Source organism: Lissotriton vulgaris, chromosome 7 (genome assembly GCF_964263255.1).
Source record: "Lissotriton vulgaris chromosome 7, aLisVul1.2, whole genome shotgun sequence".
In the NCBI taxonomy this organism is placed as follows: Eukaryota; Metazoa; Chordata; class Amphibia; order Caudata; family Salamandridae; genus Lissotriton; species Lissotriton vulgaris.
In genome coordinates this window covers 112,714,110-112,980,414 of record NC_141695.1, presented here as the reverse complement: position 1 = coordinate 112,980,414, position 266,305 = coordinate 112,714,110, and the positions used below count along the sequence as shown (strand labels likewise).

Below are 266,305 nucleotides of genomic sequence, written 5' to 3'. Positions count from 1 at the left end.
CGGTGTCTATCAGACACCGCCAGGCATATTAGGATGTCTGCACTTCTATGCTTTTCCAAGGCGGCTTTTCCGCCGTGGAAAAGCATACGGACCTTCACTTCGGGAGCCCGTTGCGGGCCCCCTGGGTGAAGGGGTAGTGGGGGGTGCACATGGGGGGTACCTATGGTACCCCCCTGCATTTGCGTGCACAAAGAAGCAGGCACCGCGCGGTGCCTGCCTCTTTGTGCACGCAAATGCTGTGCATGCATTTTTAACATTGCGGCGGGTGCAGCTTGAAGCTGCACCCGCCGCAATGTTAAAGATAGAAGATGTTACCGCCACCCTGGCGGTCACATCCTAATCTGCACAGAGGGAACGCCGCAGCCCATGCGGACGTTCCCTCCCACTCTGGGGTCGCGGACGGACTCAAGTCCGTTTGGGATCCTAATGACGCCCTAAATTTTGTGAGTGTATTTCCCAACTTTTAAGAGACAAGCCCTTCAAGTCTGGTGTCTCTGGAATCGCACTTTATAATCCAAATTTATGGAATAGTCAGATTTTAAATTTCAATTCTGAAACTGTAACTTTTAGAAAGTTGGCATTTTCTTACTTTAACCATTTGGTGCCCCTGTCTGTCTCTGATCACATGTTTGGGCTGGAGATAGCTGGGCTTTGTGTATTCCTCCTGGACAGTCACACACAATGGGAACTTAGGTGTGAATTGATGGGCCATCATGGCAGAATGGGAGGGAGGAGCTGGAAAGTGCCTCAGTACACCAAAATAGGCTGTGTCCTGTCCCCAAACATAGGACTGCACACCCCCCTGTAGTGAGGCTGGAGCCAGGGAAGGAAGGGAGTACATCTATGCACTTCAAAGGCCTTTTTTTGAAGTCTCCCCCACTTCAAAGGCACAACTGGGTATAAGAACTGGACCTCAGACCCAACCCCTTCAGTACACTTCTGTACCTGTGGATACTCTGCTAGGAAGAAAGACTGCTGTACTGCTGAAGGACTGCTGCCATGTTGGACTGCTGCTCTACTGAGCTGACCTGCTGGCCTGCTGCCCTCCTGCCTGGGTGAGAAGGACTGGACCTGCATCACTTATCCCCAGATCCCAAAGTGACTCCAAGTGTTGGCTGTCCTCCTGATGTGAAGTAACAGGGACATAAAAGGTTTCCAACCAACCTGCTTAAGCACCTAGATTCTGCAATCTGTCCTGCCAAGTGGTGCCACCCCAGGCCTGAACCTTTGAACGTGGGTCTAAGGTGAATCTACAGCCAAATTTACACAACCTCTGCTGAACGATGCAGCCCCAAGCTGAACTGATGTATCCCCTCGGCTGAGCAGCGCATCTTCGAGCAGAACCAAATCATTGCCACTCTTGCGTGTATTAGATCTGTCACAAATGACTTGTATTACTGCAGCCTCCTGCATCTGGGACCGATGTCTGGCCTTCAGAAACCACTGCTGCATAATGCCATATCCATGGTGCAAGCTCCTGGCATACCTTCCTGTTGGCAGCCTTGATGATGACGAAGGTCCTCCGCATCGTAGCTTCACCACTCCTTGGAACGGACGCATCGCCTTTGCTGAGCCTCATATCCACAACACCTGCCTTCAAATTGCAAGCCCCGTCAACAGAATTTTCAGAGTAGATGCATGAGGGCTGTTGCATCTCAGAAATGATGCAACGCCTCAGCTGCACAAGGACTTTTCTACTCGGATCCACACAAGAGCTCTGCAACCAGGATTAGAGTACTTGGTTAAGCAGGCCTAACTGGGTTCATGAAACCATCCCTGCTCCACCACACTTGTCATGAATTATTGACTTTGTCCCGGTCTAGCACAACCAGATATCCCCAATAGCGCCTTTTGCTTCTTGGCACTATTTTTCATTAAAACTTTGCAATTCAAAATCGCAAGTTCTACCTAAGGTGAGCGCTCTAGGCTTTAGCACTTCAAAAGCAGGGTTGGCGCATCCTCGCGCAGCGGGCGCGCCGGGAGGACGCCAAAGGCAAGCCCGTCTGCGCCCATCCACGCTGGGCCCACGCCAAGTGCCACGACCCTTGGCCGATTAACCTCCGCCAGTTCCTCACGTAAGTTCTATGATCGCGACACACTCCTGGGACTGTACTGGGCGGGGAGAAAGGCTGGCTGTAAAGCGCTGAGGATGGAGGTGACTACACAAGGGGGCCCCCATGTCTGCCAATCATGAAACAAGGCTACCCCAGACATCCTCATCAGGCCAGTTCAGGCTAATATTACATCGACCAAGATTAGGGGGGAGACCATCAGGAGCGACACAGACTGTCTCATGATTAATGCTAGATCACTTGTCAAGCATAGCTTAGAGATAGCGGAGTTGATTCAGGACAAAGCTATAAAGCTTGCGTTTGTCACTGAGACATGGACGGACGCTGCCTCTGGGCCGGACGTCGTGAAGGCTACCCCAGCAGAGTACCTCAGCTTCAATTTAGATAGGCCTCGGAAAAGAGGAAAAGAGGAGGGGGTTTGGCGATTATCTACCACTCCTCTATTAAAGGTAGCTTTTTCCCAATACTTTCCGACTCCTGTGAAGCTCTGGCATTTGACTTGATTCTATCCAACCTCCAATCTTTTAAGGGCTGTCTTCTATACAGACCTCCCGGCACTAAGACATATTTCCTGGGCGCAGCAGGTAACTTCTTAAAAGAAGCGCTGTGTGCAAAAGCCTACACCGTCTTGGGGGACTTTAACTTTCATTTAGAAAATAGTCAGGATGGCGATAAAACGGCCCTAAAAGAGTTAATGGAGGGGGTATGTCTAGCACAGGTGGTTATGGGCCCCACTCATATGGCTGGCCACACTCTGGATGGTATCTATACAAATCATCCAGATTTACAATTCTTACAAACAGAGCCAGTCGCTTGGTCAGACCCTGCTTTGGTCCGGTTCAGCATCTTAGCCACAACACCGCAGAGGGCGAGACAGGACAAGAAGGAAGCCAGGACTTGTAGAGACTGGAATAAGATAGAGGGAACGCCCTGGAGGAGCTGTTGGTGGCCTCCAGATTACCATGCCGTTAGGGGCAGACGAAGCGGCAGCCACATATGCCAATTGGATAGATCAGGCCTGTACTACTCTAGCTCCACCAAAAATCTGGCGCCCTTCCCGAACTGTGCAGTCAGCCCCCTGGTTTTCAGAGGAACTCAGGGAGCTAAAACTCGAGTGTAAAAAATTTGAACGGGCTTGGCGTAAAAACTATAGTGAGGCTGACAAAAAGAAATATAGAGCTAGCCAGGGGAATTATAAAGAGAGGATTAGACAACTTAAACAATCCTCTTTCACGGATCGTATTCTTGGGACCAAGAGCTCATCCAAGGAACTTTTTTATACGGTTGCAAGCTTGGCTACGCCCAAGCCAGTGGCCTCGCCCCCCAGCCCGGAACTCTGCGAGAACCTTGCTCAGTTCTTTGTGAGCAAGGTGGAGAACATTTTTGTATCTTTGGAAATCCAAGTCAGGCAGAGCCTGCAAGAATCCAGGTCCAAGAATCGGACAGCAAACATACAGGAGACCAAACTGCTTTTGTTCGCTCCAGTTAGTGGAGAAGAGGTCAAGAAGCAGCTGCTGAGCATAAAGTCGGGCTCGCCACATGATCCTATAGCTGATACCCTAGCCAAGTTATTTAATCAGCTATTTGAGACAGGGGACTTTCCATCCAGCTGGAAATTGGCCTCGATTAAACTGCTCTTAAAAAAACCTAACCTGGATATTGCTGACCCCAACAACTATCGGCCGATTGCGAGATTACCATTGCCGGCGAAAATCATAGAAAGAGCTATGAACACCCAGCTCAGTGCATACTTAGGTATCTCACAGCATGGGTTTAGACCTGGCCATAGTACAGAATCCGCCCTGATCAAATCAACGAAAGAAATCAGGAAAGGGATGGACTCAGGGGGTCGAGCGGCTCTGGTCATGCTGGACTTATCGCGGTCTTTGATATGGTACACCACACCATCTTGGTGGACCGTTTGGAAGAGTGCAGGGTACAGGGGAAGGCCTTGGACATCCTGAGAGCCTTCCTGAACAACAGGGTTCAGGTGGTGGCAATAGGGGAATACGAGTCTAAATCATTCTATCCACCATGCGGTGTTCCTCAGAGATACTTGCTTAGCCCCATCCTATTTAATATTTGCATATCTTCCTTGGCCCCGGTTATCCGCTCCTATGGGTTCGAATTAACATCTTATGCAGACGACACACAGATTGTGGTGTCGCTGCTTCCATGGAGAGAGGATGGGTGGCCGGTAATTTCCAGGAGTGCATGACAGCAGTGAGCACCTGGATGGCAGGGAACTGCCTAAAGCTTAACTCGGCCAAAACCGAAGTGATACTGTTTGGCTCCACAGTCAACTTTTGGAGCCCGCGGTGGTGGCCGAAAGAGATGGGGGCCCTCCCCACCCCAGTAAAGAAGGTAAAAAAACTTGGGGGTCGTGATAGATGATAGACTCTCTTTCAGACCTCAAGTAAACGCCGTATATTCATCCATTCATTGGACGTTGAAAATTCTCCGGAAAGTCCTCCCGTTTCTACCAGAAGACTGCAAGAAATCGGTGGTGGTGGCCCTTGTGCTGTCACGACTTGATTATTGGAATAGCCTACTCCTTGAAGCCCAGCAAGGAGTTCTCAATAAGCTGCAGATATCACAGAATGCATCAGCTCGCCTTCTCACAGGCCTACCTAAGTACGCCTCCATCTCGCAGGAACTGGTGAAGCTTCACTGGCTCCCAGTGCGGAGGCGGATCTTATACAAAACAATGTGCATTGTTTTTAAGGCAGTCCATGGAATTGGCCCACCATTCTTTGGGCAATATTTCCACTGGTACAGGCCAGGGAGACTCCTCAGGTCAGCCACCCTTGGGCTGATTAGGACCCCACTCATCAGGAAAGTGTGTTGGGGGGCAGAAGTTTCTTTCGAGGGGCCACTCTGGCTTGGAATGCCCTGCCGGTGGCCCTCCGACTGTCCACAAACCTTATGACTTTTCGGAGAAGCTTGAAAACGTGCTTGTTTATAAACTAAACATGAGGCTTAGCTAGGGGAGCTATCATTACAGCGCCAGGACACCGCTTGGTAACAGTGCGCTTTATAAATGTTAAAAATAAAATAAATCATTTTGGCCTTGTATTATTTGTTAGAATAAACTCTATTATTCAAACCTGGAATCTTTTTGTGTGCTGTTTCACTGTTTTAATGTTTGAAATCTTGCACAAATACTTTACACATTCCTCTATGTTAAGCCTGACTGCTCTATTTCAAGTTACCAGAGGGTGAGCAAAGGTTAACTTAGAGTTTGCCTGCTTCTTACCCTGACTAGTATTGTGGTTGCTGCTTGACTGGGGCACATGCACCAGTCAACCACCATCCCAATTTCCAACAATACCTTCATATTTCTATATGTACACCTTTTAAATACCATGCACCCTTCCTTGCTGGCTACAATGCCTATATAGATGTGACTTATTCATATTTAAACGAAGATGTCAGCCTGTAAAAAGGGTTTATTTTGAAATGTTGCCGAGCATGTACGATACAGTTGCTGTCAGGCTGCAAGGGTAGGCCTGAAGCCTTGCTTGCACTGCTACTATAGTGATTGGCATAATAGGTGCTGCGGTTCACTAGTGATGCCTTCCTTACAGGCTCTAGTTGCACTTTGTACTATATATTAGTGATGTACAGGCAAGGTAAGTATGTCAACTTGGAGCATGTCTATTCGACCATGTTTGAAGAGAGAGCCTAGACACTTTACTAATGATTACCAGCGGTAAAGTGCACAGAGTTATAAACCCAGCAAAGCATAAAGGCAGAATTCTGGGTGAATATCATGCAAAGTATACTAATCTTCTATAAAGCCACATGGGCCCCACAGCAGAAGACTCATGGTAGTTATGATCGCTGAGGCAAAAAGATCTGGAAACACCATAAACAACTGAGTGGCCAGTCCAGGACAGTGTTCCACCATGAAGTCCATACCCTCTAGGGAAGTGGACCCCATCAACTTTTTGGAATTCTATCCCTGCATCAGCCACTTGAGAGTCCTGTTGTGTATCTAAACCAAGAAAAGAGTATCAAACAGGTATGGTATTCAAACCACTACAAATCCTTTTCTCTCAAATGCACTCTACCTTTGACCCTTGTTAAGTAACTGCCTACCAATAAAACGTACAGTTTGTTAGGCCTGATTAAGCAATGAGAGAACTGCCCCAACGATATGCTCTGAAGCATCTGTCCACCCAACAAATTCTTCCCTGGATTCAAGTGCCTTGATGCTGAGCACAGGGGCTTCTTCAGTGTGTCAAACATCTTGTAATGAGCCTCCGTGCAGATCTTATTTCGGGGTTGCTCCTTTGATGTGAGTTCAGTCAGGGGTGCAACAATTACCCAGGCCCCTTCACCAGTATTCTGTACAGCCCAGTAAGGCCTAAAAAGGTTCATGCTTGGGTTGGGAAACAACCTTTACATCGAGGTCATTAGATCGCGATGCCTTTACAACACAGTCATTACAATGACCGCGTTGTTACAAGGCGTTGCCATTACTACGTTGCATAAGCTGGAGTTGGAATAATAAATTAAGCATTCCTAATGTTACAGAGCCATCTACTGCAAAGTCGATGTAATGACTTGCGTAGTAATGACATTGCGTTGTAACAACATGGTTGTTGTAACAACCACTTTGTTACCGACCGCGCAGTAAGACCACGCATTGTAAGGTGCTGTAGTCGCTTTGGTCTCAGTCTTGGGAGGCTTCAAGGCCAGGATAGTCTGAATCTTGGTTGGAGAGACTGTACAAGTCCTTTGCCAACTTGATGGCCCATATTCATCACAGAGCCCTGCCCAATAAGGCACTTTATAGTCAGGCATGTCTGTTGCATGGCCTTCAAGCCTTTCTTCAGGTGAGTCAAGTGGTCTTCTTATCTAGATCTGAAGACTGCAATGTTGTTCAAGTAGACAGCACTGATTTCCTCCAACCCAGGTAGGAACTAGTTGACAAACCTTTGGAAGGTAGGATGGGTGTTCCCTAACCCAGAAGGCATTTACTGGAAATCGAAATTTCCCTTAGGCATAGTGAAAGTTGATCTCTCCAGTGCACCCTCAGTTAGGGCAATCTGCCAATACCTTGCTGTCAGATCAAAGGTACTTAGGAACTGGGTAGCCCCAACGTGTCAATTAGCTCATCAGCTCAGTGTATGGGGTGAGCATTAGTACTACTGGCTTAGTTGACCCCTGTAGTCCACACAAAAGCACAGAATTCACAAAAGCAAAATTATTACAATTACATAAACAATTAAAAATTGTAAATTCATTTTTAAATTGAAAATTATTACATATTGATTTACACCATTTTAATTACAGTTTTAACAATGACATAAAATAATTACAATATTGAAATTTGTATTTTCTTTAAAAAAAGAAATTAACAACTAAAGTTCTGGAAAAGTAAAACAAGTTATATAATATAAATCCAATAACAAATGCTTCAAAAATCTCCCTACACAATTCCCCTGCAAATCCAAATCCCTTAATATTATTACATTTTTTCTTTAAAATAAAAAACATTAAAAGATATGCAATTAATTTTTAACAAAAATGTATGAAAAATTATATTAGAAAAATGAACGCAAAGACTGTCATTTTTGTAACATTCAAATACAACTTTACTAAATATTAAAATAATACATTAACCCTTTTGTTTTATTTATAACTTTATTTTGAGATATTTTTGAGCGGGGCACATTAATAAATTCATATACAAACAGTTATTCAAGAGATTCCATAGTGATAAAAAATACATTGGGATAAAAACTTATACATTTAGAATGAGCATTACTTTCATATATACATGATATTTTCAATTCATTATTACATTTTAATGGCAATTATTATTCTGATATAATAGACATTGCAATTTGTTATCTTTTCAGGGGCCCCCGACCTTCGCCTTCCACCAATAGACTGGGGCCCATATTCTTTTTCCAAGTTTTTTGACCTTTCGGCCTTTTCTTTCATAGATTACTTTCTCCACATTAAAAGTGGAGAGGAGCCGTTCAAGCCATTGCGAGAAGTATGGGGCCACACGGTTTAACCAAGCTGTAGTGATACAGATTTCGACCACTGCCATCGCCAAAAACATAAATATGGTTGGGCACCATCTGATCCTGAGGTACTAACCCCCAGTAACATTATTTCTGGGGTTAAAACCACATTCAACTTCAGGGTTAGCTCAAAGAACTGATCTCTCCTGCCACTTACACCCACGCACACAAACGGCTTCTCATCAATAGATCTCTGATAAAGAGACCCTTCGGGGGACCCATTGGGCCTTACTGCACCGGCTGGACGAGGAGCAAAGCCCAAAGGATGAAGCATGACATCCTTCGGGGTGTGTGAGGGCATTATGATGAGGACACACTGTCCCCCGCAGCACACAACAAACATTTCTACCTTTTTCTTCCTCTACAAGGAACAGTGACTGCCTTTGTGTACTTGTTACGTTTCGGGAGCAAAGGTCACTGGACCTAATAATTAGCTCCTAGTGTCCCCCCTCTCTATGAATAGGATAAATGAAAATGTAGACATATGTAATTCAGCAATAACCCAGCGCCAAAGGTATCAGTCAATTGCTTCTTTCAGACAATCTCTTAACCTGAGTTAAAATGGCAACCATCGAGTTCTAGTGCCATGTATGGCATGTGCTGCGAGATTGTACCCTAATTGGTCAAAGACTTTTTTTCCCTGCTCCCACAGTGTGTGTCTCCTGGAGACAAACAATATCAGACTGCAGCATTTTCAGGTCTTCTGCAACCCTGCATTGTTCCTAGGGTCATTTAAGTCACAAATGTTAACCAGGGCTATCCTTAAATTCATCATGATAGTCTTTTTTCTACTTCCGAGAAAAGCTGTGTCCCTCCATTGAATACCCTATTCTTGTTCTTCCTTTCCCAAAAACGGGTTTCAACTCTTGTCTAGAATCTCCCTTGTGCTTGTTGTGCTCTATTTCCTCCCTTAATTCCCCCTTCCGTCCTCCCTTCCCTCTCCCCAGAGTCCCTCACTTTCTCCTCCCAGGGCACTTCCGTCCTCCACCCAATTAGTTATACAAACGGCCAGGGTGAGGGTGCCTGTGTCCCTCCCCCACCGCTCGATGCCCTGATCGTTCTAGGTAAAATCTCTCTTCACTACTTCATTTCATTCCTTCATTGTGCCAGTGATACATTTGTTTTGTTGCTCACATTCAGTCTCTCCTTCTGTATTTCATCCAAGTATTCCTTTGCCTTTATTTCAGATGTGAAGACTCTCAATTTTTGTTGTGGATTATTTTCAAACATGCTGGATATAATAGATACGCCTCTGCCCCTGCACTTGACAAGGTTGGATTGACTGTCTCAGGCGCCAGTGTCTTTTTACTGTCACATGGCAGAAGTTGGGTCGAGTGAAGAATGTCTGTCCTTCATATGAGCGTTTGGAGTCCGGGCGAGCTTTGAGGAATACTGCTCCATGCAATAAGAAATTCCTGAAGTACACTATGTAGACTCTTGGTTGTTGCATCCCCCCTGTGTGTGTTTGCCTGGGATATTTCAGCATGGGGGATAGCAGTGAATCAGTGGGACCTCTATGTCCCAGTTCCACTGTTGGAGCTCTGGGAAAACCCCTTTCAGATGTTTTAGGACAGAGGCTCCGATGTCACCTCCTTCTATGCTTTCTTCTATACCCAAGATCCTTAGGTTATTGCGTCTTTGCTGGTTTTCATTGTCCTCAAGTTTCCATTGCCTGTTCCCTATCTGTGCATCCTGGGCTTCCGTTTGATCTTGTTTTTTGCTTTTCTAATACAGCAGTGCATTCCTCTTCCACTGTAATCCTTTTGCCCATTTCAGTGCAGGCTTTCACTACCTTTCTAACTGCCCCTTGTAGCCTCTTTGTTACCAGGCAGGCAACAAAGATTGCCTGCCTGGATTTTGCTATCTCTTTGTACATCTTCCCGATGTTGTTTTTTTCAGTCGTATATCAGTCTAAGGGTCGGCTCCTCTGGATCTTGACTGCTATGCACCTTTCTGACCACTGAATACGGCTCCTCATAATCCTTTTGCATGGCAGAATAATTCCACTTTAAGGCAAGACTTCCTTGTTTCTTCAGGCGCTCCTTACCCTGCCCGTTCCTTGCTTTTCCTGAGGTTTCTCTTCCGGCAGACTATCGTATTGGGCCAATCCACTTGGCTGCTGGAATCGGAGCTGGAGGATATAGATGCACTTTCCCTGTCATATACTGCAGCAATGTAGTACTTGTGTCAGACCCGTCAGTCATGGATAAGAATGTGTCCCCTAGGTCTAGTGATTCTTCAAGAGACCGGTGGCTTGAGACCCTCTTTATTAATGCCTTTGTCTCTAGTCCTACCTATTTGAAAATGGAGAGCCTGAGACCTCTGGTGTAGTCACATAGCGTTCCCCAAACTGAGACACTTCCGCCAGTGGGGTGGCACCCTGCTCTTGCCCTGCCCCTGGGACTTTATGAACTGGGATTGTTAAGGGAATCTTTTTCCCTGAGTTGTGATCCAGTTGTTCTGATTCTCAAGCATCCCTCATATTATTGGCACCGTCATTGGGGTTCAATTCTCTACATTGAATTATGGAGTGGTGCTCTGCCTCCCCACCCCCTCCTACCTCAATGATGGTGCTCTTTCGTCCTCCAGGGGTCATTATTGTGTCGGGGAATAACTCAGTAATTGCCTGCTGGAGGGGAGCCTCTGTTTTTCCCCCCTTTTCGTTGTTGACATTACTCTTATTAGGATTGGCCACCAAGCCTTTACTTCCTTTGAGGGCACTCTTGGGTCCACAGGAGTGAATGGTCTTTGAGGCCTTGGAATGTGGAGGAGGACATACCTCTGTGGTGGCCGTAGTGAAAGGTGTTGGAGCTAATGGCCCAGCTTCTCTGCTCTAGTCACAAGCAGGACGAGCAGAATTGGGAGACATACTGTATTTGGCGCATTTCGATCCTAAGAGCCACCGGTGCCATACTGCGAGCACAGCCAGAAGCTCAGCAGCGGCTTGGGCAGAGACAGAGATCCGCTTGACGGATGCCCCCAGCACCACCAAGAACGTCTGAACCCCGGCCCCCACACCAACCGCGTTATCACTTCTTTGCTCCTGGTAACCAGGGCACAGGCTAAGCTCTTTCAGGGGGGCAATTGAAATGTTTATGAGGCTCAGTGCTGCCTCAATAATCGGCATTTAGCAGCGAGAGATCGGAGGACCGATGTGGTCTTTTACACAGACGCCATCTTGTCTCTTCACACATTAACCATTTTTTTTTAAATGTTTCCCTTTTTAATTATCATAAACACAAAATACACATGAAATATCATAAGCATACATTTAAATAAATAATACCTACAATTAATACATTTTAGAAACAAGAACATCTAAACCATACATTTACAACTTAAATGTAAAACATTATCAAAAACAACAAAAAATGTACCTTTACATGTATATATACAAAATTATACATTTTAGATTACTAAATACAAAAAGAAATATTAAATTAAAAAAAATAATTTACACATATTGAAAGATCTCTCCATCCTTTTTACCTAGGAACTCAACATTCTGCTACTAAAAACAATACTAAGCATATATGTTTATTGGAAGATTAATAATATATACATTTCAAAATTTAAATACAGTTAACTTGGCTTTTTGAAAGAAATATACAAACCGTCAGCCTATTTGAAAATGAAATACATAAAATACATTTCACAAATATTTAACAAAATGCTACTAAACAATATATTTTACAACTATATAAAAATCAAGACTAAAAACCATATTCTTACCTTCAATATTTATGTTCACTAGATTTTTTTATATCACAATATTCCTCCCACACTATTTTTAAATCACAATATTTTGTTTTGTATATAAAGTTCAAACACTCAACAGGAATGGGAGTATGACACCTGACCTTAAGCCTTAAGAACTTAGAGAAATAAATGAACATAACTTTCAGGGTCTTGATTAAGCCTGGGTGGAGTTTGCAGAGTTTTACTCCACGTAATTCTGCGAAGTGCCAGAAAAACTCTGATGCACTCCAGATTTCTCAACATGAGTGCTTGTGACCTGCTGCAGCTGCCCACATTGAGAAATCTTGCTAGGAGATGGTTTAGCATGTTTTTTGTTCTTGCAAGCGCTCACCAGCTTACTGTTGGTGAGCAGCTCAACTAAAAAAACTCAGCTCTGTGTCTTTTCTTGGAGTTCTTCTGAACTTTGCACTACGCACTCCACACGGACTGGGCACAACTCCACATACTCCGCCAGTGGAGTGGAATTCTTCGCCCACCCCTTATTGAAACCTTTCCACAAGTCCATTGGTCTAGAGATGGTTTGGTCTAGAGAACTTGAAGGTAACCCCACACTCAATCCACATAAACCTCATGTATGATGAAATGAAATTGGTCTCTCTATCAGACACTGCATCCTTGGAAAACCCTACTCAGTAACTATTTCCATCAGTGCACTGGCTTCCACGAGTAAAGTCACTATTTTTAATGACATGGCCTAATGGTACAGTATGCATGGTTCCACAGCACCGGAATAAACCTGCTCACAATGGTTGTCTTAGGATCAAGAGTCCCAACAACATCCACTCCTACCCCCTCAAATGTTGTTCTTGCAACAGGGAAATTCTAGAGGGAACCCTGCACTTCCCACCTAACATGGCAAAGGCCTGGCAAGTCACTCAGGATTTGCAGAATAGATCCGTCTTAAACCTCATCTGGAGCCAGTAAAAGAGGGAGATACGCTTCTATTGGAAAGCCTGCTAGTACAGGAATATCACTAACACTCACGCTGACAAATGCTGAGCAAGTATGTATCTATAGAATACCATGGATTGAGAATTAGAAGACTAGATCTTCAACTAAAACTTGATCAAAGAAAAAATGTCAGATTTGCCTTAAAGAGGATTTTTATTTTCAGTTCTTTTAAACCTCTTAAGGTCAATTTCATGTTCGACGTTAGTTTTAGGAAAAAATAAGATATCATCTGGGTAAATCAGCATAGTGTGAAGTATCAGATCAGAAAATATGGAACACACGAATCATTGAAAAATTGAAGGGGCATTACACAGATTAAATGGCATGACCCTATAAGGAGTGTGGCTCAATGCTTAGAGCGGCAGACCTTGATGCAGAACGCTGGCCAGGGACCAGGGTTCGATTCCCGCCTCGGCGGGTTTCGGGCTTAAATTCCTCTGACTGGATATTCTCGCCTCAGTGCCGATTCTAAGCATGGGTCCCACGCTGCAACTCTGGGCAATAGCTTGCTTAGTCTCCACAAAGGCCCCCGATGCACAAGGGATGCCTGGTTTCACCATAGGATGCCCAGGAGTGGACACCCCACAAGGAAAAGCCAGAAGGGGTTCCCTTGTGGTAGGAGTACAAGCGCCGGGATGCCTCCGGGTCACTGTTCGCGCTATACAAATACGCCACATTTACATTTACATTTATTCATAATGGTCTATAGGAGGTCCTAAAATTGTCTTTTCATTCACCCAATTGCAGAATTCTAAGGAGATGATACCCCCTTGTAAGTCAAGTTGAGTAAAGATCTTTACTTCTCTAATAGCTTGTCTTATACCAACCAAGTGATATAGGGTTTATATAGCATTAACCAATAACATCCCAGAATTACAGAATATTGAGGAGAAGGTTATAAGTCAAATAAGATCTGCTCAAAATGTTTTGATATACGTTAGGTCATCTGACTGATCATTACATTTACAGGACCTAAAGAGACAAAGGACAGATGTACAAAACTTTTTTGAGGTAAAAAATTATCCAAGTCACATAATCAGGTTGTTTGCCTCAAAAATATTTATGTATTTATTTGATTTATATAGCGCGTAATCACCCCGGGGTCTCTAAGTGCTTTACGAGGTATATACCAATCAAATTCTACAGCCGATCATCAAATTACAGCACACCCCATGCTTGCTGGAAAAGCACTGTTTTTAGTTTTTTTCGAAAAGGCAACAAGTTGGATTCTTTGAGCAGTTCGGTTGGTAAACTATTCCAGACAGCTGGAAAGATGTTAGAAAAAGCACGACCACCCAGGGTGGATAATCTGAAACGCGGTTGAGTTAGCAGGGTAGCATCTGAAGAACGCATCTGTCTACCAGGTTTGTATGGGGCCAAACGGGCTTTGATGTAGCTTGGCGCCTTTCCATACAGGACTTTATGCGTAATGCAGAGCCCTTTGAACAAAACCCTCTGTTTGACCGGTAACCAGTGGAGTTCACGCAGTAGAGGAGAAGCATGCGTTCTCCGAGGTTTCTTGAAAATCAATCTTGCAGCATCGTTCATAAAAATTTGCAGACGGTTCAGATGTTTTTGAAGGAGCCCTGCATATAGTGAGTTGCCATAGTCCATCCTGGCTAGGATCATGGCAGAAACAGCGCGTCTTAGGGTGGCAAAGGACAAGAGTGAGGAAATTTTCCATAGTTGTCGAAGGAGGCCTACACAGGTGCCCACCACCCCCGAGACTTGCTTTTGCATCGTCAGACTCCCATCCAGGGAAATACCCAGGCTTTACACTACTGCTGCAGGTTCTGGAGGCGCTCCTAGTTCTAATGGCCAGAACTGATCATTCCAGGGGTTGCCCATGATGGTAATTGGCAACACCTCGGTCTTGTCTGGATTGATTTTCAAAGAGTTCAAAGACATCCAATTAGCTGTGTGCTCAAATATCAATTCACACAGTCTAAAGCCATGCCCTTTTGTGGGACCTCCCTGTAGGCATGGGAGGAAAACATATAATCTACTCCTGCATATGCCAGAAAAAGCATTGATCATATCCTTCAGGGTCTTATTGAACCTTTCATCTGAGCCATTATTCTGGGGATGGTGTAGAGTGGTGAACTTGTAGGTACACCAAATTCCTACCACTTTGCCTTCAGGTAGATAGACATGATATACTTGTTCCCTGATGCAGTTGGTGGTTCTAGGGTCCCAACAATGTCATTCTCCACCCTCTCAAAGTGAGACTGAACCACTGGCAGTTGTATCAAGGGAGTCTTTGGCTTACTCACTGTCCTGCCACTGGCCTGACGGGTGGCACATGAGATGCAAAACTCATTCACTTTGGCAAACATGTTGAGCCAATATAAATGGTAAAACTACCAGTTCTAAGTCTTATTCTTATCCAAAAGACCTGCCAAGGGGATGTCATGACTTAAGGTGAGAAGGAATTCTCTGTACTTTTGCGGTACCTCCAACCTCCTGGCCTCACAATTTAGAACTCCATACTCACAGTAGACTCATTGGAATACACTGACATCCCCTTCCTCATGCTTGGAGACGGTATGTCTCAAACTCTCAAGGGTGAGACTCGCTTTCTGCCCTTAACAAAACTCCTCATTGGAGGGTCCACTTGCTCCTGTCAATTCTGCTAAATCTGACAGATCTTGCAGGGATGGAATCCCTTCCTCAGAGGTCAGCTCCAACCCCCCAGGGTCAGATTCCTGTTACACCTCTGATGTTCCATGGGCTAGTTCACCAGATCCATTGCCCTTTCACTTGCCATTGGATGCTAGGCCCATTGTTCCAGGTTCCAATTGTGCAGCATTTTCCTTCTGGATAGTCCATGACTTGGTCACAACACATACCCACTCAGGGAGATCCAGCATCATTGTATGGACCATTCTCTACACCCTCTGACTAGTCAGATGCTTCAAGATAATTTCCCAGTAGACACTCTACTGTAGCGGCTCCTGGTGAAAGTGCTGCCGGGCGGTGATGTGGGGCGGGGAGGGGCAGGGTGGGGGGTAGTAACCACTGGAATACGGATGAATGCAGGTAAGTAGACAAATGCGCGGGCGGCCGCGCATGCGCATTAGCATCCAGGACGCGCGCGCGGCGCAATGACGAGTGGGAGCCCCGGGGACACGGCAGGACAAGGTAAGTGGTTTTATAATTATTTTAGACATTATTGTAAGCATTTAGGGAGGGCGGGAGGGAGGCGGGTGGCGGGCAACTTTGCTACGCCCACGAAGTGGGCGTAGTGTTGCCTGCTTTGCCTACTTTGCAAAGGGCGAAGTAGGCAACACTACGCCCACTTCGTGGGCGTAGCGAAGCTGCCCGCCCACCCTTAGGAGGGAACAGGCAAGGGTCCCAAGGAGTCTGGCCAGCATTCTGGGGTCCATACGTTAATATCATTACCAAATAGGATGACCTCAGTCTTGTCTGAGTTTGATTTCAGACAATTTCTGGCCATCCATAATCCAACTGCTTCTATGCAATCATGTAACTTGTGGCTAACTGCCCCTTCTAGTTCCGGAAGGAGGGATACCACTATCTGTGTATCGTCCGCATACGAGGTAAGATGGAATCCAAAAGATAGTATCAATGGGGCCAGGGACGAAACATTCACATTAAATAGGGTTGGGCTTAATGATGAGCCCTGCGGGACCCCACAGGAAAGTTGAAAAGGAGCCGAACAAAAATCTCCAAGGGCTACTATCTGCCTACGATCGGAGAGGAAAGACTTTAGAATCTTTCAGGCAGACTTCTTTACTCCGCAGGCAGACATACGGTCCGTCAGCAGATCATGATGGACCGTGTCAAACGCTGAGGAGAGATCCAGCATAATCATTGCTGCTTTACCCCCCTGATCCAGGGTTTTCCTAATCTCGTCAGTAGATTTTAGGAGAGCGGTTTCTGTACTATGACCCACCCGAAAGCCATATTGTGTACAATCGAGCACCTCAGCATCATGCAGATAGCTGCTCAGATGTCTGTTTATCCATTTTTCCAACATCTTAGCTGGGAAAGGTAGGTGAGAGATAGGCCTAAAGATACAAACATCTGTAGAGTCCAGATTTGTTTTTTTTAACAATGGGATCAAGGAGGCCATCTTCCAATATGCTGGGAAGCTGCCCTCCCCCAGTAACCTATTAAAAAGGGGGGGTCAAAACCAACGTAAATATTTGAGGGACCAATTTGGCTATTTTAATAGGGCAAGGGTCATGATAATATGCCCCCAGGTTTCTCATGGATGGCCTGCTCCATAGCTCCAAATCTGACTCACTGAGAAGATATCTTGCCGCCCAGAAGCCTTGTTGGAAACAGCCTGCAGTCTTGCCCTGTTTGAGGATCTGAATCTCTGAAAAAGAGAGTACGTCTTTAGAAAATGTTATGACTCAAAAAGGATGTTATTCTTTTATTCCTATGAAATTCGATTCTGTTTATTCAACTTGTCCATGATTTTAATGTTCGCCAATAGAATTGCACTATTCAAAAATTAAAAGAGTGATGTAGGATTTTAGAAGGTTACTCGAGCAACAGGAGCCGAAGATGGGAAGGACGGACAGGAAGCCGGGACAGGGAAGACAGGGCAAGGACCCAACACACTGTATTGCAGGTAAGCGGGAGAAATAAGAAGCCAAGCACATCTGTTGCTAGACGCTTCTGTTTCTGGTTCTTGGAGGGAAGGGTGGGGTTACGCATGCAGGGTGTGTCTGATTAACCACCAACCGGCAAAGTCCAGCACATGGGCAACAGGTGTGATATCACACGTGGGAAGAAACCTGAAAGCTTGGTCATGCTTAAGTATAATTCTTTATCACGTGAACTTGTATTATACTGCTCTTGAACCACCAAACAAAGTCAATGTTCAAAATTCTTGTTTACAAAAAAATGAACACTCAGGCATAACATATAAAAATAAAACAAGAAATCAGTCATATCATCATGATTATTTCCTATGGTCATGATAATTAAATTGTTTTGTGTACAACCATAACTTTAACCCAGAGGACTGGCTATGCTAATTATATAGGTAAAGAGTTGGCCATGCTCAGTGCCCAATTCCTTACCGAAGACTACCATATTGTCCTCTAACATTGAGTTCAACTTTGGCTGATGCACAGGGGCCTGAGGATGAATTGGAAGAAGGAGAGGAGGATGCCATTGAGGTGGCCCAATACCAGAGGAGTGTACATCCCAGGAGGATGCCTCACCTGCATTGTCCAGGCCTGGGAGTATTGTGCCTTCCCACAGTTTGTCCCTCTCTGAGCTGGAGGACAGGCAGGCAGAGAAAGCCTTTATGTTGCAAAGAGCCACCCTTAGCCTGAAGAGAAACAATTAGCTTTGACAGCTGAGGAGAAGAAGGCAGCAGCAACTACGGCACTGAAAGAGAAGAATTTGACCTTGACCTAGGAGAGAAAAAGGCATTTGGTGGTGAGAGAGCGTAAACTGAACGAATTGTATCAGTGCATCACACTTACACGTAGTACGCACAATCATGAAGAGAAATGCCATGGGTGCCAAGAATATATTCACCTATACTCTGACATGTGTAGTTAATCTAGAGATTTATGTAGAAGTGGAACTAATGCAGAAATGTGTGAACATGTATAACCTTATTAGACGTGATTAATCCTGAATCCATGTCGTGTAGCTGCTAAAATGTAAGAATGACATGCTGCAAACACAGAACGCAGTAGGCCTCAGGGCCAGAGCTGATAGGGTTGGGAAAGATATTCATTTGCACGACGTGGATTGCACTAAATGATATTTAGTCATTATGTTTTCAATAGGTTTATATTTTATAGATGTGTTTATATAATCCTAAAGTAGAGTATTAACACGAGATATTGATTAATGAAAGGAGTTGAAGAATATAATCACTATGAGAAATGTTATAGGCCTGAATTGTTTAACCATGCTTGATTTACACGTATTATTAGGAGCCAAGGGCGCCAAGACATAATGTTGCAACTTCTGTTAGAAGTTTCTGAGAAATGGGATCCTAGCTGCAAAATGTCTGTCTGCGGGTGTGAGGAGGGATCCAATTAAAGGTTGGATGAATAGGGTTCTGTTCAGGAGAAGGAAACAGACATGGAGGAGGGTTTAGGAATGTTTGGGGGGTATCGGCGGGCCAGAGAAGAGTCTGAGAAGGAAGGTCAACTCTAACGCACGAGGCCCCAATGAGGATCATCATGGAAAAAGCCAGAAGCAACACCACATGAGGGGCGTCTCGCAAGGGGCGTCTCAAATGTTATTGTGTTTTGGTATTAGGGACAGCACCCCTGGGTGGAGTTAGATCAGATGCCTGAGGACCCTTTAGAGAGCGGATGGGTAGACAGAGAGGGGTCATGACTGGAGAACATAGGTTTTCACCTAGAGACTAAGAGTGGGTGATCTTCCTTGGAAGTCATTCGCAACTGACACCTTTTGTTAGGTTGGGATTTTGTTAAGTAGGGATACCATCCAGAACAGGGTAGGGACAGCCTAACCTGACCCTTTTATCCAGCTGTAAATGACTGAGAGAGCACAATACGTGTCTATGCTGGCAGCTCTATTAATTCTGGAATTAATCCTGGTAGTTTTCTTTGCTCGTCTGAGGGCTTTGAGAGAGCACATGTATGTAGTCGTACCTATATATCTGGTGAACATCATCCTGAGATGCTTGTATTTGCAACTTACCCTAACTTTATAATAAATCCTTGAAAGCTAGAAGTTGTTTGTGGTTCTTCCGAGCGGAGTACATTATTGATTGAACTAACCTGGTAAGAGATGCACCTTCTTTCCTCAATGACAGGCAACAAAGGTTCAGTCGACCAGAACGGGGTTTAGATCAAAGGTGATAAGATAGCGATCAAAATCCCGCCCCCGCAGTGGGCCATGAGAGGAGCCAGTGCAAGATGGCCTTAAGTTCCCTGATGGCCTCTCAGTCCAGAGGTGTTGGTGGCAACTATACTGAAGTGCCTGGTGGAGATAAAAGAGTCTACATTCTTAAAGACCTGGTGCCCAGTTATGGTGTAGGGAATGACATAGATGAAGGGTTTGCATTATGAGAGATGGCCCTGCACATGCACCAAATCCTAGAATAAGACTCGGGGTTGCATGTTAATGCACATGCCCATTTTTCTGAGGGATACCCTAGTGGCAATAGGTATAAATTATAATGAAGAAACCCTTATCAGTAAAGTCCGTCTGACCCCAATAAGTATTGCCTGAAGTTCAGGGATAGCGAAAAACAGGCACAGCAGCATTTGTAGATTTCAAAGTCTCATTTAGTAAAGCAATGGAAGGTTGGGTGAAAGGCAGCAAAGTAAAATATTTTGGCAGTCTGTACAATTTGTTTATGAGGGAGTCTTACAGAGTTATTGATTTACAACGTTGTGCCAGTATTTGAAAGTATCCAAGCTAACTGTGCCCAGGAAGATTTAGAAGTAAGCATATATCTGGCTCAGCACCAGTGTAGCTGCACTAGTATCTGGCGGGTATCACAAGAAATGTGGCCTGGTCTCACCTACCTCAGAAGGAACAATGGAGGGAAATATAACACAAGAGCAATCTCTAAACACCCCATAAAGAATTTTCAGGTTTGAGAATCCTATTCCTCTTCAGATCATTGGGGATGAGGTTTTATTGGGAAGAAGTCCTTGGAGCCATACCAGAACAGGTCAAATGACTGTCTCCAGTCATATCCCTAATCTTGGGCCAAAAGGAAGACCCCATCACTGAGCCTGCACTGACGGATGCCAGTGTAGTGCTGGGGAAAAGATTGCCACAGTTAGCATTGGGAACAGGATAGAGATAACTCTTGTGTCCCTTATTTACAAAGAGAAGATACCCAAGGCCCACATGCCCAATACCACTAAGAAATATAGGCAGTTGCCTACCGTCAATAGACCGAGTGTCCACTGATTGATGCTCTGTAAGAAACAGGAGCTAGTACGACTGCTGCCAGGTCTCATCTAATGTAGCCGGAGCAAGTTATCCCCAAACGAATACTGAAATGGCATTTGGTAGACAGCAAAAAATGCGATTTGTTAATGTGTTAATGAATCACAATTTGATGTTTATACATACCAAAAAGCATTTTTGAGGAAAACAACCTGATTATGTGACTTGGGTCATTTTTTACCTCAAAAAAGTGTTATACATCTGTCCTTTGTCTCTTTAGGTCCTGTAAATGTAATGATCAGTCAGATGACCTAACGTATATCAAAACATTTTGAGCAGATCTTATTTGACTTATAACCTTCTCATCAATATTCTGTAATTGTGGGAGGTTATTGGTTAATGCTATATGAACCCTATATTATTTGGTTGGTGATGGATCAAGCCCTGATCTTTGGACTGGGTAAGAGTGGTCTGCTTAATTCAGACACTCTGTTCATCACCACCCCCTTTTCTAAATCGTTTTTGGCCACTATAAGTGTGGCAGGGTATACTCAGGCATGAGTCCCTTTCTCACTGCTCCATCAGGATTCAAGCAAGCCGGGCCGAAGAGGCTGAAATGCCAGAAACCGGTCCCCGGTAGCTTGTCTCCTTTCTGGTGAAGAATTGGCTTGGTAGTTTGGTCTGCCCTGTTCCCATGATGCACTGGGCCAGGGACAGACTAATTTGCATATAGCCAGGTTCTGAGCTGGGATGGGGCAGTGAGATAAATAACGGTGATGGATCAAGCCCTGATCTTTGGACCGGGTAAGAGTGGTCTGCTTAATTCAGACACTCTGTTCATCACCACCCCCTTTTCTAAATCGTTTTTGGCCACTATAAGTGTGGCAGGGTATACTCAGACATGAGTCCCTTTCTCACTGCTCCATCAGGATTCAAGCAAGCCGGGCCGAAGAGGCTGAAATGCCAGAAACCGGTCCCCGGTAGCTTGTCTCCTTTCTGGTGAAGAATTGGCTTGGTAGTTTGGCTGCCCTGTTCCCATGATGCACTGGGCCAGGGACAGACTAATTTGCATATAGCCAGGTTCTGAGCTGGGATGGGGCAGTGAGATAAATAACGGTGATGGATCAAGCCCTGATCTTTGGACTGGGTAAGAGTGGTCTGCTTAATTCAGACACTCTGTTCATCACCACCCCCTTTTCTAAATCGTTTTTGGCCACTATAAGTGTGGCAGGGTATACTCAGACATGAGTCCCTTTCTCACTGCTCCATCAGGATTCAAGCAAGCCGGGCCGAAGAGGCTGAAATGCCAGAAACCGGTCCCCGGTAGCTTGTCTCCTTTCTGGTGAAGAATTGGCTTGGTAGTTTGGTCTGCCCTGTTCCCATGATGCACTGGGCCAGGGACAGACTAATTTGCATATAGCCAGGTTCTGAGCTGGGATGGGGCAGTGAGATAAATAACGGTGATGGATCAAGCCCTGATCTTTGGACTGGGTAAGAGTGGTCTGCTTAATTCAGACACTCTGTTCATCACCACCCCCTTTTCTAAATCGTTTTTGGCCACTATAAGTGTGGCAGGGTATACTCAGACATGAGTCCCTTTCTCACTGCTCCATCAGGATTCAAGCAAGCCGGGCCGAAGAGGCTGAAATGCCAGAAACCGGTCCCCGGTAGCTTGTCTCCTTTCTGGTGAAGAATTGGCTTGGTAGTTTGGTCTGCCCTGTTCCCATGATGCACTGGGCCAGGGACAGACTAATTTGCATATAGCCAGGTTCTGAGCTGGGATGGGGCAGTGAGATAAATAACGGTGATGGATCAAGCCCTGATCTTTTGACTGGGTAAGAGTGGTCTGCTTAATTCAGACACTCTGTTCATCACCACCCCCTTTTCTAAATCGTTTTTGGCCACTATAAGTGTGGCAGGGTATACTCAGACATGAGTCCCTTTCTCACTGCTCCATCAGGATTCAAGCAAGCCGGGCCGAAGAGGCTGAAATGCCAGAAACCGGTCCCCAGTAGCTTGTCTCCTTTCTGTTGAAGAATTGGCTTGGTAGTTTGGTCTGCCCTGTTCCCATGATGCACTGGGCCAGGGACAGACAAATTTGCATATAGCCAGGTTCTGAGCTGGGATGGGGCAGTGAGATAAATAACGGTGATGGATCAAGCCCTGATCTTTGGACTGGGTAAGAGTGGTCTGCTTAATTCAGACACTCTGTTCATCACCACCCCCTTTTCTAAATCGTTTTTGGCCACTATAAGTGTGGCAGGGTATACTCAGACATGAGTCCCTTTCTCACTGCTCCATCAGGATTCAAGCAAGCCGGGCCGAAGAGGCTGAAATGCCAGAAACCGGTCCCCGGTAGCTTGTCTCCTTTCTGGTGAAGAATTGGCTTGGTAGTTTGGTCTGCCCTGTTCCCATGATGCACTGGGCCAGGGACAGACTAATTTGCATATAGCCAGGTTCTGAGCTGGGATGGGGCAGTGAGATAAATAACGGTGATGGATCAAGCCCTGATCTTTGGACTGGGTAAGAGTGGTCTGCTTAATTCAGACACTCTGTTCATCACCACCCCCTTTTCTAAATCGTTTTTGGCCACTATAAGTGTGGCAGGGTATACTCAGACATGAGTCCCTTTCTCACTGCTCCATCAGGATTCAAGCAAGCCGGGCCGAAGAGGCTGAAATGCCAGAAACCGGTCCCCGGTAGCTTCTCTCCTTTCTGGTGAAGAATTGGCTTGGTAGTTTGGTCTGCCCTGTTCCCATGATGCACTGGGCCAGGGACAGACTAATTTGCATATAGCCAGGTTCTGAGCTGGGATGGGGCAGTGAGATAAATAACGGTGATGGATCAAGCCCTGATCTTTGGACTGGGTAAAAGTGGTCTGCTTAATTCAGACACTCTGTTCATCACCACCCCCTTTTCTAAATCGTTTTTGGCCACTATAAGTGTGGCAGGGTATACTCAGACATGAGTCCCTTTCTCACTGCTCCATCAGGATTCAAGCAAGCCGGGCCGAAGAGGCTGAAATGCCAGAAACCGGTCCCCGGTAGCTTGTCTCCTTTCTGGTGAAGAATTGGCTTGGTAGTTTGGTCTGCCCTGTTCCCATGATGCACTGGGCCAGGGACAGACTAATTTGCATATAGCCAGGTTCTGAGCTGGGATGGGGCAGTGAGATAAATAACGGTGATGGATCAAGCCCTGATCTTTGGACTGGGTAAGAGTGGTCTGCTTAATTCAGACACTCTGTTCATCACCACCCCCTTTTCTAAATCGTTTTTGGCCACTATAAGTGTGGCAGGGTATACTCAGACATGAGTCCCTTTCTCACTGCTCCATCAGGATTCAAGCAAGCCGGGCCGAAGAGGCTGAAATGCCAGAAACCGGTCCCCGGTAGCTTGTCTCCTTTCTGGTGAAGAATTGGCTTGGTAGTTTGGTCTGCCCTGTTCCCATGATGCACTGGGCCAGGGACAGACTAATTTGCATATAGCCAGGTTCTGAGCTGGGATGGGGCAGTGAGATAAATAACGGTGATGGATCAAGCCCTGATCTTTGGACTGGGTAAGAGTGGTCTGCTTAATTCAGACACTCTGTTCATCACCACCCCCTTTTCTAAATCGTTTTTGGCCACTATAAGTGTGGCAGGGTATACTCAGACATGAGTCCCTTTCTCACTGCTCCATCAGGATTCAAGCAAGCCGGGCCGAAGAGGCTGAAATGCCAGAAACCGGTCCCCGGTAGCTTGTCTCCTTTCTGGTGAAGAATTGGCTTGGTAGTTTGGTCTGCCCTGTTCCCATGATGCACTGGGCCAGGGACAGACTAATTTGCATATAGCCAGGTTCTGAGCTGGGATGGGGCAGTGAGATAAATAACGGTGATGGATCAAGCCCTGATCTTTGGACTGGGTAAGAGTGGTCTGCTTAATTCAGACACTCTGTTCATCACCACCCCCTTTTCTAAATCGTTGGTATTAGGGACAGCACCCCTGGGTGGAGTTAGATCAGATGCCTGAGGACCCTTTAGAGAGCGGATGGGTAGACAGAGAGGGGTCATGACTGGAGAACATAGGTTTTCACTTAGAGACTAAGAGTGGGTGATCTTCCTTGGAAGTCATTCGCAACTGACACCTTTTGTTAGGTTGGGATTTTGTTAAGTAGGGATACCATCCAGAACAGGGTAGGGACAGCCTAACCTGACTCTTTTATCCAGCTGTAAATGACTGAGAGAGCACAATACGTGCCTATGCTGGCAGCTCTATTAATTCTGGAATTAATCCTGGTAGTTTTCTTTGCTCGTCTGAGGGCTTTGAGAGAGCACATGTATGTAGTCGTACCTATATATCTGGTGAACATCATCCTGAGATGCTTGTATTTGCAACTTACCCTAACTTTATAATAAATCCTTGAAAGCTAGAAGTTGTTTGTGGTTCTTCCGAGTGGAGTACATTATTGATTGAACTAACCTGGTAAGAGATGCACCTTCTTTCCTCAATGACAGGCAACAAAGATTCAGTCGACCAGAACGGGGTTTAGATCAAAGGTGATAAGATAGCGATCAAAATCCCGCCCCCGCAGTGGGCCATGAGAGGAGCCAGTGCAAGATGGCCTTAAGTTCCCTGATGGCCTCTCAGTCCAGAGGTGTTGGTGGCAACTATACTGAAGTGCCTGGTGGAGATAAAAGAGTCTACATTCTTAAAGACCTGGTGCCCAGTTATGGTGTAGGGAATGACATAGATGAAGGGTTTGCATTATGAGAGATGGCCCTGCACATGCACCAAATCCTAGAATAAGACTGGGGGTTGCATGTTAATGCACATGCCCATTTTTCTGAGGGATACCCTAGTGGCAATAGGTATACATTATAATGAAGAAACCCTTATCAGTAAAGTCCGTCTGACCCCAATAAGTATTGCCTGAAGTTCAGGGATAGCGAAAAACAGGCACAGCTCATTTGTAGATTTCAAAGTCTCATTTAGTAAAGCAATGGAAGGTTGGGTGAAAGGCAGCAAAGTAAAATATTTTGGCAGTCTGTACAATTTGTTTATGAGGGAGTCTTACAGAGTTATTGATTTACAACGTTGTGCCAGTATTTGAAAGTATCCAAGCTAACTGTGCCCAGGAAGATTTAGAAGTAAGCATATATCTGGCTCAGCACCAGTGTAGCTGCACTAGTATCTGGCGGGTATCACAAGAAATGTGGCCTGGTCTCACCTACCTCAGAAGGAACAATGGAGGGAAATATAACACAAGAGCAATCTCTAAACACCCCATAAAGAATTTTCAGGTTTGAGAATCCTATTCCTCTTCAGATCATTGGGGATGAGGTTTTATTGGGAAGAAGTCCTTGGAGCCATACCAGAACAGGTCAAATGACTGTCTCCAGTCATATCCCTAATCTTGGGCCAAAAGGAAGACCCCATCACTGAGCCTGCACTGACGGATGCCAGTGTAGTGCTGGGGAAAAGATTGCCACAGTTAGCATTGGGAACAGGATAGAGATAACTCTTGTGTCCCTTATTTACAAAGAGAAGATACCCAAGGCCCACATGCCCAATACCACTAAGAAATATAGGCAGTTGCCTACCGTCAATAGACCGAGTGTCCACTGATTGATGCTCTGTAAGAAACAGGAGCTAGTACGACTGCTGCCAGGTCTCATCTAATGTAGCCGGAGCAAGTTATCCCCAAACGAATACTGAAACGGCATTTGGTAGACAGCAAAAAATGCGATTTGTTAATGTGTTAATGAATCACAATTTGATGTTTATACATACCAAAAAGCATTTTTGAGGAAAACAACCTGATTATGTGACTTGGGTCATTTTTTACCTCAAAAAAGTGTTATACATCTGTCCTTTGTCTCTTTAGGTCCTGTAAATGTAATGATCAGTCAGATGACCTAACGTATATCAAAACATTTTGAGCAGATCTTATTTGACTTATAACCTTCTCCTCAATATTCTGTAATTGTGGGAGGTTATTGGTTAATGCTATATGAACCCTATATTATTTGGTTGGCATAAGACAAGCTATTAGAGAAGTAAAGATCTTTACTCAGCTTGATTTACGAAGGGGTATCATCTCCTTAGAATTCTGCAATTGGTTGAAAGGAAAGACAATTTTAGCACCTCCTATAGACCATTATGAATATAGGGTCATGCCATTTAATCTGTGTAATGCCCCTTCAATTTTTCAATGATTTGTGTGTTCCATATTTTCTGATCTGATACTTCACACTATGCTGATTTACCCAGATGATATCTTGTTTTTTCCTAAAACTCCCGTCCAACATGAAATTGACCTGAAGAGGTTTAAAAAAAGTTAAAACAAAATCATCTTTAAGGCAACTCTGACATTTTTTCTTTAATCAAGTTTTAGTTGAAGATCTAGTCTTCTAATTCTCAATGGATGGTATTCTATAGATACAGACTTGCTCAGCATTTGTCAGTGTGAGTGTTAGTGATCTTCCAGTACTAGCAAACTTTCCAATATAAGCAAATCTCTCTCTTTTACTGGCTCCAGATGAGGTTTAAGATGGATCTATTCTGCAAATCCTGAGTGACTTGCCAGGCCTTTGCCATGTTAGGTGGGAAGTGCAGGATTCCCTCTAGAATTTCCCTGTTGCAAGAACAACATTTGAGGGGGTAAGAGTGGATGTTGTTGGGGCTCTTGATCCTAAGACAACCATCGGGAGCTTGTTTATTCTGGTGTTGGTGAACCATGCTATACTGTACCATTAGGCCATGTCATTAAAACAGTGACTTTACACATGGAAGCCAGTGCACTGATGGAAACAGTTACTGAGTAGGGTTTCCCAAGGATGCAGTGTTTGATAAAGAGACCAATTTCATTTCATCATACATGAGGTTTATGTGGGTTGAGTGTGGGGTTACCTTCAAGTTCTCTAGACCAAACCATCTCTAGACCAATGGACTTGTGGAAAGGTTTAAATAAGACTAGGGGTGGGTGAAGAATTCCACCCCAGTGGCGGAGTATGTTGAGTTTTTCCCAGTCCATGCGGAGTGCGGAGTGGGGAGTGCGAAGTTCAGAAGAACTCCACGAAAAGACACGGAGCTGAGTTTTTTTCGTTGAGCCGCTCACCAACAGTAAGCTGGTGAGCGCTTGCAAGAACAAATAACATGCTAAACCATCTTCTAGCAAGATTTCTCAATGTGGGCAGCTGCAGCAGGTCACAAGCACTCATGTTGAGAAATCTGGAGCGCAGCAGAGTTTTTCTGGCACTTGGCGGAATTACGTGGAGTAAAACTCTGCAAACTCCACCCAGGCTTAATCAACCCTGAAAGTTATGATCATTTATTTCTCTGAGTTCTTAAGGCATTCGATCAGGTGTCATACCCCCATTCCTGTTGAGTGTTTGAACTTTATATCAAAAACAAAATATTGTGATACAAAAATAGTGTGGGAGGAATATTGTGATATAAAAAATCTAGTGAACATAAATATTGAAGGTAAGAATATGGTTTTTAGTCTTGATTTTTATATAGTTGTAAAATATATTGTTTAGTAGCATTTTGTTAAATAGTTGTGAAATGTATTTTATGTATTTCATCTTCAAATAGGCTGACGGTATGTATATTTCTTTCAAAACGCTAAGTGGAGAAGTGTGGCTCACGGTGTAGAGCAGGCAGACCCGGAAGCTGAGGTCAGACCCGGGACCAGGGTTCAATTCCCGACGCGGCAGGGTCTTGAGCTCAAATGTCCACGGACTCGATAATTCTCGCTTCGGTGCCTGCTCTAATCATGGGTTCTCACTCTGCAACTCTGGGCATTAAGCTTGCTTAATCTCTACAACGGCCCCCCTGCGGCGGGATGCCTGGCTTTCACCTTGGGGATGCCCTGTAGGGGCTATCTCACAGGGAAAAGCCAGGACGGGTTCCCAAGGCAAGCGCCGGGAAACCTCCGGGTAGCTGTGCGCTCAATAAATGCAATAATAATAATAATAATAATAATAACTGTATTTATATTTTAAAATGTATATATTATTAATCTTCCAATAAACATATATGTTTAGTGTTGTTTTTAGTAGCAGGAAAAAGGATGGAGAGATCTTTCAATATGTGTAAATACTTTTTTTTCAATTTAATATTTATTTTTTTATTTAGTAATCTTGCACTTTTTAAATGTATAATTTTATATATATACATGTAAAGGTAAATTTTTTGTTATTTTTGATAATTTTTTACATTTAAGTTATAAATGTATGGTTTAGATGTTCTTGTTTCTAAAATGTATTAAATGTAGGTATTATTTATTTAAATGTATGCTTATGTTATTTCATGTGTATTTTGTGTTTATGATACTTAAAAAGGGAAACATTTTTAAAAAAGGCTTAATGTGTGAAGAGACAAGATGCCGTCGCTGTAAAAGACCGCATCGGTCCTCCGATCTCTTGCCGCTCAATGCCGATGATTAAGGCAGCACTGGGACTCATAAACATCACAATTGCCCCCCTGAAAGGGCATAGCCTGTGCCCTGCTTACCTGGAGCAAAGAAGTGATAACGCGGTTGGTGTGGTGGCCGGGTCTCGGACGTTCTTGGTAGCGCTGGGGGCATCCATTAAGCGAATCTATGTCTCTGCCCAAGCCACTGCTGATCTTCTGGCTGTGCTCGCAGTATGGCACAGGTGGCTCTTAGCATGGAAAAGCGCCAAATACAGTATGCCTCCCCATTCGGCTCGTCCTGCTTGTGACTAGAGCAGAGAAGCTGGGCCATCAGCTCCAACACCTTTCACTACGGCCACCACAGTGGTATTTCCTCCTCCACATTCCAAGGCCTCAAAGACCATTCTCTCCTGTGAAGAGCTTCAGTCAGTTATCACAACTCCAAAGACATCAGCGAACACACACAGGAGAAAAATCGCACCATTGCAATGAATGTGTGAAGAGCTTCAGTCAGTTATCACAACTCCAAAGACATCAGCGAACACACACAGAGGAAAAACCATACCATTGCAGTGAATGTGGAAGTAGTTTTAGTGATTCCTCAAATCTCAGGATTCATCAGCGAACACACACAGGGGAAAAGCCATTCCAGTGCAGTGAGTGTGTGAAGAGCTTCAGTCGGTTATCACATCTCCAATCACATCAGCGAATACATACTGGGGAAAAACCATACCAGTGCTCTGAATGTGTGAAGAGCTTCAGTCGGTTATCATAATTCCAAAGACATCAGCGAGCACACACTAGGGAAAAAGCATACCATTGCAATGAATGTGGAAGTAGTTTTAGTGATTCCTCAAATATCAGGATTCATCAGCGAACACACACAGGGGAAAAGCCATTGCAGTGCAGTGAATGTGTGAAGAGCTTCAGTCGGTTATCACATCTCCAATCACATCAGCTAACACATACTGGGGAAAAACCATTCCAGTGCAGTACAGTGCAATGTGTGAAGAGCTTCAGACGGTTATTAGACCTACAAAAACATAATCGAACACACACACTGGGGAAAAAACCATACAAGTGCAGTGAATGTGTGAAGAAATTCAGTCAGTTATCCGGAGCCACCAGCGAACACACACAGGGGAAAAAAACATACAAGTGCAGTGAATGTGGAAGTAGTTTTAGTGATTCCTCAACTCTCAGGAATCATCAGCGAAGACGCACAGGGGAAAAACCATTCCAGTGCAGTGAATATGTGAAGAGCTTCAGTCAGTTATCACAACTCCAAAAACATCAGCGAACACACACTGGGGAAAAGCCATTCAAGTGCAGTGAATGTGCAAAGTGCTTTAATTGGCTATCACAGCTACAATGTCATCAGCGAACACACACAGTTTAAAAGCCATTTAAGTGCAGTGAAAGTGTGAATAGATTTAGTCGATTAGAAAATCTACAAAGATGTATGGTTTAGATGTTCTTGTTTCTAAAATGTATTAAATGTAGGTATTATTTATTTAAATGTATGCTTATGTTATTTCATGTGTATTTTGTGTTTATGATACTTAAAAAGGGAAACATTTTTAAAAAAGGGTTAATGCGTGAAGAGACAAGATGGCGTCGCTGTAAAAGACCGCATCGGTCCTCCGATCTCTTGCTGCTCAATGCCGATGATTGAGGCAGCACTGAGACTCATAAACATCACAATTGCCCCCCTGAAAGAGCATAGCCTGTGCCCTGCTTACCTGGAGCAAAGAAGTGATAACGCAGTTGGTGTGGTGGCCGGGTCTCGGACGTTCTTGGTGGCGCTGGGGGCATCCATTAAGCGGATCTCTGTCTCTGCCCAAGTCACTGCTGATCTTCTGGCTGTGCTCGCAGTATGGCACCGGTGGCTCTTAGCATGGAAAAGCACCAAATACAGTATGCCTCCCAATTCTGCTCGTCCTGCTTGTGACTAGAGCAGAGAAGCTGAACCATCAGCTCCAACATCTTTCACTACGGCCACCACAGAGGTATGTCCTCCTCCACGTTCCAAGGCCTCAAAGACCATTCTCTCCTGTGAAGAGCTTCAGTCAGTTATCACAACTCCAAAGACATCAGCGAACACACACAGGAGAAAAATCGCACCATTGCAATGAATGTGTGAAGAGCTTCAGTCAGTTATCACAACTCCAAAGACATCAGCGAACACACACAGGGGAAAAACCATACCATTGCAGTGAATGTGGAAGTAGTTTTAGTGATTCCTCAAATCTCAGGATTCATCAGCGAACACACACAGGGGAAAAGCCATTCCAGTGCAGTGAGTGTGTGAAGAGCTTCAGTCGGTTATCACATCTCCAATCACATCAGCGAATACATACTGGGGAAAAACCATACCAGTGCTCTGAATGTGTGAAGAGCTTCAGTCGGTTATCATAATTCCAAAGACATCAGCGAGCACACACTAGGGAAAAAGCATACCATTGCAATGAATGTGGAAGTAGTTTTAGTGATTCCTCAAATATCAGGATTCATCAGCGAACACACACAGGGGAAAAGCCATTGCAGTGCAGTGAATGTGTGAAGAGCTTCAGTCGGTTATCACATCTCCAATCACATCAGCTAACACATACTGGGGAAAAACCATTCCAGTGCAGTACAGTGCAATGTGTGAAGAGCTTCAGACGGTTATTAGACCTACAAAAACATAATCGAACACACACACTGGGGAAAAAACCATACAAGTGCAGTGAATGTGTGAAGAAATTCAGTCAGTTATCCGGAGCCACCAGCGAACACACACAGGGGAAAAAAACATACAAGTGCAGTGAATGTGGAAGTAGTTTTAGTGATTCCTCAACTCTCAGGAATCATCAGCGAAGACGCACAGGGGAAAAACCATTCCAGTGCAGTGAATATGTGAAGAGCTTCAGTCAGTTATCACAACTCCAAAAACATCAGCGAACACACACTGGGGAAAAGCCATTCAAGTGCAGTGAATGTGCAAAGTGCTTTAATTGGCTATCACAGCTACAATGTCATCAGCGAACACACACAGTTTAAAAGCCATTTAAGTGCAGTGAAAGTGTGAATAGATTTAGTCGATTAGAAAATCTACAAAGATGTATGGTTTAGATGTTCTTGTTTCTAAAATGTATTAAATGTAGGTATTATTTATTTAAATGTATGCTTATGTTATTTCATGTGTATTTTGTGTTTATGATACTTAAAAAGGGAAACATTTTTAAAAAAGGGTTAATGCGTGAAGAGACAAGATGGCGTCGCTGTAAAAGACCGCATCGGTCCTCCGATCTCTTGCTGCTCAATGCCGATGATTGAGGCAGCACTGAGACTCATAAACATCACAATTGCCCCCCTGAAAGAGCATAGCCTGTGCCCTGCTTACCTGGAGCAAAGAAGTGATAACGCGGTTGGTGTGGTGGCCGGGTCTCGGACGTTCTTGGTGGCGCTGGGGGCATCCATTAAGCGGATCTCTGTCTCTGCCCAAGTCACTGCTGATCTTCTGGCTGTGCTCGCAGTATGGCACCGGTGGCTCTTAGCATGGAAAAGCACCAAATACAGTATGCCTCCCAATTCTGCTCGTCCTGCTTGTGACTAGAGCAGAGAAGCTGGACCATCAGCTCCAACATCTTTCACTACGGCCACCACAGAGGTATGTCCTCCTCCACGTTCCAAGGCCTCAAAGACCATTCTCTCCTGTGGACCAAAGAGTGCCCCTCAAGGAAGTAAGGGCTTGGTTGCCAATCCTAATAAGAGTAATGTCAACAACGAAAAGGGGGGGAAAAACAGAGGCTCCCCGCCAGCAGGCAATTACTGAGTTTTTCCCCCACACAACAATGGCCCTTGGAGGATGAAAGAGCACCATCATTGAGGTAGGAGGGGACGGGGAGGCTGAGCACCACTCCATAATTCAATGCAGGGAATTGAACCCCAATGACGGTGCCAATGTATGAAGGATGATCCAGAATCAGAACACCTGGATCACAACTCAGGGAAAAAGATTCCCTTAACAATCCCAGTTCATAACGTACCAGGAGCAGGGCAAGAGCAGGGTGCCACCCCACTGGAGGAAGTGTCTCAGATTGGGCAACGCTTTGTGACTACACCAGAGTTCTCAGGCTCTCCATTTTCAAATAGGTAGGACTAGAGACAAAGGCATTAATAAAGAGGGTCTCAAGCCACCGATCTCTTGAAGAATCACTAGACCTAGGGGACACATTCTTCTCCATGACTGACGGGTCTGACAAAAGCACTGCAATGACAGGGAAAGTGCATCTATATCCTCCAGCTCCGATTCCAGCTGCCAGGTGGATTGGCCCAATACGATAGTCCACAGGAAGAGAAACCTCAGGCAAAGCAAGGAACGGGCAAGGTAAGGAGCGCCCGAAGAAACAAGGAAGTCTTGCCTTAAAGTGGAATTATTCTGCCATGCAAAGGGATTATGAGGAGCCTAATTCAGTGGTCAGAAAGGGGCATAGCAGTTAAGACACAGAGGAGCCGGCCCTTAGACTGATATACGACTCAATAAAACAACATCGGGAAGAGGCACAACAAGATAGCAAAAAAACCTGCCTGGCAACAAAGAGGCTACAAGGGGCAGTTAGATATGTTGTGAAAGCCTGCACTGAAATGGGCAAAAGGATTACAGCAGAATAGGAATGCACTGCTGGATTAGAAAAGCAAAAAGACAAGATCAAACTGAAGCCCAGTATTCCTCAAAGCTCGCCTGGATTTCAAACTCTCATATGAAGGACAGACATTCTTCACTCGACCCAACTTCTGCCATGTGACTGTGAAAAGACACTCGTGCCTGACACAGTTGATCCAACCTTGTCAAGTGCAGGGGGAGAGGCGTAGCTATTATATCCAGCACGTTTGAAAATAATCCACAACCAAAAATTGAGAGTCTTCACATCTGAAATAAAGGCAAAGGAATATTTGGATGAAATAGAGAATGAGAGACTGAATGTGAGCAACAAAACAAATGTATCACTGGCACAATGAAGGAGTAAAATGAAGTAGTGAAGAGAGATTTTACCTAGAACGATGAGGGCATCGAGCGGTGGGGGAGGGACACAGGCACCCTCACCCAGGCCTCACACAGTCTGTTTGTCTAATTAATTGGGTGGGGGAGGGAAGTGCCCTGGGAGGAGAAAGTTTGGAACTCTGGGGAGAGGGGAGGGAGGAGGGAAGCGGTAGTTAAGGGAGGAAATAGAGCACACCAAGCACAAGGGAGATTCTAGACAAGAGTTGAAACCAGTTTTTGGGAAAGGAAGAACAAGAATAGGTCCAGTGACCTTTGCTCCCGAAACGTAACAAGTACACAAAGGCAGTCACTGTTCCTTGTAGAGGAAGAAAAAGGTAGAAATGTTTGTTGTGTGCTGCGGGGGACAGTGTGTCCTCATCATAATGCCCTCACACACCCCGAAGGATGTCATGCTTCATCCTTTGGGCTTTGCTCCTCATCCAGCCGGCGCTGTAAGGCCCTTTGGGTCCCCCGAAGGGTCTCTTTATTGGAGATCTTTTGATGAGAAGCCGTTTGGGTGCGTGGGTGTAAGTGGCAGGAGAGATCAGTTCCTTGAGCTAACCCTGAAGTTGAATGTGTTTTTAATCCCAGAAATAATGTTACTGGAGGTTAGTAGCTCAGGATCAGATGGTGCCCAACCATACTTTATGTTTTTGGCGATGGCAGTGGTCAAAATCTGTATCACCACAGCTTGGTTAAACCTTGTGGCCCCATACTTCTCGCAATGGCTTGAACGGCTCCTCTCCACTTTTAATATGGAGAAAGTAATCTATGAAAGAAAAGGCCGAAAGGTCAACACATTGGGAAAAAACAATATGGGCCCCAGTCTACTGGTGGAAGGCCAAGGTTGGAGGCCCCTGAAAAAATAACAGATTGGAATTCTGTTCATGAAGGTAATGCTGCTATTATTATAAAGTTTTTTTTTACCCCATGTCTATTAAATCAGAATAATAATTGACATTAAAAAGTAATAATGAAATTGAAAACATCATGTATATATGAAAGTAATGCTCCTTCTAAATATATACTTTTTATCCCAATGTATTTTTTATCACTATGAAATCTCTTGAATACCTGCATATGAATTTATTAATGTGCCCCGCTCAAAAATATCTCAAAATAAAGTTAAAAATAAAACAAAAGGGTTAATGTATTATTTTAATATTTAGAAAAGTTGTATTTGAATTTTACAAAAATGACAGTCTTTGCATTAATTTTACTAATACCATTTTTCATTTTTCATACATTTTTGTTAAAAATTAATTGTACATCTTTTAATGTTTTTTTATTTTAAAGAAAATGATTAATAATATTAAGGGATTCTGGATTTGCAGGGGAATTGTGTAGGGAGATTTTGGAAGCATTTGTTATTGGATTTATATTTTATTACTTGTTTTACTTTTCCAGAACTTTAGTTGTTAATTTCTTTTAGTAAAGAAAATACATTTAGAAATGCAAATATCAATATTGTAATTATTTTATGTCATTGTTAAAACTGTAATTAAAATGGTGTAAATCATTATTTAATAGTTTTCAATTTAAAAATGAATTTACAATTTTGAATTGTTTATTTAATTGTAATAATTTTGTTTTGTGTATACTGTGCTTTTGGGTGGACTACAGGGGCTCAACTCAGCCAGTAGTACTAATGCTCACCCGATACACTGAGCTGATGAGCTAATTGACAAGTTTGGGGCTACCCAGTTCCTAAGTACCTTTGATCTGACTTATTTATTGGCAGATTGCCCTAACTGAGAGTGCACTGGAGAGATCAACTTTTACTATGCCTAAGGGACATTTCTATTTCCAGTAAATGCCTTTTGGGTTAGGGAACACCCCTGCTACCTTCCAAAGGTTTGTCAACTAGTTCCTACCTGGGTTGGAGGAAATCAATGCTGACTACTTGAACAACATTGCAGTCTTCAGATCTAGATAACAAGACCACTTGACTCACCTAAAGAAAGGCTTGAAGGCCATGCAACAGACATACCGGACTATCAAGTGCCTACTTGGGCAGGGCTCTGTGATGAATATGGGCCACCAAGTTGGCAAAGGACTTGTACAGTCTCTCCAACCAAGATTCAGACTATCCTGGCCTCAAAGCCTACCAAGACTGAGACCCAAGCGACTACAGCACCTTACAACGCGTGGTCTTAGCACACGGTGGGTAACAATGTGGTTGTTACAACAACCACGTTGTTACAACCCGATGCTATTACTACACAAGTCATTACATCGACTTGCAGTAGATGGCTCTGTAACATTAGGAATGCATAATATATTATTCCAACTCCAGCCTACGCAAAGTAGTAATGGCCTTGTAACAACGCGGTTGTTGTAATGACTGTGTTGTAAAGGCATCGCAATCTAATGACCGCAATGTAAAGGTTGTTTCCCAACGCAAGAGTGAACCTTTTTAGGCCTTACTGGGCTGTACAGAATACTGGTGAAGGGGCATGGGTAATTGTTGCACCCCTGACTGAACTCACATCAAAGGAGCAACCCAGAAATATGATCTGCACGGAGGCTCAGTACAAGATGTTTGACACACTGAAGAAGCCCATGTGCTCAGCACCAGTCATCAAGGCACTTGAATTCAGGGAAGAATTTGTTCGGTGGACAGATGCTTCAGAGAATATCATTGGGGCAGTTATCTCATTGCTTAATCAGGCCTAACAAACTGTAAGTTTTATTGGTAGGCAGTTACCTACCAAGGGGCAAAGGTGGAGTGCATTTGAGAGAAAAGGATTTGTAGTGGTTTGAATACCATACCTGTTTCATACTCTTTTTTTGGTTTAGTAGACAACAGGACTCTCAAGTGGCTAATGCAGGAAGAGAATTCCAAAAAGTTGATGGGGTCCACTTCCCTAGAGGGTATGGACTTCATGGTGGAACACTGTCCTGGACTGACCACTCCGTTGTTTATGGTATTTCCAGATCTTTCTGCCTCAGCGATCATAACTACCATGAGCCTTGGCATTGTAGCCAGCAAGGAAGGGTGCATGGTATTTAAAAGGTGTACATATAGAAATGTGAAGTTATTGTTGGAAATTGGGATGGTGGTTGACTGTGCATGTGCCCCAGTCAAGCACTAACTACAATACTAGTCAGGGTAAGAAGCAGGCAAACCCTTAGTTAACCTTTGCTAACTTGAAATAGAGCAGTCAGGCTTAACATAGAGGAATGTGTAAAGTATTTGTGCAAGATTTCAAACATTAAAACAGTGAAACAGCACACACAAAGATTCCAGGTTTGAAAAGTAGAGTTTATTCTAACAAATAATACAAGGCCAAAATGACAAAAATCCAATAGGTAGAACTTGCGATTTTGAATTGCAAAGTTTTAATGAAAAATAGTGCTAAGAAGCAAAAAGCGCTATTGGGGATATCTGGTTGTACTAGACTTGGGCACAGTCAATAATTCATGACAAGTGTGGTAGAGCAGGGATGGTTTCATGAACCCAGTTAGGCCTGCTTAACCAAGTACTCTAATTCTGGTTGCAGAGCTCTTGTGTGGATCCGAGTAGAAAAGTCCTTGTGCAGCTGAGGCGATGCATAATTTCTGAGATGCAACGGCCCTCATGCATCTATGCTGAAAATTCTGTTGATTGGGCTTGCAATTTGAAGGCAGGTGTTGTGGATGTGAGGCGCAGCAAATGCGATGGGTCCGTACCAAGGAGCGGTGAAGCTACGATGCGGAGGACCTTCGTCATCATCGAGGCTGCCAACAAGAAGGGATGCAAGGAGCTTGCACCGTGGATATGGCATTATGCAGCAGTGGTTCTGAAGGCAAGACATAGGTCCCAGATGCAGGAGGCTGCAGTAATACAAGTCTTTTGTGACAGATCTCATGCACGCATCAGTAGCAATGCATTGGTTCTGCTCGAAGATGCGCTGCTCAGCCGAGGGGATACATCAGTTCTGCTTGGGGCTGCATTGTTCAGCAGAGGTTGTGTAAGTTTGGCTGTAGATTCACCTTAGACCCACGTTCAAAAGTTCAGGCCTGGAGTGGCACCACTTGGCAGGGAAGACTCACAGATTGCAGAATCTAGGTGCATAAGCAGGTTGGTTGGAAGCCTTTTATGTCCCTGTTACTTCACATCAGGAGGACAGCCAACCCTTGGAGTCACTTTGGGATCTGGCGATAAGTGATGCAGGTCCAGTCCTTCTCACCCAGGCAGGAAGGCAGCAGGTCAGCAGGTCAGCTCAGTAGAGCAGCAGTCCAACATGGCAGCAGTCCTTCGGCAGCACAGCAGTCTTTCTTCCTGGCAGAGTATCCACAGGTACAGAAGTGTACTGGAGGGGTTGGGTCTGAGGTCCAGTTTTTATACACAGTTGTGCCTTTGAATTGGGGGAGACTTCAAAGAAAAGCCTTTGAATTCCATAGATGTACTCCCTTCCTTCCCTGGCTCCAGCCTCACTACAGGGGGGTATGCAGTCCTATGTTTGGGGATAGGACACAGCCTATTTGGGTGTAAGTGAGGCAGTTTCGAGTTCCTCCCTCCCATACTGCCATGACGCCCATCAATTCACACCTAAGCTCCCATTATGTGTGACTGTTCAGGAGGAATACACCAAGCCCAGCTATCTCCAGCTAACTGCGATAGTCGTAGCACGCCTCAACGGGTTGGGAAGCCCCAATGATGAAGCATGTCACCGTGAGGAAACTCCGGTGAGTGAGGGGACTATAAAGAAAAAGTTTTCTTTCCTTGTTTCTGAAATAGACCTAAAGGTGTCATGTTCCAGTAGTTAGTCAGGTTCTCTGGATCTGAATTTTTCAGATCTTTTTTGAATAGAGTAAGAAAATGCCAACTTTCTAAAAGTTACAGTTTCAGAATTGCAATTTAAAATCCGACTTCTTCATAAGTTTGGATTATAAATTGCGATTCCAGAGACACCAGACTTATAGGGTTTGTCTCTTCAAAGTTGGAAAATACAATCACAAAATGTAATTTGGTAATCATAATGTTATCCTATGTAAGAGATAGTGCTTACAGTAGTGAAAAACGAATTTGAGAATTTTTCACTACCAGCAGAAGCGGCTCCTGGTGGGAGTGCTGCCGGGCGGTGATGTGGGGAGGGAGGGAGCAAGGTGGGGGTTAGTAAACACCAGAATATGGATGAATACAGGTAAGTAGAAAATTAAATCAATAAAACGAATTTCGTTGTGCATCGAAATTCCCGCCAGGAGCCGCTATTGACTACCAGTATATATATAAAAAGTATGACTTCATGTCCTGTCTTTTAAATACATGGAACCCTCCCCTCTAGGTTATTCAGGGCCTACCTTAGGTGTGACTTAAATATAAAACAAAGGAAGGCTTGGGTCTGGTAAAATAATTCATTTGGCAGTGTGAAATGCAGGCACAGTCTCCGGAATGGAATAAAAAAGGCACGAACAGCAGGAAAGGCTTTCTCATATCAAGCGCTATTATTATGGAACCAACTCCCAATTGTCTTAAGATTATGCTCAGACCATCTGAAATTCGGAAAGCCTTGGAAACAGCCCTATTAGACCAGCCGACTACATCTGCTTCTGCTGCAAATCCACGAGCGTGAGATATACTTCAGATTGTGATTCATGCGCTATATAAGCCTATAAACTAATCTAAATGGCAAGCCTGAGACATCGATAAAGAACTTCTTAGTTGGGTGGCACAATCAGTGCTGCAAGCTCACAAGTAGGGTTTAGGTTACTGTCCCTAGGCCAATGTAGCACACTTTATCTAGTACATTAAATATGCCAGTTAGGTATGAACCCTGGGCTTGGTGTATTCCTAATGAACAGTCACACATAATGGGAGCTTAGGTGTGAATTGATGGACGTCATGGCAGTATGGGAGGGAGGAACTGGAAACTGCCTCACTTACACCCAAATTGTAATTGTAATTGTTGTGTCTTGTAAAGCGCACTGCTACCCGGAGGCCTCGTAGCGCTATAGACCGCTGGGGAACCCGTCCTGGCTTTCCCTGTGAGATAGTCCCTCCTGGGGGTCTCCAAGGTGAAGCCAGGCATCCCCGGCGTTTGTGTGGGGCCGTTGTGGAGATGAGGCAAGCTAATGCCCAGAGTTGCCGAGTGTGCTCCCCGGTCGGAGTAGGCACCGATGCGAGAATTATCAGTCCGCTGATCCTGGTCCAAGACCCTGCTGCGTCGGGAATCGAACCCTGGTCCCGGGCCGTTCTCTGCACTCGGGTCTGCCGCCTCTAACCAGTGAGCCACACCTCTCCACCAATAGGCTGTGTCCTATGCAGCCCAGAGTGCTCCGACAGAGTCGTGGGCATCAGATCTTGCATGCTTTTTTACGACCAAGATCAAGCTGATACAAGATTCCTTTCCGCCGCGGCCGGCTGGGGCCTTCCTTTATTCTAAGGCTGGTCTATCTCCATCGGCGTCTGTAGGGCCAGTCTTATCTGACTTCCCGCCTATTTCAACTGCTGCGTCCCTGACACTTCTCGCCAATCTCAAATCCGGATCGCCGCTCGATCCATGCACGGCCAAATTTTTGGCGAAGATGGCGGCAGTCGTAAATCCACTGGTCAACCCCCTTCTGAATTTCTCGCTGAGCCAGGGAGTGGTCCCTGTGGCTTGGAAACAAGCTATGGTTATCCCCCTTATTAAGAAGCCCAGCTTGGCCCCCGAGGTTTGGCCAATTATAGGCCTATTTCTCTTCTCCCCGCCCTGGCCAAGACCGTGGAGAAGCACGTGCATAACGTGCTTTCCAATTTATTGGAGTCCCACGATCTCCTCCATTCCACTCAATCAGGCTTTCGTCCCAATCTTAGTACAGAGACGGCGCTGCTGGAGGTGTCTGAGGCCATCCAGGAGACGCTAGACCTGGGTGGTAGAGCCATGCTGATCATGCTGGATTTGTCAGCGGCTTTCGACACCGTCCCCCATGAGGATCTGCTCGTCAGACTTCATGAGATCGGTCTGAGGGGGACGGTGCTCAGCTGGTTTACATCTTTTTTGGCCGGCTGCCGACAGACGGTCTGGGCCTCTTCTACCTCTGCCCAGATGCCGCCACTGGGAGTCGGAGTCCCACAGGGCTCTGTATTGAGCCTGACTCTCTTCAATATCTTAATGACCCCTCTGGCGGCTGTGGCCGAGTCCTTCTGGGCCCAGATCGTATCCTACGCAGATGACACCCAGCTGCTCTTCACCTGCCGGAAAGGAGAGGATTTTGATGGAGAGAGCATCCGTGAGTGCCTTGGGGCTGTGTTCAAATGGCTCCAACTGAACAGCCTCAAGTGCAACTCAGACAAATCGGAGGTGCTCTTCTTCGGTTGTCAATCCGATCCGGACTGGCAGGTATGGTGGCCGGCCGACATGTCTCCTCCGGGGCGGTCATCTCAGTTAGCTAAGAATCTGGGGGTTAAAATTGACAACGGTCTGACCCTGAGATCTCAGATCCTTACCCTCAATGGCACCTGCTTTGGGCTTCTCCGCATGCTTAGGAAGTTTTTTCCGTTGCTCTCCGAGGACCATAGGAGGATTACGGTTCAGGCCCTGATTGGGTCAAGACTGGATTACTCCAATGTCCTATATCTCGGCCTGCCCGAATATCTCCTGCAACGGATGCAGGTGGTCCAGAATGCTGCAGCACGTGCCATTTTTGGCTTGCAGAGGCGAGTCAGAGTCACTGGCCTGTTGCAGTCGCTTCATTGGCTGCCTATCCGACAGCGGATAGTTTTTAAAGCTTTAACCCTCGCTCATAAGGCCTTTTATGCCACGGGGGCGAAATACCTTCAGAAGAGGTTAGCTTCCTATCGTCCTAGTCGATCTTTGAGGTCAGAGTCGAAGTTTCTTGCCATTGTTCCGCGTTTGAGGAGTAAGCATAGGCGGAAAATCCATTACGCTCGCGGATTTTACGGATTTTCGGTAAATTCGCAATCCACGAGATCCGCGAATTTCCCGCGAAATCCGCAAATTCACACGCAGCGGATTTTTTGCTGTGTGCGGTGTAAGTTCGCAATTGCGAACTGGTACAAAACCCTCGCGAATGGGCAGAAATCCTTGTGAACTGGCAGAAATGCTTGCGAACACAAAAAAAGCATTCAGCAGGTTCAAAAGTTCAAACTCATCATTAGTAACCATTCCCTGTAGTGCTTCCTGACAAGGGCCCCTCCAGAGTCCAGTTGCTAGTTGCAACAATTATATGACCCTGCTCTGACCCTCACAGCAGGCTCATAGAATAGCTACAAGTAGGCCACAAAGGTCCTGGAAAAAATATTGCACTGCAACAGAAAGCAAATTACAGTTAAGGAAGCAGGTGCCAGACTGGATTTTTAAAACAGTGACACATTAATAAATCAACCCCAAATTAATTCATGTCAGTTGAAGCAGGCAGGTGTGCTTGCTTTTCCCCCCATAATCTACAGTGATGATGAACCAGAGGGTGGCATTGATGCACCGAAGGATTGCATGGGTGAAACAGAGGGTGGCAGGGGTGAAACAGAGGGTTCTGGGAACCTGTGATGATGAACCAGACGTAGAAACAACATAATCGTGACCGTTACGAGCCGACATGTAAGTTCGCAATTGCGAACTGGTACAAAACCCTCGCGAACTGGCAGAAATCCTTGCGAACTGGCAGAAATCCTTGCAAACACAAAAAAAGCATTCAGCAGGTTCAAAAGTTCAAACTCATCATTAGTAACCATTCCCTGTAGTGCTTCCTGACAAGGGCCCCTCCAGAGTTCAGTTGCTAGTTGCAACAATTATATGACCCTGCTCTGACCCTCACAGCAGGCTCATAGAATAGCTACAAGTAGGCCACAAAGGTCCTGGAAAAAAAAATTGCACTGCAACAGAAAGCAAATTACAGATAAGGAAGCAGGTGCCAGACTGGAATTTTAAAACAGTGACACATTAATAAATCAACCCCAAATTAATTCATGTCAGTTGAAGCAGGCAGGTGTGCTTGCTTTTCCCCCCATAATCTACCCTGATGATGAACCAGAGGGCGTCATTGATGCACCAGAGGATGGCATGGGTAAAACAGAGGGTGGCAGGGGTGAAACAGAGGGTTTAGGGAACCTGTGATGATGAACCAGACGTAGAAACAACATAATCGTGACCGTTGCGAGCCAACATGTAAGTTTGCAATTGCGAACTGGTACAAAACCCTCGCGAACTGGCAGAAATCCTTGCAAACTGGCAGAAATCCTTGCGAACACAAAAAAAAGAAATTCGCGAGAATTCGCGGATTTTGCGGATTGCGAGTTCGCAAATTTGCAAAATTTGCGAACGCCATATTCGTAAAATTCGCCCATGCTTAGTGAGGAGGGCACGTATTGGAGGTCGCTCTTTATGCTTCAGGCCCCTCAGCTTTGGAACACTTTGCCCCTGACGTTACGCAGCACCTCTAATCTGCTGGCTTTTAGGAAGGGTTTGAAAACCTGGCTCTTTGCCTCCTAGCTTCTTGTAATGCTTTGTTGACCCTGTTTTCTTTTATCTTGCTGTGTTGTGCTTGTCTTTCTTGGTTGTCAATAAAGCGCCGGGACACTCTTCTGAGTAGCCGAGCGCTATAAAAGACATAAAATAACATAACATAACATACCAACCAATGTTAAAATGGTGCAGAGAGAGAGCACATGTCAGTGCCCAGCAGTGGAGACTCGGCGCCGAGTAGAACGAACGGAAGACTTATCAAGGTCTTCAAGAATCTTTAAAATAGAAAGATAAGACTCATCTCCACGCAGCGAGTCGTACTATCCTACCAAGACATACTTCCACGACTGTCCTTATGTCTTATAATACTCAACGTGGGGCCTAATATCTTGAAGTCACAAAGGTGGAACCTATATCTGGAATAGCTCGCTGTGATCACTACACCTAATAGGACTCTTAATATCGACGCTTCACACTTGTATCCTTTTGAATCATAGACCTCTCCGACGCCAGACCAGTATAGACTAACTAAGATAGCCTTGAAAAAGCCCTGGTGAGGGCGAAACACGTGTCGGCAGTGTAAAGCTGGAATTTCTTTTTAATATATTTGACTAATAAAGAACTTGAAGCACAACATTTGTTTTTTTGGATCCATACTTTGAAGCTCCTATTGAACCTACGGTTGATGTTGGTGTAACTACCTTGAAAAAAACTATTATCCTACAGAATTGTTCTCTGATAACTGACTTTGTAGAGGGTGCTTGTGCAACTTGGTTGTCTCTTGGTTCTTGGTATTTGCATTAAGTTGCATTGTTCAAAACACCCCTGGTGGTGGGTGTCTTATCAAGTTCTCAGTGCACCTCTTTTGATACTTCACGTATAAGTTGTCCAGTGAGAATAACCTTAACAGAAGGTGCGGACGTTTTCTCTGGGTGAGAAACACTACCACCAAGTTTGTTGTATAATGTTTTTAGCACTGTTTAGCAGCAGTAAAGTTTCCAAAGTCCTAAGGTCTACAAAATTAAATTCATCAAAACATAGGAGACGGAAGGTAAAATGATTGGGAGTGACCTTGCAGAAAGCCTTTTCAGCAGTTATCATTTCCTTACAGTCATTAGCCCCCAAATGTTAATTACACTGCAGAAATGCTAGTTGGCTCATAGAGAAATACTGCGAAGGGATATTAAGTATGAATTCTGCTATCTCAGGCTAAGGACAACCTAGAGAAATTATTAAACTATTATTTTTAATGTTTATTGAAAGCCCAACTTAATGGCAACTTTAGATTATTAATAAATATTAAGGAAAAGTAACTTTTTTAGAAAGTTAACTGTTCCCGGCCTGAAGCTCATGGGGGCTAATGTGCATTTCCTCTCCGGCTGCAGCACTGTGAGTGTTTAAATCCTGATACGGTGTGAAAACTTGTCTAGGGACGCAGACAAAGGCCTGGGAGTGGGAAGGTGTTATTCTTCCTCTGGTAGTGTGGGCAGTTGGGGTGGACACAGGAGCTTAATCTACTCCCTCCCGTGTCACAGGCAAATATTAGTTGACACCTGGACATCCCATTCCTTTTGCTCCCCTAGGCAAGCAGGCACCAAACACAGTTGGGGGAAACCCTCACTCAGAACTGGTTTGGAGTGACTACAGAGGAGGGACTGCTAATTTCCAATCCACACCTCTACACATGGGGTGAAGGGTTTCTATATGTTGGGATCAGAGAGTGAGTGGCATGGTGTGATTGCCTGCATTATATCAGACAGGAAATACTGAACAAGTGGTTATAATTACCCCTGAAAACTTTTACCTCATGGTTAATAAAAGCCAAGGAGTCATCAGCACCCAGTAGCTGGTGTTAGCCATACATGTGGCATCCCCTGGTACCCACGTCAGAATACTACTGGACCTGAGGAAGATAGTACCTGCTGTCTGTGACCTGAGTGGGGCATTGAAGGACTGCACCTACTCCCTCATATACCCAAGACAAAGAAGGGTACTCTGAGAGTCAGTTGACTGACCTCCTGTCTGGCAACAGCGCTACAAAAAGCTATAGGATGCATTGTCCTGCACATTTCAGATAACCAATTACAACTGGACCTGACCTGGCACTGCTGGTGCCTCTGCTAGAGTGAGACCTGACCCAAAAGTGCTGTTCCTGCGGTCCTGTATCCCTGAACTGTGTCTGGCTGAACTTCTCCTAAAACCTCTCAAGGCCTTCTTTTGATTTTTTATTGGCGTAGAAGACCTCTGGGGGACCAGAACAAACCTGCCAAGCTGGCCTGACCAAGATGCATTGCTACTATGCCACAGAAACTATTTTCTCCCAATCATAGTTTCAGTGAGACCTCATATGGAGCCTGCAGCTTTACGCACAGGATGATTCCTAGCTCCGAAAATTAGACTTGTGGCCACATGTACAAAAGGATTTAGTGGTTGCAAATGGACATTTGTGCCATTTGCGATTGCTAAATAGGCTTTTGGCATGAGCAAACCCTATTTTGTGAGCTGGTAACCTATTACCGACTTGCAAAATAAGGTTTGCCAGTGGGTATTAGGAAGAGGCGTGACAAGGGCGTCCCTTCCTGATACCTGGAGTCACAGGGAAAAGACCAGCAAACTGCCCCAGCACATGCTTGCCGTCTCTGTGCTGTCTGTGGTGCTGGTCTGTCGGGGAGAGAGGACTACTCTCTTCACTGACCCATCTTGCACAATGTGGCACTGTCTCAGTTTCCTCTTCTCCTCCCTCATTCCCTCATCTGTGACCATCAACATGGTCATGACTGCCCATTCTTTGTGGGGTTTTAACCTATTGACATGCATGAACCTGTGGGGGTTTGTGGGGTGTTAAGGTCTACAAGTAGGTAGCCTCACCCTCCCTCTCAAGGATTGGATAGGGCCCAGTCCACTTGTCCTGGAGGGCCCTGGGAGCCACAGGCTTTATCACTCAAACCAATTATCCTGGAGTGCACTCAGGCATGGAAGCCTTTTGGTCATGCCAATGCTTCATGAGCTCCTATCTGACTTTCAGTTTTCTGTTTGCTCTGTACTTGCACAATGCCATGCAAGATCCCAGTTCTAGTACATATTCCAGCACATAGTCTTGACAGGCTGTTCCTTTAACTCTTTTTCCAGTCACACTGGCCGTCTTACAGGGTGCTCAAATATCAATTCACACAGGCTAAAGCCATGCCCTTTTGTGTGACCTCCCTGTAGGCAAACAGTAGGCATCAGAGGAAAACATATAATCTACTCCTGCATATGTCAGAAAAATCATTGATCCTTTCATCTGAGCCATTATTCTGGGGATGGTGTAGAGTGGTGAACTTGTAGGTACACCAAATTCCAAATACTTTGCCTTCAGGTAGATAGACATGATATACTTGTTCCCTGATGCAGTTGGTGGTTCTAGGGTACCAACAATGTCCTTCTCCACCCTCTCAAAGTGAGACTGAACCACTGGCAGTTGTATCAAGGGAGTCTTTGGCTTACTCACTGTCCTGCCACTGGCCTGACGGGTGGCACAGGAGAAGCAAAACTCATTCACTTTGGCAAACATGTTGGGCCAATATAAATGGTAAAACTACCAGTTCTAAGTCTTATTATTATCCAAAAGACCTGCCAAGGGGATGTCATGACTTAATGTGGGAAGGAATTCTCTGTACTTTTGGGGGACCTTCAACCTCCTAGCCTCACAATTTAGAACACCATACTCACAGTAGACTCTGTGGAATACACTGAAATCCCCTTCCTCTTGCTTGGAGGCGGTATGTCTCAAACTCTCAAGGGTGAGACTCGTTTTCTGCCCCTAACAAAACTTCTCATTGGAGGGTCCACTTGCTCCTGGCAATTCAGCTAAATCTGACAGATCTTGCAGGGATGGAATCCCTTCCTCAGAAGTCAGCTCCAACCCCCCAGGGTCAGATTCATGTTACACCTCTGATGTTCCTTGGGCTAGTTCACCAGATCCATTGCCCTTTCCCTTGCCATTGGATGCTAGGCCAATTTTGCAGCATTTTCCCTATGGATAGTCCATGACTTGGTCACATCACATGCCCACTCAGGGAGATCCAGCATCATTGTATGGACCATTCTCTACACCCTCTGACTAGTCAGATGCTTCAAGATAATTTCCCAGTAGACACTCTACTGTAGCGGCTCCTGGTGAAAGTGCTGCAGGGCGGTGATGTGGGGCGGGGAGGGGCAGGGTGGGGGGTAGTAACCACTGGAATACGGATGAATGCAGGTAAGTAGACAATTAAATCAATAAAACAAATTTTGTTGCGCGCGCTGCATCACATTTGGCGATGCAGTGCGCAAAACAAAATTTACTTTATTGATTTAATTGTCTACTTACCTGCATTCATCCGTATTCCGGTGCTAACTACCCCCCACCCTGCCCCTACCCCGCCCCAAGTCACCGCCCGGCAGCACTTAAACCAGGAGCCACTACTGTCCTTTAGTATATACAAGAGGTATTGAATGCTCGATGTAATAAGGTAGTTTGACACTTTGGAACCTTTAATTCCAAAGTCTAATTTGTATATAATTTTTATGTAAAGGCAGCCTGAAAGCAATGCTGCCTTTACAGCGATGGCAGACAACCCAGTACTTCACTCTTAAGTTCATTAAGACTACTGGGCCTCTAAACCTACATGCCCTATTATTTACTAGGGCCGTACAGGTTGGCTGTCAGTACCAATTGCATTTAAACCTCATTACTACATACCTTATAATCAGAGCACTGGTACTAGGTCTGGTAAGCAGAGCCCAGGGCACAGTAGAAGTCAGTTACCACCAGTATCAATCAAAAAATGGGGGTGATCTAGCAAAAACTATGACTTTCTCATAACAACTTTAGCAGAATTGCAACTTGCAGTACTCACCATCAAACAGATACATATATATTAGCTACTCATCATTGTCACAAAACAAATCCACCAATAATCATTACCACTTTTTTTCCACTCTGTGAGTAGTCTGTGACTGTGCAAGTATGCTCCCCCAACTTGCTGAGCTTGATTTGTATCCCTTATTCCTAAGCTGTGAACCCCTAACATCTGTTTTGGAGTTACTTGTCCGTGTGTTGTGATTAGTATAGTCCTCAATAATTTTTGAACTTAGTAACTACACTACCTTTAACTTATCAACCAACTTCAAGCAACAAGAGATGAAAGACATCGGATATGTCTACCCCCCAATCTTTTTCTCAGAAAGTGCACGAATATCTGCGAGCACAATCCTCTATTTCCACCATCTCTTCCTATAACTTTGAACACCATTCATATTGATTCCTCTTCCCCTAGACATTGCTAGATAAAAACTTTGCTTTTATATTCTAGAGCCCTTTTTACCCTCTACTAGCCCAATGACTTTTATTCATGCCTCACATAGAACATTGCACTTTGAAGTTATATATCCTCAAAGTTTGTAGACATGGATATATTATATTAGTAAATCTATACTAGCCTATGAATACTCAACTTTGTAGTATTGTAGTACTTAATATTTTGAAATCAGTATTTTGGCAGGCTTATATTTAAAGCTCAATATTGAGGTAGAACACCACGTTGGAAATGTGCTTCTGAGAAGAACATCAGTAAAACTGCAGAGAAAAAACATTCACCCCCAAATGTATGAGGGTGTACAGGAAGTAGAAATGTGTTACTTTTAGTCTTGAATACAGATACACCATATATATGTTTGAGAACCAAGTTCTACTGCAGCTTCGGAGACATTCTTCTCCGAAGCTCTGCGCTCCTCTGGGGCTCGTGTGTTAGGTCATTGTGTTCTGCATCCTGTATTCCATGTTGGAATCTGTGATGAGTTAGAAGTGAGGCAGTTGGACTGGAAGCTGTGGATGAAGGTCCCAGTCCTCACTGATGGAATTAACTTCTCTTTAGTTTACCTTTTCTCTGCAATCCTGGATTTCTGCCATCTTGTCCAAACCACACTGCCTTCCCCAAGAGTTGTACATTTCCTCCAATTGTATGGTGAAATCGCAGGGAAACAGTTTCCATCTTTTCTCTGTATTAGGCACCCAGCATATTTCCTTTCAACGTCTCCATTATTCCTGTCCTCTGCACTCCCTGTACTAGCATTGTCAGCCTTAAGAAATTCAAAGGCCATTCTAGCTTGCATTTTGCACATACAAAATCTTAATCAAGGGGATTCTGCCTGGTCCCCTCTGTGCTTCCTTTCTTTTGTTGTAGATGCTATTTAATCCCAAAATACAAACATGAAGGTATTTAGAGTTCCAGAAAAGTGATTTGTCTTATGGAGCTTTAAGCATGCCGTTTTTGGACTTCACTGACATATTTAATTGAGGTTCTAGAAGTTCAAAAACCAAGCTGGGTGCACCGTAGGCTACCTACAAGATCATCAACCATTTTTCTTGCAAAAAGTATGAAAAATGCTAAACATTCAAAGTTTTCTGAAAGGGGTTCCATTAGAAAATAGACCCTTTCACAAGTGTTTTATAAATGAGTGTGATTTGTTTTGAGTGCACGTTTTTTGGCACAGGAAGATTGAGCAATTTCACCAGAATGAAAAGATGTTAAACTAAGGCCAGGACTCGAACCTGCACCCTACTTTCTAAAGCCAGCAGCTTTAGCCATTGGACCCCATATCTGCTGCGGTGTAAGCACATATAGTAAGTGTATTTTTTATGCATTTGGGTAATGAATCTTGCCAGCCTCCCCGGACTGTTGATGAATGATGTGTTCATACATTTCACGGTCATCTTTTGGTTGTATTTAACAACATGGAATTGTGGTGTGAGCCGGCCAAAAGAGGTAGTTGTGCCACAACACATCTTACACTGTCTGCCTGATTGTGCATATGATGTGTGAGATATCTTATGCAAGGGATGCTGCAGGCCACACAGCTATTATTGTTTGAAAACTTCTTTTCATCAATATGAATCAGGCTTAGGATGGCATGAGCAGCAAACCACAGAAGAAACACACCTTGGGATTGACAAAAGGCTTTGCCTTCATAATGCGAGTGGCAAGCTATTGGTATGCTGTTATATCCTGCCCTTCCTCTCTCTTTGTCCCTCCTTAGTGTTAGTGTCTTCTTGTCTATGTCATGTCTCTGTGATGTCATACATGATTCTACCTGTTGCTATTCAAGGGATTTATCAGTTACCTGGAGGCTGAGCAGTAAGTTATCTGCTCCCGGTGGGGTTTCTTACCATATTACACTCCTACTTGAATGCTGTACCTGACTATCTAATCCCAAGAATAAATATACTATGTGAACATTACAACAAGGACCCATCATTTTTATTTTATTGAATTTAACACATGCGTATAAAGCATTGATAGAACAAAAAGATCCACCAGAAATAACAAAAATCTAAATAGTGAAAAAAAAGACCTACTTAAAATATCTCCAAGCGGAACATTGAACTCAATATTTTCAAGCTTCATAAAAGGTATAGTTTATTTTTAAAACACTTTTCCTGCAGTAGCACATAACAGAGTAAAAGTGCTACTTTAAACAAAAATGCATTAGAATTTTTCAGCTCTGGTCTTGGGAATATTAGCTGCTGCTGAAACACCTCTTGTCGAACTGGATCGCCTCTTTCTCGCAGATCCACTTGGCTTTGTTATTGCAGTAAAGAGGAAAGATCTCTTTGTTGCTGTAGGAACCGCAGGAGTTACCAGGATCCCTGAGTCTCATTGGAATGCTGTAAGAGTTAAAGAAATAGATGAGTTATCAAACAGTTATGTCTAATGCAGAACCACCTGTAACATGGTAATTGCTGCAGTTGTGAGTGTAGTGAACATGCATATATATTTAAAACCTTCCATAAATCTGCACTCAAATCTAATATTTCATCTTAAAATGCATTTGAAAGCGGAACTTCAAGGTAATGTCGCTAAGGTAATTTCAAGTGTGAAAGACAAGCTACTCTGTCACAAACGTGACTGATTTTGGTCTAAAAGAGCATTCTATTCCACGGCCTTATAACAAGGCAGAAAGGATATCTGTAGCGTTTGTGTTGGAGTAACCCATCTGCAAAACCGTAGCTCTGGTCCTGATCTGATGGCACAAGGGAGAAAGTTATAAAGCTTCCAAGTAGAAACTGAGAAGAGACTGGCAGGTTGTTCTAATGCAGAAATGGGGTCATGAAACCCCTGGTTGTAGAGGGCAAATTTCACATTGACTTATAGGATAAACATCTGTTGCTCAGTAAAGAATGGAAAGTATGATGAAGTGCACTATGCAACCAGGCAGTGGGAGTAAACTTGCACAGGGTCATGGATGTTTGCATCCTTGAATCAGTGCTCATTTACAGTCAAATGTCTTTATTCGGCTGACACGCTGCCATAAAAGAGTACATAAAAAAAAGAATTATTTAAAAACAATTAAAACATGATTCCGTCGATATATAATAAAACTTCATGACAATGGAAAATCATAATATAAAAATGTAACAATAATAATTAAGTCAATGTTTCGACAAACAGCAGCATGACATACAGACACTGTATAATGAGGTTTATGGTAACCCCCTGTCCCTAAAACCATGAAATCCAAAACTAACTCATTAAAATCTAGCTATAAAGAAGTAATTTCCCAACCACATTTAGTAAAAGGACAGCTGTGGAAATATATCTATCGACCATTATTCACCATTTAATAGCTGGAGGTGAGATAGGGCCAGCCAGCACTTCCTGATATTTAAAATTCTTAAGAGGGGACATAAAATCCTGTCTCAGCTGTGTATACATTTGGCAAAATAAACAGGAAATGCAGCATATTCTGTATAGATTTGAAGTCACAAGCACAAAGATCCATTTTAGCATCCAGTAAGCTTTGCCAGGATAAGAGACCAGAAGCTGCGCAATGCCAAACCTAAATCTAATAAGATAAAACATTTTGACAAGACACAAATAGAAAGAGAGAGTGGGCTCAACACTTAAAGAGTGTACGAAAAGCAAATGTTCAGAGACTCCCTTATTCCTTATCTCCAGGCGCTCACTAGACATCTTTAGACAGGATAAAAAGTTCTTCTTCAACTGGATTTTTGCGATCTTTACAAAGCACTCTGGCTTATAAAAACAGTCCACCATACCCACTATCTCTAGCAGTTTTTTTAATGCAATTAAACCATGGTATCTTCAACATGTGATCAAGTTTAAAACAGTCCAATATAATTGCACGAGTAAGGGCTGGCTCATCTGTTGCCCCAATTGAATGCCATAATAAACTTGGTGCAGTATTTTTGCAATGAGTTAAAGGAATCGCACCAAATTCCTTATGCAAAGGATAGTGGGAGACTGCTTGGAACTGTTATCAAGAGTCTCAGAAAGTTGTTCTCAGCTGCTTGGATGCAAACCCGGTTGAAAAATCCACACACTACAGCCCCCTACCAAAAACCAGAACACAAGCGGGCCTTATAAATATTAATTATTGGGTTAATCGGTCTTGAGCCTAATTTCTTTGTGACCCTGAGTAGCGCCTTCAGGTTTTGTTTAAAAGTACTGACCCTTGTTTCAACTAAATGGTGCCAGGTCCTTTTCTGGTCAAAAGGAATTCCCAAGTATGAAAAAGTTGGGACATAGGACAACCTTTCATTATTAAAAAAACATGATTTGAAAGGGGGAAGGGGAGATTTACCTGCGACCATGGTGTAGGACTTAGCCTTGATAGTCTTTAGGTCCAGTTCAGTCATAAAATCATTAAATTCAGTTACAAGTTTCTGCGGGCCTACACTAGTTCTGGACATTAACACACAGCCATCAGCATAGAGTAATTCCAGAAGATTTCGGGTGCCTATTGTGGGAACATCCGCATGTCATTGATTGAGATGACTTTCTAGGACTTTCTAGGTCATGGTACACACACACATGCCCCAGGGGCATGTGTGTGCGTAACATGGGACTTTGAAAAATGCACTTTGATGCTTTTTTCAAAAAAATCTCAATTTACCATCACCTTACAAGTGATGGTAAATTGCCATTCTTAATTGCGAAATCGCAAATCTTTTTACTTTCTTGCATTGCATTCAAGGAATCGCAAATTGCGATTCCTTAAATGCAATCGCAATTTAAGAAATCGCAAATTTTGAGATTTCTTAAATTGCGAGGGGCTACTTGTTTCATGCATTCCAAAAGCAATTTTCGCGATCGCAAACGGGCGATTTTTGAGAGTGGCACCGTTTGCGATAACAAAATGCTTTGATGCATGTGCCTGTTAATGAGTCGGATCACCTACTGATCACTGCTTATTTTGCCCTGTTGCATTTAGCGTTATTGTTTCCGCACAACATGCATCTGTGGATCCATTTTGAACACAAGGGTGCATTTTGCAAAAAGAAAGTATCGGTAAATCCAGGGTACTGCTTCTAGCAACGTAATTCTGCATTATATTCATAATTTTGCAGAAATTTCACATATTTATGTTACAGCACATTATGCAAATAGCACCGACCCCTAATTCGTAGGCCATGTGTCATATTACTATAACATTTTATATATGCTAATAAAGGCAAAGGAGGTCAGTGAAAAACCCATTCGGTCAACCACGTAGATATCCCCTTAATTAGAGATGAGGGCATCACTCAATCTCAAATGGGGAGCCTCAGCTGGCTCTGCCATTGGAAACCAATAGCCAATGGACTGTAAGCCGCTAAGCTGTCGCATAAGAGCACTAGAAGGATTGCTCTATTTATGGCACCATTTCGACATGGTATTCTCCTCTTCATTTATGCCAATGATGCATGGTGGTTACAAACAGGAAAAAAGCAAGAGTGTTCCAGAAATGCAGGGACAAACAATTTCTATTTTTTTTTTGCGTAAGTTAAGATCTTATTATCAAACCTAACTATAACATGACTTTAACCTTTGTTTTTTTCAGTGAAATTGTTTTTTTTGTTTTACACAAGGGGGTTGTATTGAAATACCTAACTATAACATCACTTTAACCTTTCTTTTTAAGCAAATATTTTATTATATTCAGCTACACCCCCAATAGCACACAGCTTCCTGTCAGCAGTGGGCGGATGCACCCAAACTCCCTAAGGGTGGCCAACCCCATGTGCACTTGGCTTTAGTACGAGTGCACAGATAGGTTGGCCACAGGTCCTGTCCTCTAGTCAACACTGTGCAAATTCCCTCATGGGTGACCAATCCCACGCTATGCACTTCCTTTTGATACCCATTCCCTCTTGATCAACCAAGCACCATTATGGGGCATATTAGCAAGATGTGCGTTATATAACACACATCGCACATTTCTATATCGCCGACTATCGCCGGATTTTTTTGCCATGTTAGCGCGTAATTATCAATGCGCAACACATAGGCGAAATTAAATCTGGCAATAGTCGGCGATAGGGAACATTACCGCATGAAAACAAAGGTTGTTTTCATGCACTAATGTGTGCCTTGATAATATGGGTGGGTGGATTCAGCGTTATGATCCACACCCCCATGTTATCAATGCCTTAACACCTGATCAGTGGAACAAGGGGAGCTTGGCCCTTAGGGGACAAGTGAGAAGGCTGGGCCTGAATTTAGGGAACAAACAAGTGTGCCTCTCACTATTCGATAAAAGCCAAAAATCAGGGCGTTTGAAGACGCTATTTGTCGTATTCAATACGGTATTTTTATTTTTACCATTAACTTATATAGTTTGTCAAAGATTTGTCGCAAACAACATATGATCAACAGAAAAGACCTGTATAACACAACAGTTTTTACACAAAGTTTGAATCAATCATTGCAACACATTGTCAAACTTAAACATAGACCTGATTGCGGTCAACAGATAGAGACATTAAACATGTATGACAAAGTACATAGTGCAACACATCATATTTGTATCAGTGCGAAGTTTGGTTAAAGCAAAAGCATAGTGAATGAAAGAAAAGATTAGAAAAAATTAGAAAAAGGAACGCGAGTGAATTCAAAACTCTATATAATCATGAGCAATGGCTTAGGTTTGAATTGTCCTTTTCTAATTCGCCGACGCGTTTCGAATCCGGAAATTAACTGTCGGGATTCTCATCAGGGCATAGTTTATCTATCTGTGAATTTAAGCAAAGGGGGAGGTTTTTAGTGTCATGTTTTGACGTAAGGACAACTCTCCTTATGTTGTGACATTCGCATTGACCTACCGCATTTTAAAGGAAGCTGATTCCAGCCTGGGGTTGCGAGTGCAGACTCAAGAGTGGGTCCAAAATTGAGGCGCCTACAATTAAAGTGAGCGTGTGTTTTAGCGCGAGTTGTACATTTGATTGTTACACTTAAGAAACAAATCACCACCAAGCCTACCGTTGTTGGGTTTGAGATCGATCGGAACGGCTGCTTGATGCGGGACGAGGGCTCCGCAGCGTGTTCGCTGCCTATGGCTGGGCAGTAGCGCTGTGTACAAAAAGGGGTTTGTATATTGGTACTGGATAAATTGCAAACCGGGTTTTAAAACAATTCTAGACCGGCTAGCGGTGAATGGTACCTTAAGCGTTTGCCGCTGCTGTGGTCCAAAAAGGGATCCTATTTTCTGAAGGGCGCAGTCACCGTTTTAACATTTATTTGACGTACTCCAACTCCGCTGGGGAAGAAGGAAGTTGTTGTTAGTCAACAGCCAGAGAAAATCCTGGCGAGCGCGCTGGAACGCATTGCTTTGCCTACAGGAGCGTGCTTACCTCGAAGTGGTTCAGTTGGCGGCTCATAGCATACTGTTTGGTTTCCCAAGATGGATGCTGCTGCAGTTACTATGGTGATAAAACATTGGGGTGCCGCTTTGCATTGTGGGATTTGTAGTTTGTGTAGTTGTGAATTATTAAGTGGGAAAGGAATCGCCATGTATTGAAAAAACGTACTGAGACACGACCAAGTCGACCAGCCAGAACAACAAGACATCATTGAATTAGAGTCTGGCAACTTCAGATAAAGTATTCAGGCCCCTCTGCACGCTATTGAATTTCAATATCAGATAAGCCTCTGTTTTTAAGAGCGACCTATCGATATCCACATTCCTTTGTGCCGGGCGTAATGTATACAACACTGTCCATTTAAGGTGATTGACATCATGGTTTGCATTTATAAAGTGCTCCACCATGGGGGCGGTCATGATTTTGTTCTTGATCCTGGATCGATGTTGGCAAATGCGTGTGTTCACTTGTTGTGTGGTTTTGCCAATATAGATCAGATCACAGGGGCACTGGACCAGGTAAACGACATTCTTAGTCTTGCAATTAGAAAAGTCCGCATGCTTCCATCTGGTGGTTCCATGCTGGAACTCATCGCCTTCAATAGTGTTTGGGCATACAACACAGGTACCGCACTTGTGGTGCCCTGTGATTGGTTTGAGGTTCCATTGGCTGAGAAGGTCACTTTTCTTTTTTGGTAGAGTTACGTCCGCCCTCATAAGTTGTTGGCCTACATTTTGATTCCTCCTGTAGGCGAACAGGGGGTTGGATAGTGGGCATTCTAAATTCGCCAATAGGTGCCAATTGTTCAGCACCGTTTTTCTCAGTTTGTGGGTGTCTGGTCCAAAGGTGGTAACACAGACCAACCTATCAAGCGTGGGTTTGGGCCGTACTTGCAGTAAAGTTTCACGGGGGTGAAGCGCGCTCTTGTTAGGGAGTGCTTGAGTAGTTTTTTAGGATACCCCCTCTCCTGCATTTCTTGGCAAAACGTTTCTGCATGAGACGTGAAGTCCCTCAGGTTCGAACAATTCCTCCTTATGCGCAACAGTTGCCCATAGGGAAGGTTTGACTTCAAGTTCCTGGGGTGGGCACTCTTATGGTGCAAAATAGTGTTCCTGTCTGTGTCCTTTTTATGGAGAGAGGATTTCAATACTCCATTGATGTTGATGATTTCAACGTCAAGGAAAGTCATCCTTTCATTGCTTTGTGTCATCGAGAATTTAATGTCAGCATGCCGGTTATTAAGCCAGTCATGGAATGCTACAAGGTCGGTCTGGCTCCCCTGCCACAGGAGCCAGACGTCATCTATGTAGCGGAGCCATTGTAAGATATGCTGTTTGAAGGGGTTGTTGTTATCAATGAACATCTGTTCATACTGTGCCATGAACAACACGGCCATCTCTGGGGCATAAGGGCACCCCATAGCGGTGCCCTTGACCTGCATAAAGAACTCCCCATTACTACTTTTCATTTAATGGGGAGTTCTTTATGCAGGTCAAGGGCACCGCTATGGGGTGCCCTTATGCCCCAGAGATGGCCGTGTTGTTCATGGCACAGTATGAACAGATGTTCATTGATAACAACAACCCCTTCAAACAGCATATCTTACAATGGCTCCGCTACATAGATGACGTCTGGCTCCTGTGGCAGGGGAGCCAGACCGACCTTGTAGCATTCCATGACTGGCTTAATAACCGGCATGCTGACATTAAATTCTCGATGACACAAAGCAATGAAAGGATGACTTTCCTTGACGTTGAAATCATCAACATCAATGGAGTATTGAAATCCTCTCTCCATAAAAAGGACACAGACAGGAACACTATTTTGCACCATAAGAGTGCCCACCCCAGGAACTTGAAGTCAAACCTTCCCTATGGGCAACTGTTGCGCATAAGGAGGAATTGTTCGAACCTGAGGGACTTCACGTCTCATGCAGAAACGTTTTGCCAAGAAATGCAGGAGAGGGGGTATCCTAAAAAACTACTCAAGCACTCCCTAACAAGAGCGCGCTTCACCCCCCGTGAAACTTTACTGCAAGTACGGCCCAAACCCACGCTTGATAGGTTGGTCTGTGTTACCACCTTTGGACCAGACACCCACAAACTGAGAAAAACGGTGCTGAACAATTGGCACCTATTGGCGAATTTAGAATGCCCACTATCCAACCCCCTGTTCGCCTACAGGAGGAATCAAAATGTAGGCCAACAACTTATGAGGGCGGACGTAACTCTACCAAAAAAGAAAAGTGACCTTCTCAGCCAATGGAACCTCAAACCAATCACAGGGCACCACAAGTGCGGTACCTGTGTTGTATGCCCAAACACTATTGAAGGCGATGAGTTCCAGCATGGAACCACCAGATGGAAGCATGCGGACTTTTCTAATTGCAAGACTAAGAATGTCGTTTACCTGGTCCAGTGCCCCTGTGATCTGATCTATATTGGCAAAACCACACAACAAGTGAACACACGCATTTGCCAACATCGATCCAGGATCAAGAACAAAATCATGACCGCCCCCATGGTGGAGCACTTTATAAATGCAAACCATGATGTCAATCACCTTAAATGGACAGTGTTGTATACATTACGCCCGGCACAAAGGAATGTGGATATCGATAGGTCGCTCTTAAAAACAGAGGCTTATCTGATATTGAAATTCAATAGCGTGCAGAGGGGCCTGAATACTTTATCTGAAGTTGCCAGACTCTAATTCAATGATGTCTTGTTGTTCTGGCTGGTCGACTTGGTCGTGTCTCAGTACGTTTTTTCAATACATGGCGATTCCTTTCCCACTTAATAATTCACAACTACACAAACTACAAATCCCACAATGCAAAGCGGCACCCCAATGTTTTATCACCATAGTAACTGCAGCAGCATCCATCTTGGGAAACCAAACAGTATGCTATGAGCCGCCAACTGAACCACTTCGAGGTAAGCACGCTCCTGTAGGCAAAGCAATGCGTTCCAGCGCGCTCGCCAGGATTTTCTCTGGCTGTTGACTAACAACAACTTCCTTCTTCCCCAGCGGAGTTGGAGTACGTCAAATAAATGTTAAAACGGTGACTGCGCCCTTCAGAAAATAGGATCCCTTTTTGGACCACAGCAGCGGCAAACGCTTAAGGTACCATTCACCGCTAGCCGGTCTAGAATTGTTTTAAAACCCGGTTTGCAATTTATCCAGTACCAATATACAAACCCCTTTTTGTACACAGCGCTACTGCCCAGCCATAGGCAGCGAACACGCTGCGGAGCCCTCGTCCCGCATCAAGCAGCCGTTCCGATCGATCTCAAACCCAACAACGGTAGGCTTGGTGGTGATTTGTTTCTTAAGTGTAACAATCAAATGTACAACTCGCGCTAAAACACACGCTCACTTTAATTGTAGGCGCCTCAATTTTGGACCCACTCTTGAGTCTGCACTCGGAACCCCAGGCTGGAATCAGCTTCCTTTAAAATGCGGTAGGTCAATGCGAATGTCACAACATAAGGAGAGTTGTCCTTACGTCAAAACATGACACTAAAAACCTCCCCCTTTGCTTAAATTCACAGATAGATAAACTATGCCCTGATGAGAATCCCGACAGTTAATTTCCGGATTCGAAACGCGTCGGCGAATTAGAAAAGGACAATTCAAACCTAAGCCATTGCTCATGATTATATAGAGTTTTGAATTCACTCGCGTTCCTTTTTCTAATTTTTTCTAATCTTTTCTTTCATTCACTATGCTTTTGCTTTAACCAAACTTCGCACTGATACAAATATGATGTGTTGCACTATGTACTTTGTCATACATGTTTAATGTCTCTATCTGTTGACCGCAATCAGGTCTATGTTTAAGTTTGACAATGTGTTGCAATGATTGATTCAAACTTTGTGTAAAAACTGTTGTGTTATACAGGTCTTTTCTGTTGATCATATGTTGTTTGCGACAAATCTTTGACAAACTATATAAGTTAATGGTAAAAATAAAAATACCGTATTGAATACGACAAATAGCGTCTTCAAACGCCCTGATTTTTGGCTTTTATCGAATAGTGAGAGGCACACTTGTTTGTTCCCTTAACACCTGATCAGAGCAGGCGTTGGGAGACCTGCGATAAACGAGTTTATCCCAGGTCTTCTTCTCCCAACGCCTCGCTTGGTAATAGGATGTTCCCACCTTCAACCACATTTTACATGTGGTTGGATGTGGGAACGCCCACTTTGCATGTCATTAGCGATGTTTCTCGCTGACATGCAAAGGGGGCTTGAGGCAGGCATTAGCATGCCCTTGTTAATAGGGCGCTGGAAGTGTCGCCGCTTTCTCAGCACAATTCGCCAAAAAAGCGGCGCTATTTCAGCTTGCCCCTTTATTTTTAAAATGTGTTGCAGATGCTGTGGCACTACTGTTGTACACGTCATTCAAACTTCAACCCAATAATACATTGAAAGAGTGCAAGCGTCCCTATGGAAACTTGTATAGTATAGTTTCACACATAGGTAGTCTCCCTGAGGAAGCTTGCATGGTACCATGGAAAATTACCTTAAGTGTTGGCTCCTGTAGGAGTACTGCAGTAGCACGTGGGAGTGTTGGTCTTGGTCCCACTGGAGTACTGTGGTATCTTTTGGATAAACACTTTTTATTAATTTTGCACCCCAGGGCTCTGGATCCCCCTAACAAGTGTTTGAGGTTAGGGTTACCCTACTCTGCTCCTTTTAGCCTATTTTGTAAAATATTTCTGGACACTGGCCTGAGCTCCTGTGATGCTGGGTGCAAAATGTTGCCTTTGGTTTTGCCGGCCAATTAGATTGCACTGTACTGCTGAGCTTATCACTTTCCCATGGTAATAAGCTTGCTGAAAAAGAAAAGATCCTTTTGGCCAATTAAAAGTGCACTATCTTTTCAGTTTATGTACTATGGAATTCCCATGGAATTGCCACAGGTCTAACTGTCAAGCTATATCTTAAATGTAACTGCTTCTCGCCCTACGAGAGTACCTCTTTAAATGCACATTTCGCAAAAATGCTCAATGGATCTACACCAAATCACAAAAAAACATTCCTTCTGGGTTCAGGCACACCACTTTCCATGATGGAGCCAAGAAAGATGAACATTTATTGAAAGGTTTTATACAGATTAGTAAAACGACACCAAAGATATTATTAAAACAAAAAAATGTCTTCCTATGAACACAGTGATCTAACTATAAGTAGACAGTGGCGACTGCCACTATCAAATATTTGCTGAGAAAATCAAAGGCTAGAGTGAGTTACAGTAACACATGCTAATAAGATCGTAACTTACGTTTAAAAAAACTCAGAACTTCACTTAAGAAAACAAAGGTTAAGGTAATGTTATCATTATAGATATGTGTTGAAACGAGATAATAACTGTTATAAAACAAAAACACATTGCAATTCGCCAAATATTATTTAGTGCACTTAGTAAAACATGTGCCCCTCTTCATCATGCACTGCTTATTACCTCACATATTATTTCACTCCTAATATGCTAAATGACATCAATGATGACATCACTGATATAATCTCAAATGCCATAATTGATCGCATTCCTGTTGATATCATACAATCATTGTAAAAGGGTAATATAGGCTTTTTTGACTTCAAGTACTACAACAAGCTACACCTGTACCCCATTTGGTATCACTAATTAAGTGATAATGAAAACAATTTCTGTTCACAAGCTGGACGCACAGCTTTTCTGCAAACCAAGCCACATTCGGTCGATATTACTTTCTTTTTACGTTCATTTACCCACATAAGAAACAAAGGGGCATATTACCAAAAGCTAGCGATATTTATCTCTAAATGAGCTTAGCAAAATTTTTTTTATCGCCAGATTTTATCGCAGAGATAAATTGCTATTAGCAACATTTATCTCAAATGCAATAAAATATCCGGCGATAGCGGCTCAATGTGTGAATGTTGCTGGAAATCCAGCGATATTCAGGCATCATCGCTAATGGGGACTTAACCTGAGTATCCACCTCCCATTGGATATGCAGGTTAAAAAGTGGTTTGAGCAGGTATTAGGTTTTGGCGATATTCGCGCTTAGCGTGAATTTTTTTACCGCTTCGCCTGCCTTGCTAATAGGTGATAGCCATGTTAGCTTCTGCTTTCAGTCGCTAACAGGTTGGGTACGCCCACTTTGCATGTCATTAGCGATAAATATTGCTGACATGCAAAGCGGGCCCTAAACCGCTCGCTATCGCCTAAAAGCTGTCGTCAACTGTTGTTAGCGTCAGCTTGCCAATAGGGCGATAAAATTATTGCTGCTTTAGCGGGAAAAAGTCCCGCTAAAGCGGTGATGATGCCTTTGATAATATGCCTTAAAATGTTTTAATAGCCTTTAATGGGATAACACACTTTATAAAATGTGAACACCCTCCAAAAACGATGTTGCTCTCCAGTCATCTTATTGGTATCACCCTCTTAAAGACATCAGATGACCTGGAATTTTTTTAACCAAGAGACAGCTATGAATGTAAAGAGCAGTGCAAGGAAACTAAAAACGTGCATTCTAAAATATGCCCTTTAAACTATACAGTACATTTACAGTATAAAGTAGGTTTATAAAGAAGAAACTGCAACATTGGACTATGTAACTTTTTCGTGACAAGATTCATAGGGCATCATTTATGAGAAGTGAGGCATCGCTGTGTAAAAGCAGCGATGCGTCACTTCTCAGTGCACCCTCCTTGCGGTATGATTGATGCGTCATATTTACTGTATGACGCATCATGTCTCAAGGAGTTACAGATACGTTAGTATTTCTGATGTATTTATATGGTGCAAAAGTGACGCATTGCTGGAGTGTGTCACAAAAGTGACGCAACTCCAGCAATGTGTCCTTTCACATGGGGCAAGCCCCATGTGAAAGGGCCTGTGACAGCCTTACGCCTGCTGCGAGGCAGGCGTAAGATATTGACACATTTGCTTCCTAGAAGTGGCGCAGTGACATCTTATAGATGTCACTGCGTCACTTCTGTGACCCTTTCTTGTGTCAGAACGCCCCCCCCTGCATACATTATACTTGGCGCAGGTATAATGTGGTGCAGGGGTTTACAATGTGACACATCTACTTACATGCATCACTTTGTAAATATGGTGCAACAAGGCACATTTTACGCAGCTGGTGCATCACGCATTAGTGGCGTAAAAGTGACACACGGCCTCATAAATAAGGCCCATAATGTTTATTTTCACAGACTATGGTGCAAAAGATGTGCGCATTGGTGGCCTGGAGTGTGCCAGCACTGTGAGAGAGAACAACAGCACCATGTCTTAGACTCAATAAAAGAACCAGAAATTTGCAAGGCACGCCATACACCCACAAAAAGATTTTTGGGTGCTAACTTAATACAATGCACAATTCAAGAACACGAGATCCCACAGTCAGATTACACTCATAAATCATATGATTTAGGGAAAAGCCAAGTTAAAAAAAAAGACAATTTAGAAGAGTTTTTCCAGGCCATGCAGGTAGGGATATTGAGCTTTAGTGTCTAGCGGCAACCACTGGAATGACTCTCCTTAACTTATTTAGTATGAGATGTTCCTCTGCCAACTTGCATTCATTTATAATTCTTTGCAAAATGCAGAGCAAGTCTCTGTTTCACAGCAAAATGACTTGATGGGGTTTGTGACTTACCTGCCTTTTTGCAGTGTGGAGCCATTTAACCATGTCCATTCAGAGTTTCTTGTGTTGTATTTCATGCCAATCCAAAAATAGGACCTACCTATTTCTTTGCCATCTATGAAATCCTAAGAAAGAAACGTTTGTTAAATTAAGTTATAGTATTTTCAAATATTGCCTGGAGTACTTTTTCAAAGGGCCTCACACCCACTGAATGAATGAATGAATGAATGAATGAATGAATGAATGAATGAATGAAATTACTTATAGAGCGCACGATGGCCAAAACGGCTTCCTGGCGCTGGGAGCTCTAAAGAACCGAACAGACAGGGCCAGGAGGTTTAGCGGGGGTAGGCCAGGGCAAACAGAAACGTTTTCAGCGCTTTGCGGAAGTGTGAAAAGATAGGGATCGAACGCATAGAAAGAGGAAGGGAGTTCCAGAACCGGGGAGCAAGAACAGAAAAACGGGTTCCACCAGTGCGAGATTTGTGAAAGCGGGGAATGGTGAGGAGGGCAGAAGATGATGAACGGAGAGTGCGGGCAGGAGTGTGAAGGGAAATCAAAGAATTGATGAAAGCCGGTGCAGAGTGATCAAGGGCCCGATAAACAAGGCACCCTAATTTGAACAGAGATCTCTGAAGAATGGGCAACCAGTGAAGGGATTTGAGGACGGGAGTGATGTGATGGGTTTTTGGCAAGTGAAAGATAAGACGGGCAGCCTGATTCTGGATAGCTTGTAAGCGGCGGGTTTCATAGGCAGGAATGCCAGCGAACAAGCTATTGCCATAATCAAGGCGGGAAGTGATAAGGGCAGAAATAATGATTTTAAGGGAGCCAGGAGAAAGAAAACGAGAGATTTTCCGGATCATCCGGAGGGAAAGAAAACAGGAGGACACCACGGCACTGACCTGGCCGTGCATGGACAGGTCCTGTCTGACCTTGATGCCCAAAGTTTTAACAGAAGGAACGGGGGTGGGAGGGGGCCAAGAATGGGAGGCCAGAAAGCAGGGGACCAGGGGCTGGATGAGCCGCCAATCAGGACAAGCTCAGTCTTATCTGGATTGAGCTTGAGGTGGTTGGCGCTCATCCACCCAGAAATAAAGACCATGGTAGAGTGAAAAAAGGATAGGGAGTGAGAAGAAGAGGAAAGATCAAAGACGAGCTGGAGGTCGTCAGCGTAGTTATACACAGAGACCCCCAGTTCAAGAAGGGAAGAGATAAGAGGGTGAATATAGAGGTTGAAAAGAAGGGGAGAAAGAGAGGAACCTTGGGGGACCCCACAGGGCACCGGGAGAGGGGAAGCAGAAAAGCCGGGAAGGTGAACGGCTTGAGAGACCCCCAGTTCAAGAAGGGAAGAGATAAGAGGGTGAATATAGAGGTTGAAAAGAAGGGGAGAAAGAGAGGAACCTTGGGGGACCCCACAGGGCACCGGGAGAGGGGAAGCAGAAAAGCCGGGAAGGTGAACGGCTTGAGAGCGACCTGTCAAGAAGGAGGTGATCCAGGAGAGGGCAGAACCTCGTAAGCCCGCTGCGCTGACACGATCCAAAAGAATGTTATGGTCGACCGTGTCAAACGCAGCGGACAAGTCGAGGAGGATCAAAGCTTGGGGGGAGTTGACGTCGGCCTTGGCTTTAAGCTCGTCAAGGACGGCTAGCACCACGGTTTCGGTCGAATGACCCGAACGAAAACCGGCTTGGTGAGAAGCCAGGAGCTGGTTTTGTTCAACATAAGCAGAGAGACAGGAAGTAACGTAAGATTCGACAAACATACAAACCAAAAAGCTTAAAGTGAAGAGCAGGTTCAATAACCCTAAACTTATTTGCCACATCCACCATACTAAACTAACCTTAACTCTAACCTTTGCTATCTGTTATGTTTATCTTAGTGATGCATAAGCCTAATATTCCATCTTCATGGTAGCGTCTCATGTGAGACAGTTACTACCAGGAGAACTAAGCAGGCTGGCAGCTAGAGTTGGTGGTTCTATTAATGAAGAATAAAAAGGGCTTAGAAACCTACCTGTGTGAGTCCTTTCAACAGTGGCGATGAGGATGAGATGAATACGTGGTCCAAAGTACATTGCCAACATTTTTATGGACATCTCAAACACATCAGACGGTTCACCATCTCCCTCACCAACAGGAATCAGATCAACACTCTCGGCTGTGTTAGGCCCTTCAACTCTTATTTGGTAGATATTGGTGGTGAAATATTTTTGGCTCATAGGAAACAAGCCATTCTCCTTCATAATTTAGGAGTTGAAGTGCGCAACATTTATGAGAGTATCGATCTGATTCCTGTTGGTGAGGGAGATGGTGAACCGTCTGATGTGTTTGAGATGTCCATAAAAATGTTGGAAATGTGCTTTGGACCACGCATTAATGTTGTGTAAGAAAGGCACAAGTTATTCATGAGGATCCAAGAACCAAATGAAAAGATTAGGAATTATATAGCTTCACTTAAAACACTTGACCATACCTGTGAATTTGGAGACCTTACTGACTTATTGATACGCGATCATTTGGTCAGGTGCACTAATAGTCATAGAGTGCAAGAAAAACTTCTTTCTAAAAAATCCATCTCTCAAGGAAGCTATAGCTTTTGAATAGGGAAGGGAAAATACCTCTGGTTGGGTTAAAGAGATGAAAACCCATAAAACAATATCTGACAGTGCTCCAACTCCTAGCAGCATTCATGAATTGACTCAAAGGGAACCACCTCAAGACTCTATTGATATCGTCTCTAAGAATATACGTGGAACCAAAGCCAAACCATCCTCAGATTTTTCAAGATTTAAATGCTACAGATGTGGCAGCACTAACCACTCCTCCAACTACCCTCAATGTTATGCAAGAAACACACCCTGCCTTAAATGTGAGATCAAGGGTCACTATGCCAGGGTATGCAAGTCTGGTTGCAGAGTGAGCACTGTAGAAAGTGTTGAAACTTTTAATGCCTTGAAAACTGTCATGCCAAGTGTACGAAGTGATGGCATGTTTGACGCTGATGTCATCAGTATGCCGGAATGTGAGGTGATGATTGGTGACAGGTTAATTGTAGTTTTGGCAGACTCTGCCTCCCCTTTCACTATGTTGGGCTATGAATTGTTGGACAAGACTTTTTCTGAACTCAAACTTTCAGCCCCTGACATTAGTCCTGTTAGTTATGGTGGCTCACATATTGAGGTAATTGGGTTTGCCATCATAAAAATATATTTCAAAGGAAGAGAGACCATTGGGAAAATGTATGTCGCCAAAGGTGGTGATAATCTTCTTGGCTGGAGACTTGGGTATAATCCTCAACCCAAATGTTGGGTTTCCATCTGAGCAAGTCATTCTGATTGACCAAGCAACAGTTTGTATCAAATTTTTTGAGGAGCTCTCTCAAGTTTTCTCTGACAACCGTGGTCTTCTTAAGAACTTTGAACACTGTATAGTACTCAAACAGAACGCAACACCTGTAATACACAAGGTTAGGAAAGTTCCCAATATGATGCTTGAACCGCTCAGATATGAACTCAAGAGACTAGTACTCCTGGGGGTGATTGAGGAAATTAAATCCTCCGAATGGCTGGTCCCAGTGGTTTTGGCCCCCAAGGATGGAGGAAAGAGGATAAGGATCTGTGTGGACTTGAGAAGTCTAAATAAGTGGATATAGGTGGACCGTGAACCACTACCAAATATCTCTGAGTCAATTAACATGCTTGATGGAGCTAAGGTTTTCAGTGTGTTAGACTTATCCTCGACCTATCATGAGGTGCCCCTCCATCCAGAGTCCAAACATTTAACATCTTTTGTAACACCATAGGGAGCTTCCCGTTTTATCAGAATGATTTGGGCTAGCCTCTGCAACTGCCTGTTTTCAACGCATCATGAAAATTATCCTGGGTGACATTTTCAACGTCATGTTATTTCAGGACAACATTTTGGTCTATGATTTGGAGCATACCGAAGTTTTGAGAGCTGCTTTGAAAAACAGAGTGACAATGGTTTGACTGTGAATAGAGCAAAATGTAAAATTGGGGTATCTTCTGTCACATATTTGGGACATGGTATTTCTGGGGAAGGTATCCGACCTAAACTGGATCTGGCTAGGAGCATTGTGGATGCTCCTGCCCCAACAGACAAAGAGCAATGCAGGTCTTTCCTTGGCCTTGCTGATTTTTACTCCAAGTTTGTCCCAGGTTTTGCATCCACTGTTGAGCCCATCGGGGCCCTTCTAAGGATAGGTACACACTTTGTTTGGTCACCAGATTGTATTTCAGCTTGTACCTCCATAAAACAGGCAATAGGTAAGATGCCTACTCTTGGTCACTTTGACTCCAAACGTAAAACCTTCTTTAACAACTGACGCCAGTTTGTGTGGTCTTCGAGCCATACTTTACCAAGTTGATGGAGGTGTGGAAAAGGTCATTGCATTCACCTCAAGGGCATTGAAGAAAGCGGAGCAACAGTATTCGGGTATCGAAAGGGAAGCTTTGGCTCTTGTCTTGGCAATAAAGCATTTTAATTTTTTTCTTTGGGGCATTCCCTTTTTGGTTAGATCTGATCATCGCCCTTTAGTTCAGGCTTTCTGATCTGTGGAGAGTGAAAGACTCACCCCTAGACTTAAGCGTTGGAGTGAGGGGTTGGGAGAGTACAACTTTCAAGTGCAATATCTTCCTGGTTCTGCCAACAAGGCAGCAGATTGCCTATCCAGGATCCCCATTGGCTCTTGTGATGATACTTTAGACCACGACACTGTCAGTATTAGTTGGGTAAAGGAGCCTGCTATTCAAGAGCTAGAATGGGAACAAGCTTCTTTACAAGATGTGTTACTTCCTGTTGTTAAGGATTTTGTAGTTAAAGGGTGGCCTGACAAGAAGAGACTTGATTCTGACCTACTGTCCTTCTGGTCCATTAGAAATGAACTTACTATTTGTCATGGTAAACTCATGCGTGGTGAGAGAGTAATACCTCCGGATGCTTTGAGACCCAAACTAGTGAATCTTGCTCATTAGGGACAGTTAGGGGGAAATCTCACAAAGTCACGACTACGTGAGAGGTATTGGTGGCCTAGAATGGATAGCCATGTCGAGAAGGTTGTTAAAGAATGCTGTCAGTGTGCCTCCAGTGATAAATCCCAAGTCACCAATACTGCTCCTTTGTCAACTGTTGAGGTTTCCTGTGAACCCTGGACCAAGCTTAGATTGGATCACATGGGTCCCTTTGAGCTTTTGGGTCCTTCACAGAGGTTTGTGATTCTTTTGGTGGACTACTCTTCCAAGTGGGTGTCCACCAGGTGTGTGAGTTATATCAGCACGAGAGTGGTTACTGAGTTCCTGAAGGATGAATTTGCATGTGAGGGCATACCCAATTTCCTCATCATGGATAATGGGGTACAGTTCATCTCACAAGAGAGAGATTATGGCATCACTCATTAAAAAACTGCACTCTATGCACCACAAGCCAATGGACTCGCAGATCACATGAATAGGGTAGTTAAGGCATGTATGTAGAGGGCTATTGAGAGGAAGGTTTTAGACGGGGTAGGGGAACCACCGAGCAGTGCCTGAATTTAGCACTAATTATGGGTAAGTACATGGGTGCCAAACACAGTTCCATCCATTTGGCATTCATGGACTTATCCAGTGCCTTTGACACCGTATATAGGGACAAGCTGTGGCAAATGATCGGGTCGATGGGGTTTGAGGAGCAACTGGTATCCCTGCTCCGCAGACTACATGCTGCAACTACAGTAAGTGTGCGTTATGGCCCTGGGGGGGAAAAAAACAATCCTATCCCGTCCACTGAGGGTGTCCGGCAAGCATGTAATTTAGCTCCCTTTTTGTTTTTAGTTTACACGAATGGCCTAGAAAATTTTTTGTTGCACAGTGGGGCTGATTTTCCAAAGGCAAATGATAGAAGGATCCCTATGCTGTCATATGCGGATGATACAGTTTTAATGACTCTTACTGCAAATGGCATGCAGCTTTGTCTGGATGCTTTTGATTTATTTATGGGGGACTTGGATTTAAAAGTTAATTTCACTAAATCCTTCGCCATGACCTGCGGTCCTAAAAATGCAAAAACACGTAGCTATAGGGTCAAGGACTGCATCATACTGAAAGTGGACAATTTTAATTATTTGGGAAACCTTTTTAACAAAAAAATGAATTGGGAACCATTAATTGCATTGCGGGCCCAAAAAGTATCAAATATAGTGAAGGGCCTTTTCGCTTTGCGAGGAAATTAGGTCAAAAATTAATACCCACATTTTTAGCTTTATATAACGCCAAATGTGTCTCGGTAGCAACTTATGGTGCTGGCGTGTGGGGCACACATAATTGTGAAACACTGCAGCTGCAGGAAAATAAATTTATTAAACGTCTCCTAGCAGTTTCGACAGGCACTTCAAACGCCTTTTGCCATGCGGAGGTGGGCATGGAGTTTCTTAGTGATATTATACATCTGGCCCCCTTATTGCTATGGATTAAAGTTTGGCAATCTGAAGAATTAAAATTGACCCATGAAATCTTACAGGATTGCCTCAAGTTGGACCACACTAGGGAGATACCTTGGATTCAATATGTAAAGGATAACTTTTATAAGATTGGTTTAAGTGATATTTTCGATTACCTGGGGTTAATAGGCAAGGATTCAAAAACAAAGACCAAAATTGCTTTTCGCAATACCTTGGGCACTTTAACTCGCAGCAAGCATGCAATGTATGTAAGGGGTAAACTACAAAGGCCACTTTATCAAACTTATATTATTCACACACAATGGCGTATTTATTTAACACGTTTTCATCTTAATATTTTACATTTTCTTTTTGCCCTTCCAAAACAAGGTGGGTGGTGTAAGAACCTACCGCCATGTCCCTGTAATAATATAGTTACCCAGACCACTGTGCATCTAATCCTTTTCTGTGCTTTGTATAAAGTTCCCAGAAGTAGATTTATTAGACCAGTGTTGGTCTCCTTTGGATCCCGTTGTTATAGAGAGTGTTATGAGCACTTGTTATCTTTGTCAACCTCTCCCATTTGTAATGCAGTGCTGAATTTTATTAGATCGGCCCTTGTGATTAGAAACCGATATTAAATATAAAAATGGAATAGGATATTAGTTAAGGGGAAATTTTCTTGTCAATGAAATGAGCCCCATGATGAATCTCTTCCTATCGGACTAATGTTTTTTAACATATCTTGTTTTAACTGTAGATATTAACTGTGAATGTTGTTTTAAACATTTCTTTACTATGCATGTATACTTTTATGACTCCTGCTTGGAATCGAAATAAAGTTGTTAGACTAGAGAGGAAGGTTTCTCTCAAGAGTGTCTTGTCTTGAGGGATACTTGGTGGGCACATTGCACTGCTCTCAATGCTGTGTTAAATTTCTTCATAGCAAGCACTGTGATGAGAGCTGGGTGGACTCAGATTTCACATTTTCCAGACTATTTCAATATTTTTTTGTAAAAGAAAGAATTGTTTTTGTGGATTAAGCTTATTATATTTTTCATTTGGGAAGCACCTAATCTAGTTAGGTTATTTTGCAGTAAGAAGGAGTCAACATTTTAATCTGATCTAGATACCACATCACAAAGGAATATTGCTTGAATTTTACGCTTACTTATATCAGCTACAATTCAAAACTGCTATGATTTTCATCTGTGTTTTCTGATTTCCTATCACATCAGTATTTTTTTCTTTCATAGTTAATCTTTCAACTCTATTTGTTGAAGTAACCTAATACTCTTTATTTTACATCCAGTGGCCTAGTCTCTCTCATTTATGGGCACACTGAGAAAGCTGAATCTAACTCGGACGTGATACTTTCTATGACACAAGTTCTGATACCAAATCAACCGCAATGGAAGGCAATGCTTCCTCTAAACAAGAGGAAGAAACTCTTTGATTTACCAAAAATACTACTTCTATTTCCTCATCATCAAATTCTTGTTTTGCTAAAGCATCTAATAACTGCATTGCACGAAGGCCAAAGATTCTCCTTCCCCAGAAACCGAGCATTACAGACTTAGACTGAAAAAACAAATACAATACTGCAAAATGTAGATGATAAATAATCACACATTGAGACCAGAATGTCAGAAGTTGAACTACAACGAGTCTTACACGTACAACACTGTGCTCACAAAGTAAATTGTTTCCAATCTGAAATTTCTTCCCTCAAAAAACAGTTTAAGCTCTCCAAAATTGAAATAGAAGAAATAATCTAAGAATTAATGGCTTAAAAGATAATTCAGACAGCAGTGAATTCCCTATTTTTGTTCTTATCTATATCTATCTATACTAATATAATAAAGAGAGAGCCTAAACCATTGAGGCGGGTAATCTCAGGAACCACAGCACCAATCACAACACCCAAAACAGCTTTGGAAAGGGCAGTTGCAGCAGAAGGACAGAGGCTATGCAGACGCCCACCACATACATTTAAAAGGTAAAAGAACTTAACCAGCTAAGTAGTCCCTTGTGGGCGTGTCTGTGTTGTGCTGTGGGCGTGACAAAAGATGGGGGCATGTGGTACATTCCGCCCTTCGTGCCATGTCTCATATGGTGTGCTGTGGGCGTGTGCTGGGGGCGTGGGCGTGTGCGGGGCGCGGGATTACGGAAAAAAAGCGAGCGCTGTACCCAATATTTCATTGCTTTTTCTTCACAGATTCTGTACATTCCAGCTCCGGGTGGGCTTGCCCCGCGCTCCCAGTGACGTGCACCTGCTTTACTGTATGGAGGTCAGGCATGGCGCTATTCCCAAGGGCCGGAAGGAGCGCAAACAGAGGCTATTGTGCAGGAAATGTAATCTCACCTTAACTTCCGGTGACGCCCGAAGCGCACACTGGAGATTTTCCACTTCTGTTGCGCACAGGCCTCGCGCCACGCACATCCGGACACAAGGCCCGCCTCCACGGGAATAGCAAGAAAGGGACTATCCCTTCCCCGCGAATATGTGATGATATTCAGCAAACCAACATCCCACATACCATCACTCCGCAATATTTATAACGCAGGACTATTACTCTGCAAAGACATCATTTCTAAAACTTTTCCAACGCATATGACTTTATCACGTACGCCATTATAATCAATCAATCAATCATGGCATTTGTATAGCGCGCTACTCACCCGGAAGGGTCTCAAGGCGCTGGGGGGGGAGGGGACCGTTACTGCTCGTTAGCCGAAGGTGGATGGGGAGTTAGTTCCATGTCTTGGCTGCCAGGTAGGAGAAGGATCTTCCTCCGGCGGTGGCTCTGCGGATGCGTGGAACGGCGGCGAGGGCGAGGCTGGTCGATCGTAGCTGGCCGGTGGGCGTGTAGAAGGTCAGGCGGTTGTTGAGGTACTTGGGGCCCAGGTCGTGGAGGGACTTGTGTGCGTGGGTGAAGAGTCTGAACGTGATGCTCTTGCTGACGGGGAGCCAGTACAGGTCTCTCAGGTGGCCAGATATGTGGCTTTGTCGGGAGAAGTCCAGGACGCGTCGTGCGGAGGCGTTCTGGATGCGTTGGAGGCTTTTCTGAAGTTTGGCTGTGGTTCCTGCGTAGAGGGTGTTTCCGAAGTCCAGACGGCTGGTGACGAGTGCCTGGGTGACGGTCTTCCTGGTTTTGGAGGGGATCCATCGGAAGATCTTTCGGAGCATGCGCAGGGTGTTGAAGCACGATGATGAGACGGCGTTGACTTGTCTGGTCATCGAGAGGGAGGAGTCCAGGATGAAGCCCAGGTTGCGAGTGTGGTCCGTTGGCTTGGGAGTGGTGCCCAGGGCAGGGGGCCACCAGGAGTCGTCCCAGGCGGAGGGAGATGACCCCAGGATGAGGACTTCCGTCTTGTCTGAGTTCAGTTTCAGGCGGCTGTTCTTCATCCACTTGGCGACGTCTTTCATCCCTTCGTGTAGGCTGGTTCTTGCGATGGTGGGGTCGTTGGTGAGGGAGAGGATCAGCTGGGTGTCGTCGGCGTAGGAGATGATGTTGAGGTTGTGTTGGTGTGCGATGGCTGCGAGGGGGCTCATGTAGACGTTGAAGAGGGTGGGGCTGAGCGATGATGTTATGTTATGTTATGTTATGTTATATTGATTTATTATGCGCACAGATACCCCAGCCAAGGGGCGTCCCGGCGCAGAGACAAGGTAGAACATAACACAACAGGAAACTAAAAACATGAAACTCTCGCAGCAGCAGCTACCTTGTCCCTGCAGCAGCTACCTTGTCCCTGTGGTATGCCGCAGATGACTCGGGGGCCTCGGATCTGAACGGGGCGAGGCAGACTCTCTGGGTTCTTCCGGCGAGGAACGAGTTGATACACTCCAGTGCCTTCTCTTGGATTCTGATGTTGCTGAGGCGCTGCACTAGGGTGCGGTGGCAGACAGTGTCGAACGCTGCGGAGAGGTCCAGGAGGATGATGGCCGCTGTCTCCCCATTGTCGAGCAGAGATCTGATGTCGTCAGTGGCTGCGAAGAGCGCAGTCTCGGTGCTGTGGTTAGCTCGGATCTGGACTGCGAGTGGTCGAGGGATCCGTTCGTCTCGAGGAAGGCGGCGAGCTGTCTTCTCGGCAGGAAAAGGGAGGAGCGAGATGGGGCGGAAGTTCTTGAGGTCGGAGGGGTCCGCTGTTGGTTTCTTCAGGAGGACGCTGTGCTCGGCGTGCTTCCAGCTTTCCGGGAAGGTGGCGGTGTTAAAGGAGGCATTGATGATGTCCTGGAGTTGGGGTGCGATGATGGAGTCGGCTTTGTTGAAGACGTGGTGGGGGCAGGGGTCGGTTGGGGATCCGAAGTGGATGGTGTTCATCGTGCTGATGGTATTTTCGGTGCTGACCGGGGTCTAGGCACAGAGGGTAGTGGTGGGGGGCGTTGGCTTGGTGGTTGGGTCTGTGGTTGGTGCGCCGAAGCTGTTGTGTATTTCGGCGATCTTACGGTGGAAGAACGAGGCGAGTGAGTCGCAGAGGTCTTGCAAAGGGAGTGATGTTGTTGTTTCCGGCGCTGGGATTGGAGAGCTCTTTGACGATGCTGAAGAGTTCCTTGCTGTTGTGAGCGTTGTTGTCCAGTTTTTCTTTGAATGCTGTCTTCTTGGTGGTGCGGATCAGCTGGTGGTGTTTGCGGGTGGCGTGCTTGAGGGCAGTCATGTTGTCTGTGGTCTGGCAGTTGCGCCAGGCTTTCTCGAGGGCGCAGCAGTTCTTCTTGGAGTTCTTAAGTTCGTCGGTGAACCAAGAGGCTTTCTTGCTGCTGTGTCTGCTGGGAGGTGTCTTCAGTGGTGCGAGGTCGTCTTCGCAGTTGGTGATCCACTGTGTGAGGTTGCAGGTTGCTTTGTTGGGGCCCGTTTTGCTGACGTGAGGGTTCTGGCTTAGGGAGGTGGTGAGCTGGTCGGCGGTGATCTTGTTTCAGCTCCTGCAAGGAGCCTGTTGCGGGTGGTGGTGGGTCGTGGTTCTTCTGAAGCTGAAGTGGACGCAGCTGCGGTCAGTCCAATTAAGTCCGGTGGAGTGGCTGAAGGCGATGTACTTGCTGGAGGAGAAGACTGGATCAAGTGTGTGGCTGACGTAGTGGGTGGGGGTGTTCACCAATTGCTTTAGTCCGAGGTTGGCGAGGTTGTCCAGCAGGGTGGTAGTGTGGCTGTCCTTGTTGTTCTCCAGGTGGAAGTTGAGGTCCCCTAGGAGGATGTAGTCAGCGGAGGGGAGGGCGTGCGGGCTGATGAAGTCTGTGATGTGTTTGCTGAATTGTGTGCCTGGTCCCTGGGGTCTGTAGATGAGGGTGCCTCTGAGTGTGGTCTTGGAGTCAATGTGTATCTGGAAGTGAGGGTGTTCGGCGGCGGTGAAGGTGTCGTCGGAGCTGGTCGTGATGCGGATGGTGTTCTTGTGTACGATGGCGATGCCTCCTCCAGTCTGGTTGACGCGGTCCCTCCGGGTGATCTTGTATCCGTCCGGGATGGCGATGGAGATGTCGGGCGCTGAGGAGGCGTTCATCCAGGTTTCCGCGAGGAAGGCGATGTCTGGTGATGTTGTGTTGAGCAGGTTTCAGAGTTCGACGGCGTGTCTGTGAATGGAGCGGGTGTTGAGCAGGATGCACTTGAGATGGTTGCTGCTGGTGTTCGGCTTGGCGGGTGCGGTGCAGGTCCGGAGGCAGGTGAATTTGCAGGCTTGGCAGGTGAAGGGTCCGTGGGTGCGTTTCGGGGTGGCTTGGTAGCAGGCGGGGCTTCGGCCGGCGTTGAGTGCATGGAGGGTGGCGGCGTCGTAGGTCTGTCGTGTAGTCTGGCGTCGACGGGAGCCAGGGGTCCAGGCGCTGGGCACGGTCCAGGCACAGACGGGCGCAGACAGGCTTGCCTTTGGTGCACCTTCTGCACACAGTCGGCACGCCCGCTGTGCGCGTTCGCCGGGCGTCCTCCATATGAGGGGCTGAGGGAGGGAGGAGCAGCTGGGAGGCGGGAGCCGGGTGGCAAATGGGAATGGTGGGGGTGCAGGGCCGCAGGGAGCAGCGGCGAGAAAGAGGGCGTAGCGGGAAGTGGGGGGCACAGTAGGAAAATGGGGGAACGAGGGGGACACAATCACAGGGTTACAGAAGGCAAAAAAGGGACACAATGGGAACCAGACACAGGATACAGATGGGGAAGGGGTGAACAATTACAGATATACAGATTACAGAAGGCAAGGGCAATGCAGGGGAAAAACGACAATAAATCGGCACAAGTTTACCACGAGGAAGCGAGGGAGCGAGGAACAGCAGTGGTCAGAGCGTCGCACCAGCGCACAGCACGGGGAGGACCGCGCGGTGGCTAGGGGGGGCGACCTACCTGGAGGCAGGGTCAAGGGTCACTGTGCAAATGCATGTGTGATAAAGTCAGATACATTATAAAAGTACATTATTGAAACATCAAATATATGTTTGTATATATGTATATTTATTTATATATATATATATATATATATATATATATATATATATATATATATATATATATATATATATATATATATATATATACACATTTTTTAAATTTAATTAAAACATTTAGGGCCAGATGCAGGTATCCAAATACCGGTCGGAAACGGCAGAAAATACTGATTTTCGGCCGTTTCCGACCGGTATTTGGATATTGAGATGTAGGGGCATGTTAAATTACAGAATCGGTAATTTTACTGACTTTGTAATTTTTTCGATTCGGTAAAATACCGAATTGGTAAAATTACTGATTCTGTATTTCAAGATGTAGGTAGCACTGTAATCTGTGCTACAAGGGTTTAAGAATTCGTTATTTACCACCAACTAGAAGTTGGTGGTAAATAAAGAAAACCCTTCAAAAAACATTTTTTTTGCTTTAAAAAACGTGCCATGTTGCAGACATACATGCCCTAAGGGCATGTATGTCAGCAACATGTGCACCCATACACAGTTGAGGGGTGCAACAGGGTGTCAAAGTGACACCCTGTCCCCCTTGCAAATTCGGTAATTTTACCAAATCAGTATTTACCGATTCGGTTATTGGCATTGATTCCTATGGGCCTCAAGGCCCATAGGAATCAATGGCAATTACCGAATCGGTAAATACTGATTCGGTAATTACCGAATCATTCCGATTCGGTAATTTCAAAAGTGAAATTACCTACATCCCATTTACCTACTCTTAAATACCGAATCGTATGATTCTGTATTTAAGAGTAGGTAAATTGAGATTACCTATATCTGGCCCATATTTTTTTAAATTGCAATATTTATATTATTTTTATTTATTATTAAATGTTATTACCCTTTACACCCTAAAAACTAATCCCACCCTGCTCCCTTTAAATACCCCTGCACCCCATAATCATACCCCACCCTTACTCCTTAAAATACCCCAACACCCTTAAACACTAACCCATCAACCCTATAAATATACCATGTACCCCAAAACCCAAACCTAGCCCTGAACCCTATAAATACCCCTGTATCTCAGAACCCAAACCTACCTCTGAACCGGAAAAATACCCCTGTACCCCAAAACCCAAACCTAGCCCTGAACCCTAAAAATACCCCTGTACCCCAAAACCCAAACCTAGCCCTTAACCCTATAAATACCCCTGTACTTCAAAACCCAAACCTACCCTGAACTTTAAAAATACCTCTGTACCCCAAAACCCAAACCTAGCTCCGAACCCTTAAAATACCCCTGTACCGGTAAACCCAAACCTAGCCTTGAACCCTAAAAATACCCCTGTACCCCTAAACCCAAACCTAGCCCTGAACCCTAAAAATACCCCTGTACCCCAAAACCCAAACCTAGCCTTGAACCCTTAAAATACCCCTGTACCCCTAAACCCAAACCTACCCCTGAACCCGAAAAATACCCCTATACCCCAAAACCCAAACCTAGCCCTGAACCCTAAAAATACCCCTGATCCCCAAAACCCATACCTATCCCGAAACCCTAAAACTACCCCTGTATCCCATAACCCAAAACTATATCTGAACCCTTAAAATACCCAAACACCCCATATTACCTCTATACCCATACTTACCTTATCCAAACATTAAAAAAAAACATGCTTTAACCATTGATGCATTCACAACGAATTTTGTTGTAAATGTATGCGTGGTAAAAGCATATAAAATGCAATGCCATGCGTTATAATGGCATTGCGGAGTCATGGTACTTTCGTAATGAAAGTATGCGGAGTGATGGTATGCGGAAAGAAATTTGCGGAATACTGGGTGTTTACCCTCCCCCGGTAAGAACATTGGTGGCACGGCGGCCCACATCTCCAGCAACATACTCATATTTTTTCACCACCCATTTGAAAAATACACTGGTCTCTCTCATTGATGGCCGGCACCGACATACACTTTTAGACACACCTCCCGCCACAAGTTCTAGAATTGCGAACTTTAGAGCTGGGGAGCTACGTTCAAGTTCAGTTACCCTACCTCTCTAAAGTGCTGGAGAAATTGGTCAACAGACGGCTTTCCAGCTATCTGGAAATTAATGAACTGTTGGACGATTCCCAGACGGGTTTCAGGGTGAACAACAGTACTGAAACAACACTGTTGGCGGTGACGGATAACATTAGGGCCCAGGTAGATCAAGGCAAGACAGTCGTTCTGATACTCCTTGATTTATCAGCGGCTTTTGATACCGTTCCACACGACCAATTACTGAAAGCCCTGGAAGGGAAAGGTATACGAGACAAGGCATTGGGATGGCTAAAATCTTTTCTGGAGGATCGAACACAATCAGTGTGTTTGGGTGACTTCATCTCTCCCCCGCGAAACATTAAATATGGGGTGCCCCAGGGGGCCTCACTCAGTCCAACTTTGTTTAATGTTTTTGTTTCCTCATTGGCAGCCATTGGAAGACGGTGGGGTGTCGAAATGTGTTCTTATGCTGACGACACCCAGTTAATGGTTACCATTGATGAAAAGGATGATCCTAAAACCCGACTGATAAACTGCCTGACTGAACTGGCCAACTGGATGCAAGAGCATTGTCTGAGATTAAATGCAGACAAGTCAGAAATCCTCTTGTTTGGCAAAAATCCCCTGCTCTGGGATAACAGCTGGTGGCCAAGCAACTTGGGGTTGCCTCCGAATCCCACCCCAAAAGCAAAAAACCTGGGAGTGGTATTGGACAGTGCTCTGTCCATGAAATCACATGTCTCCACTGTCTGCGGCAAAAGCTTTGCATTGCTGAAAATGCTCAGACGAGTTTTCCCCTGGATCCCGACTGAATGTAGGAAAACTCTGGTTCAGTCATTGCTGATGAGCAGATTGGACTATGGCAACTCACTGTTTGTCGGAATGGCAGACTATCTCTTTTCCAAACTGCAGATAGTACAAAATGCCGCGGCAAAGGCTGTCTGTAATAAAAAGAAATTTGATTCGGCTAAAAGCTGCATGCGAGAGCTTCATTGGCTCCCGATGCGACAAAGAGCCAATTTTAAATTACTATGTATCACACACAAGGTGCTATATAACGCAGGCCCTACCATTTTACATAATAAAGTTGAATTCCACAGACCACCGAGGAACCTCCGATCAAGTACATTAGGAAGAGCCACCACCACCCGGGTGAAGACTGTCAGGATGGGAGAGCGAGCCTTCTCGCATCTGGCGGCTACTAAGTGGAATGAACTTCCTCCCAGTCTTAGACTGACAGATGACCTTCTGTCTTTTAGGAAACAACTAAAGACACTACTCTTCCCTAAATCAGAATAAATCATCACTCAGTGTGGTTATTGTACCTCTCAGCATCCAACTTTAGCGCCGTGATATCCTACTCAGGATGATTGTTAGCGCTCTATAAATAAATTAAATACAAATACAAATACAAATCTCGGCATCAGCTCAACATCCTGTGATTCCAGACAAATCGCTTTGTCTCCCGATGCCTACCAGAAATGATTGTGTTCTTCAGTAATATAAATTGTGCTCATGCCATGTTGTCGAGTTCGCGCTATATAATATAGCAAGGAAAAATAAAGTAGGGAAGCTCGAGTTCACACACTACTAAACGCGCACTCTTAAGTGCATCAGCAGTGCACTGTGAATCGAAGTGTTTCACAGGCCTGTCACAGATAAGAAATGCTATCAAAACAAAACCCTACAAAACAATATACTACTGGCCGGCAGCAATTCATACCCGGACACGGGCTGCTAGTTTTTAATAAAGTTCTGTGATTTGTCGGAAGCTTCGTCTCTTGATATTCAAAGGATGCACAGGTTGGGCAATAAACCAGGATTTGCTGATGAATCTAAAGAGTTTACAAGCATGAGACCAGCTCTCTGATCTCTCAATGCCAGATGTGAACTCGTTGACCTGTGACTCGTTAGGGTTAATTAAAAGAATAAAATGAAAACATATGTAGATCCAACTAAATTATAGTTTTTTTCAGACAACTATAGAGTCTTAAAAATAGCAACTTCTAGGTCAACTGGCACTTACATGTATTTACTATGTCTTTGTGTTCCTTTCATGGTATAGAGTATACATAGCTTCCAGATATGTCATAATATATCTTTACAAGCTTATATACAAGATGCAATATGCTTCTTTACTCATAATTCTCTTCATGGTTTTGGTTTTTCTTGTTCTTCATTTTTTTTATTTGATCATGTCATACACTATATAGTAATACTAACATCCAGAATGGGACGCTGTAGCTTCACAAGAGCCTCATGATCTCCCAAATGAGATTAATGAGCAGGATATGCAGTACCCAAAACATGCCTTGGAGAATATGATAGGGAGGGTAGCAAAATAGTATAACAGCTGGCGTAAAGCTATCACATTGGCAACAACTACTCTTCCCCCACTGATATGGAATTGCCTTCCAAAAACATATTGACCATGGAGCACTACAAGCACTCTTCCTAGATTACTGTCAAGCAAGGCGGCTTCAATCCTGTACAGTTGGACTCTTATCTAACGAAAGCTTATATTATCACACAGAAGTACCATATGCAGAGATGGGCCCGGGGAGCATGCCCACAAGGGAAGCACACTAGTCTATCACCAATTCATGCCAGACATGAAATAGGGGCATACTATCAAGGACGGTGTTATAATTATCTCCGGTTTAGCAGCAGAAAACTGCTGCTAAAGCGGCAATATTGGGCTTGATAATATGCCCTGGAGAATTCCAATAGAAGCCCATATTCACACCAGAACATGGACTTCTATTGGAATTCTCAAGGGCATATTATTAAGCCCATTATCAACACTGTAACAGCAGTTTCCTGCCGTTAAACCGGCGGTAATTTTTAACGCGGTTCTTGATAATATGCCCCATAGTTCCAAATTCCTCCAGGAGACTGCCAGTCCCCGGGACATCCACTCAGTGGTCCCAGAAAAAGAACAGCATATTGTCTGTGTATCATGCAACATAGTGCACACCTCTGTGGAGTTTGATACCATTGTAATATGTGTCGTCACACGCTCTACTTGCCAGAGGCCCCACCGCAAGAGCAAATAACAGTGGGCCTAAAGGACAACCATGCTGCATACCCCTCCATACACTATAAGAGTATGACGTCATCCCCCACCGTCCTAACCCTCACTGTGGGAGCTGCATACAGTAGCTTTGCCCATGCAATGAACACCTCTCTGAGGCCAAATCGAAGATGCCGCAAATATTAACCCCACCACCCTCCTGACATTCATTTCTGTTTCCATTTGGGCATGAAGCACATCCAATCAGCAAGCTGAGGCATATAGGGCTGAAAATTGCAAAAAACAGAGTTGATGGACAGAATGTAGAACAATGTCATACATTCACCCCAGTACAAGGATCTGGGCCTAAATCCATTGTTTGTTTGCACTCCACACCACCCTGGGTTAGACACTGGCTATATGCAAATCAGCTCTGACTCTGTGCCTCAAGGGAACAGTCAAGTAGGAACTACCAAGCCATTTCTTTCCCAGACCGGAATCAAGCATCCAAGGACCGGTTTCTGGCTATCAACCTTCATCAGCCTGGATAGCTTGACTCCAGTGGTGTGGAGAGCCTGGGACTCACGTCTGAGTATACCCAGCACACTCGGGGTGAAAATTGCAAAAAACACAGCTGATGGACAGAATGTAGAACAATGTCATACATTCACCCCAGTACAAGGATCTGGGCCTAAATCCATCGTTTTCCTGCACTCCACACCACCCTGGGTTAGACACTGGCTATATGCAAATCAGCTCTGACCCTGTGCCTCATGGGAACAGTCCAGTCCGAACTACCAAGCCATGTCTTTTCCAGACCGGAATCAAGCATCCAAGGACCGGTTTCTGGCTATCAGCCTTCATCAGCCTAGATAGCTTGACTCCAGTGATGTGGAGAGCCTGGGACTCACGTCTGAGTATACCCAGCACACTCGGGGGGGAAATTGCAAAAAACACAGTTGATGGACAGAATGCAGAACAATGTCATACATTCACCCTAGTACAAGGATCTGGGCCTAAATCCATGTTTTTTTTGCACTCCACACCACCCTGGGTTAGACACTGGCTATATGCAAATCAGCTCTGACCCTGTGCCTCATGGGAACAGTCCACTCCGAACTACCAAGCCATGTCTTTCCCAGACCGGAATCAAGCATCCAAGGACCGGTTTCTGGCTATCAGCCTTCATCAGCCTAGATAGATTGACTCCAGTGGTGTGGAGAGCCTGGGACTCACGTCTGAGTATACCCAGCACACTCGGGGTGAAAATTGCAAAAAACACAGTTGATGGACAGAATGTAGAACAATGTCATACATTCAACCCAGTACAAGGATCTGGGCCTAAATCCATCGTTTTTTTGCACTCCACACCACCCTGGGTTAGACACTGGCTATATGCAAATCAGCTCTGACCCTGTGCCTCATGGGAACAGTCCAGTCCGAACTACAAAGCCATGTCTTTCCCAGACCGGAATCAAGCATCCAAGGACCGGTTTCTGGCTATCAGCCTTCATCAGCCTAGATAGCTTGACTCCAGTGGTGTGGAGAGCCTGGGACTCACGTCTGAGTATACCCAGCACACTCGGGGTGAAAATTGCAAAAAACACAGTTGATGGACAGAATGTAGAACAATGTCATACATTCACCCCAGTACAAGGATCTGGGCCTAAATCCATCGTTTTTTTGCACTCCACACCACCCTGGGTTAGACACTGGCTATATGCAAATCAGCTCTGACCCTGTGCCTCATTGGAACAGTCCAGTCCGAACTACCAAGCCATGTCTTTCCCAGACCGGAATCAAGCATTCAAGGACTGGTTTCTGGCTATCAGCCTTCATCAGCCTGGATAGCTTGACTCCAGTAGTGTGGAGAGCCTGGGACTCACGTCTGAGTATACCCAGCACGCTCGGGTGAAAATTGCAAAAAACACAGTTGATGGACAGAATGTAGAACAATGTCTTACATTCACCCCAGTACAAGGATCTGGGCCTAAATCCATCGTTTTTTTTGCACTCCACACCACCCTGGGTTACACACTGGCTATATGCAAATCAGCTCTGACTGAAGGACTGGGTTCTTTTGGACCCAGCGGTGCCAGGGCACAACACCTGAAACCTTCGTGGGTAACCTGCTCCGGCGTACAAGTCACAGAGACACGGGACACTTCCTTCGGCGTCAAAGAGTCAAGGTTTATTTACTGCAGGGAACACAGAAGTCACAAGAAGTACATCGAGTGTAGTTCGGGGAGACTGCTTCAAATTGTATTTGTGGATCGCTCCTTTTATACAGTTTCTACCCATAGGATAACATGATACACAATAGTTTACAACCTGGTTCCCACAAGTCGCTCTCAGAGGGGTCGCTTAGATCACTTTGAAACACACAAGATCCGGAACATAAGTGCGGAAACATTTGGCGGTTCCCAACTGTAAAAACCCATCTTCCCACCATTAGCAAATTCCAATCAGCAGTAAAGTAGATCGAAACAGGAACGAAGACAGGTGCAGAGGAAGACGGAGACAGTGGGGAGATCGGAAAGGGTGTAAAAGGGGAGTGTCGAGAAGCACGAGATACAGGCATCAAAGGGACGTGCCTAATGAGATGCACGGCTGAGACAATAAGCCCGTGCGGCAAGATGAGCCTCGAGCGGCGCCATCTGCCTTACAGTAGCATCCCCCTCGTCATAAAGACACTTTCAAAGAACATGTGTCTTCCGCAAACATCTTGGGAGTCCCAGGGTCGCGAAGCGGACAGCGTCCGTTCGCTGGCTACTTGAGGGCAAGAGACAAAATGGATGCCGTATCTAAGATGGAACCCGTGGGTACAGATGACAAACCCACATAACAAACGAACGGTTTAAGTTAGCACAGCGAAACTGCGCACACTTGCTAAACTCGTCATTTGCGGTTCATAGATACTAGACTCGACCATATTCGTGTGAGTCGAAAACACCACTTACAATTGTCACGGAACCTCAGACGCTCCTTTTGCCCTCATGTAGGCAAGCACTAGTCGGAATCATACTCGATATTCATCAGACCATCAAGATGTCGTTGTAGCATAGCTCTGTCCAATCGAGTCCCCTTGGTAACAGATGGTTGTCTCATACACGTTGTAGCACAGAGGCCACATAAGGCAGGACCACACTGCACACAAAGGCAACACGTGAACAGGAACACTACCACAACCCCGATGATCGTCAGAATCTTCCAACCCCAAGTCGACACCAGGCCCAAAAACCAACCAAGTAGCGTCCAATCCCCTACATCCACGTGTATGGATTCGGAGATCTTGTGCAACTTCGAGATGGCTTGATAGACAGTAGGAGCATTATCTGGAATGAAAATGCAACAGCTCGAATGGATCACTTTACATACCCCACCGCGATCTGCTAAGACAACATCTAAAACCATACGGTTTTGTAATGTCATAAGTCTCTCCGCCTGAAGTTCTGTGGTGATATTACCAAGGGCACTGGCAGTAATGTTAGCTGTCGATTCTACCACTCGAGTCAAATGTCTCAGGTTCCTACTATTAACCATAGGTCCCCAAAACGGGAGGAAACCCTTGAAAAAGTCTCCTGCCTCTTGACCGGCAGTATCCTCTTCACTAATTACGCCTCGTACAACTCTAGTCTTGTGATAATCGGCATCTACAGTAAACGTCGGAGGCAACAGATTTGCAACAAAACATGAGCCCATGAAGTCTGCGGGCAACCATGTGTATGCACGATCATGACAGATGAAGTACGTACCCTTGGCAGCCAGAAGCACAGGGATCGGGGACATTGACAGAACGTAACTTTCAGTGCAAGCACTTACTCCAAGTGAGGCTTGCGAGCCACGACCCACAAGACAAAGATTACCAGTGTGGGGTACGACCCATATTGGAGACGAGCTTTTAAGCTGCTTTTCATTAGTGAACGTACTATATTCCCCTTTATTCGGTGCCCTATAGGCTTGTACCTCTGCCTTAGGGATGAGATAAGCATCATAGATCTCATCTTCCAAATCCTGTATTATCATCGATACCACCCACTGCCATGAGGTAGGACCCGGTTTGGGGGAACGTTCTGGAGAGGGGTGGAAACCTAGTGCGCTTCGAAGCATTGTTTGGTATGCTCGAGCTGACCCTTGGGAACTATACGGTAACACCAGATATGGAATTCCCTTACCCGTAGTATGTGGCATCAACCCACACACCCAACAATTAGTAGTGTTAACCACTAACTGATGCTGATGGAGGAGCTGGATAAAGGAATTGTTGCGGAATTCTACACGTCTAGCCTGTTCGTGTTCTGGTAACATATGAAAGGAATGAGGAGAAGCAGTAGAAGTAATGTTAGGGTAAGGAGTAGGAGTAGGGGTAGGAAGTAAGAAGTAAGACATAGTGTAATACACCCCACCCGCCAAAAATGCGGAAGCAGTTAAAAACAATACAAACAATTGGGATACAAAACATTTCGTACGACTAAGTTTCTGCAGTTTGACTCTATACGCCTGCGTTCCTTCCAAATCGTTCAGTTTTGAAAATGCCATTTCCCTATGACCGTCCGCAACGTTTCTTGACGCACTTCGTTCTGTGCAGCAATAGTCAATTCCCAGGAGTTCCTAGGAACCGACGGCCTTTAACCTAGCGTCAAGACCTACTGTCCAGAAGGAAGTACGCGCGCGGCCCTACGGCCCTCAATACACAATATGTATTTTATTTAGCACAAATAATTCAGCTGTGGAAGGAAAAAGATACAAGAAAAAAATCTTGATATATGTACAAAACAATTTTCAGTGATACGAATTGTTCAAAGTTGATCATGGGAAACGAAGATATTGCAGTTATCAGTTTCAGCAAAGCAAGAAAAAAATTTATTTGTCCTTAGTATGAGAACGCAAAGAATATCGATGTTTCCCAGGACGTGTCTGCTCGTCAAACAAAGGATCTGTCGAAGAGACAGCGTCCTGCTGATCAGTTCGTTGGTCTGGTCTTGAGTCTTTTGCTGACAATGTTCCAACAATGGCTTTCTGCTGCGCTGAGTGTTCACCAACAAGTTGTGCGTCACTGAAAGGTACAAACGCCGGCAATGTCGCTGCTTCTGTTGACGCAATGCCTTTCCTCACCCACGGGTCTGCCGGCAAAGGAATAGGGACTCGCTTACAATGGGTAGCATGTACCCAGTTCTTCCGTCCCTCAAGACGAACGGCAGTCCTCGTGGCCAAAAGCACCTGGTGAGGTCCAACAAAGCGGGGGTCCAGATTCTTCTTGCGCGAAAAATTTCGGGTGACAACCCAATCACCAGGCTGGAGCTGGTGGCCTGGACCCTCCGTCTGCGTCGGCAAGGCGTCGTAAACCTGTTGATGAATTAACCTCAGTTTAGCAGTCAAGTCATGTAAGTAGTCAATCAACATCGGGTACTCAAGATCAACGAATATACCTGGCCTAGGAACCCCCCACACATTCGCAGGACGGCCGAACACTATTTCATAGGGACTAAGCCCTATTCGGGAGTGTACAGTCGCCCTAGTTGACAGTAATGCTAGAGGCAAAGCGTCAGGCCACGAAAGTCCAGTCGTAGCCTGGATCTTCGCTAATTTCAGTTTAAGGGTGCCATTGTACCCTTCAACCAATCCAGCTGACTGGGGATGATTGGCGCTATGGAATTTCTGATTAATTCCAAGGCCCTTACACACACTCCTCATCACACTTCCAACAAACTCACTTCCGTTATCTGACCACACGACTCTAGGCATTCCATACCGAGGAAAGTATTCCTTCAGTAGGATTTTCGCAGTAGACAAAGCAGTATTATCTTTGAGGGGATAGGCCTCGATCCATCGGGAGAATGCGCAAACCACAACCAAAACGTATTTCAGGTTATTGCATCGCTCCATATGGATGAAGTCCAATTGGATCACCTCAAAGGGATACGAAGGAGGAGCAAAACTGCCAGGGGGAGTTGGGGTTCCTTTGCCAGGATTGTACATTATACACACCATACAATTCTTCACCAAACGTTCAGCACACTTAGTAATTCCATCATTCTTCCACACATCAGCCAACAACTTGCAAATACCTTTCGCGCTAATATGTGCTAACCCATGTGCCATTTGCACAACGGCCAGTACATACGCATCAGGCAACATCCATCTTTTCTGATCTGACAAATCAATCCAGCAACCATTCACATCCAACCTTCCCGTACTTTCTTTCCACTTCATCTTTTCAGTGTCGGTGGCCTCATTCTGAATTGCTTTCACACTCTCTATAGTATTCTCACACATACTTGATTCTGTAGGCCACCTAACCGAATTCGTCACATACATTCGAGTGCTAAGGTTCCGGGCAGTCTCCTTAGCAATCTCATCTGCAAACGCATTACCACGACCAACATCATCCGTCACCTTACGATGCGCACTACATTTAACAATTGCAACTTGAGCAGGCAAAGTCAATGCATCCAAAAGATCGTTCACAAGCTGGCCATGCTGTATTTTCGTGCCATGTGACGTCAAGAAACCACGTTCTCGCCACAATCGTCCGAAACTATGCGCTACACCGAAAGCATACTGACTATCGGTGTACACATTCACACGTTTACCTTTTGCTAATACACATGCTCTAGTAAGAGCGATCAGCTCTGCAGCTTGGGCAGAATTCTGATTCAATCTCGCAGTCTCAACAACAGTATTCAATGTCACCACAGCATAAGCAGTAGTCACATCACCATTCGGCAATTTAAAACATGACCCATCCACATACAGGATGCCATCCGGGTCTTCCAATGGGGTGTTTTTAAGGTCCACACGACCTTTTGTTTCCTCCTCTGTACGCAAGTAGCAGTCATGTTCTGCTACTACATCTGACTCTGCACTAATTGGTAACAAAGTTGCCGGATTTAGGACATTACAACGTTTTATCTGAATGTGGCTTGCCAAGAGCGTCAATTCGTACCCAGATAACCTCGCACTCGTCAAGTGCTGAGTTTTCGTACGGTTCAAAAGAGTATCGACTGCATGCGGAACCATCACCGTAAGCATATTATCCATGACCAATCCTGATGATTGTCGGATGGAGACCGCAGCTGCCGCAGTTGCTCTCAAACAACTCGGCAATGCTCTAGCTACCGGGTCTAAGGTCGAGGAAAAATATGCACATGGACGTTGCTTACCACCAAAAGGTTGCGTTAAGACGCTTAAAGCACAACCTTCCCTCTCGTGAACATATAACGTGAACGGCTTGCTGTAATCAGGGGTACCTAACACAGGGGCCGAACACAATGAATCACGTAATTCAGAAAAACGTTTCTGACATTCTTCCGTCCATGGTAAAGGAGTCGAAACATCCTTGCACGTAAGAGCCACCAATGGTTTCGCTAGCAATGAAAAATTAGGAATCCACTGCCTGCAGTACGATGTGATACCTAGAAAGGCACGCACATCTCTTTGGGTTTGTGGCACAGCCATGCGCGCAATCGCTGCAATTCTCTCTGGGGTCAATCTCCTTCCCTCCTTTGACAATAAGTGACCTAGATAGGTTACTTCTTGACAACAATATTGGAGTTTAGAAGGTGACACCTTGTGATTTAACTCACAGAGATGTTGCAGCAACGACACTGTAGCAATTTTGCAAATGTCCTGAGTATCAGCAGCCACCAATAAGTCGTCGACGTATTGGATTAAAGCCGCACCAACCGGCAACCTAAACGCATCTAGTTGACCCTTCAAAGCTTGACTGTAAATCGATGGACTTTCACAGTAGCCCTGAGGAGCGCGTTTGAACCGGAAGCTACGTCCACCAAGAGAGAAACCGAAAAGGTCCCTGCTCTCTTCGGCAATCGGGATGCTGAAAAACGCATTTTTCAAATCAATCACCGAAAACCATGAAGCCGTAGCTGGAATCAGAGTCAGTAGCGCCGTAATGTCAGGCACAACAGGGAATTGAGGAACCACAATTTTATTCACCTCCCGTAAATCAATAACAAAACGATAAACAGGCGGTTTGGTAGGATCAGTACGTTTAAGAATGGGCAGTACAGGACTATTGCACACGTTTCCCCGAGTTTCTTCAATGACATCTTTCTCGATCAAATCATAGATGATCGCTAACAAAGCTCGTTCACCATCCAGGGAGATACGATATTGGGGAATACGTGGCAATCGCACATTCGATTTCAACTGAACAACATAAGGGGAGATATCAAGTAGGCCCACATCGTTTGGACCCGTCGCCCACAAAGATGCAGGAAGAGAACTCAATTCCGGTGGAAGCTTATCGAGGGACAAGTACATGGGAGAGACTACCCTCTCTCCGAACGTAAGCTTTACACCCGCAGGAGAACAATACAAAGTCGCATACAAGCGTTTAAGCAAATCCAGACCCAAAAGATTTTCACCACAACCAGTGGTTAAAATCAACGGAGCTTCGAGCTCACGAGGCCCAATTTTAAGGGGCAAAGGGCGCGAAACTGGATTGCTAACGGGGGCGCCAGAGAATCCAACAGATACATTTGTTAAGCCAGACAAAGGTGCGCCAGGGAGTTTCGAATGCATGATAGAACTTTTCGCTGCACCAGTGTCCAACAGAAAAGGCTCAACGACGCCCGATGTAGCAACTGCGACGTAAGGCCCTCTCTGATCAACCGGAACTGATACCACTCCCTCTCCTTGTCTTTGGCTGTCCTAGTAATTACTATCGTCAGTTCCCTGATCGACGTAATAATCGTCTACATTGTACTGCGCAGATCGTCCTTGCGATGATCCACGTTGGTCGAAACAATTATTAGAATTTGACGAGTTATCAGAACAGTCGTTCTGAGCACCACGACCTCTACCACGTGATGCGTTCTGTGAACCACCACGACCTCCTCTAGACGAATTACCACCACTACGGTCATTTAAAGCAGGACAATTGAATTTAATGTGTCCCTCCTGTCTACAATAAGCACATTGATTGTACCCCAACGAAGATCTCTGAAAAGATGAATCATTACGCGGCTGCGATCGATTCGATTGCGACTGCGATCTATTCTGCTGAGGCGCATTCTGATTAGAACGCGGCGGATATGCTTGTTGTAACAACACTTTAGTTTTCAGCTCTTTCGTCTTTTTATCGGCACGGTCATTTTCCTCTTTTTCTCTATTTTCGTAATATTGTGCCGTAGCCAGAATCTGAGCTGAGGTAGAAACGGCCCACGCACTTTCTGAATTCTTCAATTTATTGCACAAGTCGGGCAATAAGTTCGATACAAATTTATCCACAAACAACCTCTGTCCACCCTCAGTACCCATATCCTGCCCACTATGATCGACGAATGTTTCCTCGAACCTCGTAAAGAAGTCTGAAACACTCTCATCTTTCTTCTGCTTACAGGCTGACAACTTGTCCCAATTTACCCTCATAGCTGGCATAAGCGTTTTCATTAACGTAATTATTCGCTGGGGAAGAAGTTCAATCAACTGATCGGGTTTAGTAGCAGCCACTTGTCCAGCGTCTGCCGCTGTAATGGCAGCCCAATCACCACCTAATTCATTCGCGTGATCTTGGTGACGAATCTTGGCCCATACCGGTTGCGGTACGACATTGCCAAACAACATGTCGATATCGGCCAGATTCATTATCGTAGCGTCTACGAGCTGCGATAATTCTTTGTAATATCCCGCAGGATTTTTGCGAGGATCAGGCAAAGTTTGTTTCACCTGAAGCACTTCCGATCGTTTCCAAGGGAGGTGTATCCACACTCTCTGGAAATGTGCTGGTATTGGAGCATTAGCATTAGTATTATCAGCGGGTACCCAAACTGGCGGAACTTCTCGCATAGGATATTGGCCAGACCCATCTCGTTGTTCAATGTCCTCAACGAACAATGCATGAGGAATAGGAGCGGGACGAAGAGATAGCAACCGTTCAATAGCACGTCGGACATTAGTGTCGACTATCAGTCCAGTTGCGAACTGAAGCCGAAGATTAGACAGGGCGGTCAGCACCTCGTCAGGCGCAACAGCCGCTATCTGATCATGTAAGAACTTGCACATTTCATCAAACACATATCTCTGAGTAGGTATGTTGAATTGATCAAACGTTTCGAGGACAACACGAGGTGGATTTCTAACAGGGTTTATCATCCAACCCATCGCCATATTGTATAGCGCAACACGTTCTCTATTACCAGGAAGCTGGCTACGTCTCTGTGGACCATCGGAACCTGCAGACCCAAAAACAGGTCCGAGCGACTGAAAGAAGTTTGTCGCAAGGGGAGAATCACGATTACGAGTAAAGGGAGAAGAGTAAGACACAGGACTAACAAGAGAAGGAGTAGAGACGTTAGCAGCAACAGGGGTTAACAACACAGGAGCAGTAGCGTGAGCAGTAGCGGGAACAGGAGTATGTGGAAGCGGAGGAGCAGTAGGAATAGAAAGAGGCACAGGAGCAGGAACAGTCGGAAGAGCGGGTGCAGGTTGAGGAACTGGTGGGACAGGTACGGCAGGGACCACAGGAGCTGCGGTACCCTGTACGTACGGAGGTGGCGACTTCATAAGATAGGACATTAAAGAATCCTCAACTGCCTCTTCCTTCTTATCCGACTCCGTAGACAAAACAGGATAGCATTTGTCTATGGACATACGCTGTAATCTCTCAAACACTTCCTTATCCTTATCCTCCTTATCACGCTGAAACTGCTCAGCTTTCTTCACTATAGTAGCAACAGTATCTCGCTGACTACGTTTATTTTGTCTGATCTCTTTCTGTCGGGCTTCTTTGCGCCAGAACCGAAAGGCATCAAACATGGCCGGCCTAGATTTACGTTCGAACAACTTTATTTCTAAATTATCTAAGATCGACGCTTCGAAGCTACCGTGAGGTGGCCAACGAAGATCGCCGTCTTTCTTTGTATATTTGATCCAATAATCGTTAAAAGCAATCGGGCCTAGCCCATGTTTACTATATAAGTCATATGTAGGAGTTCCAACCGGAGGTATCGGACACGAGTCCTCCAGCAGGGAATCCGCACCACAAGGTCTAAAGCAACTGAACAAAGTACTGCGACCAGGCATCTTGCACACTAGCCGAGTTTCACAAACTTCAAGGGTTACGGGATTTACCAAGTCCCAGCAAGAACAAAACCCTCGGTCTTTGGCGGCTGCAGTCGTCAAACAAATACAACAACAACAAAGTACGCTAGCAAAGTGTCACCGACAAAAACACTCACACAGCGTGTACAACAAAGACACCCGCTAAAGTGTCTACAACAAAAACACTCGCTAAAGTGTTTACAACAAAGAACTCTGGGAGCGACCCACAAATACTTAACTCAAAGATCAATGGCGTCCTCAGGAAGGCCCGTCTATCGTCTCGCTATACCAAGGTCTACGCCAGGCGCCAAAACAGGTCTACAGTCAGGGTAGCAGTCCGTCGCAGCCGTTAGGAGGCGGGAATCTTCGCGGGAAAAGTCTTCGGGCCACTTATTTCGACAACAGGATCGATGAAGCGGGGTGCACCTTCCCTCGGAGATTTCACACGAAGTTCCTCACGATCGTCAGGCTTGGACCGGTACCACTGATGCAGCCCCACGTTGGGCGCCAACTGAAGGACTGGGTTCTTTTGGACCCAGCGGTGCCAGGGCACAACACCTGAAACCTTCGTGGGTAACCTGCTCCGGCGTACAAGTCACAGAGACACGGGACACTTCCTTCGGCGTCAAAGAGTCAAGGTTTATTTACTGCAGGGAACACAGAAGTCACAAGAAGTACATCGAGTGTAGTTCGGGGAGACTGCTTCAAATTGTATTTGTGGATCGCTCCTTTTATACAGTTTCTACCCATAGGATAACATGATACACAATAGTTTACAACCTGGTTCCCACAAGTCGCTCTCAGAGGGGTCGCTTAGATCACTTTGAAACACACAAGATCCGGAACATAAGTGCGGAAACATTTGGCGGTTCCCAACTGTAAAAACCCATCTTCCCACCATTAGCAAATTCCAATCAGCAGTAAAGTAGATCGAAACAGGAACGAAGACAGGTGCAGAGGAAGACGGAGACAGTGGGGAGATCGGAAAGGGTGTAAAAGGGGAGTGTCGAGAAGCACGAGATACAGGCATCAAAGGGACGTGCCTAATGAGATGCACGGCTGAGACAATAAGCCCGTGCGGCAAGATGAGCCTCGAGCGGCGCCATCTGCCTTACAGTAGCATCCCCCTCGTCATAAAGACACTTTCAAAGAACATGTGTCTTCCGCAAACATCTTGGGAGTCCCAGGGTCGCGAAGCGGACAGCGTCCGTTCGCTGGCTACTTGAGGGCAAGAGACAAAATGGATGCCGTATCTAAGATGGAACCCGTGGGTACAGATGACAAACCCACATAACAAACGAACGGTTTAAGTTAGCACAGCGAAACTGCGCACACTTGCTAAACTCGTCATTTGCGGTTCATAGATACTAGACTCGACCATATTCGTGTGAGTCGAAAACACCACTTACAATTGTCACGGAACCTCATGACCCTGGGCCTCATGGGAACAGTCCAGTCGGAACTACCAAGCCATGTCTTTCCCAGACCGGAATCAAGCATCCAAGGACCAGTTTCTGGCTATCAGCCTTCATCAGCCTGGATAGCTTGACTCCAGTGGTGTGGAGAGCCTGGGACTCACGTCTGAGTATACCCAGCACACTCGGGGTGAAAATTGCAAAAAACACAGTTGATGGACAGAATGTAGAACAATGTCATACATTCACCCCAGTACAAGGATATGGGCCTAAATCCATCGTTTTTTTGCACTCCACACCACCCTGGGTTAGACACTGGCCATATGCAAATCAGCTCTGACCCTGTGCTTCATGGGAACAGTCCAGTCCGAACTACCAAGCCATGTCTTTCCCAGACCGGAATCAAGCATCCAAGGACCGGTTTCTGGCTATCAGCCTTCATCAGCCTGGATAGCTTGACTCCAGTGGTGTGGAGAGCCTGGGACTCTCGTCTGAGTATACCCAGCACACTCGGGGTGAAAATTGCAAAAAACACAGTTGATGGACAGAATGTAGAACAATGTCATACATTCACCCCAGTACAAGGATCTGGGCCTAAATCCATCGTTTTTTTGTACTCCACACCACCCTGGGTTAGACACTGGCTATATGCGAATCAGCTCTGACCCTGTGCCTCATGGGAACAGTCCAGTCCGAACTACCAAGCCATGTCTTTCCCAGACCGGAATCAAGCATCCAAGGACCGGTTTCTGGCTATCAGCTTTCATCAGCCTGAATAGCTTGACTCCAGTGGTGTAGAGAGCCTGGGACTCACGTCTGAGTATACCCAGCACACTCGGGTGAAAATTGCAAAAAACACAGTTGATGGACAGAATGTAGAACAATGTCATACATTCACCCCAGTACAAGGATCTGGGCCTAAATCCATCTTTGTTTGCACTCCACACCACCCTGGGTTAGACACTGGCTATATGCAAATCAGCTCTGACCCTGTGCCTCATGGGAACAGTCCAGTCCGAACTACCAAGCCATGTCTTTCCCAGACCGGAATCAAGCATCCAAGGACCGGTTTCTGGCTATCAGCCTTCATCAGCCTGGATAGCTTGACTCCAGTGGTGTGGAAAGCCTGGGGCTCACGTCTGAGTATACCCAGCACACTCGGAGTGAAAATTGAAAAAAACACAGTTGATGGACAGAATGTAGAACAATGTCATACATTCACCCCAGTACAAGGATCTGGGCCTAAATCCATAGCTTATTTGCACTCCACACCACCCTGGGTTAGACCCTGGCTATATGCAAATCAGCTCTGACCCTGCGCCTCATGGGAACAGTCCAGTCCCAACTACCAAGCCATGTCTTTCCCAGACCGGAATCAAGCATCCAAGGACTGGTTTCTGGCTATCAACCTTCATCAGCCTGGATAGCTTGACTCCAGTGGTGTGGAGAGCCTGGGACTCACGTCTGAGTATACCCAGCACACTTGGGGTGAAAATTGCAAAAAACACAGTTGATGGACAGAATGTAGAACAATGTCATACATTCAACCCAGTACAAGGATCTGGGCCTAAATCCATCGTTTTTTTGCACTCCACACCACCCTGGGTTAGACACTGGCTATATGCAAATCAGCTCTGACCCTGTGCCTCATTGGAACAGTCCAGTCCGAACTACCAAGCCATGTCTTTCCCAGACCAGAATCAAGCATCCATAGACCGGTTTCTGGCTATCAGCCTTCATCAGCCTGGATAGCTTGACTCCAGTGGTGTGGAGAGCCTGGGACTCACGTCTGAGAATACCCAGCACACTCGGGGTGAAAATTGCAAAAAACACAGTTGATGGACAGAATGTAGAACAATGTCATACATTTAACCCAGTACAAGGATCTGGGCCTAAATCCATCGTTTTTTTGCACTCCACACCACCCTGGGTTAGACACTGGCTATATGCAAATCAGCTCTGACCCTGTGCCTCATGGGAACAGTCCAGTCCGAACTACCAAGCCATGTCTTTCCCAGACCGGAATCAAGGATCCAAGGACCTGTTTCTGGCTATCAGCCTTCATCAGCCTGGTTAGCTTGACTCCAGTGGTGTGGAGAGCCTGGGACTCACGTCTGAGTATACCCAGCACACTCTGGGTGAAAATTGCAAAAAACACAGTTGATGGACAGAATGTAGAACAATGTCATACATTCAACCCAGTACAAGGATCTGGGCCTAAATCCATCGTTTTTATGCACTCCACATCACCCTGGGTTAGACAATGGCTATATGCAAATCAGCTCTGACCCTGTGCCTCATGGGAACAGTCCAGTCCGAACTACCAAGCCATGTCTTTCCCAGACCGGAATCAAGCATCCAAGGACTGGTTTCTGGCTATCAGCCTTCATCAGCCTGGATAGCTTGACTCCAGTGGTGTGGAGAGCCTGGGACTTACATCTGAGTATACCCAGCACACTCGGGGTGAAAATTGCAAAAAACACAGTTGATGGACAGAATGTAGAACAATGTCATACATTCAACCCAGTACATGGATCTGGGCCTAAATCCATCGTTTTTTTGCACTCCACACCACCCTGGGTTAGACACTGGCTATATGAAAATCAGCTCTGACCCTGTGCCTCATGGGAACAGTCCAATCCGAACTACCAAGCCATGTCTTTCCCAGACCGGAATCAAGCATCCAAGGACCGGTTTCTGGCTATCAGCCTTCATCAGCCTGGATAGCTTGACTCCAGTGGTGTGGAGAGCCTGGGACTCACGACAGAGTATACCCAGCACACTCGAGGTGAAAATTGCAAAAAACACAGTTGATGGACAGAATGTAGAACAATGTCATACATTCACCCCAGTACAAAGATCTGGGCCTAAATCCATTGTTTTTTTGCACTCCACACCACCCTGGGTTAGACACTGGCTATATGCAAATCAGCTCTGACCCTGTGCTTCATGGGAACAGACCAGTCTGAACTACCAAGCCATGTCTTTCCCAGACCGGAATCAAGCATCCAAGGACCGGTTTCTGGCTATCAGCCTTCATCAGCCTGGATAGCTTGACTCCAGTGATGTGGAGAGCCTGGGACTCACGTCTGTGTATACCCAGCACACTCGGGTTGAAAATTGCAAAAAACACAGTTGATGGACAGAATGTAGAACAATGTCATACATTCACCCCAGTACAAAGATCTGGGCCTAAATCCATTGTTTGTTTGCACTCCACACCACCCTGGGTTAGACACTGGCTATATGCAAATCAGCTCTGACCCTGTGCCTCATTGGAACAGTCCAGTCCGAACTACCAAGCCATGTCTTTCCCAGACCAGAATCAAGCATCCATAGACCGGTTTCTGGCTATCAGCCTTCATCAGCCTGGATAGCTTGACTCCAGTGGTGTGGAGAGCCTGGGACTCACGTCTGAGAATACCCAGCACACTCGGGGTGAAAATTGCAAAAAACACAGTTGATGGACAGAATGTAGAACAATGTCATACATTTAACCCAGTACAAGGATCTGGGCCTAAATCCATCGTTTTTTTGCACTCCACACCACCCTGGGTTAGACACTGGCTATATGCAAATCAGCTCTGACCCTGTGCCTCATGGGAACAGTCCAGTCCGAACTACCAAGCCATGTCTTTCCCAGACCGGAATCAAGGATCCAAGGACCTGTTTCTGGCTATCAGCCTTCATCAGCCTGGTTAGCTTGACTCCAGTGGTGTGGAGAGCCTGGGACTCACGTCTGAGTATACCCAGCACACTCTGGGTGAAAATTGCAAAAAACACAGTTGATGGACAGAATGTAGAACAATGTCATACATTCAACCCAGTACAAGGATCTGGGCCTAAATCCATCGTTTTTATGCACTCCACATCACCCTGGGTTAGACAATGGCTATATGCAAATCAGCTCTGACCCTGTGCCTCATGGGAACAGTCCAGTCCGAACTACCAAGCCATGTCTTTCCCAGACCGGAATCAAGCATCCAAGGACTGGTTTCTGGCTATCAGCCTTCATCAGCCTGGATAGCTTGACTCCAGTGGTGTGGAGAGCCTGGGACTTACATCTGAGTATACCCAGCACACTCGGGGTGAAAATTGCAAAAAACACAGTTGATGGACAGAATGTAGAACAATGTCATACATTCACCCCAGTACAAAGATCTGGGCCTAAATCCATTGTTTTTTTGCACTCCACACCACCCTGGGTTAGACACTGGCTATATGCAAATCAGCTCTGACCCTGTGCTTCATGGGAACAGACCAGTCTGAACTACCAAGCCATGTCTTTCCCAGACCGGAATCAAGCATCCAAGGACCGGTTTCTGGCTATCAGCCTTCATCAGCCTGGATAGCTTGACTCCAGTGATGTGGAGAGCCTGGGACTCACGTCTGTGTATACCCAGCACACTCGGGTTGAAAATTGCAAAAAACACAGTTGATGGACAGAATGTAGAACAATGTCATACATTCACCCCAGTACAAGGATCTGGGCCTAAATCCATCGTTTTTTTGTACTCCACACCACCCTGGGTTAGACACTGGCTATATGCAAATCAGCTCTGACCCTGTGCCTCATGGGAACAGTCCAGTCCGAACTACCAAGCCATGTCTTTCCCAGACCGGAATCAAGCATCCAAGGACCGGTTTCTGGCTATCAGCCTTCATCAGCCTGGATTGCCTGACTCCAGTGGTGTAGATAGCCTGGGACTCACGTCTGGATATACCCAGCACACTCGGGTGAAAATTGCAAAAAACACAGTTGATGGACCGAATGTAGAACAATGTCATACATTCACCCCAGTACAAGGATCTGGGCCTAAATCCATCTTTTTTTGCACTCCACAAAACCCTGGGTTAGACACTGGCTATATGCAAATCAGCTCTGACCCTGTGCCTCATTGGAACAGTCCAGTCCGAACTACCAAGCCATGTCTTTCCCGAGCCGGAATCAAGCATCCAAGGACCGGTTTCTGGCTATCAGCCTTCATCAGCCTGGATAGCTTGACTCCAGTGGTGTGGAAAGCCTGGTACTCACGTCTGAGCATACCCAGCACACTCTGGGTGAAAATTGCAAAAAACACAGTTGATGGACAGAATGTAGAACAATGTCATACATTCACCCCAGTACAAGGATCTGGGCCTAAATCCATAGTTTTTCTGCACTCCATACCACCCTGGGTTCGACACTGGCTATATGCAAATCAGCTCTGACCCTGTGCCTCATGGGAACAGTCCAGTCCGAACTACCAAGCCATGTCTTTCCCAGACCGGAATCAAGCATCCAAGGACCGGTTTCTGGCTATCAGCATTCATCAGCCTGGATAGCTTGACTCCAGTGGTATGGAGAGCCTGGGACTCACGTCTGAGAATACCCAGCACACTCGGGGTGAAAATTGCAAAAAACACAGTTGATGGACAGAATGTAGAACAATGTCATACATTTAACCCAGTACAAGGATCTGAGCCTAAATCCATCATTTTTTGGCACTCCACACCACCCTGGGTTAGACACTGGCTATATGCAAATCAGCTCTGACCCTGTGCCTCATGGGAACAGTCCAGTCCGAACTACCAAGCCATGTCTTTCCCAGACCGGAATCAAGCATCCAAGGACCGGTTTCTGGCTATCAGCCTTCATCAGCCTGGATAGCTTGACTCCAGTGGTGTGGAGAGCCTGGGACTCACGTCTGAGTATACCCAGCACACTCTGGGTGAAAATTGCAAAAAGCACAGTTAATGGACAGAATGTAGAACAATGTCATACATTCAACCCAGTACAAGGATCTGGCCTAAATCCATCATTTTTTTGTACTCCACACCACCCTGGGTTAGACACTGGCTATATGCAAATCAGCTCTGACCCTGTGCCTCATGGGAACAGTCCAGTCCGAACTACCAAGCCATGTCTTTCCCAGACCGGAATCATGCATCCAAGGACTAGTTTCTGGCTATCAGCCTTCATCAGCCTGGATAGCTTGACTCCAGTGGTGTGGAGAGCCCGAGACTCACATCTGAGTATACCCAGCACACTCGGTGTGAAAATTGCAAAAAACACAGTTGATGGACAGAATGTAGAACAATGTCATACATTCAACCCAGTACAAGGATCTGGGCCTAAATCCATCGTTTTTTTGCCCTCCACACCACCCTGGGTTAGACACTGGCTATATGCAAATCAGCTCTGACCCTGTGCCTCATGGGAACAGTCCAGTCCGAACTACCAAGCCATGTCTTTCCCAGACCGGAATCAAGCAGCCAAGGACCGGTTTCTGGCTATCAGCCTTCATCAGCCTGGATAGCTTGACTCCAGTGGTGTGGAGAGCCTGGGACTCACGTCTGAGTATACCCAGCACACTCGGGGTGAAAATTGCAAAAAACACAGTTGATGGACAGAATGCAGAACAATGTCATACATTCAACCCAGTACATGAATCTGGGCCTAAATCCATCGTTTTTTTGCACTCCACACCACCCTGGGTTAGACACTGGCTATATGAAAATCAGCTCTGACCCTGTGCCTCATGGGAACAGTCTAGTCCGAACTACCAAGCCATGTCTTTCCCAGACCGGAATCAAGCATCCAAGGACTGGTTTCTGGCTATCAGCCTTCATCAGCCTGGATAGCTTGACTCCAGTGGTGTGGAGAGCCTGGGACTCACGTCTGAGTATACCCAGCACACTCGGGGTGAAAATTGCAAAAAACACAGTTGATGGACAGAATGTAGAACAATGTCATACATTCAACCCAGTACAAGGATCTGGGCCTAAATCCATCGTTTTTTTGCACTCCACACCACCCTGGGTTAGACACTGGCTATATACAAATCAGCTCTGACCCTGTGTCTCATGGGAACAGTCCAGTCCGAACTACCAAGCCATGTCTTTCCCAGACCGGAGTCAAGCATCCAAGGACCGGTTTCTAGCTATCAGCCTTCATCAGCCTGGATAGCTTGACTCCAGTGGTGTGGAGAGCCTGGGACTCACGTCTGAGTATACCCAGCACACTAGGGGTGAAAATTGCAAAAAACACAGTTGATGGACAAAATGTAGAACAATGTCATACATTCAACCCAGTACAAGGATCTGGGCCTAAATCCATAGTTTTTTTGCACTCCACACCACCCTGGGTTAGATACTGGCTATATGCAAATCAGCTCTGACCCTGTGCCTCATGGGAACAGTCCAGTCCGAACTACCAAGCCATGTCTTTCCCAGACCGGAATCAAGCATCCAAGGACCGGTTTCTGGCTCTCAGCCTTCATCAGCCTGGATAGCTTGACTCCAGTGGTGTGGAGAGCCTGGGACTCACGTCTGAGTATACCCAGCACACTCGGGTTGAAAATTGCAAAAAACACAGTTGATGGACAGAATATAGAACAATGTCATACATTCAACCCAGTACAAGGATCTGGGCCTAAATCCATCGGTGTTTTGCGCTTTCCCATGAGGCACAGGGTCAGAGCTGATTTGCATCAACTGATTCTGTCCATCAACTGTGTTTTTTGAGGCATATAGGGCAGCAACCACATAACCAACACTAGGATCAGGACCTTATAGTACATAATAACCAGTTGAGCCCCATAGCTGGCATAAACTCCACGAGCATCCTGTCCAACCCAGGTACTTTGTTCAAGGCCATGGCTATGATTGCAGTGATAATCTCTGCTGAGGAAACATCTGCCCCAGTTCCTCAGCATCATCAGCCACTGAATGCAGAATTGGCATTGGCAATGGGTCCAATAATAGAGTCAGAGATCATGTGTGGAATAGTCTGTTATTATCAGCCGGATCATAATCCTAGGTTCTGTCACAAGCAACCATTTTCAGGATTTGCAAGACCAGACTAGTGGGATTCACCAGCCAAGGAAGCAATGCCCCTGCTTTGTACCACTCCATATAGGACTTAATCATGTACTCCCCGTAGTCAAAACAGGAGAGCTTCTCCACAAGTGCTACCAATTCCTCTTTTTCTAAAACAGGGAATGATGAACGGAGGTATCAGTGTGTCGTTGGTTTTCCAGGGCATGAAACGTAACTTCTTGCATATGCGTCTCCTCCTTCAACGACTGCCTAACCCCCCTTTGGAGCAATGCAGTGCCCCTGAATGACCATCTTGAAAGTTGCCCAGTCGATGAGGGCTGACGTAGCCGTCCTTAAATACTCAGTAAAAGATGTTCTAATTTTCTCCCCTATACACTTACAGAACTCCTGTTTCTTCAAGTTTTCACACCAATTGCGGTAGTTAGGGATACAAGTGCAAGCAGGTGTCCAGATCAGGCAAATAAGCATCTGGTTATGATCAGACAATGTTCTGGCAAGACATTCTGGGTGCCCAATCTGCACATGCACTGCTGGCGAGTAAAGAAATGTGTCCAGGTGCGCACGCAGGTCAAGTAGGTGCAAAAGAAAGGAGTAGTCATGATCAGTAGGATGCTGCATGCGCCAGGTGTCAACCAGACCCCAGTGCTGTATCCAGCGGGCCAATTCTTTGGTGATCCTCAGTCACATAATGATGGATGGGATTGGCCACAGAGTTGCAGTAATGGACAGTAATGGAGGCAGTCATATAGGGTGCCAAAAGATAAAGAGCTCATCCAACAAGAATCAAGGCTGATCTGAATTGGGGACATAAAGATTGACCAGATTTAAATGGCCCCTCACCACTGCATAGTGCCCCTCTTCTTCCACCCTTTCAGTTAACACCTGAAACTGTGCCCCAGGTCTTATCCATATGAGAACCCCCTGATGAAAGCTGAATAGGTGGTATAAATCAAATGCCCTCACTAGTGTGTCTGTAGTGCCATAGCCTCCAAAGTGGTGAGACGTGTCCTCTGCGGGAAAGCAACTTATACCCCAACCTTTTAGACATACCTGACCATATAGCGCTTTGACTTGCTATTAAGGCCTCAAGCATTCTAGGAGCGCATTTACAATCATTCAGCATACAAGCCATTGGAAATAGGTAATCATGGGCTGCTCCCTCCATGGAAGGGCCCCGTCACAATCACCGCCCCATCACACACACAGAAGACTTCTCAGACACAAGCATTAACTCCCCCCAGCCAGAAAGACAAAAGACCCACCATTCAAACTCCAAAGCCAAAGGATGTGTCACTCAGTGAACAGTTGTGGGGTGACGGATCCCTCTGAGGAAAGAGAGCACTCAGACCTCAGAATACCACCCTGGCTTCATAGAATACAACCCAAAGATCCAAGAGAAAACAGACAAGCTGCCCAGCTATCAAGCAAGTACATGCAGTTACCAAATGCGAAATGTCCACAGTCAGCAAGGCATCATCATCCGAGATCATCTGTCATGGTAGGTGTGATTTGAGGCATCTCAGCATTTGAGGTAGGGTGCATAGTAGACTCAGAGAGGGTGTCCAAGACCGACACATTTAATGCCTCACCCCATCCGTAGATCTGACATTCATGCTAGACCCCCACAAGATTTGCCACTGTTGCCACTGAACTCATTTGATCTTTCAAAGCCTGTTTCTGTGTGGGACAATTAGGTGAGGCAGATTTATGGTTCTGGCCCTCCTCGGAGAACACCCAGCCGCGCAAGGCTCATTGATGTTCCTCACCTGTACCTCGATCTATGCCCATCCCTCCTTTGGATTCATAAAGGCCAGGTCTGGTGGTTTAGTCGACGAATGCGTTCACTGTAGGGGCCTGTGTTCGACCTCATGGTCACAGGTTCAAATCCTGGCGGGTCCAGTAAGCCTTTCATCCTTCTGAGGTGGATTAAATGTGCACCATTGAGTTAGATAACAGTAAGTTATTCAGCCCCAAGAAACCCATCAGTGAATGTGAGCTTTACACATAGACATTATGTTATAAAGAACTTTGCTCCATCGTTAGTAAGGACTTTCAATTTAGCCAGGAAGAGCATGGCACAGCAGTTTGAGTCTCACCTGGGCCTCCAGAAAAGAGGAGCATTGTCTCTGAACCACCAGTGTGAACTCTGGTAACACCATTACTCCATGGTTTTTCAATAAGGAGGTCACCCTTCTCCTGAGCCATGCAGAGGATGCAATCCCACTACAGAAATGTATCATGCGTGCTACCACCATCTACGGTGGGGCACCCAGGGAGGTGGGGGTGCACTGCACCCTATGCGCCCTGTCCAAAAAAAAGAAGGGAGAGAGGTCCACTGAAAATATTTCTGACGCAATCCAATTTTCAACAAAAGAACCCTTGTCCTGCCTCTCCATCTGCTCCAGGAGATCAACAATACAGATATTATTCCAGCATGCTCTTTCCTCTGCATCCTTTGCTCTGTATTCCAGGACATGTGCCTTCACTATCAGCTCCACCATTTGTGAAGTAAGGCCCCCATTGCAGGCTGCATGCCTACAGCAGTGTGCTCCTGTTTTCGTTAAATATCCTGCCAGCTTGTGCTGGCCGTCCCTTAAGGTGCCCAGGTTTCCCACCAAAGTGTCCATCTTTTGCTCCAGAGCCTCCCTAGTGTGTGTAATGGCCTACCAGAATGGAAACCAAGGTGGTAGGAGAGTCCCCGTGAGGATTAAAAAAGCCTTCATCCATATCGCTGTGGGAGAATGGGAGGCAGGCGAGAGCTACCCACTGCCCCCTTCCATCTCATGGTGTGGGCCATGGCTCCAACAAGAGAGGGCAAGAGTGTTTACATTCTAAACCATGGAGTGGGCACCCACACGTCATTCTCATGCCCGGTAGATGACAACCGTTCACTACAGCCAGCAATACAAGTTGCACTGCTGGCCTGCAGGGTGTACAAGGAACCCCTGGTGCCGCCTTAGTCCTTAGTGATCTACGATGCTGGCACCCACATAGAAGAAAACAAGCCCTTTAGTATCAGAAAAGTGATCTCCAATGCTGAAGTTCCAGTATTTCTATTATGCCAGGAGTCACCAGAGCAGATCTCACTATCAGGACAGGCCTCCTGCTGGTCCACCCTTCTAAGTCTGAGGGAGTAGTTGAATCACCCGAAGCCACAAGAGAAGGGGGGCCCAGAGCACTCAACTCAAGCATGACAAAGGACTGTCCACAGTGCCATAAATACCCTAATACCCCCAGAGGTGCTGCCCACGAAAGCCCCCAATGACCTGAGAAAAGCTGGTAGGCACTGTACCCCAGCCCCAACACCCTCAAAGGTCAAAATATCAGGCCCATTCACTGTGCTTGTGGGCCTCCACTTGCATGCAATGCCATTGCGGTGGCCTCCAAGCTCCTGGTCTCCCTGTGCTATGTCAGCACAGCCATATCGGAGCCTCAAGACTTCCTCCTCATGTCTCCTCCATCACCAGCTGCCACGTGGGTTCTACAGTATGGGAGGCCACGGCAGAATATTCCGGCCTTCAGCCGCATCAGGCCAATGTTCTAGGGCCACAGTTATGCTGAGGGAATCTGGAATTCAAGATCCCTAGTTACTGCTACCGAGAGCCTCAATGGTCTCCGGCCCAGCTAGTTAATGCTGTGCTCACATCACTATTTAGGGGCCTCTGGACATCAGCCACACCCTTTCAGTTGCTCGCCACTGCTGATGCTTTGAAAGACTCACACCTTAGGGGCCGAAGTGCCACACGGTAGTTTACCCATGGTTATCCCTTCATATTTCAGGGGATCTTTGGGTCAGATTTCTTCCCAGATGGGTCCTTATCCAGTGAGGTCCAGGGAGCTCTACGGCACCACTTCCTAGTCCATCAGTGCTCAAGCCATTCTCCAAAAGATTTTTTCCTTGGTTTTTAGAATGCCTAATCCCTAAATATGGTAAAACATGAAATACTGTAAAACCTATAGACGTATTTATTTAGTTAACATTGGTCATAAAATGTTTTCACAAATCTTAGCTATTTATCTAGAACTGTATCTGTCAATATAATTTGGAAAGGAACAATCCTTCTTTTGTCAAGGGTTAAAGTATTTATGATAGTACTAGGTTGTTCTTTAATATTCTCAGTAAATTATACAAATACAAAATAATTGCCCAAAAATCGCTTTTGATGCAAAAAAAGCATTCAACTAAGTTACTTGCCTTTTCATTTATCAAATTGACAAATGGGTTGGTTTTGGTGCCAAAGTCATATCTTCAATTTCCTTTTTATACTTTCTATCACATGATTATATTTTGGTTATTGGTTTTCTTCTGCTCAATTTACACTCAGCAGAGGTGACTACGATGTCCTTTAACTCTGTTTTTGATGTGGCATTTGGAACTTTTTATTTAAGCTAAGGCAACATTCAAATATTTATGAATTCCAACATAATGAAAAGGATATTAAGATGCCAGTTTATGCAGCGCATATACTCTGTGTCATATTGAATCCCCAGATCTCCTTACCTACTGTTTTAACTGAAGTCCATATGTTTTCTTCAGTTCCCAGGTATAAATTCAGTTCTGACAGATCTGCTTAATTTGCCTCTTAATAAATATTCCTTCAAACATTGTTTTAGTATTATTCATTTACCTTGAATGCTAGAAAGATTAAATAGTTGGGTTTAAGGTTTACAAAGTCAATAAAAGATTAAGTTAAACTAAATAAATAACACAACCTCACTTCCTATCTGCTGGAATCCTCTATTTATTCACTCATGGGGCCATCTAGAGTCTGTTAAAATGATGATTTTTCCGACTATTCTACATGCTTTAGCTGCACTTCTGGTAAATATTACTTCCTTAATTTATTCCTATTTCTTCAAAAAAATAAATTCGACCTTAGTCTCCTTACTTTGGAGCAGAAAAAGCTCACATATGTCATTGATCAGGTTACACAAAGGCAGATAAGATGGTTTTGTAGATTTTCCAGTTTTTCTTGATTACCATTGAGCATTTATGCTAAAGCAATCTCTGTGTTGAGTTACAGAACTCCAAAATGTTTCCCTATTATGTATAGATTTATAAAAAAAGCTTTATATAGCCTATTTCTTTTAAATAATTTATTTTGTTTCAGCTAAGACCAACATGCATGTCAATATTTGGCCTTAAAATACAGGTAGAATTTTACAACTCGAGTATCCACCCACTCAATAAAAAACACATTTTTCACATTTGAATAGTGTGCACAATAAATTCATTAAAAGTAATAATAAATCAGTTTATTGGCAATAGTGAAGACATAAATGCTTAATTTGGATTTAGCAATTGTTCTTCATGAATAATATAATTCAATTTACTCAAGCCAAACTATTTTTAATTTTCCAACTTCATTTGAAAAAAACATTTCGCAAACGTATTATTATTTAGAATGCTTATGATGACATCCCACTACAAAACTGACAATAATTTACTTACTGTAATTAAAATAAAACTGAGTGTTTTTATCTCTTAAAAACATTTTTACAAACACAGATAGGCATAGACAAAAACAGGAGCTTGAATTGAGGTGGGACAGTGATTTAAATATAATTTGGCAATATATTTAAGGAATAATATTTGACTGAAAGCTATGAAATTCTCCAATCCTGCTAACATTGATAAAACCCATTTTCTATATATAGTAGACTTTTATTATCACCATATTTGTTAAATAAAATCAATTCTGCAATTTCAAATGCATGTTGGTTGTGCAACACTTAAATTGCTGAGTTAAGAAATCTGTGTTTTTCTTGTCAGTTTGTTCAAGATTTTTTGCACTAGGTTTCATCTAAGATTACTTCTATTTTCACTCCAAAATCCCCTTTAATTTCAAAACATATTTTTAGGTACTTTTATTGGATTGCTGGAAAGAAATTTCCATGAATATTAACATATTTGCCAGTTTATTAGCAATTGATTTTCAACAAATCTCAACACATTGGAAATACTACCATCAGGTGTTATTTCAGACATGGTGTTATACTGTTTGCTATACTCTCAGACTAGATAGAGCATATATATTTCCTAGAAAATCCGCATGGTGTTCAAGACCATTTTTCTTGATAATTCTTTGCAAATTCATAATGTGCATTAAGCAGATATTGAAGAGGCTTGCAAGCTTCCTTGACTTTTTTTCTCAGTATTTACTAGGATATATGGTTTATATATTTTAAATGTTTTTCACATTGTATATCATTTTAACAGAATACTATTCTTTCTATGACACAGAGGTGAAGAACCTATTCATTCAACATAAACATGTGCACCACCGCTGGCGAGTGGCAATTAAAACTGTCATGCAGAGGAGGCAATAGGTCACAGTAGATAGTAACACAGGGTATGGATTACCTATGACTTCCCTTCCAAGACATATATTACAGACTTATGATTGACCAAACCAGTTCTAGGGACAACACCCACGTGGAACAAGAGGTTAGGAGCCTGCCCTGCTGCCTGATACTCCTACAAAGCTGTTGACCATTGTAGCAACTTACATCTTTACCCACTATATGTTCTCTCCAGGTGCCTTTTTTCTAAGTCACTTCCTTAAGAATGGTTCATCGGTATTATAGCACTTCTAGAAATAATTTGCCAGCAGCTCAAGACATGCCTATTACCTTCTTGCTCAACATATGTCATTCTCCTTAGAACTTGTCTCCTCTTGGGAGGAACCTATGAATTCAGAGACTTCCCCAGAGTTGCATCATAAATGTGATTTGAGCACCCTCCTAAGAAGCTAGTGAACTGCCAACCCACCCTCACTTATTTCAAGCCAGCAGAAAGAAACACTGCAAGCCAGAGCATTCTGGCTTGCAGGGCTCAGAGACTCACATCTGTTCAACGAGCCAATTATGCTCTCTAACTAGGAAATGTAGCTCCAATCCTATTGCTTGGGGATAAAGAGATTGTTTTCAGTCATGGTCAAAGTGGCAATTGCCCAGGACCCCCAAAGCCCACAGGGACACCTTGGGAATGTTGTCGTTTGTTGTATTTACCCTTTGTCTCTTTCTTGAACTTTACCTCTCTCCTTCTTTTTGGGTGCCTCTGAGACTCTCTGTCTGCCTTTCATTAATTCACCACTCACTGACTTTTTTTTTGCCCCTCTTGGTCTCTTCCTCAATCATCTCTTTCTACTTGTCTGCCCTCATTACTTTTACTCTCTCTCCTTTTCTCAGTCTACTTCTCTTTCATGTACCCTTCACCTAACCTCCTTTAAACAGCTTCACGTCTCTCTATCCATCTCCCTTTTTTCTACCTCTCCTTTGACTACTTCACAACTCACGCTCTATATTTTCGTCTTATTGCCTCATGCTTCTCCAGTAAGTATTAGTTCTACCAGTAAATGCTAGCCTCTGACGCAGAGGTGCGTTTCCCTTGTGCACTCGGTGAAACGGTATACAAGGTAGACAATTGTCTATCAGTCAATTTTAAATATTTTTATTTTGCTTCAATCTTGCTTTGTTGCATTTTCTAATGTTTTATATTTGTTCATGTTCATTTTTTATTTCTCCATAATAAAGATTCTTGAGGAATAAACGTTCATCTATGCCCAATGCATTTTGGGCGAGAAGCCCTTCTTCAGGGGATGTATAACTGCGTTTTACCGAAGTTCCACATGGGTGTTTTCAATGCCACAGAAGATTGCAATTGCATCTGAAAAACTTTGTACTTCTTGGAGCCATTTAATCTGGGTATGATAACTATCACGCCATTCACCAGAACACTTTTAATGATGGCAGAGAGGATCTGAAGCCAGTCAAGTACTTCAATTATTATTGGTGTGATATGCAAATTTGGTCCATTGTCATGCAACCCTTTCGGCTCTCACAGACAGCTTATTTAGATACTAAAAGGATTAAAAAGAGATCACATGGGGAAGAGAACTTACAATATTCTCATCACAAACCTTAATTTTCTGTAAACTCAAAATCAGATGAACAGTGTTCACCTTCAATACTTAACCTTTTCATTCTTGTCGTCAATTATTAGAAGTTTAGCGTGGCGGGATTGGCAGTACAGGTTACCGAAGTTCCAAGATTCCAACTGCTCAGAGATGAAGTAACACTTCTGTCTGAAACTCAGCCATTTATAAGGACAAATCACACACATGGATTCTAATGGGAGGAAACAACAGCATTAATACTTGTCTCAAGACCACAACTTTGTTTTAAGTGTCAGGCAGAGATGGTGAACTAATGGAGAGAGCAACACACATGAGACAATTGCAAAATAGGAAGTGGATGCTCCTCCGCTAAGACCCCACTGCTGCAAAGCAGTGAAAGAAAGAACAAATAAAATGATAACTTGAGGTTACTATAATTGTATTTGTTCCTGCGGCGCAGCTTTGAGGAAAGGGCGAGGCTCTTCAGCTCTCAGAGCAGGGGAGTAGGGGTTTGCCCACTCCAAGTGTGCAATTACTGTTTGCTGGCCCTCTCAGCCCTGTCAAACAGACATGAGGACTTTGCATGTTCCACATGAAGGTTGCATTACAGCCTGCATGGAGAACATGCCCAGGCAGCTATCCCCTGGCTGAGCGCTGATCCAAGGCACTCAGACCAACACAACATTGCATTACAGTGTTGTAATTGGCTTGGGGGGAGCCTGGCTGCTTCTTGTTCTGGCCCTGGAGAGACTGAGACGATATGGGAGAAAGCAGGAGAGCGGCGAGGAGGTACTTTTTTTCTTTAACTTTTTACATCCCTCCCTGCCCCCCGGTTCGACCTGTCCTCCCCGATCCCTTCTGGCCACTGCTGAAAATAGGTGCTTTTCCCTGGCATCATCTCTCACGTTGCCACTCTAAATCTCAACCCAATCATTGTAAGTTTTCAAATAATTCTCCCATTATCAACAACCGACACAATGCCTCATGAGAATGCACATGGAAGGGTCATAGAATTTACATTTGAGACCTGCAAGTACAATTTTCTGAACACTACATAAACCCCAGTGAACCCACAAGAAATGAGATAAAGGATCACATGGACTGAAGTGCAACACATGAAAAAAACTAGATGGCATCCAAGAGGAAACACCCTGAGACCTGTGTCTTCAAAATGTGTCTCCCTGCACAATAAGGAGTGTGGAGCACTATATATAATACCAGAATAAAATAAAAAATAAACTTTGCAAGTATCTTTTAAAAAATATTTACCTCTATACACAAGCAATCCTAGTTTAGTGTTATTCTGCCTAAGAGAAAAGGCCTCAATTTGTTGTTGGTTTTCATTGCTGATTTTTGGACTCTGCACACTTGGACACTGCTGACCAATGCCCAGTGCTTGTGATCTGATCCCTAAAACATGTAAAGAAAAATGGGTATATTCCTAATTGGCATATTTAATTTACCCTATAGGTCCTTAGTATATGTTACAAATTGTACCAGGGGGCTGTAAGTTAAATGTCCCTAATGGACTGCAGCAGGCATGGTGCCACCACAAGAGTGACAATGCAAAACATGCCTGCAGGCCTGACACCAATAACCTAGCTGCACAGGTTTACACTGAAGATTCAACCTGTCAATCAATACAGCCCCTGCTGACAGGCCTAAATCCTCTTTTTAAATAATATGAACTCACTCCTAAACAATCTTTAATGCCCAATAAGGCAAGGTTCATGGAATTGAAAACTAGGACATGAAAAGGTTTGATGTAAAACATGTCCATACAGTGAGAAATCCCTCAAAGATATTTTCCCTGTATCAGAACTAGCTGTTCCATAGGGTGGAATTGGGAGATAATGTTAAAACTAAATAATGTCGCCTCCACTTGTCCACTTGAGTACAGTTCATTGGTAAAGTTGCCATTTTTGTGAAAGATACTTTTTAAAAGTCAGCTTATACCTACCTAACTATCTAGAATCCTATTTGCAAGAGTTTCCAATTGTCACCAGGAGCTGAATAGCACCTTGATGAGATGTGAAGCAGCTCCCAGACCTGAAACAAAGGGCTTAAGTGTGGGGAAATACCCTGTTCCTCCTACAATAGGACCATCTGGGAGTCATAAAGAAACCTAATTATTTTCAAAGAGGGCTGCCCTGTCACTGGCTGTCGTAGCTCACACCTGGGCCTGCCCCCTCTTTTTTCCCAGCCATCCTAGCACCAATCCCAGTGAGAGAGGAGCTGAACCCAGAATCAATTTTGAGTGACCACTTGAGTACAGCTCATTGGTAAAGTTGCTATTATTGTGAAAGATACTTTTTAAAAGTCAGCTTATACCTACCTAACTATCTAGAATCCTATTTGCAAGAGTTTCCAATTGTCACCAGGAGCTGAATAGCACCTTGATGAGATGTGAAGGAGCTCCCAGACCTGAAACAAAGGGCTTAAGTGTGGGGAAGTACCCTGTTCCTCCTACAATAGGACCATCTGGGAGTCATACAGAAACCTAATTATTTTCAAAGAGGGGTGCCCTGTCACTGGCTGTCGTAGCTCACACCTGGGCCTGCCCCCTCTTTTTTCCTCAGCCGTCCAAGCACCAATCCCAGTGAGAGAGGAGCTGAACCCAGAATCAATTTTGAGTGACCACCGCAAAGGTTTTGTTCATTTCCCTGTCCATGCTTCCAAGGCGGACACAGGAGCTCTGGACAAGAGAAGAAATGTTCGGGCATTGTGGGATTGTTTGTAGTAGAGGGCACAGAAACTGTAGCAAAAGTGGGTAGGGTTACTCCTGAGATCTTTTTCGGTAATGGTCACATAGGAGCCCCACCCACGGGCTAGAAGAAAGACTGAACCTGTTGTTCAGAGCTGTGAGGAGAACCTGCTTCCACTTTTACCCATGGCCAAGAAGTGGATTTTAAGGTCAGTTTGCTTTCTCCTATAAAGCTACAGGGACACAAAAGCTGCAAGAAGTCACTTTCCCAAAAGAGCCCAGATGACCAGTTTCATTTGGATTTGTCCTGGACCCTGCTAAAGGCTACCGTGGAGCAAGTCGTAGTCCGCAAATGTTGGCCCTGAGGTCTTGCATCCCTGGATGGTGTTGGAGTGTACTTCTCTTGTCTGCCCTTAAAGTTTGGGGCTTAGAAACATCCTACCGACATTTGACTGGAGAACTATCTTGTGACAGGGGCCAACTGACCATCTGTGCTGCTGAGGATGCCTCACTGGTGGGCCTGACTTGAAATGAAATTAAATGAAATGAAGGAGTTTTGTAGAGCGCGGCTGCTGCCCGAGGGCGTCCAAGCGCTGATAACTAAAAAAAGCTCTGAGGGGGGGGGGAGGAGGTAGGAGGATGAGGAGGGGGGTAAATTTCTAAATAAGAATGTTTTCAGTTCTTTGCAGAAGAGCGGGAGGGTAGGGTTAGACCTTAGTGAAAGGGGAAGAGAGTTTCAGAGCTTGGCAGCGTTGAATGAAAAGGACCTGCCTCCTGCTATGGACTTTTTGATTCTTGGGACTGCAGCGAGAAATGCATTTGTGGAGCGAAGGGTTTTACCGGGACAGTAAGGGGAGAGAAGTGAGTGATTGATCTCTGGGCTCGCTCTATGAAATGCTTGGTGCGATATGCAGAGAGCTTTGAACTTTATTCTCTCTCTGACAGGGATCCAGTGGAGAGATCTGATCCCTGCCTTGACTGACTGTCTGCGCGGGATCTGGAGAAGAGTGCGGGTGGCAAAACTCAGTTTTCGCTGCAGTTTCTCCAACACGTACTCAGGGGCTCCTAGATATAGAGCATTGTTGAAGTCTAGCCTAGATTGTACGAGGCCCTGGATGACCACCTGCTTGGCTTCAAAGGGTAGTATCGGCAGGATTTTTTTCAACATTCGGATAATCCCGAAGCAGGTTGCAGCTGTTTTTGTTGCCTGAGTATTGAAGGTGAGCTTCTTGTCTAACCATACTCCTAGGATTTTGATGTCTTCCTTCGGAGTTGGTGTTGGGCCTAAACTTGCGGGCCATAGTTGGTCATGGGTGATGGAAGGAGAAGGCCCGAGGATCATTATCTCGGTCTTATCACCATTGAGTTTTAAGGATGACATTGTCATCCATCTTCTGACATCCTCCATGCATGCTGCCAGGTTGGATTGGGGAAGCCCGCTGTTTTTCTGTGTCAGGGAGACCACCAGCTGGGTGTCGTCCGCATACGATATGATTTTGATACCGTATTTTTGGACAACCCCAGCCAGTGGCCTCATGTACACATTAAACAGCGTGGGGCTCAATGAGGAGCCCTGGGGCACGCCGCAGTTTAGGGGTCGGCTTTTAGAGTACGAGTCGCCATCGAAGACCTGAAAGGTTCTTTTGCTGAGAAATGAGCTCAGCCAGTCGAGGGCATTTCATGAGATACCAAGATTGAGCAGTCGGGAGAGCAGGGTTTTGTGGCATACTGTGTCGAACGCTGCGCTTAGATCGAGGAGGACCACTGCCACTGACCCCCCTCCATCCAAGATCGTCCTAGCTTCTTCCGTAATGGCTAGCAGAGCTGTTTCGGTGCCGTATTTGGGGCGAAACCCTGTTTGGGTGGTGTCCAATAGAAGGTTCTCCTCAAGGTAGTTGGTGAGATGGAGGTTGATATACTTCTCCAAAATTTTGCTTGCCCATGGTAGCAGGGAAATTGGACGATAGTTATTAGGGTCTGAAGGGTTGAGATTTGGTTTTTTTAACAATGCTCTCACAGGTCTAGTAATGGAAAATCATTCAGGTGAACTTGCGCGAGGTGTTCTATGGCGCTTGTGGGTTGTGATGTAGCAACCTCTGGGTTGGGGGCTGCAAATGATGAGTATATTTTGTTTATTTTTTGGAAGAAGAAATCAGCCAATTCGTTGCAGCGGGAGATGGGATTGTGGGTTGTGATTGTTGGTGGGGGGATTTTGGAAAGGGTTTTAACTACCTGGTATATTTCTTTAGGTTTGGTCCGAGCTGCCATGATTTTCTCATTATAGTAGTTAGTTTGAGCAGAGTTTATTTATGTTTTATAAGCTCTGATGTTTTCTCTGTATCTTTCTTTGTCGGTGGGGGCGTATCCCAGGTGCCACTTTCTTTCCATTTTTCTGCACTGTCGTTTCAGTTCCCTAAGTTTATCTGAGTACCAGGGGGCGGTTTCTCGGGCTCTTTTTAACCTGGTTTTTCTTGTGGGGAGGATGGTGTCGATGGAGTCCTCTAACCATGTGTTGAAAGTTCTGCTATTTTGTTCAGGGTTTTTGGAGAGGACAGGTTTGGAAATGGAGAGAAGGCTAGACCACGACTCTAGTGGAAGTTTCGACCAATTTCTCATCTTCCGTGTGGTGGGAGGGGGGGTGGCAAGGCTTTCCACGTAGACCAGTTAAGGGGAATTAGATGGTGATCCGTCCAAGGTAGAGGAGTAATGGTGCCGACTGTTAAAGTGGGGCAGTTGGTAAAGACTGGGTCAAGCAAGTGACCTTTGTCGTGGGTAGGCGACTTTATTAATTGTTGTAATTGGATCGCAGCTAGACTAGAGACTAGCTCGTTGGCGGTGCAGTCGGTGCTGACATCAGAATGGATATTGAAGTCACCCAACAGCGTGAAATTCGAGGAGGATATGGCTGATTCTGCCGCGAGCGAAGGTAGGGAGGAGGGAAAGTGATTCAATGGGCCTGGCGGGCGGTATATAAGCGCCCCTGTTAGACTGTCGTTCGGAGTAAGTTTGAGGCAGAAAGACATGCTTTCGCAGCCCGGAATTGGGTCAGAGGTGCAGTAGCATTGATAGATAGATTTATGGATGATGGCAAGGCCCCCTCCTTTTCCGCGTGAGCGGTCCCTGCGTTCGATTTGGTAGCCAGGTGGCAGGGCTTGAATTACATCTGGGTCGCAGTCTAGGGTTAACCAGGTCTCGGTTAGGAAGAGGACATCAGGGGATCGTTCATCTAAGAGAAGTGAGATTTCTGCTTTGTGTTATGGCATAGACCTGCAATTTAGAAGCAGTAAGGTGAAGTTTTGCTGTGGCTGCTTGAGTTGAGCCGTTATTAAGTTAGTATTGCAGTGCTGGCAGTAGGTGGGAAGATTAAGGGGATGGTATCGGTGGAAGCAGCTGTCCTTCGTAGGGGGTTTCAATGTGAGAAGGGTGGCAGAATTGTATTGCATCCTGTGGGGGGGGGAGCAGGGGGGGGTGGCCCCTGTCCCAGGCCGGACGCGGACGGGCGCAGACGGGCTTGCCTTAGGCGCGCAAACGGCGCTCCCGCTGCGCTCGTCCGCTCCGCTTCCAATAGATACACATGTTATATAGTAGGAGGGAGGGCGCTAGGGGGGGTGTGGCCTCGAAGGGGCGTGGCCAGGGTGCACGCGGAGATGGCGGCAGCAAATGTTTGTTTACCCTAAAGTCCGCGACAGCGTTCAAATCGGCTGTGCGGGATGACAGAGTGTGGGCTTCTGCCCCAAGAGTAATCTGTGAGTAAGGTGAGAATAAAAAGCAATTTTTTAATCAAGTGACTCTCAAAATTTAAAATAACACACCTAGCACTCCCGGCTTGCGCCTCAGGAGTAAGATTCCAAAGTAGAGGCTAGTTTTCAGCGCCTTTTAAGCTGGGCGGGGGGGGCCATAGCTCATGTTACATTCTCCACTAGTTATCAGAATCAGTCGATGCTGGGGCTGCTTTCACTCCTCCATCCCGCAGCTCCCTCAACGCTGCTCTCCAAAAGGTCTTGATCAACGCCAAAGCCCTTGTAGCCACAAAAAAAAACATAACGCTGGAGATTTTTTTCCCCTCAATAAAGGGTAATGCCAAGGCTCCATCCTGATGCCGGAATCTGTCAACATCAAGCCCGGCCCCTCTCTCTCAAATATATGTCCACTGCCTGCTTCCACTGAAGGCTGTAGGGATTAAGCTTTTTCATTACAATGATTTTAGTTCTGGTGTCTGTCCCACGCTCCATCGCAGTCAGCCTTAAAACTCACCTTTTTCCCAGTCGAGTGTGCTCATTCTCAAGCATTTGGATCTTTGCACTATTTTGTTATATTTTTTTATTTTAAAAATTTTAAATTCATATTTCTGGATCCCTTTTGGATTTATGTAATTTGGATGGAACTTTGCCCAGTAATATATTCTGTAGTTTTATCAATTGGAGTGGGGTTTCTATTTTGTTGTCTTTTCGACTTTTTAAATGTTTGGGTGGTTCTAAACGATTTGCACATTTTCTGAAGTTAAGCCTACCTGCTCGGTGACATAGCTACAAGAGGTTGCGTTTGGGTCATAACCCTTACTGGACCTAGCAAAAATATTGACATTTTTACTTGTGGTGGACTATTATCCACTCCAATGTTTAATCCACTTTCTCACTGCAACATATTTGAGCAGTGTATGTCCATGCTATATACTAATAACTCAGGATCATCAAAGAGTTAACGCTTAGGACCTCTCAGAATTGTGAAAGAGAGAGAGTCCCTACTCAAGTGTAAGGGCAAATATTGTTATTCACTTACACTGAGCATCCCAAATTTCCACTTCTAATCTCCTGACTCCATCCACTGCTTCTGGAGGCCGCCAGTGGTCTCAACCAGTAAGGGTTTACCCAAAATCATTTTCACGGCACCACTTTCTCTGTAATGGGAAATTCCATTTTTTCCTGTCAGATTAGTACACCACTCACTGACACTTGCATTCCTTACTCATCCTCTATCTCCAACCATGTGTAAATCTAGTCCCACCTTAACCCTTCATGCTTTATTGCCCTTCACTACTATAGCCTTATAGCCCGCCGTAGCGGGCTATACCGGCTATTAAAGGCCCGCTGAATCGTTAAAGGCCCGCTGAATCGTTAAAGGCCCGAGCCGAAAGCGAGGGACTTTAACAAGACAGCGGGACTTTAATAGCCGGTATAGCCCTGCTATGAAGGGCTATAAGGCTATTAGAACATTCTTCCACTAGAGGGCAGAATGTTCAAACAAATTAAACAAAGGTTTCTCTAAGCTCGAGCTTCGAGAAGCCTTTGTAGAACATTGGAATGTTGCTCTGCGGGCCTTTACCGGCCCGTAGAAGCAGGGAGCACTCCATTGTCTGCAATGGAGCTCCCAACATTCCAATGTTCTAATATTGCTGCAACCTCTCTAAATCTATGTTTCTATCAGTAGAGCATGTATCCAATATAGATGGAGCACTTTTCCTCAAACTTGTTTTTTTAGAATGAGAGTTGTAGTCCAGCCTTTTTGTGTCTTCTTAATCCCATTTTCTCTTGATTTACTGCTTTGTAGCTGATAATTTGTCACATTTTTTAGGTCTCGCCTTTTCCATTCCGCAGGAATGGAAAATGGAGAGAATTCAAGTGCTCAAAATGCTCGTCAAACTAAGGTTTTTTTCTGTGCGGTTTTCTTCGAGTTCACGTGAATCACGTGACCAAACAAGCACGCGCATCAGCCTCTCTCCCTCCTAATTGCATTTTTTCACGGCCGCCACCACATCAAAGGGCTTCTCCCAGCATGTGCTCTGTGCTTCTCCTCCCCTAATTATTCATGGCTAGCCGGCCGTACTTTCAGTTTCCCGGCCGCTCTTGTTTCGTGGGGCGTGCATTATCAGGTACGTGTTGGTGACAATTTACACAGAACGCTTGTTGATAACCCTGGTCTGCTCAGCGAGTGCGCACTCCCGCAGATCGACTTTCTGTTTGGCGTGTTTCCCGCCGGGCTTCCTATTACATCACTTTTTTTTTCCCGGGACCCCTGCCAGCACATTCTCAGATCCCACAATGCTGCTACGCAATGAGGCTTATCCACCCTTTTTAGTCCCCTTGTATGCACAGGCATGTCATTTATTTATTATGTCTGCATCAAAGAACAGGATGCTTGTCTCAGACTGCAACTTCTGAAAGTTGGGGTTATTCAGCTGAACTCGAGCCATGCCTTCTCCTTTGCGATACGTGCATTTAAAGCAAGCCATATATGGGACTGTGTACTTTTTGTTTTGAGAAGGCGATAATCTGACGACATTTGATATAACGGTGCAGCCGCATGGGTCTGTTTGTTTTCTGGATACCATTATGCAGTTGAAAGGGGAGGGTTTATGGAGAGTGCATACTTTCAGACATATTCTGGATGTTTTTATTTTTGCAGTCGCAAAGCAACCAAACTATCGTCTGTCACAAACGAAACATGGCATGTCATTTCGTATTTTTTATTATTAACTATTTGATTCTAATAACTATCCATGTGACACCACCTGCGTCCTTTAATATTCTTGTCGTTCAGCTGTGTTTTAAGTCAACGATCCTGACTGAGCATGCCCCCAACTCTTTCCTTCTTAGTAGAACTGACCTTTGAGCCACACCCGTGATTTCTGCTACCTCTATGTAAATGTCACTCGACACCGGGAGAATGTAAATAGAGCTCTTATCAACTGGCATGCTTTTGTTTTGGTTATATTGTCCCTGTCGTGCGTGCTGCTTTCCTGGCTGAAGTGCCTTGGGCTCAGTTGTATATCGAGATTCTTGCAAGAATCACTTGTTTTTGGGGCATTTTTCTTTCGTAATTCCACTTAAAGCTTTTATTGACCGTCAATGATTACAACATGGCTCGAGCCCCAAAACATAATTTTACATTCAACCGGGGTTATGATCATTTTACCCAATAGTATTTTGGATACTATTATTTGTAGTCTTGCTTTCATGTTGCATCTTTGAGCCGCTTAACTGTAATGATCTATTTCGTATTGGTTTTACTTGATCAATATAAATGTATTGTTGTTCACTACATGCAGTCAGTCCAGCGCCAAACGACCCGCACCGTAATCAGAAGTTGCACTAAGCCAGAACATAATTTGCAGTTTTTTAGAGGTTTCTCACTTCAGAAGGTTTGCCGGTTTGTGGCCATCTAATTATGTCATTTGTATAGCTTATTTTTGGGCCATTTATTAAAGTCGTTTTTCCATCACTGAAACTTTCACATAGTCATTTTGGCTAGCCTCCACACAACCACACACCCAACCACACACACAACTACACACCCAACCACACACACAACCACACCGAACACACACAATCTCACACACAACCACACACAACCACACACCCAACCACACACCCAACCACACACACTACACACACAACCACACACAACTACACACACGCAACCCCACACACACAACCCCACACACAACCCCAAACACCCACACACACCCCCAAACACCCACACACACACAACCCCACTCACAACCCCACCACCATACACGCATACAACCACTCACACATACAACCACTCACACACACAACCGCTCACACATACAACCACTCACACATACAACCACTCACACATACAACCACCCACACATACAACCACTCACACATACAACCACCCACATATACAACCACTCACACATACAACCACTCAAACAACTACACACACAACCACACACAACCGCACACACACAAACACACACATCTGTCACCCTCACTCTATCTATTCCCCTCACTCTATCTATCTATTGCCCTCACTCTATCTCTCTATTGCCCTCACTCTCTATCAATCTATCTATCTATCGCCCTCACTCTATCTATCGCCCTCACTCTATCTATCGCCCTCACTGTCTACCTATCTATCGCCCTCACTCTGTCTATCTATCTATCGCCGACACTCTGTCTATCTATCTATCACCCTCTATCTATCTATCGCTCCACCACAGCATCACTCAGGGGCACCACAGCATCACTCAGCACCACCACAGCATCACTCAGCACTACCACAGCATCACTGGTTCAAATATGTTCTCTCAATGTTTGAAGCTTTATTGCAAATGTCGCAAAAAATGTTAATATTTCACTTCTGTTCTTGGATTTTAGTCACTGAACATAATCTTCACAACAGTTATTTACAAAAGTGTAAGCTAGTGCCATTAAAAATTGCAATCACTTTTATTTAAGTATTAATTATTTAAAAAAAATAAAAGCCAATGTTAATTGTAATATCAATACATCTAAGTAAAGGCAATACAAAACCTGTGACATTACAAATACTAAAAGTGTCACATATGCTAAAGTTAAAAGTATTGGCATTGTAAATCACAAAACATAAATATAAAATGTCATTTACAAAACCAATAGCTCCAACTTTCCTACTGCGAGACCTATTGGCAACGCCAGTGCTTGTTTTATTCTAGAAGCACTTGAGCTGTGACGTTAGTTTTGCACGTGATCCAGTTTGTCCCAGCCACGAAATCACGGTTCTCACCATTGAACTCTCCACACAGATGGTCCTTTAACTCCTCCAATGTCAATAATGTACTGTGAAAGGTGAATCCGGAAGTGGTACAGATACCAAGGGTGGTGTTACCGTAAGAGGCAGCAGGCATCTTTGGTTTTGAATGAATTTGAGTGGAAAACCTATGGGCTGAAAATAATGTGGCATAATTTAATAGCGCATGCATGGGGACAAAAAGTTTACAATACATAAAGTTTCCATTCAAAAGGTATCAGTTTCACAATGTTTGCAGATCTGAATTACAGATAGAAACAGCACAGTCAATTCCACCAAGAAACACAATAATACACAACTCTTTTTTCTGGTGTTGAGCTTTTAAACTAATGTATAAAGTCACCATCAAAATACCAGCACCTGTAACACGTATGGGTTAATGTTACTAATATTTTGCCTAAATATAAAAATCAACTTAGCAAACTCTGCTTTAAACAAATATGATTATCAGAAAATTACAGATCAACTAAATGTGTCTGCACTGTAGCCCGGTGCTACTGGCGAAAACCACTGGATGGCAAATCACTAAAGCTTTAATCACCTAACATAAAGGCTTCACCAACCATAAACTGGCAGGGAGCCACCATCAAAAATCATAGGCCCTGATTCAGAGTTTGGTGGATGAGAATTTCCTCCATCAGGGTGATGGAATAAAGTATTCTTTCACCCAGGGGTAGAAGTGGCACACCAACGTTTGAGATGTCTGCTGTCACAGCAGACATCTCTTGCATTTACCGGAACTGCCGTCACAGCAGACATCTCTTGCATTTACAGGAACTGCCGTCACAGCATTTCCTGTTGAATTAAATGCATTGAAAGTATAACGGAAAGCCCAGCCAGCATGATGAGCCACGCAACAAACTTTCAATGTTTCTTTTTTATTTTCAAGAAAGAAAATACCAAAGTGAAATTTTCTTTTTGAAAAAAAACACTAAAGATCCCCTTGCAATGGGAGTTTTTTCTCCAGCATTGCAATCATTTTACCGTTTTTAAATTACCCTTCCCATCTGGATTTATCTGGCACCCTCACTCTAAATAGGGTGGGCGGACAAATGGCCAAATCTCCAACAGCCCTATAACTGCTTGGCGGTCGGAGGTGTATGTTGGCTTTAAATGAGGCGGACGGACCTTCAGTTTGTTGCTGTCACAGGATTAATCTCTCTATCAAACTGTCAATTGTGCTGGTAGTGTTCTCTCATTGGAAAGACTGTCCTCATTACAGAGGGAGAAGGTCAGCTTTTCACCTCAAATTTGTCTGTAGAAACATTTGGAATGGTTGCCATTCTTTACTTTCCCTTTCAAAGTGCGTAGATTTAACTACATAAATATGTTATTTGATTTTGTGACTACATCTTGGCGGACACAGCATCAGTGCCAAGTTGATATGTGAGTGCCTCAAATGATTCCCCTGCCATGGGAGTTTTTTACAGCCATTTTACAGTTCTCATTGACCCTTCCCACCCTATTTTTTTGGTGGTGACAGAAAGAAAGCAATGGCCATTTCTCCTCCTACTCTGAATAGAGTGGGTGGACAAATCGGCAGACCTCCAATGGCCCTTACACTGCCTGGCGGTCAGAGGTGTATGTCGGCTTAGACTTGCTGAAGGTCCACCCAAATCTAAATGAATTGGGCGGACCTTAGGTTAGGAAGGAAAGATACTCTGTTGCCATTGCATGGAGTACACGCTACGGCAAACTATCAATCGGCCATAGTGGTCTGGAACATTGTCCTCATGACAGAGGGGGAAGGTCAGCTTTCACCTCACATTTGTCTGTAGAAACATTTGGAATGGTTGCCATTCTTCACTTGCTCTTTCTCTCTTTCAAAGTGTACTATAAAAATATGTTATTTGAATTTATGACTAAATCTTGGTTTACACAGCATCAGTGCCAATTTGATATGTGAGTGCCTAACTGTGCATATGTGTGTTGAATTTCTTGAGAAATGCAGGGTGTGTTAACACTTTGAGGCTGGACAGTAGGGCAGCCATCATGTGGTAATTGAACATCAGCACCATTCAAGGGAATGATTGCATGTGGTATGGCTTGTGTTAAAGACATTGTACTGTGCTGTATCATAATATCAATGACTTGTTTAGGAAATTATCTTAACAAACTGTACAACACTGTGTTGAGATGTGCACACCATGAGCAAAAGGCTGCTAGAGAGAAATCAAGAAACAGTGCATTGCATGACCATCACTCATGAACAGCTTATCGGTATCCAGTACCTTCGCAGGTTACTTGAAATGTACTCTCTCATCTTGTCAGAATATCAACCCACCTACCTCTCATTTTATCACGAATGCACGTCAGTATGTGTGGAGAAAGGAGGACTACCCACCATGTGTTACCAATGAAGACACAGATGTGTCATCATGCTTGTGCTGATGAGACCTTTACCAGAATTTTGTTTTCTGCATCCCCTTTCCTTCTTCCCTACATAATTCATGGTTGTTTTCCCTAAATCTGAACCATTACATGTAGCCACCAGATTCCACTTTAATTACTTGCTCAACAAACAAATACAACATAGGGAAGGGCCTTCAGCACAACTGTAATGTGTGTCATTTTATCTGTGTCAATTGACACTGTAATTACCCTCCAAATGGAATGTACACACCATTAGGTGCTGTCTATGGGACACCAGCTGAGGGCCATGAATGGACGTATACCGTCCGACAGGAAAGGGGTGTCTACCCCCTTCCTGTCAGACAGTGTACGACTAGCCCTGTGGCCATGTAATAATGGCCACAGGGCTAGTCGCATCGATTATGTGCTAGTCAGTTTAAATCTGTGGCAGCTCCTTAAAAACATGGTCGTAACTGCTTGTGTAGAAAGCGATCATAATCCCCTTATTATCACTATGGATGGGATATCTGGGGGAAGATACTACAAGTGGGGAAGAGGCTCTGGCTTGTGATCTGGTACTATCTAACCACATGCGCCACCTGAAATGGTGTAGTGTTATCGAACACCCGGAAATATTGGTATCTATAAATAATGATGTTGATAAAGTGTGGGATGTGTTGGGAACTGGCGAGGATAGCTGGAACTCGAAGTCCCTAACAATTGAAATGCATTAAAACTTTTTGACCTACTGAAGCTACATTTTTGTAAACCTGGTAATAACAGGAAATGCAAGAGTAAAAAACCTCAAGGGTGGTACAACGAGAAATGCCGGCTTGCAAGGGCAGAGCTGGGGTTAACCTTAAGACATGGGGATTTAGGTAGAGTACGCCAGGTGCGAGCTCAATATAGGAAAGCTGTAAACGAATCCAAAAAGCAATGGGACAGGGCAGATGGCAGGAGGTAAAGGAAGCATGTGAGACGAGAAACCCAAAATTATTTTGGGACAAATATAAATGGGATAGTGGAGCACGTCCAGACCCACCGCAGAATAATGTTGCCAATCACCTGTGGGTAGAGTATTTTAAACCCCAGTATGCTTCTCAAGTAGATGAGCGGAACATAGATCCATTTCCATATAAATTCTACACCAGTGGGGTATTTTCACTAGAAGAGGTGGATAGGGCTTTTGACACAGTTACACCCGGAAGAGCCCCTGGTACCGATTGTATCACTGCAGATGTCTTTTTAAGTAAGAAACCCTCCTGGCGCTTTTATATTAGGCATATAGCAAATGCAATTCCTAGTGGAGCTCCAATCCCGCCGTCATGGAAGGGGGCAGAGATAATTCCAGTTTTTAAGAAGGGTGACAAAGCAGTGGCAGGTAACTATATGCCAATAAGCCTTATAGACTCCATTCAAAATATCATGGGGAGGTTGATTCTATTTAAAGTCCAGACATGGATAGATGAAAACCAAATTCTAACCCCACTGCAGGCTGGTTTTTGTCCCCTTACAAGTAAAATAGATCGGGTCTTCCATTTTATTAACATTTATTGGAAGATTGTATGTTTGGGGAAAGGGGCATTGTATGCTGTATTTGTTTTTTTTAAATAAAAACCTTTATTGCACCTTACATTCTTACACAGCTTCTGGCCTACAACCCGGGGGGCCGACCGCTACACAATCGCAATAATAGAATATCTATTGGATAACTCCGTACAGTGGTCTCCATTTTCGGGGTTTGGCTACTTTGCAATACAGTAAAGGTACATCAATCTCAAGTAGTTTGCTAATATGAGTAGGTTTGTTTTTTTAACAATAAACAACGTAAGAATCAGCAAAGAAATCACATTTAGGTCATCAAGTGGTGAAGTGAATTTGCATTAATTGCGTTGTGATAGGTTTCTGAAAAGTTTGTCTGTACGTATGTTTGCCGGGTAATTCGCAGCTTTTATTACTGGGGATATGTGTAAATGGAACTTTCTTCTATGTCCCTGCCCTATTCGCCCCTCTGTCTCATCCCTCCCGACTTCCAGGGTCCCTCCCAGTTCCTACCCCCAACTCCATTGTTCTCATCCCTAAGTTTTGCTAATCGTCCTCCCCCTCCTCATCAGATGTTATTGGCTCGTCTTCCAGTAAGGTTTCACAAATGTCACCCCGGTATGTGTTCCATGGGGTCCAGATCTTGTTCCATTTCCTCGGGCAAGCCCTGCTAGCGTATACCGCCCTTTCCGTGATCATTACCCTATCCATATTCTCACACCATTGTGTTCTCGTCGGCACCTCTACCGCCCCCCCATTTCTGTGCTACGTCCCTCTTGGCGATAACCATGCCCAAAGTGACCCATTGTTGGCGATGTCTGGACAAATCGTTGGGTCCTCACACATTGAGTATGCATTTTCGTGGCTCATGGACCAGGGAGGTCCCCATAGTCTGTGATATTGTGCGCATTATTCCTCTCCAATACTCTTGAATGCATGGGCAGTCCCATATCGTGTGGAAGAACGTCCCCTCCTCTCCACACCCTCGGAGACAGTATGGGTGTTGAGCGCGGTGTATGAGGTGTAATGTTGTTCTCGTATAATATACTCTATGAAGAATTTTAAGCTGTATGAGCTGGAATTTAGCTGAGATGCCTACTTCTTTGGGCGATGCCACTGCTTCATTCCACTCGTTTTCGTCCATAGCTGCTACGTCTCCCTCCCACTTATCCTTAAGCTTGAACATGGGGTCTGGCAAGTTGTTGATTAACTTACGGTATGTAAGCGAGGTTGCTCGCTCCGGCATAAAGTCCGTAAGGAGGCAGTCTTTAAGTGGGGAGGCCTCTGGTACCTCCGTCTCTGGGGGGATGGCTTTAAGCAGTGCGTGCCGAATCCGAGCATACCGGAACGACTCTTGTGGTCCAGGCTCATACTGTTCTCTCAGCCTTTCAAAGGGAATCACCGTGCCCCGTTCCCACAAGTTTCCCACCGTAGACAGGCCTATCTCGTCCCATTGGGAGAAGCCTTTGATATTTCGTAGGTTTCCCAAGGTCCGGGAGTCCCACAGAGAAGTGAGTTTGGTTATTCTCCCTTTCCAACCTGGTGATGCCAGTGCTATGTGCCATATCATTGCTGTGAGTCTTGTGGGTCCCACCAGTTTGCGTACCACTCGCTGGTCATACAAAGGGGCCAGTAAGGTACGTGTTCCTAACTGTGTCCTGTCTGATCTGAACGCTGGGTCGTTTTGGGGGGCATGGATCCACTGGTTTATGTTTTTCAACTGCACTGCCCAGTAATACAATTTCAGATCCGGCACGCAATCCCTCCGTCGTACCACCCCCTGTGCAATTTAGCCTGCGCAATGCGTGCCAGGCGGTTACTCCATAAAAGACCAGCCACCAACGCCGACACTTTCCTGAAGTATCCTGGTGCCACCGGGTACGGCGTATTCTCCAGGATGTATAAGAAACGGGGCAGTGACATCATTTTGTAAAGTGCTGCTTTACCCAGCATCGTCAGGGGCAGCCCGGCCCAAAATACAACGTCCTGCTTAAGCCGCTCTATGGGTGGCGTCAGATTTTTCTGCGCAAAGTCTATTGGATCCTTAGTGACATGAATGCCCAGATATTTAAAGGATGAACCGGCCTCCTTCAAGGGGCAATCTACGCCCAGTGTCGGGATTTGGCCCTTCAGAACATATAGTTCCGACTTATTCCAATTCAGCGCGTATCCCGAAACTTTCCCGTGCTCATCATACAGGGTCAGGAGCGCTGGAATACTATGTTCCGGATCTGTTAAGTACACCAACATGTCATCCGCGTACAGTGAGACGCGATCCTCCCATCCCTCAGTCCAGGAAATCCCTCTAGGCAGTGGGGTCGACCGTATCAGGTGCGCTAATGGTTCTAAGGCGATTGCGAAAAGTAGTGGCGACATGGGGCAACCCTGTCGGGTACCTCTCCCCAAGGGGAATGTTTGCGAAATGTGGCCATTCGCTACCACTTGTGCCACCGGTCTCGCATCTAGAAGTCTGACCCATGCTATAAATTTGGGTCCAAACCCTATGTGTGCCAGGACCTCAAACAGGTAATTCCATTCTACCAGATCGAATGCCATCGTTGCATCGAGCGCCAGTATAACCGCCGGTTCGGGGATCGAATCCGCTCTTGCCAACACTCCGTGTACCCTTCGTTAATTTAGTGCTGTGTTTCTGTGTGGCATAAATCCGGATTGGTCGGGATGTATGAGGTCTGGTAGGTATGCCAATAATCGGGTAGCCAGGAGTTTGCCCAGAATTTTAACTTCTGCATTGAGCAGGGATATGGGGCGGTAGGAATTACAATCGTCTGTTGGTTTCCCAGGTTTAGGTATCGCGACGATGGTCGCCACTCTTTGGTCTGGTGGGAGTTCGCCGTTCAACAAGCAGTCTTTATACATGGCAAGTAGGTGTTTACTGAGCCTCTCTGATGTGGCCTTGTACCACTCTATCGGGATGCCGTTTGGGCCTAGCGCCTTACCGGGTTTTATCGCTCGTATTGCTATTTGGATTTCCTCCGTGGTTATGCCAGCTTCCAGTTCCGCTAATGCCCGCGGCTGTAGCTTCGGTGTTTGGATAGGTTCTAGCGCTGCCCTGGCCATTTCTACAGTCACTTCTCTGTCAGATGTGTAAACACCCTCAAAGTGTTCAGCGAGTGCTTCTACTATTTGCTCCGGGCTCGTGTGTATTGTACCTCTCTTGTCTTTTACTTGTTGGATACCTCTGGAGCTCCCCCCCTTTTTGTCCAACCATGCCAGCATCCTACCGGCTTTGTCTCCTATATCATAAATCCTGTTCTTTGTTTCAGTTATTTGTCCCCTCACCTGGTGCCGCAAATGTTCTGTATATAAGTGTTGTTGGAGGTGCAGTGCATGGGATGTGTCCGGTGTGGGGTGTGTTTCGTGTGTTACTGTTGCTTCTCGCAGTGCTAGCTCTATTTCAGCCAATTTGAGTGCTTTTTCCCTGCTATAGCCTGTAAGTGTAGTTATTGCTTGCCCCCTTAACACCACCTTGTATGCTTCCCATAGGGTCGCTGAGGACTGTACTGACTTGACATTCTCTTCAAAGTAATGCATCGTAGCCTTCTTGACCTTGAACACCTTAAGGTATGCAGCCTGTATGGGGTAAATTCGTTTGCGTGTTTTCTCCTGAGTGGAGAGTGTCAAAATGATCGGGGAATGGTCTGATATGCCTCTGAATTGAATGTCTATGGTGTCTACGTGTTGTAGGCAGTCTCCCAGTGCCAGGAAGTAATCTATCCTCGACAAGCTATTGTGTACGGTAGAGTGGAAGGTGTATTGTCTCATTTGAGGGTGGGCATGTCGCCATATATCAACTAGACCCATAGCGGTCAAGACGCGCTAGAAGCGTGAAGGACCCTCGGTCGGGCTTGTGGCTGGGAACCTGTCAATTAGAGTGTCCACTGTAGCATTGAAATCCCCCCCAGTATAACATCTCCCTCTGGGAGGGCCAGGAGAAACTCACCCAGTGCCGGAAGCATGACCGAATGAAGTGCTGGGGGGATATATACCGAGACCACATTAATAAGTCTCCCCTCCCATTGTCCCTGTAGGGCCGCAAAGCATCCCTGCCCATCAATCTTCGTACTCAATGGTATAAACTGCGAGGACTTCTTAAGTAAAATGCCAGTTCCTCGAGAGCCTGACGTGAACTCTGAAAGCGCTATCATTTTATAACCTCTCCTGTCAAGCGCCTTGGAGGTTCCTCCCTGTAAATGCGTTTCATGAAGGAGAGCTTGGACCGGTACCTGTCTTTTCAGAGAGGTGAGTTCCAGCCCACGTTTTACCTTATCCCCCAGCCCTCTTACATTCCATGACAATAGGCGAAGGGGTGCTCCCTGAGATCTAGACGCCCCCTCTTCCCGACTACGTGGTGAACAATCTGCCATAGTACGTCGTGTAGCTGCTCATGTATCTAATATGCTTTGCGGCCCCGGCGTTCCGTCTCTTTCTGCCACGTGAGCAGCGCAAATACCCGATAGCACAACTTGACCCTTCTTGTAGACTTCTAAAAAACTCAACTAACATCCCTTCTCCCTTCCCAATCTGAACATGACATTTAAACAACCCCCCGCGCGTCCCTCCTCCCTGCCTCCCTGCCAAACGGGCCTAGCCTCCCGCCTCCCCAACTCAGCAGAGTGCTTTACCCAACCCATGAACAGTTACTTGCTTGCTGGGGTGAAGTGTCCCCCGGAGTAGACAGTTCCCCTGCCCTCTCCGGTCTCACCTGGGTCAGTGTCCAAGGCGGGTCTCACCCAAGAAGTGTTTTCAGTGTTTATTCAGCGTGGTGACGGGCAACTATTCTTCTACATCTTCCAGTGTGTTAGTGTTGCCCGGCGTATGTGAGTGCGTCGATCCATCTCTACCCGATGCGTGTGACCTCGGTTGGCTGTCTCCGCGTTGGCTCTGGTGTGTTCTGTGTGAGCGGCGGGGTAGTCCTACTTGTCGCCATCCTTCCAGCCAGTCACGTGCTGACTCCGGTGTATCAAAAAACCAAACCTTACTGTCCGCGACCACTCGTAGCCGTGCTGGGAATAGCATGGAGTATGGTAGTTCATTGGCTCTTACCGGTAGATGCATCAACGTTTTCATTTGCGATTCCTTATTTGCGAAAAATAAGGAATCGCAAATAAGGAATCGCAAATGGCAATGCATCATTTATTTCGCAATTGTATTGAGATTTGGAAAATCGCAATTTTTACCGAATCGCAATAAAATTGCGAGTTTCAAATTGCGATTTCGCAATTCCCATTGATTCCTATGGGCCAAAAGGCCCATAGGAATCAATGGAAATCGCAATTCGCAATTTGAAACTCGCAAAATGTTAATGCATTCCATGGGTGCAGGGGGGGTCCAAAGGAACCCCCCCTGCACCCCTGATATGTATTTTAAAGTGCATGTTACGCACACACATGTCCTAAGGACATGTGTGTCTGTAACATGACAGTGTTTTAAAATGCATCTTTGGGCATTTTGACACATTTTTGCAAATTACCACGAGGTTCAACCTCGTGGTAATTTGCACCCCCTATTTGCGAAATCGCAATTTTAAAAATAATCATGCATTGCTTTTAAGGAATCGCAAATTTGCGATTCCCTAAAAGCAATTGCCTTTTTGGAATTCGCTAAAAATAGCGATTTTCCAAAAATGCTTGATGCATCCCAGACACCTATTTAGGAAGTGCAAACGGCCGAATTTTGCGATTCGGACCGTTTGCACTTCCTAAATAGGTTGATGCATCTAGGCATTAGTTCCTTCTTGATTTCAAGGAAGGTCCTCCTCCTGAGCGACACCTCCGCAGTATAGTCTGGGAAAAAGGCTAGTGTGGAGTTTTGAACCTGTATCGGCGTGGCCACCCTTGCTGCCTGTAGGATCGCATCCCGATCGTGAAAGTTAAAGAGTCTCACCAGTATTGGTCTAGGGGGGGCTCCAGGCTTGGGCTTCCCCCCTGGAACTCTATGCGCCCTTTCCATGGAGAAGAATTGCAATAGTCCCTTTGGTTTAAGTTGTGTCTTGATCAGGTCTTCTACATATAGGTCCATGGCCCTGGTGCCTTCCGATTCCGGAACCCCAATAATTCTTACGTTGCTGCGCCTGGAGCGCCCCTCCTGATCGTCCAGCTTCTCTTTCAGTGTCTTATTCTCCGCCGCCACGCGCTCCATCGCTATTTGTAGGCCCGATATGTCTTCTACTAGAGATTTGGTGACCACCTCGACCTGCTTCACTCTTTCGCCCATCTTTTGAAAGTCCGCCCTCAGAAGAGAGACTTCAGTGGCCGTGGACCCCACTGTTGCTTGTACTTGTGCCAGCGCCTTCATCACGTCTTCAAGTGTTGCTTTCTTTGTTCCATCACTCTCTGGTGTCTTCCCCGTGGATGTGCGCAGTTCTGATTGGGATTGGGCCTGTCTGTCAAACGCGAATTTCTCCAACTTAGACTGCGACGTGGTGTTTCTCGGGCCTCTGCCTGCCATAGTTCTGTCAGGTGCGCCTGTCGTTAACCGTGGCCGTGGTAAATGGTCCCAGGAGGGGGGACCACTGCACTTAACAGGTTAAGGACGTGTCACTGTGGCGTTTCCCACCTGTTTCTTCCCCTCAGTGAATGGTCATTCAGTCCCGTTGTCCAGAGCAGCTGTGATTGGCCCCCCTCTCCTCAGTGCCCTCTGCCGCAGCCTTTCGCTGTAATTGAGTTGTCCGGTGTCACTTATTCAGGTAGCGACTTCAGCGGCCTCTTTGCCTGCGTGGTGCTGCAGCAATGTCTCTCCCTGACCATTGGGTGTGTCTATGGGCCTTTTTAACGGTTCAGGGCGCCCCCGCCCGTTATGTGCATTCGCAGCACTCTGCCCCAAGCTCCCACTGTTGCTGTCCCCCAGCGCATCTGTTTACTCCCACTCGTGCGCTGGGGCAAAGTTCGCCGCTCAGTGCTACTGCGCCGCGCTTTCGAATTGGTGCGAAGTGATTGTTGCAGCGGCGGGATCTGTGGATCGTTTGTGTGTTTCTTCCCCCTTTTATTCCCAGGGAGTCAGACAGCGATTCGCCGCGCAGGGCCCTTCCCTGATCGGGCACTCCGCTCTTCCCACCCAGCTGTTATGGTGCACTGCTAAGGGGACTTAGCTCTTTGTGCCGACGTCACTCCCTCGCCGCTTCCGACCGTCCGGACGCTCTTCCCAGTCGCCGATTGAGATCAGGAGGTACTCGGGGGGGCCAGGGGAGAGCTCCGGTTGCTGATTCCGCCGATGTGTCACGGTGGGGAGCGGGGGGGGGTCCAGGTAGTGCGCCCTTCCGGTTGCTCTCTGCCGCTTGCCTTCACTTCCGCCCGGCTTCCACTCGTACCGGAGCTCGGTGTCGCAGGTCCGATGTAGGCCCACTGTCGACGGAGGTCATAAGTCTGCCTCCCGGCACCCGATTTTGACCGGCTTTCCTTTGGGTGATTCCCGCTCGGTCCTGGATCCAGGTTCCTCCGTTCAGAGGACAATTAAAACCGGATGATTGTGCGGATTTTCGTGGGGACGCTGCCTCACTCACGGAGCCTTACAGCTATGCAACCACCATGTTTGGCCGCCTAGCCACGCCCCCTTGTATGCTGTAATTGTAGATTTGAAGGCCCCCTTCGATCTGGTCCTGTGGGTGTCCTGAGGGAGATGGGGATGGCCCCGGAATTGTTGTCTTTGATTGTCCGCCTACATGGGGATACCCATGTCCGGGTCCAGTGGGGGTCCAGGGGTGAGGTTACTGAGTCCTTCGCCGTTGACAGGGGAGTGCGTTCTAGCACCTACCCTGTTCTCACTCTATGTCAACGGGGTGGTGGATTTCCTCTCCCTGGTCCCCACTGATGCCCCAGTGTTGGCAGGTGATTACATTCCTATCCTCATGTTTGCGGACAATACTTTAATTATCTCTGAGACACCCTGTGGCCTGCAAAGGGCCCTTCACCGGTTTGAAGATTTCTGTCAAAACCAGGGATTAGAGATCAATACAGCAAAGACCAAGTTCATGTCCTTTTATGAACATAAATCATTTTGGGGCAAAATCTTTATGAATGATGCTCCTTTGGAAAAAGTCAATGCCTTCTCTTATCTGGCTGTAACCCTTCAGAAGGATATGAGATGGACAAACCAACTTGACATAGCTGTTCTAAAACATAAGCAACAGGCAGGGATCCTTACAGCCAATTTCAAATCAACCTTTACTAAACCAATCAGTCCATTGTTAGAGATATATGGCATGAAGGTATTCAATCAATCAATCAATCAATCAATCAATCAATGACATTTATAGAGCGCGCTACATACCCGTAGGGTCTCAAGGCGCTGGGGGTGGGGGGTGCCGCTACTGCTCGAACAGCCAGGTCTTCAGCTTCTTCCTGAAGGAGAGGTGGTCTTGGGTCAGGCGCAGGTCGGTCGGGAGGGAGTTCCAGGTCTTGGCGGCCAGGTAGGAGAAGGACCTTCCTCCTGTAGTCGCTCTTCGGATGCGGGGGACGGCGGCGAGAGCGTGGTTGGCTGATCGGAGGTGGCGCTTGGGAGCGTAGAAGTTGACTCGGCTGTTGAGGTAGCTCGGGCCTTGGTCGTGTAGGGCTTTGTGTGCGTGGGTGAGGAGGCGGAAGGTGATTCTTTTGTTGACGGGGAGCCAGTGAAGGTCTCTCAGATGTCCGGAGATGTGGCTGGTTCGTGGGATGTCGAGGATGAGTCTGGCTGAGGCGTTCTGGATCCGCTGGAGTCTCTTCTGGAGCTTGGCGGTGGTACCGGCGTAGAGGGCGTTGCCGTAGTCCAGTCGGCTGGTGACGAGGGCCTGGGTGACAGTCTTCCTGGTCTCGGTGGGGATCCACCAGAAGATCTTCCGTAGCATGCGTAGGATGTTGAAGCACGCCGAGGAGACGTTGTTGACTTGCCTGGTCATGGAGAGGGAGGAGTCCAGGATGAAGCCCAGGTTGCGTGCATGGTCTGTCGGTTTGGGTGCGGTGCCCAGGGCGGGGGGCCACCAGGAGTCGTCCCAGGTGGAGGGTGAGGAGCCCAGGATGAGGACCTCCGTCTTGTCCGAGTTCAGTTTCAGGCGGCTGGTCGTCATCCACTCGGCTACCTCTTTCATCCCTTCGTGCAGGTTGGCTCTGGCGGCGGCGGGGTCGTTGGTCAGGGAGAGGATCAGCTGGGTGTCGTCGGCGTAGGAGATTATGTTGAGGTTGTGCTGGCGTGCGATGGCCGCGAGGGGGCTCATGTAGACGTTGAAGAGGGTGGGGCTCAGCGAGGATCCTTGAGGGACGCCGCAGATGACTTTGGTGGCCTCTGACTTGTACGGTGGTAGGCGGACTCTCTGTATTAAGCTCCACCTTATATGGAGCCGAGCTATGGGGGTTCGCAAATTTGAACCAACTAACTGTAGCCGAGAATTCCTTTTTACGTAAGGTTACCGGAGTCCTGCTGAGTACACCCATGCGTCCTTTACTATTAGATCTAGGCAGGAAAGTAGTAGAAGACCTGGCAAAACTTTGCCCTCTACTATACTGGCGAAGACTGTGGTGTACTGAAGAATTATCACATTACGCCAAAGGTCTCAAAGATATAATGGATGCTGACTGCTTTTATAAGAGGAAATGGTTGAAAGAGATTAGATTACACTTACCGAATTTGGGCATGAGTGAACTGTGGAATAATCCTTCCAATGCTGTCTTTCCCTCAAAAAAGATTTTGAAGGAGAGGTACTGGGAAATGATCATGGCTTCCGGTTGTCCCAACGGACTCTCTAAGCACCTATCGGGCCGTTTCCTGGAACTTAAATCAAGGCCCGTGTTAGAAAAATACTGGGATGCTATTGAGAAACCATATGACCGAAAATTGTATTTTCAGCTGAGGGTAGGAACTTTACCAGTTAGGTTTTTTACTAGTAATTGGGCAGGAGCCACTAACAATGTATGCCCATGGTGCCCTGATAGTCAGGAAACGATAAGTCACCTATTGTTTTTTTGCCCATCATATGCCAAACCTCGCAGTATGTGGGTCAAACCTATTTGTAACCTCCTTGGCTTTAGAAGGCATAATGAAGCACTTAGAGTCTTAACTACAGATCCAGCCTTGCCGATAGCAATAGCCATGGCTAAGTTCTTGGGTTGGGCTTGGTCTATTCGAGCAAAGGTGTTACACCTGGTATGCCAATAATTGATAAATTATCATTGTGTCATCGAACCAGAAAGTAGATTGAGAATTGGAGTAATGAAATGTCGCAGGGTTTTATGTATGAATTTTAGGGGGTATCCCATCATTAATTAACAGGATGCATTTGTCAGTTAATAAAGTAATTTAATAATATTTTAAGTCATTGGTAAATGTTTGTATATTTGTAGTTTGTATTTATTTATTATTGTTAATGATGTATTGATGAAATGGTGTTGTTGTGCTTTTATGATATAACTGTCGAACAAAGCTCATTGAAATTGAAATTGAATATACACACAGCCCTAAAAATTTAATATATTGCCCACAAACAAGAATAGATATCCCTTCTGACCACGCTTCTTCACACAAATGAAAACTCAATGTATTTCAGAAAAAAAAACATACAATTAGCATCAAACAGATAATAAACAACTTTATGGATTTAATTCATAACACATGAATTCCACACGTTATGCATAAGACAACATAGCTAAAACAATTGACTTCCTTTACACCATTCTGTACCCACAAACATGTTCTAAAGGACTGAGCAGCCCCTCATGCATCAGAACTTGCTATTCTGAGGACCATATCCAAATTTCATATGGGTCATTGGGTGTGATACAATATAAGGCTTTCTGATCCATAACCCTGGCCTGTCTTATAGAAAAACACTATAGTAAATTAGGACGAATACATTACTGGAGGACATGGGAAGTGCAGCTGGGACCTCAAAATGCAGCTGGCATACAGGCATGGACCAGCCTTGCCAAACTGTGCATTATGGCAGGGAACTAGAAGGACTACTTGGAAAATAATATGATGTTGACTTCCCCTTAAGAAAGCTTCCCCTCCTTCCTAATGTGAAATGTCATTAATGAGGCACAAGGTACTAGTTAGCTGCCGGAGAACACAAAATACATTTGTCCTGATTCTTACTTTGGAGAACAGAGTAATGCCCATAAGGGTGTTGCATTGAATTACTCCATCGTCTTGACAAACATCCCATCACCCTCATTTAAAGATGTCCGATGGCCCTCAGGTATCTGCACCTGTTGGGTCACAACATTGTCAATTTTGCAAAGATGTGATAGAGAGCTCCATCAGACATGAAGGCCAACCATCAAACCTTTACAAAGTTTAATGTTTTTCAAAAACAAACTCCCAATGTGAGAGTTTACGTTTCTAAAAGGTAAACCTGATGACCCCACACAATGAGAGTTTTCTCTCAGAGTGTGGAGGCATTATTTTTATTTTCACTCTTCCTCACAAGCAGGTTTTACATGGTATTTCAGGACAAAAACTGGAGTAGGCACTGTGGTTGACATTCTTTTGGTTCATCCACCTCTAATTAAATCAGCAGACCATGTGTTTGGAGGAGAGGGTACTCTGATGCCCTTTTGACAGAATACCCTCTCCATCAAACACAAAAGCACCCAACATTGTGTATCTATCACCTGCTGGAGATCTGTACATATGGTCCATCTGTTATTAAGTGGCAAGATAACCTTTCTGGGTGAACATGCACTTTACAAATACACATGTTATGTTATGGTCCAGAAATCTAAGGGATATTTCAAAGAGAGAGAGAGAGCTACCCTTTGGCTCAGTAGTAAAGACACTTGAAACTTGAATTTTTTTAATTTTTACTTTTAAAGAAGCCAATAATCATCTAATGGGATGGGAAGAGAGCTCCATAAAATATTTTGTACACTACAAGTGTCCACCGTATATATGTTAGGTGGGGAGCAGGTAGTTCCTGCATAAAGAGGGAAACACACAGCCAGCTGAGGGGCAGTCAATCATTTCAAAGGAAGCTTGCATCCATTACCTGAGTCTTTCCTGTGAAATATCTGTCATCAAGTACAAGGCAACTCCTCTATTGAACGAATTAGCTGCTTAGAAACAGTAATGGCCTTGCCTGCCTCACAAAATTAAGAGATATTTTAGAGAGAGAAAGCTACCATATGGATGTGTGGGAGAGACGCTGACACATTTAAAGGTCTTATTTTTTACCAAGCAGCGTAATCTGTCACTTTTGGCCAAATGGTTTATTAGAAGTGAAAGTAGCCTTTGAGAAAAATAAATTATTTTGCTTGTAAAGAAGAGTCCCCTAGGACATTGAGAGAGATCCATAAATTATGGGCACCTCAAGTCCAATACCATTTGGTTGTGCTAACTGGAGAGCAGGTGTCTCCTGTATAAAAAGGGAGGGACGCCCCTGTCACAAGGGAGCTTCAATCAATTCAAGGGAAACTTGCATCCATTGAAGAAGACCTTAAATCACTGCAAGAGAGCTTCAAAGCCATCCCATGAGACATCCAGTCAATCCAAGAGACATTCTATCATTCCCACATTTCAACCAATTCAGAGCTGATTGATCTTCACCCTTGGGTAGCCCGGTCATCCAGAGACTTCCCTCCTTACTCTGGAGATGCGGCAGTGGCAGTGGGTCTCTTTAGGGGATCAGAGGAAGATGTCAGTCTACGACAGTGCCGACTGACAATAGATAAAGAGATGCAAATGAAGCTCAGACTTTTTCTGTGGCTTCTCTGCTACATGATAGAAGATGTTGTTGTAGTCTTTCTCAGATGCATTCTGGAAACCCTACCCACCAAGTCTTTGCTGCCTCTTCCACTAGTCATTTCTGCCAGTCCTCTATCCTTTTTTTCACTCAGGAACTATGCTTCCTGCTGCTCTGCCACCACCCTCCTTGTACACCAGAGCCACCAATAAGGGCACCCACAGAAGAAAAACATGACAAACGGAACAGCAACATATCTTCCCATTACATGTCCATTTATAAGTGTGGCAGGTAGACCCATAAACAAATGCAGAGTGACTGAAAGACCATGCTACCAATACTCTGTCAGTCATTTTTCAAACATTTTCTATATTCCTAAAACAATTTCCCAAAGTGGGAGTTTGATTAAAAAAATATAAAAATGTGGACCCCCACACAATGGGAGTTTTTCCTTTTTTACTCTCCCTCACTGCTGAGATGAAGCTAGCAGTGATGAACAGTAAAAAACTGACCACCCACTCAAAATGGGGCGGAGGGTCAGACGGCTTACTTTCAATGGCCTCTACTCTGTCAGGCCATCAGAGGAAAGTTTACACTGACTGAGGCAGATTTTACTCGATCACCATACACCTGACAACCTGTCCATGTCCTAATCAGCAGACTGGCCAAAAGTCTGTCAGGGAGAGTACTCATTTGCCCTTGCAACAGTGTACCCTCTTCCCCAAGCTCTCAATATGCCCCTCGGTTTGGTTTATTCACTTGATTGAAAATATAAATTATCCAAACACTTATAAGTTCAGAATATGTCTTAATATGTACAATGTATGGTGGCATTTGCATGTGCTTTTGTGAATCCACAGCCACATGTTTTCATAGATTAAAACAATGAAACATATGAACTTTCATCTACAGCGTAAAAAGGAAAAAATGGTTCAGGAAGTGACATAGATGAACCTGAGTCCACTTACTTAAAACCGTTAGAACTATCACCAGAGCAAGCAGCAGGACCACCACAGCCACCAGGGCTCTAGAAAGGAAATTACAAACAGGAGGCACTGTTGGAACTGAAAATACAAACAAATTAAACAACTATGAAATATCTGTTTTACATGCAAGTCAATTACACTGTAAATAATGTTTAACTTATTAGTTAACAGTTTTAATTCAAAGTACATATTTACTCAGTGAAATAAACATGCAACAATGTTCCATATATAAACATATATCTATTTTCTAAACCATCAATGAACTAATCAGATTTGTTGCTATAGAAACTCGCCCCACTGTAAGAGGGCTAACATTTACATGTCTGTGGGATACACATTATAGCAATATCTAATCAGATTTTTCCATAGAAACTCACCCCACAGTAAGAGGGCTAACATTTACATTTCTGTGGGATACACATTATAGCAATATTTGAGGTAGAGCAGTACTGACACTGTATGAATTTGGCTTACTAGTTATGAAGCATGAAGCAGTACTGACAGTGTAAGAATTTGGGTTATTAATTATGAAGCATGAAGCACAAGTGATGTCAGCAAATTAATTATTTTTCTGGGAAACGAGTACCCCATTTTAGCACTTGACTTTCTTACGGTAGTGTCAGTGGCGGCTCCTCGAGGGAGTGTGGGATGGCGGTGGGGTGGGGGGAGGGTCAGGGTGAGGGGTAGTAAACTCTGGTATACGGCCGAACTGAGTTGAGTAAATAAATAAATAAATAAAACTAATTACATTGTACATGCTGCAACACCAAATCCGCGATGGAGCGTGCAATGTAATTTGTTTTATTTATTTATGTATTTACTCAACTTTGTTCGGCCGTATTCTGGGGTTTACTACCCCCACCCTCCCCCTCCCCGGCCCACTGCCCCCCAGCACACCCTCGAGGAGCCGCCACTGGGTATTGTAGCAGAGAAACCCAAGGCCTAGTCAGCAGGAATGTTGTGAGCCAGTGATCTCAATTTCCTGACATGCAGCAACAACACTCAATAAATTATTGTCTAGTCAGTTTTTGTTTTTGGAAACACTACCACTAAATACTACCCATTAAATTGCAAATACATACAACAGGTAAATAGAAATACCTTTGGTGACAACCTCATATCATATTACACTAACAGTGAATCCTGAACCCCATAATCACAAGACCCCCATCTATAAAAGTTGCAACATCACAACATAAGGGGGTGTGATTATTCAGAGGACAGGCGTACTGGTTTTGTCAAGGGGTCACCACATTAACATAAATGAGGCAGGCCTACATGCTGTGTCCCTGCGCTGCATTATATATATAAGGCAGGCCACTGGCTCGTAAGGATTCCACATTAATATATATATATATATATATCTCTACCATATGGCTCCCTCCTTTCCCTTGTAGGCGCTGCTAGATGCGGTCGCGTCACTCCCGCAGTTGAGCCCAACTGTTATGTTATGTTATGTTACCTGTTTTGTAGAGCGCAACAGCTGCCCCAGCGACGGGGCGTCCCGGCGCTAGAACCGTAACACAATCTACTGGATGCGAAAGAGGGACCTACGGGGCGGGAAATAGATGGGTTTTGATCGCTCTTCGGAAGGCTAGCAAATCATCCATGCAGCGGATGTGGAGAGGGAGGGAGTTCCACAGCTTGGCCCCCAGGAGCTTGAAAGAGCGACCTCCGATGCGACAAAGTTTCGTCTGGGGTATCAGAGCTAGACGTTGCCCCATAGACCGGAGGTTCCGTTTGGGCTCATAGGTGGTCATCAGAGGACGGAGAAACTCTGGGCCTTCATTCTTCAAGATCTTAAAGGCAAATAAGAGGGCCTTGAACTGGATACGGGCTTCTATGGGCAGCCAGTGAAGTCTGTACATAGTCGCTCTTACTGAACACCTTCTAGGAAGGCCTACTATCGCTCTAGCTGCCGAGTTCTGGATTCGTTGGAATCTTTTTATCTCAGCTTTATTAGCTCCCAGCAACAGGACGCTCGCATAGTCCAGTCTTGACAAGATAGTAGACTGCACTATGAGTTGTCGTGTCTTGGAGTCGAAATAGCCTAGGATGGGGTATAGGCTTCTCAGTAGTCCAATGCAGGTTGCAGCAACTTTTTTAGTGTGCGATTGGAAGCTCAGGGTCGAGTCCAGCCATACCCCTAGATTTTTTACTAAGTTTTTTGGAGGGGGTGCTGGGCCCAGGGACTGAGGCCACCATGAATCATTCCAGTTGTTGCTGTTTTTTCCCATTATCAGTACCTCGGTTTTGCCACCGTTCAGTTGGAGGCAATTTGCTGTCATCCACTTGGCGACAGCAGACAGTCCATCCCTGAAGTTGGTGGCCTCCGGGGAGGGGGCCTCACTAAGGCTGATGACTAACTGAGTGTCGTCAGCATACGACACCATTGTGAGGCCCCATCTCTTAGCAACCTCCGCCAAAGGTTGCATATATAGATTAAACAGGGAGGGACTGAGAGCCGAGCCCTGTGGGACACCTTGTCCTATGTCTTGGGGTTTGGAGATAAACGGAGGGGCAGATACCCTGAATGATCTGCTGGTTAGGAATGACCGAAACCATAGGAGCGCTGCGTCCACGATTCCTATATCTTCCAGGCGTTTTAGCAGAATGGCATGGGACACCGTGTCAAAGGCCGCGCTAAGATCGAGCAGTATCAGCGCGGCACTTTTACCGGTGTCCATGATTTCCCGCAGACTCTCAGTGGAGGTGAGGAGCGCGGATTCCGTACTATGGCCCGGCCTGAAGCCATGTTGGGAGGGGTCCAGGATATTATTTTTCGCCATATACTCACTGAGTATTTTATTCGCGTGGGCTTCCGCTAATTTAGCGACCCAAGGTAGCAGTGAGACAGGCCGGTAGTTCTCTGGTTTAGCGGGGTCTAGGGAGGGTTTTTTTATAATCGGAGTTACCCAGGCCTGTTTCCAGCAGATGGGTACCGTGGCCGTAGCAAATGATAGATTCAGAATCCCGGTAAGGGGTGGGAGGAAGAATTCCAAGGCTCCTAGAAAGTGACTAGGTCTCATTGGGTCTGTGGGTGCACCCGACTTCACCTTCCTACAGAGTTTGGTCAGTTCTTCACTGGAGATGGCGGGTAGGCAAGTGAGCCTTGCGTCTCCGAAGGTGGCGTTAGGAGAGTCGACATCTCCTGGGATGTCCTGGGTGAAGGTGTTGTAAATTTTCTTCACCTTGTCTGTGAAGAAGGTAGCTAGGTCTTCACATTGTTGCGTGGAGGTGATATGAGTGGCCGGTTTGGCTTCGTTTTGTATTTTTTGCACAATTTGAAAGATAGTTTTCGTGGGGTTTGAGCTGGATTCTATTTCAGAGGCGTAGAAGGCAGCACGGGCTATCCGAATTGCCTTGTGGTATGATTTCAGCGAAGCCAAGTATAAGATTTTATCATCCTGCTTATATTCCTTCCTCCATTGCCGTTCCATTTTCTTGCAGACTGCTTTATTATTTCAACAGAATTCTCCCCCTCGAGGGAAGAAATGGTGGAGTCGCAAATCAAACAAAGTCCAGCACCACGCTGCAAGTGGTTTTCTTTAAGTGATTTATTAATCCATGGGGTCAAAAGCAAAAAAAACAACGCGTTTCGAGAGCATCCGCTGTCTTGATCACGGTCAGTTTGCGTGTGTGTGCTCACATATTTTGAACCATTTCCTGAAACCAAGATTCACGCCCTCTATGGGTGTGTCACAATTTGCATTATGGGATTTGTAGTGTTTTAAAACATTTCAAGGCATTTTTTAAACATTTCAAAATGGGTAACCTTTTCAAAAAATGATTATTAAACAAACAAGTACCAGAATGGGGTGATATGGTTATTCAGGATTAATAGATGTATGTCTTGTTACATCATTGAACCAAAATACTGCCCTCCAGTGGGCTAATTAATGTATTGTATTCTACAACATATATGGTGTGTGAGCACCAAGTCCAAAAAGTGAGGGCAAGTGAAGTCAGGGGATAGCTAAAAAATAATAATGATTGTGCCAATTAAAATCCGGATAAGTGAGATGCCAAACAGTAACCACATTATTTCATTTTACTGTACATTTCAGTCCCCTACAGGTGAATGTAAAGTTCTTCCGACTGGTTGAGGCCCAATGGGGTCATTGTTCTGAAAGACAATATGTGTCTAGATTCTTTGCGTCTTAAAAGTTTTTCATTATGGGGGGCGTGGCTTGGACGGCAATGTGGACGGTCGTCTAGGTCCGTCAGCTCCGCAACCCTGAGGGGAAACTAACCCGCCAAACCAGCCAAATCCAACAACAAAGCAGAGAAACAAGCAGGGGAAACCTCCAGGCAGCAGGAAAGCCGACCGGATGCAAGGGAAACAACAACAGCACCGAGAGAGCAGCTCCAAAACTTTGCCGAGAGCAACAACAACAAGAACCCAAAATGGCGCCCCGAGCTTGCTGAGACAACAGTGAACCAGCAACTGTGCAACAGAGCAACTTGGAAGCAAGCAGAGAGGAGCGCAAAGAGAAAGAACACCACAACCCCGGAAGAGGCTGAAAACGGAGAAGTACAGCACGCATTTTGGGGCCGAGAGTACTCAATGGAGAAGCGCCACGGCAGACACCCCTGCCTCCGTACAAATAAGGCGAACACACAAGGCAGGTGAAGCGAGGTAAGCCCGCCAGACCCGCGAACCCTCTAGTGATTCGGTGTGGTGTGTCTACTAGGAGGATCGGCACCGGAAGCGACTGGAGGAAAGGCGCCATTGCCGGAAGTCTTCCCCAACTCCAGGCGGAAGACCCGGACCGGAAGCGGAAGTGCGTCAGTGATCAGCGCCTGAAGATCCTGCACGGACAAGGAAACTGCAGGGAAACAGATCGTTAGGTCGCGCGCCAGCCCTCCCGCGGTGCGGAGCAGCTGGGAAGAGCAAGAGCGACGCCAGACCAAGTGGCGCGGAGGTGGAGGAATAACTGCCGGCGGTGCAAGCGAGGCGGCGCAGAACAAGGGAGAGCAACAACGGAGCGGAAAAAATATATAAATAAAGATAAAAAAAAGGAAACAGCGCGAGTACGGCACCAAGTGAGGTGGTGTTTCACAGAGAGGCCGGAATACCAAACGAAGGGCACGCAATCACACAACAAGCACTGCATAACAACGGGCGGCAGCTCAGGACACAGGCAGCAAGGCAGCAAGCAGAGCCGGGCGGGGGACTGAGGGGGTGCCCAAGAGTACGCCAAAGAGCATGCCAAAACCACGCTGAGCAAAGGGCAAGACCCCTAGCAGGGCACACGCAACAAACGTGCAAAACGAGCAGCAAGGTCACTACAAGGCAGGAAGGCAGCAAGCCTAAGCCGGGAAGAGGTCAGAGGGGACAGAGGGAGGCCGAAGATAACGCCATAACAAAGGGCAAGGCCAAGACCCATAAAGGCACACACAGCAAGTGCGCAAGAGACAGGTGAAGGCAGCAGGCAGGACCAGATAAGTAACACAACCACAAGCACCAGCCTACTCCCCTGAGCGCCAGACGCAAGGAAGCGGCCCCAACGCATTGGGAAGCAAAGCAGCTGGACAGAACGCGAACGAGACAAGGCGCACGCTGGCAGGTCTTAAGGCAAAGACCAGAACGAGGCACATCCGAGAGCCTAGCAGATATAGACTGCAAGGCATTTCGGCGCCGACGTCAAAGGCAACAGACCTACCCAAGACGACCCTAGCGGAAGGGCGGCTAGGCAACATCCTATCGAGGAGGGGCATTGTAACAATGGCAGGCAACGAAGGGAAGGCAGTTGGAGATCAAAAAAAGCCAAAGATAGACAACCAAGGATCGCCTCTGAAAAACAATAAGAGCGAGACAGTCACCCTAGAAACGATCCTGCGGAGAGTAAACGAAGGGATCGTAGTGGGGAAAGATACAAAACTCAAGGTGGAGAACATGCAGCTTGAGATGGCGGCTATAAGAGCGGACCTTCACAAAACAAACACAAGAATTGAGGTGACAGAAGGCAGAATAAGTACAGTGGAAGACGAAACAAGAGATAACACCAAAGCCATAGCTGATCTGCAGAAAGTCACGAAAGCCATGCAAAAACAGCTAGCGGAGAAGGACGACATGGCAAGAAGAGGCAACGTAAGGATCCTGGGAGTGCCGGAGGGGACAGAAGACAAGGCGGGATCATGCGCTGCAATGCTAGAGGAGATGATCCCCAAACTCACCGGCATCACATTTGACAGAAAGTTCGAGGTGCAGAAGGCTTACAGAATACCAGCAGGAAAACCAACAACAGGCAAGGGGCCGAGGGCAATAATATGCAACCCGCTTAGACTAAGCCAAACAGATGCCATCTTCGCCTTTGCTAGGAAAAACCAGAACCTGAGGTGGGAAGGAAGCAAGATTGTACTAACCCAAGACTACTCCAAACCTACGGTAGAGTCAAGAAAAGGATTCCTGGCCCTCAGAGAGACACTGCGCAGAAGAGGCGCCACCTTCAGCTTCGTCGGCCCTGCCAGATTCAAAGTAATAGATAAGTGGAAAACAATGATTTTTGAATGCCCGGATGAACTAAGGAGATACCTGCAAGGCCCACCCGTGGAAGAAATGGAGGATAACAGAAGCCCAGGAGCGGCGAAGAGAAGTGCCTCACCGGACGAGAATGCACACTCTGAATAAGGAACACTATACACGCCAAAGAAAAAAAAAGGAAAAGGAACAAAAAGGCCAAAAAAGCACAAGGAAACATATCTACCTCATTACACCCAAGACGGGAAAATAGAAGGAACTATAACTAGAATGAAGAGCCCGACTGCAGATCCAGGACTACGGATCAAGGTCTCCCAGCAGCTAGCAGTTGGCAGCGAGAACAATGAACACAAGGTTAACCAAGGTTAAATGTGAACAAGACAATCAAGTGATGGCAGAGGAAGGTGCCTTGCCCGGTCCTTGGTCTCATTTTCTCCTCAAATCAAGCTACACCAAGGAGGAAAACTGACTCTACCTCAGGGAAAGACGCGGAGCGAAGGAACTTTGTCGTCGCACACCCACTCAGCAAGTAAGGGAAGGGGGGAGGCGGGAGGGACGGGGGGAGCGGGGAGCACATACATGGGCCTGCTTACTATCATCTATCTTCTCTATACTTTCTCTTTCTCTATACACTCACATGGGGGAGCAGTACACGCAGGAGTAGAGGGATGGTCCCACACACAACTCCGAGACCAAAAACACGCAGAGGAAGGCCACAGCAAATGCGGAAAACAGAGCAGTTTAAATGACAAACAGCAACCAGAGTAGCATAGCGTCTGACATTAAAATAGTGTCCCTAAACGTCAAGGAACCGGAATAGCCCGGTGAAAAGGAGGAAGGTGCTCGAACACCTTAGGAAACTTAAAAGTGACATATATGTGCTCCAAGAAACGAGATTACAAGCAGAAGACATCAGCCGCATAGGGGCCAATTGGATAGGCGAGGTGCAGGGCTCACCAGCACAGAATAAGAAGAATGGGGTAGTAACAATCGTAAGCAAAAACTCCAAAATAGAAGTTGTAGACTCTCAAGCAGACACCCAAGGAAGAATGCTTATAACGACACTCAGAAGAGCGGGAGAGACGTTCCATGTAGCTAACATATATGGCCCCAACAGTGATGACAGACCGTTCTGGGAGGGGGTGGGTGCACAACTGTATTCACTACCGCTAGGAGATCTGCAGATCGTCGCAGGAGATATGAACCAAGTCCTTGACCCAGCAATTGACAAGCATCCATACAGACCAAGCCAATCAACAAGCAATCCCCACATCCTTAAGAATCTCTGCTCCAAACTAAGACTAAGAGACCCATGGCGCATGAGCAACCCAGATGCCAGGGAGTACACATTCTACTCCAACCCACACAACTCATATAGCCGAATAGATTACATCCTAATGTCAGAAACACATACCCACCTCATAGACCACACCGAAATAGGACCCAGACGATATCGGACCATTCACACATAAGCCTAACACTATCGGGCAAGCACAACGAAAAGCCAAACCGCAGATGGCGATTCGATGACAGCCTGCTCCAACACACCCCAGCGAAAGCCAAGATAGAGGAGGCGATAAAAGAATACCTACTAATGAACGACAAACCAAACACAAACAGGGAAGTCCTGTGGGACGCCCTGAAGGCCACCATCCGGGGAACAGTCATGACACTCAAGGGCAGGATGAACAGAGACAGGAATAAGAGAATTGCAGACCTAGAGAAAGAAATTAAAAAACTTGAGAACAGCCACATAGCCAGAATAGAAGACAAGAACACACTCACAAACCTGACTAAATTAAAGTACGAACTCAACAGAATACTGAGCGAAAGAGCAGGCACTTGGATCAATAAATATAAATCAATCAACCTATGCACCGCAAACAAAGCGGGCAAAAACCTAGCATCCTACCTGAGAGGGAAACAGAAACGCCACACGATAGGAGCCATCAAAGACAAACACGGCATATCCCAGACCTCGAACAAAGACATCCTAGAAGTCTTCAGGGACTTCTATGAGGGACTGTACACCAAAGATGAAACACTGCATGAGGACGGGGGAAAAGAGTTACTAGAGAACATAACCACACCCACACTATCAGACCAAGAACGAGACATCCTGGAAATGACCATAACGGAGGATGAGATAGAGAAAGCCACGCAAAGCCTCAAAGATAATAAGGCACCGGGGCCAGATGGTTTCACAGCTGGCTTCTATAAGCAGTACCTAAACATACTCAAACCCACAATGAAGGAGGTTTTCACAGCATGCACCCAGAGCGGACACATGACACCCTCAATGGCTGAGGCAAACATAATAGTTATACCCAAGGAAGGGAAAGACACAACAGAGGCGAAGAACTTTAGACCGATCTCCCTCATAAATGTGGACTGCAAGATCTATGCAAAAATACTGGCCAACAGACTCAACGCATACCTTCCGAAACTCATACACAACTCTCAAGTAGGCTACCTTAAAAACCGTATGTCACACGACAACACGAGACTTCTATGCCACATAATTAACCACTCCTCCCGAAGCGACAACGCAGCAGTCATGATAGCCCTGGACGCTGAGAAAGCCTTCGATAGAGTTTCATGGCCCTTCTTAGATCAGTGTATGGGGAAATTCGGGCTAGGTCCAAACTATAGGAAGATGGTGATGGCCCTATACGAGGACCCCAAAGCAAGGGTGGTGGTCAACGGGGGCACATCAAACATACTCAACTTGGGAAGGGGAACCAGACAAGGATGCCCTTTGTCATCAGCCCTATTCCTACTAGCCATAGAACCGCTCCTCGCGATGATCAGAACTAATGTGGATATTGTGGGGATACCAGTAGGGGGAGAAACTTTCAAACTAGCGGCGTACGCGGACGACGTACTAATAGTCACAGAAGACCCAGAGAGATCCATAAAAGCACTGACTGACACCATTGACAAGTACGCCCAGGTCTCGGGGTACAAACTCAACAGAGACAAATCTGAGTGCAAACCTTTAAACATCCACACAACAAGAACAGTATTAGGAACGTCAGGACTAACATGGCAACCGAAACCCATAAAATATCAGGGTATCCTCTTTGAGAGAGACCTAAGAATGACACTGGAACACAACGAACACGCAACAATACAGAAAATTAAGGACAAAGTAGAAGGGTGGTCCCCCAAATTCACAACATGGTGGGGAAGGATAGAAGCTATAAAAATGATGCTGACACCGATGGTCAACTATATGCTAACCATGCTCCCACTGACTAACACAGAGGGCTTCCACAAGAAACTCGACAAGATACTGAACACCTTCCTATGGAGGGGGAAAAAACCCAGAATAAGCCTACACAAGCTAAGGCTATCAAAAGATCAGGGCGGCCTGAACATAACGAATTTCAAACGATTCCAGACGGCATGCATGGCTAGACAGGGGCTACACTGGCTAGACCCAAGACAGGAATACACACCAGCATGGCTAACATTTGAGCGTGGACTACTAAAAGGCATGAACCCTATCACCCTCCTGACAGCCACACGACACCCAGCAGTGAAGGACAACCCCGTCCTCAAGAACACAAAGACAGCTCTTCTGAGCGTCGACAAACTACTGACAACAAGCATCAGGGGTGGCCAATTTGAATCCCTCTGGCACAACCCCATTTTAAAATACAGAGATAAGGTTCTAGACATGCCTGAGTGGTACAGACATGGTATATCCACGGCCCAAGACCTTCAGAGACAGGGCGAGAACACAACTTTCGATACACTCAAGGAATCGCACAACCTGCAAAACATAGAACTCTACAACTTCCTGAAAATAAAAGTAGCAATTAGGAAGGCAAACCTTAACAGCCAGACACCTTCGCTCATACAGCTTTCAGCCAGTCTCAACACACTAGGACACCAAATAGCTCACCTATACAAAGCCCTACGCCCCAAAAACACCAAACTCAATGATAAGGTCACAAACTTCTGGGGGACGTTAGCAGGGAAGGAACTAAGCGAGTCCGAAAAGGCAGAACTATGGAGATCGACCACTAGAAAAAAGATAACTGCTTCACTAAATCAGACCAAATACTGGTTAGTGCACAAGGCATACTGGACACCGGCCCGCCTATCCACACTGGGAATCCGAGAGAGCGATACATGCTGGAATTGTAACAGTGGAAGGGGGGACTTAGAGCATCTCCTGCTCAGCTGTCCTCAGATCAAGGACTTCTGGGATAGAACTGGGAAGCTTATCAATGAAATCACTGGAGTAGCCATACACATAGATTTCCCAAGTCTAGTCCTGGGCTTTGCATCCCCGTCCATCACAACAACAGAAGACCGTGACCTCATTGATCTACTGCTGACGGCTGCAGTCAAAATAATCCTAAGCAACTGGAAAGACACCACAAAAGCTACACCACAAGCGTGGCTCAACTGGGTCACATTCCTAAGAGGGGCAGATAACATCACAGTGAAACATTCACCGAAAACACACAGGCAATCAAACATATGGGAGCCCCTAGACATCTACCTTTCATCACACAAACCCCCCTAGGCGCAGATTCTAGACATCCATCAAGGGACACACTATAGGGACCCACGCTCTAACAAAAGAAACCTGCAAGGAAGAACACTCTCCTATCTCTTCTCCTACCTCTATCCCTCTCTATCCTCTCTATCGTCCGGGGCGTTATACCCACCAGGCAGTGCAAAAGGGGAGACAGAAGACAACGCCAAGCAAGACCCGGAAAACGGACTTCTTTTTTGGGACTATTCGAACCATCCGACCTTTCGTACCATTGCTAAGATCGAACTATTGCAGGACAATATTGCTGTAACACACCCCCCCGCCCCCCGGCGCCTTTCTTTTATTTTTTTCCTTTTTTCCTTCCTTTCTTCTTTCACTCTCTCCTCTTTCTCTCCTCCACTCATGTATGCTCCATGTAAATATATATTTTTTTATATACAATAAAAAATTACAGAAATCAAAAAAAAAATAAGTTTTTCATTATGGCCTCCCCTGTCCGAGAGAGCCGTAGTTTCCAGACCCCAGAAACGCAATTGCTTCCAGTCTCCATTATGACTGGCCTCCATGTGCTTGGCAACAGCATTACTCCCGTCCTTGTGGATTGTTGCCCGCACATGCTCCAAGATACGTTTTTTTAATTCACAGATGGTGCTGCCGATGTATCTCAAGTTGCATGGGCATTCAATCATGTATATTGTATACTTGCTGTTGCAGGTTATGCATTCTTTGATTTTCCAAGTTTTTTTGTTTGGCATTGTTAATTCAGTTGTAGGTTTTGCGATCTCGCATACCTTGCAATGATAGCACTTGATGAAGCCCCTGGTTTGCAACCATTTTTTCTTTTTGTTTGGGTTTTGGAAATGGCTATGGACCAGTTGGTCCTGTAGGTTTTTTGCCCTTCTGTATGTGATCACTGGATGTTTGCCCATTTTGCTGCCGATTGTTTGATCAAGTTGTAAAATTTTCCAATTCTTTCTCAGTATTTGGTTTATTTGTTTGGCTTCCAAACTATAATCCAAGATTAGCCTGATTGGTTCTTCCTCCATGATGGCTTTGTTATGTTTCTTTTTTAAACAATCCATTCTCGTTGACAAGTTTGCTTTCTCCCAACACCTTTGTACAACCTTTTTGTTGTATTTTCTCCTCTGGAAGCGGTTTATACAATTGGCACTCTGATTTAACCATTCTGTGTTTTCGCTACAGATTCTTCTTAATCGGAGAAATTCCCCATAAGGGATACTTGAAATCAATGACTGCTGGTGGAAGCTGGTTGCTTCAAGGGTTGCGTTAGTTGCTGTACATTTGCGATGGAGTGTGGTTTGCAGCTGATTGTTGTTTATATACACTTCTGTGTCAAGAAAAACAGCTCTGCTATGGCTTATGGTGTAGGCGAATTTTATACATGACGTGCTATTGTTTAGAATGGTGAAATATTCCAAGAATTTCTCCTCTCCTCCATCCCATACTATAAACAAGTCGTCAATGAACCTTTTCCAAGTGATGATATGCTTGGTGAATGTTTGATGTTTTTCTTCCCATGCTGTTGTCTCTTCCCACCACCCCATGGCTGTGCAGTGTGGTAAATATTTTACCTAATCTATTTTTCCGTATAATTATCATTACAAGACAGCTCATAAAAATGAGAGGCAGAGTCCGTGGTATCTGAGTTTTACGGGGTTTATTAGAAAAACCTCGAGGTTGGAGATCATGTTCGTTACCACTAGGGTTCGGGAAGGGATAGTCAACGTTTTATTAACATTACACATTATATATAGCAAAGTAACATAATTGAATCCAATACAGTAGGCGTAACAGGTGAAAAAGAGCGAGATAAGAGCACATGTGCGTAATAGGAGGCGTGAAAATAGGCGTACACGAAGGCGTGCACTGTACATGTCAGAGGAACGTCACAGGAATCGTCACATGTGGGTGGGTGCATAGAGAAAGTTGCAGAATCAGCAGAAAAGTGCGGATGCGCGCGCAGCTTGCATGACGTGACATAGATGTGGTAACTGGAGGGAACTTTAACACTAGTAGAGGAGACAGAAGTCTGGGATGTCAGAACGACCTGGACCTATAACATATCTGGTATCTTATGTTTGGAGGATGTATTATCTGGAGTAAAAGGTCACTCGGGCAGAGGCTATTCTATACTGAATGCTAGTGCGTGCATATGTGTCTACGTGTCTATGTGCAGGGCCATGGGCCTACTATGGCAATGGGAACTGTAAATTACTTGCATGGACACAGGAAGGCTTGCTCTTTGCTCTGCAGCCGGGGAGATGTTTACCTAAATCACTAGACAGGAATGTATTTTCGAGGAGGCTGAACAGATAACTTGAAGGCAAAATACGGTTTTGGCAGGCAGGCCAGGTTGAGCCAGGCACCGTTTCGCTTGGCAGGAAGTAAGGCAGAGGTCAGGGATACGTGTCCATGCTGCAGCTTTCAGAGGCAGAAGGCAGAAAGGGCTCGGAGACAGAAATCAGGGCCTAGCTCGGCAGAGCCAGGAAAAACGTAAAAGTGTACCATGTAAAGACGTTGGCATGGTATGGTTAGGAACTGAATTATTGATCCATTCATGGTGGATCTGAAAGAGGACATGTTAACGTTGGACGCAAATATATTTGCGTCTTCATATTCGGTCATGGAGGGAAATTACATGTACTTGAAGCACTTACATGGAGACGTTGGGGTACACGTTAGGGGACATACTTGACCATAAAAATTTCAATTACCTCATTCCCTCCTTGTCCCCTACGGACCCTTCAGGATATATCAATTTTCATGAGTCCATCTATCTGTTCATATAACATCATTTGCTCATCTTTTTTCATACGAGAACGGGGACTTGGACGGGGAATACATGATGTGGCGCACAAGCCGCAAATCGCTGGCCCACATTGGAGACATAGGCAACAACTGAATACTATGAGTAGGGCTATTCCAAGGAAGGATAGGACTTTCCATCCCCAGGCGGACAACACGCTCCAGAGCCAACCGGACCAGGTCCAGGTGCCTGGATTCTGGTGTATCTGACTAGCAATCTTGTGGAGCCGAGTTATGGCTCTGTATACTGACGGTGCATTATTTGGAATGAAAACACAACAACTGGATCCGATGACTCTACAAGCCCCGCCCCTATCTGCCAGGATGACGTCAAGGACGAGACGATTTTGAAGAACGACAAGTCTCATAGCAGACTGTTCGTCCGTTAAGTTACCTAGGGCAAAAGTAGTTTCATTCACTACAGCTTCAAGGGTTCTGGTCAATCTACGTATCAGTTTACTGTTAGAGACAGTTCCTAAATAGGGAAAGAATCCTTTATTGAAATCTGTGTATTGTTCCCATGTTGTTTCAGTGTAATCGACAATTGGGAGATCTCTCTTGGGTCTAACATGAATGAGATGAGAATTTCTGTGGTAATCAGGTGGGGCTAGAAAAATAGTTGGCAATAGGAATGCAATATAACAAGTACCATCCCAGTCTGGAGGTAAACGTATGTAAGCTGTATGACCACAAATGAAATAGGAATGTCGGGAAGCTTTGAATGTAGACTTGCCTTTATCACTGAATTCAATAACCGTATTACAATCGCTGTGTCCTAAATGTACTGAACCATTCTTTCTAACGCATAGGTCACCTTTCACTGGCAAAACTGTAATTGAAGGTGAGTTCGAACCAGTTTCTGACTGGACATTCAAAATCATGAGGTTAAGTGTAAAATTACCTAATTCATATACTTCGTTTTCTAGATCAGTACCTGTCATTTGGGGAAGACCCTCCTTGTCAGGGAAACATGCCTTATTCATAACTGTGTTCAGGTCTCCCCATATCCAATTACCTTGGGAAACATCGGACTTACTGTCTAACGAGGACATCAATGTAAACCATGCACCACATGAACCATTATGTGTAAACGGATAAGGAAAAAGAGGCAAGGCTCCCGTCATTTTCTGGTAAGGAGGGAGTCGGCCACATACCCAGCAATTAGTAGCATTGCTGGTCTGGTGAGAATGATGTAACATACGGATGAAAGAATTGTTACGCAGTGCAAGTCGGTAAGAAAGTTCGTGGGGGGGCAGATCACTAAAGGTGTGGTCTGCAGTGTCATTGAAAGAAGAGCGTGCTTGTATAGGAAAATATACATGTAACATATAGCTTAGGCATATAATCGTAAGACTCAGAAAGAACATGATAAGTAAAGTAGCGATACATCTGCTTCGCAGATTCTTGCAATATTTCTGTTTCTTGATCTCCTGTCTATCTCTCTCACTATGGGGGTCTAGCTTGTACATGTCAGGAACCCGTCTAACCGCTTCACCCAGGGGGGACTTAAACAATTAAACTGTCTGACTTACTAGACCTCAATTTTAATTTGTACTCCTGGGACGGAGTTTTCTCTACCAGGGGGAGTTTAGTATCAGTCTCTGGAATGTGAAAGTCCTGGGAATCAGTTTTTGGCGGAAGTCCATATAGCACTTTTTCACATGGCTCGAGGGGAGACAATTTTTTCTTCCTTCTAGTTTCACAGCAGTCCTCGTTGTCATCAGAACGATCTTGGGCTCCTTCCAACGGGGCTCCAGAGGGCCTGATCTCTCAAAATTACGGATGTACACGAAGTCACCAGGGACGATCTTGTGTGGCTTCACCTCGGTGTTGTCTGGAAAGGCTGCTGCGACCTGTGAACGACATGATTGTAGTGCAGACATCAAGGAAGCAAGGTAATCTGTCAGCATATTACTGTCAACATCAGTTAATTTACGGGGCAGAGGCGTCCCCCACATATTCGGTGGCCGGCCAAAAACCACCTCATACGGGGATAGCCCTGTTCTAGAATGGGCTACCATTCGCATATAGAAGAGGGCAACTGGAAGGGCTACTATCCAGTCTACTCCTTTTTCTGCACAGACCTTAGCAAGACGTGTTTTCAGAGTCTGATTGTGTCTCTCGACTAATCCAGCTGCTTCGGTATGCCGAACACAGTGGAACTTCCACTGATAACCTAACAAAAGGGAAACTTGCTTCATGAGCTCGGACGAGAATGGCTGTCCGTTATCTGAATACACGACACGAGGCAAACCATACCTCGGGAAAAATTCACGAACCAACTGCTTGGCAGTGGTCGGGGCAGTGTAATCTGTGACTGGATATGCTTCTGTCCATCGGGAAAGTGCACATACAACTACGAGGACGTACTTGAATCCTCGACAACGGTCCATCTGGATATAATCCATCTGGAGGACTTCAAAAGGGTGATCAGGAGGATGAAATACACCTTGCTCGACGGGAATGCCTTTACCTGGGTTGAACTGACAACAGATCATGCAAGTACGCACTTTCTGTTTTGCGGCTGCTCGTAAATGCTTATTGAACCAAAGGTTTTGAATACTGTCTAACATAGCTTTTTCTCCTAAATGTGCAGGACTATGTGCTGTGTTAATGATAACTTGAACCATAGAGTCGGGGAGAAACCAAGTGGATTTTCCCTTCGTCATCCATCCTTGTTCTGTCTGGATCCCTCCTAGTTCTGTCCATTTCTTGATTTCATCTGGGGTAGCATGTGTCTGTATGTCTATTACATCTAGTGCGGGATCCCTAATTGTCATGCAATGTGTTGGAACTACTGTCTTTGTCATATCAGTCGTATGAGTATGAGTCTGTGCTGTATGTTTGGCTGTTCGATCTGCCAGGTCGTTACCCTGGGAAATGGTATCTGTGACTTTCGTATGTGCCTTACACTTCATGATGGCTATGGCTGTAGGCAAATGTATTGCTTCTAACAGAGCTTGAATGAGGGGACCGTGCTGTATCTTGGCCCCGTGTGAAGTTAAAAAACCTCTCTCTTGCCACAGGACTCCGAAGTCGTGTACAACTCCGAATGCATAACGGGAATCTGTGTATATGTTAACTTTCTTGTTCTTGGCTCGAATACAGGCTTGGGTCAGAGCGATGAGCTCTGCTGCTTGGGCAGACAGGGTGTCAATACAATGTGTTTCGATGACTTCAGTTTCAGTGGTCACTGCATATGCGGCCACCAACTCTCCTGTACTGGTTCTCATGCATGAACCATCCACATAAAGTGTCAGGTCCGGATCTGGTAATGCGATATCTGTCAGATCTTGTCTGGGTTTTGTCATAGTGTTAATGACTTCCACACAGTCATGTGCCATAGGGTCTGTTGTACTTAACAGTAAAAGTGTAGCAGGATTTAATGTATTGCTGCGTCTGATTTCTATGTGTGGCTGGAATAATGTTAATTCATAACCTGTCAATCGTGCTATAGTCAAGTGCTGAGTCTGTGTACGGTTTAAAAGAACTTCCACGGAATGTGGAACTTGTACTGTCAATTGGTGTCCTAATACTATGGAATCACTTTGTCTGATTGCTAGAGCTGTTGCTGCTACAGATTTCAAGCATGCAGGCAGAGCCTGGGCTACTGGGTCTAATGTACTAGAAAAATAAGCACATGGCTTGTGTGAACCTGCTTGATCTTGGGTGAGTACTGACAATGCAGTACCTTCGCGCTCTGTGACAAAAAGTGTAAAAGGTTTGCTGTAACATGGTGTCGCTAGAACAGGTGCTTGACATAGGGCTTTCTTCAAGTCGTCAAAAGCTTGTGTATGTTCCTGAGTCCAAGGGAGGACAGTCGATGTCGCTGCCTCCTGGGTTGTCAACTGTATAAGGGGCTTGGCTAGATATGCATACTGAGGGATCCATTGTCTACAGTAAGAGGTGAGGCCTATAAAGGCCCGTACCTCCTTTTGTGTCTTGGGTTGTGGCATATGTACAATTAACTGGATGCGGTCAGGTGTAAGCTGTCTCCCCCTCTTGGACAGCAAGTGACCAAGGTACACAACTTGCTGAACACAGAATTGTAGCTTCGAAGGAGACACTTTGTGTCCCTTGTCGGCCAGAAAAAATAGGACTGTCAGAGATGCTTGTTCACATTCTTGTTCACTTCGGGCGGTGACCAATAGATCATCGACGTACTGAAGTAGGGCAGTGTTAGCAGGCATGTGGATACTGTCAAGTTGTCTTTTCAATGCTTGGCTATAGATACTCGGACTTTCCGTGAACCCTTGAGGTGCACGTGCAAATTTAAAGCTTCGGCCATTTAAACTGAATCCGAAAAGGTACTGGCTCTCCGGATCAATAGGAACACTAAAGAAGGCATTCTTAAGATCAATTACAGTGAAGAACACCGCTTCGGAATCAATAGCAGTCAATAGGGATGAAATATCTGGGACCACTGGGAACTGAGGTATGATACATTTATTAAGCTCTCTAAGGTCAATCACTAGACGATATACAGGAGGTTCATTTGGATCAGTACGTTTGAGAATCGGAATGATTGGAGAATTACAGATATTGGAGTCAGTTTCTACAACTACTCCGTGAGCAATGAGCTCGTCAATGATTTTCAATAAGGCTGTAACAGCCTCGGGTGGCAATTTGTATTGTCGAATTCTGAGCAGAACAACTCCTGTCTTGAGTGTGACACGATATGGTGTGATATGCATACAACCTACATCAGTCGGACCTTGTGCCCATAAATGCTGTGGTACATTCTGTAATCGGGGATCAAAATCTCTCAACACATAGTGACCCTTGAAGTCACGTAAAAACAATCTCACTCCTTCCGGAGAACAACATATTACAGCTCCTGGAGCTTTCAGTGTTTTAATACCTAACAAGTTTTTGGGACATGACTTCGTAAGCAATAAATCTGTAGTAGGGGACAATGGACCAACTGCTAAGGGAACTGGTTTCGATACTTCATTAACAATAGGCTTTCCTGAAAATCCAAGGGAAACATTCTGTGAGCCTGAGAGGGGTGCCCCTGGAACCTCGTCATGACTAATGGTAGTTCTACTTGCCCCTGTGTCAATCAAAAATTTTCTGTCTTTCCCTAATACCTGACTATGTACATAAGGACCGTCTTGATCTACAGGAATCTCGATGAGAGGCAAACCCACTTCCCTCTCTAGGCTGTTTCATGAATACTGTTGGTAATCTGGACACTCTGACTGTGCATACTGGTACATCTGCTGTGTAACGTGTTGTGTTGCGGCAATGGGCTGGGGCTGTGGTACCGCTACGGTCTGTTGCTGAACATGTTGTGGAGCAGGTTGCGGATTCTGTTGAATATTCTGTTGAACCTGTTCTGGCCTAGGCTGACGTGGTCTTTCTTTCGTTTTGCCTGTAGCAATATTATGTTTCAGAACGGCACAATCACTAATAAAATGACCTGGCTGTTTGCAATAATTGCAATTTCCTTTAACGGGACCTGTAGGATGACTAGTCTGTGTGTTCTGCATGTTACCCCTCTTCTGACCATCTGCAGGAACAGACTGGGCAACTAATACTTTCATTTTAGTGTCTTTCATACGCCTCTGTTCATGATCGTGTTCCTCTCTGATTCTATTCTGGTGATACTGTAACATTTGTAACATTTGGGAAGGCGTATTTGCTTGCCATGTACTTTCCACTTTCAATACTCTGTTCTTAACCTGGGGTAAGGAATTCTCAACTAATTTGGTTACAAAAAGATGTGGGAATGACTCGCTACTTGTTTTTAGGCCACTGTTAATAATAAAACATTTCTCGAATCTAGAATAAAAATCACTAGTGTCTTCGTCTGGTTTCTGTTTGCAGGCTGAAATTGCAACCCAATCTTCCTTTTTAACTGTCAATAATCTAGGCAACACTTGTACTAACAATCCTGGTAATGCTTTAGTTTTGTCCCCAAGACCTAAACCTGGGGTACGTCCTTTGTCTTCGTCCTCTAATTCGGTCCAATTAATCTTTTTATCTCCCACCTCCCAATCTTTCTCTTTCAGTTTTTCATAAATCCCTGCTGGCAACAATACTTTTAACATTTTAAGAATGTCTGAATATGTGTAATCGCCCATCAGTAACATGTCTTTTAATTCACGGTGGAACCCTGCAGGGTCTTTATCGTGACAAGGTACTATTTTCTTCATTTCCAATAATTCCATTTTAGTCAAAGGAGTGTATACAAATACACGTTCAAGCGTATCATCTGGCTTCCGGATTGGATGTACTTCTCGTAAGGGATTCTGTCTGTCTAGGTGATATGGTTGTCTGACTTGGGGTGGAACGGAAACATGATGTGGAGTCAGGAACGTACTATATTTGTGACGTTGTTCTAAAATGATGTCAATCAAATCGGTACCTAGGCCTCTCCATCTTCTCAGGAGTAAGTCTTGCAGTAAATTATATAGCGGACCTGGATCAGACTGATGGTTTTCATACTGGATAATGAGATGTTGGGTCATATATATACCAGCTAATCGCTGTTCTTCTGGAGTAAGACTTAAAAACGTTTGTACTACTAGTTCATCTTTATATATACTGTCATCCTCGGCCCATTGGACTGCTGACCGGGCTAGTTCCTGATCACGTAAGGTAGTGAGTTCATGATAACCTATTCTTTCTTTCAGGATTTTGTCAGTAACTTGGAAAATATGTTCAAGAGAACATTGCTCTGGTATCGGGGAAAGGTATCGTTTCTTGCTTTCTAGACGAATGGGTCTGTCAAAAGGATTACCTAAAGGGTACTGTTTAGGAGGTTTCACCTACCTACATACGCTACTATATCTTGAGTTACTGTAGTATTCTCTGGTTCTTCCTCCTCTGAGGAGTCTTTATCATCTGACTCGGCTGTCCTTTCGGCATTTTGTCGGGTATGTATGGCTACTATTTCTTTACGGATTTTTCTAGACATGGCCTCTATACATTTCTCTCTGTCATGCTTGCAATCTGCAATATTCTGACTCCATTTAGTCAATACATTCATCTCTTCTTGATCAAAACCTGGTCGATCTCGTTCTCTTATCAAACAATTAATCAAGAACCGTAATATTAAAGCTTGTGTATCAACTTTCTGATATGCCATGGCTTCACGAACACATTCAGGGCCTTCTCCTGTTTGAATAAAATGATATATCCTATCTAATTGTTCGGGCATTCCTGGTAGTGTAACCAAAAAGTCTGCAACACGTCTTAAACGTAACGAGGCTAACATCATGGGTCCAGTCTTGCCAGGTACTGAATCATATCTACAATCTGTAAGATATTGTTTGAGCGTTTCGGCTGGGGTCGCTTTCGGGGTACGCAGCGTAGCTAATTCTCTCATTGTCAATCGCTGTATTTGCGGCGGGGTGTGATAGGGACCTCCTGTGGCACCTCCTGAGGCGGATGCATGGGCATAACCGGGCTGTAGCGGGGTTGAACCTTGGGCTGCGTCTGTCGAAAAAGGATAAGGGGGGGAACAGTAGGGGAAGTGATTCCAGGTGCGGGAAAATGCTGACGTGGAGGGGTCGTGGCTTGGGCTTGATCAGCAGGAATATGCTGTGGCAGATTATTATTAGCAGGTTGTACGGGTACGTTGGTATATGCGGGAGCTACATCATCTAAATAGGAAGAAAGGAAAATATCTGCTGCGGTCTTATGGTGACGTACTTTAGTCGGGATCAATGGTGGTGGCAAGTTACTGGATACTTCCGGGTTGGCCTTAGGCAGGCCCTCGGCAACAACTGGATACATGCCTGTAATGAGCGCATTTCTTTTACGGTCTAATTATTCTGATCTGACCTGTTCTCCTTCTTCTAGTAACTCTTTTTCTTTGGCTTTTTCGGATTCTTCTCTACTTCTCTCTGCTTTTCTGAATTCTTTTTCTGTTCTTCTATGCGATTCTTTACGCCACAATTCTATGGCATCTTTCTGAGACTGTCTGGCTTTCTTTTTCCATAATGCTTCTTCTACTCTCATGATGCACTCGGCATCCCATGTCCCTGAGACAGGCCATCTAAACTTCTCTTCTAAGTGCTTGGTGTAGTCCACCCATAAATCTAAATACAACACAGCGTCTAAGCCGTGCTTGTGGTACATAAAATATCCCGGAGTGTCCCTAGGTGGGACAGGCACTGCCTCTTCGAGTATCCCTTTCCTAGTTCCTATCTGACGCAACTTCGTAAATAACGGCATTGTGACTTGGACTCGGACACGATAAACACAGTAATGAAAAGCATCATTCATACCACGACATAACACATCAAAACATTTCAAATAGATACTGTCTAGTACATAAAACACAATACTTAGAATCATGTGAGAATAATGCTAGAAGGCTTGAATACTGAATCACTGAATTACTGAATTACTAGATGCACTGCTGAACAGTACAGACCGGTCCCATAAAGAGACACGTCATACCGCGCTCACCTAAGTGAACACGTACGGACCAGGACTGTGTACCCAGACCTGTCTTTACCGGACACAAACTAATGCACCCGTCTAGATGCGTCCCTAGCAACGGTACTCACCGGGAGCAATACTTGAACTTGAACTTGAAGGCCTCGGACTGGAGTGGACGTCTACTGGTACTGCTACTACGCATGCGCCTCGTCACATCGGAACAGGTGGGCCTCTGGATATCTCGGACACTGCTGCTCTCGGCTGGGCTCTGGTCGGGATCCTCCGCACTCCTCACCGCCTCGTCTGGATGTCGACCGCAGTCTCAGTCACCTCCGTAGGCCTGAGGGAGATACAGGAAAACCTGCAGATGCGCATAGGTGTCCGTCACGGCTGTGGCAGGGGGCAAGGCCTGCGACGCATCGCCGGCGCGTGGGGTGGGGGAGGGGTTCCTATTCGGGCGCCAAATTATGTGGTAAATATTTTACCTAATCTATTTTTCCGTATAATTATCATTACAAGACAGCTCATAAAAATGAGAGGCAGAGTCCGTGGTATCTGAAATTTACGGGGTTTATTAGAAAAACCTCGAGGTTGGAGATCATGTTCCGTCACCACTAGGGTTCGGGAAGGGATAGTCAACGTTTTATTAACATTACACATTATATATAGCAAAGTAACATAATTGAATCCAATACAGTAGGCGTAACAGGTGAAAAAGAGCGAGATAAGAGCACATGTGCGTAATAGGAGGCGTGAAAATAGGCGTACACGAAGGCGTGCACTGTACATGTCAGAGGAACGTCACAGGAATCGTCACATGTGGGTGGGTGCATAGAGAAAGTTGCAGAATCAGCAGAAAAGTGCGGATGCGCGTGCAGCTTGCATGACGTGACATAGATGTGGTAACTGGAGGGAACTTCAACACTAGTAGAGGAGACAGAAGTCTGGGATGTCAGAACGACCTGGACCTATAACATATCTGGTATCTTATGTTTGGAGGATGTATTATCTGGAGTAAAAGGTCTCTCGGGCAGAGGCAATTCTATACTGAATGCTAGTGCGTGCATATGTGTCTACGTGTCTACGTGCAGGGCCATGGGCCTACTATGGCAATGGGAACTGTAAATTACTTGCATGGAGACAGGAAGGCTTGCTCTTTGCTCTGCAGCCGGGGAGATGTTTACCTAAATCACTAGACAGGAATGTATTTTCGAGGAGGCTGAACAGATAACTTGAAGGCAAAATACGGTTTTGGCAGGCAGGCCAGGTTGAGCCAGGCACCGTTTCGCTTGGCAGGAAGTAAGGCAGAGGTCAGGGATACGTGTCCATGCTGCAGCTTTCAGAGGCAGAAGGCAGAAAGGGCTCGGAGACAGAAATCAGGGCCTAGCTCGGCAGAGCCAGGAAAAACGTAAAAGTGTACCATGTAAAGACGTTGGCATGGTATGGTTAGGAACTGAATTATTGATCCATTCATGGTGGATCTGAAAGAGGACATGTTAACGTTGGACGCAAATGTATTTGCGTCTTCATATTCGGTCATGGAGGGAAATTACATGTACTTGAAGCACGTACATGGAGACGTTAGGGTACACGTTAGGGGACATACTTGACCATAAAAATTTCAATTACCTCAGCAGGCATAGTTTGGACTGAATGAAAAGCCCATTGCGGCTCCATTTTTTTGTCAATATAGTTGGTCCCCAAACATGAATATGTTGTTTGTGAGTACGCTTCTTATCATGGTTAGGAGCATCTCATTGTGCTTTTGGTAATGGATGTTCCGTTCCCTGAGAAAATGTTCACATGCTTTTAGGCCCAATTCATTGTCAATGTTCGTATATAGGGCAATGACATCCATAGTAATAATAATGTAGTTGGGTTGCCAGGTTAGTTGTTCCAAAACACCAAGAAAGTCCGTTGTATCTTTTATATAAGATTGCAGCAGTTTTACTTGGGGACTCCGGTAAAAATCAATGAAGTTTGACCACGGTTCGAGTAAGGATCCATTGGCTGACACGATGGGTCTCCCTGGTGGTTTGGTGGCATCTTTATGTACTTTCGGCAGAAAATACAGAGTTGATGTTTTAGGAAAATCCACTGTCAAATATTTTCTTTCATCTGCATCTATTAAGCCCTCATTTTCCCATTGGATTAGATTTTTGTCCAAATCTCTTTTTATTTGGTCCTGCGGATTTGTTTTAAGATTCTCATAGTATGTGGGGTTGTTCAATTGTACCATAGCTTCTGCCACGTATAAGTTTTTATTCCATAATACTATGTTTCCCCCTTTGTCTGCTGTTTTTATTTCAAAGGACTGATCATTTTTTAAGGAGGTTAGGGCTTCTCTTTCCTGTTTTGATAGATTGTCTTTTCCATTCACTTTAGTCAATTTATACAAATCATGGATGACTGCTTCCTGAAATATATCTATCTTGTTCCCAGGTGTCAACTGAAGGTAAAATTTGGATTTGGCTTTTAAATTGCTTGTTCCGGCCCCTAGTTGGATTATGGCGGTATCAATGCTGATTTCCTGACCTTCCTCTGCATTAAGGTTTAACACTGTCATATATGCTTCCGATTGCTTTACTTGCAATGTGGATGTTGGTTTGGCTTGTATCTTCAGTATTTTTGGTTTGTTTTTTCGTTCCTCGAAGAATTTTGCCAATTTAATTTTTCGAATATATAGGTACAGGTCAATTCGTGTTTGCGCCATATCCATTCGTTGAGTCGGACAGTAATTTATTCCTTTCTTTAGTAATGATGCCTCCGAGGCCGTGATGGGTCTTCCAGAGAGGTTGATTATTTGTAAATCCTCATTTATTTCCCCTTCTTTTGTTTCATTAGTCTTGTTTCCGTGCCCAATTTTTCTGATGTATTTCCTCCTGCGGCTCCTTCTTGTTGTTGGTTTGTAGATTTGGGTCTGGGTTGCCATGCTCTTCCTCTTCCTCTTGCTCTGCCACGTGAATTTCTTTGCGCCCCATGGTTTTGTTCCCACTGCCTTTGTGTTAGAACTAGGCGCATATGTCCTAAAAAAGCCCTTTGCTGTGGGTCTAGGTTTGAATCATCCTCGCTATATTCCAATGATGTCAAGGATGTCATACTCGATGAGGAGCTTGCCGCGTTGGTTTTCGGTGGCTTGAGCGGCGGACGCTGTCGAAACGCGTTGTTTTTTTTGCTTTTGACCCCATGGATTAATAAATCACTTAAAGAAAACTTGCAGCGTGGTGCTGGACTTTGTTTGATTTGCGACTCCACCATTTCTTCCTTCGAGGGGGAGAATTCTGTTGAAATATATATATATATATATATATATTACATCGACCTTCTCAAGCCGGAAAGAATGAGCCGCACACATCGCGGTGACAAACGTTCTTTTATTTCTTTAAATGCGGTCCCAACAATCCTGATGCATTTCGGCCTTGACTTCGGCCTTTTTCAAAGGAGGAAGAGCATTTCAACACCTTGCAGTCTGCTCACAGGAACCAGAATAATTGCCGTTATTTGAACTTCGGTAATGTAACCCTTAAGTGGGTTTCCGCCGTGACTTGCGGTGTGCGGCATTATGGAACCTGTAGTCAGCTTTATTTTAGTTACCCTCCAGTGGGTGGTGTCAGGTCCGCGATCCCCTGCTTTCTATTTTAAAGTTGGCTGTTATATATATTATATTTTTTATATATATAACTACATTTTGTGATTCACAAGTGTGTCACCATTAAAATGGATGTGGACAACAACCATACTAAAAAATAATCATTATAAAGTATTGTAATATCAGCTATAGTATTTATAAAGCATTAATGTTAAAAATATCACAGACATATTTGTTAGTATCTTTCTTCAGACATATAATGCAGCCATGGAACCATGCACTATGTACATACGCTACTCCTCTAGGAATCCTTATGTCAATGGCTGTCTTATCTAGCAGTTCTTTAGTTTCCAAAAAGCCTTACTGGGGGCTAGCGCACATTCTGTAGCCCCTCATAGCATGTTGGTAAAATGCTGGTGGTGCCCCTGGCCAATGTGGAGCAGCACAGAGCAAAAGAAAACTATAAACAAAGCAATCACAAGACATTATGGGGCGCTTCATGCTGGAAAAAGTGAATATTAGCAGGTTTCCCACTTCCTTCTGCTTTCTTATTGTTTTGGATGCCTGGGTCCCACTTGGGATATGCACAGTCTTTGATATTAGTTGGGGGTTGTGGGGTGACCCAAGTGTCCCCTGCAATTCCAGATGGCTACCTGCACACATGTGCACCTTCTTTTCCATGCACAGGAGCTGACATTTCTGTGTGTTGTCACCGCAACTGGAGCAAGCCTCTGCTTCTGCTCTTGCCCTTGGGTGAAAGCTGTAAAGATTCCCTCACCCTGGGTTGGAACTGCCAGGGAGTGCTGGAGTCAGCACAACCTGCCTCCCCCAACACAAAGACACAGGTGCGGACAATGTGACTGACTAGCTTTCCTAGCAGCTGAAGATGGGATCCTATCAGCTACCGGGGAAATTGGTATTGCTGGCCAGAAAATAATTGGAGGAAGCCCCACCCTCAACCCTTCCGCCAAAGTGGATAAATAATATACTGATGTGTTGCCCTTGGGCCTTTGCCCACCCAGGGGCTTCCTTCGAAATAGGGAAAGAGCACTACATGCCTGTTCTTCTACTTTATTCTTTGCTTAAGGGAAAGATAATTGAGAATGCATATCTAGCACATTTTTGGGCCAGCATTCTCCATCTTGGGCTAGTTTTGCCTTTTTTGGCCAGGCTTAGCATTCAGCAGCACTTTCAACAGGCCTTCTGGCCCCTAAGGGGGTCCAGTTTGAAGGGAGCTCAGTTTACAGGCTCCCTGTGTCAGTCTTCTCATCTGCCTAGCTTGTGGTGCTCATCTCGTGGCATTTTGCCAGCCCCTTTTGTACCAGCCAGCAAAGCACCTTCTTTATGCATGCCCCAGGTTCCAGAGCATTGTGGCTGTCTTTCGGAGCACCTCTGTGGGTGGATGGGGAGTCCTGATCTTTTCTCCAACTGGTACTTAGAGAGTATAGCCACATTACCTATCCACCCCTGTCCCAACCCTCTTATACAGCATTCTGTGACAACCAAAAATGGACACTACAAATTTCCTCTGGAATAAATGGGAGAGGCCCCACCCTAGCTCACATGACAGCCTAACCCTTTCCCACCAAAATATCACAGGTGACCCTTTCTGTGTTAGCACCAGAGGTCTGGCCCTCCCTCTTTGTTCTTTGTTCTTTGTTCTAGTGGTTGTGAGATGTCCAAGGCAAGCGGCAATGTGGCAAGCTAATTATCGGATGCAGATTTCCCCGAAGTGCCCTTTCCACTCCCATGAGCTAAGTCAGTCACTAATAATTCTTTCTTTTGCATGTGGAGGTTTTTTTCCCCTCTTTGGGGAAGCATAGTAATGACATAAACTAGTGTGGGGGACATAGGCCTGGGATCTGATTATGAGCTGAGCCAGAGGAATATGGCAGCGGTGCAAAGCAATACTTTAGGGCAGATTTCCCCTAGATGTATAATACAGTAAAAGAATCCCAGATTCCTTCTGTCTTTCCCTTTCCACCCCACGAGGTCTACCCCTCCCACTCAAGCTTATGGTGGCTTACAGGCAACACATCGGGAGCCCGGGGAGGGCCAGAGACCTTAAGGGCGCAGGCAGAATGGTGACCACCAGCCGCAAACACCCTAAGCGGTGTTGAGAGATACAATAACATGAAAACGCTGCAGCAGAAGCTGGCGGAGCCTCAGCAGTATCCAGCGAGCTCCGCGTTCACCCGCTCTCATCCAGGAAAATCGCAGCAGACCTCGGCAGCGGCATACACAGACTCGTGGTTACCGTGGTCTCCGGCAAACTCCAGTCTCCGCGGTCCACGGAGTGGATGGACCACACCTCAAAAGAGACAGCGTGAGTCAGCACGGTGAGGGGAAGGGCACGAAATGAAACAATACAGCATCCCGATAGTGTGGCTATCCGGGCTCACGACTCGCGACCGGCACCTAGCTGGCCGCCATGTTCCAGATAGAAGGAGTACATTTGGGACAAGCGGGGCGGAAGGACTGTTTGAAGAACTGTTTGAAGGATTTTTTGAAAAAGACTGAAAAAAAAAAAAGCAGAAACAGATTTTTTGGAGAAGCTGGTGGGAAACTGATGACAAGTTTGTTTCCAGGGGCAGGTTTTGTCTTGACTTTGAGTGTTCTATTACTGAGATGCAAATACAGGGAGAGAAAGTTTCTTAGACCTCTGTATTGAATCAGTATTAGCCTTATCAGTCTTTTCTCCTGTCCATTTTGATGCTTAAAAGTCGGGTTGTTATGTTCCTTAGAGCTGCTGGGGCTCTGGTGGAGCTCCGTCGTGTCCGGTGCAGCGTACGTGGGGAGATATCCTCTACAGCTTGGGGCTGCTCAGTGTTGTTGCCCATATTACAACTAGTAAGGCCGATTTCGGGTCAAAGCAGGACCCCCATTCTCAGCTAGGCACATACCTAATTAGACTGACAAGACTGAAATTGTGTCCTTCTTCTGACTCTTCTGCTTACCTTTTGGATTGTTGGAAACAATCTTCAAAAGTAAGATATGCACCACATCTTTATTCCATGGAGGTAACAAGTCTACAACCTGTTCAACAGCTGGGTGTACCAAAAGCCGTGGAGCATGTAGGAGAGGTTCAGGTATACACAGCAAAATTTGACATCTTAGCCTGTTCTGGTCCTACTTCCACTCCCAGTGTCTCCAGCTCTCCCTCTACTGAATTGTCTCGGGGGAGAAGGTATAAATTAAGATCACGCAATTTCTTGGGGTCGACCAGGCAACACAGCAACATCGAGGTACGGAGAACAATCAAGGTGAAGCCAGACAAAAAGTTAAACAGAGGTAGGTAGTGAATAAAGCTAACAAATCAGTTAATAAATCAGTCAAGCTTACGCCTGCAAAGGGCCAAAAGAAGAAAAAGAATTTAGCCCCCTATAAAAGTTACTCCTTCACTCCGGTCCTATTTCATGGCTAATCCCCAGGGCAATCCTGACCTCATCAGGCGGGGTGGTACTAGTGTCACAGAAGAGGAAAGTGGTGAGGTGGTGGACTCTTCAATCATACTCTCTAATCATTTTGCACCTCTTTGCCTGTAATGAGTGAGGAGGAAAAGCATGAAGAACCCGAGGAGGCAGGGCCTGCCCCAATGGAAGAGGGACTCCAAAGTGCAGAAATGGTTCAGGGGCTTCTAAAACGGCTGGCACTGGAAATGGGCGCCCACTTTTCTATCCCGGAAACGAATAAAACAAAAATACAAGACACCTGTACCGGCCTAGGATGGACGACCTGAAACAAAAAGTAGGGAGCCTCAGCCAAGAGGCTAATAACAACGCCCAAGAGATATCGAGATTAAAAGAGAGAGAGCGTGACATGGCAGAGAGAGTGGAGAGGCTGTAAAATATGTCCAGGAGGAATATTAATAGGATTTTAGACTTAAAAGAAGGGCTGAAAGGAGATAATTTAAAATCTTATGTCATTAATATTCTCAAAAATACCTTTCCACAGATTGCATCCCCCTCAGTCTGGGAGGCAGAAATACAGCGAATCCACAGAGACCCTTTCAGGTTAAACCCGGCTCGAAAAAAACCTCGAAAGATCTTGGCCTACATACAGTCTTACACTCTTAAGGAGCAGTTACTGGGGGCGGCTCTTAAGCTTACGTCTATTCAGGTGCAAGGCGTCTCCTTTAGAATGTGTTCGGATATCTCAAGGGTCACAGAGGATAGAATATGGGAGCTGCGAAAACGGATGGATGCCTTCAAGGATTTAAGGGCCCAGGTGCAGTTGCGGTTTCCAGCCTTCTTAAAAGTAGTTCTCGCAAATAAGATGCATAACTTTAGGTTCCTTGAGGAGGTAGACAGCTTTTTGGCACAATATAATGCAGCTGTTTAAGGAGGGGGTTAGTGAACGAGCATCCAATTTTTCACTTTATTATTATACTAGCACACTGAGGCTAGAGGCTCTAGGCTCAAATAGGCAATATTTATTGCCGGTAGGTAGTATGAAAGGGTTCCTGTGGGATGGGGGGGTTAGTTGAGGGGTGTTGGGATGTTCAGGGAATTTTCACATTGTTTGGTGGGGAGCATTGGGGAAAAAAAGACTTATTTAGTAAAATCATGTGACATTGCAACCTATAGTAGCTACTGTAGAAGGTGGAACCAGATTTATGTTGCGGGATAGGACAAACCAGGTAGGGATTCAACAACTTGAATGTCTCAGCTAGAATGTTAATGACTTGAGAGTAATGAGAACACAACGTCTTATTCTTTAGTATTTAACCCCTTCGAGGCTAATGACGAGCTGGCCTCGTCATGGCGCTTACCTGCCGTGCGCGGATGACAAGGCCAGCTCGTCATGAAATAAAGGAAAACAATAAAACTCAGCGCAGGACGGGAAAACGCCTAGCAGCCAAGTGGTTAAAGAATAGCTCAGCTAAACTCCTTTTGCTTCAGGAGACTCATCTTATGCAAGCAGAGTGCAAGGGACTATTCGGTAAATGTAAATGGGTGGACACAATTGTAGGTTCGGATCAGCAATGTTGTTCTTAAGGGACTGCGATAATATTAAAAAGAAACTCTGGAGTGGAGGTAACTAAGTCTCAGGTAGATTGCAGAGGACATTGGATCATTGTTGAGATTAAGTTTAGGGGGGTTAAACAGACCCTGGTTAGCTTGTGTGGGCCTAACGAAGATGATATCTCCCCCCTGAATACTCTCTGTTTGGCCCTTGCTGACTTTGAAGCTCCGCTGATCCTGGCTGGTGATTTTAATGTACTCTTAGATAATAGGTTAGATAGGTCCTCCCCTCGCACTCAGGTAGCAGTCCCTCGTATAAAAGCGCATCTCCTCAACATCTTGAAATTTTTTAACTTATGTGATGTGTGGAGAAAAAAACATGGTGACGTTAAGGAGTATTCCTTTTATAGTAAAAAGAATCATCACTATTCCAGATTAGACTATGTATTTATGGAGCAGACGGAAATACATAGGGTCCTTTTAATTAAATACATACCCATTCATTTATCGGATCATGGTGCATTGGTTTTCAATCTAGACTTTCCTCCGGATTTTTCAATAAGGAGATGGACACTGAATAGGAGGTTTCTCCTGCTATCTTTGACGCCAAGCTTTTTGAAGTCTGAAACTGAAATATTCTTCCAGAACAATCTTGGGTCTGCCCCACTTTATATTGTCTGGGATGCCTTTAAGGCGTGGCTAAGAGGGATACTAATTGGGGCAGTTTCAGCGTGGGCTAGGTCAAAGAGGGAAGAATTGGCCAACTTAGAACTGCAGATAGCGAGGGCCGAAGCTGAGCTAAGGGCGAGACCTCCTGAAGAGCAGTGGGTACAGAAAGTGGAGGAGTGTCAACTAAAATTTAAACAAAAAACTGAAGAAATTTTGCGCCAAAAGTGGGAGTTAAGCAAAATGAGGGAGTTTGATCAAGGGAGAACTGTTGTAAGCTTCTTGCCATGAAGTGAAGGCCTGATAGAGCTAACATGTATATTAGTAAGATCAAGATGGTTAGACAACTGACCGAAGAAAAAAATGAAATGGCACAGGTTTTCACAGGGTTCTTTCAAGATCTATATCATGAAGATCTCCAGGGGGTGAAAGAGTTCACAGATAGCTGGCTCAAGGAGAAATAACTGCCACGATTAACAGAGGCAAGTCAAGAATTTCTCTCTCAAGACATATCAGGAGTGAGATATTGGAAGTGTTAAACCTGGCTAAAAAGGGGAAAGCTGCTGGCCCAGATACAATTCCGATTGAGGTTTATTATATGCTGCAAGATGAAATTATCCCAGTCTGGTTAAAGTTGTTTAATGAAATATTAAAGGGTACTTGCCCACTACCTGAGTCATGGCCAGACAAAGTTATCAACCTGATATTGAAGCCCGATAAGGACCCTTTGGAGTGTCAATCATACCGTCCAATTTCATTACTAAATGAGGACTATAAAGTATTTGCAGGGATTTTGAATAAACGGCTCTATAAAATTATACCTCAGATAATCCATTAAAACCAAAATGGTTTTCTTCCAGGTAGGCAAATGTGAGAGTTGGTTTATACTTTGATCGGTTCAGTGGACCAGGCATCGTATTTGGGTTGCCCTCTGTCAATTATTACAGTTGATGCAGCTAAAGCCTTTGACCGGGTCAACTGGCATTTTCTAGACAGGACCTTGAATGTCATGGGCTTCACCTCGGGCTTTAGAGAGGTAATTAAAAAAACATGTATAGCTCACCCCATGGTCGCATTTTAGTCAATGGTAGCCTATCCCATTCTATTTGATATTTACCTGGAGCCTTTCGCTCAGAGTTTAAGGTTAAATGAAAAGATTGTTCCATTGAAAGTGTGTGGGCTTGTTAGAAAACTGGCTATCTACGCAGATGATCTGGTTCTGTTTTCATCTTGTGTAGATACTACCCTGCATGAGCTATACAGGAAACTGATACTTTTGGGAAGTTCTCAGGTTATGAGATAAATAAAGATAAAACAAAGGTAATGGCTTGGAACATGGCTAATCAAGGGGAACCATACAAGACAGAACTAAGATACCTCGGGATCACAAAAACTCAAGACCCTAGGAAAATTCCAAAGGTGAATCTAGATAGCATTTTAAGGGAAGTTGCGATTCTCTTAAAAAGATGGCAGAACATACCACTATCGCAATACGGCTCAGTTAATCTGATTAGGATGTGTGTTCTCCCAAATTATTCTTATCTTTTTAATAATATACCTCTGAAATTTCCAAAAGGTGAGATCCTTAAAATCCAGGGTAGGATTTCCTCTTTTATTTGGGCAGGAAAGGGGATAAGACTGTCCTGGAAAAAACTTAGGCGCAAACTCACACAGGGTGGTATGGGTTTACCTGACTTTCAGCTTTACTGTTGGGCTTATCAACTAAAAAACGTCCGGATGTTATTGCATTCCCCGGATGATTCTCTGATTGGTATTATGTTTAATGCCATGTTGGAGGGGGTAGGGGAATCTGGTTTTATGTATAAATTTGGCTCCCCCAAATTCTACGAAAAGGTTTTTGCTGAAACCACTGGGGATGGCGGCCAAACTTTGGTCGGATTGTTGAGTCTGTCTGGGGCTTTCTTACTATAGCGAATAGGCCCCGGTGTGGGACTCTCCTGGAACGCTGGAGTGCCTTTTAGACGCCCTAGCTTACCCACTAAAAGTGGCAGGAGTCTTAGTATAGGGGGACCTGGTAGAGGACAGCAAATGTCTTCCTTTTGAGTTCTGGAATCAAACCACTTCTGGAACTCTGTCCAGATTTAAGTACTGCCAGCTTTCGTTATGGTGTAAATCTCAAAGTTGGTCGTGTAGTCTGGATGATGATATGGAGTATGATTTGCAAAATCAATCCCTGGGCAAGAAAGAAGTTGCCCTATGATATACCTATCTTCTAGCTGCAGCAGAAAGAAGAATGGACAAGCCATACGGGGTCGGGAGAATTACTTGCCAGGCGAAGAATGGAAGGAGTGATGGCAAGTATCTATTGACATGTTGTATTTAGTGATTAAATCTGCTGCTCTCAGAAGAAGTAATTTCTTCACACTCCATAGTATATACTGGACCCCCTTTAAGGTCTCTAAAGTGAAGGGTGGAGGTGTAGCAAGCTGCTGGAGGTGCGGATGATATCCATATATTTATCTCCTGTCCAAAATAGACACATTTTGATTGGATGTCGGTAAGACCATTTCGAGGGTTCTGGGTGTAGAAATGGAGGTAAGTCCAATTCTATTTTTTTTGGTGTGGTGGCTATGTCTGGTGGGATACAACCTCAGTCTGGGTCCCAATGCAAATTGGTGTTTTACCTTATATTGTTAGCAAGGAGGGAGATATGCCTGTTGTGGCGACAGGAAACGCCTCCTAGTTGGAATGATTGGTGGAATTTGGTTAAATACCATCGAGCCATAGAACAGAGGGTTAATCTTTCTAGGGGCAGGACTGATCCTGGGCTGTTCTGGAATTGGTTAGATGACCATCCCCTGAGGAGAGTGCAGATGCTAGTTTATCGATTTAAACTTGTTAAACCTGGATTTAGGAAATCTTCCAATGATTAATACCTCTGGGTCAGCTCAAGTTGAGTATAAACGGGCACTCCCCGTTTAGAATATATCAGCTGAGACTAAGTATCCACAAAAAGCTATCTGCTACAAATGGTGGTTCAGGTTGAGAGGTGGCAGTAGCTACGGAGGTCATATGCGGAAAAAAAAAGGAAAGAATCCCAGATTTTCCATTTATCCATACAAACTACTCATATTATAAAGCCTCGCCATGTGCAGCACAAACACTTGCAGAGCCCCTTCTGCGTCAGCCTACCTGTGTGAAATTACCGGGCTACAACATGGCATGTGTGTTTGTAAGTGTGTGTGTATAGGAAAATCATGAAGGTAACTCATTTCCTATACTGTTTTAATCAGCAAGACAGTACAGAATAGTTTGCATTTCAAATTATCAGTATTGGTCACCAGATAGTCTTCAAATGATGTTTCGTCCCGTCAATTATCTGGCTTTTATATTCCCAGCCAAACCAATTCAAAGTATCGAAAGCCTCCTGCCTCATGGTTTATACAACCCGAACCCTTTGATGGCAATGCTGGACCACATTATACCAGATGTTCTTTGCATTCAAATAAATAACAGAATAGATGACATATGAAAAAGAATTTCCCTGAAGAATACCTCTAAACTCTAAAATCCAGACCTACATCGGATTTTCAGGGCTTTTTGAGAACATGCAATGTAAAAAAGTTCTTGGAATAAGTGAATATAAATGTTATATGAATATAACAGGTACAGCTCCTCCGCTAATGGGGAGGAGTGTCGCTGTACTGATTTAAAGCAGTGGAAGGAAAAATGTAATGATAATCACTAAAAGTTATTATCAATTTATTTTTTGCTGTTGCAGGCATGGTATCTTTTCCAAGCAGGATGAGACTGCTCTGCTGACAGAGCAGGGGAGGGGAGGAGTGGTGTTCCCTCCTAAGTGCACATGAATGTTTGGCCAGCCCTCTTGGGCCAGCCAAACATTCATGCGCACTTAGCGTGCTCTTTACCCAGGATGCTTTACAGCCTGGATGGAGAACACGCCCATGTTCCCTGTCCCACTCTTAGCGCCGTTGTTTGGCACTCAGACAAATCACAACACTGCAATACAGCATTGTGATTGGCTCAGGGGAGCGTGAGCCTGGGTGTTTCCTGTGCCTTGTTCCGGCCAGATGAGTGAGTGACAAGGAGGACACGGCGAGGGAGAACACGGAGAGGAGGTAAATTGAGTTTTATTTATATTTACCCCTCATCCCACCCCTCTCCCTCCCAGGCCTCCCCACCCTGCCACCACAGATCCATGCCGGGCACTACTGGAATATGAAAATTGCAGTATTTATGAGAGTGAGGAGCATCAGGTAAACATCTAAGCATGATTGGACCAGAGTCTGAGTAAATAATCTTAGGCCTGATTACGAGTGTTGATACTATTTATCACACATGGTAAATAGCTATACCACTGGGTATATTATTCATCAGGTGCAATAAATAGCACCTAATACAAGTATGTGGGGAATAAGTAACATGCAGGTTTTGGTGGTTAACATATAAAAATCCACATAGTGGGGTCAATAACATATATGTTATCCCTGTTAAATTTGGGAAAGTTTGATTTACCATATTTGACAAAGCTTGAGGTCATTAACGCATCTGGATGTGTTAACTAAATACAAACTCCTTAACCCAAACCATGCCTAAACAAGGGCAATGATCAGACCAACTTTAAATCAGGTCCTCTGAGATTAATGTATGATTGTGAGCTCAGCTGACAGGAGTCCATACTATAAATCAACCCAAATAAATGGTAAAAGGATCTAGCAAGGGGGTAGGGTTGGCTCTCCTAATCACATTGGATGGGAAAAAGCCTACTGGAAAAAGAAATGTATTTCTAGAGTCCCCTCACGCACCAGGGTTTCCCCACGGTGGAATGCTTCATCATTGGGGGCATCCCAGCCCTCTACGGACTGAGGCGTGCTGCGACTTGCGAAAATACGTAGGAGCACTTATTGGAAGAATATGTGTAGTGCAGAGTTGTAGTGGAGTGGGTTTAGTGACTTTAAAAAATACCTTTCTAGTGGGCGTGAAAAAATTATTTGTATTGCTCATAGATAGGTATAGCTAAAATGGGATAGTACAAGGGATCCTAACTATAATGGGCTAGTGATTCTGGGTATGTGTCTACTAGTTTCGAGAGTTCCCTAAGCTCTTCCTCAGGACCACACAAGGACAAGCCCTGTGTTTGCCACTCCTAATAAACCATAATTTGGTGCAATAAAAAAGAAAAAATTGTGGTGTTTGAACGCTGCAACTAATAAAGCATGCATTCGTTTTATACATACGATCCAGGCTTCTCACGTAGTATCTACGTGAGAAGCCTGGATCGTTGTCCTTTCCCACCAACACAGCAAGATGCAGTCCAGTGGGGAGACGAATCTAGGTATTGACCTCGCACTTCAATCACGAGTAAGTGAACAACCTTTTGCTCCCACAGGCTTTAACCACATACTCAGACAAACCAGAAACGGAGCCAAGTTGGGTTCCTTTCTGTTTTCTAATCTGAGTTTTCCCGCATTTTACTACGTGTATCTGCCTTTCTCCAGACACAGGTTCGGGAGTCCTTTGCCCCCCACGGTCCATGGGGCACAATTTTGCTCAAATCGAAGTATGTACTGGAGGAATCTACTTCCAATTTATGTTTTGTGTCATGTATGTCATGTAGTCACGTTTTTTGTGTGTTTATTACTTATACCATGATACAACCAATCAAGCCACACTTTATTCCAGCATGCTCTTTTCATATTTAGGTTAAAACTGCAAGCAGAGCTGAATGTGTGCACATATTGTTCAGGAGGACTGTTTTCACTAATAATGCAAGACACATATACTGAATGAATGCATACCCACCATGCCTATCAGAGAAAGGGGGGTTCTTTAACTCTTTATTTTTCTATTTACAACAGATACTATGTGACACGCCTGGATGGTATGCATAAAACTAACGCATGCTTTATTAGTTGCAGCGTTTAAACACCACAATTTGTTTTTGTTTATTGCACCAAATTATGGTTTATTAGGAGTGGCAAACACAGGGCTGGCCCCTGTGTGGTCCTGAGGAAGAGCTTGGGGAACGCTCGAAACTGGTTGACACATACCCGGAATCACTAGCACATTATAGTTAGGATCCCTGGTACTACCCCATTTTAGCTAAACTTATCTAGGAGCAATAATACATTCTTTCACGCCCACTAGAAAGGCATTTTTTAAATTCACTAAACCCACTACACCACAACTCTGCACTACACATAGTCTTCCAATAAGTGCTCCTACGTATTTTTCGCAAGTCGCAGCACACCTCAGTCCGTAGAGGGCTGGGATGGCCCAAATGATGAAGCATGTAACCGTGGGGAAACCCTGGTGAGTGAGGGGACTCTAGAAAGAAATTTCTCTTTCCTGTAGGCTTTTTCCCATCCAATGTGATTAGGAGAGCCAACCCTACCCCCTTGCTAGATCTTTTTCCCATTTAATTTGGGTTGATTTACAGTTGATGATTGGAGGGTGGATCTATCTCTCATACCCTCTCTACTCGCCCCCCTTGTTTTTCTTTGAGGAGTCCATACTACCCTGTAGATTAAGTAATTAGCTGTAAAGAAATTGAGCATAATAAAGTGTGTGACAGGTGCCCAGTGCTTTCATACAGTGTGAGGTATTTAATTCACCAGTGACAATATCTTATTAACTCACTTATATTGGCAGGCATAGGCATGTAATATTTCAGATGGGAAATAAATTTAAAATCTGTATGTAAATTTTACATCCGCCACTCTGAAGAACCTTTTTGTTTATATTTCCACATATTGAGGAATTGTTCCTGCAGCTTTCGAAGATGCATTGCATTCATCTAGGATTTTAGGGTAGGGATCTGCTAGACACTACAGGTGTGGTCCCTGCTCTTATTTGGGGTTCGATTGGCCTATAGGGCAGTACCCGAAGGGCTAGTCTAATATGCTATTTTGTGGGCAGTTTTTTTGGCTGTTTTTGGATCAGTTTTATAGTGTTGTAGGCCGTTTTTTACCCTTGACCTCTATGATAATAAAACAAGCATTGGCTGCAGCAAGTTCTAATCCATTCACTTTTCCATACCTTGCAAAACACATGCATGACTTTACAAGTTAAAATCTGTAAAAATATCTTTCTAAGTTAGCTTATTCAGAAATGGGACTCTTTTCTTTTGGTGCCCCGGACTATTTTCTGTCGCAGTAAGACTACTTACTGGTGCATTACAATGGGTTTGAAATGTATATTTCATTGATTCCCAGTACTAGCGGCAGGTTGTCACTGTACATATATAGTGATCCAAAAGTGAAAAAAAACAAGCAGAAAAACCTGGCTTAGACACAATGTGCCATGTATGTGTGACAGATCTGCAGGATAGCCATGTAAAACAAAACTACACAACAAGCAATATAAATGGAACGTATTTACATAGCCAGCAGCAATCCTGAAAATCTGGCATGGGACTTGCCCTCCTAGACATAAATTGGCCTCCCATGTCACAGAGGCACAAGGATGAGAAGAAGGTCACTGCATGGCAGAACTAAGGACAACAAAAATCATTGAGTCATTGTGGCACCCAGTGGATCAATACCACAAAGAGGTCTGAGTATCAGAAGTCATATAGTAAAAGAATGAGAGAGCTACCTGCCCACAGAGCTTGCAGGGGCCCAAGTCATAGAACCATGGCATTGGACATAATGCCACCTAAATTATAGATTTTACAGTTACACTAGGTGTATAGGTGCACAGGATGTGAGGATTCCCTAAACCTTACATGATCAAAGCATGCTCTTCTTGTGCAAGACAGTCAAACCTGCAAAACAAAAGTTAATACTACCTACATGTACACGTTTTGAGAGTGGAAGCTCCCAGTAGAGTTTACTGTAACACAAGTCATAGTAACACAGGAGGCGAGAGGACCTCTCTACTCTGCAGGGTTTATGGTAAGACGAGACACTTCTCAAGATACAGGAGGTTCAATGTTAAAGCCCTGCAAAGATGACATGAATAATCAAAAATGTAACTAAAATGTGCATACCTTCGTTTGCAGGCTTCTTCCTTCCAAGAAAGTGTAAAGTTGTATATCCTTCCTCATCCTCCATTAGTAAATCCAAAACTAACGTTTGGTCCAACTGAAATGTGATCAATGCACTCACCGGAGACAAACCATCTGTTGCAGACACACAATTGTCTGTGTACCGGAACTAGAGGTGGAACCTCAGTGTCCGCCGTGGTCAGAAACACCAAATATAGAGCTGAGTTGATCATGAGTAAGTCACGAGCAGCCTTAGATTAGCACAGGACTGTCAGCGGTTGGGTATCCAAGCGAGCAAGCCACCTGCCAGTGGTATACAAATGTGTCACAAAGTGTTTCCTGTCCTGGCAGTTCAGGCTGGACTTTTCCCAATTCCAGAATCCCTCTTGTTTATCAGATAATACTTACAATGTGGCAGCTGGATCAAAAAGTGAGGTCTGTGAAGAATGGATTTTACAGTTGTTCAATAAATTGGCCTTAGCATTACTGTGTGTGTTTATGTGTGTGTGTATAAAGGGAGAATTACGGTATGCTGGTGTGCTATCTTATCGCTGGTGGTGCTCTGATATGAGCACCCCCACAACCTCTAAATATTCCTAACAGCACCTCTCCAAACTTCAATAAGAAAGAGAGCAGGCACTCAAAGTCAGGGGAATAAAACCATTTAATGAATCAAAATTCCCCAGAAACAGTAACACATGAAAGATGCGTTTCGGCAGTAGCAATGGGTTGGCACTGATAAAAACCTTTGTGTTTATGATGTGTACATGAAAATGACACATAGAACAGTATGCAGTCTGTTAAATTGTTGAGGGAAACAATGTTGCCTATGTGTGTGAAATGGACTCCGTCTTTTCAATATATTTCATTCATATTGAAGAGTAAGTTGTTGTGGGGTACAGAGCCCATGTGGTTGTCTCAGAGGAATGAAGAAATAGTTTTATTAACATGTTTTCTGGATTTCTCTATTTGTGGACTGAATTTGGTTGACCACTGCCACTTCTGTCTTTGGCAAATGCTGGAGAACACCAAGGCAGTATGTGAGAAAAGAGTTATTAATTTAACAAAGATATTCTTCATTAGTGTTCCCAGTCCTACCCCGGTAATTGTACCTAGGTCATTACCACAACAGTACACAATCATGAGGTCTGGATGTTTGCAGCCCACAATGCTTTGAATCAAAGGCAGTATTCGATGCCACATTAACCCTCTCTGAGAAACCCAATAATGTCTCCATTGGGTAAACCTAGGTCCCTGTAAATGACACTCTTTCTATTACTCTCACTGGACCAAAACACAAAGCTATGGCCTACAATCCACACTCTGACCATTTTGGAGACAAGCAGGAGAAGTACACAGGAAAAGGCTGCGGTAGAATGAGGCAGTTTTGAAGATCAAAATTATTTAAAATGGAGGAAAACACCTAAATTATGAAAGAACATATTGATTGGATGGAATACATGTGCAGGGAACTAAGATTAGGCAGTGATTTTCAGGACAAAGTAACATGGCTTTGAAAGATAAAAATAGATCTGTTGTTTGGGATATGCTTGAAATTGCAAACAGGCAACCACACCTGCTACTGTTTAATTTGAGGCTAGTATGCATCCTAGAGAAATTCTTGTGAACTTTTGACCTACTACTAGCCAGAGACTGCTGCATGGTTTATGTAGACACAAAGTGAAAAGATTCGAGGGTGACACAAAATAGACTGCATTGTGAAACTCAAAAGCAGACTGGTGCACAAACGTTGCTCAGTAGGGAGTATGGGCCCGATTCACAGAACTAACTTAAGACAAAATCCTAAACTTACTATTTTTGGTATTCACAGGAGTTAGGATTTTGTCTTAAGTTTGTCTTAAGACAGATTTAAGACAAAATCCTAACTTAAGTATGTCTTAAGTCTGTCTTAAAACAAACTTAAGACAAAATCCTAATTTCTGTGAATACCAAAAGTAGTAAGTTTAGGATTTTGTCTTAAGTTAGTTCTGTGAATCGGACCCGTAATGCCTTGTAATTGAGTAAAATAACCTATAGATGAAAAGCATTACTAGCAGATTGCTGAATGCTTTTAAGGGTTTCAGTATTAATTTGTGGATCTGCCATGGATTAAGTTGGGGCCACGCTGAGTGCAGCGGTGGATCCCCGGATCCGCAAAAAACAATCTATACAGAAAACATGGAAAGGGTTAAAAATGAGCAACCATGTATAGGTTGTATAAAAAAACAATCAACGGAAGTTTGTAATTTGCTAAGTATAGGAGTATGAGTAAAAGCACAAGGGGAAGGTTAGAAATTTAGGTACTTTTCTAATGAGAGTGGAGGAGGATTGCCCTTGTTCTGACATGAGATTTGCAGTGGAAAACAGATTTTAACAGAACTTACAATATAAGTTGGACAACACCAAAGAGATTTTAGAGGTATTGTAATTAGGTTGTACTATCGAAAAATATATTTTAGGAAATGGCGTGAGTGTATTTAAGCAGAAAGAAAATGTGAGGTTTCTAGACACTACACTAAAACGCAAAAGTGAAGGGAGCTTAGATTAGAATAATAACTAAAAATATAGTGAGGAGCAAAGGAGGAAGAGGAATTTTTATAATGAAGATATAGTGTTATTATAGATGAATGTGTTAAAAATTAGATGTGGGTGCTTGCCTTTATTATGTAATTTAATAATTTGTAATTTGCACCCACTCACTCAGTCAGGCAGGCACTTATACACCTAGGTACACTCCTACAAATGCACCTATGTACCCACCTCTGATATAGACAAAATGTGACTGACAGACCCCACTCAGTTACATACCCATAAACCATTCACAACCCCATTTACTCTCCTATACATCCACTTCCACTCATAAGGTACTGTTTCACCCACTCATGCAGCTATACACTCATTCATGTATTGAGCACTCAGATAATTATTTACACATTGGCTTACCCACCCATACATCTAGTTATATACTCAGTGACTAGCCATACAGTCAATCACATACCTATTTACAAAACCGTACAGCCATTAACACACTCAGTCAGACGTTGACAGAGGCACTCACACATACATTCACAAACCCATGCATCACTTATTTATCCATTACTAAATGAGATGTTTGCACACACAGTTTCATACCCACACACTCACTAACCCAGCCAGTTACCAGTCTTTGCAGCCACTTATATACCCACTTATACACCCATACTCAGACAATTACACAGTCTGTTATGCATTGATATAACTACTTATGTAGTTATTCACTTGCTTATAGTATGTAATGGGAAGCTAAATGTATTCTATATTTGCTTTTCAGATGTCTGCTTGTGTTCAAAGAGTAATGAAAGGATGAGGTGAAAACAAATAAGAATCATGCTTCTTCACAACAGCCATAAAGTGGTCAACATTTATTTGGTTCCACTTTCGGACAATGAGCCCCCGTGTCCTGCAATTTTGCTGAAACAGCGCGAATGGTAAGTATCTGGTCAAGTGGTAGAGAGAGTTCTCGCATTTGACTGCTGGTGGACGTCTAGCCGGGTAAAGAGTTTGCTCAGATAGAAAGGCGGCTGCTGCCATAGTGCTCGGCTCTGTTTGCAAACAAGAGAGAGCAAACAGAGCCGACTTTAATAACGGAGCGCTCTAGCTAAATAGAAAAGATAATAATTTGCTACCAACATCAATGGGACTCCGTGTTCGGATCATTTTACGGACATGAGAAAGTGCTCGGTGCACTTAACAAACAAGAGAGATTAAGCAGAGCCAACTCTTAGTAAACGGGGTGTTCTAGCTAGAGAAAAGATAATAATCTGCTACCAACAACAACGGGACTCCGTGGTTGGTTCATTGAATGAACATGAGAAAGCGAACAGAGCCGATTTTGGTAGCGAGGTGTTCTAGCCCAGGAAGCTGTTTATGGTAACAATGTGCTACTTACAACGATGAGACACATAAAAACAGCACGAAGTTATTTGTGGTCACCATACAAAGAAAAGGCTCTTTGAAACTAAGTAGCACATTAGAATATCACGAACATACTTAGGTGAAGTCACAGGATGTTTTTGCTGATTCTTAGGTGGTAAAATGAAGTCAGTGTTCTGACATGTCATACTAACCCGACATTTAATATGTTTTCCTTTCTTATGCTCATCAGTGCGGGGCTCCATGTACCTTAGCTGTGGCCAGGTGGGTGGAGCGTTTCTCTCCTACAACTTTGGTGAGTCAGAGTAATCACTTTAAGCTTGGAAAGTGTGGTGTACTCTGTGAGCCACTATTTTTCGATTTTGTAACGATTCACCTAATACATGTAACTTTGGTATATTGTAACCTAACTGACTGATTGATATGTTGGTTGTTGTTTTTTTGTATGTGTCTGCATGGACATCACATCTCTACTGGGATCCTTTGGATTTCACTAAAAGGTAGGAGAACGATGTACTACTGAAATACCCAGGTGATAGTTTCCTCATCTATTTACTTTTTAATGAGCAGTCGCGAATAAGGTCCTGAAGAAAGCAGCAGGATACCTGAGAGGATCCATAATTTAGTCTGCAGAAACATGTTGACCACATATAAAGTCTAGTGGCTATTTGTTAAAACCACTAGCATTGCACACTTTTTTACATTAGGAATAGAATGGTGTTTATTAAAGTTTGTTTTCCTTTCTATTACCCAATTTTATCTGTTCACATCACAGTTCACACCCTTTCACTCTACACATGCACTGCTCTTGAGTTGTCCATCCTTACCCTGATATATGAGAACAAAAAAAAAAGGTTTCCATTTCCTTCATTACTATGGGCCTAAAACCTACCTTCCCGGTGTGAAGGAAACCCAAATGATGAACAGGGCGCCCAGGATCGGCAACTGATGGGTATTTTTCCACACAGGAAAGATGCTCAATTTTTGACGTCGTTCAATTCTACCTTGCAGACACATACTTGAGCCAACTGTTCGATAGACCCACTACTATTTTCTGTTGTAATAGTTTGTATTAAGGGGTTATAGTAGTGTGGGGTCTTTAAACATCCCCTTGGGCCCTCCCCCCTCTCTTGTGTGTTATGTTCAAGTGGAAAGGGTCTCACAGATGGTCTAACTATTGATGATAATGCACCACCTTAAATCTCTCCTACCATCCTCTCATACATCATAGTATGTATGGTTTTCAGGTGTTTTGAAACAGATGCTGTGCCGTGTCACCACATGTTCAAACTATTTCTTGAGAATTTATTGCTGTATATATTGGTCTGGAAGCATTTTGGGAAGTGCTAATTTTATTTCTTCTTCGTCCTGTTCTTTACATTGTTGTCTATCTTCAGCAGAACAGATCTCAACATTGGAACTCTCTTCTTTTGTAGGAAATAAAATTATACAATGGAGCTCTGTTGCAAAGACTGTCTCCAGAGAGATATGACACTAAAATAACTGATTTAATGTTTTTTTTTTTTTTTTGATGGGTGATATATCAAAAGGTAAATATGTTATTTTATTTGTTAATTGTTTGTTTTAAATTGTATAATGTGCTAATAAAATGTATTTAAAACCAAAGGGTGTAGAGACATTATAGTTAGGAAATAGCATTAAAATCATAGAATTTCCCTGAAAAAACAAAGGTTACACGGATGTTATAGTTAGAATTAAAAAAAGTTGAAATTAATTTAAAAAACTTGAGTTGACAGGACTATTATAGTTAGGCTCGGATTTGACACACAAAACCACTGAAATTTTGCAGTTATAGTTACCTTACAGCACTGCTTATGCCATCACACAGTATGATGAAGTTACTGCTCTGCAGCAAGACATACCTGTGCCTTTGGGTTGTTGAATCAAATTCAGATCTGCATAGGTCACCCCTACCAACAGACCAATGAAAAATACATGATTAGATTATCATCATTGCAAAGGTGATGGTTAGCAGAAACATCAAGATTTTGTTGGAAATATAAAATGAGAGAAATGTTGCAGATAGAAAAAAAATATCTATGCAGTGGAATTTTCTATAAATTAATGCTTAATGTTTTAATGATTAATAAGACTTCCAATATTGAAAGAGTAATTAACTATCGAAGGGTGTGGTGGTTAGAAGCCACTTGGAGAAGATCAATAATAGTAGGCAGCTGAAATGGTCAATCTACCAGCTCACATGATATGTCAATGCATAAGATTACCATAGGATTACCAAATACATAGTCCCCTACTGCCAAATGTAAATGTAAATGTATGTAAATCTACACATGTATATTTACTCTCACACCTTGTAGTAACTATACTACTTTTGGATATTTACCATTTTAGGGTATAAAGTTACCCCCTAAAACCCCCTAAAACAGGGTTAGAAAAGTATATGAGTGTAAATGTACTACTAGTAACTAGTTGCCTCCGAACTCTTGGAATTTCTTTCTAATCTCAACTTCACCCCTCACATTTCTTCAGCTACACACATAAAAGGCCACACCCTGGACCAGGTTTGGACTACCAACCTCATGGTCTCTACACCCACTATATCACCTTGCATTTGGTCCGACCACCACTTAATCAGCTGTACTGTCTCCACCCCTACTCGCAGTATATCCCCTGCTCCCGAGGGGGGCTACTTAGAAAATTGAACTCCCTTGATAAACAAACATTTATGGACAGTCTGATTAGCTCTACCCCCGCAGACAATCCAGATGTGGACCTAGCTGAAGCTAATATGTCAGCCAGGCTAATAGCAGCCAGCAACAAACATACACCACTTAAAAAGTTCACAATTTCCCTCCGCTCTGAAGCCCAGAAATGGTTTTCTCCTGAGCGTAGGATTCAAAAACTAGACCTCCGCCAAAAGGAGAGAAAATGGAGACGGGCCTATGCCCCGGAAGCCAAACGCTTATACTTAATTGCCCTCAAAGAGTATAAAAAAGCTATTATCTCAGCCAAAACCACCTGTTTCTCGGCTAAAATAGCAAAATCGACCAACAAATCATAGGACATCTTCGCCATAGTGAACGAGCTATCCAATGCTGAAAGAATTCTCCCAAAACCCGTGGACACTCAAGATCTGTGCGACACCCTGAACAGATACTTTTTGGAAATAAATTGCTACTATTAAAGCCAGTATCCCTCTCTCCTGTCCCACATAGGACTCTCTGGTATCAATACCCATTTCTCAAACCCTTGACCAATTCCCACTCATAGATGAGCAATCCCTGCAGATTCTATTGGACAGGGTAAAATCAGGTTCTCTGAGGGACTGCTGTCCCCCGCATGTTCTAAAGGACGCTTTTTCGATCCACTCACTCCCTATACTGACCTTCCCAAATTAATCTTTAACCCAAGGCAGGGTCCCGAAAGCCTTCAAGGAGGCAGTCGTAGTCCCCCTCCTAAAGAAACCAGGAGCGGACCCCTAAAATCCCTCCCACTATAGGCCGATCTCCTTGCTCCCCTTTTTGGCTAAAGTCCTTGAAGCTAATGTAGCTGCTCATCTGTCCAACTTCGTGGAGCAGTCTGATTACCCAGACCCTCATCAAGCAGGGTTTCGCCCTGCCCACTCCACTGAGACGGTCAGTGTTGCAGTGCTGGATGCCTTACGAGGAAATGCAGACAAAGGAATTCCACAGGCCCTGGTTATGTTGGACCTCTCGACTGCATTTAACACGGTCGATGAGGCCATCTTACTGGACCGTGTCAAACAGGCCGGCATCCACAACTCGGCCTATAGTTGGATCAGGTCCTTTGTCACCGACCGCACCCAAGCGGTCCATTTAGACCCTTTCACAGGTCCTAAACTCTCCACTACTTGTGGGGTCCCCCAGAGATGCTCACTATCCCCCCTACTGTTCAACTTATATCTAATACCACTGATTCAGTCCCTGAAGGAATTTAAAACCATCACTTTCAACTATGCAGATGATCGCCAGCTGATCTTCACGATAGACAATTCCCCCAAATCAATTCAGGAGTTTCAGGGGACAATGCTCCACAATCGCCATTGGATGGACCTAAACCATCTGAAGCTGAACCCCGGTAAAACCGAGATAGTCCTGAACAGTAACAGCCTAACCCTATGGGGCACACACTATTGGCCTTTAGAATTCGGCCCTTCGCCCATCCCATCACCATCGGTCAAAAGCTTAGGGGTGATCATAGATAATGGCCTCTCCCTGAATTCCCAGGTAGGTGCGGTTGTGTCCTCCTGCTTCTTCCAGCTCCGTAAGATCAGGAAGATCAGCCGCATGCTCACCCACTCGGCCATGATCCAGGTCGGGATAGCCCTGGTACTGTCACTCCTGGACTATGCCAATTCTATTTACCTGGGCCTTCCACTCTTCCTTAGCAAACGCCTTCAGCTGGTCCAGAACCAGGCGGCCAGACTAATTCACCAGCAACCTCGCTGGCAGTCTGGTAGACCCCTTTTAGGAAAACTCCATTGGCTTCCAACTTCCCAACGCGTTGCCTTTAAGACGGCCTGTCTCACTTTTAAGTCCCTCTGCGGCCGCAGCCCCCAATTCATCAAAAGCCTCCTTCCTAGGTACACCCCCTCCTGCAACCTTCATTCCGCCAACCTCCACCTCTTGGCCACCCCGACTTTCAAGCTTCAACGTCAGGGCGGTCGCAGGTTTGTGACCCTTGCCCCCAGATTATGGAACTCCCTTCCATTGGAAATCCGATCATGTAATAATCTCCTAGGATTCAGGAAGATGCTAAAAACCTGGCTATTTACGCAATCCCAACGGTAATTCCTGCTTGATTCGGCCTTTCGCTAGAGACAGTGCCATGAAACCTCCCGGTGTATGTGCACTCTACAAGTAATTACTAACAAAACATAACATAAATTTGCTACTAGTAACTTTTTACCTTTGGTGGAGGTCTCCACCATTAGGGTAAGGATCTTCCACTGTTACAGTAAAAGGAAAAATATGTTTATGGCATTTTTATATATGTATGTAGAGTCATAGAAAATATGTATTTAAAAATGTATTCTACAGCACTATTAACCTAATTTTGAATACAAAATAGAATTTGTTTAAATTAGGTAACAAAACTTTTTTTAAAAAAATTAGTAAAAAAAATCCATCTAAAGTAAATTACTTGTTTTTGTTAATGAATCAAAAATAAAATATATCTAATTGTAAATCCAAAAATGGTTATTAAAAATGTTATAATAAAATAATATAGATTTTTAATTTATATATATTTTTAAATTAAATTAAATGGATATACTTTTTTAAAGGTAAAAGGCCATATGTACCTACATTAAAAATTGTGAGTTCCTAATTGTTATTCCATGCAAATTGCAATTAGGGAATCACAATTCCAAATGTGCGAAACTCTATTGAGTTTAATTTGTGATTCCCAGTGAGTCCTAAAAAGTCCTATCTCATTAATATCCTGGGTCTGGCCTCTCCTTTCAGACCTCTCTTTCATTAATACACATGAGATAGGTTGATTTGTGACCTATTGCTAAGCGCAAAAACCACAGGAAGGATGACCGGATGTATTGTAAAAAGAAAACTGAAACTTTTCAGTTTCATTTTTGAAGAGTAGGCATTGGTCCGTGAGACTACTGCCTGCTCCTAGAAAATATTTTTACAGCCATTCTCAAAGGGTAAGCTTACCATCAAATTGAATTTGGTGGTAAAAAGTGAATGATTGGTGACCACATTTCATACATGGCACAGCGATTTGGTATTAGGGCGGTAAGCCCTTAACACGCCACTTCCTAATATCGAATTGCAAAACCCAAATTGAAGTTCTGTAACAAGTTACTGAGTGACAATTTGGGCTTTGTACATCTCAAAATGCATTTTTTGCCTGTCACAAATAGCCAGATTCTGTGAAACAGACCATTTGTAACAGGAAAAATTATTTGTACATCTAGTCCATAATAACTTTATTGACTTTAACATTATTTCCTACGAGGTTTTATTTTAAGTCCCTGTCTCCATTATTTTCTATGAAAGGGCCAAGTGTGGTGCTGGATTTATTCCAGGGCTGATATATCTAAAATATGCAATCTCAGGGCTCACTTCCACATAAAAAAACAATGACTACATTGATTTCATTCTTCACTGTTGAATATTAATGGTCATTTGTCGAAGATGATGTTTACCAAGACTAATGGACTCATTTAGAGTTTTGTTGATGGGTTAATTTGTCAATAGTGGATGTTATCCCATCCACTATATTAGAGTGTATTAAACTGTTATGGAAGCAGGTCACATGACATGTTATAATTAAATTGCAAAAATACGAAAATAGATCGATTGAGTGTGTGGAAAGTTTTAGGAAAAAGGAAATAACACATTTCTGGTGTACTAAACATAAATATGTAATTGTGTATGAAAAATGTAGCAAACCTTATACAATATAGTGATGTATCACTGTTATGAATTATTGATTAGTATGTAACTTTTATCCTTTTTTCTTTATCTTTTTTTCAGGGGAAAATGGAAACTTGCCTCTGGAGGTCTATTGTTCTGTTCAGCAATAACTACCTCTTCAGACACAGTGCATTGAGAATAGAAGGAAGTGGAAGTGCAGTTGTGCAGTTCAGCGGCATGAAGTAACTCAAAATCTAGGCTTTGTTAACTGTAATTTATCTACTTGCTGATATGCTGATATGTTTTTGCTACTTAGCCTGTCCTGATATACCAAAAAACTAATGACTCTTTGGCAGGCTAAGGTTGCTAAATGACTAGAAAAGAAGTGCTATGTGTATCAAAATCCAGTAGGCAAATAAAAGTAAAATAAGGGGAAACATTAGCACCTTTTGAGGAGCATCAGAGAACAATGGTACATGTTATGTACTTGTTTGTTTTGTTTGATTAGTAGTTGTTCATATAGTTTAAATGTACTTGTAGTAATATTTTGCTGTTAATTTGATTTGATGTAATAAAAGTGTTTAAAGTTACTATTGATTTCATTGCTTAATACTTATTATGCATTTAAATTATTTTATAGTTTTGCAATATTCACTACAACTGGCATACTGTAAATATGGTGCTGCATGTATGTGTATCTCTATGATACTTTGTATATGTTTTATCCTACAGACTTGGTAATGGAGTATCCAATTATTTTATTTTGTAGCTATGGTGACTTGTTATACATGAGTGAAGTGTCAGTAAAGAAATCAGTCCTTGTCCATGCTTTAGTATAGGGGTCTCTGATACAAGAGAGAGGTTTTGGCACAGAGAGCAGTTAGCAGTCAGGACACTCCCTTTCAAGATGCCTCTGCATATCCTTGTTGATCTAGGGAGTGGTGTCAGCAGAGAGGCCTCTCCTTGCTAACCACATACTGCACTCCATGTTGTTTTGGAGATAGGTGTTTGTGGAGAGGAGAACTTTTCCCTACACACTAGTGTGAATAATACCAAAGCACTCTCAACAATAGTTATAAACATTAGTTACAAATCTTGAAATTCACAAGAATCTTCATAGAAAATAGACGACAGACTTCAACGGTTGTAGATAGTAACGTGTATTAAATCCAAGGACAAACAGGCAACATGTGTTTCATCACACAGTGACTTCTTCAAGGCTATTATCATATATATACAAAAACAGATATTTACAACACATTTTCAAACATTTATTTTGTAGTCAAAAGATGTCATTGTTTAATCCCTAGGAAGGAAGAAGGTACATAGACATACCAAAGTGTACAGAATGTTATAATATTATTCATCAGACACCTGTGATAGATGTGAAGAAAAGAAGGTGGTCCCAGCCATGTTATGTTATTATTTGGTATTTCTTTCAGTGCTTGTCAACAAGAGACAAGGATTATCATCCAGTCCATAGTGTGAAGAAAGTAAACAGAATAAAAATTAATATGCACAAAGATAGATGTCCTTCACCTAAGACAACCTTATTGTCTCTAAATCGGCGAGAGGTGAAAAAATTAAAACACTGACCTAAATATGTGGTCAATATTGTTGTAGTACTCAGTTTTCTACCCAAGCATCATTTTTTAGAGACATTTTGCAAAGTGTGCACCCTTTCCTGTTAAGAGACAATAGAAAACCAATTCCCTTTCAGAAGTATGCACACAGGATTTTTTATGCAGCTATTCTACCCCACATACACTTAAAAAATAAGTATTCTCAAAACAAAACCTTGAAATAAACTGAAAAAAACAAAGGTTAAAGTAATGTTATAGTTAGATATGATAAAAAGATCTGTTTTAATTTAAGAAAAATGTTTGAAATTTAGTGAAAAAACTCAAAAGTTAAAGTAACGTTATAGTTAGATGAATTTGTTAGTGATATTACCGTTTTGAATAAAAAACACCACCGAAACTCACCAGTTATAGTTAGCAGCACTAACTATAACTTGTGCCCCCGCCATGCATGTCTTATAACCTTACATACAACTTCACACATGAGATGTTCTATGACATCATGTACAACATCACTGATGACATCATAGAATAAATCATTGACGACATCACTGATGAGATCATCTACACTTCACTTTCACACATTGTGCTCTATAAATTAGCAGAATATTTTAGGTCTGACTTTAAGTACAAAAAAGTTCAGGAGAAAATCACCCATTACTACTACCATCGCAAAAACAACTTACTTAGGGGCATATTATCAAAGGGCAGCGATAATATCATTTCCGCTTTGGAGTCCATTATCAACAAGGACACGCTAGTGCGTGTTTCTTTGCTTTAGCGCCCATTGTCAACGCGGCTCACATCGCATCATTATTGAGATGCAAAGAAGGCGTGCCTGACAAAACTCCATGGGAAATATTGCTATACACAGTTTTGCGATATTATCAACGAGGGGTAGTGATATTTGAAATTGCATTAACTATGCCTTAACACAGGAATTTAACGTCTGTTAAATTCCTGGCTAAGGCATACCTAACATGGGAGATGGATTGTGGGCCAAAAACAACAGGCCTTATCATCAAGGTATCACCGTTTTCCATGGAACATCGCTGGAAAACCAGCGATGTTCCATGGAAAACCCCGCTATCTCTGGACTATATTTATCGCCATAGCGCTAAGCGTTGATAATACAGCGCTAGCTTGGTGATATATTCCAGTGATAGCCGGCGATTATTTAAAGCGTGCTAAGCGCACTCAGCGATCATTATTGCTGGGGCTTGATAATATGCTGCTTAGATATTAAAAACAAGTGGTAAATGCAACATTGAGCCTAGAGTATAAGCTTTACAGGTAGCATAGATCAAATTAGTAATTGACCACAGGTATACAAAATACACTCATTGACTGCAGTGTTCAATATCTGTACAATTGCTGACATAAAGCCAAAATAGTGAATGCAAGTTTAAAAACATGCCCTACTATGGACAGCTCAAACACTTGACACGCACCAAACCTACATTAAGAATTGAAGTTGATATGAGCTGAAATGTAGGTACTGTAAGCAGTTTACGCTCTATCACACTGTCTGCAGACTGTGAAACTCTCATGAGAAGTGCACTACTGAATATGATACAAAAATACTAAGAACAGCATACACTCTATGCAACAGTTTTTTTTAAAAAACACTATGTGCTAAAAATAACCGCAATCTGAAGGTGCTAAAGAAAATACTACCAGCTCCCTTCACAATGTAGCAAAAACGTCTCAGATAGCTCATCTATTCTAGCATAATTACAACAGGTGCATATCTAAGTTTCTGGTACACACAGTCTTCTATGTTAAGTATAAATTATCCCACTGACAAGATTCTCTCTAATGCCTCAAGGCAGCATACACAAGTTAGTATCTACTACAAAGAATCTTTCTCTTGCAGGAAACTTTTTCTGTAGAACCCTTGAAACTTGTCTGAAGTATAATGAACACATGTCAACTGTCACCTGCACATAGAGTTACTCTTGAATGAAAAAAGGTAGAAAGTGTTTAATACCTCTACATAGTGATGTGCATTAGAAGCAGATGGGGTTTGTAAAAACGTACACACATTAACTGAATCCAAGCTGTGAAAAATTAGGTAGTAAATTAATTTTGACAACTATTTAAGCTATATAACAGACTAGCATACTCATTGGGTGAAGTCATTAATGATGTCTTGGAACTTGCGATGAGTAATGTTGTATATGAGGTAATACGCAGTGCATAGCAGGGGTGCAAGTTATAATTTATGCTGCTGGCAATAACTGGCAAATGTCTGTGTTTTTCAATATTTCGAAATATTAGTGCTGTCACTTAGAAATGTACCTAACTATAATGTTATTCTAACCTTTATTTTTCTCAGTAAATATAGTGCATACATCTATGTATATATACTGTTTATGACCTCACATACGACACCCACCTATGACTCCTGATGAGCTGGTACATACCAGTCAAAAAGCAAACATTCCAAGCTTTCACCAAAGTGTGTGCTGATTCAGCACACTGTGCCAATGTTAATAGTATTTGAATACGTTTAGGCCCCTTCCTTATTACCTCAGCCGCTCATTGGTGGATCTGCTGGAAACTAACCCCACTAAAAGAAGGTTAAATGTGCTAAGTCTCTGCCAAAGTGTGTGCCACTTTATCATTGTGAATAATGCCCATTGGATCTTCATGAAACCTGATATATTTGCACTGGGTATCACTTGATAATTACTTGTCACATTTGACACAGATTCATTAAACAGCAATACAGATGACAGCAAAGTATGGAATTCCACTCTCACCCATAGCCCTAAAGCCTGACATGATTTACACCAAACTTGGCAGGCACAAACATATCTCAAAACTGATTATTTTTTGGGTTTAATGAACATCCATTCTCTTGTTTTTAAGATATTAGCATTTGGAAAATGTGCCATGTGTGCTTGAAAGGGTTAAAATGTTTGTGTATTCTGAAGGTTAAAACAAAAAGTTTTAATTCTTTCAAACCTTAGCACATATATGATGAATATGCATGGTATTTGGAACCCATTAGTATTTGGAGTTTTTTCTTGCTATTTTCAAATTCAAAGATAAATGAAGGTGGGAGACCCAACATACCCTTACGGGCTTGGGCGAATACTAGTGATACAGAGACCATATCGTTTGAATGGTCTCCTTGTCTAATTGATTGTTAGATAGTTTGATTGTAATCAGATCAGATACCAATTTGATTGAACAGACTTATATATGAAATTAAGATGCAAGTCTGAAATCTGGAAATTATCCTCATAAACAAAATCCCTTGCTGGCATTTTAAAACTCGATATTACTAATTTTCAAATTCATGCAGATTCACCTAGGGGGCCCATTAAAAGGGTGGTGGACAGAAGTATTATTTACTTGTACATTTGGTACTACGTGTTGAAACCAATTGATAGAAGCATAGCAGGATTGGTTTTCTATTAGTATCTAGTTTTGTGCTGATCCATCATGGGGATTAAATATTTAATTTCATAATCACTTTTGCTCTATTTGATGAATCCGCATGAAATGTGAGTTGCATTTGGCAAGTTAACCCAGCACAGGTATTGTCATTTTGTACAGATCCAATGGAGTCGGGGTGGGCAAGTTAAAGAAGGCACCAAAAAAATTGATTAAATAATAACTATGGCACTGTTTGCTGGATTTGCATGAATATTGGCAGAGACGTAGGAGGGGGACATAGGAGAGGAACTCCGAAGGGGGGATCAATGAATTGTTCATTTGTTAATAAATTTGATAGTGTTTTCAGATTCTGCAAGAAATTTGGCACGTTTGGCAGGTTCAGAATTCTGTTAATAAGTTAAGTTTTGAGCAGATCCAACAAGAGTGGTCAATCTTTAATGGATGGGCCAATAAAGATTAAGGGGCATTTGTATGAAAACCCCCGTTTGCGATTCTCGAATATAGCGATTTTTAGAGGATCGCTATTTGAGAATTGCAAAAAGGATGTGTGTAGAAAATCGCTATTTTTTGGCGATTTCTTAGTCTTCCTTTATTGCGATATGCAAATTGCGAAATCACACTTAAGGAATACTTTCCCATTCATTTCTATGGGCCAGGAGGCCCATAGGAATGAATGTGAAGTAATTCTCAATTTGCGATTCGCAATTTGAGAATTGCTAATTGAGAATAATTTCAAGGGTGCAAGGGTGTCATAAGGACACCCTGATGTACCCCCGAACATGTGCGCGCATATGGCGCACATACATGCCTAAGGGCATGTATGTGCACCACATGGCACCTTTACAAATGCAAAAAAGTGCATTTGTAAAAGAAATCGCAAATTACTACCAACTTGAAGTTGGCGGTAATTTGCGATTTCTTAAGAAGAAATCGCACAACTTGGATGCTTGATACATAGCATTTAAGGAATCACAATTTGCGATTCCTTAAATGCTTACGCAAAATTAAGGAATCGCAAATTTTGTGATTCCTTAATTTTGCGATGCGATTTTAATAACACATCGCATTTTCTGAATTTTTTGTCGCAAACGCTGCTTTTCAGCGAATCGCAGCATTTGCGACTAAGGATAAAATTATACCTATGCCCCTTCATTCACTAATAGCTTTGGTGCTGTTTAATTAATCTACATGACAACAAATTAAGCCCAGTTGAAGATTAGCATGACTCCTGCAGTTCAGGCATTGGGCCAATGTTGAAGAAGAGCTTCAGAAATTCTTACATGGCAGACCCAGTTGATGGGTCTCAAGCCAGGGGCCCTCATGATTTATATGATAGCGAGTGACAATGGTGATGGTGATTATGAATGTATGAATGGAATCGCACCAAAACGAGGCTGGAGTAGAAATGAAAATCAGACTTGGCAAACATTTTCAAACCAGCCTCATCCTGCAGGAGGCCATGACAAGATGAGGGCTACAGGGGCATGGTTGGGTCATTGCAGCCCATCCTATTCTGACAACAGCCCCTTAATCTTCCAGAGTAGAGAATGGCCAGTCTCAATGGCGTAGCTGGACATTTGGCCACCATTGGTGGTCCCTGCATTTGCCACCCTGCAGCAGCCGCATGTAAGAGTGAGGGGGGGGGGGGGATTGCTGCCGATTCCTGCATTTGCCGCCCGCAATGGCCAAAGGTAAGAGCCTCTAAAATGTGTGCGACCCAAAGAGGTCCAACCCCCCCACCCCCACCCACCCCCCCCCTTGCTGTGCCAATGGCCAGTCTGTCTCTGCATGGAGGGAAAATAGTGGAAATGAGAAGCAGACAATCTACCAACCAACTGGATGCCATGTTCAAATCATAAGCAAAATGTATAAAATAGGACAGGAATGCCCTAGGGCTAGACCAAAAAGGGCATCTTTGTACGAAGTTTTAAACATAGGTGACATGGTGTTTCTGTCTTCAAATTATAGGGCTCAAATGGTTCCTAAAAACACTGAACAATCTGCAATCTTTGACTGTCTCTGGATAGAAAACATATAAACAGAGATCAGTGATTGGGCCATAGATTTCTAGCCAGCAGATGCACATGGATAAAACATTTAAAAAATACATTGACACTATTTAGCATGAACAACGAGTTACCAATGGTGGAAACATGGAATGGGGAATAACTTCTAAAGAGCAATGTGTATAGCTTACAAAAATGGGGGGAAAATGACATACACCTAATTAGATAACACTCATCCGAAACACACAGGTGCAGAGAATCGAACAACCAATAGTTTTAGAGAAAGTTAGAAGTTTTTCTCTCAGAAACTGAACTGTAATTCCTGTGATTGCTACAGTTTCCACCAGTGATTGAAATTTCAGTGTGAGCCGCTCATCATTTTTAAGTAAATTTGCGAAAAAAAGGCACCCAACATTTCCGAGAAATAGTTTTATGTTGATTTCGGTCAAAACAGCACATCCATTTTCAGAAACAACTGCAATTCGCAAACAGTTATTGACAATTTTCTTGATAAATTCTTACAAAAAAGGCTTTGCTCATATATAATAGTAACGTTACACACCCCTTGTTTCACACTGAATCGATGCATCGGGACAGGCGAAGTAGGACTGAAGTAGGGATAAGTATGAAAAAACCGGAAGCGATGAAGAATGTCAAATTATATAACTAATAAATCTATCAGATACAGAAATAGGATGAAAAACAAGGGGTTTCAGGACAAAAACACAGACTTAAAGCATTGGCTAGAAAACGAGCAACTTCAGGACAAAGGGTGCAAACCTATAGAATTTTGCAAAATATTTTCGAAGCTTTTCCCAAAAATTTTAAGGTACGTCCATCAATACTTGACAAATAACAGAACATGCTTACCTTCCTGGTACTCTTGGGAGGTTAGGGGTGCCCGCTTCGTCTTAGAAAATCTCACGTCGACATACGTGAGGTCAGCCATCCCCAGGCTGGGTGGGAGAGATTTTCTCTGACTGTTATTGCGCAAATACAGTCCTCAGATGTGACCTGCACAGATGTTGTCCCTCATCTCTAGGACTTGGGCAGGAAAGCAACTGACGAGGCCAAGAGGAGGTCTCGTATCATCTTCTGATCAAACAGGAAGGGTGTGCTCTGCCTGGGTGGGGGAGGGAGAGGGTGGGTGTCACAATGTGAAGAAGAGCTTGTTCTGTCTCGTGTAAAAAAAACGAATGCAGAATAAAGCAGCCAATGGGTCAACTTTATGGACTTCAGGTGTTTGTATCTGTGTGGAAGAAAAGGTAGGCAGTCTAATAATTTGTAAAAGTCCTAGCATATTGTCCTCCACTCCTTTAGGATAAAGGTGTATAGAAATATGGTCATGTTTTTTTCCAAACAAAATTAAGTGATCTTCTTTCAAGTCCCATCCATGTGTTGTTTTTGGTATTGTGTAACACTTGTTATAAAGTTTCAGTATCAGCTTGAAACAATGGGTGATGTACTCGACATCATCTACTGCAACTCCTACATGTTTTCCATTCTTGACCTTCCTCCAGGAGCCCTTTGAAGCATTGCTTCTTGTTTTCAGTCTCCAGAGTCTCCCCCATAAATCACAATTCCATACAGCTTTCTGGCAAAGATCCCAACTTTCCAATCAAATTCATGGACTACTCTGCCTCCTCCCTATAAGAGGGTCTTCTTCACTGATGCCTTCAACATTTGGGCAGATGACATCTTAAACTGGCCTCTGTAAATGTGTTCAAGCCCTCACTCACAACAATGATCAAACAAAGCTTTTCTGTCCTAGTTCCCTCTTACCAGAAACCCGGCTATTTCTTTCATTTTAAAATCATATTCAAGAACAAGAATATTTGACAATTACATCGAATTTTGAAAAACATTAAACACCCAAGCTAGATGTTCAAATTTTCCTTCACGTAGAAAGTGGGCACAATTAGAGCACTGACTTTTTGCAATTGGAAAATAATTTTATGAACTCACCTATGTACTAATATGTCAGTTCACAAAGTTCGGAATCATAGTGAGTCGCAATCTGACCGACAACATCAATATTCTTGAGGTAAATCAACTCACTACAACTGGATGCAGTTAGAAGAATAGTGAACTCCTGGGTCCAGAAGACGACCATATCTATGGTCGCATTTTATATCAGCCTGGCTGTAATTCAAATTAGATAGTGATATGCTTCACTGAGTTGGCACAACAATACTTATTCATTGGCTGGATTGCCCTTGAGAAGGAAACATAACTGGTGACTTTTTTCCAGGACAAAGCTAACAAGCAGACTGGCGGACATCTTGAAACCTGGCAAACACTTCTCTAGGGGTGCCACCCTGCCCAGACAGCCCTTCTGGCTGGCACCACCGGCCTACGGGGACAGGGTTTCCAAGAAGGAAGCCTTGGCCTCATCAGCCTCACACAGGGGATCACAGGTGCCTCAGACTTCTCTTTGGGCTGAGACCACCATGCCCTGGTACAGTGACCCTTCCCAGGACGTGGAACCCAGGCTTGTGGGGACCTGACCTCCCAAGTGAAAGCCATGGCTTTGCCCACCTCTCGTAGGGGATTACTGGAATTGTTTAGCCTTCATGAGTCCCAGACTCTTCCTTGGTCTGACGCCACTCTGCCTCTGTATCTTCGCTGAGGCTGGCCCGTCTAGGGGGTCCTGTATTAGTTTTACACCCCCAAAAGGACACACTAGTGCTCACCAGTCTGCAGGCAATATGCTCTTGGTGGGGATTGTCTCCCAAGTCCATGGCTAAGGTTGCCCAGGGTTGGTACCTTCCACCTTACAGAATCAGGACAAAGGGGCAAAATTCAGGGCAGCAATTCAGGACAAGAAGTCAAAATTCAGGAAAACACTTCGGGACACAAGGTTCGTTTTACAGACACATCGGAGTAGGTTGCATAATGGTATATACGCAATCCCATCTATTTCCAAACATATTTATCCATTTGCAAACCTATCCATCATGTATCCTTCCATCCATCATTTCACTAATCCATCTCTTCATCCACACTTTCACTTATCCATCCTTCTCTTCTTTTACCCTGTCCATCTGTGCACTCATCCATTCACTCTTCCAACCATCCATCCAGCCATTTACCCTTTCACCCATCCAGCCTTCCTTTCACTTACTTATCCACCCACCCAGTCACTCATCCTTCCACCCATTTCCCTTTTCAGTCATCCATCCATCCTTTATCTCTCCATTGACCCTCTCACTTAGCCATCCTACCTTCCATCCATCCACCCATCAATCAATCAATCAATCAATCATAACACTTGTATAGCGTGCTACTCACCCGGCAGGGTCTCAAGGCGCTTGGGGGAAGGGGTCAGCTATTGCTCGAACAGCCAGGTCTTGAGTTGTCTCCCGAAGGCGAGATGGTCCTGGGTCAGTCGGAGAGGGATGGGGAGGGAGTTCCATATCTTGGCCGCCAGGTAAGAGAAGGATCTGCCACCAGCGGTGGCTCTTCGGATGCGTGGTATGGCGGCGAAGGCGAGGCTTGTCGAACGTAGCTGGCGGGTGGGCGTGTAGAAGGTCAGGCGGTTGTTGAGGTACTTGGGTCCCAGGTTGTGGAGGGATTTGTGTGCGTGGGTGTGAGCCTGAACGTGATCCTCTTGCTGACGGGGAGCCAGTGCAGGTCCTTCAGGTGGCCGGAGATGTGGCTGCGTCGGGGGATGTTCAGGATGAGACAGAGTCTTTTCTGTACCTTGGCTGTGGTTCCGGCGTAGAGGGCGTTACCGTAGTCCAGTCGGTTGGTGACGAGTGCCTGGATGACCGTCTTCCTGGTCTCGGTCGGGATCCATCGGAAGATCTTGCGGAGCATAAGTAGGGTGTTGAAGCACGATGAGGAGACGGCGTTGACTTGTCTGGTCATCGAGAGGGATGGTCCGTTGGTTTGGGTGCGCTGCCCAGGGCCCGGGGCCACCAGGAGTCCTCCCAGGCAGAGGGTGATGATCCAAGGATGAGGACTTCCGTCTTGTCTGAGTTCAGTTTAAGGGGGCTGTTCTTCATCCACTCGGCTACTTCTTTCATCGCTTCGTGTAGGTTGGTTCTGGCGGTGGCAGGGTCGTTGGTGAGGGAGAGGATCAGCTGGGTGTCGTCGGCTTAGGAGATGATGTTGAGGTTGTGCTGGCGTGCGAAGGCTGCGAGAGGTCTCATGTAGTTGTTGAAGAGGGTGGGGCTGAGTGATGATCCTTGCGGTACACCGCAGATGACTTCGGTCATCCTTCTACTCATCCAATCATGAATCCCTCCATTGACCCAGTCATCCATCCTTTCACTCATTCATCCACACATTCACTCGCCTATCATCCACCCTTTCACTCATCCATCCATCTTTTCTCTCATTATCCAATCATTCACCTTTTCATTCATCCATTCAACCTTTCACTAATTCCTCCAGCCATCTATCCATCCCTTCACTTACTCACTCGCCCACCTTCTCATAATAGTTATGAGCAGAGCCTTTGTCAGCAGAGTTGCATACAGAAGAGGCTAATCAAGAATGTCACCTTTCACCCTTGCTGTAGTTCCTAAAGCAAGGGGTGGGGTGGGGGTAGGGTTCTCAATGCCCCTGCACATAGGAAGTCTGGAAAAGTGGAAGTCATGAGTCATGCATGATGCACAGTGCCATGCTATGAGGTGACTGTGACATGGTGTTGTTTCCAGGGCCTTAAGGGGGATGAAAAAAGGGGGGTGTCTCTCCAAAGGGGGTGTTTGATGTAATTAAGGACGTGGCATGGGACACCTAAGCTAAAAATCTGTGCTTAGTGTAGTGTGCCGCCGGACTGGTATTTTGCCTCTTCTGTCATTGCATCCAGATATATAACACAACAATTAACGTTACACCTACAACAAGCCAGAACTATTGGCTTTGTCAATGGCTGTTAGTTGCATAAAATAAAAATGCAGCAACCATAGCTTCGATGGATATAATATTGAAAATACACTTTTCTAGAAGGATGAGACTGAAAGAACTCTAGCCCCTTTTTTTCAACCTGTTTCACCAGATTCTTTGAATGAACTGAATTCTCACATTTTTGCACATTCCTTCCATCTAACAGAATGCACTACCCTTGAGTATAGCAGGATGAATCCGCCACATACAGTACCATTCCAAAGTGACCCATTGTCATTGTGTATGTGGCAATCAGCCATAGACAGAATGACAATGGGGGGTGTAACTGCTCTTGTGCTCCCAGGAAAGTGCCCCATCAGGGAGCTGAGGCTTCATGCAGGGAATAGTGGGGTTCCTTGAAATGCCCAAATTTACAGACAAAAGGCGACCGTAAAAGGGATCCTCATGGACAACGGACGTGTGGTCCAAATTACGGACAGTCCATGAGATTTATGGACGGTTGGTCACTCTAGACTGCAGGGTGATGGGGATACGGAGCATTAATGAGGGCACTGGCAGAGGTGCATTCTCCGCAACAATAGAACGGAGAGGCAGGCCGAGGAGCAGCCTGAGCGAGACAGAGAAGGGCTGGCTTGGTTAGCCAGGACACTCCACGGAATGGCTGTTGCAGAAGTGTGCTGAGTGGAGAATGGAGCACAAGGCAGGATTCAGTACTAGCGCCACCCGTCCACACCCACTTTGCTCAGACAAATGGCCAGGCACATGCTTCCAGGCTTTTTGGCCTGTGCTCTACTAGACAGGTTCCACAAAAGGCAGACACTCAAGTCTGACTGTCCAGCTGGGTGAAACCTCTATGTTAATAGTTTTTTATGTTATGTTAATAGTTTTTATAAGGCGGGCAGCTGCCCCAGCCAAGGGGCGTCCCAGCGCCTGATCAGGTACTACAACATAACAAATCGATGCTGGGAAGGAGAGAGGAAATCATTCAGCAGATGGGAACAAAAAAGTTTTTATGGCGCGCCTAAAGAGGGTAAGGCTGTTCAAGGCTCGAATATGGACAGGGAGAGAGTTCCACAATCCTGCCGCTAATACACGAAAGGAGCGACCTCCCATCCTACTCAATCTAAACCGTGTATTAGCCGCCAAATGGAGAGATTCCGATCTAAGAGATCGCGTAGGGACATAGAAGGAGACAAGCTTAGCGAGGGCTGGAGGAGAGGAGAGCTTCAAGATTTTAAATGTCAGGCAGAGGGCCTTAAATTTAATTCTCTGTCTGACCGGCAACCAGTGGAGAGAGGTCAGAACTGCGGAAACAGAGCACTGTCTCGGAAGGCCAACGATGGCACGTGCCTCAGCATTCTGCACCCTTTGCAGTCTAGTGGCCTCCGCCTGATTCACCCCGAGCAGCAGCGCACTCCCATAGTCCAGCCGCGAAAGAATGGAGGCTTGGACCACCAGTTGCCGAGTAGGGGGGTCGAAGAATTTGAGGACCGGTCTCAGCCCTCGCAGGATACCATAACAGGTAGCTGCGACCTTCTTCGTATGGCTGGTAAAGGAGAGTGTAGGATCCAGCCAGACCCCCAAGTTCTTAACTTCGGCAGCTGGGATGGGAGTAATCCCCAATTCTGGAGGCCACCATTGGTCTCCCCAGAGCTCCGCCTGTTTTCCTAAAATCAGGACCTCGGTTTTTTTGGCATTTAACTGCAAGCAGTTAGTTCACATCCAATTTGCCACGGCTATAAGTCCTACACGAAATCTGGGAGCGTTCACCTCAGAATCACCACTAAGTGTCACCGCCAGCTGCGTGTCGTCGGCATACGATGTCATCGTTAAGCCACATTGTCTGATGACAGCAGCCAGCGGTTTCACATATAGGTTGAACAGAGTGGGGCTCAACGCAGAGCCCTGCGGAACCCCCAGCCCCAGAGGATGGAATGAGGACTGACCAGGTGGAATAGCCACTTTAAAAAACCGGTCCAAAAGGAAAGAGCGAAACCATTGGAGAGCAGACCCCTCAATTGCCTCTATGCAGGCAATCATTAAACAGACCAGTATGCCCTATGAATCAGAGCACAGTGCTGCTAAACTGCTGCAGAGAAGACCGCCTTGCACAGGTATGTAAGATTTGCATTGCTGCCTGCTCTCAGGGAAGGAAGGCATAAGAACAAAGGCCCATCGGACAGGGAGGGATGGCAGCTGTGGACTGGGCCCATGGAGGCCTGGTGCATGCTGGCACCAGCTCTTGCAGTACCCGGGGAGAACAACCAGATGGCAAGGTGATCCACCGCCACTTGGTCCTACTAATGAGGCGGAACGCTCGTTGTTTTTCTTGTAATCTGTGCAGTAAGAGTGACAGAAAGGGTCTTTGAGAAAATATGTCTGATCTCCTGGAGTTCTGGCTGGACTCAAAGATTCAAATGAGTCCCTATCAGGACTTCCAGGGCAGCCTGGCAATCTGCGGCCATGATTCATTCCTATAGAATGCACAAGCAGATGGTAGGCTGAGCACAACCAGATAGCTGGGCTTGAAGAGAGGCCATCGGGGGGCTCCATGTCTTATTATTCAGTTTTTGTCTGCCTTTATTAGGGCCAGTGGCTCCAATAAGGGCAAGCCATGGGCCTGGTTCTTCTTTGTGCCCCGGGTGGGCCTCAGGCATTGAACTGTTCAGAAACCCCACAAATCTCTGACCCTGGGGCCTGGTTAGAGCTTTTACTCCAAGCCAAGAAGGGTGACCCTGCCTGGATCTGTGTAACCCCATCCTGGTCTCTTTGCTATATGTTGGACCGGGTAAGGAAGTCCAGGCTGGGTTCTTCTACCCCAAGGCTCAAATGAGTTTTGGTAAAGGGTTCCGTCAGAGCTTCAAAACCTAGGCAGATAAGGAAGGCCTTTCCAGACCAACTTGAGTCTGTCCCAGTATAATTAGGACTTGGAAGGCCAGGAAATGATACCCAGGGACAGTGGTCCTATTCTTAGGCCTGCTGGTCTTCTGACTCCGGCCTGATCAGAGCCTCTTAGCCTGGAAGGCTAGGGTAGACCTTTCTGGGCTTCACAGGCTGGGAGGGTAGGCCATCTCAGACCAGTGGGACCCTGTCCTGACTCTTAGGGACAGGACACAATGGAGAACATAGCCCAGAAAGAGAAACGTCCAAGCTGGGATTGACAGAGGCCTAACTCAGGGCCCAGTCAAAGGTTCTTAATTTGGGCAGGCAGGGGAGAACTTATTGTGCGTGCAGGGCCTTTTCCTTGGCACTTTTAGACATGGCAGACGGGGAAAGGGAGCTGAGGGCAGGGATACCGCCAAAAGGCCTATTGGAGCTCTGACCTGGGGCCCGGTTAGAGCGTCTTTACCCAGGCAAGCAGGGGAGGCCTTCCCTGTCCTAGGTGCTTTGGGACACAGCATGTCAGATAATGGAGCCCAGGGCCTCGGGCTTACACCCCCACACCTGCTTGCAGGATCTCATCTCAGGCACTTTGTGATACCATTGTCCAGGGTGAGGACGCAAGGCCAGGGGTCCTCACCCTCCACCCACCAGAGATTGATCAATTCTTCTAATTTGTGCACACCGATAGCTGGACGGAGACATTCACCAGAAAGTATCCAGCCTCGTTGAACTCTGATTGGGCTTGATGCATCAAATGAGCTCATTGGCGGCTCCTAGGCAACTCTTAATTCTGACCATGCAGTCATTGGAAGGAATTGACATGTTGAATGGCAAATTTTGCCCAACCCATGTAGGCATAGTAAAAAACCTCCAGTTATAGTTCAGCACAACCCTAATACTGTATGAAGTCAACTGTTTTTTAAATGCAGTCCGTTTCCTTAAGCAAAATGGGTCCTCATTTAAAAAGAAAAGGTTTCCTTTTGTTTGCTTGTTTGTTTGAGTCTTTGCAGTGGTCCCATGGACCACTGCCATCTCCTCAACAGTTTTCTTAACATTCACAAAGGTAAAGGTATTTCTTTCAGGTGTCCTTAAAGTTTCAATATTTTGAGACCTGATTTCAGTCCCTTAACAAATCGCTATTTGAAAGGGATGCCCTAAGCACACCCCTTCCAAATATCAATTAATTATGTGTTTCTATGTGCAATCCTGATGTGTAATCCCTTATCTCATATTAATTTGTTCTCAACATTTTTACCCTTGCATGTTTTTCATTAAAAAATCTGATTAAAAAACTTAGGATCTTTTCAAATTACAGACACTTAACCAAAAAGGGGTTGTTTTCTTCACTAGCTGCTCTTGTTTGAACAGGAGCTTTGAAGGGAAGATAGTAAATAACAACAGCCTAACTCCCTTCCAGTGCTTAATTTGTAAAATAATAATTGCCAGGGCTCTCATCAGAAGCCCAATTCAGCTTGCACCACCTGTTTCTCCGACCATTGCTGCCAGTAACAGTACCAACACAGCTACTAACCACCACACACCTACCAGTGTGACAATTCAGACTGTTGTCTGCCCCCATAGCTATAAGAATGTCTTGTGCCACAGGTATTAGTAATTTTTAATGTATTTTGGATTAATAAAAACATTTTCTTGTGTTGATCTCTAAATTAGGGAAGTCTGACACATGGTGGTGACAACTAAGGTAAACATAGTTTACAACAATGTTTTTACAACGCCGTACCTTTACCACGCGGCCGATACAACGCAAGTCGTTACCACGACTTGTGCTGGAGGGCGCTAAAGGATTAAAAATAGTTAATTTACTATCCCAACACCTTCCCTAGGGTCCACGGGGACTGGTGTTAGAATAGTAAATTATACTATTCAAAATCCGCGCCCCCAACGCAAGTCGTGGTAACGACTTGCTTTGTCACGGCCGCGTGGTAAAGGTATGCGTTGTGACCGTACGTGCTGTACCGTCATACATCCGACAACTAAGTGTCAGTGCTGATAATTGAGTGCTGGTGCTGAGCACCGGAAACCACTGGCACAAATTAAGCACTTCAGACTAACTTAATTACTAGTCCATCTAATGCTGATTTTCTGCAGACATCAATCTGCCCAAAAGGTAATTTTATACTTCCACAATTGATAATGCCTCAAATTCCATGAGGAAATTATTGAGAGAGAGAACAGACCTGAAGACCTCTTTGTATCACCATTTACGATGAGATGGTTAGTGTAACGGAATTTAGATCTGCTTTGGGGAAAAAATCCCCTGTGTCTGATTTCCTTCTTAAAACCCTTAAAAGAAATCTTCTATCTAAGTGTACTTACATCAATTCAAATACACCTGTTCTGGCCTTCATCTGTTGACTGTCGATAATTTTTAGATTTTAAGGAAAACAATCTCGGTTCATGCTCAAATCAGGGAATTTTCACATCTACACCGGTAACACCCAATTTCATATTTGACTCGGCCTACTCTGCAACTTATCAAATTGGGACAAGCCTCAAAATCCTCTCAGTTTTGTTAAGACTACTGGTGTGAAAAATGTGTGTGATTTGCTAGTAGTTATGCAAAATATGTAAAAATACATTTAAATTACATAAAATGGTGCAAAATGCAAAACTGCCATTTGGCACTATACTACTGTAGTAGGGATTCTGCTCCTACACAGAACTGTGCATAGAGACTTGGAACCTCAGTGAATTAGGGTGTGCCAAAACTCATCTTACTAGCCAAAATCTCCTACCAGACTAGCAATCGGTGTCTCATTGATTCTTCCATAACCCCAATGATTAGACAACCCAGAACATGGAACTTAGATTACCTCAGGCAATGTGGAACACATGAACACTCTTTTGTTATACTCTCATACCAGTCCAAAACAGGGAGTAAAAAGAGACATGAGCAAGTTTGAAATATTTATTTCTAATGCCGTTTTCTCATGCGCGGTATCCTAGCTAATACAAGCAGACATATTATAAGCAACAAGATTATCAGCATAGTTACTATTCCATAAAATACAAAGGGAGAAAGCATGTTACAATGCTAAATAAAACAGGTTTAGAATATACCTTTATTTCACCCTTCCTTGCTAGTAGGTTTTTTAATATCTACTGAAGGTCTCTTGGGATTACAAGGCGGCCCCATACCTCTGGTCCTAGCAGAAATGGATCACATCAGTTTCTGCAACAGCTCTCTGCATGCGAATGTTCTCCATGTCTGTGTGACCATGCCTACGCAGTGCATTATTAAATGCGCCAAAATCAGAGGTGGCCGCAGCTGCATATATGTTATGTCTAGAACGTGCGCTGATCAGTCCGAACAACAACCACTGTGTTGAAATACCCTTGAAGGCCTGGGCACTCACTGTTCAGACAAAGCTTACCATGCAAGGCTGCTAGTATAGAAAAACATTATTCTCGTGTGAAGCAAAACACTAAGCTTAACTCTAAACATTTATAATAATGTATGCAGTGTGCAGAGGCTGCAGAAAGGAAAAAATGGTGTTTAAACTTCTAATACGCTCATGTCAATTTAACACAGTGTAAAGGCAAGGCTCATCCCCATGACACTACATTTTAGTGCAAATTGTGTCCTCACGTCCAAAGATGTATTTCATGCTAACACATAGTGTTAAAAGCACAAGCGCCACACACATCAATACTTCCCATTTTGCTCATTTATAATATTCTCATATGCTCAAGATAACGTTTAGCAATGAACAGCACATAATTCATAATTGCAAGCTGTGACATAATAGATCATTTCAAGAATTTTGAGTAACAAGAATAATGTAAAATGACCAAAATTATGCAGGTTTAAACCAATATAAAGAATATTTCGCCCAGATCTAGTCAAGACCAAATTTCTCATTCCAGTCTCATTCTGTTTCGAATAAACCACAAGACATCATGGCAAAACAGAGGACACACAGCTGTTAATGACAACGATTTAAATGGAGTATGAGCTGGGTTATACAGGCCCACGGGGCATGAAATGGGCTGATAAATTAAAATCTGTTAGGAACACCCCATGTAGTTGAGGAAAAATTGAACAAAGAAGTGCAAGGTGTAAGAATGGCCAGGCCATTCAATGACTGGCCCATGGATAAGCTATCATTTCCTCTATTGGCACGGTGCCAAAGAAAGACAAAGGACAATTTAGATTCAATTCAATTCAATAAACTTTATTCGATCTAATTTAGAAAACATATATCATCAAAGTATACATGTTAAAATAATACAATATTCTTCTTCTTATACAATAAAAATTAATAAAACCATCAATTAAAATTGCAAGATTCAGGTTACAAACGCAGAAACATACAAAAGGGTCATGGTGTTTCTTCATGAAGAACAGTGGACATGACATTGCTTAAAACTGTACTGCCTTAGAAGTGGTATGATATATTTAGCTCTCTGTTCCTTAAAAAAATGGCAGAAGAAAAAGAAGTGAAATGCAGACTGGGTGGAAAGATTATCACATGGGTAAGTAGTCATGTCACTACAAGCATACTTTTTCGGTGGAAAGCCCAACATCAAAGGAATTTAGTTCAGACAGAACATTACAAGGATGAACCTGTGGTGCAAGTTCTGTACCACATCCAAATATGAGTGTTCACCCTCTGTTGAAGGTGAAATCAAGTAATAAAGTGTTAGAGTTGTTTTTACCTTCTGAGATTCCTTCCTTTCTTAGGCTAACTTTGCTAAAAATAATGCCTTTAGCCTATTTTTTGGGAACCTGGGGCATGAACCCCAGGTTTACATACAATTCGGGAACTCCTAACGAGTATATGGTCAGTTTAATGTACTCTAGCCAGGAAACTTTTTATGCCTTATCCAGTGATAGACAATTTTGTGTGATGGTCTGATTAAGGTCCACTGTGTTCCTGTTCCATATAGAGTGTCAGAGCATGATCGGGCCACGCTCGCTATGACAGACAATAGGACACATCCAGCATAAACAGTGTGACATAGTTTGAGAATGAGGGAGGGAGAGAGGCAATCCTCTTGAGGAACCTATTTTCCATCTTCTATAAGGAGTCATTTAATACTATGCCCCAGACCCCTGCCCCATATGTTGTTGCTAAGATCGTTTTGGCATTATAGATCTATTTTATTGTTGCTAGGAGCATTGAGCCCAATTGAGTATGACTGGCCCATGGACAAGCGTATCATTTCCTCTATTGGCACGGTACCAAAGAAAGACAAAGGACAATTTAGATTCAATTCAATTCAATAAACTTTATTCGATCTAATTTAGAAAACATATATCATCAAAGTATATATGTTAAAATAATACAATATTCTTCTTCTTATACAATAAAAAATTAATAAAAACCATCAATTAAAATTGCAAGATTCAGGTTACAAACGCAGAAACATACAAATGGGTCATGGGACTTCTTCATGAAGAACGGTGGACATGACATTGCTTAAAACTGTACTGCCTTAGAAGTGGTATAATATATTTAGCTCTCTGTTCCTTAAAAATATGGCAGAAGAAAAGGAAGTGAAGGGCAGACTGGGTGGATAGATTATCACATGGGTAAGTAGTCATGTCACTAAAAGCATACTTTTTCGGTGGAAAGCCCAACATCAAAGGAATGTAGTTTAGACAGAACATTACAAGGATGAACCTGTGGTGCAAGTTCTGTACCACATCCAAATACGAGTGTTCACCCTCTGTGAAAGGTGAAATTCAAGTAATAAAGTGTTAGAGATTTTTTTACCTTCTGAGATTCCTTCCTTTCTTAGGCTAACTTTGCTAAAAATAATGCCTTTAGCCTATTTTTTGGGGACCTGGGGCATGAACCCCAGGTTTACATACAATTCGGGAACTCCTAACGAGTACATGGTCAGTTTAATGTACTCTAGCCAGGGAATTTTTTATGCCTTATCCAGTGATAGACAGTTTTGTGTGATGGTCTGATTAAGGTCCACTGTGTTCCTGTTCCATATAGAGTGCCAGAGCATGATCGGGCCACGCTCGCTATGACAGACAATAGGACACATCCAGCATAAACAGTGTGACATAGTTTGAGAATGAGGGAGGGAGAGAGGCAATCCTCTTGAGGAACCTATTTTCCATCTTCTATAGGGAGTCAGTTAATACTATGCCCCAGACCCCTGCCCCATATGTTGTTGCTAAGATCGTTTTGGCATTATAGATCTATTTTATTGTTGCTAGGAGCATTGAGCCCAATTTCTTAGTAAAACTAGAGACTGCCAGCAGAGAGTGCTCCATTGTTTGTGCCCTGCGACCCCCCATGCGTGACCTGGTTCGTTTAGTGTCAATGACAACTACCAGGTATGAACATGTCTCCGCTGCAGATAGTTTACGAGTCCCAATAGGGAAGGATGGAATAGGGGGAGTTTGTCCTGATACTAAGATAAAGGTTTTTGACTCGTTTACTTTAAGATCCAAGGATGACATGAAACTCAGTAGGTGTCAATTAGGCATTGGAGTGCTAAGCCTGTCCTTGCTATAAGGACGGCGTCGTCCTCATAGGCCAGGATTGGTAATGCACCTGAGAGAAAGGATGAAACATCAGGTGTACACCTCTTCAAGGTGGCTTTCACCCCATTTATATAGAGTGAAAATGAAAATTTAGATTAATTCAGCACTTATCACGGCTGGAAGGAGTGCAGATGAGCTGTCTGCTGTTGAATATTCATCAGTAGAAGTGGCCATTGATCTAGTGAAGCAGGTGGGGGAAGAAGCCTACATGGCAAAGAGAGACATAAAAACAAAATCAGCCTTTCATTTATTGATGGTGCACCATCAGATTTTGATTTATTGGGCATTCAACACAATGGTATGTGGAGAAGGCATTGCTGATGGGCAGTTCCATTTCATGCCCTGTTTGAAAGGTTCAGCTCATTTTTGCATTCGTGACTGGATGGCAGAAGTGACTTCCTATTTGGATGATTTTCTATGTAGGCACACCTGGCTCGGTGGGCCGCCAGCGAATGCTGGTAGGTTTTCAAGAGCTAATGGAAGATTTAGGGGTGCTATTGATGGCTGAAAAGACGGAGCTATCATTTCTTGGCGCACAGATCAATTTGATGAGAATGGTGGCAAGTCTCCCGGATGACAAGGGGGGGGGCGATAACATCTTTGATTGATGGGATGTTGGCAAAAAAGAAGGTGCAGGTTTGGGAAGTGCAAGTTACGTTGGGACATTTGAATTTAGCCTGCAGAGTACTACGCACAGGCAGGACTTTCTGCATGAGGATAGGTTTGACCTTGTCAGGACTGACACTTCCACACCATAGGCTGAGGGTAACAGCAGGGATCAATGAAGATATTAGAATGTAACGTTGTTCCTTAGAACACTTCAATGGCATTTCCTTGTGGTGACGGGGAGTGGAAGCCAAATGGGATGTCCATATTTTTTCAGATGAAGCAGGTGGTGATGGAATTGGTTAGTTTTGGCAAGGACACTGGAGAGCATAACAGTGGCCAGACAAGTGGAAGCTATGCAGGAGGAGTATAGCATTACTGAGGTCTTTTCCTTGACGGTTGCTTCAGATTTGTGAGGTGACAGGCTTGTGAACAAAAGAGTGCTTTTAAAGCAGGACAATATGGTGGTGGTGCTGATTGCAAACAGACAGACAGTAAGAGATGTGAAGGTCCTGAAGTTACTGCAAGTGTTTGTATAAGGCTGTCTACGGCATACAGTAGTTTTCAGGGCTAGGCATGCACCGGAAGCTGACAATGACATTGCAGATTCCTTGTCTCATTAGCAGTGACAGAGGTTCTGTCAGCTTGCTACGGAAGTAGAAGAAAGGAAAACCCAGATGCCAAATAAAATGTGGCAGATAGGCGCATGAGCCTGTTACAGCTGACAGTAGGGTCATTGGCACAGTCCAGGCAGCAGACACATACGCAAGCATGGAAGGAGTTTCTGTAAGCGGGTCATGGATGAGAGGGAAGGATGAGGCTCAATGAAGGCGAGGGTGCAATGGAAAGAATTATTTGAGAGTCACGATTGCTGGAAAATCTGGCAGGTATTGCATTTTTTGTTTTACAAGGGGTGTGTGCCAATAGCTGGTGAGTTGGGGAATAGACTACTAGAAGGTTGGGCAAGAGAGAGAGAAGCAGGAGATAGGAATTGAAAGCCATTGGTATTGTCAGTACTGGGAAGGATATTTGAGGCACACCCTAGCATATGTAGAATGGATAAGGAGGTGGTCATTGTTAATGCCATGCTGTATCTGAGTTACGTAGTTAGAGCAGGGGAAACCCAATTTACCCTTGTAGGCTTGGGCGCTATATCGTTGAAGTCAAAGGGGTGCTACAAGGGACTTAATTTTAGGAAAGGTATACTCAGTTAGGAGTCGTATTCAAATTATCGCACTCTGGTGTATCCACAAGATATCACATACATGAAAAAATCTGTAACATAGAATAAATCAGTGGAAGGAGAAAAATACACGGAAAAAGAAAAAATGTATTCAAAAGAGATTTTACGAGTTAATTAGTATAATTCACAAATGAATAAAAATCTGGGGACATGTGAAACAATCATATTAAGCAAAAATGTTATGAACAGAGGTAAGGGTCATATAAACACATCAGTTCACAACTAAGCATCAACTCCTGAAAAATAATGGCAGACAACCAGAATAATAAATAAACAGTGGTTGTAGGCTTGTTCAAACGAAACGTTGATGGAGATGATGAGCGTGTCGACGTTTCGGTCTATGATGCTGCCGTCATGTAGACCATCTTCAGGACCAAAAAATTCATTGCTGGTAAGAAACCCCTAAATTAAGACATTAATTATATGTTATTAAATTAACAGGTTAAAATATATCTCATCAATTAAAAAATAATTCTGTGTATCTAAAAAATAATATATAACCAGTTATAAACATAGTACCCCTTCCTGGTACTATTGAGACAAAGAAACATACCTTTATTCTTAAAGATATCATTCACAGTATGCAGTCATCGAAATGAAGCAACTTTGAAATAACAGTCATTGGGGAGAAATAATTTAGAGACAGAACAATGGATAAGTCATGATTCTATTTGTAAGAGCTAACCAATAATGTTTTAATGTACTTTAGAGTTAGGCATCGGACAAAAAAGTGTTTAAACCACTTGTGGAAAAGAGACAGACATACCTAATAGATGTGCTCAAGGTTCAGTATAGATTTTCAAACATATTTTTTAAAAACACATTAAATGGCTAGCCACATCAAGAGTTTTGCCAAAGCTTTAATCTCTGTCATCGGCTGATAACACAGCGTTAATTAACAATACGCCGTAATCAAGGTATGTTTACTTCTCTAATCGTCCCACATACCACTCTTTCCCCCCTTACACACCCTTCACCCCCCTCCCCCTCTCGCCCCCCCAATTCAACATTTGTTGGTTTCTGCCTGTTTTTCACAGCATATGTGTAATAGGACAGAGCCACCCGATAATCCCACAAGTACTGGGTATAATCAATAACACAATTACAAGTTGTCCCCGTAGGAATTGTTTTCACAATATTCTTCAATCAGTATCAGTCACAATAATGATCATGTATTTATAAAGCAGCAAGGAAATTACAGTTAGACTCTATTATTTTATTTTGGCTTTATCAAAAAGTTTTTTATGGCAACAAAAATACTACACAATATATACACTTTTTCTTGTAGTATTGGACACCTTCTGGTTTTTTTACATGGGGAACACACTACCATGCGAAAAGGATGCAGTTATAGCATAATTCATTCATTGTAACAAATATTCACACAATGAAACAAATAAAATGGTGCAGTGCGTCGACGTTTCGGTCCCTCGTTGGTTAAAGCAAATCCATAGGACCATCATCAGGACTAGTTGCACATATATATCTAAAAATAGATACAGAAATTAAACCTTGCCTACTAGGTATCGTCTAATCACCCAAAGGGAAGAGCAAAAGCAACATACAACCCAAGTGTCAAATTATCTACCTCTGTCACCGAAAATTCAAGTGCAAATGGAAAGGGGCGACCACTCGGTCCCCCCGAACTTATGGCAGAGTGCCTCGATCCCCCCGGGAAGCCATTTTGGGCGGGAGGCGCGTCTCGGCTGGTATGCCCGAAGCGGCGTAGCTGGGGCGCGCCCTTTCCCGCCCTAGAGTGGGCTGGCCTAGACACTGACGCAGCCAGCCACGCCCTCGGGGCAGGCAGGGGCGGGTGTACGCCCGCCCCGAAGACGGATAAGAAGGGACGCAAGACCAGAAGACATCCTCTTGTTCTTGTGCTCTGAAGCTGCACCTCCTCGCTGCACGTGAGCTCGGGACAGAACGAAGAGCCAATTTTGAGCGTTTTGATCTTTCCTTTTGTCTTCCAGATACTTCGTTGGAAAGATGCCCAAGAAAGGCGCGAAGAGAATGACGACCGACCAGATGGTTCGAGTCCTCATGAAGGAGATGTCCGAAATAAAGAAGCGGTTGGCGGGGCGAGACGGGGAGGAGGGATCGGGGCGTCCATCGGCTGGAGGGAAGCCAAAGAGGCCAAGAAGGGGGCCAGCCGGGGGAGACGTCCCGGTTCCCTGTGCCCCGCTCGAAGCGCCAGCCCCGGTACCGGTGGAAGGGAATCCGATTCCCGTCGTAGTCACCCCGACATCCACTGAGGATATGCCTCCCGAGTTGGCGGCACAGCTAGCAGCGTGGTTGGGCGACAGTAGCGAGGGCGCCACGGCTGCCGAAGCGCAAGCACTGATGAAACAGTTGCGCGAGAAACGTGATGCAGCCAAGGTGCCCGCGCCGGCTGCAGTGATAGACAAGCCACGAGTGGCGGAAGCAGCGTCCAGTGCAGGTAAGCGGCCATTGCCGATCGCGAGGGATGAGTCAACACCCTCTCGTAGAGAAAAATTGGGGCAACATGTTCCTTTGGCAATAAAGGAAAAGATTTGGGCGGGGGAATATGTAAACATTTTCTCCTTGCTTGTTGATCATTATGAGGTTGAAACTGTTAAGGGTCAAAAGGATCTGATGCATCCAAGTGTTTGGCGCGCAAAAATGGCCGCCTTTAAAGTGAATGAGAATATTGGCAACTGGGGCAATGCATGGGGAATTTTTACGTCGATTCTGGGGGAACGTAGGCCTGAATTGCTCCCGGAGTTTCCAGTCTATCAGTCACGAATTATGGGGTACTCGACATCGCACCAAGGTAACCATTGGTTCTGTTATGATAACCTTTTCAGGAAGGCGATGGAGCATAACAAAAGTTTAACCTGGGACTGTTATGATTCTTTGACATGGGATAAAATGAAAGAGTCAGGGATGTTGAAAATGCCGTTGGTGGGGGGCACTGTTGGTGAGTCCTCCCGCCAATATGGGGGGACGCCCTTTCGGTCAGGTACGGGTACCGACGATTATTCGAGACCTGCCGGCAATACGGGGAAGAGGGGTTTCTATTTCAATTTCAACAAAGGTAAATGTACTAGGCCCTCGGGATCGTGTAAGTTCAAGCACGAATGTAGTGGTTGTGGGGCACCCCATCCTGAGTCCTCGTGCAGAGCCAGAACGGGTGAGAATGGGGGTAGAGGAGGCGCCAAACAGGTCTAATGTAGTCCGAGGGGCGCCTTTACCAACCCCGATTGATACCTTGGCGATGATTCCCTGGCTCAGTGAATACCCAGATCGTACTACTGCTGGGGTGCTGCGGAACGGTTTTTCATATGGTTTCCGCATCCCGGTGGGGGACTTTCAGGGTGTCGGGACGTGCAAAAATCAACTTTCCGTCTTGCAGCATACGACCGTAGTGCAGGATAAGATCCGGAAAGAGGTTATCCGAGGTCGGGTCGCCGGCCTGTTTAGTGTACCCCCGGTACAGAATTTTGTCTGTTCTCCTTTAGGGGTGGTCCCCAAGAAGGACCCAGGTGAGTTTCGATTGATCCACAATTTATCAGCTCCTCATGGTCTTTCTGTGAACGATGCAATTGATCCAGAGGTATGTGCGGTGCGGTATGCATCATTCGATGAGGCCGTAGCCATTTTGAATCGCCTGGGGCCCGGGACGCTGATGGCGAAATCAGATATCGAGTCAGCGTTCCGATTGCTCCCGGTACACCCGGACGACCAGCGTCTTCTGGGATTCATGTTTCAAGGTTCGTATTACATGGATAGGTGTATGCCGATGGGGTGCTCTATATCTTGTGCATATTTCGAGAAATTCAGTAGTTTTCTACAATGGGTCTTCACGAAGGACACGGGTTTCCGAAATGTAATGCATTACCTTGATGACTTTCTGTTCCTTGGGGCCGCTGGGGATGACGAATGTGGCCGGGCCTTGACTGAATTTTGTGTGTTAATGGATCAATTTGGCGTGCCATTGGCACCAGGTAAAACTGTGGGTCCCACGACTTGCCTCGAGTTTCTGGGGATCGAGTTGGACTCTAGTGAGGGTTGTTTTCGTTTACCAGCTGCCAAAGTGTCGAAATTCAGGGCAGCCCTGCAAATGTGTATAAATGCATCTAAAGTTACGCTGCATCAATTGCAGCAATTGGTGGGGAGGTTGAATTTTGCCCTGAGGGTGATCCCAATGGCCCGCCCCTTCTCCCGTTCAATTGCCCAGGCGATGGTTGGCCTAAAGGAGGGTCATCATCGCACGAGACTATCGGCTGAGGTCCGCCAGGACATGCGTATTTGGTTAGCATTTCTGGCGGACTTCAATGGTCGAGTCGTCTGGAACAAACCAGCCATGTCCTCTGAAGAGCTTGGTCTATGGACAGATTCAGCGGGAAGCATGGGCTTTGGCGCCATCTTCGGCACAAAATGGTCGGCACAAAGGTGGCCAACATGGTGGTATGAAGAGGGGCTGACGAGTAATATTGCTTTCCTTGAACTGTTTCCCATTTTGGTGGCCCTCAGAACCTGGCCCGATGGGTTCAAAGATCATTCTGTCATATTTTGGTCTGACAATATGACCGTTGTAGAATGCATCAATAGTCAGGCAGCACGTTGTAAAATGATTTTAAGGCTGCTCAAAGAAATTGTCTTACTGTGTATGCAACTGAACGTGGTATTCAGAGCAAAACATGTCCCAGGGGTGATGAATCAGGCGGCTGATGCACTGTCTCGTTTTCAAATGCAGGCTTTCTCGGGTTTCCTTCCCTCAGCGGACCCAGAGCCGGCACCCTTTCCCGAAGCTCTCTGGTCTCTCGGTGCCCCGAACTTCGTCACCTCGTGGGAGAGAGTCTAGCACCAAGGACGAGGAAGGCATATGAAGGGGCGTTTCGGGCCTATTTAGCCTTTTTGGGGACTGAGAGAGAGGGGCTTTGGGGGCATGAGGATTGGGTAGTACATTTTCTGATGTCCTTGCGTAGGGCTGGGAAGTCGGTGGCTACAGCCCAGAGGCATCGTGCTGCCATTTCCTTTGTTGCCAGGGCTCATAATATCCAGGACCCGACAGCGTCTTTTGTGGTACAGAAAGCGCTGCGTGGGTGGCAACGCCTTGAGGGTCGCAGAGTAGATGAGAGGCGCCCGATAGGTCTGGATAGGTTGTCCCAGTTACTGGCCACACTCCCCGCCACATGCTCGTCTCAGTACGAGGCCTTTTTGTTCCGAGCTGCTTTTACGCTTGCATTTCACGGGGCGATGAGGATAAGTGAGCTGGTGGCAAGGAGCAAACGGGATGTGGTGGGGGGTTTGTGCCGGGAACACGTTCAGATCAGGGGTGAGACGATGACTGTATCCGTTGTCAGGTCCAAGACCGATCAAGGTGGGATAGGTGACTGCATAGTCATTCGCAGGATTCCAGGGTCCTCCATGTGTCCGGTAAAGTGTTTAGAAGACTACCTAGCACGAAGGGTGGCATCATGGGGAGGGACATTGTTGAGACACGCGGACGCCACCCCACTGACCAAATTTCAGTTTCAGCGGGTGCTTGCGATGTCAATTACCGCAGCGGGCTTGGACCCGGGCGAGTTTGGGACCCATTCCTTTCGGATAGGGGCTGCCACTGAAGCTGCAGCTAGGGGTCTTAATGTGGAACAAGTAAAACGAGTGGGGCGTTGGTCCTCCAATTGTTATAAGAGATATGTGCGGTTGCACATGTTGTGAAGCTGTAATAATGTACTCACGCTTCTTGTCTTTTGTTTGGTTTTCAGTTGCGCAAGCCTACGAGGCGGGGCGGACTATGCAGTCGACCCAACACCAGGCCAGCGGTCAGACATCACCGGCTGTGAGAAAAGAGGTGTGGGTCGTGGGCCACTCATACGTGAGGCGTGCCGCAGACGTATTCGAAGCAGGTGACATGATTCACGTAGCTGGGGAATACGGGTACAGGGTGTCCTTCTACGGAAGGGGCGGTCTCTGTATTGACCAGTTTCAGGCATTCTTTGAGGGTTTGTTAGGGCGGACGAGGTCACCGCCGTCTATAGTCATAGTACATTTAGGGGGCAATGATTTGGTCACCTCCGGTAGACGACTTCTCCTAGAGGCAATGCTTTCCACTGTAAGTTGGTTGGCGAGGAAAGTTCCGGGGTGCATAATTGCATGGTCTCATATGATCCCACGAAAAGTGTGGCGGGGGGCTGTTTCGATTCCTGCTTTGAACCATTCTGTTAGAAAACTTAATAACAAAGTGAGTAGGTTGTTCCGTTCCAAGACATTGCATTCTATCTCGCATGGTTGTATTAATGATGACAGTATGTATTTAGGGAATGGTGTGCATTTGTCTCGGGTGGGAAATGAGTTACTCATAGGAGACTTCTTAGCATGGTTAAAAACGTTGAAACATGACCTTTAGGTAGGAGTTGTGGGGGGTCCGGATAGCCGGTCAACTATCCGGCCTGTGGCGGTAAGGTCATGATCGGTGAGCACTAATTAGTAGATCCCTATGAGTGGGCGTCACCCAACACGGATGGGAGCGCTCGGGAGAGGTGGCCATTGGCCCCTCAATGGGGAGGCGGTCCCTTCTAAGGATGGGTCGCCGGAAGTAAAGGAAAGGCGGTCAAGGCCCCTTCCTTTGTAGGAGGGGTTACAGCCCCCTCCTGGGGAATTTCCCGGGGCCAGTGACATCTGCGACGGCAGATGCGGTAAGTTGTGTGGGGTTGGGATAAGGTCTACGATACCTTCTAGATACCTCACACGAGTATTCGAACGACCTTTAACTGGCGTCGAGTTTTTAGGTGCCCCCGTCAAGTCAAGGGAAATTGGTAGTAGTTGCACTTGAGGTACGCCTCCGTGCTGTCGCCCCTCCCAAGTGGGAGGGGTAAGTCTGGTTAGGGATCTTGACACCGGTTATGACCTTGCCGTTGGCCCTTAAACGTTAGGATGTACAATTTCAATATGTCAAGAAAATGTTTTGTAGGATGCTAGTTCGGCTAGGAGAACCTCTGTATTAGAGAATCTGTTAAGGTTAGCCAAACATCGCAATGTGGTAATGAAATTGTACATAACATGAAACGTTTAATGTTTTTAATTTTGTTTTAATAAATACGGCCGGGATGGTCACTCCATCCCACTTCCAAAAACTTCAAGAACTGTTTCCAGTTTCCCTCCTTTTGGGGATTGTGTTGAGAGGGGGTGGCGGGTATCTCGGCCATATGGAAAGGGGCGACCACTCGGTCCCCCCGAACTTATGGCAGAGTGCCTCGATCCCCCCGGGAAGCCATTTTGGGCGGGAGGCGCGTCTCGGCTGGTATGCCCGAAGCGGCGTAGCTGGGGCGCGCCCTTTCCCGCCCTAGAGTGGGCTGGCCTAGACACTGACGCAGCCAGCCACGCCCTCGGGGCAGGCAGGGGCGGGTGTACGCCCGCCCCGAAGACGGATAAGAAGGGACGCAAGACCAGAAGACATCCTCTTGTTCTTGTGCTCTGAAGCTGCACCTCCTCGCTGCACGTGAGCTCGGGACAGAACGAAGAGCCAATTTTGACCCACCCACCAGCCCCTGAAGACAGCCAGTTGTTTGTAATAAAGTTGATTAATTCTGCTTCTCTTTCGTTTGCAGGTTGTAGTGTCATGTTGATGTTGAGTATAATAAAGAATGGTCTGTTTTGAGTACGTTTTGCCATTAAAATGATTCAGATATAGTGTTGATTTTTTAAGCATGCTCTTTCGGGCATAGTGGCCAATGTATTCTTAGGTTTAGTTAGCACTGTCGTATTTATTTTGGTAGGCGGTAAGGTCATGATCGGTGAGCACTAATTAGTAGATCCCTATGAGTGGGCGTCACCCAACACGGATGGGAGCGCTCGGGAGAGGTGGCCATTGGCCCCTCAATGGGGAGGCGGTCCCTTCTAAGGATGGGTCGCCGGAAGTAAAGGAAAGGCGGTCAAGGCCCCTTCCTTTGTAGGAGGGGTTACAGCCCCCTCCTGGGGAATTTCCCGGGGCCAGTGACATCTGCGACGGCAGATGCGGTAAGTTGTGTGGGGTTGGGATAAGGTCTACGATACCTTCTAGATACCTCACACGAGTATTCAAACGACCTTTAACTGGCGTCGAGTTTTTAGGTGCCCCCGTCAAGTCAAGGGAAATTGGTAGTAGTTGCACTTGAGGTACGCCTCCGTGCTGTCGCCCCTCCCAAGTGGGAGGGGTAAGTCTGGTTAGGGATCTTGACACCGGTTATGACCTTGCCGTTGGCCCTTAAACGTTAGGATGTACAATTTCAATATGTCAAGAAAATGTTTTGTAGGATGCTAGTTCGGCTAGGAGAACCTCTGTATTAGAGAATCTGTTAAGGTTAGCCAAACATCGCAATGTGGTAATGAAATTGTACATAACATGAAACGTTTAATGTTTTTAATTTTGTTTTAATAAATACGGCCGGGATGGTCACTCCATCCCACTTCCAAAAACTTCAAGAACTGTTTCCAGTTTCCCTCCTTTTGGGGATTGTGTTGAGAGGGGGTGGCGGGTATCTCGGCCATAATCACATAAAAGCCTATGTACAAATCAATCAACCCAACAGTGCCAATTTGTAGATAGATATCACCATGAATCAAAGTGCAAAATCTACTTAGAAAAGCCTATGTACAAATTAAAAAGTCTTACCAACAACCTCCAGCCGGAGGTGAAGAAGACTATGATGAATCAGGTTGTTCAACCAATCTAGAAACCCAAATGTAAAGTCATAAATCCATAAGTGCCGGTGCAGAAATAGTTATATGTGGAGTAGCTACCAATTCAAATAAGTACTCGCACTAGCAACTCTCAAATATGTCACCACTCAGCGTTTCAAGTGCGATAATCAATCCAACAGCGACTTGATCACCTGCAAATAAGTACATCTTTTTGAGTACATCTTTATACCGGACCCTTCAAATCTAAGTCCACTGATACACAGTACCAACTCTGTACAGTCTTCAAGTTAAGGAACACCCATCGCACTCACTGGCAACAGAAAGAGGCGTGTGTGTCCAATTCCAGTCAGTTGTAATCTGAACGACTTCCCAATATATTTCGGGTAGACATCTCACATGTAATTGATCCAACCGCAGCGGCTTAGTCACCTGAAAATAAGTGTATCATTTTAATACACTGCAAGTATAAGTTCACAAACTCACACTGCCCACTCTACACAGTCGTCAGGTTACAATCATATGTTACACTGTTTTTCACAGCGGCAGGTCTAAATTTACTCTATTCACTTTTAGATCTATTTCCCCAATGACTGTTATTTCAAAGTTGCTTCATTTCGATGACTGCATACTGTGAATGATATATTTAAGAATAAAGGTATGTTTCTTTGTCTCAATAGTACCAGGAAGGGGTACTATGTTTATAACTGGTTATATATTATTTTTTAGATACACAGAATTATTTTTTAATTGATGAGATATATTTTAACTTGTAAATTTAATAACATATAATTAATGTCTTAATTTAGGGGTTTCTTACCAGCAATGAATTTTTTGGTCCTGAAGATGGACTACATGACGGCAGCATCATAGACCGAAACGTCGACACGCTCATCATCTCCATCAACGTTTCGTTTGAACAAGCCTACAACCACTGTTTATTTATTATTCTGGTTGTCTGCCATTATTTTTCAGGAGTTGATGCTTAGTTGTGAACTGATGTGTTTATATGACCCTTACTTCTGTTCATAACATTTTTGCTTAATTTGTTTGTTTCACATGTCCCCAGATTTTTATTCATTTGTGAATTATACTAATTAACTCATAAAATCTCTTTTGAATACATTTTTACTTTTTCCGTGTATTTTTCTCCTTCCACTGATTTATTCTATGTTACAGATTTTTTCATGTATGTGATATCTTGTGGATACACCGGAGTGCGATAATTTGAATACGACTCCTAACTGAGTATACCTTTCCTAAAATTAAGTCCCTTGTAGCACCCCTTTGACCTCAACGTATCTGAGTTACAGCATGACAGGAGTGGAGGGGACCTAGAGTGGGTGGATGTGAAGTACACAGCAAGAGATGTCAAGATTTATCTGAAAAAGTAAAAAATGGACCAAAGGCAAGAGAATGCTAATATTGTTGGCACAGTACCCAAATCAGAATTTGTGTCTGGTATATTGGTGTTCAGTATGGAGAATGTTTTAACTTGAGGATTGATCTGAGAAGCTGGCTTTCCAGCTTTTGACAATTGTGTTTCAGGCTGTGGGGAGTTTGAGTTTAGTGACAGTAGGGTGTGGGGCACATTCTTTCAGATTAGGGGTGGTGATAGAGGTAAACATAGAGGTTGGTCCAAAAGGCAGGAATTGGAAATTGTAAAATGGTTGTTGAAGTGCTACAGGAGGAGTGTGAGGGAAGTTGGTGAGGTTGGATGAGGATTATGTCTTTTTCTGTGCAGTCTAGTTGTTGTGGAATGTTAACTATGTAATAGGTGATTTGATCATAATGTTCTGATCTGGTTTATGTTAGAACCTGTAATGGTTAGAGTGTGGTGCCTGGACGTAGGGTGTCATAGAGTTTGTAGCTGAATAAACAACTCCATTAAGCAACTCACAAGTAGTCCCTGTGTTTGATTACAACATATTTTTTACAATGATTCAGCCACGCAGATCCTATGTCCAGACCCTGATGACAAGTGTAATTCAAATCAATGTGTTCAACACTGGTAACTTATGAGAGCACTATTTATCACTTTGGACATCAATAACAGGTACCACTGTTTTGTTTGGACTCTCACCAGCAGCAAGTGTCTTCCAAAGATTAATATCAAGTGTGTTGGAGTGTTACAAATGTTGAATTTGTCAGGACAACATATTAATCTTTGGAGGAAGCATTGCTGCTCACAATGCTCAATATGAAGTCTAATGCCGGATTACCGAATACGGTTTGACTATATGTAAGGAAAAGTGCAAGTTCTTAGTACAAGAAGTTGAGTACTTAGTGAATGTTCTGAGTACAAGAAGTTAAGATATCTCATATCTGGGAACGGGGTGAAACCAGAATTGAATGTGGTGAGTGCCATTGTCAATGAGGAAGCAGCTCATGATAGAGACCAACTAATATCGTTCATGGTTCTTATGGAATAATATTCGCTGTTTGTAAAAGATTTTACTAGTAAACCAGAAGCATTGAAGATTTTGTTCAGAAAGGGGAGCAAGTTAGTTTGGGTGGAGGCTAAACAGATGTCTTTCCTTCAGTTGAAGAACGATATTGCAAATGCAGAAGTATTGGCCTACAAATGACACTTACAGTGGATGCCCAGGCTGTAGGAGTACAGGCTCCATTTTCCCAGATGCATGAAGGTTTGGAAAAGACAGTTGTGTTTGTTTCTTGCTCATTGACTGAGACATAGAGTAATTATTCAGTCATTGAGAGAGAGGGATTAGCAGCAGATTGGGTAACAAATCACATATGTACATTTATTTGGGGAAGAAAGTTGTTTTCTGTATGTATAAAAAACCTTTACTAAAGGTTTTTGCACCTTTTGAGATGAAACATTGTTCTGGACGTTTAGCAGAATTGACTGTAAGGTGTCTTCAGTATGACTGCATTATTGAATATGTTCTGGGGTGGGATACAAGGTAGCAGATTGTTTGTCACAACTACTAGACAGAGCAGTGCATGAAGGGGATTTGGGAACAGAAAAAGTGGTAGCAGGGGTGTTAGATGTTATGGAGGGATTAGAAGGCAGTGTTTCTAGGGAGAAATGGGTCAGGGTGATGAATGAGGGCATGAACATGACGGCTGTTGAGGGGTGAGATGTAAAAGTATGCTTAGAATTGGTGGGAGACCTTTTTCATGCTCAAAATCTGTTTATTAAATTTTCCCCAAACAATACATTTACAAATCAAACTATTGTGAGCTACAAATGTTGATGCAAGGGCATACACTACAGGTGTGATTCCTACAATACTAATAAACAGCTGGTACAATAGATGCATAACAAGCCATTGGTGTGAGCGATTTCCAACACAATATGCAAAAGGATACCATGATTTAGAGGAGACCCAACATTTATGGTTAGTCTAATAATCAGGGGAGCAGGGTCCACTGTGGTCCACCCTATGTTACAGTCAGGAGGGGGGAGCATCTAGGTATCAGAGGACGTGTAGGAAATGCTGCAGGAATGTGCTTAGCTGTGTCCTGACATAGGAACAAAAATGCTAACAGGTCCAAAATTAAACTGAAAAAATATAATAAAATATAACAAACTGGTCTCCAGCTGTGAATTAAAAAAAGGAGCAGCGCTGGTAATTGGGAGAGGGGAGTGTAGGGGGAACATCATTGGGGCTGAGGGCACCCCCTGCAGTTTGGCCCATCAGTCACCATGGGATTAGCGTACTGCCACCTCAAGTAGTTAGTCAAACAAGAGCTGGGCACAAAGCCTAGATAGGAAGAAACAGAGGTGTTCTATCTGGGAAATGTAGTCAATTTAGGGCTGCCAGAGGCGAGTGAATGCTCTATCCGAAAGTGATAGCCTATGGGTCAGTTGCTCCACTGCAAGGGTGTGTCAATGCCATGTGACCAAGGAAACTATGGGAGGAGCAGTGGGGGAATTTCAAGCTAAGAAAATGAGCTTCTTCGCTGCTCTTGTCATATATTGTGTGAGGTACCAGTTGGTGTGGGACATTGTCTCAAGTGTTGGAGGGCGTATTTCTAGAATTTCTGTGCAACAATCTTCTGGGATTGGGAATCCCAGAGTGTCCAATTCTGTGGCTCAGGATTGCCTTTCACATTATAGCAATGGGAGGACAGGTACACCATATGTGTTGAAAGTCTCCTATCTGTATTCTGCATCTCCAAAAAAGGGATGTAGTTGCAGGGTAGATTGAGTGTAAGCAGGTGGCTGTATAGTGCCATTGTAGCATGACTTTGTATGCTGTTTCGTGTTGGGAGATGCTTCTTTGAGTGTTAGGGATATCGCACCGCAGAAGTTCCCACTGTTTCCGCTGAATGTCCTGGGAGCTATCAAGCTCCCACTTTGTTTGGTATAGGTGACTAGTAAGCAGGAAAAAACTGTTGCAAGACAACACACATCTTGGAATTAAATCCTCGGAAGACTTAAAAATTGTGAACTCAGGTATCTAAAGGTGTGAGGGACAGAGTGGCCTCCAAAGGCATTGGGCGGATTAGTGCACAATGACTCAGTTGGAAGTATTTGTGTTGTAGCATGTCAGGAAAATGGAATTTTGGTTCTGCATTGATCAAATGATTTGATTGTCTTTCCCTGGAAAATGTCCTGTATGATTCTGCATTCACACCTTTTCCATCTCAGGAAAGAGCCAGGAGGGAGCACAGGTATGAAGTCAGGTTTGTGTGTTATCAGTGTCATCAGCGAAGGGTACGTGGTCGGCCGTCTTCCAGTAGTCAGTCTGTCCCATATTTCTATAACTGTCTGGAGAGCTATGTACGTACTTTGCGGGGCGATGTTGCTTTGGGGGCCAAGCTAAATCCTACAATGGTCTACAGGGCACCGCCCAGTCCAAGTGTACCCAATGCTTCTCGCTCTCTGGAACCACCCAATCCCAGGGGTGGTGCCTCCATTTGGGGGTTGCCCCAGTTATGTTTTGCCCCTGATAACAAGTTTACAATATATAAATAATATGTAATTGAAAATTTTGAAAGAAATTGTATTTTATTATTCCTGCGGCAGTAATCCTTTAGCCGCAGGTGGTTATCAGCGGCTCTGAAGGAAGTGGAGCTTCAGTGCGATAGACAGTGAGTGAGCGCACCGCACCACCTAGGTGCACAAAGGGCAAATGTCAGGTTGGACAACTGCCTTTCTCCCAATGGTCAAACATTTTCACCAGAGACTTCTCTCAGGCTACACATTAGTGACTGGGGTTGATGACAGCCTCAAACCCCAGTCTCCAAATGAGCAGTGATCATGCCTGCTCAGGCCAATCCTGAGAAATGCAATTACATTTTTCTCCCCCACTCTGTGTGACCTTGTAATGTATCTAGGAGGGAGGCCTTGATTATGGAGTGGAGCCGATTAGCCTGGGAAAAATAAAATACTTGTGTCATAAGCCACCTATCTGGATCACAGGTGATTCCAATAGGGCACTGTCGCTTGTTCCTAAATCCCCTCGAGACTTGCCCTTGTTGCACAGAAGGAGACACTGCTCCAGTGGCAAATCCTAGGGGGCTGGGATGGAGAGAGCATGTGTAGTCAAAAGATGTTGTGGCTCGTCTATTCATCCACAACACTGCAGCAGGCATTCACTCCAGTCTGATATGCTATATATAAACAAACAAACTTTATTCTAGTATTAGCTATATCTTTTAGGGTATCACCTCACAAAAGCTTTTTATATCTCAACCAACCTTTAGCTTTGTTGTCAGTTTTTTTAGATAGTTCATAGAGGTTTCTTCATCAACGTTTCGAACCTACAGTGAGTATGATTCCAGTATCAAACTCACAAGCTAATTTGGATGGGTTTAGCTTCACAAAAGTCCTTTAGGGCAGAGCCCTATCAACAGAAAGTACAAGTTGAACAAAAAAAAAAGTTACGTTGTCTGCAAGCATGATGTTGTGACTGAGCTCAGCGTGCAGCGAAATCAAGCCTGTTAATGTATTTCTCTTTTTCTTCTTGTTTCCCATCCAGGTGCAAGACTGACGTAGGATATCCTTTATTGTGAGGTTGAAGTGGAAGGAACAAGGGAGCTGGCAACACAGAGTGCTGGAAGCCAGGAAACAGGAAAGTGGCAGGTGAAGAGGTTACACGAAGGGGTGGAGTGTGGATTGTCTTTAAATAAGACTTCATTAGAACGTTCTTAAAGGTTGCATTCTATTTGTTTGTAACAAGGTACAGGTGCTGATAATTAACTTGATGAGGCTGCCTTCTAGAAGACGTTTTAGAATGTTCACGAAGGTGGTTTTTTAATTGCTTATAGTAAGGATCAGAAGCAGGTGGTTAATTTGATGATGCTTTCCTCTATAATGTGTTTTGGAATGTTCAAAAAGGTCACATTCTAATTGCTTATAGCAAGGAACAGGTGCAGGGGATTAATTTGATTAGGTCTGTCTTCCGGAAGGTTCAAGTGGAGGTCATCTCTGCGGGTTGCTTGATGCATATCATGGTGGATTTTCTGGATGTTTCCATGGCGCCTGAAATCTGATCTTGCATATGCATGGTAAAACATTTGTAAAAGCTATTGAGCCTTTTCAAACAAATTGAGGAACACCAGCTGCAGATAGCTATTACCAACAGCATGTTACATGGTGAAAAGTCAGGGTACAAGACATTTGTTCATTTATAAGTATTGGGAGGAACGGAATGAATCATACCAGTATATTGTGATAGTCAAGAGAGGTGAACTGTGGCAAGAATCCTGACAGTCACCCCTCCCAAAGGCAGTCGTATAGGTTGTGGTTTGGTGGGATGGAGGGCAGGAAATCATCTCACCAGACGGGGGACATGAACCGACGAGGTCGGTTTCCAGGAACGCTCTAAGTTAATATAGTTTTTCCTGAGATCATTTAGAGTCTAGGATATGGTGAACTTCATACTTGTGTTGGCCATTAATCAGAATGGGTAGGGATGAGTTATACTTTCATGTGGCAGGGTGGGTGTACAGACAAAATATCGACTCCAAAATATCGACTGGACATAATATCGAGTTTTAAATATAGACTGGACAAAATATCGACTGGGCATAATATCGACTACAAAAATATCGTTTTTCAGGTAAGTGAAGTAATATCGACTGTATAAAATATAGATAGCAAAAATATCGAATTTTTAATAATATATAATATTTTATAGTGTATTTTTATGTAATAATATGTGTGAAAAGTGTGTCTTAATGTTATAAAATATTTTATTAAATGAATTTTGTTTTTATAATAATTGCGTAATGTAATTCTGTAGCGGGTTGTGGGTTTATAGGGGAATAGGGTGGGAAGGAATTTAATAATAATTAATTAATTAATATATGTTTGTTAATATTTTTAATTAATAATTAATTGATAATTAATTAATATTAATTAGTTAATTAATTAATATAATTTTGAACATATTTTGTATTAGTAATTAATTGGTAATTAATTAATTGTAATTAGTTAATTACATTAATTAGAGTAAATTTTTAATATATATAATTTTGTGTTATTTTTAAGTAATTAATTTGGAAAAAATAATATTAATTATTAAAATAATTACAGCTAATGTGCTAATATATTTACTTTATTGTTATTGTTAATTAATAATTAATTGGCAATTAAATAATATTGATACATTTTGGGTAAAGGAGCATTTTTAGGGTTCAGGGTCAGTTTTCAGTTTTAGGGTAAAGGGGTATTTTTGGGGTTCAGGGTCAGTTTTCAGTTTTTGGGTAAAGGGGCATTTTTAGGGTTCAGGGTCAGTTTTCAGTTTTAGGGTAAAGGGGTATTTTTAGGGTTCAGGGTCAGTTTTCAGTTCATGGGTAAAGGGGTATTTTTAGGGTTCAGGGTCAGTTTTCAGTTCATGGGTAAAGGGCTATTTTTAGGGTTCAGGGTCAGTTTTCAGTTCTTGGGTAAAGGGGTATTTTTAGGGTTCAGGGTCAGTTTTCAATTTTTGGGTAAAGGGGCATTTTTAGGGTTCAGGGTCAGTTTTCAGTTTTTGGGTAAAGGGGTATTTTTAGGGTTCAGGGTCAGTTTTGGGTTTTGGGGTAAAGGGGTATTTTTAGGGTTCAGGGTCAACAAATAAGATTGTAAAAAATTATTTTTATTATTTTCATTTATTATTTAATTATTATAATTTAATTTAAGTATTTTTAAGTATATTTTAGTAATTAAAATTTAATATTAATTTAATTTAACACTGTTTTTAATAAAGTCGATATTTTTTACATCTATATTATTGTTAACGATATTTTGTACTCAATATTTTTGTACTTACCTGTTTGTAGATACAAACTCGATATTTTGACTGTCGATATTTTGTCCACGATATTTTGGCAAGTCGATATTTTGTCCCTCGATATTATTTCAGTGATCCGGCAGGGTGGTATGTCTGGATCAGTGAAAGGTAAAACAATGGGTGGATAGTGTATTCTGGGGAAGCCGCAGCTTGACGGTGATTGTATTAGTGATCTTGATAATCTCACAAGGACCTATAAACTGTGGTTGTAGTTTAGTTGGGCCTCCTAGTTGTAGGTGTCGTATTGATAACCATACCTTTCAACTTCCTTATATATAGGTGCTGGGGTTCTATACTTGTCAGCTGTGCCTTCATGACCAATTTGGCTTTAGCTAAACTTGTCCTAGCATGTTTTTGAATCTTATGCAGTTGTTATAATCTTTATGTGACTTAAGGTAGCATAGAGGAAATTCCTGCTATATCAATAGGAAGGGCCAGAGGATGTTGTCCTAACATGAAGAATAATGGTGTGTGGTTTGTGGCTGAGTGGGTGTTATTATAAGTGTATTCAGCTAAGGGTAAGGCCTGATGCAATTGTCCTGTGTATGTGGATAGTAAGCATCTTAATGCAGTTTCTAGGTATTGGTTGACCCATTCAGTTTCCCATCGGTGTGTGTGTGTGAAATCCTAAAATCTGAATCTCTTGTTTTAGAATCTGAATCTCTTGTTTTTTAATTAAGCTGTGCTTCATGCATGCTCACATTTGACCTGTTTTTCAGCCTGGCTCTATCCTTGTCATCACAACTGCATAAACATTAGGTAACATATCCAAATTAAGACATTGCAGGCTGTGTAAACATGCAAAGTTAGCACAAGAACAGCTGATGTCTGCACCGCCGGGTTGGTGTGTTTTTTTAAACAGTGGTAAAGCCTTAAATAAAGTATGTTCAGAATAGCCTATATTGATATGCAGCTTCAGGATGCAACAGTTACACAAGACAGCATGGTTGTTGATTCTTACCATTGTCTCATTTGTATGTTTTTCCCAAAGATCTATTTACCTTTGGGTGTCCCTTGCCTGTCATTTTTACTATAAAAACCCATGTAATCATTGTTCATTGTGCTCTCTCCTTTTAATCTCTATGGTACACATTGGATGGAGACCCATTCTGAATGCTTAAATAAAATACCTATGATTTGACTTCGCTCCAGTGTCATTTCCCTCCTTACTTGATAAGAACTCGTGCCACAGTGGTGTAGCCCTGCACCAACAGATTATCAATACTTTGCTCCACATGTGGAAGGCAGATTACAACTCTACCTCTATGCATAACTTATCAAAGAGAATATCCTCCAAAATTTTAATGCAAACTAAACTCCGCAATCTGAGATGATTTTAGTCAGCGGATCATGAAGCCTTACAATATGATCAATTAAAATGTGACTAAATTCTGCCGCGGTTGGTATCTTTTTGAGGTGGATTTAATGTTGCATCTTTAATAACATGTCAAAAACTACTAAAATGGTAGTGAAGGTATTGCTTGTTGGAAGGTTAGTAATACAATTTAGACTAATGGTGTGCCAAGGAACTGGGGGCATGGTCAGAGGCTGTAATGACTAATAAGCCTGAAGGCGCAGTGTTCTTGTTTTGTTGCACAAGTAGGGCAACCAGATACGTATTCTTGCATATCCTTCTGCATGTTGTTCCACCATAAGATTTTTTGACAATTCCTTAGGATTTTTAATATATTTGGGTACCCTGCCAATACTGTGTTGTGATTCCATTGAATTACCTGGCGTCTTAATTCTATAGTATGGATGTAAAGTTTCTGAGCATGAACAGCTTGTCTGTGATAGAATGGTTAGGTGTTTTGATCCACTCTTCGTCCTTTAATTTTTTATATTCTTCATTTAAAACTGCTACACATGTGTCACCAACTATCTTTTCCAGTGGAATGATCATAGGGGAGTCTGATTAGAAATGGGAAGCATACCCTAATCTAGAAAGCACATCAGACTGTAACTGCTTGGTCCCTGGGCGATCGGTGATGATTATATCGAACCCACAAATAGAAATGCAGCCACTGCATTTGACGGGGAGTGAGAGCCCCTAATGGAGCTGATGAATTGTATATGTTTATGATCTGAGAATATTGCGGCTGTATGTTTTGCCCCCTGAAGGTAATGTCTCCATTCAGTGGACACCATTTTGATGGCCAGAAGTTCTCTTTCAGCCACTGTATGATTTTGCTCCACTGGTAGATGATTTTGTGAATAAAAGGCTATAGGATGCATGTGGCAAGTTCTTGGGTTCTTTTGAGATAAAATTCCTCCTACTGCTACCTGTGAAGCAGCAGCTTCAATGCAATAGGGCTGGTCTATATTGGGACACTGAATAATGAGTACAGTGGTGAAATTAATTTTTAACAGTTGCAATGTTTGCTTCTCTTCTGGAGTACACGCAAATGATTCTCCCTTTTTTAGCAGCCGTGTTATGGGTGCCACTATCTTTAACAAGTGTGGGATTAAACTATGATAAAAATACTTTACATTTGTTGGAGTTGGTCAATTGGTAATGGCTTCTACTTTTTTGGGGTCCATAGTGATGCTTGTTGGAGATAAGTAATACACCAGAAACACTAAGATGGCACGTATATGCGGTACATGTTCTTGTTCTGAGTTTGAGTAAGTCAGAATGACATCTATAGAGGCTATTGCATGAACAGGCAAAAACTTCATCAAGATCTTGTTAATGAAAAATTGCAATGCCACTGGAGCATTACATAGCTTGAAGGGCATAACAGTATACTCAAACAGACAGAACTTAGTCCTAAATGTGGATTTTCATTCATCCCCTTCTCGTATATGGATTAAGTTGTAAGGTCTCCCAGTAATCTAGTTTTGTGTAAATAGTGGAATTTCTCACCTGATCAAGTAGAATCGGAACTAAAGGTAGAGGATAGTGGTTTTTAGTAGTCATCTTATTGACTACTCTATCATCCACACAAGCCCTCAACTCCCCATCCCAGGAGATTTATGCAGCAATCACAGGCTTTGTGTAGGTGCAGTTTGGTGACTTTCATGGGGCCAAAAACGTCCTGGTATTTATTTGGTAGTTTTAGGTTTTCTGTTCCTTGGACCAAATGCAATGCAGAGGTATTGCCAACTCTGGAGCCTCTTGGTAGCAAGTAGTAGTGCAGAATGGTGAGTCCAAGGTTACAATGCAATGTACCCAATCGAACATTTGATTATGGTGTTCTATTCTAGGTACCCCCAAAATTAAACCAAAGGTGGAAGTGCCTATTAGATTAATGACAAGTTGTTCAGTATGACCAGTATCACACACTAAGGTTAAAGCATCTGTCTGAAAACAAATTAGTCCAGAAGACAACTTTGAACCAACTACTGCTCGCACAGGCTCAGGTTTTTCTCTGGGAACTTGGCCGCAAGGGTCAGATCAAAGAAATTGCCTGCAGCCCCTGAGTCAATAGCATGGATATGATGTGCCTCCCCTGTGGGAATAGGATCATTGTGACTCGGATAGTCCGGTGCCATGAAATTTGTGTTCTTACATTTGTCAGATATTGTGAGATCTGTACAGCTTCACTCAACGAGACAATCTCCCTTCTGGTCGAGAGCCTTATTTTTCCCTGTTCTTGATCGGCCTCTACACTAGCCACAGCCTTAGTCTTTTTTGGGTTTGCAGAACATTCCCATGCGAAATGACAAGCTTTCCCACAATAAAGACATAGGCCTAATTTGCAGCAACATTCCCTTTCCTCACTAGACAGTGGAACCCTTATACCTCCTAACTGCATAGGTTCAGTATCAAGAGTCTTATTGTCTGTGTTAGGATCTGGGGCTAGTACTCTCTCAGTGACCATGTTCTGACATCACATGACCTTCCGGCAGTGGGATAAAGGTTAGTCCTCCCTTTACCTCTTTGCTTGATATTGCCATTGTGTGGGTTCCTGTTTCCTAGTTTTCTGGTTGCTGTTTTGCTGGCTGGTTACCTGCTGTCTTTGGAAGTTACCTCATATTGCTCACTGGCTCATGAGACTACATTTTTTCCTGCCTTTGATTCCCCTGACTTGTTTCCTTTCCCCGCCTTAGTTAGACAGTTCGTCACGACCCGTTTTTCATTTCCCCTCCCTCCCTTGTATTTTTGCCAGTATTCGTTAGTGGGCTTAGGTGTTCGGGGGCTCCCGTTCACTTACGTTTTTCTGGTGTTGTTAGAGCCCTTTCGGAGGTGGTTGTGAGGAGGAGACGCGATGGTGTTTTCGGAGCGTTACGCTTCGTTTCTTCGTGTTCTCACCTAAACGCCTCTTTGCTTCGTTGTGCGCGGAAGTGACGTTTCGGGTCATTCCGCGGAAGGGCTTTGTTTTCGAATACTGGTTCACTCGGTATTCCGATTGAAACACAACCCGTCCCTTTCCCTCTGCTGTTTGGAAATAATACGGAGGGGTGTTTTCTGGCACATGTCGACCATAGACACATGTAGTTTTTCCCCTAACCATTTCACGATTATACGAAGGACACATTCCAAGTAATCTTCTGGTTATCGTTTAAGTTCAAGAGACATTATCTTGGATTGCCTTTTCTTTATGCACCTGTTGCCCAGTGTCTTCACGAAGCTGAACCTGCACTATCCACTGGTAAGAGTTATTGTGATTGTTGTGGCAGGACATGGTTACTGATTCTGGGGTAGTGATGTTTGGTACATATAAGTGAAGTGTGTGCCTTTTTATTTTATATAGGTGCAGAAGCGTGGAGGAGGGAGCTGTGTCCTATCGTTCTATTAAGGGTGGAGGACTTGGTGTCCCCTCGAAATACCACCCTCTTTTCAGGTTCATTGGCGCACTCATAGTTGTTGTCTTGTGAGTGGCCAGTGGGCAGGGGAAGCAGATTGGTGCATATTACGTTCCTGCAGTGCACGGGCTGGGTGGAACCCAACAGTCTGACTCCTTCTTCTCAGTTTTGAGAACAATTGCTCTGGTGTCACTGTGAGTTCGGTCACCCTTTCAGTCGCCCAATCGGTGATCTAGCTTAACCACAAGATCAATAAATTCTATGTGCAAGAAGGAATCTTGAAGGTCATCTCTTAACCCTTGATATAGTAAGGATGTTCTTAATCTCTTCCGGCCAGCGAGTTTTTGCCACCAGTCATTTGAATGTAGTGGTATAAGTCAACAGGTCCTTAGAACCTTGTTGTCGGTTTATTCACTTATTGTCATTTGCTTGGATAAAAGCATGTTTTACAAATCACTTAGTCATGGCAGCCTTAAAAGCAGAACAGTTGAACAAAGGGGATTCTTTGTTTCTATTAATGGAATTGCCCAGTTAGCAGAGACACCTCCCAAATAAGGCATCACAAACGCTACTTTAGCAGCGTCATTGGGGAATGCCTAAGGTTTTTAACTGCCATTGACTCATAATGGCTGCAAATTTAGTACTTCACCATGAAAGTGTTCTGGAGCTGGGAAGAGCACAGGACTGGGTGTAGAGACAGATACATGCAGAATCTGGTCAGTGGCACCAGGGAGGCATTTCCATGGGTGTAGATTGGGCATTCTGAAGCACACATGGAAAGAGGAAAAAGCATCTCAGGGTTGTTTTTGGGCAAGAAGATGGCCCTTCTTGCACAAAAACAATTCTACTTACAACATAGGCACCCTTGCACCATGGTGCTAGGGTGCCTGTGATGCAGGGCAGTGCAGCAAGGTGATTTGCTGCACTGCCCTGCGCCACAAAACTCATAAATATACCCCTAATACTTTATGGTTGTTTCCACCAAAGGGAATGCTTGTGATGGTCTTGGCTTGCCTGAGGCGAAACGCCAGGGGCTCCACCACAAGAGCAAGGTGACAGCCCTGGTGGGTGCCCGTGAAAGTGAAAAGGGCTGGGTCAACTGTCCATTTATTTGGACGGTTTGTGTAAGAGCAGGCTAGAACACCATCATTTTGCTGAAATTGTTGGGACCGAGACTAACCTTTCAGAGGACAGCCTGCAGAAAGGCCTACCTTACCCTATCAAATGCCTTCTGAGCGTCCAGAGAAGAGATGTTATTTTTTTGGGCCTATTCCACTAAATGGTCAAGACTTCTGATGTTATGCATTGTATGTGCTTTAAGAAGCTGACTTGGTGAGGGTCTATCAGACAGGTAGTAGGGACTCGAGGGGGGTATGCCAGCAATTTGGTGTAGATCTTAGCGTCAGTATTCAACATCACTTTTAGTTTATAGGATGAGCAGAGAGTATGATCTTTGCTCAATTTGGGGATGAATATGAAGCAGCAGACATCATTAGTGTAAGGCCAGTGGTGTGGGTGAAAGTGTTATAGAGCTTTGGCAGGTGGCATTTCAGATGGTGAAAAAGAAACTATAGAAATTGGTTGGCAAGCCATGTGGGCCCAGGGTCCCTGCGAGTTCGCCAAGTTTCGCTGCTCTGAACAGCCTCCAAGTCCAGTGCCCATTGGAGGTCCAGGTGTGGCCAGGGGCAGTTCTGGATATAGGAGTCGATGGCGGTTTGGTCTTCCCCCGCTAATATAAAGATGTTGATAGTAGACCTGGAAGGGCTCTTGTTTGTCCGACTTCCCAATATTCCAACCTGAATCTTCTGTATGAATTTTATAGATATAGGAACAAGTGTATTGGTGATGTGATCTGAAAGACAGGGGGGGTCCACCTTGTGTCCTCCAACAGAGTACTTTTGTTTAAGTTTTTTTGTTTTGCTTTGTTTAAGCGCCAGAATGGACCACTCAGCTGTGCTGACTCAATGTGCCCAGAGTTGAACCCTCGACACAGCTAGTTGCCTAGTTGTGTTGCTGGTCTGCACATTCTAAGGAGCAGACCTGCTCTGTGAAATTAGCTTTGAACTGGCGCTCTGGCTATTGAGATGGAAGGCAAGGTACCTTGTATCGTGCCCTTGGATCCGTCCCAAAGCAAATGGGGAGTGGTGTCTGGTAAGGCATTGAAAGTGAAGTATTTGGAGATCGTTTCTTTGATAAAGTCCAATGAGTGGCGTAGGAGTTAGGGAGGACGGTTCCAGTAAGTGGGGTCCGCATGCTGTGTCTTGAGCCCTGTTTACAAGTAAGCTCGATCTGTGCATTGTCTGAGAATGAAATGTCTGATATCCAGGTAGATTCCAACTCTCATGGGGGAGTGGGTAAGGAATATGTAGTCGATGTGAGAGTAGTAAAGATGTACATGTGAATAAAAGTACAAATATCGCATGTCTGGGTGTGAGGTACGACATGCGTCTGCCAGACTAGAATTCTTCTGCTCTTTCTTGAGCAATCCCGCCATGGGTCCCATACCCTGAAACTGTGCTGTGTTCCTGTCAAATTCAGGGTCCTATACTATGTTAAAGTCACCCCCACTATGAGGTCCTCTTTAGAAGAGCCTAGTTGGTCTTTGAGCACCTTCTAAAGAAACACGTCCTGTACTTGGTAAGGGTCGCAGAGATGAAGGAGAGTCAGAGTAGTCTTCCCCCTTTGCCCCTGTCAGAAACCACCTACCCGGATGTTTAGACACTTTTGTTTAGAACATAAACCCTTTTCGAATAGCATGGCAACTCCTAGTGTTTTAGAATCAGTGTATTCTCAATGTTGGGAGGGTTATCTGGGGTGGCCCATTCAATGGCAGTCCTTCCTCAGCAGATGCGTCTCTTGCAGAAAGGTGACACTGGGGTCTTGCTGGAGAAGGTAGCACCATATTTGCCTATGTTTGCGGGGGAGTTGAGTCCTTGATCATTTCGAGATAGAAGTTTCACATTGGCCAGGGAGTCCATGGCATTCTGGTTCATGCCCAATCGCGTTGTGCCACCTTTTTTACAGTGGTTGATTAATTTTCTTTGTGAAGAGATAAGGTGGGGATGAGAGGCAAGAGATTTGTACCATTGATTGCTATAAGATCCAAATTGGTCTGGTTGCTGAATCCAAAGCTTTTGGATCAGTCCTTGACACCAAAGTGATTTAAAGAAAAGTTTTGGTTGCCAGCGTTTGACGGTCAGGTTAAAACATGGGTGAAGGAGTGTAAGGTTTGTAAATATTCTGAAGAACTTTTGAGGGTGGGTTTGGGGGCCATCAATGACAATGAACATGTATGTGAGGCTAATTTTGTTTGAGACAAGATTTCATTGGGGCTTTTGCATTTTTACCTGAACATGAGTGGTTTGCCACTGTTCTGGTGGATGCTAAGTCCAGATGGGATGAGGTAGTGCTCACGATACGGCTTACTACCAAGTCAACCATAGCGAAAGCAGTTTTAGAGGAATTATTTAGACAAGAAGGTATGCATGGGTCATAGGGACATTAATGGTACTCAATTGACTTGTTCGGAGATAAGTAATACTTGACCGCCATTGGAGTTAAATATGTGTGCACTATTCTTTACAACCCCCAAGGAAACGGTCAGGAGGAGAGGATTAACAGGTTGGTGAAAGCAACTTTTCAAATAGCTTGCAGTGCTGGTTTGGTTGTCCAAGATTATCAGTCAGTCAATTAATCTTTATTTCGATCAAAAGATCATAAAGAATACATAGTAACCATCCTAAGCATTTCTTAAAAACACTGTATAAGGAGCACTAATAATAAATACAAATATACAAATTTAAAAAACTTTACAACATTAAAAAGAGTTAAGTACTGTACATAAATCATTTCTTTCTACAGATAAGATCTTCTCCTTTGCCACATGGTGTCAATAAAGCGTGAAGCTGAGAATACGACTGGGGTAGAAGTATTACTCTTAAGTATTCTGAGGGCCTCTTTTTAATGTCTACATTATAAGATTATATTAAGGACATGTTGGATCAACGCCCCACACTTACGGGGAAGTCACCTTTTGAGATGATGTGGGTTGGGTGGGCAATCTTTTAGAAAATTGGTCCCTTCATGAATGCATGAAGTGAAGGTATGTGTGGAGGGAAAGCAAATGATGAGTGTCCCAGTGAAGAGGATCACAAATGTAGCGATTGGGTGAAGGTGAAACCTGGTGGTGTTGGGTATGGTCTAATGAAGTTTAGAGGGCCATTTAAGGTGAAAAAAGTGAGAAGTAGTTGGATGAAGTTGAAGAATGTTCAATAAAGGAATTTGAGGAGAGATGCTTTGTTCCAGAGATGTGGTAAAGGTCCCTTTCTGGATTAAAATCAGGATGTGTCTGGTGGTTGTTTGATGAGTAGGGACCGTGAGTTTGAGGATTGTGGTAGTGTAGGTAGAGGATATGAGGGTGGTGGATTTGGTGGTGGATGTGAAGGTGATGATTTGGTTTCTCATCCCAATGGAAACTGTGCTGTTTTTGGAAGGGCTGCTAGAATTTGCAGGACAACTGGATGGTTGGGAGATTTTATCTGAATGAGTTTGTTTCTGTTCATCCAACGTTTATCTCTCACTCATAACTCTTTTTAATGAGTGATTGAAGTTCTTTGTTGTTTGTTTTGGATGTGAGTATGTTGCATGCTGTCTTATGTGTCACTGGGTTTAGGGTTTGGATTGTTTGTGGGTGTGTGTTAGTTGGGTTCTAAGTTGCTATGTTTGGAACGAAGGGTTTGTGTATAGTAATGTCTATTTCTGTGCAGTCTATGTAATGGCTGACTTGATCAGAATGTTTTGATCTGGTTTATGTTAGAGGCTGTGACAGTTAGAATTTTGTGCTTGGCTGCAGGGTGCCACAAGGTTTGTGGATGAATAAACATCTTCTTCAAACAACTCACAAGTAGTTCCTGTGTTTGAGTACAACAGCCAGGCAGGTAGTAGAGGTGAAATTTAGTTAGAGGTGACACAGTGGCTGGTAGTACATATAGGGCATGTTAGCTGCCACACCTGTCCTCCATCAAGGTTTTTGGATCTGAGGAAGGTTTTTTGTGTAGGTTGATTTTTGGTGCACTAGGTGCACAGGGAGGGGAGTCTTTGCCATGGAAAATATCTCAGATGAGCAGGTGATTTTTAGTTTGCCAAGAGATTTTCTTTATTTGAAATGGTCTTATTGCTTGTTGTGGGGTGTCAGTTTGAAGAGGGAGTTAGCAAGGTCCTACTTGCAGCAGGCAAGAGGTTAAAGGTTTAGTGTTTTCTGAAGTTAATTCAGTGTAGAATATAGGTTAAACTAGGAATTTGGGTTGGAGGACCTGTGTGGGGGGGTGGTACCTAGGGGTGGGGGCAGACCAAGGTGTATTGAATATTGATGTATAGTGAGTAGCATAGTTTTGTATGACGATTTGCCTAGGGTTATAGAGTTATTGTGATATTCTCCTAACTCATTAATGCTGCCTTTTTCACACAGAAAGTTGTCAGTGGTTTGTGTTACACCCTCTTGCCCAATTGGATGCTGTTCAGGGAGGTGTGTGTGGAATATCATCACTACTGGGCAAGACCTGGAGATGTGAGTGTCAAGTGTAACAAAAACGAAAGAGAAATTTGAAGAAATACAGACGAAATATGGATAGAATAGGATACCAGAGGAGAAATGTGAGGGCAAAATGGCAATTGGGAGAAACAATGAGAGACAAGGAGCATGAAAGATAGGCATCTCATATCTATTTGTGTTAGATGCAGAGTCACAGGACTTTCCGGTCTTAACCAATACAGAGTGAGACAATACGAAGTGGAGTTGTGGTGCATTGGAGAAAGGAAAAATGCTACATTAAGTTTTGGGAAATGTCAAATCAAACATCACAAGAACAGTTTAGCAGATTTATCAAATGCCATCAATGGTGTTAAATGATAATAACAGATTGAACTTTTTGTGATGGAAGATGGCACATTGGTTAGGTTATAGGAGAATCAATTGGATACATTTACAGCTCCTTCTGAGTTGTTCAAATTGAGCCCAGGGTGTGTTAGAGCTCGATTTCTAATTTGTGGTGGAGCAGGAATTTCTGCTCTATTTTCGGAAGGATACTGGAGACAAAAGTCTGCAGTGGGAAGCCCCTCTGAAAGACCGTGTGATTGCAGGGGGCTCCCACAGTTCCCCCTCTATTGAGCCCTTAAAAACCCTGAGGGGTTCCCACTAATCGATGATACAGAAGATGAATGTGAGTATTCAATATTACTGTAAATGGCATGAATATGACTGCATGCAAGTGCGCGTGACGCGGACACCATCAGGTACACCTAATTGACCATAAGCAACAACTGCCATCTAATAAATATAAATAAACAGATGGAGAAATCAGAGATCCAAGTCTTGTGGAAGGTTGAGAACCTCATATGAGGAGGCTTGGCCATGGCTATAACATGTTGACTAATAAAATAGAAGGAAGCTGATTACCTTCAACCAGCCCCAATGTATTCATTTAAATTTTACCTTAAATGACCTTGATAAAGCTCCTGTTGGTTCTCTATAGGCATTAATAACTCGTTTATCTGTGGATCCCTTTACTGCCATTAAAAGCTCTTAGGGCCATGGAGCCTAGCTGCACCACCTGAAGGAGGTCCGGGTCAGTAGCAGTCTAATGATGACGCATGCCACCTAGGCTAGTGGTTGAGGGTTTCCATCCTTTTTAGAATCAAGATCAGATAACTGGGTACATTTGTCATCTCTGAGGTATCAGTTACTTACAAGTCTACGTTCCAGGCCCTACTGTTAATTGATGATTTTAACAGTAATACATGAAAGGGTACACTTTCAGACCGCTGCCCCCCTCTCTCTTGCCCCTAATTGAATATACAACAACAGTAATTCAACAAATAACCCCCATTTTGTTTTCAACAGGTAACTCCAAGTTTCACCAGATGCCATTAGTGGAGAGAAATGAGCTCCCAAACAAGAGTTTAGCAGTGGTAAAGAGGAAACCCTTGGGTTACTTGCTATGCGATACAAATAACTTATTTTAAACTAAAACTGCATGCTATTTCATTCTGATGAGCATAACTCAGAAGGGAAAACAAAATGCATCTCAGGGAAAAATGCAAGAGACTGTAATATTGTTTGCCCAGGCACTTTTACCTGCCAGTAGTCCCTCTGGGTGAAGAACGAGGTGATAAAAGAAGAAAACATATAAAAATAATAAAAAGCTGATACTTGGAATTGGTTTTGGAGTTTGTGACTTAGAAGATAAGTAAGTTTAGGAGATATCATAAAATATTGTGAAAAGAGTGGAAAAGAGAACATTTTGTTAGAGGAGATAAATTAAGAACTTACAAAAACATTACCTTGTTAGGGATGAGTGAGGGATTAAAAAATAGCTAACATGAGAAACAGAGCATATGGTGTATGTCAGTGCCATAATGTTCTCTTCCTAGCTAACCATAACTTCCAATTGACCTTTCACTTGGCTGACTGCTACTTCAAGTGGTCATAACGAAGGCACAGATGTGTAGGGTGGGCAACTCCTTCTATTTTAGTGGGTGTACCTATAGCCCCTGCTTGCATACGACACAATTATTAAAAATAAGCAACTTAAATGTTGCATGGTTAAGGAGGCTGGCAGACGTCTATTGGCTCTGTTTAGAGTGGCTACCACAGCGCAACAAAAAGGGGGTATGGGGAATTGAGGGTAAAAACAATATAAAAAAGAAACTTACCCCTCACTGTCCCGAAGCCGATAACCGCCTCAGTGCTTCACTCCCGGCATTCTCTGGGGAGTCAGAGGATCCCCATGCCATCCAGACGCTGCCCTCATGCTATCAGAACAGCACCAGGGCTATTTTGATTGGCCTGGTCTGCTGCTCAGACACTGTTTGGGAGCCAGTGACTTATCTCCAACCCAGGAAAAATAGAAGAGGACATGTTTGTTTGGCTGGCCTAAGACAGCCCAGGGAAACTTACATACTCACTTCTTAAAGGCCATCACTCCTGTCTGTGATGGCCCGGCACTGCCCTGCACACATGCACACACACACCAGAGCACGTCACAGAAAAATAAAATTATATTATTGATTTAATATAAAAAAATTCTGTGACTGACTCTGACCAGTGGGGCAATGCCCCTTCGCCATTACAGAGGAGCCCCTCCTGTTTGGTTGAAGTGTGAAAACAACACAGCATGAACGGAGGACAATTCTGCTCCACTTTTCCTCCTTGATTGGACAGGCCAGCTCCCACGTTTACAGAGGTGTAGCCAAGCTGCAGCTGGACTCACTCCACCTTCATGTTCTCGATGTGTGATTGTTAGCTCAGGGCATGTGAGGCCTGCAAGCCCATCACTGTCAATCAGAATATGAATGCCCACCCCGGAAGTCAGAGAGGGCTTTTGAGGATCCTAGCAATGTGAGGCCTTCTGCTACAACAGTGAAGAGGTACGTGTTACAGTAAGGAGGAAGGGAGATGGCAGGCAGTTTGGGGTCTGTGCAGCGTCAGTGCCACCCCAAGCCCTGCACATTCCTTAGAGATAGAGAACCGATATCCCTGGATTGCGCTATAGTCCCTGGCATGCTTGCCAGTGGCCTGCTGACTCTACTGGGCAGAGCCACCTTAAACAGACCGCCTCCCTACCCCTGAAATGCTCTCTACTTTATCCAACTTCTACAGACTGAGCTGCACACTCTACGTCATCAGTCTTGTAATAGCGCCCTCGCACCCCCCACCCCACCCATGGAAAATATCCCAGGTGGAGGAAGTGGGGTTACTTTTTGGGTAAAGTGACAAAGGCTTTAGTAGGAGCACATTCAAGGGGTCAAAAGGTGCTGTGTTTGTGTGCAAAGGTGTGCATTGAATCAGGTGTCACTCATCAGTGTGAAATGTATGTGCACTGCACATATTCATCTATTCTCCACTTTGAATTTTTTTACTATCCTGTAAAATGAAAACATGTTTAAAATGTGCCCTCATGCGCTATAAAGTAGTAGGGTAAAGCTGGGTCCACAAGCGAGGGCAAGATATCTCTATTCTGCAGAGATCTTGGGGTTTAGGCTCCAGAAATCAAAGGATGATGCCAGGGGTCTTGTGGCCAGCCTTGATGCCTACAGAAAGGGATGATCTGTATTTTAGACAGGGAACAGACTAGGAGGGGCCATAATGATGCATCGGGCAATGGTTATCTGTGTGTGAATGTGTTTGAACAGTGCATGTCTCTGCCCCAGGAAGGGATTAACAAGATGGTATAAGCTGAGCCAATAAGCAAAGCGGCCGCCTCAAAGTCACGCGTTGGCCACTTGACTAATGTGGTTAGCTACCTGATCCTCTCACAGCTGAGAGCCAATGTCCTGTCGAAGTTGACCTTTCAAAGAGCTGGTGTGGTTCTTGAGCGATGCAGTTCATAAAGCTCCTTTTCTGTCTGGAGCTGGCCTCTCCATGCCACTGTATTTTCTCAAAGGGTAGCCCATCTCATCCTGGAAAGGGGAGACCACTCGGTCACCCCGAACGTATGGCCGGGTGCCCCGATCCCCCGGGAAACCATTGCGGGCGGGGGGTGTCCGGGCCGGTATGCCCATAGCGGCGTGGTCGGAGCACGCCCCCGCCGCCTAAAAGGGTTGTCCTAAACACCCGCCCGGAAGCCCGTGGACCAATGGGCGGGATGGGGTCACGGCCCCACCTTCCCATTGCAGGATAAAAGGCATGGGAATCCGGGAAAGCCCTCAAGGCGGAAAAGCTTAGCACAATATATTCCCATGGTTACTAAGGAGATGGTGTGGGCCAATAAGTATATTAATATGTTTTCATTGTTGACTGATCATCGAGAGTTAGAATATGCCAAGACTCAGAAGGATTTATGGCACCCCAGTGTATGGTGGGCAAAAATGGCGGAATTCAGGGTCGAGGAGTCGATGATGAACTGGATCAGGGCATTTTCTATTTTTGTAGCGATTATCACTGAACGTACACCGGAACTGTTGAGTGACCTAGCTTGTTACCAGAGCAGGATCACAAGCTTCCATGAGAAGTATGGGGGAGAAGAATGGAAAGGGTATGACATTTGCGTTTAGAAAAGAGAAAGAGTTTAATTAAACGCTGACTTGGGATTGTTTGGATACTGTATCTTGGCATGCGCAGCTCTTGCCGGGATCAGCTGGTGGTTCAGGGTCGAGCACAAACAGCTCCAGGGCCTTTCCACAGAAACAGTCGCAGCCCTTTCGGCCAAACTACAGGGGGGAGTCTCAGCCTAGATCGGGCGGGAACGGAAATAAGCGAGGAGTGTGTTCGGGTTTCAATAAGGGGACGTTTAGCAGGCCGCAAGGAACGTGTAGGTTCAGGCATGCGTGTTCCAGTTGTGGTAACACCTCACACCCTGAAACTAGCTGCCGATCCAGAGCCAATGGTACCAGTGGCAAAGGGGGTACCAAGCAGGATTGATACGGTGCCCCAGAAATCCACGCCTTCGCCCGTAGATATCCATGGCTAAACAGATACCCTGATCATGCGTCCGCTGGGATCCTGCGAGATGTCTTCTCACATGGCTTCAGGATCCCGGCGGGTGATTTTCGGGGGGCCCCCTCATGTAAGAACCAACTGTCCATTCAGCACAACCCGGCGGTTGCCGCCAAAAAGATTGCCAAGGAGTTTAGCCTGGGGCGGGTTGCAGGACCTTTTGGTGACCCACCAACGGCTGATTTTGTATGTTCCCCATTAGGGATGGTACCTAAAAAGGACACAGGGGAGTACAGGCTCATCCATAATTTGTCGGCACCGAAGGGGGCTTCCGTCAATGAGGCGATCGATCCTGACATTTGCAGTGTGAAGTATGCATCCTTCGATGACGCAGTGGTAATGTTGAATCGCTTAGGCCCTGGTGCATTGTTAGCAAAGTCGGATATTGAATCTGCATTTAGGTTGCTTCCGGTGCATCCCCAAGATCAGCGCTTGCTGGGTTTTACGTTCTAGGGGAAATACTACATGGATATGTGCATGCCAATGGGTTGTTCAATTTCGTGTGCCTATTTTGAAATGTTTAGCTCATTTCTGGAGTGGGTGTTCTCAAAGGCCACAGGGCACCAACATGTGATGCATTATCTTGATGATTTCCTTTTCCCTAGGGGGGGGCGCCACCCAATATGGATGGGAGTGCCGGGGGAGGCGGCCATTGGCCCCTCCCACGGGGGGCGGCACCCATTACGGATGGGTCACCCAGGGGGAGATGGCCATAGGCCCCTCCCAGGGGGAGACGGCTATCCTGGCTTGTTTTAAAATGATAGTAAGGGGTTCGATGAAGAGGTAAAAGAGAGAGGGGGAGAGAATTGAGCCCTCTGGAACACCCACAGGGACAGGTGTAGGATTGGAGAGGCAGGAGTTGATTTTAATTTGTTGAGTTCAATGTTGGAGACACAGTTTAGGATTGTACTATTGATGCCAGAACGAGACTTGAGAGATTCCAGTAAGGATGAATAGTTGATTGTATTGAAAGCAGCTGAGAGGTCCAGTAGCACGCATCTCTATTCCCTAAGCATTGATGAATGTCATCAGCAATGTTAAGCCTGGCGGTTTCAGTACTGAAACCTGATTGGAAGGAGTCCAGTAGGTTGTATTTGCCTATGTGTCTGTCAAGTTGTTGTACTACATTTCTCCGTTGTTTTAGGAGTGGGAGGTTAGAGATGGGACAGAGGTTGTTGGAATCATTAGGGTCTGCCTTGTGGTTTTTAGGAATGGTAGTGATTTGCCTAAGTTGAATGAAGTCAGGGATGCGCCCAGAGGCGAAGAAGGTGTTAATAATTTTGGTCCAACATGGTGTCATGTAGTTCCTATACAACCTACATAGGATCTGCTCATTTAGGCAACATACACTGTAGGATTGGTGTCAGACTGATTCTGGACACCCCCTCCAGGTATGTTGGCCTGTGTACCAACCAGCTCACAGTGCCACTAGAAACTCCTCTTACCAAGGAGAGAACAGTTCTTGGCAACTATCAAACATGAAGACCCTGATCCCTCAGGACCATGGACCATGGAAACAGTGTACTACTTTTCGCTCAGTCACTCGTGCTCACTTAGTCTCAGAGAGCAACACAAAATAAATAATATGGACGCTTTTCAATAAGCATTTATTGAACAGTCATTATTCTGGTGTAATAAAAGGTGTGCTGAAACCACCATAAGACAGTAACAGATATAAATGATTAGAAGCAATAAGAAAGTAAAGGGATGGTAGATTCCTACCATTGTGCTATAACCATGAATACAGGCAAGTATGTAAAATACATGGCAATACAATATGTACTGCTACAGTGCTACCCTACCTAGATGTACCTAAGTGTACCTAGCATGTAGGTAGGTGTAAATACAAGAATCTCTCTAGGATAAAGTCAACCCCATTACCTGAAGTCAGAGACTGTGGGACCCCATCTTAGTCTCGAGTTGGACACCCCGCAAGAGATGTTAGACCACAGCGAGCTGGAGTATCTGCATGCAGGAACTTCAGGGTCTCGCATCAGTGTGTGTTGGCAGGAAAATCCTGATCTCCTCTGTTCGTCTCAGCAAGATGTGATGTTTATATACCCAGAGGGCTCCCCAGGGGTTCTACCTTGCTGTGCCTTTTGTCGGACTTAGGATGACATGTGAAATGAACTTTATACATAGATATTTTACATGAGATGATAGCCCTGCTTAATGTATGACACCTTTACCAGGGAACATCCTGCATTCAGTGCGCAGTGTCATATCTAGGTAAAAGGTCAGTCCCTAAGAACCATTATATATGTAATGTTGGGAGGAAGATAGGTGAAGGGTAAGAATATTATCTGAGCCTATATTGGGGTACCTCTATGGAATATAATATTCACTCCTCATCCGACTAAATTATATAATTAAATTCAAGCATACTAAAAGGCCTTCTAGGCATTGGTACACAAACTTCTATAGTAAGACAATAGTTTTGCTGAAGATTTTGAAAATATGAAAAAAAGGAAAACTAAATTGTCACTCAAGCAATAGCTCTAATGTGTCCGTATATACAGTCCGAACACCTACAAGCATCGGAAAGCCATGCAGGTCATAAAAGAGTGTCGATGTTTTGAAATTCCAATTTTGAGTATTGTTTAAAAAAAGTCGAATTTTTCCCAGCTCAGGATGAGCCAAATGTTTATGTGTCCTGGCTGGTAGACGCAACATTGCTGTTGCCTGCCATCGCAGAGGACGACCCTTGTAACACTTCATAGATCACGTTAATTAAGAACAGATGATCTTCCGTACTGCCTGCAGCTGATGCTGGGAAAGCCTGTGCGCCATCCAAGGCCTGGATGTCAGTGGAGGAGCCGGTATCCATTCCAACAGGAGCAGAGACTTCCTGTGGAGACTCTAAGAACGGTCTAAGGACCATCTGATAGGTGCTTAACAGTCCCAAACCTATGTTGTTAAATAGGCAGACTATACCCATCGTTTCAGATATGTTAAAGATACAAGTTATCATTTCTGTGAATTGGAAGGGGCAGTTGGTATGTATGAGTGCCTGTATTTCAGCCGAGGACCTTGTGACCTGGAGATCAAAAGTCTCATGGGTGGAGGATAAGGGCACGGCTTTCATTCTGCTCAGAGTATCAAACCATATAAAGGAAACATTCAACAAACGCCATAGCGGCACCTCCCTGACTGTGTATGTCGGTGGAAACAATACTTGCATACAGCATGTCATCCTGGAGCCAGTGGTGACGATATATGCGATGTCTGGAAGCATCCCACAACAACCTTGATTGTTCTGCATCAAGTAACTCCCATTTGAAAGTAGCCGGAATACTGGGGTAATCACAGCTGCCGGGGTGACAAAATTCCTTGATGAATTCCCTACCCATTGCTTCAAATCTGCCTGCCTCTTGTTGTTCTAGACCAGAAGTCTTCAAACTTTTGTAGGTTGAGCCCCCAGCTGAATTTGTTTTAGATGTTGGGCCCCCCACCACCTGACAGAAATTTCTGGAATCTGGTACACTACATAATCGACTGCCATGTGCATATCACGGGCCATATTCGGCAAATAATGTTTAACACAATAAGTGTTTAGTAAACTGCAGGTTTGTGAATGGGTGTGGTGAAATGACAGAGGCTTATTACGCAGCTCAAAACACAATTTTCCAAAATAAAATGTGCGCAAATTCTTTTTACTAGGATGCTTTGTTTTACACATGGGTAAAGATAAGTGTTATTTCACCTGTGTTAGTGTTGAGATTTTTAGTCAATCAAGGCATAACTTCCCAACACTGTATGATGTCACCACTCCTGGATTTATTTATTTTATTTTGAGAGTTTTATATAGCGCGAACAAGATCTTTGCAGATAACAGAGCGCTTTACAAAGGCAGGAGGAGGGTAGGGGAACAAGGGGGCATAGTAGAGAGGTAGATCATCAAGTACATGTACATAGCAAGAATATTACGTATAGTACAGGTATGAGGTAGCAAGGCATAGTTGGAACGTAGGCCATCAAAACGCTGTAAATAATACAGAAAATTATTATTATAAAAATAGTACGTATAGTACAGGTATGAGGTAGTAAGGCATATTTGGAGCGTAGGCCATCAAAACGCTGTAAGAAATAGAGAAAAAACTGATATGAGGGAGCAAGGATCTAAGCACTTTAGACTAATATACGTCAAAACAAACTTGCATAGGAATATATAGGCAATATCATAACAAAATACTGGTATTACTGTTCGCAATGTAAATCAAACGAATTGTTCAAGTGTATTTAGCCATAAGGATACTTTTGACTTCTTTCTTAAAAAGAAGGGAGGAAGAGATGAGCCTCGTTTCAGGAGGAAGTGCGTTCCAGATCCTGGGTGCCATTCCAGAGAAGGAGCGTTTGTAAGTTTTTTCCTTCCGGAATCTTCGCGGTTTCTGCAGAAGATTGTTTGTGCTCCTGGTAGTTCTGGACCCACCAGAAATTTTCAACTTATGAGGGAGGTAGCTGGGTGATTTCAGGTGTATAGCCTTGTGCGTCATGCAGGCAATTTTCAGCTGTATTCTGGCTTCGAGAGGCAGCCAGTTCAAGGATTTGAAGTCAGGGGAGATATGCAAATGCTTTTTTGATCCAGTGATGAGTCTTTCAGCCGCATTTAGTGACGCTCTGAGGGGTGCAGTTGTCGTTAGGGGGAGGCCGCAGAGGGCCACGCTGCCGTAGTCTATGCGAGGGATGACTAGAGCTTGTACTGCTGTTTGGAAGTCTTTTCTGGGAGGAAGGGTTTCAGTTTCCTCAAGGTATTGATTTGGAAGTTCGCCCCCTTAGTAGCCTTGCTGATATGCTGCAGCATGTTGAGGTTGGTGTCGAGTGTTATGCCTAGGGATTTTGCTGAGTCCACGATGGTCGGTTGGACATTGAGTGCTGTTAGGTGCTTAAGCCATGTTTGTGCAGAAGATATTTTCGTGGGAGGTGAGATTAGGAGGATCTCAGTCTTCATAGCATTGAGTTTGAGGTGGTTATCGGCCAGCCTAGATTGGGTGCTTCTGATCGTTGAATTCAGACTCAGGATGTCTTTGGGGGATTGTAACTTGAGATATATTTGAGTGTCATCGGCGTACATGTGAAAGTGTACATTGGATGCTTGTAGCAGGGTGGTGAGAGGTTCCATAACTAGGTTGAACAAAGTAGGGGAAAGGCAGGATCCTTGAGGGACACCTAACGATACCGGTACTGGGGAAGACATCACGTTTTTGCTCTTGAATTTTTGAGACCTGTTGTGTAGAAAGGAAGTGAACCAACGAAGCACAGTCCCAGAGAAGCCCATTCTTGTCTTTAGGAGTTCGTGTAAGTTCTCATGTTTTGACTGTGTCGAATGCGTGTGGATGTTCTCTTTGTGCATAACGTGGGTCAGGCCTATGGATATTGAACCCTTTGGATGTGCCCCTGTAACTTTCCTGACATCTATTAGTGTCTGAGGTCCAAATCAACCATCCCTTCCAATTGGGGCTTGATCTATTGTCTTGTAAAATGTCATTTAAAGTAGTCCCCTCTCGTGATATAAAATTACCCTCTGTATGTGATGGTGTTGGAATCCAATGTGTTTTCAAATCCTTATTCTTGGCTATTCCAAGACAGGAAGTCAGTTGCCCAGTGTCATTTAGAAATGTCATCTGCTGAGGAATGAGGCATGCTCTAAATGGTGCTTCTGTTCATTGGACTTGCCAATCTCTAGGACACCAGACTGATTTTAAGTCTATAGTATCTTTCCATAAGTTGAACCCCTGTTCAGACAGTTGAGTAATGAAGGAAGTGGAGTAAATCTGTTTGGTGTCAGTCAGCATATTTTTCTGGGCGGTTGTAGGTGCAACCCTATAGTAATATGAGTTTGGGCCGGAAACATTAAACCCTAAAAAATATAAAAATATTTGTTCAAATGTTTTTGAACTACTTTTTGGTGCTGTAGGGCAATGTTACCATTGGTGATATGTGATAACATTCCTAAGAGTACTAGATTTGTGTTAAAAATGATAACCAAAATGTTGATAACAATGCATTGTGTTAAAATCTGATGTCTATTAACATTCCATTATTAGGAAATGCGGCAGATTGTTCTAAATCAGACAACATATTATTCACAGTTTAAAAATTCCAATCATCAGAAAATATACTGGAGGTAATGATATAATTTAAGGAAATTTTAAATAAATTAGGTATTTTTAAATGTTTGGTAGGACCAAATATATCATAATCAACTTTGTTCCATTCTATACCATCTGTTATAGGAAATGCTGTAATGTTCACTGATGACAAGCCTCTTTGTTCACTATGTGATGAAACATGAGGTTTCAGGATCAAGTTCACTAGTGATGCTGCAGAGCTTTGGCACAGATACGTTCCATTAATAACCAAGCAGAAAGCAGTTACTAATCCTATCCAGAAAAAAAAAGAACAGTATATCGGTGATTATCCAAAGTTCTAGCCAAGGTGACACCAGGTATGTTTTTCTAAAGACAATGAAGAAGTCTTTGATTTGGGGCTGGGATTGTTTAAGGTTCACTTAGATACAAAGAAAAGGTATCAAAGTCGATGAAATAGCAAGATGCCATTTGAATTATTTTTGGTCGCTCAGCTAGTTTTGCTGAAATTGTAATGGCTCTTGTTGAGGCATGTTTACCTAGACATCAGTGTTAGGTCAAATTTTAATATGTCTTACATTTTGATTTAGAATTTCTGTATGTAGAGGAATGAGATCCATGGCATTGTTGCATAGTTCATCATTCTGTGACTCTTCAAGCGCGATGAGCTTTTCCGTCTGAACTTCCTGTATAGTAGCGAGAGGAGGGCGTCGGCTACTCAGGAGCCAACTAGGCCTACTATTCAGTATCAGCCACATTGTGTGGTTTGATCAGATCAATGGAGACAAATCTCTTCTCCTTTTTCCTGGAAGAGGTGGCAGAAGTGCAGTTCTTGTTCCTTCTATGGCCAGGACAGGTACAGGCTTTCTACACGATGGCCCAAATTCTTTTTTGCCCACAATTTTTTTCAGACCTTTTCTGACCAGATCCCCAACTTTAGGAATTGAGACATGTTTTGCCGTGACTGACTTGACTTCCCCAGTGGTGGTCCGCTTTAGCTGCACATTACTCTACAGTGCCCTGGATTCATTCAGATCCTGTAAAACATCCAAACGTTTATTGATGTGAAAAGGTTTTTGCCTCTCCACAACCAAATTTACCTCGGGATGGTACAGAGAGGAGTACCACATTGCAACACCCAAACTTCCCATGGCTTTCTTGTAAGCTTTAGAGCAAAATGTGGGACCAGAGTCAGAATGTAATGTGCCACCTGCATATGTCCCTTTAAAGACTCGCAAATCTTTGATAACATTTCTTGTTTCAGCAGAGAACTGATGCCATTCACATAGGATCTTGAGAAGGAATCCACTGCAACAATAATGTACTTGTAAGCCCCATCAGATTGTAAGGGTCCGAGTGGTCTATCAGATATTAGCAACAATGTCTGTGCAGGACGTGTTAGGTTGGAGCCCGTCATCTGTTGACAGATGTAGCATTTTAAGACATGATCTTTTGTCTACTTTGTTAGCCCTGGCCACCAGTAGCGTTGTTTCAGTAACAGATAAGTTGCCATAACTCTTGCATGTTCTGAACCCAAACCCTTGTTCTCCGATCCATGTTATGGTATTACTCTATCCCCCACTCCGAGAATCTGAGCTAATTGAACGTTTTTTGCATCTAACTTGTATGAGTACTTGAGTGGAAATGTTTTTGGTACAGCTGAGTTATTGTGTGTAGCAATGACAGCAACCATAACAGCCAATAAATAGGATTTTGCCTACTCAGCTGCAGCAGATTTTTGTACCCTCCCACTCCAGACGTCTCTGGGAAAATGTGAGTAGGGATCTATAAGAATAGCATAACTGAACTACTCAGATTTTACTGTTAAATAAGTATCCAACCAACATTAGCTAGGCAATGTCATGTAGTTCCTATAAAACCTACATAGGATCTGCACGTTTAAGCAACATACACTGTAGGATTGGTGTCAGCCTGATTCTAGATACTCCCACTGGGTATGTTGGCCTGTGTATCAGCTAGCTCACAGTGCCGTTAGAAACTCCTCTTACCAAGGAGATAATAGTTCTTGCCAACTATCAAACATGACAACCCTGATCCCTCTGGACCGTGGAAACAGTGTACTACTTATCGCTCAGTCACTCGTGCTCATTAGTCTCAGAGAGATACATAGAATAAACAGTATGGATGTTTTTCAATAAGCATTTATTAAACAGTCATTATTCTGGTGTAAAATATGTGTGCTGAAACAACCATTAGACAGTAACAGATATAAATTATTAGAAGCACTAAGAAAGTAAAAGGATGGTAGATTCCTACCATTTTTCTATAACTATGAATACAGGCAAGTATGTAAAATACACAACAATAAAATGCGTACTCCTACAATGCTACACTAACTAGATGTACCTAGGTGTACCTAGAATATATGTAGGTGTTAAGCCAAGAATCCCTATAGGATAAAGTCAACCCCAGTACCTGAAATGAGAGACTGTGGTACCCCATCTTGGTCTCGAGTTGGACATCCTGCAAGGGATGTTAGACCACTGCGAGCTGGAATATCTGCATGCAAGAACCTCAGCATCTTGGGTCCATGTGTGTCGGCAGGGAAATCCTGATCTCCTCTGTTTGTCTCAGCAAGATGTGATGTTTATGTACCCAAAGGTGTCCCAAGGGTTTTTGCCTTGCTGTGCCACTGGCGGACATTGGATGACAGCGGGAATGCACTTTATACATTGACTAGCAGCCCGTCCCGATGTTGTCCAGGTATGAATTGCTGCCGGCCAGTAGTATATTGTTTTGTAGGATTTCGATTTGATAGCATTTCTTATCTGTGACAGGCCTGTGAAACGCTCCGATTCACAGTGCACTGCTGATGCACTTAAGATTGCACGTTCATTAGTGTGTGAACTCGAGTTTCCCTACTTTATTTTTCCTTGCAATATTATATAGCGCAAACTCGACAACATGGCATTAGCACAATTTACATTACAGAAGAACACATTAATTTGTGGTAGGCATGGGGAGACAAAGCGATTTGCCTGGAATCAAAGGATGTTGAGCTGATGCCGAGATTCGAATGTAGCTCCCCAGCTCTAAAGTTCGCAATTCCAGAACTTGTGGCGGGAGGTGTGTCTAAAAGTGTATGTCGGTGCTGAACATCAATGAGAAAGACCTGTGCATTTTTCAAATGGGTGGTGAAAAAATATGAGTATGTTGCTGGAGATGTGGGCCGCCGTGCCACCAATGTACTCACCGGGGGAGAGGAAACACCCATTATTCTGCAATTTTCTTACCGCATACTTTCATTAGGAAAGTACCATGACTCCGCAATGCCATTATAACGCATGGCATTACAATTAATATGCTTTTACCACGCATACATTTACAACGAAATTCGTTGTAAATGCATGAACGGTAAAAGTATGTTTTTTTTAATGTTTGGATAAGGTAAGTATCGGTATAGGGGTATATGTTTTGGGGTACTGAGGTATATGTTTTGGGGTGTTGGGGTATTTTAAGGTTTCAGATATAGTTTTGGGTTATGGGGTACAGGGGTAGTTTTAGGGTTTAGGGATAGGCATGGGTTTTGGGGTACAGCTGTATATTTAGGGATCAGGGCTAGCTTTGGGTTTTGGGGTATAGGGGTATTTTTAGGGTTCAGGGGTAGGTTTGGGTTTTGGGGGTTCAGGGCTAGGTTTGGGTTTTGGGTACAGGGGTATTTTTAGGGTTCAGGGCTAGGTTTGGGTTTTGGGGTACAGGGGTATTTTAGGGTTCAGGGGAGGTTTGGGGATTTGGGGTACAGGTTTATTTTTAGGGTTCAGGGCTAGGTTTGGGTTTTGAGGTACAGGGGTATTTTAGGGTTCAGGGGTAGGTTTGGGTCTTGGGATACAGGGGTGTTTTTAGGGTTCAGGGCTAGGTTTGGGGTTTGGGTACAGGGGTATTTGTAGGGTTCAGGGGTGGGTTTGGGTTTTGAGGTACAGGGGTATTTTTAGGGTTCAGGACTAGGTTTGGGTATTTGGGGTACAGGGATATTTTAGGGTTTAGCAATAGGTTTGGGTTTTGGGGTGCAGGGTATATTTATAGGGTTAAAATGGGCTAGTGTTTAAGGGTGTTGGGATATTATAAGGAGTAAGGGTGGGTTATGATTATGGGGTACAGGGGTATTTAAAGGGAGCAGGGTGGGATTCGTTTTTAGGGTGTAAAGGGTAATAAAATAAAATAAATAAAAATAATATATATAATGCAATTTAAAAGAATACATGTGTTAATCAAATTAAAAAATGTGTGTGTATATATATATATATAATTCACTGAAAAAAACATAGGTTTCACACACGTTATAGTTAGGAATTAGCATTCTAAAAACCTTTGGGATTCACTGAAAAAAACATACGTTTCACACCAGTTATAGTTAGCTGGTCCGTTTACTCATACAAAACCTTTGAAATTCCCCTGTTATAGTTAGTTCAGCTAACTATAACTCGCGCGCCCGCAATGCACTGCTGATGATTACATTACATATTTGTAATATAAATTGAAAAAAAATGTTTGTACACCTCTCTGCAATGCAGCCCCCTGTCATGTTTGCAGAAGGGGAACTAATTCCCCTTGTATACTTGAGGTCCTTGGGGGACAACTAGCCCACCTGGAACCTCCAGTATGCACCAGGAGGCTGCATTGCATAGAGGTGTAATGAGGCCACAACCCTTTTTACAGCTCTCTGCAACGCAGCCCACAGGCACGTTTGCAGAGGGGGAACTAATTCCCCTTGCATACTTGGGGTCCCTTGGGGCCAACTAGCCCACCTAGAACCTCCAGTATGCGCCAGGGGGCTACATTGCAGAGAGGTGTAATGAGGCCACACCCTTTTTTACACCTCTCTGCAACGCAGCCCCCGGGCGCATTTGCAGAGGGGGAACTAATTCCCCTTGCATACTATGGGTCCCTGGGGGCCAACTAGCCCACCAGGAACCTCCAGTATGCACCAGGGGGCTGCATTTCAGAGAGGTGCAATGAGGCTATGCCTCTTTTTACACCTCTCTGCATTGCAGCCCCCTGGCGCGTTTGCAGAGGGGAAACTTATTCCCCTTGCATACTGGGGATCCCTGGGGGCCAACAAGCCCACCAGGAGCCTCCAGTATGCGCCAGGGGGCTGCGTTGCTTTGCCCTGGGGGGCGGCAGTCCCCGGGGCAGTGTGGGGGGGATTGAGCACCCCCCACACTTCTTTATCACTATGCCCATTTGATTTGGTCTCCCTGGGGGGTATTTTGAAAAATAAAATACTGGGTTTATTTATCGGTCTATGGAGCAAAAGATGGCTTCCAACACTTCTTGGTTTGGAGTGTTGACAGCCAATGAGCATGCAGCTTTCTCAAAAAGGTACACGCACGGTACGCATACCGTACGCGTATGTACGCGGACCCGTGCACGTACGGTACGCGCATCCCGCCATTTTCCCCCAAAAATGTTGGCCTTGGGGGTCCTTGTGGAACCCCCTGAACAGGCCTAGGGGGTCAGGGTGCTTCTACCCTGCCCCCTTTTTGAGTTCTACACATTTGTTTTTCTGCTTTCTTGTGCCTCAGTCTACCGAGGCACAAGATGGCTGCCAACAATTTCTGTTTTGGAGTGTTGCCAGACATTGGCAGCCAATCAGCATGCAGCTCGCACAGGCGAAGGTCCGCGCGCCGGACCCGTGAGCGTACGGTGCTCGCTTATAGATATATAAATTTTTTCTTTTGATTTTCTCAGGAACTAATGGAGGGATTTACACCATTTAAGCAACAGGCGATCTGCGAACCAAACTCTACCTCTCTGCCAAATTTGGTGTAATTCCGTTCAGCCGTTCGGGCTATAGCCGTGTCTAATCGTCCTACGGAAAATAACATGGGAAAACACGTTTTGGGACCCCCCTTTTTTCTCAGCCCCCACTTGACGAATCCCCCCAAAACTTTCAGGGAAGGAGCGGGCCACCTTCTTTGAGAAATTCGCGAAGATTCATCAACCGTCGCAAAAGTTATTCCCAATAGAATGTTGCGGATTTCCTATGGAAACTAGGTCCTAACTATAACTACCTACTGGCGACCGCCAGTAGGTAATATATATATATATATATATATATATATATATATATATATATATATATATATATATATATATATATATATATCGTGAGAAAGCGGGTTCTACCTGCGAAACGCGTCGAGCTAAGCCTTCCCAATAAACACGCTTTTGCATCTACAAGTGGCCCGGACAATCTTTTCTTAAGGAGGAGAGAAAGGTTGGATTTGAAGGGATTCGCTATCAAGTCCGAGGCCCGCCACTGGAAGCGGCAGGGGTCCTAAGCGAACAGGTGTGTTGGATATGGTTATAAATATATAAATACAAATATATACAAACATATATTTGATGTTTTAATAATGTACTTTTACAATGTATATGACTTTACCACACATGCATTTGCATTATAATGGCATGCGTGATAAAGTCATATGCGTTGTAAAAGTTTTAGAAATGAGGTCTTTGCGACTTAATAGTCCCGCGTTATAAAAATTGCGGAGTGAAGGTATGTGGGATGTTGGTTTGCGGAATATCATCACATATTCCCGGGGGAGGGATAGTTCCTTTCTTGCTATTTCTGTGGAGGCGGGTCTTGTGTCTGGATGTGCGTGGCGCGAGGCCTTTGCGCAACAGAAGTGGAAAATCTCCAGTGTGCGCTTCATGCGTCACCGGAAGTTAAGTCGAGATTACATTTCCTGCACAATGGCCCCTGTTTGCGCTCATTCTGGCCCTTGGGAATAGCGCCATGCCTGACCTCCATACAGTAAAGCAGGTGCACGTCACTGGGAGTGCGGGGCAAGCACACCCGGAGCTGGAATGTACGGAACCTGGGACGAAAAAACTATGAAATATTAGGCACAACGCTCGCTTTTTTTCCGTAATCCGGCGCCCCGCACACGCCCACGCCCCAAGGACACGCCCACAGCACACAATATGAGACATGGCATGAAGGGCAGAACGTACCACACGCCCCCAGTATTGGTCACGCCCCCAGCACACGCCCACATCACAACGCAGACACGCACACAAGGGACTACTCTGCTGGCACGGTTCTTTTACCTTTTAAATGTATATGGTGGGCGTCTGCATAGCCTATGTCCTTCTGCTGCAACTGCCCTTTCCAACGCCGTATTGGGTGTTGTGATTGGTGCTGTGGTTCCTGAGATTACATGCCTCAAAGGTTTGGGCTCTCTCTTTATTGTGTTGGTATAGATAGATGTAGATATTATACAGAAGAGGTAGTCCTGCTGAGTTTCCAAGAATCCTCAAACATAATTTGTGAGGCCTTTACCAAGGAAAATCCTACGTTCTGTGTGCAGTGTTGTATCTAGGTCAAAGGTCAGTACCTAAGAACTGTTATGTATGTAATGTAGGGAAGAATGTAGGTGAAGGGTTAGGATATTACCTGAGCCTATATTGGGGCACCTCTATGGAATATAACAATTGGGAAATTATGTGGTTAAGTGGTGTGTACTAGATTTGCCGGGAGTATATCTTTGGTATGAGAGGTCAGGTTTAATTTTTCAATCATATTAAAGACTTCAAGCTCGGTCATGGGTTTGGAATTTGTCCAAGTGGTGTCATTTTTCAAATGAGTGTTGGAAAGGATGTCTCCAATACCAAGTGGAGTAGATTGATTGAAGAAGGGATCAGGAGCACGGGTTTATGTGGTGAATGGGGAGATGTTAAAAGACATTTGGAGAGTAGGAAAAGCCATGATTTGACGGAGGGATTGATCAATTTGGGCAATTTTGTCAGTGAAGAAGCTGGTAATTTCCTCACATCTTTCATTGAAGGGTGTCATGTCAGGAGGGGCAGATGAGGTTTGTCTTCGTGATGCAACTTGGTCAAGAACATCAGTTATTGCCTTTTTGAAGTGGTCAGTAAGCATGTTTGCTTTTTGGGAGAGCGGGAGAAGTTGCTGTTGTGCATGAATTTTTTACTCGAGTCCAGTAGGAGGGACTTTTTTGAGGTTCCTAGTCCACATATTATGTTTGTTACTAAAGACTGGGGGAGGAAAGACAATGGGCAAGATGTTGAACAGAATGAGATGTGGTCAGACCAGTCAAAGCGGACAATGTCAGTGAGGGACACCAGATCATTGCTAGTGATGATGGCATCAAGGGTAGCTCAGTTGAAATAGGTAGGTTTGTTGCAGAGTTGCTTCAGGTCATTCAGCTCAATAGGGTTAGCGAGGCGCCTGACAGTGGGATCTTCTGCATTATTCTAATGAATGTTATAATCTCCTAAAAACACATTCTTTGAGTCAGAGAGGGAGAAATGAGTATGAAGGTCAGATAGCTCTTCGCAAAGGGTAGAAGCTCACCAGGAGGGTGGTACATTTTATGCAGTTTGATAGGTGGGAAGCCTTTGACATTGAGTTCATCGGAAAGGTATTCAAAGGCCGAGTATTCAGCATTCTTTAATTCGGTTTTGTGGCTTATGCTTAGACTTTGACCTGTTCTATCAGGTCTATCATGTCTGATGATGGAGTAAGTAGGTCAAGGATGGCCATCGAGTGGTCTTGAGCCAGGTTTCTGAGAGGAAGGCAATGTCAATATCCTTGCTGAGGATGGTTTCAGCAATCTCTGTCGCATGTAGTGCTACAGACCCACAGTTAACGAGCATGCGAAAAAGAGGGTTCAAATTATCTTTTGCCGATTTGAGGCTGTGGATGGTGGTGTATTGGGCAGGGGGTCTCAGTGAGTTGTGAGTTGCAGGGACTCGGTTTAAGCCCACTATTACTGAGATGTTGGAGTAGGGGAAATGGTCGTCACCTGGAACTTAGGGAGAGAGTATTTGCTAAGTGTGTTTATTTCCAAAGTGGAGAGAGTGCAATGAGTGCAGTAAGCCCTGTTTGCCTGCCTGCAAAGGGGGATGGTCACCCAAATGGAGAGTTTAGGGAAATTGGAAGAACTAGTAGGTGAAGTATCATAAGTGTATTGGCGGGCCCGGGTGTTCAGTTTAGAGAGATCCAATCTAAGATGTGTAAATTTTGTAGCCAGAGAGTTGAGTTTAATTTAATTTCTGTTCAAAATCTGTGCAAGAGTTTTTGAAGGGTATGCTTCAGTGAAGGTGGGAGAGATGCAGGGGGAACAGTGTAGATGGGGTAGGGAAACCACACAATGAGAGGGTGATCAATGACAGGGGAGGGAAGCACCACATTAGGAAGGTGGTCAATGACATTCAGACTAGGATTGAATAAGCACTATGTGATATGCTTATGGCCTGCCATTCGATGGGGGTTAAAGTTGGAAGAGTAATTGTAAGAAGGTTTTCTGAGGGAAAAAGCCTCATCATACCGATTGAAATGGTCTTCATTAGTTACCATGTCACTGGACATTTAGGAGAGAGGAGACGGAGACCAGAAAGTAGGCCCTTGTATAGGATGAGTGTTCGAAAAAGAAACTGGGAAGTTGGTTGAGTCAGGTGGTGATTGAGCATTAGTGAGAGTGAGTGAATATGCGGTCAATCTTGGGATAGGGGGAGGGGGTTCTACACTGTGAGGTGAGTCCATGTCTGAAATTGACCCTCATCAGCAAGGGTGGAGAAGGAGTACCGTAGGAGGGAAGTCATCAGCTCTAGGATTCACTGAAGTGGGTCTGTGGGAGTGGTCTTCAATCCTAGGTGAGGCATGAGAGTTATCAAGGATAGTGTTAGAGAGGTTAAACATTGGTGAGGGCAGAGAAGTAGATATGGAGGGCACGGGACGGGCGTGTGATTTAGAAGAGGTGATTGAGTTCATGGAATAATTCCGGTGGGCCTTAATGAGGACAGAGGGTTGGGAGGAGGAGGAAGGTGGGACTGATCGGGAAGAGTGAGTTGAGTAACGGAGACAAGAGGCCATTGAGGTGTTTGGGGTTTTTGGCCCAGTTTTGCGAGCAAAGTGGCCATAGTACTGAAATTTCTGTCAAAGATGTTGAGGTGAAGGTCAGATGCTTGAATGAGATATTCCCAGTCCTTTATATGGATATATTAATTTCACCAAAGGGAGGGGTAGTCATCAGTTTCATTCCATACAGGATTTTGATTGTTTTAGTTATCGGAAGGTGGAGAAGGAAGACGTTTTTCCATTTAGTCGGATGTTTGGAGTAGAATATAAAGTCAGTTTTCTTTGTGGTACTAAACAGGCTATAGTAGGTATCCACTATTAATGTTTCAAGATGAAGTTTCAATAAATGATGTTTAAAATTTTTCTTAGTGTTCTTAGAGATATTTGTCAGATATATGATGCTCCACGAGTTTGGGCCATGACTCACGAGAGAAGAGTCAGGGGGATTGTGAGGGTGTTTTTGTTGGAGACATAATTCTTTAAAGAATAGAATTGTTGACTGACTGACTGATGGTATTTCTAAAGCACACTAATGCCGAGGCGTCTTGGCGCTAAGTAAGATAACTGAACATGAGCTGACCAATGTGTTATTGGGTAAAGAGCCATGTCTTAATTTCCTTCCTAAACCTCCATTTGGGGATCTGTCTTCGCTGAAGTGGTATAGAGTTCCATAGCCTTGAAGCCAGATAGGAGAAACCTGTTGCAGTCTAAGACTGGGAGGTTTCTGTTATAAAGCGATGGACAGGGAGGTTTCTGTAAGAAAACGCTGGACATGGAGAGCAACCCCCATACGCAAGAGCCAAACAGGTAATATCAAAGAAATTAGAGAGGGTCAATAATGCGCTCCTCATATACTGTTACGGTAAGGAGTGGTTCTGCAGGGACGCATCTTTGAGACAGCTCGAGTTGGAGGAAAGGGAAGAAGTCAACCTGGGTTAGTACCGGTAGAGGGAGGGGAAAAATTCTTTAAACATGAATGGAGTGACAATTAGTTGAATAGTATTGTGAGTTTTGTCGTTGAAGACAACCTTTTGATTTTACTAAAGTTATACATAACATACTTACCTGATATGGCTGGCAGCTAACTCTCTTCCTCCATTGGTCTGTCGTTGTGTCATTCACATGTTTCTGTTCGTAAAGGGTGGGGCAACAGGCCAGCTGATTTCCTCCATTGGCTAACTTCACTGAGTGACTGCATGCTCCCCTTTCACATGGAGAACATAGACACAGGCAAGAAAGATTCATATTGCTGCAGGGAAGTAACTCCTCTCAGTGGCAGGCACTCTGTGCCAATGAGCACTTTTTAAGACCAATATTTCTAAACGTTTTGCCAAGGACCTGTCAGCTCCCCCAACAACAACATTTTACAAAATCTATGATAAAATAGGCACAGAAAATGGCTGGCCGTTAACACCGGACTGGCAAATGCTTGTTCATATTGTGATACACAGCACATAGTTCTGACTTCTGGCCTTTTAGGATCTGCATTGGTATGTATAATTAGCACTGCTCCCTTTTCATCAAAATGTACTGTAAAAATGTGTCTTTTCCAGCACCCTCGCTTTCATGATCGCTCAATGTGCTGCAGATGTCTAAGTGTGAATAACATCAAAGGTGTTTGTATCTCTACCAAATCAACTCAGCCATTCTTTATGTATTAGGTAGATACAATGACCCTCATTTATGAGGCCGTGCGTATCTTTTACGCCGCCGGTGCGTCACTTTTTGTGAAGCACCAGTGGCGTAAAAAATGCGCCTTATTGCGCCATATTTACAAAATGACGCATCTAGGTAGATGCGTCACTTAGTAAACCCCTGCACCACATTATACTTGCGCCAGGTATAATGTATGCAAGGGGGGCGTATTGATGCAAGGAAGGGTCGTAGAAGTGACGCAGTGAAATCTATGAGATTTCACTGCGTCACTTTTAGGACGCCGTTGCATCAAAATCTTGCACCTGCCTCACAGCAGGCGTTAGACTGACGCAGGCACTTTCACATGGGGCTTGCCCCATGTGAAAGGACGCATTGCTGGAGTTGCGTCACTTTTGTGACACACTCCAGCAATGCATCACTTTTGCGCCATACAGATACGTCAGAAATACTGACGCATCTGTAACTCCTTGCGACATAATGCGTCATACAGTAAATATGACGCATCAGGAATGTCGCAAGGAGTGCTCACTGAGAAGTGACGCATCGCTGCTTTCACGCAGCGATGCGTCATTTCTCATAAATGAGGCCCAATGTGTACATTAGATTGTGCCATAGCAACACTTAATTCATACAGCACATGGAAGTATTAAAATGGTTCTATTCAACACCATATTGAAAATAATAATGAGAACTTGTTTTATTTAAATGTGGAAAAGGCAACACAGTTTCCTCTGCCTGGAGACCGTGAAGACACTGAACTGTTTCTCAGCTGCCTTGAGGATCCTTCATTGGCAATTACAAATCCTTAAACAATGCAAACTAGAGTTTTCAAACTTTAGAAAAAATACGAATTCTTCAGCCTTCGTTGCCATTGTCATGTCATGATTTTCTTCCAAAGTGCTTAAGCCCCTAAAGGCTGCCCCAGTTGGCTTTAGGAGTAAACAGAAAAGTGGAGGAGGAATGGAAGAAGGTAGAGCACGGTGGAAGGGATGGAAGGAAGGAAGCGAAGGGACATGGAGAAGAAGTGAGGCAGGGGAGAGGAAGAGAGGCAAAAGAAGTTGAGGAAAAGAATATGCGAGGCGGAAAATGTAGAAAGAGCAAGATAAAGCAACGAAGAATGGCAAACTGAGCATAAAATGGAGTACATCCATTGGAAGTCAGTAAGGAATGTCACAGATGTAACCGGAGAGGGTATTGGAAGGCAATGCGAAAGATGATACAGGTGAGAAATGTGGCACTTAAAGGGAAGAGGATTAAGAGGAGAAGCAGAAAGAGGAATGAACTGAAAGGAAAACTGGAAGTTATGAAAGTAAGAGTAAATATGAAGATGTATGTGAGAAGTACAATTAAAGGAAACAAACGTGATAGGAATATGTAAATGCGAAAAAGTGTTACAGGTGGACGCTGTTGGAAATCTAGGATTGCATAAACGAGAATATTACAGTGGAAGAGCTGGTAGTGAAAGTATCAGTGAATGACGTCAGTAAGAGAATGGGAGAAATAAGGTTTGGCTTGAAGTAAGAGGCAAACTATAGATACATATTTAAAGATAGGATTGAATTTGCAAGGGACGATGTATGGTATAGGAATTAGAGAATGTAAGGTTTGCAGGTCGAAGACAAATGTGATGATGGAGGTAGGGTGGATGGGAAACTGGACGAAATAGAGGGGAGTGTAATTCAGACAGAGGTAAAGTTTACAGAAGGAGTTATAGAATTAGAGGTAGGTGGCCAATTGGAAGATAAGGAGTGAACTAATGAGAGATGGAGGTGCCAAGAAACCCCAGAGGAACTGAGGCAATGGCAAAAGTCTTTCAGATATGTGAGTGGACAGGGACAAGAAATGGTGGTGTAAGGGAACAGGATAAAGTCTTGAGAATGATGACATACAAGAAGAAGAAAAAGAAGGACAAACGGGAGGAAATTGAAGTAATAGAAGGACAGAGGTGGAGTTGAAAAGGGGATTTGATTGAATGCTAGAGATGAGAAGCAGATTCAGAAAGATGGAAATGAGAAATGTGTGAGCTATAAACACGAGTAACAAAGTCCATTGGTGCATTGTGAACTGACTTCTGGGTACCACAAAAGGCAGTATTTCTGCTCTCTATCATCTTCGACCTGCTCATACCCCTATACCTTTGCCCTGGGACCCTTCACAACACCAGGAATGTGCACATCTGTAGCACTGCAACTCGTATTCTGTAAATCACTAACACAAGAAATAGTTTTCGATGTGCCCTGTGTCTCCTGACTACAGAACCTCCTTGAAAGTAAATTGTGTCACTGAAACTCCTGCTGGTGCATTGTGGGTAGTGTGAAAGGTAGAGATGCTTGAAAACAGTAGGTGGAGGGGTGTCTGTATATAGGACCTCCTCATAGTGCCCTGTAGTTGCCTCCCCTGAGGTTTTGTTACACCACTTGATAAATGTGCTATTCTAAGGGCCACATTTATATGGAATTGGCCGAGGGCAGCGCCACAAGTCAGCGCCACAAGTCTGTTTGCTGTGCTGTCCTACGCCAAAGTAAAAGAGAGGAATGCACCGTATTTATGAAATACGGTCTATTCCTGTCCTTTACTCCTGCGATGGTTCACAATTTGCTCCCTAGTGCCTGTTGTGATGGGGGTACAGGAAACACAAGCACGCACATATCTGTTGCGTAATCCAAAATGACCCTGAGTTACACCCCCGCGTCCACTTTGTTTCCGTTTCCCCGCCCCTTCCTCCCCACAACCAACGTCCTGTCTTGAAAATTGTCCACATAGAAAACACCCCTCAAACAGTGTCAACAGTGGAACAATCCACCAACATAAAAGTGCCTCGTACCAACATAGGCACCCTTGCACCATGGTCAAAGGGTGTCTGTGTTGCATACAGGATTGTTTTTATGCAGGAAGTGGCACCTTTCTGCACAAAAACAATGCAGAGAGGCATACATGGAAAGAGGGAAACAACGAAGAGAAATACAAATATTTCTCCTCTTACTCCTGCTATAAGAGGAGTAAGGTTATGGCGATGCCCCAAGTTTACATGATTAAGTAAATGTGGGGCAGCGTCAAAATCCATGGGTGCTGCATGGGAAAACCCAACACAACATCCATGGTGCAGAGCAAGGCAATGAAGCACCTTGCGTGGCCTTCTAGATATGATTGAGAGGATTGCGCTGCCGAAGCATCCAAAAAAATGACGCTCCGGCAGTACAAGCCTATCCTAAATAAGCCCCTGAGGTTGAACAATCCTCTAAAATTGGGGGTCTGTCTTAGTAATGGCTTGTTGTGATTCAAGAAACAAACAATCCCGTTGTCATAAAGGGGAAGAAGCGAAGAACTGCCTAAGAAGGAAGGCAAGTTCAGTATCTGACAATGCTAACACTAAAGAGAAATTGTCTCAAGAGTATTAGGAAAGTGTGAGGTTAGAGTGTTTGAGAAAATAAGTTTAAGAGCGGAGCATCTGAGGGAGACAGGGGTGAAAAGGATTTGTTTTATAGCGGGGTCAGTCGAATTTAGCAGGTTTTATGATATGAACTAGCAGCCCGTCCCAACGCTGTCCGGGTATGAATTGCTGCCGGCCAGTAGTATATAGTTTTGTAGGATTTCGTTTTGATAGCATTTCTTATCTATGACAGGCCTGTGAAACGCTCCGATTCAGAGTGCACTGCTGATGCACTTAAGAGTGCGCGTTCAGAAGTGTGTGAACTCGAGTTTCCCTACTTTATTTTTCCTTGCAATATTATATAGCGCGAACTCGACAACATGGCATGCGCACAATTTACATTACAGAAGAACACATTCAATTCTGGTAGGCACGGGGAGACAAAACGATTTGCCTGGAATCACAGGATGTTGTGCTGATGCCCAGATTCAAACGTAGCTCCCCAGCTCTAAAGTTCGCAATTTTAGAACGTGTGGCGGGAGGTGTGTCTAAAAGTGTATGTCGGTGCTGGCCATCAATGAGAGAAACCTGTGCATTTTTCAAATGGGTGGTGAAAAAATATGAGTGTGTTGCTGGCGATGTGGGCCGCCGTGCCACCAATGTACTTACTGGGGGAGGGTTTACACCCATTATTCCGCAACTTTCTTTCCGCATGCCATCACTCCGCATACTTTCATTACAAAAGTACCATGACTCCGCAATGCCATTATAAAGCATAGCATGGGGTATAGGGGTATTTTTGGGTTCAGGGGTAGGTTTGGGTTTTGGGGTACAGGGGTATTTTAAGGGTTCAGGGCTAGGTTTTGGTTTTGGGGTACAGGGGTATTTTTAGGGTTCAGGGCTAGGTTTGGGTTTTGGGGCACAGGGGTATTTTAGGGTTCAGGGGTAGGTTTGGGTTTTGGGGTACAGGGTTATTTTTAGGGTTCAGGGCTAGGTTTGGGTTTTAGGGTACAGGGGTATTTTTAGGGTTCAGGAGTAGGTTTGAGTTTTGGGGTACAGGGGTATTTTAAGGGTTCAGGGCTAGGTTTGGGTTTTGGGGTACAGGGGTATTTTAGGGTTCAGGGGTAGGTTTGGGTTTTGGGGTACAGGGGTAATTTTAGGGTTCAGGGCTAGGTTTGAGTTTTGGGGTACAGGGGTATTTTTAGGGTTCAGGGTTAGGTTTGGGTTTTGAGGTACAGGGGTATTTATAGGGTTCAGGGCTAGGTTTGGGTATTTGGGGAATAGTGGTATTTTTAGGGTTTAGGGATAGGTTTGGGTTTTGGGGTACAGGGTATATTTATAGGGTTAAGATGGGTTAGTGTTTAAGGGTGTTGGGGTATTTTAAGGAGTAAGGGTGGGTTATGATTATGGGGTACAGTGGTATTTAAAGGGAGCAGGGTTGGATTAGTTTTTAGGGTGTAAAGGGTAATAAAATAAAATGATGAATAAAATTAATATAAATAATGCAATTTAAAAGAATAAATGTTTTAATTAAATTAAAAAAAGTGTATATATACAAACTTTATTGACTTGCAGCATGAACAAGGGCTCGTGTAGCCTGAAACGCGTAGCTGTTTTTCTCTGTGCCAAAATAAAATCACTGCACCTGATCCTGTGGTCCGTCTCCTTTCTCGCTGGCATTGCAGGACTGCTTGCCGGAGGTGTTGTGGAGTTTCTGTGAATATATATATATATATATCGCT

The 266,305-nt window shown here is 44.3% G+C and overlaps 1 protein-coding gene across 3 annotated transcripts; it reads right to left on the bottom strand.

Moving 5' to 3' along the window:
- Window positions 1-50,785: 50,785 nt before the first annotated feature.
- Window positions 50,786-196,416, bottom strand: LOC147700940 (natural killer cells antigen CD94-like). Of its 3 annotated transcripts, none has more exons than XM_086928547.1 (7): window positions 196,224-196,416; window positions 183,866-183,913; window positions 138,648-138,743; window positions 121,098-121,256; window positions 109,963-110,114; window positions 63,827-63,939; window positions 50,921-51,195 (listed from the first exon to the last, which is right to left on the bottom strand). In XM_086928547.1, the coding sequence occupies exons 1-7, from the start codon at window positions 196,300-196,302 to the stop codon at window positions 51,048-51,050; spliced, it is 795 nt and encodes a 264-aa protein (XP_086784673.1). In that variant the 5' UTR covers window positions 196,303-196,416; the 3' UTR covers window positions 50,921-51,047. The 3 variants fall into 3 exon arrangements, with proteins under 3 accessions (XP_086784675.1, XP_086784673.1, XP_086784674.1); XM_086928548.1 differs by lacking the exon at window positions 196,224-196,416 and adding an exon at window positions 186,894-186,926; XM_086928549.1 differs by lacking the exons at window positions 183,866-183,913; window positions 196,224-196,416 and adding an exon at window positions 178,074-178,177 and having other exon boundaries at window positions 50,786-51,195.
- Window positions 196,417-266,305: the final 69,889 nt, after the last annotated feature.

Excerpts from the sequence above, each read along its gene's own strand:
- LOC147700940 (XM_086928547.1), bottom strand. The coding sequence starts at position 196,302 with ATGGCTGACCTCACGTATGTCGACGTGAGATTTTCTAAGACGAAGCGG. Across the intron at positions 138,744-183,865 it reads TCAACAACCCAAAGGCACAG|TTCCAACAGTGCCTCCTGTT; the intron begins GTATGTCTTGCT and ends TTGTATTTTCAG. Across the intron at positions 110,115-121,097 it reads TCTGTGTGGAGAGTTCAATG|AATCCATGTGTGTGATTTGT; the intron begins GTGAGAACCGTG and ends TCCTCCCATTAG.